At 42.9% G+C, this 249,068-nt stretch overlaps 1 protein-coding gene across 2 annotated transcripts; it reads right to left on the bottom strand.

The window, feature by feature from the left end:
* Positions 1-5,497: 5,497 nt before the first annotated feature.
* CERS6 (ceramide synthase 6) lies at positions 5,498-223,012 on the bottom strand. Of its 2 annotated transcripts, XM_065413633.1 has the most exons (11): positions 222,843-223,012; positions 149,439-149,544; positions 146,029-146,159; positions 107,242-107,299; positions 54,347-54,397; positions 49,362-49,454; positions 35,293-35,421; positions 27,737-27,843; positions 10,930-11,086; positions 9,884-9,907; positions 5,498-5,659 (listed from the first exon to the last, which is right to left on the bottom strand). In XM_065413633.1, the coding sequence occupies exons 1-11, from the start codon at positions 223,010-223,012 to the stop codon at positions 5,498-5,500; spliced, it is 1,188 nt and encodes a 395-aa protein (XP_065269705.1). The 2 variants fall into 2 exon arrangements, with proteins under 2 accessions (XP_065269705.1, XP_065269706.1); XM_065413634.1 differs by lacking the exon at positions 9,884-9,907.
* Between the last annotated feature and the right edge of the window lie 26,056 nt (positions 223,013-249,068).

Here is a 249,068-nt window from a genome sequence, read left to right as displayed (position 1 = left end):
CAAACATTGGTGCAGTTGTGTTGGTTATAGCAACATTGGGAGCCTAGAGGAGACATTGCTTCTGTGATCACACACCTTTTAAACTCCAAGTCAATTAAACCTGCTCTGTGAAGCCTAAATAATATGATGCTAACAGTAGCTGCTGCAACTACACCAGTGTTAGCAACAGTGGGACATTTAAATAAGATTTAGCCTAGTGTAGACAGATACCAGCGTACGGTATCTGAGAGACAAGGTTATTGGACCAACTTCGGTTGGTGAGAGAGACAAGTGAGGCAGTGAGGAGTTGTCCCTTTTTCTTGTGTACATTTTTTAAACGGGCCAAGCTTTCCAGAAGTGACTCTGATTGCTGAGCACCCACTCTCTGAACCAAGCAGACCCCTTCAAAGCGCCTCAAGTTGGATGCCATTCCACGGGTACTTTTTTCTCATCTACTGAATTCCATAAAATACCAGAGACAACTTCCCACAGATATACAGAACTAAAAGCATATATGGGACTGCTGAAAAAAGTGTTGGAGTGTGTACTGTGGGTAACAACCCATGAGCTAGGAAATGGTGTCACGGACACTGGAAATACTACATTTTCATTTCATAGAACAGAGAAGGAAATTGACATTACATTCCTAATGCTTATGTTTATTATGAAATTGTCTCCAAATTAAAATAATTCACAATATTGATTGGTTCCATATTAAAAATAAAACCAAAAAACAATAAAACACAAAGTAACTCCCAAAGTTTTGCACAATATCTATGCATAAAAGAATTCTAACTACTGAATATAGAGCTGTACTTCGGACAGTGGAATTCTAACATGTCATTGTATTTCTGAGAGAGTTGCTGAAGTACAGAACTGCCATGAAAACACAGGTGAAATTGTGTCATCTGTCCCACTCTGGCTCTGCAGATAAAAAGCACATATAACATCGCTAATGTGTATGAAAATAAAGCCTTAGAATTCACGGACCCAGCTAAAGGGACTCAAAGCTCTATGGGACCCAGAATTTATGTGTTTTTGTTCCATAGATCATTTTAGACCAGTAGAGGTCTACAGAACATTACAGATCACTTTGGTTTACAGTTTGACATGTCTGATCATTAAAGCTCTACGCTTGATGAGGTTCCAAAATGTCACACCATAATATATACACTGTTTCCTCCATTATTAGAACTGGAAGCTATTTCAAAAATGGAGAACTCAGTACAGACACACTCAAACACTGTGTTTTCATTGCAACTACAATCAGAAACCCTTACAATGTAAAGGCTATATATGTATGTCAACTTTTCCAAACTTCCACCATTGTTAAAAAAAAAAAAAAAAAAAGCTGTCTTTGTAAAATTCCCATTAGGTCCCATTTCTAAACCAAAAGCACTCAAAGCATATAAATAATACAAACTGATTTTGCTTTGTGGTTTCAAGGCAACTGTAATTTACAGTACACTGTGAGGTTGGGCCTATTCTGGTCTATGTTACTATGAAGGGTACAAAGTGTTCAACAGATCCTCTCTCACAAATCTCACAAGTAGTAGCTAACTGGAAATATACAAAGAATGAACTTTAGCAAACAGGATTTTTTAAAAAAATATCAAAGTATCAACAGTAGAAAACCAATGGCATCCTGTCTTTCATTAAGAATTACAGGAGGTTGGAATAATGATGTGCAGTTAAGTGAGATGAATAATATAGGCATTGGATTTCTAACTAGAAAATTCTGTGTAGCCTATGCGTAGTATCTAGCCAGAGACACTTATGTTGATTATCAATGGCATTTGGTTGCAGAGCAAATTTTTTTTTAAAAATAGTATTGTGTTCATAGCCAAATAGTGACTTTCTGTCACTCCTGATGGACTCAGATTTAACACAAGAACCACTTGAAAGTACGTGAAGCTTTTTGTGCACATGGCTGGTTCTCTGAAAAGGGGTTTTGGCATTAGTGACTATGCTGAATGTTCACAAAGATTTGATGCCAGGTTGAAGTACGCACATATGGATGCATATAGAGGGAAGCTGTGCCCCCATTCTACCTCTGTTGGAAACATTAAATGGAATAATCCATAGAAATATCTACAAAATGGCAACAAGGAAACAGCATGAGTCACTTTTTGGTATTTTAGAACTGACACAACATAACCTTGGTCAAGACTCAGATGAATCTAAATTCCACCCCTATTTCTTTGATTGACGAGATCTTTAGCATATTCAAGGACTCTCAGCTTTTGATTAAAACCATGTGCTTTCCTTTTTGTATATTGCATGTCAATGCTAAAAAAGAGTAAATGCAACAAGAACTGAATCTTAGTTTACTATGTGTCAGGGATAATTAGAAACAGAAGACAAATTCTTACTATTTGTTAACAAAGTCTATATGTTGCTTTTTCATTTTTCTACTTACCTATTCCAACCTCAGTGTCTCTTAACAAAAAGGGAGCATAGAAGTTGAAGTGAGGGAAAAATGACAAATGGCTCATTAGGAGGCGAAGAGCTTGAAAATACTAATATATAGTTGGAATACAAATGCTTGTTTCTATAGGAACTGGATAATTATGCTGTGACATGTACTGATGTACACAACCTTCCAATCCTTTGCAATTATACAGAGCTGTGTGAACCATTTACAGATCAAATCTCTTTACAAGTTTTGTGAAATACATCATTACCCAAAAAATATACAACAGCCATCAAAAGTGTTCCATCCCCATTACAATCTCTCTCAATGCAAGAACATAAGCACAGGTTCAAATTCAAAATATTTTGAATGTATGCCACTCTCTTCATGGAGTGAAACATTGTTCTTCTGCAAAGGCTGAGTCAGAACTGTTTTGACTCCTGTCAATTGACGTAATGACCCAGAACAATACTGTAAAGCATGTTCAACAAAACCTTTTGGTCCTGTCTGATAAGGATGGGAGAAATTCAATGAATTTCCCATTTCCCTCAAATACTGTGGATTGAATGTTTAGCAATGGTTCAGTGATGGTTAGCAAAGGTCTTGATACATTCTGATCCCCATCCCTATTTTTCCAACTACCCACTTTTAATATCACATCTTCCTCATGCAGATACATCTTAATTAGAGTCCCATTTCATGCTACTAATAGGACTCGGAATGTCTAGGACAGCCGGAGAGGGTTGATAATGAAATGAGTGGGATACACCTGACGTAAAGGTCAGATTGTGATGACTCTTGCATGACTATACAGGAGGGGAGGTAGAACCTCTAATTAATCTCGGTCTCAGATACTGACGTGGTGCTGGTGTCATATGTATATTGCTATTTTAAAACAAGACTGCATCCTTAGATAAAATGAAAAATTTACCAGCATTCTAGAACTTTGGAGTTTCAAGAATTCCCAAACTTTTCTGAGACATTCTACTTCTTACACCTTTCTTTGCATAAGGTACATAGTCCAACAGAGGCAGCCATCTACTCCACTGAACAGCAATGTTTAAGCCTTTATTCTTAATGATAGTCTTGGCAGTTAGTCTTTCAGAGATTATAATTTTTAATTCATTACATCCCATTAATATAGTCTCACCATAAAATCTCTCTCTCTATAATCCCAACATCAGCATACCATTTCAGATCTCAGGGTATTTTCTATTCAGACTAGTAGTGCATTTGCCTTTCCTTCCATCTCTTACTCTCTGCCATTATTCTTGCATTTATCCTCCCTGAAGTGGAAGGGCCATTTTTACTCTTGATGTCTTGCCTTTACTGTCTGCACATTTTTGGCTAGTACAAAGGGCCTTTGTGCTTAATGATGATTCCAGAGACTTTCAAAAACCAGCACAAAACACTAACTGGGTAAAGAGATGGGATAAATATCAATCTTTCAAAAGAAATAAATGGTCTTGTAGCTTTTTTCAGTACCATTCATATGGAATAAAGCCACTAATAATAATACTCTACGGCCTGAGAAATCATCTGTATTTTGATACTTGCATAGTGTGAGGAAACAAAACTATTTTCTGGCTCATAGTGCTCCTGCTGAAGATCGCGCTCTCACCCCTGGTAATGCAACAGATGATTTTCTGGTTTACTCCTTCCTACCTCTTTCTAAATTTCTTTGGTCTATATGCTCATTGCTTCTGTGCACACATACACAACACTATTGAAAAGCAGGATGCATAGAGACTGTTCCCCAGAAACACTCCTACTGCTGGCACTGCCATTGAGAGCACAGAAGACTAAAAAGAGGTCCTCTTTGCAATACTTCATCCAAGGATTTTCCACAAACTGATGATCACATCAAAAAAGGAATAGTCTATTTCTCCTCACATGGACTCCTTTGGGAGCACAGTTTGCGCCTACTCATACATCTCAGATTGAATAGTAGAGCAAAATTATTTTACAGCTATTCCCAGCTTTATTTCTGTGTCCAATAAAAAATACTGAAGCGCCCTAAAAGTTTGCTATGAATAAACTTCTCTGGGTCTGGTAGTGCAGAACATTTCACAGTCTCCCCACTTCTGTATGACAAAAAATCTGGAATGATCAGAACAAGATCTCCACTGAATCCTGTTGGTTTAAGCAATGAATGTTCAGCTGCTGTTCTGTCATTGTGCCACTGCTCTCATCCTTTCCAGCTCAAAGGAACAAATCCTCAAATTCAGGAATGAATTCTGGATTCACAACAGTGGACATCAGCAAACATCTCTCTTCTGACACTGGATCATCTCTCAGCATGAAATTTATGCAAGAAACTGAAGTCTGTAGAGTTAAAACTTGCAAAGCAGAACTAAACTTCAAGTACGAGTTTATCATTGCAGTTGACATAAAGGTATCTTGTGTATTTGAACAAATAATCAAGTCTATTCTAATGCAATTAGCCACCAATTGAGTTTAAAACAATGCTAAAGTAATACCCTACAATAACCACAGATTTGTCTGAATTGCTAATTGACCACATTAGACACTATTTAATATATTAATCCATCCTTTTAAAACTTTACATTGGGGAAATGGCCACTGTGATTTCAGAGGTGATTTCAAAACTAGCACTTTAAAACACAAAGATAGCAAAACTCTCTGGAGCTGAGCTAGAATCTGTAAAGCCATGTTATAGCTTACTGTAAGTGACAAATCAAGCAGACTACTACTTATAGAAGACTGGGCAATAGGAATGGACCGAAGAGATCTTAGCATGTCGGTCTCCACTACTGTGATTCTAAAGAGCAAAAGAGTAAGGACATTCCCTTTTGTCCATAAGTCCCCAAACATATTCAAAATAAATAATATTCTAAGACAGTACAAATAAAAATACTGCTCCCATTGTGTCAATTACATACATGTACAGCATGCCTACATATAAAGAATGGTGTGTCTCTTCGTTCACAACAGGAAATATGGCAGTGCACTATCAGTATGCTTTGATACTTCTAATTTTTTTTCTGATGCTGAGATATATGAAGAAACTGCATTCACAACTTATTATTTACTTCTAGTAGTAAAGAGTTCACTTTGTTCATGTTTCATGAGTTAGCTCAAGGATTAATGGTCCTCTGAACAAGTGCTACCAGTAAGATATCCATTTGTCCCGTTGGCACCACTGGTCCCATTTGTGGTGGTAGTGTTGTGTGGATTATTTGAACGAGGTACTGAATCATCCTCATCCGAACTGGATTCAACATCACTTCGGTCATCCTTTGCTACCTGAAGAACATGTGAGAAGGAGCATGTTATAGGCTATTGCACGACAGCATGATGAAGCATGCACTAGTTCACGCCAGAATCAGAGAAATTAGAGCCTGAAGAGACTCTTCAATCTGAACTTTAAAAGGGGCCTCACCCCTGACATGCTTTTGTGCAATTACCTTCCTAGGCACCCTTCAAGCACTGATCGCTGCACAAAAGTAATTGGTTCCTCTTCTCTTCCTTGATTGCATTTCTCAAATGTATGACCTTGGTCATATAGTGTAAGGTGTAATGCAGCAAAGCCAAAAAGAGGCAGAGAGTAAAGAATGCTAGAATTGCCCTCACTGCCCTGTTTCAGGGCACTCATGTGTTTACCATGGTGGTGAAGAATGCAGTGCATGGGCAGCAAGCAATGAGCGGGGAAATCAGTGAAGGTGCATTAGGCATAAGGCACTAATGGGAAGAGGCCTGCAGACCAACAGTGATGTGCAACTTTAAAGTTTTTCCTTCCATGTTTGGTTCTATTAATATACATATTATTATAATACTTGTATTAAGACATCCATGCTGTAACACCAGATTAGAAACACAGGCACTAGCTTTCTTCAGTGTGATACATTTGTGTGAATTGGTGGGGGGCAAAAAACAGCTGATGAAGTGATTTCTCTGAAATGTTTAAAGTGCTCTTGGGTAAGAAATTTAACTCTACTTGTTTCAGTTTTTACAGGGATCTTTCTACATTCCTGAAGAAGCCCAGAGTATCTCCCCCTCTGTTCCCTCTTAATAGCCCAACTGCCTTGAAGGCTCCAAAGGCTCCATCCTCACAATTAAGGATGACTGACATGACTCCTTTCAGACCACGTTTGTTAATTGGCCAACAGAGAATAGAGCACAAGGCACACTTGGGAGTTCCAAAGTACCTGCTAATAAGTACAGTCCCTAATGCCAGTATCTTATAATGCTGCAGATATGAAGCCCTTGAAATTAGACTTCTGCTCAAATCAGAATTTTGATTTTATACTCCTGAATTAAATATTACTATGGACTCTTCCATATAATGGGACTTTTATGTTAAAGCTCTTGAAATAAAATGATGCACTTTGAATTACACTTTAGTCAAACACAAGTTATGCGCTCAGTACTGAGGTTAGTGGGTGAAATTTAATAGCCTGTGTTATACAGAGACAAGGTGGGTGAGGTAATATATTTTATTGGACCAACTTCTATTGGTGAGACAGAGAAGCTTTCGACCCACAAAGAGCTCTTCCTCAGGTCTGGGAAAGGTACTCCAAGCATCACAGCAAGGTGGAACAGATTGTTTAGCATAAGTAAGTAGCACATATTATAAGGGACCATTCAAGGTGGAGTGGCCTGTTAACAGGTTACACAGGTCAGACTAGATAATCTGATGGTCCTTTCCGGCTTTTAATTCTATGAATGTATGAAAATTTAGGGCTAGATCCTCAGCTGGTGTAAAACCAGAGTAACTATAGTGAAGCCCAGTAATCCAAAACACTATTCTAAACTGTGCTCCCAATTGTTAAATTATGTGATCAGATATTATATATTCAAAAAATGCAATATGTATAATAAGCAGGGGTTTTGTTTTTATAACTTTAGATACAGGTGTAGCACCTTGTTGTACTGTGTACTACTCAGTGTATGTCAAATAAACAGAATCCGGGTGGTTATTTATATGACAACTACACGGCACACCATTTTTATAAAACAAACTGCAGGTGACTGGACTAGATGACCTCTCGAGGTCCCTTCCAGTTCTGATTCTATGATTCTACAGATTAGGTATAACACAGAGTAAAAAATGAAGATAAAATGGCATATGTTGACTACCTAAATTAGCTGGTAAACTACAGTCATACACCTCTACCTCGATATAACGCTGTCCTCGGGAGCCAAAAAATCTTACCGCATTATAGGTGAAACCACGTTATATTGAACTTGCTTTGATCCATCAGAGTGCGCAGCCCCGCCCCCTCCCCTAGAGCACTGCTTTACCGCGTTATATCCAAATTCGTGTTATATCGGGTCGCGTTATATCGAGGTAGCGGTGTAGTTGATTACCTCATTAGCTCAAATGCACCTGATGAAGATTATTGCTGGTTGAAAATAAATTGAATATTATATGGCTGCTGACTAAATTATTAACATATAGACCTCACTGAAAAAGAGAGCTTGTTGTATAAGTAGTTGTGACACAGACATACTCAGACAAGTATATTACCCCAAACCATCTTCTCAATATTTCACCAAAGGGGGAGTCATGGATAGTCTCTGCCGAAAGCTAAGAACTAGCTGATTGTCACAGTTATTGTGAGATGTTTGTACAATTTTAGAGCTATCTAACATGTAGAATACTGTGTTCCAACTCTGTTGGGAGTGAAACCTATCACCTGAGACCTGACCTACTCAACATGAGAACAAGGGACATCCATGGACTGACCCGGTTTGTGTTTACAGTCTAGGCCAGATGCAGCCTTCAGCATTTTCAAAGACAAAAGAACCTCAATAAAAAAATCTCTGAACATGGGAGCCGTGGGTTGAAGGACAATAGTCTGTAACTGTGTAAAAGAAGAAACAAGAGGACAGGGAGGATTACAGAGGAGTGACTCTGCCAACAGGGGTTGTCTCATGAATGGTAGATCCCAGCTTTCTAGACTGTACAAGAGTTTTATAGCACTCATTTGGGTGTGAAATACCTTATCAGACAGGAAAGTAACTTAATAACTATAACTACAGTAACTATAGTTTGTGTCTTATGTTTTTCTTTTACCTGTAGCCTGATGTTTCCAAATCCTTTTACGTGCCTGTATTTTGAATCTTTATCTCATGCTCACGCAAATAAACTTTAATTTGGTTTTACTATAGATACATCTGAGTGCCTCGTGCTAAGAAGAGTGTTGAACTGAGGTGAAACTGCTGAAGTGGGGGTGAACTGAATGGAGGCAGTGGATCGGTGTGATTGAGGGGGTCCAAAAGATAGTGAACTTGGTACTCCAGAGTAACAGAGTGGGATGTGTAAATTGCTAACTTGCAGAGGGAAAGAGAAGTGCTTGTATAGCCTGGAACAGCTTGTGTTGCCAGCAGCTAGCTGGTGGCTGGAGAGAGTTTCTCCTTGTGGGCAGGAACAAGACTCCCTCCCACTGTAAGCAGGTGGTAGTGATTCACCCCAGACACCTCGGGTAACCCCAAGAAGTGTCCCAGTAGTCCAACTCAGTAAAAAAAAATACTAGACCATTATAACAATGACCCAATTTGCAAGAATGAGAAAAAAATGCTATGTTACCACACTGTATATTTTATTGTATTGTATTATCTGAGAAACAGAACAGTATGTGATCATGTAAGTTAACATTGCAGTGTTGAGAGCAGAGTTAAGGTTGCAGGTGCATCCTTAACCTTAAAAACAATGAGGAGTCCGGTGGCACCTTAAAGTCTAACAGATTTATTTGGGCATAAGCTTTCGTGGGTAAAAAACCCACTTCTTCAAAATTACAGATGCAGGCATAATGCATCTGTAATTTTCACTCCATGCATCTGAAGAAGTGGGTTTTTTACCCACGAAATCTTATGCCCAAACAAATCTGTTAGTCTATAAGGTGCCACCCGACTCCTCGTTGTTTTTGTGGATACAGACCAATACGGCTACCCCTCTGATACTTGACATCCTTAACCTTGTCATTTCCTTATTTCTCAATGCTTAACTCTGCAGCCTTAACAATGTCTTAACAGTTTTCTTTGATGGAATTAATTTAAATTCAATTCTTTAGGTAGCTGACATGCACTGAAATACACAACTTGAATTGTGCCAGAGCAGAGGGCTAGGCTGTTCTACAGTCTGTTATGTTTATTTGTATTACAGTAGCTAGACACCTCCACCAGGACTGGAGTCCTTCGGGGTTAGGCACTGCCAGTGCTTAATTTGTAATGAAAGAGGTGCCGGGACTCAAGCAATTAAGTGCTGGGGCTCACACAATTTTTTTCCTTTCATAACGGATGTGACAAGCCTTGAGATGCCGGGGCTCAGCCCTGGCAAGCCTTGGCACACAGTAAGCACTGGACACTGCAAAAAAACAAAGTTAAAAACAGTCCCTGCCTCTAAACACAGCCTAAGCAAGAAGCAGGTGTAACAATCAGAAGAAACAGGGAGGAAGGACACAGGGAATAGCAAAACATAGATTTGTATGCATGCGTCTTTTGCACAGCAGAATCAGAGAAACTTACATGCAAAGGGTTCCACTTTCCAGCCTTCCAGGACAGCACAAGGAAAAGGATAAACAAGTAGAGTAAGAAAGTCACAGTAATGCTGGTGTGAAATCAGGATCACTGAGGCTTAGAATTGCTAAAGCAGAGGTGTCCCAACTGTGGCCCTCAAACAAAATCACAGACCATGGCAGTACACATCTATAATACAGAGGGGGCAGCTGATATCAGGTGGGCTCAATCCAAAAAGGAGCTGAGCACTTTGGCCGCAATCTTGTAAAGCAGTTAAGCACATGAACAGTCCCATTCACTTCAATGGGACTATTCACATGCTTAAAGTTAAGCACATGCTTAAGTGCTTTGCCCCTTGTTAGTCTGCGCCCACAGACTGGATGGTTCAACATCTTGATTTGAGTAGTCTGGACATACTGTATGCTTGGACTTGTAGACGCTGTGAACCACACCCCTGTTTTTAAATAGAAGTGGCAACAATGTGTTAATTTTGTACAAAGAGGTCTGGCCCTTTGGCTCCTGGAAATACGGCCCTCTATTCAGCCAAAAGGCCCCTGAAGCTTAAGACTGTAAAGAGTTCAGACCCACATCTCTGCCAATTACCAAAGAGGCAGCATGACAGGTTTCAGTTTATTTTATTGTTCTTCTCAGTTGGGAGGCAGATATTTTTCACCAAATATTCTAAGAAAGGAAGTAAAACAGAACTGGCAGAATGCAAACAAGTGCTATTTACACAACTCCTATATGTGTAGTGGGATTTGACACACCTATTTTTAAAAAAGGAAGCATTAACAACAACATAATCCTAGTCTTAAAAATGCATGTATTTGGAGTTCACACATCTAGTACATTTGTTATCAAGGAACAAAGCTAGTAAGCTTTCCATTAAAGGAAGGAAAAGCATATCACAATACAGCATCTGTCCTCAAGTCTGTGTTTTGGGTCAGATAAAGAACAAATCACTGGACAATTACTAAGTGCTATTTACTAATTTTAAAAACATTATAAACAAAATGTTTACTGCAAAACATCAGACAGTGTTTGTGTCATCTTACCTTGCCTCTGGAGATAGCTTTATAAGCTGCTTTTATGATTAGATAAGACCAAAAACAGTGCAGGACTTGAAGTACTATGAGCAATATGTTAAAGAACCACAGGGCAGGAAAATTGCCCAGAGCTTCATACAATTCAAACAGCATTGTGTTTAATATCCTAAAAGAGAGAGGGAGACAAAAATACTTACATTTTGTTCGAGTCAACAGTAATCTAAAAAGGAGCCCTTTTTCTAATTAAGATGACAAACATTTGATTAGATGGTATCCACACATATATTCAATTCTCAGATTTATAATGAGAGACTGAATAGCACTGGAAGAGGAGTGATAAAGCGTCATCTGTGGCTCTGTGTCTCCAGAGGTAAATGACTGCATAACATCACCTTCACTATTTAATTTCAATCAGCAAACACCACATATACAAAGCAAAGGTTCTACACTCTTGCCCCCCCTCCTTTTCAGAACTGGTGAGTAACCAGACATGGGTTCTCTCTAATACCTCTTTATCCTGGACAATCCCAGAGGAATGACAGATTCCCATTCTTCAGATTATTCTCCTCCTCATGCAGAGTATACACTTTCCATCACGTCCATCATAGGCTAACAATGAAACACTTAAGCAAGAGGGACACCTCTCACTTCCAGGTAACCTAATTCTTCTGAGAAGGAGGGACCTTAAAATCAGACTGTACTTGAGTACAACATAATGACACCAACACTCCACCCATTTTACCAGTATAATGAGTTTTTCCCCTCTCTGAAAGGGATTTGTCTGATTTGGAGGAAAAAGATACATTATAAATAGTAACCAATACTTGCTATCAGACACTTCTTATAACAAAGAACATTAAACCATATGGCAGTAAATACATTATTAGAGCATTTGTCAATACTATTTACAGCTCTGTTAATGTTTTTACTGTAAATTCCCAGTCTTGACATGAGCAAAGCCTCCAGTGATGGTTTGTTGATCTGAACCTGTACTATGGGACAATTCACGTAACATGAGACTTCAGCAATTGTGGTATATAAGGCAATAGCATGCCTATGATAGGACTCAGAGTGTAATAGGAATTAACTCATTCAACACTTGAAAACTAAAATAGTGCTTGATACAATCTGGGTCATAGTGAAGAGTGAGGCAACAACCAAAACTAACAGGAGATTGGGCAATAATAGGATGTAGGTAGAAGAAACAGCAGTACTTATGGCAACATACGGCTATCTAGGAATGCTTGATACTTTCAGGAGTCAATTAAAAAATGAAGAAGATCATGAGGGTTTCTTACATACCTTCTACTCTATACCCCTCTTGCTGATATCTAAAGTATTGGAAAGTTCATTGCATTTAATATTTTAAAATTTTAATTATCACTACATAGCCAGCAGATGGCACATTTAATCAAGTTAACAAATGCGCAGCTTTCAATCTGCTCTTGTTATGCTGTGTTTAGAACATAACAACGTCTCCTTTTTGACGTCTAAAAACCTACCCATTCCAGAAATGTAAGGAGTAAGTTATGCTGCACCAGGGATGAATATGGCCCATTCTAACAAAGTCTGAAATCTTAAGAAGATAGAGAGGCCATGTAGAGCATATCTGAGGCCTAAAGCAATATCACCGCACAAATGTTACCTGCTGGATATCAGAGATGGGAAATAAGCATCCATCAGAAGATCAGAACCCTCTCAGAACTGCTCATGTTTGACAGATTGAGGAACAAACTAGAACTTTCCAATAAGTGTCTGATACGGTTTGCACAAAGATTATTGCACTGACTACTCAAAATGCAATTCAGGGACAGTGACATGACACAATGTGGTTGGCATGGGAGGGACAGCTGGGCCTTTAAAGATAATTGTTATGCAATTCAAGTACATAATGAAAAACAGAAATAGAATCTGAACATAGAAGACCACAGAAATATCAGACAGGTATTTGGGCATAAACCAAAAAATTGGTTTATGCCCAAAAGAAAGAATATCCCATTTTGGAAGGCTGTGTAAATAGGGATCAGCTGGTTAGGTAGGAGTGAATATGAAGGGAGCTGGTTCTATATTTAGATTTTCAGGGCAGGGCAAGGCCACTAAACTCCCCAAACCTCCTTTCCAACTTCCATTCTTCTAAAGACTCATTTGAAACATATTAACCATATACACTAGACTAAAACAGAAAGCCTGCGGTGGCAATCGCACAACTAAGTTGGTTCTGGGTAAAATTTACAAAAGGGCCTAAGGGCCAGATTTTTTGAAGTATTTAGGTGCCTAAAACTGCAGCTAGGCACCTAGTGGGATTTTTAAATGCACCTAGGTGCTTAACTCTCAAATTTTCACAAGTGTCCATTGATTGTGGAAGCCACCATTTTTTGACTGCCTTACCTGACACCTTGAGCTTGATTTCCAGAGGTGATCTGGTTAGAACTGCTGGTGCTCTGCACTTGTGAAAATTAGGCCCAAGATGTCTCAAGCTGGTCACATAAAAACTTAGGCACAACAAAATCAGAGACCACTTCTGAAAATTTGGCCCTAGGGAACTTGCTCCTGCTTCTCAGCCAAAGGAGGCAGAACTGAAATGAAAATCACTGTGAGTAGCACTAGCTTCTATGGTGTTTCCCAGCATATAATATACCGTGTTTCTAGGGGAGACTGCTGCACTGAAGGGATGCTCCTCATGTCTACCCTCTTTCTGGCCAGTCACTTCTCCCCAAATTCACCTAGCGAAAGAAAGGCACATGGTGCCAAAATGGGGCAGCCAGCAGTTACGCTGAGATAGGGGAGAGCAAAGGAGCCAGCATGCCCCTGTGTGTGGCCCGTCTGCCATTTCAGTATAGTTGTCCTGCTTTTGCTTTAACACTTCACAGGAGTGAGACATCCTGCAATACCACACCCACCCCATAGCATATCAATAGCCAGGTATAAAAGCGAATGTAATTGTAACTTAAACCTTATTTATTACAAGCGTGTTCAATGATTACGTCAGTTATTTTTCAGCAACAATTGTTTTGTCCTTTCCTGGATTTTTCGCCTTAAAAACATTTCTATTTACTCCTCCACTTCCAAACAAAGAGAGCTGGAGAGTTTCCTTGCTCCAGTGTCTGAGGCTAGTCAATTTGAGCAGAGAACTGGAAGTTGGGACTCCTGGGTTCTATGTTTGGCTATTCAAGTAACTTGCTGTGTGATCTTAGGACACTCAGCTAAGTTCCCTGTAAGCTGCGTGGCTGCACAGCAGCCTATTTAGCGCTGCGCAGGCACTCAGCGAACCTGCCCAGCCGGGACCTGCTGCAGCCGGGCGAGGGGCACCCCTCCTCCAGCCCCAACTCAGCTCCGGACCTGCTGCGGCCGGGCAAGGGGCACCCCTCCTCCGGCCCCAACTCAGCTCCGGACCTGCTGCGGCCGGGGGAGGGGCACCCCTCCTCCGGCCCCAACTCAGCTCCGGACCTGCTGCGGCCGGGCGAGGGGCACCCCTCCTCCGGCCCCAACTCAGCTCCGGACCTGCTGCGGCCGGGCGAGGGGCACCCCTCCTCCGGCCCCAACTCAGCTCCGGACCTGCTGCGGCCGGGCGAGGGGCACCCCTCCTCCGGCCCCAACTCAGCTCCGGACCTGCTGCGGCCGGGCGAGGGGCACCCCTCCTCCGGCCCCAACTCAGCTCCGGACCTGCTGCGGCCTGGCGAGGGGCACCCCTCCTCCGGCCCCAACTCAGCTCCGGACCTGCTGCGGCCGGGCGAGGGGCACCCCTCCTCCGGCCCCAACTCAGCTCCGGACCTGCTGAGGCCGGGGGAGGGGCACCCCTCCTCCGGCCCCAACTCAGCTCCGGACCTGCTGCGGCCAGGGGAGGGGTGGCTCTCCCCGGTCCCCAACCCAGCCCTGGATGTGCCATGGCCGGGGGAGGGGCGCCTATCCCGCGGTCCCAGCCCTGGAGCTGGAAGGGCGGGGAAGGGCACCTCTCCCGACCAGCCCAGGTTCTGCATGGGGAGAGAGAGCTGGGGGGAGTTCTTTCTCCCTGCCGTAGCCCCAGAGCACCCTCCTGCACCCCAACCCTCTGTCCCAGCCCTGAGCCTCTCATCCCTGGCCCCACCCCGGAGCCTTCACCCCCCCCACCCCAACCCTCTGCCCCATATCCCCGGCCCCGCCCCAGAGCCCACACCCCAACCCTCTGCCCCATCCCTGAGCCCCTCATCCCCTGCCCCACCCCAGAGCCCGCACCCCCAACCATAGCCCTCACATCCCTGTACTCCAATCCTCTGCCCCACACCTGAGCCCCTCCCACACTCCGAACCCCTCAGCCCCACCCCCACCACATGAATTTTGTTATGTGCATCAATATGAAGGTGATGTGTCACACATCAGCTCCATATTGGTGCACATAACAAAATTCATTCCGCACATGAGTGGGAAAAATTAGAGGGAAAACTGACACTCAGTACTCCTTTGCCTCAGTTTGCTCATTAAAATGGGTAGAATATGACTTTTACCTGCCTCACAGGGCTGTTGTGAGGTTTCAGTCATTCATTAGTAAAGCACTTGGAAGAAAGGAAGAACAGTAAGGTGGAAAAAAATAATATTATGGGAGGGAAAAATACTCCTCAGCCTTGTCCAATCTAGACTCACAATTAAGGCAATGGTCTCTCTCTTTACCAGCTGGAAGGCTGTCGAGAGAGAGATTCTTAGTCTTTTCTAATCTCTATAGCTTCCATGGAGCATTCAAATTTAGTTAGTCAATAGTGTAATGATTCAACACACTTTAGCATTATTGACAACAATCCCTGCTCCCAACACACGCACAATATATGCAATACATGGCACTCCAGAACAGCATGTTTGCATCAGTTATTTGTGCCAGAGAGATATCTGCTTAACCCCAACTCCCCACTATTCCAATTAAGTTAGAACATTGGGCACAGCACTATTACTACCTCTATTCCCTGTTGTGCACACTAGAATGCACTGAACACCAGACAGAATTACTGCTATTAAACACTCTTCTCTTGGCCAGCAGACTCTGTTCTACACTTTCAAAAAATATATATTAAATCTGTTAAACTTAATTATCCAGCTGTGCTCTGAGCCTGAAATTGCCTTCCTGAGTCAGAAGCTTGAAGGGGTGTGAAATTTTCAGCTGGACCATCATAGGAAGGTGGGGAGAGAATGAGATGTGTATGTGTGTGAGGGGACAAGGGATGGTAAGTCCCCCTCAGCTGACAATGATTATGACCTATCTTCCAGGTAAGGGACCAGTTTCTGCAGGGGATCACCCTGTCTTTTTACCATGATTAGAGTTGAATGTGACCTATATCTCAGCTCTCACAATTTCAACTGGGTTCTCTAGCTATTTGTAATGATCCAGACCTCAGTTATACGATAACTTCGCACATGTGTTAGGGTGAATAGAACTTCTGACCAGGCTCAGTTAAGATGAGTTGCCAAACTTCTCCTGAAGGGAGTATGAAGTGAAGGGCTCCTCCCCAGGACAAAATTAACCATTAGACCCAAGAAGCCTGGGTCTATACCACTGACCTGCCAAGGGGCCTCAACCAGCAGCTCTGCTAAATATTTCAGCCTAACAGAGCTAGTACTTAAAGGCCTGTCTTGCCAATTCTTCTCTTTTCTGACTGGCTGCTCAGCCAGCTGCTGTTCCTTTCACATCACTGCTCTGGAGGGACACTCTTTGGGTCTTGCTGAGTGGAAGGACCAGCTGGTTTCCCTTTCCTTTTCTGTCTCCCAGATTTTCTATTCCTTTTCAGTGCATGGAAGTGGATCTTATGCCAGTAGTCAGAGCATGGGAAATGAGAACAGAGTGACAAAGATCTAGCATAAGCTGACAGGAGTAGTTGGATGGTCCAGTTACTCTCAGAGCATCAGTGAAACAGTGAAGGCCTGAGGGGAAGGAGAGAGATGGAGTACCCAATGGCATTGCAATGGGGTCCTGGATTTGCTTGTCAGCCCTGTTCATGGTCTCTACTTCTCTGGTCAATGAGCTCCAAGGCCTGGACCAATACAAGGAACATAATGCTGGAGTGGGTCTGACACATTCTATCTCCTGGACAGCTATTTGTGTACCAACTCCAGTGGTAAAGAGTCCTGTGGCACCTTATAGACTAACAGACGTATTGGAGCATGAGCTTTCGTGGGTGAATACCCACTTCATCGGATGCATGGGTATTCACCCACGAAAGCTCATGCTCCAATACGTCTGTTAGTCTATAAGGTGCCACAGGACTCTTTGCTGCTTTTACAGATCCAGACTAACACGGCTACCCCTCTGATACTTAACTCCAGTGGTGACATCTGTAATCATGAAGATAGCCCCAATGCAGTATAATGATGTTCTCTGAGATGGCTTCTGTCCTTTATTTTTCTTTTCATCTCACTCTCAGGTTTGCGCAGACTCCTGAAACACAGCGCAGGCACTGCCTATTCTACCAGCTCAGGGCCAGCTGCCTCCAACTGGCTATTTCCATTGACGTCTGCAACTTTCACCATACCAAATTATGTTGGTGATGCTACCAGAGAAGCCACTTAATCTGTCTAGCTGAGAGGGAGACCTGTGCAGATAATACATTAAAAAAAACATGCTTTACAATTATTCAAGGCCCTTTTCAAATCAATCCAGACTCTGCCAGGTTCCTCCCTGTTTGGGCTATGTGTGTATCTGTAGCCGAGATGTATCATCAGCCATTTAGATCAACAGTTACAGTTTTCCTTTCTCTTCCTTCATCACTGCTGTCCTTTTCCAACCCTCCCTTGTGTATTTGTTCAGAATTCTACCAGTGACAAAGAGCTCCCACAAAAGTGAAGGTAAAGCCAACTCTGTAAATGAACCAGAGCCATGAAGGCCAGGGGCCCTAGATCAGTTATAAGCCTAGAGCACAGAGATCTGCTCAGCCTCCTCTAGAGCAGAGAGGGCAGTATGAAGTGAATATATTGCTGCTTTATCAATAGCATTAGAAACATACACATACAGCCAAATTCTGCTCTCATTTACACAGGTGTAAATCCAACAGACACCTACTAAAGTCAATAGAGCGTGTAATGGTCCTCACTCAGGGTCTGGTTGGGGAGCGTGGCCTAGTGGTCATGACCGCAACCGCTGACTGCCAACGGGGTTGTGGGGAGGGGAGCCTGGGCCCTCCCACTCCAACCGGTTCTGACCCAGGGCCTTTTGGGCTACCAGTGGTCTGGCAACCAAGGCTGCTTAAGGCTGTCTTCCCTGGGACACTTCCTCCCTCTCCCCTCCCCAGGTCAGCTAAGTCCAAGGCATTCCCCTGCTGGGGAAGTCCAAACCAAATAAGTAAGAGTGGGTTACCAATGTCCAGTGTCCACAGATGAGGGAGAGGGGGATACTTCCCTCTCTGATTGTCTCTGGGGTGGGTCCTCCCTTCCCTCAGGGAGGGCCCTCTTGAGGGGCTGTGTCAGAGCCTTTAGGCTTCCCTCTACTCTGTGCTGCTGGAGCTGTGGGCTGCAGGTCTGCTCACCTCCAGCGCTGCCACCCAAATGAGCTAATTCCCTGTCTTAATTACTCCAACAGATGGAGCATTTGCTGCAGGTGTAGTGGGGCAGGGCTGGCTGAGCCCAAAATAATTCCTTAACCCCTTAGTGCCCAGTGTGGGGTTTGTACACTCCATCACAGAGCGTCTCCGGATTTACATCCTTATAGTTAAAAGTAGAACTTGACCCATAGCTTCTTTTGATTTTGAGTCACTTGTCAGATGGAGAGGGAAATCAAAATGAGCAATGGACTAACATGTACCTGTGTTTGAAAGCAAGTGGTCATTCATGAACGACAAAAGAATTTGGCTCGGGATCTTAAAGAAGCCACGTTCCCGAACAATCAAGTGAATTCTGAGTTGCTCAATGTGCTTCAGTGCCGTCACATAACAACCAGGGATTTTGACTCTGTAAAGTATAGACACCTGTGTTGTGCAAGAACAAATCAGACAGATCAAGGAAGTGACACTGGCCCCAAGGTGGGGTGTCCACTAGGCATCCTGAGGACAACTGTGACCTACAATGTCTTGCCATGGGACTTATGTGTAAGTGCAGATTGAGACCAAAGATGATCAAAAGCTAAATTTTTATTTTATTTTTTTTGTTAACCTATTGAGGAAGATAAAAGTACAAACAAATACGCTGCACATTTATTTTTGATAAATTAACCACTAATTAACTGTAGCCCCGGGCTCCTGGCGAGATGCCAATACAGTCTGACTGTCGCAGAGTTGGGCACGCGTGTTTTAATACTAATCAGCAACAAAACATCTTTGCAGAAATCACAGAATTGCCACTGAGACAATGTTATTTTAAGCCCCATATAGATCAGTAGGGCTTTCAGTTATTTAACTAATATAATGCAACAGACAGGAAATTATTCATGTTTGATGTAGTGTAAAAGGAGCCATTCTGATCAAGCTGTCTATTGTGCTGAGTTCAATTGTGCTTATCTGTTCACCCAATTTCTTCTCATCAATGGCTCCTGCCCACTAACAGATTTGCCGTCACTGGTATGAACACTAATATCTCCAGTCTTGTTGACAGAACAACTGAAAACACAGGATCATATACACCTTCACAATCAAAGCGCATATCTCAGGAGAGTCTTTCTATAGAGATTTGAATAAAGGAGGATTTCAGATTCCCTGGCAGAATGCAATTATACTCAGCAAAATGTTTTATCAGGAATATGTTCTGCCAAAATGCATGTGTATGTGTCTGGGATCAGAGCACATAGATAGAGGAAACAACGTCATTTATATTTCCAAATCTGAAAATCTTTAAGAACATATTAAAAGCTTGCACAGACAGCACATAATTCATGTCAAGAGGCATCTGTTTCAGGGTCTGTATTGTTCCCTGCATAAATGAAAGACTTGGCATATGATGTATGGGCCAGATTGTCCCTAGCCTTTGCAAGGGTGTGCAGGGAGAGAGTAAAAAAAGCCTTTGCCATGCTCACTTCCTCTTCCATGCTTCCTCTTGGCACTAAGGACAATCGCAGTTCCTGAGTGCAAGAAAACTTAGGAAATGTTCCCTCCATTCCCCCCAGGGAGTTGGGAGGAGGCAGGGTTAGGACCCATCTATAGAGCAAGTTAGACATCCCAGCAAGATGACTGTACCAACTTCTCCCAATAATCTTTTCCACTGTAACTCTGCGCTGCCTCAAACCAATGCAGTAATTCAAGAGCACGATTTAAACCATAGTAATTTGCTTCCAGAGTTTTTTACACTAGAATAACTGAATCACCTGCAAGACCCCCAAAGATCGATCATATTAAACAGAAGCGGTTCAACGCATAAATTAAGAGAAAAGCTGTCAAACATATGATCCAAAGGTTACATTCTTGTTGGAGAGTAATTTTATCTACTTGCTAAAGGATTTAGACAAGCAAACAAAAAAAGTATCCTCACAGCTGATGGACAGAACACCACACAGAATTCAACACCTGGTCGTTAGAGAATAAGCAAAGCTTAACTAAATAATACAAATGTTAGCTGAGAAATTCAAAGCATCAACACTCTAATGCAAGTCTATGGTGCTACTCCAAGAGGTATAGTAAAGTAGCCATCTTCTAGAAACAGTCAAGTAACAGTTTCATTTAAAAGTAAATTGAGTCAACTTTGGATTTTTTTCCCTCTCCTTTTCGCAAAACCAGAAAACGTAAATTCCTTTAGTCTTGGTCTCTCTCTGTAGGTGGCAAAGTTGTCTCTCACAGAGCTCCCCTCAGCTCCAGATTAGGAGCGTATAGTGGAATCCATCGCAGTGGATGTGTGGGAGCAATCCTGATAGCCGTTGTTCATCAGTATTCTGTTTATTCTCCAGCCTTCACACTTCATTAATCACAGTGATTTAAAAACAGCACCGCAAATAGTTGTGGCAGCAGCAAGAAGGTGAATGCCCCTTACTTTCTCTTGAGATATTTACACCCATCCCAATAATTCTCAGCCCAGAGTGCTGCGGTAATTGTTTCTGTTCTATTTGTATTTTAGAAAAGACACTATTCAAAATAATAACAACTCCAAAGCCCCAAGAACACTGATTGAACAATCTGTCCCTGCCAATAGAATGTGTTATTGGAGCCACAGGGAACAATCTGTCTGAACCAAAATTGAGGATAATAAGGATTGACTTTGATAAGTCTGATGATACTCTTTTTATTTAAATTTTGCTTGTTATGATCACATGAAAATCCAAAACCAGAAACACTGAGCAAATGTCACTGGTTGTTATTTACATTAAACCTTTCACTGGTGAATGACATTTTTAACTTTTGCATTGGTTAGTTTCCCTCTAGGAAAAGCTGGCTTAGGGCTAACCTAAAACTGCTGAGGCTCAAGTTCTGCTTCAGACAGTATTTGAAGCTTTGGGTTCTCAAGAATCATAAACAAGTCAAAGGGATAAAATAACCAGCCTCCGTTAAGGACAGCATAAGCTTACACTTCATCAGAAGCAGATAGGATGACAATGTTACATCTCCTCTGCTAAAGAATATAAACAAGGGTTTATTCAAGGGAGAAGATTCAAGGCGAGTTATTTATTTAATTCACCGAGCCTCTTTTTTTATCTTAGTTTATACATGAATAGTTTATTACTTCCTCAAATTTATTCATTGTTCAAAATTATTTGCCAAAAGTTTCCTTCAAATAATTATTGGCCAATAGCTGGTTCATTAACTGTTTGTTGTGACTACAAAATATCTGAAATTCAAGCAGCATTCCTTAGTTTTGATTATTAGTCCTAAGTCCAAGGTCTAGTGCTATTGTTTCTGCTCCTTGAGTGAATGAGTAACTCTGTAAATCAAGTTCCTGGTATGAAAATTGTTAGTCATTCAAAATCTGCTGCCTGAAAATACAGAATAGTTTGCAGAGTTGTTGTAGCTATGTTGGACCCAGGATATTAGAGAGACAAGGTGGGCGAAGTAATATCTTCTACTGGACTAAGCTTGAAAGCTTGTCTCTCTCAGCAATAGAAGTTGGTCTAATGAAAGATATTACCTCAGTTACCTTATCTCTCTAATAGGACCAACACGGCTACTAATTTCTCCAATTTGTCCACATCTTTCCTGAAACATGGCACCTAGAACTGGGCACAATATTCCAGTCCTGCTTATAACACTCGTGCTAATACATCCCAGAATGATGTTTACTTTTTTTGCAGTAATGTTACATTGTTGACTCAGATTTAGCTTGTGCTCCACTATGACCCCCAGATCCCGGTCTGCAGTACTCCTTTCTAGGCAGTGTGCAACTGACTGTTCTTTCCTAAGTGGGGTACTTTGCATTTGTCCCTATTGATTTTCATTCTAGATACTTCAGAAAATTTCTTCAGTTTGTCCAAATCATTTTGAATTTTAATTCTATCCTCCAAAGCACTTGCAACCCCTCCCAGCTTGGTATCGTCCACAAACTTTATAAGTGTACTCTCTATGCCATTATTAAAACATTGATGAAGATATTGAACAGAACTAGACCCAGAACTGATCCCTGCAGGATCTCACTTGATATGCGCTTCCAGCTTGACTGTGAACCATGGATAACTACTCTCTGGGAATGGTTTTCCAACCAGTTATGCACCCACCTTATAGTAGCTCCATTGGGTTGTATTTCCCTAATTTGTTTATGAGAAGGTCATGCGAGACAGTATCAAAAGCCTTATTAAAGTCAAATTATACCACATCTACTGCTTCCCTCCTATCCACAAAGCTTGTGACCCTGTCAAAGAAACCTATTAGGTTGGTTTGACATGATTTGTTCTTGACAAATTATATTACATACAATGTAACATTTCCAAAGTGCTGTGCTATTATTAATTAGTTATATCCTGCCACCAGTGAACTAGGAGCTTTACAGTCAGATATTAAGACAGAGGTCGCTGCCCTAAAAAGCTTGCAGTTTAGATTGGCAATGTAGATGAGAGGTAGAATGAGAAGATAGAAACACTCAAGGGGAGAGGACATTGAGAAGCTAGGAACACAGTGCGATTGAGTGGTGATGTTAGACAAGTCTTGGTGGTTACACAGCATTTGCATGGATTTTGTTTTGCCTTTTTTTGGTGGGGGCGGGGGAGAGGGAAGGGTAAAAAAGTAAAGATTTTCAGTCACCTAGTTCAGCTGTTTTCAGCCTGTGGCCCCTGGACCACTGGTGGTCTGCAGAGAAGTGGCTGGGCACATGGTGCTGGCTCTCCTCCTATCAGGAGGCCTGTAGAAGCAGCTGTAATCAAGAAGAAGGAGGCAGCTTTGATGCAGCTAGTAGGAACTACTCTACATGAGAGGAAACCGAAGCAGTCCCCATGGACCAGTGAAACTGAAGTTGCCTGCAGGAGTAGAACGCTTGGGGACACGGGCCATGCAGTATATCCAGGAGTGGAGGAAGACAAAGAGATCGATGCCTGGGCAGCATGTGCAGGGGAGAAGGGGATGAGGCAAAGGAAGACAGGAAGGGGGTGCATGCACAAAGAAGGAAAGGGGAAAAGAATAGATGGGAGGGGAAGATGAAATTAAGAGTAAAACTGACAATGGGATTAACTTTTTCAAACGAGATAAACACTTATCACATTAAATACACCCAAAATAAACAGATCAGATTTGTAACATTACAATGCCATGTAAAGAATTGCTAGTTACCTCTGGAATGTTATGTGATTACAAACAGATCCTGGAGACACCCTTTCTATTAAAATGTTGCCCATGCTGTGAAAAAGTTTGGGTACCATTGGCCTAACAGTAAAAGATTTTCTACGGCATACACTCCTGTCGGGTATGAATTAATTAATCCACAAAACACTCCTATAAGGTATGCAAATATCTCATTTTACCGATGGGGAAACTCACACCACAGAGAAATTAATCTTCAACAGAATGCCTCCATTCTGCTCATGCAGTGATTAGCTTTGGCACCAGTTAGTTGATTTTGGATTAAGAGGATGTGCCAAACTTTATCTGAATCATTTAACCTTGGCCGGCTATATTTCTCCTGGGAAAGCTAACATTACAATATAATTTGAGAGTAGAAAAAAGAAGAGCTTCAACCTACTTAATCTAATTTAAAAACATTCATAAGACCCTTTACTGATTAAATTTTGTATTTTGAGAACATTATTTTGTACACTGTCATTGGAATAGAAAGAAAAGAGCACTTTAAATTACTACTGGGCTAACGTGATAGCCCCTGTTTGTTAAATATATGGTAGCTTCAGTGCAAGTGAGCAATGTAATATTATGTTGAGAGCATTATGCAGAATGATCTAGAATTTAAAGCAGCACTATTATAGTCGAGAAGCTGAAAATGTGTACATTTGACTTCATCTAGCTGGTAGCAAAGTGGATCTAAATCCCCACCCCCCTTTAAGCAATGCTTTATGTAAATGCTAAAAACCTACATTTTGCACCAAATGCTGAATCACTTTCCATGGGCATGCAAAGCCTGTAATGCATCAGAACCGGTATCTAAATTTGGACCTATCCTACAATGGTTATAATTGGCAAGGAAATAGTTTCCAGATTTTAAATACATTTATTAATACTATCTCTCTGGTATTGGTAAATTAGAATGAACCCAAACAATAGTTACTGATTAGATAGGACCTACATTATATTGCTTTATCATCTGCTTCCACCCCACTGGCTAGTCAGCAGAGAGAATATGAATTAATTAATAGTTCCAGTTCTATCCACCATCAATAATACTGTGTCTTCCCAGACTAGAGCAACTCCCGGCATATTTTTAAAATGGCTTTTAAATAAAATGACAATAACAATATGATTACAGGGGGTAAAGCTGATTACACTACTGTTAAAGCAGCATGGCTGGCTCCTCCCTCCTTGCATCTGGCCATGCCTTGTGCTGTAGTCTGCTGCCCTCTTTAACCTGTTAAGTAGCACACAGGAGTTGCTTGTGGCTTTGCAGTGAAGGAGCATGCTACCATATAGTCACCTTCTCTCCCTCCCCCTCCCCCCGATTATCACACTTTTTCTCCCTACTGAGCTTGGGCTTAGGTCTTTGCTTCTACAGACCTGGATTCAAATAAGGCTTTGATCAAACATGAGATGACATTGTTCTCATTTTAGGCATAAAAGGATATTGGTGCACACTGCAAAACCACTGCACAAAATGGTAAGAATGTAAATCTGTGCTCAGACTGTATTTGCTAGATAATGTAACACTATATTGGTAATCTCTAAATCTAGAATTTGGTGTCTAATAGCAGGGCGGGTGTGGTCAGACAGAGGGAGTTGGGTAGGAAAACATACACAAAACTTCTGTTTGTATTATGCCTGGCTCTCACCAGTTATATCAGGTCTTTAATTTAATTGTGAACTATAAAAGGTTGCCTTATGATTAACGTGAGAAGCACATCAATAATTTCAGTTTTTTCCTTAGACTTTGCTGTATAGTATGACATTTGGCTGGAGTGCTCCAGAGAAATTTGTCAAAATTGTGTGAGGCTTCATTTCTTGATCTTCAACCCAGATTGTAAACACTTCAGGCTAACTCCTGCACTCCCAAACACTTGACTTGAGTGGGATTGCACGGAGGTAAAGGAGAAGCAGAATTGCACCCTTCTTATTTTCACATGCCTTGAGAAAAACATACTCGGAGTAGCTACTTTCAGTTGAGAGAAAACTAATGAACGCCCCTGAATTTGTGGACTTTAGTGAATACTTGGAAAAGAGCTTTGGGTGAGATCAATCTTGATCTCACTCAAAGCAAGTACATAGCAGTGCTCTGGTAAATGTTGGTGTTTGAAAAGCTTAACAGACAGACATCTAAAGCTGGCATTCTCCCCTTGGCTTTTCAAATACCATAGAGTGGGTTTAAAGTGTTATTAAAGAGCTAGAGTGATGGCTAAACAAACTAGACAGCTATCTACTCAAGGAGTGTAAATCTGTTATTCCTTTAAGAACATTACAGGCAAAGCAGGAAATCACACAGAGGAAAATGCACTTGATTTCCATTTGGAGCAGTACAGAGACCTAACCTGTGTTCAAACTGAACCTTACCATGGACAGATCCCCATAGCCACAGTCGTCTGTGGTGTATCTCTTTTGGCGGAATTTGGCTCTCACTGTTTCCCCAATTTAAACAGAGATATGGGAGGATGCCACCATATGGAAAATGCTGCCTCTGCTGTACATCTCGTAGCACACAGGTGGGAGAAATCTGTGTACTCCAGCTACTGATGTTTAATGTGTGACTAAGAACCCTTTGGTGGCAGAAGGTGAAAAAGGTCATTTTAAAAAAGAAGTCCATCCCATCTTCAAAAATGTACTGAAGGCTTTAACACAGAGTTTGGGTTTCTGTCGGGTTTGTTTTTTTAAATCTCTGGGGTTATTGAATTCATGGGGATTCTCTGGCTCGGAACGCAGTCGTCAGCACAGCACCTCTGGACTCTCTGAGCACTAGGGGAGTCTTTTGCATTTCACAGCTGATGAGATGACTCCCAAAAGGTAACTTGACTTTATCCAGGCTTCATATTAACAAGCCCCCAAAGAGATCTCATTTTACTGGATTGGGAAAGGATCTGGGGTGAGGTGAGGGGTTGGTATTTGTGTAAGTCAACCACATGTGTGATTAAGTAATGAGCTTTTTGTGGCTGTTTCTCTCTGCAGGATCACTAAGAATTTCTGCTTACCATAGCATCCTGGCATTAACTGTGCTCTCCAAACACAATGGACAAAACTGTTATTCCACTACATCCCCAAACTATCCTGCCTGACAGGATTAGTTTTGTTTCTGGAACACTGATTACGAGTGTGGGGTCATGAACACAGTGAGGTGGTGTTGGAACTGTCTCACCAACACTTCTCAAGGGCAGGATGCTCACTTTATAATGGGGCTGCTCCTTTCACGTGCACGAGTGAGAGACAGTATTTCATACTGCAGCTTTAAAGAAAGCTGGAAAGGACTCTCCCTTGGGACACAGCAGTGCTACTTCCTCATTAGACAGAGGGTTTGCTATTGAGAAGTGAAAAGATTCCACCCTCCCCAGAGCACATACATTGCTTCCACAGCATATACACTGCTTCCCAGCTGCTTTAGGAAAAAAGAGAGGCACGGGGCATTACAATCCTGCATGGCAGCAGCACTGCCATCAGGCCAGACTCCTACTTCACTTGTTTTCTGTGTTTTTCCTAAGGGCTGGTCCACACTAACCCCCCACTTCGAACTAAGATACGCAACTTCAGCTACGTGAATAACGTAGCTGAAGTCGAAGTATCTTAGTTCGAACTTACCGCGGGTCCACACGCGGCAGGCAGGCTCCCCCGTCGACTCCGCGTACTCCTCTCGCGGAGCAGGAGTACCGGCGTCGACGGCGAGCACTTCCGGGATCGATTTATCGCGTCTAGACAAGACGCGATAAATCGATCCCAGAAGATCGATTGCTTACCGCTGGACCCGGAGGTAAGTATAGACGTACCCAAAGACAATGAAAGTGGTAAAGCATGTGCTGAAAGCCAACTAGCTCCAACCTCACCTATTGGTCTCTGCTTTCAGCACCTAATTCTTGGCCCCCTACCCTACAAAGGCAGCTGCACACTTACCTGTGGCCGTCTTGTGTCCAGCCCATTTCTGTTTTAAAACCAGCTCAGACCCTGCCCCCTAACTTTTACTATTTAATGACTGTTGACCCCCATGGTACTCTATAGCAGTAACCAGCTAGGATCTTCTCTAGTAAGGGCATCTAGTTATCTCTCAAACTTTTCTTTAATGCTTGTGAGATACAGGCCAGTACACACAGCTGGCACTCTACTGTAATGTATTTATTTCCAAACTAGTCTAGGGCCAAGTACCTGAGGAAGGAGGCATGCTTACTCACCACAAAGGATATATGCCAAGCCTACTGATGATGAAGACAATGGCAAACATAAGGAACAGGAGGTCACTCAGTTTTTGACACTTGCAATAGTTTGCCATTTTGGCAGCCTGCAAAAGAGAGGGATGAAGAGTGTTTACTCCAGTTATGATAACAACTGCAAAAGTCTTACACTGTGCATGAGCTGCGATGAGCAATTAAAATGCAAAGGAGCCAAATTTCGACCAAATACATCAAGATTCACATTGTTCTGCTATACAGTGACCTTGCTTCCTCTCTACCCTGGAGTTGGTCAATTTCTTCAATAAGAAAATCCAGCAAGAGTTGCCTCTCACCTCTACCCATTCCCACCTAACGGTTTCTCCCGCATCATTCCAGTTTCAGACTCTCAGGTATCATTTGTAATCAAGGGATTAGAAATGTCCTCAGGCATCTCCCTCTGCTCCTTTCGCTCAGCTTTCAAGTACATTACTGTTTTCCCGGCCTAATGAAACACCCCACTGCCCCCCGACTGCACTTTCTTCTTCAGCTAATGCCCATCTCCCTCCTCCCCTGTGGTCTCCAACCTCCTGGGGCCTACTGTCTATAAACATTGCCTCAATGTCTTCATTTCTAACTCTCTCTTGAATCCCCAGCCCTCTCCACTACCCAGAGACTGCTCTGAAGGTACTCAGAACCTTCTCCTGGCCATGCATAAGGACCTCTTCTCTGTACTTCTCCACCTTGAACTCTCTGCTGTTTTTGACTTGGCCTATCACGCCTTCCTGTTCCATCTGTTCCTCACACTCAGCTTTGATGACTGTATTCTTTTAGATATCACTGCACTTCTGATTGCTCCTGCACCAACACTTGATTGCTGCTCTTCTTCCCATCTCCTGGGGTCTCCTGCATCAATCTGCGCTCCCCTGCAATCCATACAAAGCACTGCTTCTAAAAGCAATCATCCTTGTCCAATACTCAGACCATGTCCCTCCCCACCTCAAATCCCCTCACTGGCTTCCTTTTGCCCTCTGCATCAGAGACAAGCTTCTTGTTCTCCATATCAAGGCCCTGTACTCCACCACCACTGCCTTAATCCCAGCTCTCATTTCCTCCTACTTCTCTCCTGCTGCTTTTGCTTCTTGCAACTTGCTCTTCTACACATCCCTTTTGCATGCTTCTCCCATTCATCTTTGTTCATTCTTTTATGCTGGCTCTTAAGCTTGGAACTCCCTCCTTTTCCCTTTATACCAAGCAACCACTTCTTCATTCAAACCCCTCTTTAAAATACTTTTCTTCCTTGAAGCTCATCAACACAAAAAGAAAGAAGTGTGTGTATAAATATATATAAAGATACCCGCATTGTTTTGAGATTGTTCATGTAGCTGAACAAAACGGCCTATTTTAGAACGCATACTTCTTGAGAAAGGGACAATCTCTTTGTCTACACTTTGCACTGCCCATAGTAATGCCCCCTCAATAAATGATAAATAATAGTGCATCAAGAGCCTGATTCAATGCCCACTTTAATTAGCAGGAGACTTTTCATTGGCTTCTATGCACATTGCATCAGACTCCTACATGTCTAAAGATGCATAAGGCTTAGGCTTATTAACATAGCAATAATAGTGAGAAAAACTACCACATGTTCTGACTTAAAACCCTGCACAGAATGCAGAAATAAATTCGGATAATTTCTTGAAAGGGTGAGAAAGGCAGCACTGCTGCATTACATATGACCTTGTTAGCATCATGACACTGAACCTGAAAAGTGTGAAACAGTCACATTAAACAAACACCAGAGTTCAAATTCTGAGGCGATCCTGAATAATCTGGCGTTTGCATAACTTCAGTGGTTTTTCCATTTGTATTTATAATTTAAAGGTGATTTGCTGGCTTGCAGAAAAACTAGGAAACTGAAGGGATACTGATAGTCTACCAGCGTAGACTAAAATAAGGCTTTGATGCTACCTAAAGATACCTACAAATTCATTCACATCTGCTATTCAAAGTAATATTTTCTGGCTGATCTTCAGATAAAGGAATGTTACCATTTTAGATATCAGCATATAAAGTAGAGTTATATTTACAATTCAATGATTTTTAGACTGAAAGTCCAACTAGGAAGGAAGGCCATATCTCCCAGGCAGACTAGTATAGAATTTGGTTTCATGTGCTTTTGTATTTATATTGCTGTACTCCTTTGTGCTGAGATCATGCCAGATTTCAAACTAAGAAGGGATGAGCTGAGTCAGTGCTTGGATGAAAAGTCTGCAGAAAGTGGTGAGGGTGATTTGTTAGATGGAATTTGTCCATTTGAGTCAGTAATGAGCAAAACAAAGTGTGGAAATGATATATGCTGCTGGAGGCACTTGTTTTTGGAAGTCAGTCACTTAAAACTAAGGCCCTGGGCACTTGTGGTCATTAACAATCCCATGACACTTTCCGTAAGAGTAGGCACAATTCAGGTAATTATACTCTCCTAAATTCCTCCTGCAGCTTCAATAGAGTGTATAAAGATTCTTCTTCACTTGCTGTCCTAAAATTGTAAAACAGCTGCTGGTTTCTACCCTAGTGATGATTGAGTTTCATATATAACCTCTCTCCCAAGCCTGTGGTGAGATTTTTAAAAACCCTGGCTCTTTTTTAGAGGTACAATTTTATGAGTGTAAATGAGGGGTTACAGACATCTACTTAACTTAGAGTTCCTATCAATCAGGTAGCAAGCTCTCTACCTACCTTCACCTGTGCCAGTGAACATGCCGTACAGTAGGACAGATTTTTAAAATCAGTCTTTCATGTTTGTAAAGCACTTAATGATTCTCAGATGAAAGAAGTGTAAGGGTTGTTATTAAGAAGTTCTTACAGACAGGGCCCCATGAACTATGTGGCAAGCAGGACCTAAATCCTCTGTCCAATTCTGGTGCAGCAGCCCAGAAATTCTGTGGAAGCTTCTTTTCAATTAAAAAAACAAAACAAAAACAGTTTTAAAATGAATTAAATCTGAAAATAAATAATAGAAGCTGTACAGTGGCCCTTTCCTGATTTATTCTGATATTTAATTCAATTTATTTATACTACCCAACCTCTCTGGCCATTCATATGCCAAAGGATTTGCATTGACAACATATAACTGTTGAGGGTGTCAGGGGACAAGCTGGAGGTTCTGGTAGGTGAGTACATGTTAGTTGGGGATTTTGGCCCTGTGGTGAGGTGAGAGACAATTTGGGGTCCTGAGATAAAGACATTTGCTAGATGTTTCTGCTAAAATGATTGGCAGTTAATATTGTGATATTTAAACTGTCATCTTTAGTCTTCAGACCTAACAACCCACTGAGCTGAATGGGGCAGTTCACACTTCTCAGAGCTATTGTTTTAGACTTGGATTCTGCAGCACAATTCAGTGGCCAGGGTGACAATTCCATAGCACAGTTCTGTGGCCTCTCCGAGTCATAGAACTCCTGGGGCCCTTGCTTTAGAAGTTCAAAATATAATTACAAGTTATCACAGAGCTTTTTACGATCTAAAATTATATACCATCAGTGTAGTTGATATATAGGTATGAGACACATTAGACCCTTCACTCAGCAGTAATTCTCACCCAGCCCTTGGATATCATAATGGCAGAAGGAATTGTTTGGCCTGGACACAGAGTGTATCCCCTATTCTCTTTGAAAGGTGTCATGGGAACTGTACTTCCTCTTACAGGGCAACCAGAATTTGACAGAAAAGGGTACAGTTTAACATGTCACCTAAAAGGATGACACCATCTATGCTAGAGCAGTATAAAACTAACAAATTTGAAATGTGTACCAAAACTGAAAGTTTCATGGTATAGTATTCATGAATTTGAGCAAAGCAAGGGCATATATTCAAAGGTATTTAGGTACTTAAAAATGCAGATAGATGCCTAGTAGGATTTTCAAAAGCACTTAAGCAGGTTAGGCAACCTACCTTCCATTGGCAAGTTAGATGCCTAACTCCTAATGAAATCAAGTTAGGCACCTAATGTGTTCAGGCACTTCTGAAAATCCCACTAGATGACTAAGTACCTTTGAAAATCTGGCCTGAAATGTCCACATGTCCACCAATGTGAACAGCATTTTGCAGTGAAAGTGTCAAAAACTCTTCCACCCTCAGACAAATTTTTCTTTTGGGCATACACCATTATGAATTTGTCCCTAACAGGAAGCCAGCATTTTTTGCAGCCAAAATAAAATTTTGTGGCAAAACAGCCTGTGGAAACTGCTTTTCATTTCTACATAATATCAGAGGTGAAAATAGCAAATGCTTTGCTGACCCAACTTTTCCTCTGGTGAGATTTGTTTTCCCCTGAACAGCCCTTCCCTTAGTACTGCTTTGTAGTCAGCAGCCATTATCAGTTCAAGTTCACTGGTAAGGAATTGGAATAATGACCTTCAGGTCTAGAAGAAAGAATGCTACCAACTCAGTCATACTGACACGTGCGACAAATGCTTTTCTGGTGTTAAGCATGGTTCTCTTCCCTCATATTTTAGGTTGGCTTTTATTTATTATTTTAATTAAATAATAGTGGTTCAAATAAAAAAACAAACAAACCCCAACATTTTTGCTGAACTTCTTGTGTCTGTCATGTCAGGATATCAGCAATTTCTATTTAATTGTCTTAGAAAGATTAGTAGTGACTGGACTGTACAATCAAGCAAAAAAAAAAAATTTGTTTCCCTTTAGGTCAGTGTTTCCCAAACTTGGGACGCTGCTTGCTTAGGGAAAGCCCCTGGCAGGCCGAGCCGGTTTCTTTACCTGTCACGTCCGCAGATCCGGCCGATCGCGGCTCCCACTGGCCACGGTTCGCCGCTCCAGGTCAATGGGAGCTCCTGGAAGCAGCGGCCAGTACGTCCCTTGGCCCGCACCGCTTCCAGCAGCTCCCATTGGCCTGGAGCGGCGAACCGCGGCCAGTGGGAGCCGTGATTGGCCGGACCTGCGGATGTGGCAGGTAAACAAACCGGCTCGGCACGCCAGGGGCTTTCCCTACACAAGCGGCGTCCCAAGTTTGGAAAACACTGCTTTAGGTTATAGTTTTTATCAGTCGAACAGTATAGCATATAGATATTTTTTAAATCTACCTTTCAAGTATTTGGGTGATCTCCAAAAGATTGTATGGTGCCCAGGGCCTTGGTGGCTCTGAAACAAACAAGCCCTTTCAAAAGTGGCTTTTTGTGCTAAGGGTAAGAGAAGTGGAGTCAGTGCTGGTGAATTCATGGCTACATGGATGTAGACCCATAAACATTTCTAACTTACAAGGCTGGATTCTCCACTGCCTTTCACCTTGTGTAGTTCGTATACTGATACAAAATAAATTTACAACACTACCAAACCAAAACCAGCAGTTTAGACCCACTTTGTACTCACCTTACACAGGTGTACATAACTTCACAAGGTGTAAGGCAGTGGAGAATCTGGCTCACAGTGTGGAGGTCAAGACAGTCTTGTTTTATAAAAGCAGTTGCAATTATCCTGTTATAAAATATCATTTTAGATAAATAAATGCTAAGGCTTTGATCCTGACCTGCAACCAAGGCACTTCATGAGTGTGGGTTCAAAGGTGGCTTTAAACCTCTTTTGTGATCTTCTCATCCACAGTGCATACTGATGCAGGTCCAAATCCTGGCATAAATTAGAGCAGCCTGAGAGCCAACGTTTACAGTGGTTGCCCACAGCTCTAAGGGGTATGTCTACACAGCAATTTAAGTCTGGGTCTGAGCCGGGGCTCAAGTCAACCCCCCCTTTCATCCACACCACAAATGTGCTAACCTAGGGCTCAGACACAAAGCGCCAGGAGGGTGAGGGTTCGAGCCCATGCTAAGCTGGACCTAGGGTCCGAGCCCTATTACTTTCCTGTGTACATGAGGCCCTGGCTTGACTCCGGATGCATCCCAGAGTTCCTGGCGCCAGAGGAGCAGCACTGCAGGCAGCCAGAAGCTCCATTATTTCCTGGCTGAGCACACCCCCACTTCCTGCTCTGGTTCCTCCTCAGTGCTGTGCAGAGCTAGCCCAGAACAGGGAGCAAAGCTGACAGGTGGGAGGAAGTTCCCAGGATGTTGGGAGTCATCCCTTCCCTAGCCTTGCTGAGCCGAGGGCTTGGCCACTTCCCCTCCCTGCAGGGTGGCACTTGCTCCCGGGCCCCCCTGCCCTCCCTGGGGCTGCGTGTGCTGGGGTGCCCGGGCAGCGTGCACTGTGAGGGCAGTGAGTGGAAGCCAGCCCCAAAACTTTCCCACAGCCTCCCAGGGATCCCTTATCCCTGCCTCCTGGGGTGCAGTGGGGGCAGGGATAAGGGATCCCCAGGGGATGCTGGAGCACACTGCATCCCAAGCCCTGGGAATGCACTTCACTCTGCCACAGCGGGGAGGAACAGGCTGGGGGGTGTGTGTGTGTGTGTGTGTGTGTTTCCTCTGAAACCTATGTTTTATGTCAAACTTCAAAACAAAACAGACAAAAATAAATAAAAAACCAACCAACCAAAACCACTGGCATTGAACATCCCAGTTTAAAAATTAAGAATCGCAAAGTTCCATTTTAGTAGTTTGACAGCCCTGGAGACTGATGTCCTAATTACCTTCAGAGCAGGTGCACATGGCATTTTCCTGCCACTGTGATTCAGCCTAGAGCTGGGGAGCCCAATTCTCAGATTAGATGGCAGTTCAGTATAAAGCCTTCTCAAACTGCAGCCAGTCTACTGAGATAGACACGAAAGCAGCTAATTATGCTGTATTTACTCATGTGCTCCTTATGGGCTCCTGAGTCCCATCAATACCATCGCCACAGTTAGGAAACAGGGTGGGTAGTAGAGTTTTCCCACAGTGCAACATATTCCTAGGTCCCGAGTGTCAACGCCGGGGTGGGTGGGAGGGAGAAGTGCTAGGCACTCCGGGATAAGTTTACTTTGACTTGGGTTTGTGCACTGCAGTGTGGACGCCAGAATCCTAGGTTCGAGCACGGGTCAGAAAATCCTTGACCTAGGGTTAAAAAGCAATGTAGATGCTCAAGCCAAGAGTTTCCTGACACGGGCCAGCTGACTCGAGTCCCACCAACCCTAGGCTTACATTGCTGTGTAGACATAGCCTAAGGGACCATTACAGCAGCTGGAGATTATCTGGGCATGAGGGAACTCTCAACATGCGTTGTTTTCCCTGACCGCACCCTTAATACTGATGGCTGGATGGAAGGGGAGGCATAGGATCTGCTAAAACAGCTCTACACCACCTCAGGATTCCTCTACACTGGGGCAATCTCCCAGTGGATAGATAAGCCAGCTTTAAGGCACAAAAAACATAGAGTGTGTTATTTTTTTAAAAGGTACATTACACTTTTGGCAAGAAAAAAATATGATACTATTTTATGAAAGAGGTATGCTAATGATAATCATTATTTTTATTTAGAATAGCCCCTGTCTTAGGAAAATACTTTTTTTGTGCAGGCAACACAGGTAGGATTGTATCTTCTGTCTGGTAGCTAACAGAACACAGCATACCCAGTACAATTAGTAGGGTTGATTGACTTTTTGTACAGGATAGATCCTGATGGCACATGAACAATCTCACCTCCAGCAAAATGTCAGCTGAATCATGAAGACACAAGGTCAGGGCTCCCACTCGTGTCAAATTGGTTACATATGAAAAGGATATCAAAATGACTGTTACAATGTGATGCGTAAACATGATGCTGAAATCCTAGAATGGCAAGAAGAAGAAAAAAAACAGTGAGATATTGTGCAGCAGATTCAGCATCTTTACACAAATGGATGGGTGATTTTTAAAGTTTAAGCTCAGGATTAGAGGTTACAATACTCAAAAACCTTGCATAATTCTTTTAACTTGGTGCACATTAAATACACATAATTATGCATTTAATTTAAATTAAACAAAACAGTTATTGTAGGTAGAGCAAATATAAATAGATTATTAAGAGTATGTAGCATTTCCATTTCACAGTTCACAGTGAATAAATCTAATGAAGTAAAGCTTTTACAGCCAAAATTACTTATAAAAGGCATATGTGCATACCACTCAAATTACACCATTTCTCTTATGCCCTAGCCAGCTTACAACATGCAAAACAATGCAGCCCAAAATCACTCATGTACAAGAGCTCAGACACTGTTACAAGCTTTACTTTGAGTGCACCTTCAGTAGATACAGAAACACAAACACATGTTTATATTGTATTAAAGGCCGCTCATAGACTGCTCCATGATACAGACCCTCAGATCACTTAGCACCGAGGATCCCATTTCTAATATTTTTAAGAAACTGTTTCTTCTCTCCCATCCCACATGCTGTCACAGGGTGAGGTAGCCCTTTAAAGGAATCAGCTGATGCTGTGATGCTAAGGATCAGGTGACAGCTTGAAGATCCACTAGTCTTCTTAAGAGCCAGCAAGTATCTCAGCTGCTGGTGAGAACTGCAGGAAGAAGGAAGGCTCCTACAGGAGGCCTGAGATCAGGGGACAGAACTCAGTTCTGTGACTCCCAGGTAGATGGCTGGTGGAGTGTAATCTGGCAAGGAGCAGGCTAGAGGAAAGGCTCACCTTGACTCCTAAGCAGATGGCCTAAGGAGTGCAAAAGCTGCGGGGAGTAGATAGGCTCCTGCAGAAGACCCCAGATCAGGGCAAAAGGACTTGACTGAGATGTTGAACTTGTGTTAAATAAGTTTTATTTTGAGGAAATAAAAGCAACACCCTGAAGAAGAGAACTGGAATTGTGCGGTGGGAGAGATTTTTTGGTGCACGGGCCGGTGAGACAGCCCGCAGGCTTACACATGCTAACACCAGTGTCAGTGAGAATGCAGGCACTTTTCAGATCCTGTCATCCCTCAAGTCTCCATGGATCTCTCAGGGACCTGGACCCCGATTTGATAAATCCTCTGCTCCAGGAGGCCTGTATTTGGCCTCCTCAACAAATACAGCAGCTTCCAGTTCAGGCCAATAGTATATGCCAGATTGTGATATGGATAGGTTCTACCAGTGCCCCTCCCATTCTCAATTGCTCAACCTCTGGATTGAGAAAAAGGAAGAGAACGTGAGTTGCAAAGGAGTCCACAGATTAATATATTGGGATAAACCACCTCACCTCCTCTGCTTGGAAAGTTCTCCCTTTTTCTTTATAAAATTATAAATATTTTATTTCCTTTTCCAAACAACAAACCCTAATTCTCCATTGCCTGGCACCTTGTGCCATCATTTATAGGTGCGCAAAGTGATTTTACACTCACTTTGCACAGGTATAAATGACCAGAGAAGGAGCAGAGGGGAGAATCTGGCCCATATAACAGAGCAGAAAACAGAACCCAAGGAGCCTGATTCTCGTCACCTGCTCTGAAAAAACATCATGATGTTGGCTCATATGGAAGCAGTGACATCAGTGCTAGCATTTGCTTTGTGTAGATTCCAGGCATTACTGACTTCATTCCACTATTATTTGCAAGGAAAGTGAAGAGTAAAATATGACAAAACATTGTCCCTTTGGGCATATGAATTTTGTTTGTACCTTACAGTACAAGTAGCATGTACAAAATGATCTAAAAAATCTGCTGCACATTCTTGCTTGAGAAATCTCCCTAGTATTAACAATGAGAGGATACCACTCCCCACTCTCCACTTTACTGGAAAACATTAACAAGTGCTCTGGGTGTCACACCATCTAGAACTGGATATCACTAGTAAGTCCACCATGAAGCTAAAAAATAATGCTAAAACCAGACATTTCTGTTGTAGTTTGATAATTGTTTTGGGAGGAAGAGATACAAGCTTGAATTATTTATGGATTTTTTTCAAACATGGTCCCTGACATTAAGGCTGCTGACTGGAGCACAGTGAAATATATTTTGCAGTCATCTCAAAAAACTGCCTTAATTTCAATTTCTTAAAACAAATAGAACACAAAGTAAGAAAAGCAGGATTAAATGTTGCTTCACATTCCAAGGGTCTTAATGATCAAAATAGAGAAAAATGGTCTGTCTTTCTCACATTCAATACCAGTCCAGATATTTATGGGCATCCAGCTGAAAATTTAAGCCTTCTATAATCAAAATAGTGACGCTTTTACCTTTCCCCCAAATATTAGAAAAAGCATGGCTAGGAAAATAATGTGGTCTCTGAGGTTTCCACATTGACATATCGTGCCTTGTTTCCTTACATGTTGCCGTTACCTGTGGTACAGAACTGCCTTTTGATTTTACTGCCAATGGCAATCAGGTTAGTACAGACTCAATCCAAATGCAGGGGTAAGCCAAGCAGCAAATCTTCTCTGCTTTTGTTGCTGCCACATCCATGCTTGTACAAATACTAGATTTTTCAGTCTCTTTTTGGAAGTCTTTAAGGAGTTCTTGACCATTTGTATTGTGTGTCAGAGGCTTTAAGATTCGTGAGCAATAGGATTCTTTATTTATTATCTACTTATGGATCAGTTGTCCAGTGGACTACTTCCTTCATGTAATTCACTGTCTCTTTTAAAAGTTTTATCTGTTTTATTCTCTTTTCATAGTATATAAGAAGTACCACAAGACGGTTGGAATGGGACCTTGGGTTTGTGGCAGGGTCGGATCCCCATTCCCAATTAAGGTACCACATTGTTGGCCAAGCCAGTGTTTGATCTACCAACAGAATCTGGTAACAGGAAATCCACTCACCCTATGCAAAATACAGACACTATGGGGAACATTCAGAATACCATCAGTGGTCACTTTGCCCCTCTCTTAGATCTAGAGGACACAAGAGTAGAACAACTCTAGGCCATGAATGGGGAGATTTTAGGGATGAGCCCATATCCAAAAAGCAAAATCTGGATGGCATCAGAGATTGACAATCTAAGAAGAAGAAAACAGGAAGCATATCAAGAACATCTGAAATCTGAACATAGCACTGAGCAGAATAACAAATACAGACATCTCAACAAGGAACTAGAATGAATGGTCAAAAAGGTGAAGAAAAACTGACTTGAGAGGTGAAGAGCTTGAAAAACACTTTCAAAAAAGTAATTCAAGATGGCTTTTTCAGAGACTTAGATTACTATCAAAGTTAACACCTGTAACAAGTCAGCTAAGTGATGCTCAGGGGAACTATATAGTAGATAAAAGTCAAAAGCTTAAAACGTGGAAAGAATATTTTCATCAGCTATTGAATGTGAATAGTTGAGTTGACCAAGCTGTTCTTGAGGACATCAATTGTGAGGGCAACAATGAAAAACAACTACAAACATCAAATGGCACCAATTACAATGGTTTGGCCAGGTTGCTAGAATGCCCCAGACCAACTGCCTAAAATTCTTCTCTATGGAAGAGTGCATATTCAAAGAGGCCATGGACATTCAAGGACAAGTGGTATATGGTATAATACTGTATATAAAACCACCCAGACAATCCCCAGCAGACTCAAATGGCAACTCAAAACAGACGTGGATGGAAGCTGCTCATAACCTTAGCTCTACTCACCCTTGACATTGCAAAAAGGAGATGATAATGATTATATTATACATATTCTATGGGGCTTTTTGGATCCCTTACACTATAGGTCAAATTCTACCATCGTTTACACGCAAACAAAAGCCCGATCACTGAGGATGCAGAATCTTTAAGGGCAGGATTTGGCCTTGTATTTGCTTCTATGTTTGTGATTTTAAACTTCTTCAAAAATTTTAACTAACAAAATAGTTTGTGTCCTTTGTAGAACTGATCCAACACATCACAGAGAATATATTTTTGCAGGATGTTCTCAAGGGAGGGACCTTCCTCTCTGGAATTTGCTTCCCTGTTGGTCAGACAGAATGTAAGCCCAGGGATTTTTAGGATTCCCATGCAAAGCTCACTTGTGAATTCCAGCCCTTCCCTGATTGGTGAGTGGGGGCTGAGAGGAGGTTGTGACTGGGGGAGTTCATTTTATTTGGAATTTATTGTTGCATAGCTTGTACCATCCACACACACAGAACCAAAAGATAGTTTTTAAATTGTGTATGTACAGAAACCATTTATATTCAATGAGGCACTCTGGAAGTGAATTGTACTGTGTGAAATTGTGGCATTCAATAGTGAAACTGAGCAGACTTTTCACATGACCTGCCCAAAAGTTCATTCAAATACTTTGTATTTCATCATGTCAGACTGTTTCTTTCCTTTAAAAGGCCATGCGGTTTCCAAAGAGGCCTTCTTAAGTTATGTTTGAGGTGTCTCAGACATAGGACAGCAACAGTGTGGTGAATTAAAACAAGCAAACAAAATAGATTGACGGAGCCAGAGGATATTTCCCACCGGATTATGGATGGAATTTTCCGAAGTGCCTAAGTGACTGGGGAGATCACATACCACTGAAAGTCAATAGGACTTCTGCTCCTTTGTCATCAGGGTGTTCTGGAAAATTCCACCCTCTATTGAGCTTGTTCCATTAATATTATATATTAAGGATGGTTTTTTTGGGGGGGGGAGGGGAGGAATCTCACCTAGTTTCAAGGCTTCAACCATAACAGTTCCATGCTAGTCACCCAAGCTCCACAAGATCAGCACAACCTGCATTTTTTCTCTCTCAGACTAAACACATCACTGTGATTCTTCCTCCTTTCACCAGGGCATGCAGAAAGAGTTCCAAGGTCTAACTATAGACATTGTGGAGCAGATTGCTAATGAAATAGGGTTATAAACTTTCCATAAACATAACACACCATGCAGGGTAATTAGCAGCTAGGTTTTTTAAAAATGAATGGAGAGGATCTAGGCACTGCTAAGCCACCTGAAAACATATAAAATTTGTAATCACTAAAGTACAATTTGCACAATCTTTCGTTGATCCAGGAAAGCATGGACTGAAGTAGCAATTTTACAAAATCCCTTAAACTGACCTTAATAAATAATATTTATCTCAAAATACATGTCTGCCATGCTACCAACAAACACATACATAAACTTCACTAATTCAAAACTAACTGATGCCCTCTGACAGCCATAAGTTTCTTAACAGATCTGGTTTTCCTCTTACAGTTTGTGCCCTTCAGAAGTGGAATCTGGGAAGCAGCACAGATGTGTAAAAATCATAATTCAGCTGCAGTCTTTGTAAACTGAAAACACCTTAAGGTTAGAAAATTATTACAGCAACACAGTAGAAGCTTATGATCAAACATGCCATTATGAAATTATAAAAGTTAATCTACCCTGTTTCATTGCCTTAACTGAATGCTGATGCTATGTAGTGAGCAAAATAGTTACATTTTTGTCCATCTCTTTTTAGTCACACACAGATAATCTGATGGAATGTGTAACAAACAAATAAAGACAAAACAGGTATTTGAAAATCAGCAATCCCAAGGAAAGTCATTTTCAAGTCATGAATTTTCTATATGGGAGGAATAAAGTAGAGATGGAAATAATGAGTGCATTTCTCTCAAGATGCACAAAGTGAAAGACCAGTGTTGGAATGATGCCAGCACTGAGCACCTGCACTTTAAATAAGGAGCTCTAGCACCAGTCATTGCAAGAGGTCAGACAAAATGAAAGTGGGCAGCTGAATTCCAGCAGGGACTCAGACAGCAGAAATAACTGCCAAGTCATTTCTAATCACTCTGGACTATGACACCATTGATGTGGCATTCAAAACTTCTTAGAAAGAGATCCCAACTTACATAAGGAATTAATTTTCTCACTGTTAAAAAAATAGCAACAGATTTGTCAGGCTGAGAAATGGAAATCTGCCATCTGTCCATGAAGTACTCCAATAATGTCCTGTATTGGGTGGCAAACTTCACCTTCCGTCTAGCCAAACAGCAGCTTAGTTAAATGGGTACTAGGTTAAGACACAGATGAGCTGTTTGTAGATTCTATCTTCTAATATTCATTAGCTACCCCTTATAAAAGTAGCAGTCACAAAAAGTGACAGTATGAACAGCAGTTATAGGTTACAGAATCCCACAACAAAGCTTTAGAAAATGCAATACCAAATTCGCAATGCATAGGATGTTTCCCATTGGCTTGTTTCTTAGTGAGACTTTTTGATTTAGTGGTCGAACTATTTCACAAGATTTTAGACACTGTAGTCTTTGATAATTGAATATTCAAATTGTAGTGACCTCACAACTAACCAATACTCACTTGATGGTATTTCTTCTGTATATGAGGATCAACAGTGTATATATCACAACTCACACTATGGGCCTGACCCCTCCCTCACTTTTACTCCAGTGTGATTCCCTTGGCTTCAGCAGATTAACACCTGATTTACACCAAGTTACTGGAGTCCGAGGCTCAGCGTGTAATCATTTGGGAACAGAAAATCGACATGATGTTGGTGTATAGGCTGTAACTGATGCAAGATATTTCCCTTGTAGATCTCAGGGCTTAAATGCTATTAGCTCCATTTTTGGTTTTCAGCATCTGTTTAAGAACTGTTTGTTCATTTGCCTTTTTTCATAAAGTTATCTTGCTCTCAACTACGCTCATGCCAGTTCATTGACTCCAATGGAAGTGTAACTTAAGAGCAAAATTTGGACCTGAATCTATACAATTAGAAGCCACAAAGTTCATACCACAATACTTTAATATCACTCACGGGTCGCTAGTAATGAAAGCCACGTACACGGGACAAAAATAGCAGCTCAAAATCTGGGCGCAGGCCATGGTGACCAAAACTCAGTCAGACACATAGAAAATAGGCAAGGTTTAAATGTCCCACCCCCAAAGGACAAACAGAAAAGAGTGGGGGGGGAGGGAGTGAAAGCATTGAGCTGCAGTCCTTCACTGTGGCTGGCCTTTGCTGTATATTGCAAGTTCAGCAAGGCAGGAACCTGGCCTGCTTACGTGTCCATAAAGTCCATTCACACCTACACTGCCAGGTAGAAAGGTTAGATATCCACAAGCACACACAAACTTAAATAAATAGAATAGTCAATTTTACCCACGTAAATTGTGTGCCAAAGCCTGCATTCCAGACATCAATAGAAGTTTTGCCCAAGTAAGTATATAGGGCCTGATGCAAAGTCCACTGAAGTCAATGAAACTTTTTTCATTGATTTCAAATGAATGGGACCCATAGAGGTAAATTGTACAACCAACCGAAAGCAGAACCACTCACAGCATTCCACTCCATAAGGCAGTTCCAGGTGCAAGAAGGCTGCATGGGGGGAAATTCTGCCTCCCTCTGAGACTCTCTCCATGCAACAGTGTGGGGCCAGAGAATGGATGTGCCCAGAGGGGAGTAGCTCCGCTAGTTCTCTGTATCCTGGAGCATGAGAGGCTAGATCTCAACCTGACCCCTCAGGAGAGACCTGGCCTTTGTGCTATGGGCAGGTTTTGGCCTAGATTAAGCACTTCAGGAATGGGCCCTGTTTGCGGGCCCAGAATCCAAAACAGCAAGCAGTAATTGAGAGGTTAGATGCTCAGCTAGTCAATCTGTGTATGCAAATATCTATCTGTCTGATCAAATGTGACAACTCTCTGAGGGTATGTCTACACTACGAAATTAGGTCGAATTTATAGAAGTAGATTTTTAGGAAGCAATTTTATACAGTCAATTGTGTGTGTCTCCACTAAGCACATTAAGTCGGCGGAGTGCGTCCACAGTACCCTGGCTAGCGTCGACTTTCGGAGAGTTGCACTGTGGGTAGCTATCCCACAGTTCCCGCAGTCTCCGCTGCCCATTGGAATTCTGGGTTGAGCTCCCAATGTCTGATGAGGCAAAAACATTGTCGCAGGTGGTTTTGGATACATGTCGTCAGTCGCCCCTCCCTCAGTGAAAGCAAATGCAGACAATCGTTTCGTGCCTTTTTTCCGTGCAGACGCCATACTGCTTTCAGCAGACGGTGCAGTAGGACTGCTAACCGTCGACATCCAACCACCGCTTCCGCTGCAACTCTGCTCTCCTGGTGCCAAGAATCCACCTCGCAGGTCCTCTTGTCGTTCTTTATCAATATCTATTCTTGCGGCATCCCGTCGTCATCCACTGCTTCTGCTGCAACTCTGCTCTCCTGCTCATGTCTCGATAGCGAATTTCTCCAGGTTGTCTGTCATGGGCTCCCGGGAACGTGTGTTCTTCCTCGGGAAATGTGCGCGGTGCTAACCGTCGTCCTCCACCGCTTCCGCTGCAACTCTGCTCTCCTGGTACCATGAATCCATCTCGCAGGTCCTCTCGTCGTTCAGAATAAATATCTATTCTCGTGGCATCCGTCGTCATCCACCGTTTCCGCTGCAACTCTGCTCTCCTGCTCACGCCAGACCACGGCAAGCATGGAGCCCAGCTCACCGCTGCTGTTGTGAGCATTGTAAACACCTCGCACGTTATCCTGCAGTATGTGCAGAACCTGCAAAAGCAGGCAAGGAGGCGACGACAGTGCGATCACGATAGTGATGAGGACATAGACACAGACTTCTCTCAAAGCATGGGCCCTGGCAATTTGGACATCATGGTGGTAATGGGGCAGGTTCATGCCATGGAACGCCGATTCTGGGCCTGGGAAACAAGCACAGACTGGTGGGACCGCATAGTGTTGCAGGTCTGGGATGATTCCCTGTGGCTGCGAAACTTTCATGGAACTTTGTGACTTGCTTTCCCCTGCCCTGAAGCGCAAGAATACCAAGATGAGAGCAGTCCTCACAGTTGAGAAGTGAGTGGCGATAGCCCTCTGGAAGCTTGCAACGCCAGAAAGCTACCAGTCAGTCGGGAATCAATTTGGAGTGGGTAAATCTACTGTGGGGGCTGCTGTGATCCAAGCAGCCAATGCAATCACTGAGCTGATGCTATGAAGGGTAGTGACTCTGGGAAATGTGCAGGTCATAGTGGATGGCTTTGCTGCAATGGGATTCCCTAACTGTGGTGGGGCGACAGACGGAACGCATATCCCTATCTTGGGACCAGACCACCTTGGCAGCCAGTACATAAACCACAAGGGGTACTTTTCAATGGTGCTGCAAGCACTGGTGGATCACAAGGGACATTTCACCGACATCAATGTGGGATGGCCGGGAAAGGTACATGACGCTCGCATCTTCAGGAAGTCTGGTCTGTTTGAACAGCTGCAGGAAGGGCCTTACTTCCCAGATCAGAAAATAACTGTTGGGGACGTTGAAATGCCTATAGTTATCCTTGGGGACCCAGCCTACCTCTTAATGCCATGGCTCATGAAGCCATACACAGGCACCCTGGACAGTAGTAAGGAGCTGTTCAACTATAGGCTGAGCAAGAGCAGAATGGTGGTAGAATGTGCATTTGGACGTTTAAAAGCACGTTGGTGCAGTTTACTGACTCGGTTAGACCTCAGCGAAACCAATATTCCAATTGTTATTGTCGCTTTCTGTGTGCTCCACAATATCTGTGAGAGTAAGGGGGAGACGTTTATGGCGGGGTAGGAGGTTGAAGCAAATCGCCTAGCCGCTGATTACGCGCAGCCAGACACTGGGGCGATTAGAAGAGCACAGCAGGGCGCGCTGTGCATCAGAGAAGCTTTGAAAACCAGTTTCATGACTGGCCAGGCTATGGTGTGACAGTTCTGTTTGTTTCTCCTTGATGAAAACCCGCCCCCTTGGTTCACTCTACTTCCCAGTAAGCCAACCGCCCTCTCCCCTTCGATCACCGCTTGCAGAGGCAATAAAGTCATTATTGTTTCAAAATCATGCATTCTTTATTAATTCATCACACAAATAGGGAGATAACTGCCAAGGTAGCCCGGGAGGGGTAGGGGAGGAGGGAAGCACTGGGTAGGGTGGTCGATGAGGGGAGGAGGGAAGGACAAGGCCACACTGCACTACAAAACTTATTGAATGCCAGCCTTCTTTGCTTGGGCAGTCCTCTGGGGTGGAGTGGTTGGGTGCCCGGAGCCCCCAGCCCCGTGTTCTTGGGTGTCTGGGTGAGGAGGCTATGGAACTTGGGGAGGAGGGCGGGCAGTTACACAGGGGCAGCAGTGGCGATCTGTGCTCCTGTTACCTTTCCTGCAGCTCCACCAGATGCTGGAGCATATCAGTTTGATCCTCCAGTAGCCTCAGCATTGCATCCTGCCTCCTCTTATCACACTGCCGCCATCTCTCATCTTGCTCCCGCCACCTCTCATCTCGTTCATCCCTCCTGTCCTCGCGTTCATTTTCTGCTTTCTTGGACTCTGACATTGTTTGCCTCCAAGCATTCTGCTGAGCTCTTTCAGTGCGGGAGGACTGCATGAGCTCAGAGAACATTTCATCGTGAGTGCATTTTTTTCGCCTTTTATCTGCGCTAGCCTCTGGGACAGAGATGATAGGAGGAGCGTTGAAACATTTGCAGTTGCGGGAGGAAAAAAGGAAGAGTAGTATTTAAAAAGACACATTTTAGAGAACAATGGGTAGACTCTTTCACGGTGAACCAAGCTGTTAACATTACATAGCACATGTGCTTTTGGTACAAGGTTGCATTTTGCCTCTTATATTGAGGGCCTGCCGGTTTGGTGTGAGAGATCACACACGCAGGGCCAGGCAACAGAATTCAGCTTGCAGGCAGCCATGGTAAGCCACAGTCTTTCAGTGGGAATGGTTTCAAACAGCAGCGCCCTCCTTTCCCATACCAAGCACCTGTTGGGTTGGCCATTTAAAAGGAGGGGCTGTACTGGCCGCAAATGCATCCCAAGTCTTCCGGGCAAATTAATCATTAAACACGCTTGCTTTTAAACCATGCATTATATTTACAAAGGTACACTCACCAGAGGTGCCTTCTCCAGCTTCATGGTCCGTGAGCCCGCCTTGGGAGGGTTGGGAGGGTATTGGCTCCAAGGTGATAAACAGTTCCTGGCTGTCAGGGAGTATGGTTTCTCCGCTTGCTTGCTGTGCGTTATCCTCATCCTCCTCCACCTCCCCATCTTCCTTGTCCCCCAAATCCTCATCCCTGTTTCATGAGACTCCCCCCTTGCAGGTCTCCACGGACAGGGGTGGGGTAGTGGTAGGGGCCCCCCCTAGAATTGCATGCAGCTCGTCATAGAAGCTGCATGTCTGGGGCTCTGACCCGGAGCGGCCGTTTGCCTCTTTGGTTTTTTGCTAGGCTTGCCTGAGCTCCTTTCACGCGGCACTGCTGCGGGTCCTCTGTAGCCTCTGTTCATCATGCTCTTGGAGATTTTTTCAAATATTTTGGCATTTCGTCTTTTGGAACGGAGTTCTGATAGCACGGATTCGTCTTCCTAAACTTTGATCTGATCCAGTACCTCCCGTTCGGTCCATGCTGGAGCTCTTTTGCGATTCTGGGACTGCATGGTCACCTGTGCTGTTGAGTTCGCCACGCTGGCCAAACAGGAAATGAAATTCAAAAGTTCCCGGGGCTTTTGCTGTGTACCTGGCTAGTGCATCTGAGTTGAAAGTACTGAGCTCCTTTCGGTCACAATGGAGCACTCTGGGATAGCTCCCGGAGACCAATACTGTTGGATTGCGTCCACAGTACCCCAAATTCGACCCGGCGATGTCGATTTCAGCGCTAATCCCCTCGTTGGGGAGGAGTACAGAAATCGATTTTAAGAGCCCTTTAAGTCGACACAAATGGCTTCGTCGTGTGGGCAGGTGCAGGGTTAAATCAATCTAACGCTGCTAAATTCGACCTAAACGCGTAGTGTAGACCAGGGCTGAGTCATGGGAGTAATGGTCACTTTATTCGTCCCCAAGAGGTTTCAAATTAGGAAAGTTTTGGAACATCACAATGGACCTTTTGAGAGCTGCATTTTAACACTGTTAGATACTGTTCAGTACTTTCCCACTTTTTATATAATCAAAGACGTTAGCAGGCATTTAAAAAAATGCATCCATGTCAGCATTCCATAGTTTTGCAATTATGACACTCCTCCCCCCCCAGAGGTGCACAGAGAAGGTGGAATAACGATATAACTGAGCAGCACATAAGGCTAAATACATGCAGTGGGACTGCTTAGATATAATGACACATGTCTGCAGGAATAACCTGAATGATACTGTCACATTTCTGCAGAGATTTGGTATTGGTTTTCATATTTGCAAATGGTTGTGTCCTGCCTGCTACTGCTGCTTACACGTATCGTATTTGGATTGAATTCTTCTGCACTGTGAGACCCCTCTGCTGAGCCACGTTTCTCTACACCTCTGTTGCGGGATGAGTAAAGTTGTATTGATTTCAAGCCAGTGACTGATTGCAAATGTAGCGACTGTAAGTAGATTGGGCACTCGGAGCAAATAGACTGATATGTCTGTGTCAACTGTTCTGTTTACACTGTATCATCTAATAAAGATTTGAGATTCTCGGACATTTCCTTGGGCCTCCTGCTTCTGGAGAGAAACTTTGCAGATGCTGGAAAGGGAGTATTTTCCTAGCTGAAACAAACACAGACCAGGATTCCCAGCAGTACACTGTGGTTCCAGGGGGAGGATTCATTTTCTTGAGGACACTCTTTATTCTCCACTTTGTTTCCCAGAAATATGGTCTTGTTAGAATTAAATGCCCCATTAAACAGGGGGATTAACTGCCCCATTAAACAATTTTCTTTTAAAATTATGAGTTAGGCCGTGATCATTTAATTAAAGACTGTGTCAAAAGGGGAATGGGCAACCTTAATACAGACATTTCGTTACTTTTCAGTGACTGACTTTGCAACCTAAATAAAGTTCTTTGAACGGTAGTATTTCTAAATGTAATTTCCTTATTCTTTTAAAGAAAAGAAACAAAAATAAATTCTATCCTATGCAACTTTAACACGTTACAATAATCCGAAGCACAGCATTAACATTGTGTTTTAGACCATTACTGTAGAATACAGCACAGGGTTTTTATTGTTGTTGTTCTTTTTGGTTTTGTTATGGATTATCATTGTGCAATTCTTGCTGCCTGTTGAAGGAGGAAGAAGGGGAAACAAAATGGAGCAGGCTGCCATTGGTACTGTTCAATAGCGTTCTCATATGGACAGCCAGCACGGACAATGTGGTTCTGCAAGGTTATAGGTTTCTGGTTAAAAGCCCACCTGCTTTGTATAACAGGCAAGTTCCCAGATGATGACTTAAAGATGGACACATTGGGAATGGATTTATTTCACAGTCTATACAGTTTTCTAACTTCAAAATTTCATTTTTTCCCCATTACACAGAAAATAAAAGACACTGGGTTTTGTTTTGCAATATAGCTATACACAAAAGATCTGAAGCTTCTTGAGGTTTTCATCTGTAAAGGAAAGATTGATACTGTAGCATTAATTTAATATCAGATACATTTATATGCCTTTATCTTATCATTACAGGGAGATGAACTCAAAGTTCTCATGAATCTTACCACAGATGGTCTAGTAAATTCACAGCAGTATCTAGCTCTGAGATTGATGCTCTTATCACATCAGGTCAAGTGAGTACACTACAGTTTGCTGATCCTCAAGAGACAACACAATCCCTGATGTGAGAATAGCAGATTATCAATTGACATTGCGCCCTTTGCTACTGAATATTAGATTACTGTGGGCTGCTTCAACAAGGTGCAGAAAATGTCACATCCCCCTGCCCAGGAACAGAATGATGTGCCCACTTTAACATCAGTATCACAACAATGAACATCTACAATAGCTTGCAAATGGAAATAACACGTGTCTAGCACAGTACATAGCGACAGGGCTGCATGCTCCCCAAGAGTCAATGAAAGTGTGTGTTTACAGCCCTTGACAAGTTTTTACACTGATTGTTCTTACCTTTCTTTTGATGTCAGTGAACTGAGAAAACATTAAGGACCAATAGAATGACAACTCGACTATGTAGTAGTAATGAAGGTCAGGCATCAGCGGCTGAAAGAGGAAGGTTTAAAAAGGTTGAGAAAGTAATTCGCTTTATAAACACTAAACTCCACAAAGAGAGGGGAAATTGCAGACTGGCTAGGGGTTATCTTCCTTTCTCAGACAGTTCTGACGGGTGCCTGTTCCAAGCACTATAGCACTGTGAGAAGAAGCCCCTCCTCATCTCTTACTTACACTTCTCCTCTTTTATGTTTAGATCCTGACAACTGAGCTATACCCTTTCCCTGCAATGCCAATAAGCCAGGCCCTAGTTCTTTAGGTACCTAGAGCAGAAATGTTTCTGGCCAGTTTTGAACCCCGCACTTCTCTCATATGCAGCAAAGGAATGTTTGATTATACAATTGTCTCCTGTTGCTTTCCAAATCAGCTGCAACCAATTTAGAGCATACCAAAGGCTGCAGATGCACAGTGAATTGGGAAGAAATGGCTCCAGTAAACAGTCTTACCTCTGTGTGTTGGCACCATGGTGGGATTAAAGTAGTGCTGTCAACATCACCATGATGAAAGTTATATCAGTCTTTCTAATGTAATTTATTCTTAAGGGGTCTAAAAATGACCTATGAACATGCTATCTTTTGGAGGACAGGAAGCAATTTGTATAGATTAAATCCATTCAGACCCCTTTGGCCTACAACACAGAAAAAAGCAGGGCCCATACCCTTTCCTGCAGCCAAGGAGTGCTTGACGCAGCTGAGAAGGGCAGAAATGTAAAGGTGTAAAGGGGCTTTAAGTCTGGTCCCAGACATAAATTAGAGCAGACTGGGGGCTACTCTAATTTACACTCAGCCATGCCCATTTCCTGCTCGTCATGTCCCCTACATCAATGACAGGGAGGGGTTCTGGGATAGGAGATGTTACTGCATTTTTATGCCACTGGAGGACTCCCTTGGGCAGAGAGTATCCTTGAGGGGCCAGAGTCACCAGGTTTAGACCAGCTTTGCACTGGAGGACCACCCAAAGTTGTTGCAGAGCAGGGCAAAATCTGTCCTACATGTGTAGTTTTGATCATCATTTCTATTCTATAACACAAACAGATTTCTTCTTTTAAAATCTTTTCATGTCAATAAATCTTTATTTTCATGTATTTTTTAATATTTAGAAAACCCTCTTTAGGTGCCCAGCCAATGCTCTGGGATAACTGTTTTTCCTGCTTTGTAAAATACAATAAAATTTTTTTAAAAGTGCTCAAATTTACTGTTTTTTTTAAGTTTCAACTATGTCAATCATACAGACAATGCAAAAACTCAATTGTTGCCATCACCAGGTCTGCTTGCCCATTTTTAGACAATCTTTTCTAGCTTTTTATGTATTTGCTTAGTTTTTAATGTAGTGCTGGTAAAAGGCACCTTTGATAATCCTAGAATCCAAAGGCATGGCGAGTTGGATGGTAAGCTCTCCCCAGTTTCCCCACCAATGAAGGAACAATCCATAAGTGATAAAGTGTAGTTCATTCTCTCTGGGCCATTCAGTCCTTGTCTGCTCTGCTGACATTGCCAGTAAGGGGGTTGATTAGCGGCAGTTTTTTAAACTTAATTCTAGTATATGAACTAAAAAGGAAGCTGGAATTACAGTCAAAATCCCCAAAGAATTTACAAGGAAAATTTGTATTAGAAGAATTTTTAGGATTGTTGGTTGTTCTCTATTGATAAGTTTTTCTAAACCCAAGAATCAAGATAATTCGGGCGGCGGGAACCCCCACACTGTGAGGATGTGCCAGGTTTCATCTCATAAATGCACAACAAAAGCAGAGAACTTGATCAGTTCCAATGTTAGTTCCCGATCCTTAACTTCAATAGTGCATAAAGTGAGGATTTGGGCCTTAGCAAACCAAGTGAATGCAGAATCACCCACTTGTCTATAGTTATATAGAGTTGTGTTGGATTTCTGGAATGCCATGTTGAATAATTCATGTGAGTCACAGCATGATTAGAACTTTTATGCATTTAGAAAACAAAGAAAACAAACAAAACCCCCACAAACACAACCTTGATTTAAGCCCAACACATATTTTTTCTCTGGGACAATGACTGTTTTTATTTTGTGATTTGCTAGCTATCAAAACTCATTCTCTGGCACTGGACCTTCTCTTTGTCTGCAGCTTGTTTCTATAGATCTCATAGATCTCTACTAGCATTCAAAGGGTACAACTAATTTTCTCAGGAACAAAGGGCAACCTCTCTGTCCTGATCATAAGCTTAGCAAATATTCACGCTCATTAGCCAATCATACTGATTCTTTCTTCAGAAGCAGATTTTCTTATGTATGTAATATGCAGTTTACAAACATGTCTTGACATTTTAGACTTCTCAGATTGCATACTCTTCAACTGGTTTCTCTTAGTTTTTTGGGTACTAATTATCGCTTATGGGTAGGGTCCCTTATTACAAGGGACATTCCTTATTTTTTCATCTCTGTACGACAAGATTGGGAGTTGCTGAGTGCTGCAAAGAGCAGCAAGATATACCCTGGCAAAGTATGTGAATACTGCTTATGAGAATACTGCTACTACTATCGGGAGGAGGAGTGGGGCGGGAGGTGTGACTTTATGTTTAAAAGTATTAAGAAGACAGATGAGGCATAAGGAAATGGTTGCTCTGAAACTGGCAATTAGCTCCAAACATAATTTTGCTCTCACTCAAACAGCTGTGAAATCCTCAGGGCTCTCTAATTGTAGCCTGATGCTTACTTACATTCTTCTGTAATCTTGCAAGTATGATACTTTTGTGATGAGATAAATGCAAACTGGTATTGCATAAAAATACATATCCATTACGCTGAACTTTCCCAAATGGCTGCCAATGCCAACTCCTAACCACATATGCATGATGACATTTTTCTCTAATGAGCTCTCTAATTAATAATGACAGGTTTCAGAGTAGCAGCCGTGTTAGTCTGTATCCGCAAAAATAACAGGAGTACTTGTGGCACCTTAGAGACTAACAAATTTATTAGAGCATAAGCTTTCGTGGGCTACAACCCACTTCTTCGGATGCATATAGAGTGAACCATATATTGAGGAGATATATATACACACACATACAGAGAGCATGAACAGGTGGGAGTTGTCTTACCAACTCTGAGAGGCCAATTAAGTAAGAGAAAAAAAACTTTTGAAGTGATAATCAAGATGGCTCAGTACAGACAGTTTGATAAGAAGCAAGTGTGAAAATACTTACAAGGGGAGATAGATTCAATGTTTGTAATGGCTCAGCCATTCCCAATCCCTATTTAGCCCTGAGTTGATTGTGTCTAGTTTGCATATCAATTCCAGCTCAGCAGTCTCTCGTTGGAGTCTGTTTTTGAAGTTTTTCTGTTTTAAGATAGCCACCCGCAGGTCTGCCAAAGAATGGCCAGACAGGTTAAAGTGTTCTCCCACTGGTTTTTGAGTATTATGATTCCTGATGTCAGATTTGTGTCCATTAATTCTTTTGCGTAGAGACTGTCCGGTTTGGCCAATGTACATGGCAGAGGGGCATTGCTGGCACATGATGGCATATATCACATTGGTAGATGTGCAGGTGAACGAGCCACCGATGGTATGGCTGATGTGATTAGGCCCTATGATGGTGTCACTTGAATAGATATGTGGACAGAGTTGGCATCGGGCTTTGTTACAAGGATAGGTTCCTGGGTCAGTGTTTTTGTTCAGTGATGTGTGGTTGCTGGTGAGTATTTGCTTTAGGTTGGGGGGTTGTCTGTAAGCGAGGACAGGTCTGTCTCCCAAGATCTGTGAGAGTAAAGGATCATCTTTCAGGATAGGTTGTAGATCTCTGATGATGCGCTGGAGAGGTTTTAGTTGGGGGCTGAACCAGTGGGAGAACACTTTAACCTGTCTGGCCATTCTTTGGCAGACCTGCGGGTGGCTATCTTAAAACAGAAAAACTTCAAAAACAGACTCCAACGAGAGACTGCTGAGCTGGAATTGATATGCAAACTAGACACAATCAACTCAGGGCTAAATAGGGATTGGGAATGGCTGAGCCATTACAAACATTGAATCTATCTCCCCTTGTAAGTATTTTCACACTTGCTTCTTATCAAACTGTCTGTACTGAGCCATCTTGATTATCACTTCAAAAGTTTTTTTTCTCTTACTTAATTGGCCTCTCAGAGTTGGTAAGACAACTCCCACCTGTTCATGCTCTCTGTATGTGTGTGTATATATATCTCCTCAATATATGGTTCACTCTATATGCATCCGAAGAAGTGGGTTGTAGCCCACGAAAGCTTATGCTCTAATAAATTTGTTAGTCTCTAAGGTGCCACAAGTACTCCTGTTATTTTTGCTAATTAATAATATTATTTAAAATTTGATATTAATAGATATTGATTAACTGATGCTCCCAACACCTCTGAATGATAGGTAAGTATTATTAGTTCTCTGAGTACATCTACACAACAATTAAACACCTGAGCCTGGCCCGGGTCAGCTGACTTGGGCTCATGGGGCTTGAGCTGCAAGGTTGTAAAATTGCTGTGTAAATGTTCAGCCTCAGGCTGGAACCTGAGCTCTGGGACCTCACGAGTGGGGAGTGGTTTCAAGGCTGGGTTTCCCACACTTTGAGTACGAGGAGGTATCTCCTCCCACCATGCATACATTTCATTCAGGGTTCAGGGGAGATTTTTGTCCCCCAAACATACTGTCTTTCTGCCAGTTATCGCTGATATACTTTGTCCTCACGAGGAGGGACGGGTATATTTCCTTCTCTGAGGATGCGGCTCATGTTGCTCCTCCATGACTCGGACAATAGGGGGAGCGAAATGGTGTTTGTTTGGTAGTCTGATAAAGCTAATCAACATTTGCATAAAACGTGGGGTTTGCATAGTAAAAACAACTTCTCAATGAGGTTGTATATTTATTTCTATATAACAGGATGACTTACCTGATATGGGTATCCATTCCAGCACTGCCTTGTGTTCCAGAGCCAGGGAGTCTTAAAGACACAAAACAAAGGGGCATGTTAGTCATTGTGAAATGAAACAATGCAGTCCTCGGCAGTTAAGATGTAAATGGTTAATATTGTTCAGGGGCTAAATCCTGAGAGCTGCTGAGCATTTGTATGTCCTCCCACTGGAGTCAATGGGCACAGAGAGTGAGACCCCTCAAAGTTGTGTGTCCCATATTAGAACAACCCACTCTGACGTTCTGTGCCTCATGGGAACACCCTACACCCCCATGTTCATCCTTATAAAATGATTGTGTGGTATCCAATGCAAAGTTTGTCATGTTGAATGTCTTCGGAAGGCTCATGATGCACTGAGCATTGTTGTTATAGTGATGTTATAGTAACTGTTGTTACAGTAATGTCATACTAATGTTATAGGTTATAATTTCATATATATAGTTAAGAGGCTGAAAATGTAGCCTCATGGCTTAAAGCAAGCCCAGGCAAAAACTCTCCAAAAGCAGAGGGGCATTTTACACCTCATCAGGGCATGCATGGGACAAACCCAGCCCAGCCTCACAGGAACAAAGGACACTGGCCTAGGCAACAACAAAGGATCTGTTGGACTCTGGAGTGAGTCACCCCCCTTCCTTTGGTCAGTTTGGGACTATGATGGGGGGGGGGGGGAAGCCAAGAGGGAAGAAAGGACATGATAAAAGGGAGAGATGTTTGCCATTCTCTTCCTCTCTCTTCCACCTACATCTACAGACACCGCACCAAGCGACTGAAGCGCTGATCAAAAGGGAGAGCCTGGCTGAAGGGCAACCAGCCAGCCTGTGGTGAGACGCATCTAAGTTTGTAAGGGCACTGAAAGTGTTAAGATCAGCTTAGAATGTATTTTCCTTTTATTTCATTTGACCAAATCTGACTTGTTATGCTGTGACTTATAATCACTTAAAATTTATCTTTGCAGTTAATAAATCTGTTTGTTTATTCTACCTGAAGCAGTGCGTTTGGTTTGAAGCATGTCAGAGACTCCCCTTGGGATAACAAGCCTGGTACATATCAATTTCTTTGTTAAATTGACGAACTCATATAAGCTTGCAGCATCTAGTGGCATAACTGGGCACTGCAAGACGGAGGTTCCTAGGGTTGTGTCTGGGACTGGAGATATTGGCTAGTGTCATTCAGTTGCACAATCCAAGGAGCAGCTTACATGCCAGAGGCTGTGCGTGAACAGACCAGGAGTGGGGGGTTCTCACAGCAGAGCAGGGTAAGGCTGGCTCCCAGAGTCAAGGATTGGAGTGACCTAGCAGATCACCGGTCCAGATAACACCAGATGGGAGCGTCACACCCACTCATTCATAAAGAGTTTGACTTGTTCATGTAGGATTTTTGCTCACTACATTCTAAAAACAGCACACTGTACATTCAAGTATCAGAGGGGTAGCCGTGTTAGTCTGAATCTGTAAAAAGCAACAGAGGGTCCTGTGGCACCTTTAAGGCTAACAGAAGTATTGGAGCATAAGCTTTCGTGGGTGAATGCCCACTTCATCAGACGCAAGCCTTGCGTATTGCATCTGATGAAGTGGGCATTCACCCACGAAAGCTTATGCTCCAATACTTCTGTTAGTCTTAAAGGTGCCACAGGACCCTCTGTTGCTTTGCACTGTACATTCAGTCATTCTTACAGCTTGTGCACAAGTCGCAAGGTCTTGTGTCACACTCTCAGCATCACAGCTAATAAATAATACCTAGCTCTTGTACAGTATTTTTCATCAGTAGCTCTCAAAGTGCTTTACAAAGGAGATCAATATAATTACCCTCATTTTACAGATGGGGAAACTGAGGCACAGGGCGGTGCAATGACTTCCCCAGAGTTACCCAACAGGTCAGTGGCAGAGCCAGGAATAGAAGCCAGGTCTCCTGAATCTCACTCCAGTACTCTATTCACAAGGACACACTGTCTAATGGCCCTGTTGGCCTCAGACTGTCAAAATGTTTAGTCAGAATTGCTTCAGCATAGGTTGCTGTTCAGTCCAATCCCAGTTAATCCCAGGAAAGGGGATTATTTCCTCCGCCTCCACCCTGACTGTCCTGCCTCCCCCATGGAGATCAAATCAAGTCCCTACAAGCCTGGTTTTGGTTACCGCTGTCCTAAAGGATAGAGGTTGCCATCATACCATATATTCTGCTTGCAGTGATGTCCTAAGGCAAAATGAATGCTGAGGGAGAGAAACTCACCGTAGTGTGTAAAATACCAACTGAATTTTCCATTCAAAAAGGCCAATCCAAAGAAGTCAGAAAGACGTGACAAGAAGGTTCTTGTGGAGATGCATCACTGCTGTCCTTAATTTGCTTTCTGGCTATTTGCACAAGATTTATGTGACTATTTATCCCCCAATTTTTCATGAAAGAATAGAACAGGGAAGTTTCCTTAAATGTCAGTAAATCTATTCTTTCAGCAGGTTTATTCCTTTGTTCAGTTCAGAAGGGATTTCAGTGTGTTGCAGCATTGATAAAAATAGCAGCCAAGGCCTGAGCGTCTTATATTTATTACCAGCTAGTGAACGAGTTTTTCCTCTCTTGAAGAGGTTATTTAAACTGGTATCCCAAAGAGTTGCACCCTGCCTCTCTGTTTCTTTAATGTCTATTATGGTATACCTATGATTTGCAAAATAATGGCAAAACATCAACTTTCAATTTTTTCACACCACACAGCAGGAAGAAAAATGTGCTATCAGTTGTCCCGAAACCAGTGCCCTCCCAAAACAGCAACTTGGGGGGCTAGAGTAGGATTTTGCAGATACTGTGGGCGCAAGAATGCCTAGTGTTCCAACATGCTACTGTAACTCAAAATTAAGAGTCAATGGCACTGCTTCCCTAAAGAAGAAATTTCAAGATGGCAGCCAACAGCTCCTGTAAAAGAAAACTACGCGGGTGAAGCAATTCTGTACAACAAAATGGCAGGTGAGTCAGTCAGAGCCCCTTCTCCAGCAAGAACTTTATCTCTTGGTTGCAGAAAACCCAATAAGCACCAAATACTCAGCTCTACATTTCTTACCCATATATACAGCCCGGAGTTCAGAGACCAGACTTCTCCCCTGTGGTCCCTCCCTTTGTGGAATTCCTGCTTTTGGGGCCATAAATGGAGCACCTATGAGCACAAGTTGCCAGTAATTTATTGTTTGCCAGGGACAAGGTATCTGTACCCTTTGGCAGAGACATTAGGAACAGGTATTTATTTTTAAAATCCTACTTGAACATTGATGCTGACTTCAGATAGCTTCTTCCCAAGTACCATGGTCCTAATTGAGGAGCCTGAAGCTGCAATCTTAGAATCACTCAGATCAAAAGTCTTCCAAGCTCTAGTCAAAGTATATGAAAAACATTTTGAAATGGGCAGCAGGTGTTGACTTGCTTTTATAAGAGAAAAAGGACACTAACAAGGGTCACAGGACCAGAGAGAGGTTAGAATCAATACTAATTATAGAAGAGCTAGAAATGTAAAACTGTCAGCTTAGTTAGCAGAACAGTGTCATTTTTTTACTCTGTGCGACAGTCAGAGCAGAGTAGGAGTTTGAGGGCTGAGTCACTTATTACTACAGTCTCCTGATGCAGAAGTGAGTTTATTTACCAGACACCGTATTTGTTTCAACTATCCTTATTCCACCCAGCGAGCAATATACAACGTATTAGGCCGCTTTAAAACAAAGAGCTATGTTTTAATCCCTTAGTGTCAGTGGATTCCTTTTTCATGCTAGCTCATTGTGTGGACATTTCAACCAAGTGTTAACAGGAGCAATTTCTAAAACTTACTAGCCTATGTACAAAATCTACCTTCTTAGCCTTTACCATGAAAGGCAGCATGTCCTAGAGTAGCTAGTACACTGCTGTAGGAGTTGGGTGACCTACCTAGGTTCTATTTCTGGCTTTGTCTGCTGTCACACTGACCTGCTGTGTGACTTTAGACAAGTTACTTCACCTCTTTCCACTCCTACCTTTTGTTCTATTGTCTTTAGATCATGAGCTCTTCAGGACAGGGGCTGTTTCTAAGTGTGTGTATAGTGCCTAGCACAATGGGGTCCTGATCTCAGTTGGGACTCGAGGCACTACGGTAACATAAATAATAATGATGTCTGATAATAATTGAAAAACTATTTCTACTTTATTTGCCTACAACCTAGTGGAAGAGAAGATTTTTCAAGGTTAAAGAAACACTGTTGCCAGTGAAGAGATTCAGCTATTAGGTTTTGACAATGGTTTGATTTGGGAAATAATTTTTTTCTAATATAGAGTCAATGTGCATTTCTCTCCAACCCCACCCCCGTTCTCAGCCCCTCAGGTGTTCTCTCCAGCCTTAGGGAGCTCTCCATTTTTCTACACTTCTCATGCTGAAGGCCTTGCATTGGAGTCACCCACCCTTACACGCAAACAGATAAAGGGATTCCCTTAAAAAGTAATCAGCAGTTCCTTAGTCAACCACAGAGGTTTATGTTGAATAAAATGAGGTTTCCATTCCCTCCCAGGTAGCTGAGTGAATTGCATTCCATTGGACAGGTGGGACAAGAGATTATGGGTGAAATCCTGGTTGGTCCCATTGAAGTCAGTCTTGCCATTTGACTTCAATGGGCCAGGATTTCAACTCAGGAAAGGAAACAGAATTCAGGCCTCCTGCAAAAACCTACAATGCATTAGACTCAATTTACAATGGTGCTTCCAACACAAAAGTTGCAAAAGTTACTGTTCCAGCTAGTTGTATTGTTTTGTATTCCTCCAGGTATTAAAAAAAGAAAACAAAAACAAATAAATACAAAAATCTTCCCTTCTTTCCATCGTTGTGTTACTAAATTGAATTTTATTGTAAATCAAAAATACCAAAGAGGGCAAGCACACACCCCACTCAATCCCTCACACATCCTCTCCCGTTGAATCCTCAGTGTGTACACAAGGAAGGATTAAGGCATGATCTACGAAACTCGACTGTGCTGCCAATCTAAATTGATTTGCCAAGATTTCCTTTGCGCATAAACAGGAAGGGTTTTTTGGAGGCACTTGTACTTCATGAAGCACAACTTCAACCTGGGTTTCAGTAGCTCTTGTACGGTGTGAAGCACATTTCTAAAACTGAAGTGCCCATCCACGGGGCTTTGCACAAACATGTGGACGAGCCGTGGGTCAATGGTTTAAATGTATTCAGTTCCTTTACAGAAGCTGAGCTGCTTTACATCCAAGTGTAATGAGGGCACCAACATTTTAGTTAATAGGCCTCTTGGATTAGGACACATGCACCCTTAGAGCAATAGGTGTATCCACTAAAATGAGATTTGTTCAGATGAATCCTTTGGGCAACACTGAGTCACGACACACATTCTCTTAATTTCACTTTTAGTCAGAGCACTTCAGCTTCGACAAAAGCAGAGCGAAAATCCATGTGCAATGCAATGAGTGGGCATCAAGCCAAATAAAGTGGACACTAACTAGAACATTATTCTGGGGCTTAAAGCAGTTGAGAACCAGGCTCCTACTATCTTTAATGATTCTCATCACAGAAAGGATTTGCACTACATGGATGGACAGTATAAATGCTATTAATAATATATTCCCATTTCCAAGTTAGTGTAAATGCTATTAATAATATAGTCCCATTTCCAAGTTAGTGTAAATGCTATTAATAATATATTCCCATTTTCAAGTTATGTGAAGAGTTATAATTAGCTTCTAACTTGAATTTGTCATATAAGAGAGTGTCCCTGCAGTACCTATATGTTGATGGTGATATTACTTGGCTTTTGAAGACAATTTCTAAGTTTAAAATTGTTTTACTTTATGTTGAAATTAAAATAAAAGTTACAAATATATACAGAAGGAACAAGGATTCCAGAAGCTGATATGAGGAATCCTTAGCACAGCTAAAAAGTTATACCCGGAGGTCTCTAAGTGATAACTGCATGGAGTTCCTAATATACAGTACATCTTGAGGCTTTACGAGTAAACTTTAAACTTCCTCTTCTCTGTTAACAAGAATCATTTCACACAAGCATTTTACAAGGTTCAAATGACTCAATCTTGTTGTACCTCTGTCTCTTCCAGCTGACCTACATAGAAATCCTTAATGGTGAGGAACTAATGCATGTCCAATTTGCCTGCCTATTGGAATGGAACCCTGAGGGGTTTTTTGCCAATAGAAGATGTTCAGATGGGAGTTTGAGTTCTTGTGGATATAAGAGTTTTAATCTCCAATGTTTTGAAACCTCTAGTACTTGCCCTTTCTCACTCCTCCTACTCACCAGCCAGCAAAACTTACTGGGCATGAGGGGCTGAGGTGAGGGTGGAGCCAGGGCTTTACCTACCTGCTCCTCAGGGGAAGTGGGGGCATCAGGCACATAGCAGCCCCTGCTCTCCCCTACGTGCCTAGAGTCACAATCCAAGGACTAATGAGGCTGCCCAGAGGGCCCCCTTGTTTGGCCATGTTAGATGCAACCACAATGAAGCCTTTAATGAACTTAACTGTCTACTGGGCTGGGCAAGAGTTAAATGAGAGAAGAGCTTTGGAAATGCAGAACATTTGTTATTGATACACAGAATTAAAGCATGTCTGTCTTATAGCTGCCTAAATTAAAGCCATTCAAATATCGTCAACCCATTCATTTAGGATAATTCCTACTTTTAGCCAAATCTGAAAAGCAATGACTGCCTTTCACATCAGACTCAACTAGATGCAAGAGATACTTCACCCATTTTCCCACTACCTAAATTATAGGTGCTGGCAAAATATTCACATTTATTTTTTTTCAAATATTATGACACATCTTTAGCATTTCTCCAAAGAAACCTTGTTACAGTATTTGCCAATGCTGAGGTTTGGATTCGATTAAACTTTGAGTACTAAATAAAATAACAAGTTACATTAGAGAACACTCAAGGCCTGATCACAAAGCCTGAAAACTCATCCCAAGTTGACAATGTATACCCTCACTGAATTACACAGCACTGTGGCAAAGATGAACCCACTAAGTGGTCCTGTTCAGCAGACTCAAAGGAGTTCTCCCAGGACAATCCAACCACCATATAGGGTAATACATTTGGGAGGCGTCACGGGGAAAGGGATACTGTGGAATGCTGAATCAAGAATTCTACAGCTGCTGGAGAGAGGAGATTTGCCACTCAGTGATTATCCTTCATGCCTGCTTAGTTGTTGAAGCTTCTGGGGTTTCCATGGGCCACGCAGAGGTGAAATTCAGCTGAACTGAGCCCCATTAATGAACAATCCTCTTTTACCATGTAAATGAAAAGCCAATATAGTGTAGCAAAACACACACTGTACTGTGCAATTGACCCATCCTACTTTAACTATGGTGTAACTTCCTAGGCTGATGTCCTGATAAAAGATACTGACTTCAGAGGGCTCTTTCTACAGTCTATATCACTGGAAGATGGGTGCCTCACACTAATAAACTATGACAAACGCATGCATTAGGATGGGTAGTTCTGGACTATATTCTCTGTGCAATTGTTCGCAAATAGAAAATCAACCCCCTGCGTGCCACATATGAGCAGCTGCCCTGCCACAGAACAGTTGTACAATCTGTGCAGAGCTGGTTGAAACATTTTTGCTGATTTGGCAAAATATGCTGTTGTGTCAAAGTCAAAACATGTCTCAGAATCTATCTATCTGTTTCCACTAAACTTTCATTGGGGAAGTTTTTGGGTCAGGGACAAAGCAAGAGCCTCTATACTGGGTGGTTAGGACATGATGTGGGTGGCCCAGGTTCAAGTCCCTGATTTGAAATGATCTGGCCTGGGATGAAAAACTCTGCGCAGAACAAGAACTTCAACCTGGGTCTCCCACATCCCAGGCCTGTGCCATAACCACCAGGCTATTGAGTGAGTCTGATCCCCAATAAAAACACAATTGCTATCCTCCAGTCAGGTCTAATTTTGTGGGTTTAGAATGGGGTGAGAAGGATATGAGAAAGTGAGAAAAAATTTCAGAAACTTTACTCTGACCAGCCTCCATTTATCTCCTCTCCTTTTAAAGACATCTCACCTGTTTTCCCCTCCATACTCTAGCCCTAGCAGTAGGGGCCTTGTTCAGACTCCCACTGACTTACAGGTGCAGTTGTCCATTGAGTCCCTCTTTGCGATCCATCAAGGGCATCCACTCTAGGCTCCCAGCTCCTCAGTCGTCACCTCTCTTGGGCAGAGACCAGAGTCTCTCTCCCTCCTGGGTTTTTTCTAGACTCCGCAATTCCTTGCCTACACTGTGATATCCGTAGCAGGTCAGACTGCCTAAGCTGGTGAGTGTCTGCGTTTTGATTTCTCTTTGAAGGCTATGAACAACATAGTTGCCAGCAGTTATGAGTTACCACACAGCTCTTTATAAGCAAGCACATTTATTCTTAAGATGAAAGCATTACCAAGAAAACATTAAGAAACAATAAAAGGGCCTATATGCATGCTAAAAGCTTACCTGTAGTCACCCATTAGTCTTATAGGGCCTCAGTAGGTCAAGTCCTTTCAACCCTTCCCAGGAAGGATTGGGGCCCCCCTAGGACAGAATATCCTGTTTGTTTTCTGGATCAGAAAGCAGGCCGAGTCAGTCCTTTCTTTGTCTGTTGGTTTGTGAAGAATCTAGTTTGAACCAGTTTTTGTGAGTATCTCCAGGTATTGGTACCTCTCTGGAGGTGTTACAACCTAAATTAATTTGCCTAATCTCCCCCTACTGTTCTTCGTTCCTGGAGGGTTGTGGTCACTTTCCCCAGGGAATTACATATAATCCCTGGCCCACAAACGTAATACAGTAACACCTCCCAAAGATATTACAGGGAATTGCCATCTCTGTCACCCACGCTTCAAGGGGGTGAACCAGATTCCGATATCCATACGCATGCTCAATAATACATCCCTCCCTAAACAGTGCCACTGACTCCAGTGGGACAAGCTGTGGAGTAAGGTGTGACTCACCTGGAGTAGGGCTGGCAGAATCTGGCTCTAAGGCTAGGTCTACACTAGGGAGGGGGGTTGACCTAAGATACGCAACTTCAGCGTAGATCGATCACTACCCGCCGATCCTGTGGGTAGTGTAGATGTACCCTAAGTTATCAAACCAAAAACAGACCAATAGCACAACAAAACAAACTGGAAGGGGGATGCAGGGGCGGGGGGGAGAGAATGGCAAAGCTGAAACAAAAACAGCATAACGCTGTAAGTGTAACACTCAAGGTTTGGAATCAGTTTTTGCTGGGCATAAAGTATCAGTTCTGCTAGCAGTTTTCTGTGGATTTTTGCCTTAAATGGCATGAGAGCTCAAATGAAACTTAAGCTTTACCCCACCTTTAGTGCAGTGCCTAATCAGTGTGGCATGCATGACAATGAAGGATGATAAACAGCTGTTGCATTTACTGTCATTTATTAAGGAACAATTCTCTCTCTTTTTCTCTCCTTATATAAAAACCTGTCTAAAGCTTTCTGTCAAATATCTCTCTAAATCCATTAGCTAGAGGAATTTTATTTCTTAAAGAACTTCTGAGACAGGGCCATGGTGGAGAATTTTAATACTCTGCAGGAGAAACAATGTGAGAACTCTGCATGTTAGCCAGGAGCCCTCGGCTGTTTTGCATATATTGTCCTATCCATTATCTTTAGAAAGAGACACTAATTGGACCCAGGCTTCCAAAAGCCCCAAAGCAATGAAATCTGCATACTTCGCTCAAAGTATTGTTAACATATAGTATGTGAAAGAAAGGTCAAATTTTGATAGTAGAGGGAAAATTGTAGTGCTGTACAAAACTTCACCTTACATTTGTATTCTATTCCTTAAGCAGCAAGTGGTGTAAGAGGTAGGGCTGAGTGTCTATCTTACAGCTGAATACTACTTTTGGAGATCTCTCTTTTTTTTTTTAAATAAAGAGAGAGTTAGGTTGCAGTTAATCATACAGTGAACCAAGTACAAGAGAGGAGTATTCTCCTGCCCTTCTGTACCCACAAGACCCAGAGTATATTGAACAGATTCTCAAAGCTAGACATGCACATTTACTTGTGCACATACATTTTCATGCAAACGTTTGATGTGTGCATGCAGGTATATGCTTTCACACACAGCCACTTAGGCAACTAACTGGTCATGCACATGCACATCAGATCTTTTGAATGTGTAAACTGGTCCCGTGCAAATTTATGCAAACAAGTTTGGGTGCGTAACTTTGAAAATCCGTCCCTCAGTTATTTGCAGTATGGACCAAATTATCTGCCCCAGCTTCCATTTTTCTGTACACACTTTTACTTGTACAACTGTTTCCTCTCCCAAACTTCATTCATACATCTATTTATGTGCACCACCCAGGCACAGCTAGGAAACCAAATGCACAACAAGGACACACACATATTGGTCCTGTAAACACAAACTGGTTCATGCCCTCTTCCGTAAGCACAATCAGATACATACATCAGTGTGGACATGCAAACATTAATGCAGACCCGAGACTGGCTGAAGTTTGTTTGCTCCATATACTTGAAACAAACAGTATTTCAAAGACAGATTTACATTTTAAGTTATCAAAGACAGTAGCCTCCTGTCAATGTGTGAAAACAGATCACTACTGAATGGCTGAATCACAAAAGAGAGTCTCTTGAAGATCTGAATTGAAAGATATCTTTGCTAAACATTCAGTTAGATAACTGCAATCCGCAAGCTTGACCAGATGTTTTATCAGAGTACAGTGTGTATTCAAAACACAATAGCTCATTGATAAGAAAAATCACATCTCTTGAAAGCTGATTCAATTCCAAATCCACTTATTCCCCCAAATAAATGTTCAAAACAAAATGATACAGTGTTCTCTTCAAAAGCTTCATGTAAACCCCAGTACTGGGGAAGGTTAAAATTACCCTCTGAAATCAGAAAACACAATCAGTGGGACCAGGGGAGCCCCCTCAATGCCAACTCAATGCCCCACCATACTGTAACTCATATTAGGCCTGACACACTCAGTACCCACAACACACTGTTGTCATAATATGTACCTAAACAGTGTCATGTAAGATATATGTAACATGCTGGTCCCAAAATCATTGTGTGATGTATGTACAGTTTGTGTACAAAGAGTTATGTATTTGTGTTAGAAATATGTTCTTAAAATGTATATGGCATAAATCCAGGCTGCCCTAGACAAAGGAATGTGTATTTACCTGTCCAACTGGCAGAAGACAATGAAAGTGCATTTACATATACTGTAAACAGAGTGAATAAGTTACAGCTTACAGAGCACATGAGGGGGCAGAGTCTGAACCCCGAGGCAGAGACAATGGACTTTGGGTAATATAAGGGGAGCAAACAGACAGACATTCTAGTTATCCATCACTTAGGGAACAAAGGGAACAGCATCCTTGGATTCTGTGAATGCTGAGTCCTCTGACCTGGAAAGCTGGAGATGCTGGTAACTTGATGTGAATAAGAAAACTGCTTAGGCAATGATTGTAACTTGCTAAGATCAAGTTTTAGTCACTAAACCGTGTTTTTTATTTTGTTTTGTTTGTAATCAGACCTGTCTCTTTTTCTCTTGCTTAGTATTACTTAAATCTCTGTTCTTTATTAATAAGCTTGTTCTTGTTTTATTACAACACCATCTCAGTACTGTGTATTAAAGTGAAGTGAGAGTCTTCAGCTAACCTAACAGGCTGGCGTGCATTGTGTTTCTTTGAAGGCAGCAAATCTAAATTTCTGTGACTGTCCAGTGTTACTCCTTCTCTGGGGAACTCGGGAACTGGGGTTCACTGATTGTTACTGCCAGGCAAGGTTTAGATTGGCAGAGTCTTGAAGAGTTTGCTGGCAAAGCAGACAGGCTGGTGTGTTAAGGAGCTAACACACAGTTCTGTAGCAGCTGAGCTCTCTCTCTTGCTGAGGCAGAGGGATAACACAGTGGCTGGGTGTCCTGAGCAGGACATCACAATCAGCCATCATTTAAAAAAAACAACTTTATAAATAAGAAAAACAATTATACTTAGCATTTATAGAGCAATGTATGTACAACACATTTGTCTGGAGTCTTAACAGGGCATGGATTTTTGCTATCTGGGTTTACTACCAGGATTTGGATGGAGTTTACTGCATTGACCTTTTTCTCAAAGATTCTTGGTAGTTTCTAGACAAAGTACCACAGAAATTTACAGTATATTTTCACTAAAGTCAATATAATAAAAATTTTGGGCACAGTTCTATCCTCATTGCACTAATACATGTCCTGAGGCCAGAAGATGTTTCAGGGTTTAGGGCGTACCGGGCACTGAGACTGTCATGTGTGGTCTCTGCCTATGCCCTAGGGGCCAAAGTTTGACCTCAGATACATAAATGCAATTCTCACTCTTAGCTGCATCCCAGGTCAGAATATGGTCTTTATTATCATAAAATTTCTATCCAAAGGAACACATTTGTATTTTGTTTAAAGTGCATAAAGTGGGACTGAGAAAAAAAGCTGCAGTGTCATCGTTGACTTAAAAATACAAAACATGTAACTATTTCCACCTTCTATATATTCTACATGAATTGAAAATTACAGGCTTTTAGTGAACAGTGCCTTTCATATTTGCAGTGGAAGGACAATTATTTATAATTAACGGACATTCCAATCTTCTGGCATGCAATCTTACATGATTAATGTAAATAGTATCTCAGTTTTCAGACAAAAAAAATTGTAATTAAGACCATGAATGCTGGCAATTCTTTTTATTTAACAAATTTATAAGCATTCCTCCTGCATGCCATTGTTTTAATAAGTATTCAGTACTCTGATTGGAATTACTTGAATTGCTTTCTTTTTTTCTTGTGTAGCACCTGCATCCTCTCACCATGGTAATGCTGAATTGCTGCTGACATTAGAAAAAAGTCAGATTACCATGGCAGCACACAAAATATCCTTATGTAGTCCCGAGCCCCTACAACTCTACGTTCAGATGTAAAAATTATTCTGCCCTTTTATAGTGAAACCAAAAGATTTTCCAGATTCCACAGTAACCTGGGATTCTCCTTCTTTTGTGACTTAACGGATGTCTATTTCAGTGGTGACTCTTGTAAGCTTCCTTTATTTTAAGCAAACCAGGAAAATATTTTCTTTCTTCTGCATTGTGAAACCAAGATTGTCTTGTCTCCTGGGTACAGAAAAAACTATAGATTTTAATTTGTTAGAAAAGAAATCAAAGCTAAGCACCCATGAATTATTCAAAAAGGAAACACTAAAAATGATAAAGGATGCCAGAAGAAGATAACCTACTGTTTTTCCCAATAATATCTTGCAGGAAATTTTCATGTTGTTGTTTTCTTTGGTTTTTTAAAAAAATATCAGACTCCTGAGTTGTGATCCATATTGTTTAGTGAAAGCATCACTATGCTTAAGCATTATTAGCTCATTGTATGGACTTTGGTGTTTTGAGTCAAGAACAAAAGCCAAGAAATTCTGACATAAGACTGCATTGTTACCTTATCCCCATTGAGCTTAGGCATTACAGCACAGTGGAGTAAGAAATTAATACCCATGGTTAGATCAGACCCACAGCTGTAAGAACTTTGAATACAGGAGCCCACACCATGTGCTGTACTAGACAAACAAGGCTGGGGCTAGGAGGGCAGCTATGTAGCATTTCCTGGTGTTTACAGATTTCTGACAACATGCTTATGTTATTTTAAAGGCGTTTTGTTTAATTTGGGACCCTTGTTTAAAAGGGTCCCAGGCAGGCAGGCAGCCGGCCCTGTACGGTGGGGGTCCAGGGTCGGGGTCTGGACTGCCGCTGCCCTGCCACCTGGCCCCTGCGGCCCAGGAAACACATTGTGGGCCACATATGTAAACATCAACATTTCTTGTCCATTTTATCTCTTTGCTGAAAAGAAGTTAAAATGCTCCCTCCATTATCCATATAGCATGAAGAATAACAAATGTGCAACAGGAGTGCATTTGTCTGGAACAACCAGACCATTTTTTGTTTTGACATCACAATTGTATTTCCATAGACATGCACTGAGCTTGTTTGGGACCCAGTAAACACTCATTGTAGCAGCATATTTTTAGGGCAGTGGTTTTCAACCAGGGGTACGTGTATCCCTGAGGATACATCAGCTCATTTAGATAGTTGCCTAGTTTTACAACAGGCTACATAAAAAGCACTAGCAAAGTCAGTACAAACTAAAATTTCATACAGAGAATGACTTGTTTATTCTACTCTATATACTATACACTGAAATGTAAGTACAATATTTATATTTCAATTGATTTATTTTAGAATTATATGGTAAAAATGAGAAAGTCAGCAATTTTTCCAGTAACAGTGTGCTGTGACGCCACTGTCCTAGGGTAAGCCATGAGCTAATCATCTTGAAATGTTTTCCCTTCATCATCTCATCCAGTAATGGTTCTGGTTTATTTGGGAGTCTGAACATGTTAAAATCAGAGGTAACTGCTGCTTGTTTTTTGTTAGCTATTTCTCAAACATAAGACTCTCACCTGTTTAAATATTTCCTTTAGAAATTGCAGAAGCACCACTCTATAGTTAGGACTAAAAGCTTCCAGCCTCCAAAACAGCTTGTATCTTAGGCATTTATGTAACAAATAAGCTCTGTAGATAATGACACGGGCAGCACTGCTTGGGTATTATTTATGTAAGGATGAACTGTGCTTCATGGAGCCCTCAGAAAACATTACAGGAATAAATATGTTTCCACAAACGTCGGCATTTGACCACGTACACATCTCAAATAAATAGAGTTCCCACTACCCACGAAATCATTGACTACTCACAAATGCTGTTCTGGAACCAAAGATAATTTAGTGATCTCAAGAAACCCATAGTTCACACTTTGTGCCAACTTCTGTTCACTATTCCTTCTAGTGGTTTATTTGAAAAAGGATGTGACTGTTTCAGACACCAAGACTAGTATTTCCATAAATTCTTCACAGACCCAAGTAGTCTTTCATGCTTCTTGGCATAGTTCACAATCTAAGTGAAGACAACATGATACATTGCTAATGCGTTTCCTGAAGCCTTCTTTTTCAGATCTTATATTGTGACTAAGTAAGCCATCAGAAAGTTCTATAGGACTGCGATTTCTGTGGAGGTTAGTACTTTGCATTAGTAGCTCACAGAAAGTCTGCAGCAATACTGTGGCACAGAAACTACTGCAATGCAGAGTGCTCATCCTCTTATATCTCCCCTCTTTCCCAATTCCCAAATAAAACTAGCAGAATACTTGTGCTAATGGGAAGGGGAAACCACATATGGAAGGAACCATAAGAGGCCAAAAGTAGTTACAATCACTTAAAGAGGCACTTGACATTTCAAATGTAAATGTATGTCTCTGTACTGAAAAAAAATCATTTGTTGCAAAGAAAAATTGTGAATTGGCAACTGGAATTATTCACAGAGTGAAATTCAGTTCTCTGCAGAGGGACATCATAAGATATACACACCATGCAAATCCAACAGAAGCCCTGCAAATATGGCATAAGTGGGACTACAGTAGCGTGGAAGTCTTGTGTTGGCAATCTACATGAGTGAATTTCACCCTAGCTGAACTTCCCAAGTGAATTGCAAGTGTAAGTCCATGTGTAACCCACACACCTCCTGGGTGTGGTGTTCTGTCCCATCTAGTGGCACTGAGACCACTTAGAGAGCAATTAATGAGTCTGCTCTACAGCCTTTGCTAACAGCCAGTTGGCTTTTAGCTCATGCGGTAGAGGCTCATGCACTAAGCTTCAGAGGTCCCAGGTTCGATCCCGCCCACTGACGACCGGGGTCTGTCAGCTTTACACATGCAGGACGCATTGCTGTAACCCAACCTGGCAGTGACAAAGATATGGACAATTGTAATGATGTCCACATCTGGAAGGAAAGATCCCAATCTGTAGCAATCACAGACAGCAAAATGACTCTGGACCACTGCTCCTAGCTGGACACCCAGAAGCAGCCGAGACGACAGAATCCCTCAAAAGAAACGATATCTCTACCATCTCCTCCAGATGCTTTTCCCATTCAACTAGCATCATCTGTGTCTTACCTAGTCTGAGTTTCAATCAGCTTGTTCTCATCCAAGCACCCTATTGCTCTGCAACTTTACCTATTTGTTTTCAGTTACCAGTTTTTTATTAAACAGAACAGTTTTTACATTTTGTTAAGTGATCTTCATGCTAAATAGCAATAACATTTTTTCCATCATGAACACTCTGGGCCCGTCAATGGAGTTACACCTATTTACAGCAGCTGAAGATATAAAGTTGTGAATTAACAGAGTCCCCATATCTTTGCACATAGAGGAATTTGGGTCAGCTACTGATGACGAGTGGGTTTCCTGTTCATAAAATATTCAACATATTTCAGAGCCTCTTAATTTAAATAAATACACACACACAATGCTTGGCAACACTCTAGTGAAGCAAAGCAGCTATAATCCAATACAATTTAAGCAGTTTATGGCTGCCTTATATCTTTAGGGCAGTAAAAAGCAGCCAGAGCACACCAGTGAATCTGGACCTTAAATTTAATAGGACATCTGTGAGGGTTTTTTTTGAAAGAAAGACCACATCACTGTATAAACCATAGCTTTGGAATTACTTCTCTAAGGAATGGATCAAGTTTCAAAGTTTTCATATTTAGATTCCAAGAACCATACTTGAGCATGATTTTGGTTTGTTTAAAGTCACTGTACATTTAAGAGCTAAACAAAAATACCCCAAAACATATCAATTCCGCTACCACAGTGGTAATGCTGGCATTTGATGGTACTGTAATCCTGGACTATTTAAAGAACACCATTTGTTATTTTAACAAAAGCCAGAGGGGTTCCTAGGTTTTTGAAGATGTTTGAAATTCTAGTTTTTCAAAGGCCTATATGGAAGAAGTTAATAATTAAACAAACTCATCTTTATATATTTACTTTCTCCCTAACAAGAATATGTAGCTGCCTTGCCAGAGGGATATATCTGACTAATTTTGACAAGCAGATAAATTTCCATCCAATTTGGTAAAGGGAAATAGTTCTTGCATCGTAGGGCATGCTACTGAAGCAGGCTTTTGGAAATTCCTGCTGACTTTCTTTCCGTTAGTCATTCTGCGTCATAATGGCTTGCTCTATTGGCATCCAGTTCCATTCCACTGCTGCATGCCGTCCAGAAGGAGAGATGCAGTTGACTTTGTGGTGCATTCTTTAACATCGGAATGGAATGTTTTAAGATAATTACAAATGTGAAGTCACATTGTCTTACTGTATTAAATTTAAAAACAAATTATAGGTAAAACCTTAATAATTATATGGAGAGGAGGGAAACCCTGAAAAAGTTTACACAAAAATGAAAACAGTATCAAAATGATAAAATGCTTAATACCAAACAGAGCAGGACTTTACTAATTCGTCTTAGTACAGAGGGTGACCACATGGCACTTCCTGGCACAACAGGCCTTGAGTGACACTGGAGTGGTGAACAGGCCTTCTTCTGCCAGGACATCCACGCCAGCCCTTCCAGCTGGAATGCAAGCCTGCTCTTCCCAGCAGGAATCCCCCACAGCTTCTCTGCTGGGAAATCCTCTTCTCTCCCCCTAGTCCTCTCACTCTTCCCTTAGATCCAGCTCTCCGGCCCTGGAGATAGTGGGCAAGCTCCTCCACTGCCCCCTGGCCTTCAGTCCTCTCCAGCAGAAGTCAGCAGGCAACTTCTTCTGCTGCACTCTGGCCTTCAGTCTTTCCCCAGGAACCATCTACAGCTTCCTTCCTGGACCTTCCACAGTCCACTGGTCTCTGGCAGCTCGCGCCTGCCCCGACTAACCCAGGCCACTACCACCTGCCTCTTTCCTGACTGACTCATTGCGTCTCCCGCTCCTCAGATTCTTTATAGCCCCAGGTGATACCCTGTTCTACCCTCTTAATTGGCCAGATGGGAGGACCTGTTCTGGCACAGGAAAGCTTGACCTGCATCACTTACAGGGGTCAGCCACCCTGTGACATACTCCTTTTTAATTAATTTTAATTTGACAATAATACATTTAATGAGGGATGGCTTACTGCTTAGCTTTGATTCAATGGCCACTAAAAACTCTGCCATGTTAAAGCCAGCCCTTACAGGATAACGTGTACGTACTTAAAAATGCTGCATATTAGTTGGATTGAACCCCACTTAAACGGCCATGTATATTATTTTGTATTTCATTTTCCATTTACACTGGTGAAATGCTTAAGATGTTAACAAAGTTTTATGCTTCTGTTCAGCCTCCTCCTGATTGATTCATTCATGGACATTATGTTCTAGTGTTTTTTAAGATTCATGGTGGTTTTTTTTTAAATTGGTAATAAAAAAGATCTCACTAACACCAGCATAAACTGAGAGTAATTTGACTGAAGTCTATGGAGTTATACTAGAGTAAAACTGGTTTAAAAGCGATTCAGTAGGATTACAGTACAGTAAAGCACCAATTGGGTCACAACCAGATTTCCACACATCTAGAAATCTTGGGGGAAACCTGAAGTCTAAAGCGCCTCATTGAAGTTATGTCTAAAAATAATGGCTGATTTTAAAAAACTGAATACGTAATTTAGTTCGAGGCCCCAAGTTTTACTGAGAGAGTAATACTCCAGGATATTAACTTCCAATGTTTTATTATTAACATTAAATAACCCAAACCATCAGCAGTCAGGGAGAATGTGAAAGCAATAGAAAAAGAAAATATGCTAATAACTAAGAGGGAATATGTCTTGAACATAAAAAGATGGCCCAAATCTATAGAAAAGATGCCCATTTCATTTGGCATTTAAAAGACTGAATGTAACTTTTATTCTTCTTCACTTTTAGTGAATCCAAAAACCCATATTTACTAATTGTGACTTTTTCTGTTGTTCTAGAATAGCAGAGCCAGAACATGTCTTACAGGATACTTTAATTTAAAATGAGGATGGCAGCGTCTTTATACCTACAGCTGCTTCAATAGAATGGCAATTTCCAATCCCTCATAATCTGAAGGTCTACCCTGTCGATTATTAAACTACCATTATACACTAAACATGCTATACTAGCAACAGGAGGTGAGGAGAAGACCCCAATGACTGAGGAGGGGGGACCACCTGCCCCCAAAGATGGAAGGCGACAAGAGAGAAGGAGACATAGCGCGTTGGTGGTTAGGGACTCCCTTTCTGAAGGGGATGGAGGCTTCCATCTGCCAACATGACAATGTCCCGGGAGGCGTGCCGCCTGCCTGGAGTCCATGTCTGAGACATTACAGAAAGGCTGCCAAGGCTCATCTGTTCCTCTGACCACTACCCCATGCTGCTTATCTATGTGGACAATCATGAGACTGCCAGGTATGAGACTGAGCAGATCAGCAGTGACTACAGAGCTCTGGGAGTGAGGATGAAGGGGTTAGGAGCAATGTTCCCTCTAATTTTTTCCATCCATATGCAGAATAAATTTTATGATGTGCACCAATATGGAGATGGTATCTGGCGGGGTGGGGCCGAGGGGTTCGGAGTGTGGGAGGCGGCTCAGGGCTGGGGCAGAGGGTTGAGGTGAGGGGGATGAGGGCTCCGGCTTGGGGTATAGGCTCTGGGGTGGGGCCGGGGATGAGGGGTCCAGGGTGCAGGAGGGGGCTCAGTGCTGGAGCAGAGGGTTGGGGTGCAGGAGGGTGAGGGCTCCAGCTGGGTTGAGGCAGAGGGTTGAGGTGTGTGTGTGGGGTGAGGGGTTTGGGGTGCAGGCTACCCTGGAGCTGCAGTGGGGAGAGAGAACTCCCCCCAGCCCTCTCTCTGCTGCAGCAGCCCCAGGACGGGGCTGGGGGAGAGGTGCAGCACCCTACACCTCACTCCTCTCCAGGCCCCTCTGGCTGCATGCCTGCACGGCTCTCCTCATCAGTGCGTGGCCCTTGATGGGTTCCTGTGTGGCTGCACAGGCACGCACCTTAGAGGGAACACAGGTTGGGGGTGCAGGTGTGTTCTTGTCCACACTCAACCGGAGAAAAAGGGCTCAGGCAGGGACATGCGCATCCTGGAGATAAATATGTGGCTGTGCAAATGGTGTCAATGGCAGGGCTTCGGCTTCCTCAACCATGGGAAGCTGTTCCAGGAAGAAGGTCTGCTGGGAAGAGATGAGACCCACCTGACCAATACGGGGAGGAGCATCTTCGTGCACCAACTCGCCAACCTAGTGAGAAGGATTTTCAACTAGGTTGAAAGGGGACAGGTGACAAAAGGCCACAGGTAAATATAAAAAAAATGCAAACTTAACAGAAAGCTAGATGTCGTGGGGGACATGGAAAATCACAATAGAGTCATAGAAGCAATAAGAGGGAAATCCGTGGGGGAATCTGGAAAGGGTCTGATAAAGGAAAGCAGGCAGTTTCTCAAGGAGACAATATTAAATGCACAACTGCAAACTATCCTGATGCAAAGAAAAGATAGGAAGAATGGTAAGAGGCCAGTATGGCTTCATCAGGAACTCCTTAATGACCTGAAAGTAAAAAAAGAATCCTACAAAAAGTGGAAACTTGGACAAATTGCTAAGGAGGAGTACAAAAGAACAGCACAAGCCTCTAGGGACAAAACCAGAAAGGCTAAGGCACAAAATGAGTCTGTCTGTCTCTCTCAGCAACAGAAGTTGGTCCAATAAAAGATATTACCTCACTCACCTTGTCTCTCTAACTATCACACATGACATTCTCATAAGCAAACTAGGGAAATGTGGTCTAGATGAAGTTACTTTAAGGTGGGTACACAACTGGTTGAAAGACTACACTCACAATAGCTATCAATGGTTCACTGGGTGTATCTAGTGGGGTCCTTGTAGCGGGGTGGTTACCCCGTTCCTGCCCGGAGGGGTTAAAAACAGCCCTGGGGAGGGCTGTAGCTGGGGAAAGGCTGATTGGAGAAGCAGTCTCAGCTATGGCCACGCCCCAATCAGGGCCCAGCTGGCCCTTATAAGAGGGCAGTGGGCCAGGAGCAAGGAGTCTCTCTCTGTCTCTAGAGGGGGAAGGGCCTGGCTGCTGGGAAGCTGAACCAAGTACCTAAAGTGGAGCAGGGCTGGGGAAAGGCTCCTTTCCCAGGGAGCTCTGGCCTGGGAAATCCCCAGGCTGCAGGCCTTGTTAAGGGCTGAAAAGGTACTGGGGTTGCAACGGGGCAGCAGATCCAAACCCTCCTTGCCGATGATGAGTGGCAATTATACTGCACTCCGCCCCAGTGAACGGGGGCTAGATGGTGACTGGCAGTAGCCAAAGACTGAGGTGGAGATAGGGGTTTGGGGGTTCCCCAGGGAGGGGAGACCCAGTGAGACTGTGGGGTACTGCAGGGGGCAGCACCCTGGCCTGAAAGGGGCACCGGAGTCCAGGGGGGATTCGGGACCCAGCAGGAAGTGGGACACCGGCCTGCAGAGGGCGCTCCTGGGTCGAAGAGCTAATTCCCAGGATGACGGACAGGAGGCGCTGCAGGGGTGAGTCATTGCCCCGTGACAGTCCTGCAAGGGTCAGTCCTAGGTTTGGTACTAGTCAATATTTTTATTAATGACCTGAAGAGTGCTTATAAAATTTGTAAATGACACCAAGCGGGGGGGAGGGGGGAGGGTTGTAAAGCACTTTGGAAGACAGAGCTAGAATTCAAAACAATCTTGACAAAGTGGAGAATTGGTCTGAATTGAACAATATGAAATTAAATAAAAGTGCAAAGTACTTCACTTTAGGAAAGAAAAAATCAAATGAACAACCATAAAATGGGGAATAAATTGCTAGGTGATAGTACTGCTGAAAAGGATCTGGGGGTTATATTAGTGAATCACAAATTGAACATGTCAACAATGTGATGCAAAAAAAGCTATTATAATTCTGGACCATATTAACAGGAGTGTTGTATGTAAAAGCATTGGTGAGGCCTCAGAAGGAGTACTGTGTCCAGTTCTGGGCACCACATTTTAAGGAACATGTGAAGAAATTGGAGACAGTCCAGAGGAGAATCACTAAAATGATAAAAGGTTTAGACAACCTGACCTATGAGGAAATGTTAAAAAAAACTGTCTAGTCTTGAGAAAAGAAGACTGAGGGGGCACCTGATAATTCTTCAAATGTGTTAAAGGCTGGTATAAAGAGGACTGTGATCAACTGTTCTCCGTGTCCACTGAAAGTGGGACAAAAAGTAATGGGCTTAATCTGCAGCAAGGGAGATTTAGGTTAAATATTAGGAAAAGCTTTCTAACTACAAGGGTAGTTAAGCTCTGGAATAGGCTTCCAAAGGTGGTTGCGCAATCCTCATCACTGGAGATTTTCAAGACCAATTTGCAGATACCTGTCAGGGACAGTCTAGGTTTACTTGGTCCTGTCTCAGTGCAGGGGGCTGGACCTGATGACTTCTTGAGGTCCCTTTCAGCCCTACATTTCTATAAAATAGACACTTTACAACAGAGAGGCATCTTGCTGAATTCTTGACTTTGCTACACTCTTGAATGAAGCTGGCTTAGCTTTCAGCTATATTAAATCTAATTAAAAATATCTTTATCATAACATTTCCCAAATAAAACACGCTGGCAAATACTCCCTTTAGCCCCATTATTTTTATATATAGGACACTGAAAAATTCATATCTTTCAGAGAGTTGATTCTCTGCTGTCAGCAGTATAGCTATTTGTACTGCAGTAGAAAACCAGGTCATTCTGTCAACAAAAGTATATAAGGCCTGATGGCCTTTGTTTTATTGGTCTGAGCAATGAGTACAATTTATTTGGATAGTTAGCAATATTAACAGCACAATGCATAGCTCTGTACAAGCCTAGCTCTCCAAAAATCTGATTAATCAGAAAGAATTACTATGCTGTCAGTGATTATTAATTAAATATCCCAGTTGGATTCCAGGCAGATAAACAGAAAATTCAAGTCCAGATTTTCTTTTTCTTATTCAGGGTGTTTTGCTCTTCACCCACACAACCCAATTATATTCATATTTTCTGCATTTGTAAGTCTTGTGTCTCTACAATACTCTGCTAGTTGAATGAGTAATTACATCATTTTTCTGTCTCTCCACATCCTGCTATTTTCTTTTTCTCCATAAATAAATCCAGTATTCTCTCTTGCTACTGTCCTTTCCTAATTCGCCTGATCTAATTGATCATCCTAGCATCAAACAGCTTACATAGTAACTTATTCATTATATGGATTAGTCTTCTCAGGGAAAAACTCCCCTATATTCCAAACCGCACTGGCTCTTTCTTGTTGAGATACATTACAGGGCCATGCTTTTTTTTTTTAATTAAATCTCTCCAGTGACTTTGATCTCCTTTCTCACAGCACACTTTTCATGATTTCAATCCGGATGTCCAGAATCATGTCATTCCCCTTGCTGAATGGTCTTAACATTTACATCTTTTGAAAGATATCCGAGTTAGCAAAGTCCATATGTTGGATAAGATCTAATTAGGGTCTTATAACTGGAAACTTATTCCCATCCATTCAAATGCTATTCAACAATGCAGTATGCTGTTCCCCTTTTTCATAACCACATTCTTTGACAGTGATGTCATGGGGATCCTTGGCACACTAATTCTCCTTTCTTTCCTGCACAACTAGACATTGTTTCCATGTAGTGATTTCTTGTTGCTTCCATTTGCTCCCAAACTTAGAGCTTAAGTCTTGCTCCCAGGGGAACCAATGGGAGTTTTGCCATGGACTTCAATGGGAGCAAGACTGGCCCCTTAGGGTACAGCTACATTGAAATAAAAGAGCAGAGCGGACAGGGGGCTGCAGACAGGGGAGTTTGAGCGGGAGAGCAAGAGATCCCGCTGCCGAATAGGCTACCAGGTGAGAGGTGAGAGTACTAGCTATTGGTGTGAGTGAGTTTGCTCGACTGTTTGAATTTTAATTGTGATTCTGATTTCAGGTGACTTCAGTTTCAGTTACAGCTGCTGTGGCAGTTGGGACTGAGTGCCTGACCTTGTTCCCTTGATTGTTCCCTTGATTGCCTTTGATTGGCCTTCCCCAGTGTGACTCAAAAGGGGGTGGGACTGACCTAGGCAAGCAGGCTTTAAAAGCCAGAGGCAGAGCGACCAGGGGGCTTCAGACAGGGGAGTTTGAGAGGGAGGCTTATGATGGTTAGGAAGACCCACAACACCTGTGCCAGCACTGCTTCTGTCTCCTCCACCTGCGCCTGTAGCCAGACAGAGCACCTGAGCATGGATGCTTCTACCCAGATTCTGGTGTGGTTTTGCAGGGACTGTAACTTGCAATTTCCACTTACTGATATCCAGGCTGGGGGGGCATCCAATGTGAAAGGTGCCTGCTGGTGGAATCTCTCAGGCAGCAGGTGGGAGAGCTACAGGAGGAGGTGGCTAGGTTGAGGAGCATCTGAATCCACGAGCAATTCCTGGACCGTGTCCATGTGGAGACAGCTGAGGTAGCTGTCCCAGTACACAGGACTGCTGACACACCACTGGCTCAGGGTGGAGATGGCTCAGGGTGGACACTGGCAGCTGGTTACTTCTGGCAGTAGGCAGTGCTCCAACCCCTGCTCCGAACCCTCCCACCGTAGTAATAGGTAACCGTTATGCTCTTCTTGATACAGGAGAGAAGGAATCACCCCCTACAGTAAAGGAGGAGAAGTCTCATACCCCTAAGGCTGGGAGGTCTGCTGCCACCACTGTGAATAAGAAACGTAAAGTAGTGGTGGTTGGGGACTCTCTGCTGAGGGGGACGGAGGCGCCCATCTGTCGCCCTGACATTTCATCTTGGGAGGTATGCTGCCTGCCGGGGGCCTGTATCCGAAATGTTAGAGGCATTGTCAAGGATTATCCAGCCCTCTGACTACTACCCCATGCTACTCATCCATGTGGGCACAAATGATACTGCGAGGTGTGACACTGAGCGGATCAAGAGTGACTACAGGGCTCTGGGAGTACGGGTGAAGGAGTTTGGAGCGCAGGTGGTATTCTCTTCGATTCTTCCTATCAAAGGAAGCCCGAGCAGAGACAGATGCATCATGGAGGTGAATGCCTGGCTGCGAAGATGGTGTCGCCAGGAGGGCTTTGGCTTCCTCGACCACGGGATGCTATTCGAGGAAGGACTGCTAGGCAGAGATAGCATTCACCTTTCAAGGAGGGGAAAGACCCTATTTGGACACAGACTGGCTAACCTAGTGAGGAGGGCTTTAAACTAGGTTCGACAGGGACAGGTGAGCAAAGCCCACAGGTAAGTGGGGAACATGGAGACCTGGGAGATGGGTCGGAAACAAGAGGGAGCGTGGGCTGTAATGGCAGAGAGAAAGGAGGGTCAGGGCAAAACTGGGAGGCAAGATCAAACCAGTATCTTAGATGCCTATATACAAATGCGAGAAGTATGGGTAATAAGCAGGAAGAACCAGAAGTGCTAATAAATAAATACAACTATGACATTGTTGGCATCACTGAAACTTGGTGGGATAATACACGATTGGAATGTTGGTGTGGATGGGTACAGCTTGCTCAGGAAGGATAGACAGGGGAAAAAGGGAGGAGGTGTTGTCTTATATATTAAATGTACACACTTGGACTGAGGTGGAGATGGACATAGGAGACGGAAGTGTTGAGAGTCTCTGGGTTAAGCTAAAAGGGGTAAAAAACAAGGGTGATGTCATGCTAGGAGTCTACTACAGGCCACCTAACCAGGTGGAAGAGGTGGATGAGGCTTTTTTTTAAACAACTAATAAAATCATCCAAAGCCCAAGATTTGGTGGTGATGGGGGACTTCAACTATCCAGATATATGTTGGGGAAAATAACACAGCGGGGCACAGACTATCCAATAAGTTCTTGGACTGCATTGCAGACAACTTTTTATTTCAGAAGATTGAAAAAGCTACTGGGGGAAAGCTGTTCTAGACTTGATTTTAACAAATAGGGAGGAACTCGTTGAGAATTTGAAAGTAGAAGGCAGCTTGGGTGAAAGTGATCATGAAATCATAGTTTGCAATTCTAAGGAAGGGTAGAAGGGAGTACAGCAAAATAGAGACAATGGATTTCAGGAAGGCGGATTTTGGCAAGCTCAGACAGCTGATAGGTAAGGTCGCATGGGAATCAAGACTGAGGGGAAAATCAACTGAGGAGAGTTGGCAGTTTTTTTAAAGGGACACTATTAAGGGACCAAAAGCAAGCTATTCCGCTGGGTAGGAAAGATAGAAAATGTGGCAAAAGACCACCTTGGCTTAACCACGAGATCTTGCATGATCTAAAAAATGAATATAGGTAAACAACACAGGAATGCAGGGGCAAGATTAGAAAGGCAAAGGCACAAAATGAGCTCAAACTTCCTACAGGAATAAAGGGAAACAAGAAGACTTTTTATCAATACATTAGAAGCAAGAGGAAGACCAAGGACAGGGTAGGCCCACTGCTCAGTGAGGAGGGAGAAACAGTAACAGGAAACTTGGAAATGGCAGAGATGCTTAATGACTTCTTTGTTTCGGTCTTCACCGAGAAGTCTGAAGGAATGCCTAACATAGTGAATGCTAATGGGAAGGGGGTAGGTTTAGAAGATAAAATAAAAAAAGAACAAGTTAAAAATCACTTAGAAAAGTTAGATGCCTGCAAGTCACCAGGGCCTGATGAAATGCATCCTAGAATACTCAAGGAGCTAATAGAGGAGGTATCTGAGCCTCTAGCTATTATCTTTGGAAAATCACGGGAGAGATTCCAGAAGACTGGAAAAGGGCAAATATAGTGCCCATCTATAAAAAGGGAAATAAAAACAACCCAGGAAACTACAGACCAGTTAGTTTAACTTCTGTGCCAGGGAAGATAATGGAGCAAGTAATTAAGGAAATCATCTGCAAACACCTGGAAGGTGGTAAGGTGATAGGGAATAGCCAGCATGGATTTGTAAAGAACAAATCATGTCAAACCAATCTGATAGCTTTCTTCGATAGGATAACGAGACTTGTGGATAAGGGAGAAGCGGTGGGATGTGGTATACCTAGACTTTAGTAAGGCATTTGATACGGTCTCGCATGATATTCTTATCGATAAACTAGGCAAATACAATTTAGATGGGGCTACTATAAGGTGGGTGCATAACTGGCTGGATAACCGTACTCAGAGAGTAGTTATTAATGGTCCCAATCCTGCTGGAAAGGTATAACAAGTGGGGTTCCGCAGGGGTTTGTTTTGGGACCGGCTCTGTTCAATATCTTCATCAACGACTTAGATATTGGCATAGAAAGTACGCTTATTAAGTTTGCAGATGATACCAAACTGGGAGGAATTGCAACTGCTTTGGAGGACAGGGTCATAATTCAAAATGATCTGGACAAATTGGAGAAATGGTCTGAGGTAAACAGGATGAAGTTTAACAAAGACAAATGCAAAGTGCTCCACTTAGGAAGGAAAAATCAGCTTCACACATACAGAATGCAAAGAAACTGTCTAGGAAGGAGTATGGCAGAAAGGGATCTAAGGGTTATAGTGGACCACAAGCTAAATATAAGTCAACAGTGTGATGCTGTTGCAAAAAAAGCAAACATGATTCTGGGATGCATTAACAGGTGTGTTGTGAGCAAGACACGAGAAGTCATTCTTCCGCTCTACTCTGCGCTGGTTAGGCCTCAACTGGAGTATTGTCCAGTTCTGGGCACCGCATTTCAAGAAAGATGTGGAGAAATTGGAGAGGGTCCACAGAAGAGCAACAAGAATGATTAAAGGTCTTGAGAACATGACCTATGAAGGAAGGCTGAAAGAATTGGGTTTGTTTAGTTTGAAAAAGAGAAGACTGAGAGGGGACATGATAGCAGTTTTCAGGTATCTAAAAGGGTGTCATAAGGAGGAGGGAGAACTTGTTCACCTTAGCCTCTAAGGATCGAACAAGAAGCAATGGGCTTAAACTGCAGCAAGGGAGGTTTAGGTTGGACATTAGGAAAAAGTTCCTAACTGTCAGGGTGGTTAAACACTGGAATAAATTGCCTAGGGAGATTGTGGAATCTCCATCTCTGGAGATATTTAAGAGTAGGTTAGATAAATGTCTATCAGGGATGGTCTAGACAGTATTTGGTCCTGCCATGAGGGCAGGGGACCGGACTCGATGACCTCTCGAGGTCCCTTCCAGTCCTAGAATCTATGAATCTATGGAAAAAAAACCTGTGGCTAGGGTTGCCGACCCTTCTGGAGCCTCCAGGAATTAAAGCCCAATCTTTAATTAAAGATTGTCATGTGATGAAACCTCCAGGAATGTGTCCAACTGAAATTGGCAACCCTACGGCCGTGGCATGGCCGCAGTTGGCTCAGGTCAGGTGACTCGGGCTCACAGGGTTTGGGCTTCAGGGCTAAAAATATTGTAGTGTAGACGTTTGGGTTTCGGCTGGAGCCTGGGCTCTGGGACCCTTGTTCAGGCTCCAGCCCCAGCCCAAATGTCTACACAGCAATTTAACAGCCCCGCAGCACAAGCCCCATGAGCATAAGTCAGCTGATTCGGGCCAGCCACAGGTGTCTAATTGCTGTCTAGACGTACCCTTAGTGTCCTATATTTTACCTTAACAATTTTCAGCATCTGCCCGAGGTACTGAGCAATGCACTTTTCACCTAAAATCAAGAAAACACAGGAGTCCAAATCTATCAATTTTATATCAAGTACAATATGACAAAAGCATGCTTCTTTTATTGCAATATAGATATACCGAAAGGGTCTGAACATCAGCTACGCAGTCCATCTCCACTTAAAGCTAGAGAGGTGAGTATTTCTTAGGAGCAAGTTTGTGTATCTAGTTTGGGTCCCTAAATTATTCAAAATGCCCTTAATTAAAAAGTCATTGGAGAATAAAGTCCTAATGAATTTTAAGAAATTTAGGCTGTCTCTACTACCAGACCTAGCGGTGTGATCCCCCTGCCCATGTACGTGTACTCATGGGAGCTCCATGACAGCTATCACAAATAGTAGTGTAGTCATGGTAGCACGGGCAGCACCAGCAGAGGTGCAGCTGAGCTGTGACCAACATGTACCTCCATTTTCAGGCAGGTTTGTACTTGGCATAGCTCACACATCCCTCTGCTGCCACTGCCAGTGCAGCCATGGTAGCACTGGCAATTTATATTCGCACTAGCTCTCATTGAGCTACCCCGAGTATGTGTATAGAAGCAGGGGAATCACAGCCCTCCCTTGTAGTGTAGACATAGCCTTAGTCATGGGAAAAGTTTAAGGCAAAAAGGGGTGGGTTGGTAGGTATGGAAATAAAGACAATAAAAGAAGTGCTGTCTCTTACTGATGGAACTTTCTGTATCATGCTGTTCTTCAAAACAAACAATGCATATAATATGTGATATATTCTATGCATGAGTCAGTAGCAGCTCAGATAGTTGTACCACTGTGATAGCGACGGGTTTGAGTCTATTCCCTAGCCAGTAATACTTAGAAAGATCAACAGCTGTTCAGAGAGATTTAGAGATTTCCAATAAAATCCTCTGTCTCAATACGATCAATGTTAGAACCAGAGGAACTAGGCCAATTCAGCCTGGGTGTAAACTCCACTGAAGATAATAAAGTTGCACCAGAGCTGAATTGAGTCCACTATAGCCGTTGCCCACCCCCTCAACTGTTTGTCACTATCAAACTCTCTACTGTTCTCCAAAAATGGGATTTCAGAGAGGAAGACTGTTTGGGCTGCAACTTCTTCTTCTTTTTTTTTTTTTTAATTAGTGCTACAAGAGCTCTTGATATTTTTCTTTTAGCATATTTTCTGCAGAGAAAGCAGAAACAATTATTGTTGTTCAACACTAATATAAACTTGCTTTCTCAGCTTAGCAACTACTGGCATTTTGCAGAAGGCTCCTTCTAATGCCTCTACGTCTGCCAAAATGGTTTGGAAACTTGCCTTGGATCTTTATTGCTAATAACTGTATCAAGGTTAAAAAAGTTTAATTTACCAATTGTTGGTTTGGGGAGCTTTGCTACTATGATTGTCTTTGGGAAATTCTGGTGTTGGATAGCTCCCCAACGACACTGACTGCTGGAATCATTTAAAGTATTGTCTAGTTTTCCTTGTGATTTTCCCTGTTCTCATGACAGATGAGGCTATATTATTATTTAATACGCATACAAAAGTCACACCCAGATGGCCCAGCCAGGATCAGGACTCCATTGTGGACTATACAAAACATACGTGCAGGCACAGTATCTGCCTGAGGTGCTCAGAATCTAGCAATCTCTGAACTTTGCTTCCAAACTCTGTTTAATTACTCTTTCCAGAATGGCATCATTAATATTCCAGGAAAGACCCATTTAATGTGTAGCACTGCCCTTCTTTTAGGAGCACAGAAAGATTCTTGTTCTCCTGAACTGACATCATAATAATAATAAAAAAATAACTACAAATCCAGAGATCCCCCTTGTTCTTTGTTGGTTTTCAGGAATATCAAAGCATTAGGCATTTGTCACCATCATCTGTTTAGCCATGAGTTTACATCAGAGATGCCAAATAAAAAGAAAAATTACCTACACAGCAAACTCCAGACAAGGTGATCTCATAGTCAAAACATTCTTACCCTAGGGTCAGCTCTACTGGCTCCCACTCTTATGGAAGTCTGAATTTTCTAGACACACATGGCAGTGGATTGATCTGACATGAAGTGGTCATAAGCAGCAGCAGATTGTGCCACAAGGAGGAAAAAGGAGTTGAGTTTCTTCATAGAATTCTCTCCTTCCCTTAAACTGTGCTGTGGAACCATCACCATTATTGATACTTATGGAGTGCTGACTTGCTCAGTGCTGTATAGAACAGACCATATGGAAGGGAACAGAAAGGCCAAGATAGCCACGCCAGGATTATTACAGGAAAAGGCATCTTCTAACCATTCAGCTTTCAACAGTGATTTGAAAGATTCCAAGTAATTTCTGCAGCCAGGCTTTTACTGAATACATTGATCCCATTGTTTGTACTGCCCCATTGACAATGGGTGCTAATATCTCCCATTAGTGTGTGCAGTAATGTTTCCCATTCATGCTGTATTTTTCAAGGTCAGTTACTCTCCACCAGGCTGAACACAGCAGAACAGAAAACAAACAAAACTATTAAGAGTGTCTATAATGTACTCTGTATTATCCCATGGAGATACAATTTAGTTCTCATGACAGCAGGAGAAAAAATCCCCACAATACCATAAAGGCAGAAAAGCCTCATGTGCTCCCAGCAAACCAAGGGCTTATTCAGCTATGGAAGTGATCTGTGAGAGTGCATGTGCTTCCTGAGTGAGTCAGAATTAGGGAAGTGGTTGCAGTTGATACCCATCAGCCCACAAGCCTGCTGTGGCTGTGGGTGTGAGTGAGAACCAACCAGCAGTGTACTGCAGAGGACATCTGTTTCAACAGAGATTACCTAGGCCCTGCTTTTCAAAATTATAAGAACAAAGCTTCCATATAACCTTCATTTCCACGAAAGGAGATAGATCAAAAGAGTTACATTGAAAGAAAAGAAGATTAAACTACAGTACAAATTTGGGACATAGCAGGACTAGAGTGATTTCACATCATCACCAACTCCTACTTTACAGGCAGCATATAAATCATAATGTCACTCAGCCAAAAGTCTTAAAAATATCAGCAAATGCCTCCAATACAGAGATGAGCGTACCAGTGAGGATGTGGAGAAGATGCTGCCAGAAAATAGTGTGACAGGAGAAATGTTCCTAATGGAATATGAACAGATTGCCAGGGAGTATTACTTAATACTTTGGGGGGGGGGGGTTGGGGGTTTAAATCTTTTGCAAAAGTAAATCCAAACAGCACTAAGACATTCTTTAATTCAGCGGCAGGGGCTGAAATATTCATCTAGAAGAGTCCCCCAAAGAATAAGGAGATGTGTTAAGGGCAGAAAAGTAAATGTTGCTGTACTTTCCTCCTGTACCATCAGCCAACAAGCCACTACCCACTTTCTTTTCTTGTGGCGACAAACCAGAATACTCATTTTCAATCTACACAATTTTTTTTCAATCCTTCTTACAAAATGCTTAACACATTCCAAACCCCTCCATTCCTCCTTAGTGTCTGCATGGTACACATTAGTGTTGTCTGGCACTTCCATGCTTTTACACATTCAAAGGGCTATGCAAATAACTAAATTTAGCCGTTGGGGCCAGATTCCGATGTGCATTCCTGCAGGAGTGCACAAATAGAGGCATGTGGGGTGAGGGCACAGACAACCATCCCCATCCTTGTGCAGGGCCAGCCATATCTTGAGCTCTGTGGGGCAAATCAAGTGCCCACGTCTACAGGTGCAGAGGTCCCCGTGGCCGTGTGGTTCCTCTGTACAAGGAAGGGACTGGACACAGTGTGCGCGCAACTTCTGTGAAACACAGAGCTCCCCGCATGTCTGTGCTGCAGGGACTCTTCCCCAGGATGAGGGGGTGCTCAGCGTTTGCCGGAGTGCTGCCACAGGGCTATAGTAGCTCTGCAGCCACTCCATGGCCTGGCCAGGAAGATTCTTCCTCCTCCTTCCATGGTTGGCAGAAGTTTTTCCTCACAAGTGCCAGGGTGTGTGACAGCACCGCTGGCAGCACTATCCACTTCAACAGGAGCACGACTGCACAGGGCCCTGCCCCACTTACACATTGACTGAAGGAGCATCCAGTGCCCTCTTGAAAAAGGTTGTTACCGTTATGTGCACTGGCAGAATACCTCTAGCCGTTACCACTCCCGCATCTCCCCTCTAGCCCAGACTGTAGCAGTAGCTAGTGAGGCCATAACATAACAGCCCCATGCGTTCAGAATGTATTAATGTTCTTCACTCAGCCATTTAAAGGGAGATAACCAAATGGAAAGAAAATAATCAGAGCTGTGGTTTGTTTCATTGCTAATAATCAGGCACTGCGTGGCTCATCGCTATGTTTCAGTTGTAGCAGTCCTTATTATCAACATTAAAATTTATAGCAGTCACTTCAATTTTATTACATAAATTGTAGCGAATAAAAGGAAGAATTAACAACTGTCTCCGGTGTTAATCTAGTCATTTAAATTACATTACACTAAAAAACCTTTTTTCCCATATCTTGTACTAAATAATGCAGGCATGTATAATTACACAGCTGCCTTTCTATTTTTAGGCTTTGAGTGGTTTATAAATCACTCATCCTATGCATCATGGATTGCAGACCTGCAACAAGAATACAGCTATACGCTTAGGCATAATACACTCCCAATTTATTATCCACTATGAGTGCATGCACACAGGTCTGCATGCATGCACATACAGCTGTTTTCATACAAGAGGGCCTACTCTCATATTTGAATTATATTATTTTCACATTCCCAGCCAGCCTCTGCAAGTAAGAAATGCTGCTTGTCTGACGTAAGAAAATTACCAGTATAAATAAATGTTTGCTAATATTTCAATACTGAGACTACAATAAAAATTAATTGACGGCAGAAATTAATGGCTTATTTTTCAGAGGGTTCTGCAGGAACTCGTCACCCTGGAAAATCAGGCCTTCCTTAACCAATTTGCTCCAGATTTACATTATTTTATCTATTAAACATGAGTAGACATTGAGATATGGGGACCCACATATCCCTACTTCAGGCCCTTCACAAATGTCACATTTAATTGCTATTGGGAAATATCTATGGGTAAGAAGAGAACACTTGAAGGCCTGCATGAATAAAAGCTATGGACTGCTTCCTCATTGGATGGTATGTTAGGACTTCAGGTGGTTTAAATATATCATTAGTTTTGTGCCGTAGTTTCCATCTGTGTTCCATCAGCACCGCAGAATGATCTGCCAGGGTTGAGGACGTAACACAGGAGGTGACTTGTGAACATTTATAGGGTGTCTTTTGCAACTTCTTTAGGAAGCCAACTTTAAAGACCCCCCCATAATGCTGCCCAAATTGTGCATGAATATTATAATTTGTTGCCAAAACTTTGATTGTAAGTACTGTTAGATATTTAGGCAGAAAGAAACATTTAGAAGATAAGCGCCACTGAAGAAAATACAGCTTCATTTGTTTCCAGAGCTGGGTAGAAAATGGTGAGTTCTGTTCTGCAGAAGACTTTGCGATTTCAAAATTTAGTTTTGCTCTGATTTGGAATGAAAACCAAAAATTCAAAAGTTCTCCACAAAACGGCTGCCTGGAGCCTTAGCAGCCCACCATATGGGAAGCTGAGCAACTTGGGGAGCCTGGAAGCCCTGTGAGCCCAGACTCCAGGACAGTCCACCCAGCAGGCTGCCCCAGAGCTGGGGACCCTGGTGGCTCCAGGTCTGAGGCAACCCACCTGGAGAGTTTCCCTGAGCCATGGCTGCTGAGGAGCTGCAAATTTAGGAGCATAGGAGTTTTTGGGCTCTGGGTCAGCTCAGCAGGTGTGCTGCCAAGAAACCAGGAACCTGGAAGCCTAGGCACCCCACCATCCTGCCGGGGTGGGGAGCAGGGGGAATCAAAACCTGCTTTTCATCCAAGTTGACATGGTCCCATGAAATAGTTAGATTTAATGAATCACTAAATTCTGACCACAAAAAAAAAAGTTTCCTCAAATTTTTTCCAACCAGCTCTGTTTCGATGTGACACTTTCCAAGCTACTTATATATACCTCTAGCACACCTCACCTCCACTCACTGCAAGTTTCTTCAAACACGCAAACTGCACTTATGTCTCAATCCTGCACTTGCAGCCCACTGTCTTTCCATTTTTAATAATCTAGACTACAAAGTTAAAAGAAAATGCTGCTCCTTCCAATTCAAATACAATCATCAGGTCTTTAATTCTGATGTGGAACGGAATTAACTCTTTCTCAACAAGAAAATGCCGTTTCTAAGATGACAACTTCTCATATGTGTACAGAACAAGTTCCTAGCTTGGTGCTGCATTTTCATGTACAAAAGAGAGATAAGGAGATGCTCCATGCCCCCAAGTCCTGTTAGAAAAGATGACTTCTAACAGCCTAGCCTGTCCTCAGGAACTTTTTAAATTGAACCAAATAAGTATCATCAGTGCAGTTCTATGGAACAGACCTGAAGTATTTCAGATCTTTTGTTGAAGATGAATAACCATTTTTTGTAAGCAGAACAGCTGCATTGATTTTATTGTATACTAGTGAAATTTAGAGAGCAGGAAAATAACAAACAATATTTCATTCAAATTCCTGAAGGTTTTTTATGTTCTCCAGTGTATCCAGTATTTTTATTATTAATCTTTCCAATAATACTTAAGTTTTTGACTTCAATGTGAAATGGAGGTTGTAACTCCACCACTTAAAGAATAGATCAATTTTCCCTGGATTTGGTGCAACAACTGCAGTCAGCCATCTGTGAGCCTTAAAAGAGAAACATTCGGTTTGCAATGTTGCTGATCACATTGCTTTCCTGGGGTCTTTCAGAGCATCTTGTTGGTGTAATCAGATTCAATAAAACAACATTCAATGGTTGTGTTTTATTGGGCCTTGCAGCTGATTAAATTGATGAGCTATTACCAACCTCTCAGCTTTGCTTGGTATATTTCTGTTAGGGGGATATTTACGTTATCAGGTTTGGGTTGGGTTGGTTTTTTTAATATGGTCAGATATGTTTTATGGTGTCTGATGACGCATAGATCATGACTTGAAGCAGTGGCAATTCCTTCTGGTAAATGTAAGGTATATGAAAAACATAGTACAGTGTATACTAGAAAAAGCTGTTACACAGCCTTACATCTCGATGCCTGTAGTCCACTGCCGGAAGAGATTCTGCATAGCAGGGTGGGTAGAAGATTGCATACAACAAATGCAATCTAAGCCTGTAGACTAGCAAGTACAGATGTACTAATATCTGCATACAGCTTAGACTAGATCGCGAATAGCCCCAGGAGCGCCGCCAGCTTTTCTGCCGCCCTAGGCGGCGGAAGGTCCCACCACGAAATGCCGCCCCCCACAGAGGCGGCGGAAGGTCCCGCCGCCAAAATACCGCCACGGTTGCCGCCCCCCAAATTGTCGTGCCCTAGGCGACCGCCTAGGTCGCCTAATGGGTTGCGCCGGCCCTGAATAGCCCTGTGTGGGTATGCAAGGTGGAGTCTCCACCTCCAAAAAAGACACCTCCTGCACTCTCTCACACAAGCCCTTTGTTCAGGAGCTACCCTTAAAGAGAATAAGGACTGCTTGGGACCCTAAAGAGCACAGGGTTTGGCTTAGGATGACCAGATAGCCAATGTGAAAAATTGGGACGGGGGTGGGGGAGTAATAGGATCCTATATAAGACAATGCCCTGAATATCGGGACTGTCCCTATAAAATCGGGACATTTGGTCACTCTAGTTCGGCTGGAGCCATAACCACTATTTCCTCACATCATCCAGGAGAGCTGATCTGGTATTGAAGTTCACTTGCATTGGGTTCATTACAGATGGGTGAAGGAAGAATAATTTAAATTCTATGGGGGAATCTGGGAAAAATCTCTACTGGGATAAACACAGGCTGAGAGGGAACTCACAGGATGTCACAGGGAAACATCACGCTTTTTTGATCCAATACCCACACGTTGTGGACCTCCTTATAAATGAACTCAGGCACAAGCTGTGTCTGCACTACAAAGGTTGTTTGATGTAAGTTATGTTGGCTTACAGCCACTGAAGTTGGTATCTCCCTCGGTTGCATGCATACTTGGCTTCTTGCGTCATTGCTATGCATCCTCACTAAGACTGGTTGTATCAATAGAAAATGTGGTGCTCTTTAGGCAGGTATGCAAGTGTGCCCTGAATTGTCATTTGGTGAAATGCCTTGTGGGACATTTTCACACTATTTTGGGGGATAACAGCAATTTGCCCAAGGATTTCTGAGAACTAAGAGTCAAGTTCCCACAAGCCCACTTTCTCCATCCCATAATGCTTATTCCATTCCTAATTTTCACACAGTTTGAAAAATTCCCCCAGTTCTTTGTGCCATTTTCCAGTCTCTGCCATGTCTCAGGAAGCATGGACCCTGCACAACTCAGCAGAATTCTCATTACCATTGCTAATACAGGACACACGATGCTCCTGTATCTGCAGACCTTCAACTGCCAGTAAAACCAGGGGGGATGAAGATGAGATGCTTGAGGTTGATGAATGGATGATGAACACAGCGAATAAAAGTGTCAGGTTGTTGCTAGCATTCACGGAGCACCACACAATGGATAGGGGCTGCTTAGACTGAGAAGCGAGCACAGACTAGGGGGAGCTCATTGAAATGCAGGTTCAGGATGACGAGCAGTGGCTGCAGAACTTTCAGATGTGAAAGGCCCCATTCCTGGATCTGTGCGCTGAGCTCACCGCAGCCCTCCAGGACAGGGATACGAGCATGGGAGAAGCAAAAGCGAGTGGCAATTGCATTGTGGAAGCTTACAATGCCGGATTGCTATCAGTCAGTGGGAAATCAGTTTGCAGTTGGAAAATTCACAGTGGGGGCTGTTGTCACCCATATGTGCAAGGCCTTTAAGCATCTCCTGCTGCACAGGACTGTGAATCTCAGCAATGTGCAGGAAATTGTAGATTGATAGATTTGAAGCAATGGGCTTCCCGAACTGTGGTGAGGTGACAGAGTGGATGCATATCTCTGTTCTGACACTTGCCAGTGAGTACATCAACAGAAAGGGGTACTTTTCTATTGTTATGCAAGTACTAGTGGATCACCAGAAATGCTTCACTGACATCAACATGGGCTGGTCAGGCAAGGTGCATGGGGCTCGCATCTTTAAGAATAAAGAACTTTTCCAAAAATTGCAAGCAGGGACATTCTTCCCTGACTAGCCCATTCACACTGGTGATGTTGAAATGCCAGTAGTGACTTTGCAGGACTTACACTACCCTTTGTTCATGAAACCAAACACTAGGCACCTTGACTGAACGAAGGAAAGATTCAACTACCAACTGAGCAGGTGTAGGACGACTGCTGAATGTGTGCTTGGTAGACTCACCGCTTGCTGGTGATATATAGCGACTAGACTGGATCTCAGCAGGGCAAATATTCCTATCATTATTGCTTCATGTTGTGTATTGTATAATATTTATGAACCGAAGGGGGAAAGGCTACCAGCAGGATGGAGGGGTGAGGTGGATCAGCCATCTGCTCAATTTGAACAGTCCGAGACAATTAATATTAGAAAAGCAAACCGTGGAGCTATACAGTTGAGGGAGGCCTTAAAAGATCATTTTAACAGTAGCATAGTACTGTCATGGGATGCTTTTGGTAACTCACGTGCCTTCATGTAAACAGACCTGAAATATGGGTGGGATTATTGACGCCTATTATGTACTTGGTAATGCGGCAATTAGTGCAAACTAATAAATATACTCTGAGTTTCAAAAAATAAAATGTTGTGTGCAAATGAACAGGAAACAAAGTTAAGTTAAAATGCAAACAAACAAGCTAAAAACATTTTAGTAACACTGTATGAGGGTGAGCTATAAAAACCAGGTAAACCTTATAGCTTATTTATAGCTTACCTATAAAAACCAGGTAAAACAATAACTATACATGTTTATGTATTAAAAAACATATTGCAGTGTTTCATCCCTGGTAAAAATAAACAGTGCACTGTGTTTGCTGGCTGACCCCGTGGTTATCATATGTCATTGTAGGTGTAATCCTGTTTCTCCTTGTTTGCCCCTGGCATAAAGAAGTAGCTGTAAGGCTTCATGCCATGCTGCCACCAGTTATGCTAGCGGGTATTGTGAGCAGGCAGCATGGAATTTTCCCATGAATTGGAAAGTTTCTGCGTACAAGATCTTAGGGTATTTAGCTCAATAATTTTCGGAAACATGCATTTGTTGCATAAGCAAAGCTCTATAGCTTCCCAATACACCTCTCTGTCCCTTTGCCTCTCCCTCCAGCAATTGATCTCTCCATTCCTGGTCCTTCACCAGTTCCTGAGTTCCTGGTCAGTAGCTGCAGAGGACTGGAGGATCTCAGAGAACACATTCTCCCTGGTCTGCTCCTTTATTTGCCTGATGTGGGTTAGGTGTTTAGCAGACGTGGAAGGGACACCTCTCAAGGCCAGGCCACTATGGCTGATAAAAACAGACAGATACTGTCACACTCTGGGGTGTAATCCAGACAAGTGACGAGTTGTGTCACTGCCTGCTCTGTAGCCCTGGGTGTCTGAAATGCCCTGCTTCTGTGGGCCACAGCCTGGGATGCTCACAGCCAGCCTATCACCATGCAGGTCACACCTTGAGTCTCTGTGTGCTAGACAGTTCTGGTTCAGCAGCTCTGACCCCAGCAGCCTGTCTGCAGCCCTACTCTGGCTCCCAACAGCCTTGGTTACAACCAGCAAGGTGACCCCGACACACTCCTAGTTCCGAATTTCCCCCAAACCACGTGCCCTGAAGTGTCCAGCCCTCACCTGGACCACTCAGAGAAATCATAAGGTTCATTGCTCCTTTAAAGAGACTTAAGCACATCACAGCTTATTAACTTAACTGGGGTAAATACACCCTTCCCTTCAAACACAGCAGTGAGTTGGTTCATAGGAAAAATAAAACAAATGTATTAACAATAGGACACAGGTTAAGTGATTCCAAGTAAAATTAATAAAAGTAGAGATGGTTACAAGCGAAAACACCCATCTAAAATCTAAAAGTTAACCTAGCAAGGTACAGGCTTTGTTCCAGATGGTTTCTCTCTCTAATCTTCCATATTCCCAGACATTGCCGACTTTCCCCTAGTCAGGACCTTCCACAGAAGTACAAGATGCTGGTTTCCCTGGTCTTCCTAGGTGAAAGATCTTTGTCTAAGCAGGTTTCTCACCTATATTCAGTTCCCAGAGACTTCAACTTCCCCTTGGTTGAAGGGCCCATCTTTCTCAGCTTGCATCTCTGGCATCTTGTGTTTGTCTAGTGATGGATGCCAGAGATGGCTTCTATCTTTGTTTATGTCTTCCAAAGGTCAATTTTAAGGATGATCGCATGCTGTTTTTCCCTTCCTGTGGTTTTCCCATCCTCCCTCTGATTGCTATGTAAATGGAGCTTCCATCGTTTTCTGTCACACCTTGCGTAATTTCTTTGGAGACAGGTAAATAGCTGAAATTCCCTCGTCTCTGAGAGAAACATGTTTCATTGTATCATTTCACAATTATATTAATCATCAGTGTGTCATTAGCTTTCAGAAAAGACCTTACTCAATACACTTTTGTAATACAGTAATACTGTAGACAATCAGTTGATACAATTATTTATCATTTGAGGTTCATAGCCTCCTGACTTTATAATCTAGATAAAGTTTCTCTCTCCAATGCTGTCTCCTCCACCATTTGATAGCTTTGTTTACATAATATGTAAGTGGACCTTCATTGTCTCTGACTGAGGACCAGGCTGGTCAGAGAAGCAAATACACATTCCTTTGTCTAGGGCAGACCTGTTTACCAACTCCCTCTGACCTGCCTGGCTTAAAAACATTTTAGTCATCATTCCAGCATAAATCCATAGCTCTTAATACACATAGCGCACATACATCAGCCAAGAATATTAATGATCAGTGAGTTGTTAGTTTTCCAGTGACATGTTACATGATACCTCTTCAATACAGATTATAAATGCACTGAGTTGGGTTACACTGAATTGGTCAGGCCAACTGAAACTCATTACCTGATACCAGTGAGCGCCTTGCCCACTAGCACTGGGATGCTCTTAGGGTCACAGATACATTGATGGATTTACAGTTGTAATGGAAAGGGAAAGATAAGTCTCAAAACTCCCTTGGTGTTTTTTAATAAAAGGTCTTTATGGGAATAATGTAATTGTCACTTTATCTTTGGAATGCCTTGTTACATTGACACTCTGCAGCTCAAGCCATGGCAAGTACAGACTAGCATTGGTGGGGGGGCGGAGAGGTACTGTTGCATGGGAGGCTGGGTGTCCCGGGTGCGAGTATAGATAGGCTCAGCAGAATCTGATTTTTAACTTTGACGGATAATATCAATGTTTATTTTCAATCATTTTTTTAGATTATCGATTTTAATTTTCACAATTGGGTGAAATTATGAGGGAGGGGGTCAGCCAATAATTATTTAATACCAGTAGACATTTAGCTTCAAAAAGTTAGAGCTGTATAAACCATTAAAATGCAAACAGTCAATATCACATGTCAAAATATGTAAAGTAAATATCCTTAAATCAACACATAGTATCTGTTTTTTTTCTATTCAATTGCCAGTCCATTTGTAAGAAGGCAAATTCAAAAGATTTTGCCCATAAAGTTTTCAGTTCCCACAGCTAGGAGGTTTAAAAGAATTCAGGTCTTTTGTTACTGGAATGCATAATTATTTGCTAGAGCCAGCAAACCATTCCAGATTTCTAAAGTTCTCCAAATGTGACGTTGTGTCCTTACTGCAGTACAAATCCCTGAGCTGCCCAAACTGGTTAGGTGGAGAGGCTCATGCGATATTTGTCTTGAACAATCTTTCCACAAACACTGAAGTTACTGGCAATGACTGGGGTTCATTTCTCCAGTATTCAAGTGTTATGTGTCATTACAGGGTACTTCACGCAACATGTACAAGTCAAAATCATGCTTGAACTCTTCTGCCTTGCAGCATATTTTTATAGATGCTAATCTTGTGTGACATCTGACCCTTGAAAAATGGATCAAACACTTTACAGTTGGCAAAAAGATGCTGAGCCATATACAGCTCAAAGAATACATTGCAGGATATGGTTGCCTTCAGTTTGCTTTGAAATTCTGATGTGAAATCATGCATTGCAGATGAAAGGAATTGCCTTTTGGAGCCCACTGACTTGAGTTCCACTTCTTTTGCAGTATTATCTACATCTGCAGCAACTTGTAAATTGCAATTAAACAGCGTATCAGTGTGATGTATCAGGGTACATTATTTTTCTATTTGAAAATGAACCTTGTATATTTTCCCTCAAAATACACAAAGAAAAGATACAATACAGTTGACACTGGCTTCCATCATCCTTGACCATCAAGCATAGTTTAATTGACTTTTTTAAGGTGGTTCCATCCTCTTCTTTAATGAGAGTCTATCACACTGTCCCTGTAAGCATGAATGAATTTTGCAGCCCTGAGCCTGGAAAATTAGCGCAATGGGACATGAGGGGACACAAGCAAACCCAATAGAGTGATAGTGCTTCTTGAACTCTTCAAAAAAACGCTCACCTTTGCCTGTTGGTACACTTACACACCACTGGAGAACGTACCACAGATTTGTTGATGTCATGGAACTCATCAGTTTTGACTGCATGATCAATGATTACATGCAAAAGATGAGCAATACATAGAATGTGCAGCAGATGGGGATGCATTTCTTTCATGTCCTTTACCAGGCATTGCATGTACATCATGGAGTCACTGCTGATTGATATACAGTTTTCCCACATTTGACTGTACTCTTGCAACACGTCTTGATCCAAATCGAAATGATCCCTGCATTGCACTGAAGAACAACAGAGGATTTTTATAGAATAGTATTTATTGATTTATTTTTGTCACTGTACAACACTGCAAGGATGTTAATTGCTGGCTGCCTCACACGCTCTGGAGTTTTCATCAATTACTAAAGAGAATTTCTCACCACTCAAAGGATCTTTAATTGCAGCTTGGTGGTGAGCGAAAAATGTCAGGCAAATATTTTTCTTCCAGCCAGTAACATTCTGGGCAAGAGCATATTTGTGAAGCAGAGCTAATAAAAAGCTCAAGCCACAGACAACATTCATTGGAATTGCCTGAAAGCATAGCATGAGCACCAGATCATGTGAAAATCCCACAGCTTCTTTCTTTTGTCTTGTTTTTCCCAAACAGGCTTCCATTGAAGCTTGGGCTATCTTTGCTTGACGTCCTTTTAATTTCAAATGAGACTTACTGTTCAAATGTTCAGTAATACGATTTGCCTGACAAGAGATGTCTGTTTTACAAACTTTGCAGTGCAAATGTCCTCATCTCCCTTTCCAAACTTTTGCACCATTTTAAATTCGAGGTCAGGGTATTCACTGCTGGCACCTGTGACCCTGGGCAGTGAAGTTCAAAACTGGGACCACAGCACCCACTGTCACAGGAAAGGGGCACGGTGGGACAGCTGCTGGAGGACTGTTAAGAGTTGACACAAGTAATGCAATACCTACACTGACAGAAGTAGGTTGACTTTGGCTCTGCATTGTTTTGGGGAGGAGGGTGTTTCTGCATCAACGGAATGGGGCATCTATATCGGCAGGATTTATGTGTGGACACATGCAAAAATATGTGTGGACACATGCAAAAATAAATCAAAACAAGACGACTTAAGTCGACCTAACTCTGTAGTGTAACTCTGTAGTGAAACCCTGTAACTGGTGATGTAGAACGAAAGTTTCAATTTTTTCCAATACATTCATTATGCAAATGGCACTTATAGCAAACCTCCTCTTATAATCAAGTTGCTCTATGAAAAACTGACTCTCCTAGAAGAAAATTCCACTGCTCAGATATTTTTCACACATCTGTGGTCATAATCATCACCACATAAATGCTTACATTTTCCCAATCAATACACAAATTTTACTGTATTGTGTAAACTGATTTTATTATGCACCTGTGGATGTCACTAATCCTGCTAATCTCTTACTTCCTTAGTGGCCAGCATGCACAACAAATGGTCAAATGGTGCAGAGAGATAAAAAAAAAAAAAAAAAGGTTAAAAATGGAGTCAAACATATTCTGGCATGGTGTGGAATATTATAAAGTTTGTGTTGTCTGTCAGATACAGGGCATCTGATTCCACATTTATGGCTCCATCACTCATCGCTCAAAGTGATCGCAATAAAAACTTTACAGCTCTCCCGGAGCATCTCCCATGCGTACACATGCCTGCCATGAGAAAGGCAGAGAATACATTTTCTCCCAACATCACAGCCCAGGTAAAGGGCAGGGTGGAGCAACATCACCTCAGGAGCACCAAGAACACAGGCTGCCACTTGGAGCTCCTCAGCATATAGAGGCTGCAGACCCACTACTTAGACCACTCTAGTGTTCATGTAGTTGGCCAGCTCCATTGGCCAGTTCATAGGTGGTGATGGCGGGGAGAGGGAGCATTGACCTGTCTCCTTTAAGGCACCTTGAGCCCGAGGAAGTAGAGACTATCCTAAGCACAGGAACTGGGGTTCTATCTGGCCATTAGCAGTCCGCACATGGAGAGAGGTGCGGAAGAAAGATCCCCACAACTTGGCTTTAAGTTAGCATATGTGACATGAATATGTCCTTTTATGTGAAATTTACACTATATCATTGCTTTCTTATTGTTTCCAAATGCAGTTACATTATCTGTGAAAGCCTGTACTGATCAACAGATTCAGCCAAATAACTCCACTGGATCAGTATGGCTCCTGAAGAACCAAGATACAGAGCTGCCATAGGCATCTCTCAGCACATGCCACAAAAATCCAGTTGTCGCTGGCATTTTTCAACATGACCAGTTTATCTACCCCACCAGTTTACTTAGTGATCAGATTTTTAAAGCAAATGACCACCAGCCCCCAAAATGGCCCTACCGTGGTCCTTTTCTAACAAAATTTCCAACATGCAGTTTCAGGTTTCTCAGCTCCAAACAAAGTATTCTCATTGAAGCTGGTCCATGCTCTTTTGCAACTTTGTAATTTTCATAGGCAAAGATGGAAAGGAAAAAGGATGCAGTGGTTATGGGATGTCAAGTATCCAGGGGAAAAGCTTCAGTTCCACATCTTCTTAATGCTTCTGCTTTACCGAATACAGAGATACAGCATAATTCCAAGGCCAGGCTACATGCTGTGGGCCAATTCCTGAAGTCCTTATTCTGCTTTTATACGGGGCTTGATTCTGAACTATTGAAGTTAGTGGGAGTTTTAGTATTGACTTCAATGGGAGAAGAAACAGGCCATTCACCCTTAATCAAGCAAACTCCCACTGATTTCAGTGTGGTTTTTGCTTAAGAAGGACTTTGAATTTTGGCCCTATGTCAGTGATGAACAAAATATTCTAATATTGTCATTGGAGCTGCAGGTTTTATTGTAATCAATCTTAGGGGGTTGCTCTGTAAGTCAATGATCAGTAGCTAATGTAAATGGAACAAGCTGACTTTTTATCAGAGCTCTTATTACTTTGAAAGCTCAGCTGCAGCCAAAAGGGAAAAAACCCATATCAATGATCAGAGTGGGAATAAAATTAGTTATCTTCTGCTTTATGCTCCAGATCTCAGTGATTTATAAGACATAAGGAACATCACAGCACATTTATCATCTTAGATTAATTCTGAGGAGTCAAAGGCACACATCGTTTTTCTGTGAGTGCTGGACATGATGCCATCTCTTAGGAAAGCCCTGTGGCAGATCATTACTTCATAATTATTCTTCACACTGGTGTTGGGACTTGGAGCCAAATTTATCCCCGCATAACAACACTGAAATCAAAGGAATTACATCAGGGATTAATTTGGCCTTTGGTGTTCTAAATCCAGATCTCATATTATCCCTATATGGATCATCTAAGAAGATGAAAACTCCTTTGATGGAAGAGAAGTCTACTGTTCACAACTCTAGCCCTGGTACTATCAAGAAGGAAATATATAACCCTAGTATACAGTCACAAAATATTTTCCACAGTTGTCCTTACTATGGAATTATTTTGGAACAGTTACCAACTAAAAGTAAAAATACATATTGTAAGCAACTATGTTCTGCACACTGGCAGATAATTTTGCCTTTCGTCCTCAACATGGCATTTTCTTACCTTATTTCATTACTGAAAAGAAATTATTAAAAAGGTAAAAGATGGGAACAGATAAAAAAACAAAAAATGTCCCTCATTATATGCTCTTTCACTGAGGTTTCTCTTAGTAAATACTTAATAACACCACAGTACTTTATATATAGTGCCAAATTGAAAAGTCAGATCAAGTCAATGGATTTACTTCTGATTCAGGTCAGTGTAACAGAGCACAGCATTAGGCCCACAGATATGCTGGGAGCTGGGATGGGTTTTTTCAAACCAAAACAAGGATGGGTTTTCTCAAATCTTCTCCAATGGCTGACAGTGACACCAGAACCCCTAATGGAATTAACACCTTGCAGCTTTATAGTATACTTGTTACTCCTATGTGAGAGAGGACTTAAATGTATACCCCAATTAAAAAACATATTAAGAGAACCAGAAAAGTGCCACCGTGGCTAAACAAAGTAAAAGAAGCAGTGAGAGGCAAAAAGGCATCCTTTAAAAAGTGGAAGTTAAATCCTAGTGAGAAAAAAGTTTTCAGGGGGAATATAAGGGTGAAATTCATGGATGGGTACCATAGGCCAGAGAAGGCTAAACCTCCCCTAATCCAGGCCTTGGCCCCGCCCATGCTCCACTGGGAGGCCCCACCCTCGCTCCTCCTCTCCCCTGAAACCAGTGGTGGCTCAGCTCTAGACAGTGGCCAGGGTGGCTCAGGCCAGGCTAGGGGCCTGGCTGGGGCTGGTGCCGGCCGGCAGCCTGGGGGTCGGGCCGGCCAGCAGCTCGGTGTTTGGGCTGGCCAGTGGCTCGGGGGTCTTCCAGCCATTGGCAGGCTGGGGCTCTGGCGGGGGGGATGGGCTTGGATAGAAGGGGCTTCACCCACTGCCCATGGTGAAATTCACCGCTGTGCAGAGAGCCACACCAAAACAAAGGCCATCAAAATTGGTTTAAAGTGGTACTTAAGTGGTGTACAGGCCTATTACTGTGTACAGGGATGAATTTCACCCTAAACGTAAGGTATGAACAAAGTATAGACACAATTGTGGGAGACAATAAAAAAGTATAGAGACAATAATTTATTACACAGAAGCTGAGAAAGCACCTAGGTTTGGAAAGTCTAGCATTACAATCCATGCTGTCAAACTGAGTGGACTGCCTGTCTGAGAAAATGTGTCTAATGCAGTCCTCATTAAACAAGAAGTTGTTACCCACATTAAGAAGGCATGTGCTGCACAGTGCAGCTTGAAACATCAAATCTGGAACCAGGGTACAATTACAAAAGGCCCAAGTTAATGAGTATTATTCTCTACTGATAGCCACCTTATCCCACACCTATAAAACATAGGCAAGTTATCACCAGCACAAACAGAGATGGAAAAATTTCATCAATACACCTTCAAGCTACTATGCAAATCATGTGGCAAGATAATGAGGTTCTCTAAGAGAGCTGCACAAGCTGCACTTTAGAGACACTTATCAAACACAGCTCTTAAGGTTAGCATATTTCAGGTTCCCCAAAAGAGGACACTGCAGAGGGAGAGGGAGTTGGAAGGAGGGTACAGTTGGGAGCTCTGGAGAGGGTACCTGCGGCAGGGGTACTCACTGGAGGTGGGGGGCAATGTCGCTCCTTGTCATGGTGGCAGGTGCAAGCCCAGGATGCAACGATAGCCGTCAGTCAGTGCCTCCCTGCCAGACCCACTCACCAGGGCTGGGAACTGGGCCTGGGTGGGCAGGATCTGGCAGCTGTGGCTGTAGGGAAATGGACCAATCAGCTGCTGATGCAGGGGAGGGACCAATCGGGAAGCAGACCATTAGGGGCTCTTTCTGAGCCGCAGCATCTAGCTGTGAAAAAATCCCAGGCATTGCCTGTTATTTGAAAAATGTGCCCGGACAGAAGATGGAGGCTCAAAAACGAGGCAATTTCGGGGAAAACCCAGATGTATTGTAACCCTAACAGCTTTACTGGACTGTACCTGTCCCCCGCGCAAGAGACAATATACTCTCAAATGCTGAATGATACACTTACTGGGCAAAAGATCAACAAAGAGAAAAAATTACTTAGATCTTAAAACAATCAAATTTCCAATTCTGGCATACATAGCAACATGTGGGAAGCTACAGTGGCAAACCAGTTTGCCATGAAAAAATAATACCCGAAGCGGAGAATTTGGAAGAGAAATGGATTGTTCATCAAGAGAAGAAGATACTTTACAAGCAGAGTACAAGTCGCAGGCACACTTAGCAAACCATATTACTCTTCCCGGCCCAACCTTTGGGAAAGCCTCTGACATCATGGACTGGATCCTTTAACCCTCTAGGAGTTCACAAATGCTCTTTCCAAACTAATTATCTTCAGCAAGAAGATCAACCAACCACCTATGCATATGTTCAGTCAGAAGCACTTGAATGCAGTTTCAAAGGTTATACTCTGTTTTAATAATACTGTGGATATTTGAAAGAAAAGTACAGCATGTATTGAAAAGTCAGATCTGATGAATCCCAAATGGTTTATACACTAAGCATTTGTTTAGATTTTAAAGAGTCAAATGAACATGTAAAACTTGGTGATATACTGGTGGCATGTTGCATTCCATAAGATGTTGTAGTTATCAACTTGATGAGCTTGTATAGATTTCTGCTGGAATTATGTCTGTGACGCTGGCAGACAAGGTGCCAGATCTTGCCGAGGCTTTAGACCTCAGCAGAGCACTGACAAATTTTGGAAACCAGTCTGTTTCACCCATGTGTTAGTATGGTTAAGATGGATATTGAATTTATAACAAAGTATTTAGGGTTTAGACTTTATGAAATACCTGTCAATTGCTGCATTCATTAATCTCACTTATATCTGTATCACCTGCTATAAGGTAATATTTATCTTTTTGCTTTGTAACTGTAAAAATGTTTGCTCTGAAACTGTGAACCCACTCAACAGGGATTGTCTTCTGCCTATCAAGAAGGTCTATCAAAACTAAATGAGCCATTGTGGGGCATCACAAAACAAAGACTTTGTTAACTGCCCCCTCATGCCCACGAAGAGGCTATGTGCAAAAGGGTTTGTCCCATCAACTTGAATGCTGGAAGGAGAAATAAACATGGCTGACAAGAAATTTTTTCATCTTTTGCTGTTTGGACTCTCACAGGGACAGTGCTATGAAACAGAAGCAGAGATCCCCAAGGTCAATCCGGGTTAGTCCTAAAAGACATTCAGAGTTGACAGATTACTACAGCTCTCTCGTCTTCTGAAACCATAGATTGTAACTTATTTGTGTATATATGCTTACCTTGTAATAACTCTCTCATTTCTTTTCTTAGTTAATAAATACTTAGATAAGTTTACTATAGGATTGGTTACAAATGTTGTCTTTGGTGTGAGATCTAAGGTACAAGTTGACTTGGGGTAAGTCTTCTGGGATTGGGAACAACCTGAATATTTTGTGATCTTTTGTGTATCGCAACCATCTATCGCTAAGTCCAGCTTGCCTGGATGGCAAGATAGACTGGAATGCCCAAGGGGACTGTCTGTGACTCCATGGCAAGACTGTTATAGTGCTTTAGGAGTTCACTCTTTTTATTGGGTTGGTGAAATCTAATTATAGACCAGTTTGGGGGTCTCTGCCCTGCTTCTTGACAGTCTACCCTGAGGCTGGCTCTCACGGTCATGAGCCATGGTACATACACACTCCTGGCTTCGCCAGCCTGCTGGACCAAGTATATGGGGCTTGAGCCTAAGTAGATTTTATCACTTAACAGGCTGCACATCTCTACTCTGGCATTGGAAAACTGATGCTGAGTAAGCACTAAGAAATCACCCTCTCTGGAAGAGATGGCTTTTCCAGAAGGGAGGATCTGTCTGTCGGACACAGAAGAGATTTTATTAAGCTCAACTTTGTTCTTTAACTTTATAAATGAAGAATTAAGTGAATCTTGCAGTTCGTTCACTAAGAAAAAAGCAGAACAAAAACAACCAGATTATCTACCTCAGTATTATGATGAAGCTGAAAGGGCTGAAAGTGAAGTTCAAGGAAAAAAGTATTGTGGCTTTGGATTCCAATATCTGAATTTCATTCTTTGCAAACCCAAATCTCACTCCTACGTAGAGAGACAACACAGGCTTTGATCAGTGAAAGATCAATAATTCCATCATTTTGTTTTAGTTCCTGGGGTCGACAATATACATTTAAGGGGGTTGATATAAGTTACACCATTTAAATCCAATGACAATCATAATTCTGTTCACTTAGGGCCTACGCGAAAGCTCACCGAAGTCAACAGGACTCTTTTCATTGATTTCAGTAAGTTTAGATCGGCCCCTTATTGCTTAGGGTCCAATTGCTCCACTCAATGGAACTATTCTCATGAGTTACTGTTCACCGTTATGAGTACAGGGTCTACAATCAGACCATTAGAATATATATATATATAGTGGCTGTACCCCAAGCTGACACAGAGCTGTCTTCACAACAGGGTTGATTGATATAAATTATTTAAAATAAAAAATTAAAAATAAATCTGATTTTATTTAAATCAGATTTCTTATTTAAATATATTTTTTCCTTTTAAAAACAAATCTGTTTAAAATTAAATTTGAAATTATGATAACCTCTGTTAAGGTGTAACTTATAATAACCTATTAAAAACATCTAAGTAAATAAATAAAAATATGCTGCATTAATGAGCCTTCCCCAAATTTTAATAAGTTCATGGGTGCTGCTTTTTGCTTATTTAGAGAATTAGGGGAAAACATCTTTAACTGTTGAAGTCCACTCAAACTTTATAAATGTATCACAATGTCACATAATGCTTCAGTAAGTATATTAGTTTCAGTCTTTACCCTGGAGAGAATGCTAGTATTTACATTTTCCCAAATGTAAGTACTTTCATTTTCTGTGGTGCAGAAGAGCTTTTGCCTTAATTATTTTTGGTTCAGCTTAACTATGAGGTACAGAGAAAGATTATTTTCTTCATTTGGACTAGTTCACTCAAAGTCGCGAAACTGACTGGCAGCTAAAAAAAGCAGGAAAGCTTGTTTTCCTCTTGGAATCTCTGAATAAAAACCAGGTGGGAGGGGATGAACTCTAGTAATTCTAAAAACCTGAAGGATGCAGAGCCAGATTTTAAAAGATATTTAGGCACCTAAAGATGCAGATAGCTGGCTCGTGGGATTTTCAAAAGTACCTACATAGGGTAAGTGCCTAACTCCCATTGATTTCAACATGAGTTAGGCACTTAACCTGGTTTGGTGCTATCTACATCTTTAAGTACCTAAATATATTTGAAAATCTAGCTCATGCTAACCGGAAACAATCCATTAATTCATGAACTACAGTTAATTCTTCCTGTGTTTAATAAATCAGTTAGTTTTAAATGAGAAACATATTTTGATTAATTTACATTTTTTCTTCTTAAGTATCCAGCACATTTAAGGTAGTTTTGTTTAACTAATAAAAATAATTTTAAAAAGTTGCTTTTGTGCATTTTTAATTGAATTCTAATTTCCATCCGAATGCTACTTGACACGAATCTGGAGTAAAAAATTAAGAAATGCATCATCCACCATTTTCTAATAAAAATTGGAATAAATGTATATTAAGCTATATCATTACTTAAATAAATGTGTATAAATAGAATGAATCTTCATGGTTAGCAAACAGAAGTACCAAATTTATTGTAAAGGCTTCAGTTAGTTGCAAATCAACATATTTTAATGGTTACCAACCAATGAGAATAAACTTTCCTTTAGGCATATAACTAAAAAGGACAGATTCAAAACAAGATTAAAATCAATTATTTAAATCAAGATTTCCTGCTTGCTGATTTAAATAAATTATTTTAAAAAAATCAGTGTTTTAAATTACTTTGATTTAAAACTCAGTCCACCCTGCTTCACAATATTATAGTATAGGCTCAGAAATGTTGCCTGACATACTGTTATGTTCCTTGCAGGCAGTATCTTGTGAGCTGGAAAGATTTCGAAGTAATAGATCCAGGGATAAAAACAGGGTTCCCTTCTCATTCCTCAGCATCACATCACTCTTACTACAGTAACAGAATAACTCCACAGCAAAGTTCAGCCCTTTGAAGCAAGCACTATATTGACCATATCTACTAAGATTATAGAAATCAGTCATGGAATATTCCCTTGCATTATTCACCATGACAGCATTCATTATCACCTGTTTTGGCTTTTGATGCCACAGCCATGGAAGAGGGTGAGGAAGTGGAATTTTGGAACATTATCTGGAAGCTTTTTGCCTGCACAGTGCCCCAGTTCAGGAATACAAGGTAAGTTTACTTAGAAGCAGCTCTTTCTCCTCCTTGTTGGAGATGCAGCATATATTCCCATTAGTGTTGGCATCCGACCACTGGCTGAGGAGATGGCCATGTTCTCACCCTGCTTGGCCATGCCCCGTTTAGAGTATGCACATCTGCTGTACTGCCAGTCTCAAGCATTCCAACCTCATGAGGCAGACCTCAAAAAATCATGGAGATTGGCTTAAGCAGCATGAATTTAAAGAAAGAAAGAAAAATAAAGATAGAAAGATCTTTTCATTTGCCCTCTGGCTTCTAAGCCTTTATGACACACTTATGTCATGTTTTCAAGCTTTTCTCCAAACCATGAAGGTTAGAACTGTACTTTGTTTTAAATGAAAGCTGAGATGTTCATGAAGTCTCCCAATTCCAGCATCTGGGGCTTTAAGAAAACATAAAAAATGTCACAAGACTTGCAGTAAAACAGAGTTGGCAATACTGCAACAGACTCCATGACCATGCTCATTACCTCCTGAGCCGGAATTAAGGGAGCAGAATTCCCTGGGCTTCCCCTGTGAAGTGGGGTTGAGAGCAACCATTCATTTCTGATCAAAGAATCCACACGAAACTTCCTGGAGTGTGCTCTCTCCTACATGGGTTATTTTCACACAGGAGAACACAGGGCCCAGCATGAGGACAATCTAAATATAATCATGCTTTAAGTATAAATTCATCCCGTAGCAAGAACCATGAGCAGCCTAACACCTATTGGGAAACCAGGGATGTTGTTACGACAATCTTTTTGGCACTAAAACGGTTTTTCCAAAGCTCTTTTCTTTTTTGTTTAAAATTAGTAGCTTCAAGGGTTTTCTGCAAAGTACCAATTGCAACTTATTTTGTAATTCAAACAAAGCATATCTTTCTTAGTGGTGACCGATGATTTTCTAAACCATTGCTATATATTGTACATACATATAACTTTAAAGAGATTTGTAACCAGTTATAAAAGCACAATACAATAATGAGAGTTCCTACCTTTTTCAGGAACCGGACTCCATAGGTAAATATATAAAGGTAAAATGTAAATCTCCACCTGCAAAAGGTAAAATAGATTGACTCTATGATCTTAGGTTTACATATTTTGCAGCACAACATTTAATCTCCCATTACATCATAAGCTTAATGCACATCGACCAATCAACATAAATTCTTTTCATTCAGAAGATTGTTTCTAATCACTAGGGCCTTGATTCAGCAAAGTTCTTGAGGACATGCTTAAGTCTTGCTGAAATAAATGGGAGTCAAGCACTTGCTTGAAGTTAAGCACCTGCCTAAGTGCTTTCCTGAATCAGAGCCCTAGTATTCTGTCTTTTTATGCAATTACCTTCTTTAGGACATATTTGCTTCCTTTGGCCCAAGCTGCAGGGAGTTTTGCTTGAGTGAGGACTGCAAGATTGGGTCTTTGGCTACAAAGCAACTATTAAAGCACCAAATTCTGGCTGATTTCCTTATGTTCAAAGAGCTTTTATTTTCATTTTAAACTTAATACATAGGATAAAACGTTCCCTGTTGTCAGACCAGTGCAAGCAATTAAGGAAGACATAAACACCTCCCAACAGTGCTTTTAAACTACCTGCCCTTCTCATATCTCAGCACTAACAAGAGAGTATTTTATGCTTTCAGCAACTAAAACATGAGGTTTGTTAGATTATAAAAATGTGCCCTGCTGTAGGGAACAGCATCACCCAAGTGAGACTGGAGCTCTGTAGTGGGCTCTAACTACTAGCTCCTGGGGTGGGAATGGCTTTTTCCCAGAGGTCTCAAGTGAACAGTTGATAAGCACACCTGCAAATCCACATATGGTTCGCTCCCCAAAGGTTTTGTTATTATTACTAAGATGATGGAAACTCCTAATCAAAGAATGTTCCTAACTTTTCCACTCCCCCATACGTTTGACACAGCAAGTCTGTCTTTCGGGGGCTCCTTCGGGAGAGGCAGGGAAAGCACAGATTAGAATCTGCACCAGTGCAGCTGTAGCGCTTAGGGCTACACCAGTGCAGCTGTAGCGCTTAGTGAAGATGCTACCTACGCCGATGGGAGAGCTTCTCCCATCGGCGTAGGTACTCCGCCGCCCCAAGAGGTGGTAGCTATATCGACAGGAGAGGCCCACCCACTAACATAGTGCTGTCTACACTGGGTGTTAGGTTGGAATAACTGCGTTGCTCAGGGGTGGATTTTCCACCCCCCTGAGCGATGCAGTTACACCGACGTAAGTTGGTAGTGTAGACCAAGCCTGAGATGCAACAGAAAGCCCAACCAAAGTCCCAGCTGCACCAGCGGGAGCCTGACCCACCCAATGATGTCATGGTAAATCAGCCTGAACCAGACACCATCTGCCTAGGAGGTGGGTGCCAGACCCAACAGAGGACAGAGCCAAACAGATCCAATCCCGCCAGAGACAAATGAAGAAGGAAGCCAGCCAGAATGGACCCGTGATTACCGCTGGCCCCGGGGCCTGGCTCAGAAAATACAAGTCACTGGGAAGTGGATGGAGATCTGGGCAAGGCCTAACACAACATAACTTCTGGAGGAAATTGCTGGATTCCCAGGAGAGGCAGGTGTGGCTACACACATGGGAGGTAAACACCAGTAGCTTTTCAGTTAGTGAAGCTTACAGCAGGCATAGTGTCACAGGGTGACAGTGGTCCTTTAGGAGGAAAGAGGCCACTGCACCTGTGACTTGTCAGCTATCTCCTAACTGTGCTTTAAGAGAGAGCACCTAGGCCATATAAGTGGTACAGCCCAACAACAGAGAGAGTCAGTCAGGAAAAGGGCAGAGGAGAGCTGCGTGGTTCGATCAGAAAAAGGGCAGGTGAGAGCTACCGGACACAAAGAAACTGCAGGAGATCTTTGAAGGAAGCTGTAGACGGTTCCTGGAGGAAGGCTGAAGGCAGGAGAGCAGCAGAGAGTTTTGCTGGCTGACCTCCCCAAGCCAGAAAGCCAGAGCGGGAGAGGGCTGAAGGCCAAAGAGAGTTGCCTGCTGGCTTCTAAGCCGGACAGCCAAAGCCAAGGGCTAAAGAGAGTTGAAAGGAGGAGTGCAGTGGAGGGGCCTGCTCACTGACCCCTCCACGCCAGAGAGATGGAGCCAGTAGATGGCAGAGGCCTGAGAGCCAGGGTGGTCCCATGGGGAAGAGTGGGATTGCACTCCAGCAGGAAGGGCTAGGGTGGTGTTTCTGGTAAAGGTACAGGGGAGGACCAAAGAAGAGCCCAGATAATGTGAAAGACACCAGTGTGTGGTATGTGCTGTGTTGATGGACTACACAAGATGTGGAATTTTAAGGACTATATACACTGGGTACTAGAAATGGAGTATGTTTGGGGACTTTATAGACTATTTTGAATTATGTTTTCATAATAAACCAACACTTGGAAAGATATTATTAGATAGGAGAGCTGTCATGGAGTTATTGGGGACTCTAAAGGAGGAAAAATGAGGAAGGATATACTGGTTGTGCCTCGGCCTGCTGCAGAAGGGCCCTTAAGGCGGGATCACCTTGTGACAAATAACTTGGGCTCAGCGTGGACTGATTTAAATCATTGGATTTTAATAATAATTTAAATCAGCAAGCAGGAAACCTTGATTTAAATCCTGATTTGTATTTGTACTTTTTAGTTGTTTTCCTAAGGAAAGGTTGATTCTCATTGATTGGTAATCATTAAAACATGTTATTTATGACTAAATACAGCCTTTCCAGTAATTTTGGTGCTTCTTTTTGTTAACCAGGAAGATAAAATATTTCTATTCACATTTACTTAAGCAATTATATAGCTTAAGTTACATTTATTCAGATTCTTAATTTTTACATTTTTTTATCAAGTTAGCACATGGTGAATTTACTAAATGATTAAATTTTTACTTATGTTTTGTGTCAAGTGCTATTTGGATGGGAATTGAAATTCAATAAAAAATAAAAATTTAATTTTTGTTGTTAAATAAATACTTTTATAGTGCTGGATACATATAAAAAAAGCTTAACAAAAAGTTTATCAAAATGTGTTTGAATTTAATACTGATTTATTAAATGAAGTATTTTGTGTAGGTAATGAACTGAACTGATTGCTTCTGGTAAGCGTGTCTTTCAAGATTTTTAGAACCTTGTAGATCTCATCCTCTCACACCTAGTTTTTATTCATAGTTTAGAAAAAGAAAACAAGCTTTATCAGCTCCCAATTGGTTTCTTAACTTTGAGTGAACTAGACATTGAATTGAAGTAGCTGAAATGAAGAAAATATTCTCTCTATACCTGCAGAAGAAAAGGCTACTTTCATCAAAAGCTGGTTTTCAAGAAACAGGCTCCAGTTGCTTCCAAGTGTTCAGGGATTTGACTTTCTTTAAAACTTGGCAGCAAATATGTACTACTTAGTATTAATTTTGTATTTAATTTAAATTATTAATAGCTTATAACAAGTTTAGGCCTTGATATAGGATGTCACTTTAATATTAAATAGAATTTTAAAAAACCCACATCTTTAAATTTAAATTTAAAAAATCCTGAGCTTCATTAACAAGCGATACTAACATGGAGGGAAGAGCTAGCGGATACTGGAGCACTAAACATCTCTAGTAAAATGTACTATTTACTATCTTCTGTCTGCTCAGTAAAATTGTTTGGTTGCTGTTAATTGTCCCTGAAGCATTTTAGTGCATTTTTGGAGCAGATTCTAGGGAAGGCACATTGCTTTGTTTAAGGGGAGTTCAGGCCACCAGTATACAAACAACTAAAAGGAAAGGTCAGATCTAGTTTACAAAAATATAATGAAGGACAAATTGGGCAGAAAGTGTATGTAAAAATGCCAGTGAGATTCAAAATGTGACTGGTCTAGCTGAACAGAAGCAGCCTCTTGTTCATCTGTTAAATACAGATCTGTAGAGATGAAATTGCCTAATTGGTATTACACAAATATTGGTCCTCTCATGAGCTCGGTACTACCAGCAACGTAGTGTGTATCTTTCATGTTGCCACATTCCCCAGGAACTACTGCACAAACGTAGTATTCAGATAAAGAATGTTGCCTCTGGTATTGGAAAGTCTTCTAATCATGCGCAGGCAGGAAATAGCCAGGAAAGCGAGATGAAGGAATGTAAGAGTTTCCTTATGAGCCAGGTCCTGGGACAGTGAACCCTGCTCCAGAACTGCCAAGTCATGCAATTCATGTGGTGGAGTTTGCAGGACTGTGCCAATGCAAATCAATCAATCAGGGGAACAATTCAAAACTATCATGTTTAACTCCATGGAAAATATTACTAATGACACTCTTACCCTTCCTCCACTGCCCAGCCCCCTCTCACTCATACCAAGTGTGAGCAGTTACAATAACTACCTTTCAGTGATAGTTGTCTGCTTTAAAAACCCCTCCCAATATGATCTTTGTTGCATTTTTTCTCAAGGCAAAGTTCATAAAATTGCTGTGGTCCCTTGCACCTTGTGTCTGAAAGACACACTACTCCACACAGGCTGAGAAAGCCTCTCCTCCAAGCAGTTCATAGACTTCTGACATATGTTCAAGGTGAAGTTTTAAATGGTTGACCTCTGGGGCTCCACCATCCACACAGTTCTCTAAGGAGGCTTCTTTTGCTTAGCCCTGCAGAAGGCCATGGAAAGCTGTGACTGCCGTATTTTGCTGCAGCAGCCACTGCAAAGAAAGAAAACTTTTTACCCTGAGATGTGCAAATCCAGAAACACTGACTTCCAGTTGTGAATGTGCACCGCATTTTGCATGGGGCCCATTATTTTGAAGACAGAACATTGTATCATCCTGAAGTCTAATGAAAGACAGCACAAAACTCCCATTGACTTTAGTGGTGCAAGGACCTCAACTGTATTCTTATTACACAAAACCAGGTACCAGAATTCATGATGAATTCTATTCACAATGAGTTATTCAACAACCTATAGGGCTGGACAAGTTGTTATAAAGAAAAATTATTTCAAAGACTGGCAGAATTTGCATCAATCAACTTTTGCAGTAAGTTACTCCATTAGCTTTAGCAGTAGAATGTTTTAAGCTTGCTCTCCAACATGAAACAGAACTGCAAAAGGTTTTCTGTTACTCCATGTTAGGCAGCTTTCAAAGGAAATTTTGCCTGGTTTACCACCAAGGATGAAATCCTGATCCCCTACATAAAGCCCATAGGCTCTCTCACACCATTTATGTATAGTGCTACATTGGTTTATTGTTTCAACTAACAGTAAAACACTTGAGACCACTGTCTGGGTAGACACATTCATATTAGCTATATAATTAATAATATCAATGTTAATAACCTGAATTCATTTAGGTTTGGAAGAAAAATAATGTAACTGGTTTAGCTACTTAAATAATCAATTGACTAACAATTAACATGCAGTATTCAGTGAAGCTTAACTGCTACATGGTCTGTTATAGAGTCAGCAAACATCAATGACCTTACTAATCAGTTGGTATTTAATAGATATCTGTCTTTATTAAATCTAAATAAATACAACAATTAATACTAGATGTGTGTTAAATATAATTAATATATACTGAGCACTCTAAAATATCCATTCAATTAAATCTATAGTTGAGACGGTTTAAATTGAGGTTCATTGACCATTATAGCCTGAAGAAATAAATGGACAGCAAACTGATATTAGCACATTTCCTACAAACAGTCTTAAAACTGGAAAAGACATGATCAGTGTGTCAGCTGGCAGACCCATCAGTAACTACGTTGTGGATTTACCATTAGCCCTGAGCAAGAGACTGCATGTAGGCTGTGCTGCCACAGGAGCAGGCCAGGGATTGAATTATAATTCAGTTCTGTGCCAGGTTTCTTATTTTGCTCAAGAGAGAAAGTAATCTGATTCAGCTCTGTACTTCAAGTAGATTATAACCCCTTCCCTGCCGGGCCATAGTGTGGGAATGAGAGTAGCAGGCCCACGGAACATTCTCTCACACTGTGCCATGACCCAGGATGAGGGTAGGCCATGCCGGGGAGTGTTAGTATTGTCACCAATCCATAATGAAGTCAGCCTGAAGAAGGACTATGGATGCTCTCGAAGTTAATTTGAAAGTTAGTTTGCTCTAAATGAGTCACCAATTCCATTACGGATTAAACAATTTCTGGGAACATACTAAAAGTCTATAGTGCAGGGGAGGGGTGGGGGTGGAACAGGACTCCTAAAAGATTGCCAGCGGTGTTATACCTTAAATTATCGACCAATAGCAGAATAAGGGGACCTGAAGAGTTTCTCCAAGAAAGATATGCTTGGAGGCAGAAATGACTTTGTATAAATGAGCTACGTCATTAGGGCTGGTTCATAACAAAAACTTTGCTCAACTCTTGCAATTCATTACACATTTTGCCTGCCAAAGGCACTTTTCAGTTACATGTTTTATGGCTCTGCAAACTGAGGTGTTGTATGGGCTGTAGACTGTGAATGGATGCATCAAAAACATTTTGCAAGTCATTTGACACAGGAGAAATGGGTTTTCTTGGTTCTGTTAGAGCAGGGATCAGCAACCTTTCAGAAGTGGTGTGCCGAGTCTTCATTTATTCACTCTGATTTAAGGTTTCGTGTGCCAGTAATACATTAAGGTTTTGCATGCCAGTTTTTAGAAGGTCTCTTTCTATAAGTCTATAATATATAACTAAACTATTGTTGTATGTAAAGTAAATAAGGTTTTTAAAATGTTTAAGAAGCTTCATTTAAAATTAAATTAAAATGCAGAGCCCCCCCGGACTAGTGGCCAGGACCCCGGCAGTGTGAGTGCCACTGAAAATCAGCTTGTGTGCCGCCTTCGGCACATGTGCCATAGGTTGCCTACTCCTGTGTTAGAGGGCAAAAAAGCAACCCTGTGTTTAAGTTGTGTCTTTACGACTGTTTGTTGGTGTCAAACATAGATAGTACACAGATGGTACCGAGCCCTGCATCAGTCAGTGTCTCTGTAAACCAAAGCCCTAAGCTGGCTTTGCTCACAGTATTGATAAAGAGTTTGTAAAGGTTTAAATGATTAGGTGTTTTAATAAATAATTGTTATAGATTGTTAGAGTCCATCAGGTCAACAGGCTACTTATAACCATCTATAAAACTCTCTTTTGATGAGCTTATAACCATCCAAAAATACATAATACTCATGTCTGCAATATGTTTATAACACCTGACTGTTTATAAACCCTTTATAAATAATATAAACTTCCATTTATAAATAAAAGTGTGCCCCTGTTTTGAAAAACCATTTTGTCTATCATCTGGTTTGCTCTTTGCCTGGTGTGAAGATACTGGGTTAAATCCTGACCTCACTGAAGTCAATGGCAAAACTCCCATTGAGTTCAAAGGGGGCCAGATTTCACCACAAAGCCTAATTCTCTTCTCATATGCACCAGTTTCATTGTGGTATCAGTCCTGATTTATAGCAGTAAGAAGTGAAATGAGCCTACTTGACTGGCTACCATGTAGGTTGCATACTGAGAGTTTATCCTCTTGATTTAATATCACATACTTCTCATCTCACTGCCAAGCCTTTACATAATGTCAGTTGCCTTCTCCATCACATGCCTATGTAGTTGGGGACTGTAACAACTCATATCCTCTATGTATCAGGCACAGAGAGGGGCCTGTAACACACACTCACTGATAAGTTAAATACTCCCCCTCCTCAAATGAGGCTCATCCTCAGCCTTTGAGGCCCACAGCTGTTTGAATCCTGGAAGAGACCCCACTTATGTGATGACTGCCATCTTGGCTGACACACTGGGGAGTGAACCACGGACCTCCACAGCTAGCTGCTACAGGCTGTGTGAGAGCCAAGGCTCTTTAGCTGGGGCTGTAACAGACTCCTATCCTCTGTGGATTGTAACACATTCACCAGTAACTTGCACATTCTCACTTCTTACACTTGTGTTCTCATTTTCTCTATTTCCCTTCTTTCTCCTCCCAATTTTCTCTCCCTTCATCGTTCCCCTACATCTCTTTCCACTCCCAGATTCACACGCTATCATGCTGTTCCCAAAGCTCAGAACTGGTTCCCATTTCCAGTCCTGTTCTTCCTTCAAATCCTTCCTTATAACTGACTGCTTCTAACTTTCACAACAACTCCTGTCCCTCCACTAACTTCATAACAAATGGATAACTATGAAAAAAGATTGAGTATGATGCAATGCGAAGGCCAGAAAGCACATAACCTTGTGTTGTATACACTTCCCTCCGATTCCCACTCTGTTCCCCTGACATCATCTAATATCATGGTTTATTTAGTCTAAGGGCTTGTCTCCACTTACCGGGAGATTGACGTGCGGCGACCAACCCACCAGGGGTCGATTTAGTGCAGGGGTCAGCAACCTTTCAGAAGTGGTGTGCCGAGTCTTCATTTATTCACTCTAATGTAAGGTTTCGCGTGCCAGTAATACATTTAACGTTTTTAGAAGGTCTCTTTCTATAAGTCTATAATATATAACTAAACTATTGTTGTATGTAAAGTAAATAAGGTTTTGAAAATGTTTAAGAAGCTTCATTTAAAATTAAATTAAAATGCAGAGTCCCCCGGACCAGTGGCCAGGACCCAGCAGTGTGAGTGCCACTGAAAATCAGCTCGCATGCCGCCTTTGGCACATGTGCCATAGGTTGCCTATCCCTGATTTAGTGGGTCTAGTGAAGACACGCTAAATTGACCACTGATCGCTCTCCTGTCGACTCCAGTACTCCACCGGAACGAGACGCATAAGATAAGTCGACGGGAGAGTTTCTCCCATCAACCCAGTGTGGTGTAGACACTGCAGTAAGTCGACCTAAGGTACGTTGACTCCAGCTACGTTACTCATGTAGCTGAAGTTGCCTAACTTAAGTCGACTAAGCCCCGTAGTGTAGACCTGCCCTTAATAGCAACTTCCTCAGGTCTCAGACAGTATCCAATTGTCTGTAAAGCAGCATGGACACCCACAGAGCTATAACACAAAGAGCCTGCTGATAGTCTTACATTTTGTCTCCCTGTGTTACAATGCAAGCTCTTCAGGGCAGGGACCATATTTTATTCTATGGCTTATAAAGTACCAAAAACATTTACACAGCTATAAATATAATAATAGTTAAACTCAAGCCCTGCAGTCTATGGCAGTTCTCTATTTTCCAGTATCATTTAAAATGCAGTTGCTGCACATACAGTACAGTGGCCTCACTTAAGAAAATGATTGACACACTTTCCTTAATTTCATTATATAACACTCTTTCCTGTTGTACTTCAGCTGAACGGCACTGTGTTAAGATGTTTACGGTTTGTGTCAAAAGCGCTCTGCTGCTAATTTTAGGTGAAAAAGGAAAAAGATTTGGGAAAGATGCAGTTGGGGTTAGTCATTTTCAATATATAACTTAGCAGCAATAAGCTTGGGCTCTAACATGAAGATTTGCAAAGACAAAAAATCCCAACCCACTCAACCAATTAATTGTAATTGCTTCATCTTTCAGATTCAGCACAGCAGGCAGGCAACAATGGGACAAACTACTTGTCATTTTACTGTACTGTTGCTCCTATCACTGCGTTAATATGTTTGCCCCTGTAGTGGTATTTGCCTACACAACAACTGCTGCAAATGATGGAACCACAGCATTAGAGTGGTTTTTTTTACTTGTAAACATTTATCTCGCACTCCAGAAATACTGATCTGAATAAACTCTCTGCTATGTTGTAACAAGGTTACTCAAAAGATTTTATAGTGCGATATTTATAAAGCTGCCTAGGAGATTTGGATACCCAATTCCCATACATTTTAATGCCAATTTCCTTAGATAGCTTTGAAAAACTCATCTTAAAATGTTTGTAGAATTTCAAAGAAATGCCCCAAACTCTAGCAGAGTCTGATTAAATAAATATAGTGAAGAAAATCAGTCTTAATATTTCTGTAACTAGGTTAAATCATTTTAGAAAATGTATCAGCAATAAAGGATGTGTAAGGCCCATATGTGATCATGTACAGAGACAAAAGGTGGTTAAAGCTAGTGCGGAGGAAGGTGAGGACCCAATCCATGGGAAATGAAAAAAGAGCTCCTTACGCTGTTCCATTCTAACTACTATTATATATCATATACTCTTAACTGTCCATTGGTTGGGAATGAGAAATTACTGCAGCCCTAGGGCCAACACATGTAAGTGCAAGATGAGATGGGCAGCAAGAGGGTTGTGAATGGGGATCAAACCAAGGGATGTGCGAGATTTGGTAGACAACTCTTCTTTCCCCTCCACTCACATTGGGAGCTAGGGGAATCTTCCACCCACTTGAATCCATCTATGCTTCTTGGCTAGCAGATCCATTCTGTAGCTTCAGACCACATCTTCAGGCTGTCACCTATTTATTATTTCCCTGGTTATCAATGCCCCTACCCTTTGTTATCAGGAAAGAACTGTCTGCTTTGATATCAGCCCCGAGACCAGCTGTCACGGACAGCAATCAGGATGGTCAGTCACACAGTCCACAAGGAGAATTAATGCCTGGGTGACTACTCTGTAGCACTCCCACTCTGGTAATTGTAGCTTTCATGCATTAACATCCGATTAAAAGAGGAGGGCAGCTGCAATCTGCTCCATCCCATGCCAATTATGTACAGCCTTCAGACTTGGGACATTCTGCCAACTTGGCCTTCACCTGGGCAAAATTTGGGTGCTCCAAATGCATTCAATAAACATACCACTTTAAAGAGATCTCAGTATTACCTGACTCAGCACAATCACTGCTCTTACTTGATTAACGGCTGGCTCAGAACTTCATATGGGAAACTGATGTACTATGGTGAATGTCTATCCACTTACAACATCAAATGTTCTCCCAAGATGAGTAGACTGGCAGTATGTTCTAAGTACTTCTCAGGAATGCAGTGAGAGACTTGACTGCTCTTGTTCAACATGGCATGTCTTCTTGGTGAGAAGTACAGACTTGCCAAAATAGAATTCCCAATCTCTCAAGCCTTCTAACTTTATACTAGTAATGACATTTTACAGATGTTCCAGAAAGATGCAGACCAATAGGAAAAATGAATAAAGGGAAAGAGAGAACCTTTCCAAGTCAGCTTGCTATATCTTTGAATCAATGCAATTACTTATATACTTAAATGTAGGCATGTGCTGAAACACACTCTGAATCAGGGCTGTTAGTATTGCACCAAAAAATTACACTAAACTCTTAACTACTTCATCAGCTAATAAAATTGGTTCCTTGAACAATATAATCAAAGCAGCTCAGCCAGTCACTTCGCAGAGTCCAATGGCTTTGCCTGCTGCATTTTTTTAAAAAATACCTTGGTCTCCAAATGTTTTGCCTGCCTGCCTTGCAGAGTTAATTTAGTGTCGGGAACCTCTAGAAGAAGCATTATGCTGACTGACCTTTGCATCAAATGTGCGAGAAAGAGCTTACAGGAATTCTTGTTAATGTGACTGGATGATACTAGCAACAGAGGGTCCTGTGGCACCTTTAAGACTAACAGAAGTATTGGGAGCATAAGCTTTCGTGGGTAAGAACCTCACCTCAGGTCTTGCATCTGAAGAAGTGAGGTTCTTACCCACGAAAGCTTATGCTCCCAATACTTCTGTTAGTCTTAAAGGTGCCACAGGACCCTCTGTTGCTTTTTACAGATTCAGACTAACACGGCTACCCCTCTGATACTGGATGATACTGGGAGCTGGAGATTAACAATCTACTCTTTCCCTTTTTGTTGTTCTCTCTCTTTCATTTTTCTGTATTGAGATAAATTTTATTAGTACTGAATTTAGGCTCTTAATGTTAATGTAGCTTTAAACATAGTAGCCCACTTTGTACCCTGATTTATGACCTGTGCAAACCCAGTGGCCTTTGGTGTACTCAGTGCAGAATTTGGTCTAATATATGGACATGACATTATGTGTCCTATTACTGTTTTACTTTAGATTAAGTACCATTGTGCTAATACTGTGTACACACAATTCTATTTTTTGCTTGTATCTATTATAATGCAATTGTTCAGTGCATATAGCCATTTTCCCTCTAGTGTTTGGCTCCAGACTGTTACTTATGTATAGCTAAAGGAGCTCTGGTAGGGGGCAGCACTTGTCAGAGATCTGGATTTTATTGCAGTAGATCCCATTTTCAGTCTCCTCTGCTGACCAAGATATCTGCATATATATGGTGGTTGTTTGTAACACTTACTATATATTAGCATGAAACTGGAACATTAATTGTTATGAAACAGAATGAGCTTTGGTTAATAGCTATAACTCTCCAGTTTACACACAATTACTTCACATTTCACACCTTCAATTAGATATTATTGCACAAACATTGTAAGTGTGCACAATCATACAACTAAACTGTGAAGAAATCCATTCCTATATTTTGCATACTTTCAGCTTTGCCAACTCAAACAGGAATGCCCTAATATGTGTATAACTATAGCTGCTAAGTATTCTTTTCTTCATGTGAATAAACATCAAGGCAAACTAAATCCACAGCTTTGAGTTTGTTCCCAGAGCTCAGACGTCATCACTGCTGTGAAACAGCCATGATCTTGAGAAGCATCTTGGGTTTTGACATGCAAATAACATCCCACTTTGCTTCCAGACTTCCTACTAGTCTCTTTAGTAAAGCCTTTTGCATTGACCCACATCTTCCTTGTTATGTTTGAAAAAGTGCACTGCACAATGGTTTCCAGTAGTGCTACATACAATAATAACGTCACACCTCCAAACCAAGCAGTTTTTACTCACGCCTACCATGCAATCATGGACAAGTTTTGCCAAGTTAGGGTTTGTTAGTTTGAAACTAACCTAACAGGTAGAGGTGAAGCTGTAGTAACTGTAATGGAAACTCGAAATGTACTTCAAAGCACTGCTGTAGTGAGAGCTCTGGCAACAGATCACAAGGGTTGAGCTGTGATGATATGTACATATTGTTCTCTTGGCACTTAGATTCCATACTGTTTACTGAGCTGGTTTGTGACTAACATAACACTGTTACTGTAACAATTTTCTGAGGTTATAAAACATATCTCTTTATTAAAACCCTAGTGGAGGCACTCAAAGGAACATTTCAGAGGCTAAACCTGTACAGATTATACAGGCTGTAAAACAGACTATTTCAGTTATGGGGAGGTTGTGTCTTCTACTGGGCAAGGCTGATAAATTCTCCATACTCATACTGCAACTGTACATTTGCCTACACTTTCTCTCTCTTTTTCTCGCTCCCATACCCTGAGCTCCACATAATAGCCCTCCTCTTTCTGGTCAAGAGAAGCTGGACATGAGTCTCTTTGGAGTGAGTGATTGCTGCTTCTAAACTGGCTAAGGGGGTCTCACTCCTATTCAGCGCTGAGCAACTGCTTCCAAATCAAGAGATGAAAAAGACTTGAGATGTGGGGAAAAACCTACTGAGTCTTGCCATTGGTTTAAACGGGCTTTGGATCAGCTTGTTAGAATCACTAATCCATGGGCCAGCCCTCCCTATCTGTTATACTTCACATTTTTTCCATCAATAAATAAGGAAATATTTCACCTACCACACCATGAGTAATAAAAATAATTTGTCTAATTTTAACATGCACCAACAAGAGAATTAAGAAGCTTATGAGTATTCCCAAAGGGTAATGCTGACACAGATCCAAAAGTAACACCTTTTTAATTTTGGAATTTTTGATATTACAGAACTTAACCTTTGCACAAAATTCTACTTTCAGATCCACATGGCAGCACTCATCTGGCATTCTGTTTTCTCCCTGCTGTACATAGGCAGGTCTCCTATTAACTTTAATGGACTATTCACCCAGCTACAGAGAACAGAACATCAAAGCTGAGATCCCTTGTCAGTAAATCCTTTCCATTGGTTAGTTTCTGAGACAGGAGGGTTGTTGGCCTCTCTACTCAAAAAAAGAAAAGACATGCTGAAACATGCAGCTTCTTCCAAAAGTGCTTTAGAAGCTGGTGGTGCATAATGTTCCAATATAGTGTATTTTGCAATTTGTATCCCCAGCTGGAGAGTTAAGCAACTTTGGTTTGAGGCACTAGCTTTCTTGTCAATTGGCCAACTTGATTAAGAAATCAAATTCCTATCTAAACATGAAATCAAAATAACAAACCAATTTAAGGATATACCCTTAACCCTTGGAGAACATTTAGGGCAGGGGTTCTCAAATCTTTTCCATCGTGTGGACAACGTTTTAGTAGAGCGTTTTTCTTGTAGGCCACCTCTCCTCCTAATCACAGTCCCACATCCCTGTGCCAATTACAGCAATTGCTACTTAGAAAAGGAAAGTATTTATGTATACTTGTACCCCTGAGTATGCAACATCTTGGTGTCCTTCAGAACACAGCACAAATCTACATAGCACATCTTTTAAAACAGGTGTTTAGAAACCTAATTATTTTGTAGAAGAGAATGACATTTCTCTTTCACAGGTTCAGAACTCATCCAGAAAGTGCATCTGTCTCTCTGGACATCATGTGCTGTCTCCTAAGGCCTTGCCTACCTCTGTTCTTTCTAACCAAGTTAGCTTTGTATGGTCTGATATTACAAGTGTGACAATATCACCGATGCCAAGTGCTCCATCCACCCAATTCTTTTGGCATCCCAAAGCTTCTCTTAGGATATACTGCTGTATTTTGTTGAGCCTGGTTAGCTACCACTAGATGCACAGACAGTTGATAAAAATTCCCATCGCACTTCTCAGCCCAGTAAAGCTATAGTAGCTCTGATGATTTGGATTGGCATGTTCTTGCAAATGGTAAACAGGTTCATGCACTAGGGTGGCTTCTTAGATAGCTGAAGTGATTTGAAGAAGTTACCCTACTGCAGAAAGATTGCCTTCTTTTAAAGTGTGCAAAGCAGCAGGCAGTATAAATTGAGAAAACTTCTTTGCCTTCCTATTAAATTTCATGGTTTAAAGTTTGGCTGACTTCTGATTTTCCTCTGGGCTGATGTTGTAAACAGTTATTTAATATTTAATGTGACAGCACCACTTGGGACCACTACTGTCCTACATCTGCATTCTCAACATGCAGCTCTGAAAATATTAAGAGCAAAATTTAGTAGTGCAGAAAAATGAAAAAAAAACCCACCCCAGCACTAAATTTCTAAAGCAATGCAGTGTTATAAATAATACAGCATGTTTGTATAATTAGCCCAGAAAAGATGTACAGTTTAATAGGTGTTTCCATAGTTCTTTCTATGTTATGTGGCCCTGGATGGTTTAATGGTTATATAACTGGTCTGGCTGTAAACTTCAAGGTCAACATGAAGTAAACCTTTGATAAGGTCTCAGAGATCCATTAGTCTAACCAAATATCACCTTACAAAGATGCACTCGCATCTGGAAAACTCATGGGATGAGTGCCTAGAAAACGAAGCCTTAATTGCCATGCAGTCATCTTTACCTTCTGATTGATAGGACTGGCTTCACCTTTAGTGATGCTCATTGCACATGAATCTTTCAACCTTCCCTGGATCTCACTCTCTGGCCTTGGCTACACTGGCGCTGTACAGCGCTGCAACTTGCTGCGCTCAGGGGTGTGAAAACGCCCCCCCCTGAGCGCAGCGAGTACAACACTGTAAAGCGCCAGTGTAATCAGAGCCTGCAGCGCTGCACGCTCGCTCGCAGCGCTGCAAGCTATTCCTCTCGGAGAGGTGGTGTACTTATAGGGCTGAGAGAGAGCTCTCGCAGTGCTGGCGGCGTGACTACACTTGTGCTTCACAGCACTGCCGCGGCAGCGCTGGGAAGTCCTGAGTGTAGCCAAGGCCTCTGTGTGTGCAGCAAGAAGCTCTTTCTAGTACCCTGGACCAGGAGTTCTCTAACTTTTCCTCCTACTGTACACTATATGTCTTTATGGAGAGACTGATTAAAGAAACACCTCTCACCTGTAAGCACATAGACCATCTCTCCTCCCATTCATGACTGCATAACATTCCTGTAGCAATCATAACCATTGTTTCATGTTCATCTGGAACACAATAGGTTTTTTGTTCCTTAAAAAAAAATAATTTCATTGTCTGTGTTCGCGCTTCAATTTATTTTCTTCATCTATTCTAGAGGACTGCATTTACTCCTTCTATTCCCCTGCATTATGCCCATTATCCCACGATCTGCTGTACCTTTGGATTAATTTACCGAGGGAAAATCACATGTATACTTACTTGTACAGATGAAGACAAATAACTGTCACTCTGTCTCAGATTTTTTTTTTTAAAGAAAATCAGCATGTACGTTAGCCCTCAAGATTTCAATCAAATTACAAAAGAAACAGTAATAAGGGATTTCTATAGCAGGTTTCATGAAAAAGCAGTGCCCTCGGGATAGCGTGAGAATAAAACGTAACAGGCCAGAATACCAGCAAATCTACCAAGAAACACCAGACAGTCAAGCCTTACTCATTCATTTTAAAGTATCTAAGTACCGTAATTGAGCACAATTAACTGATTTGAGGAATGGGCATTAAATACTTCCAAATATCATTTCTGCAGTATCTTGTATTGAAAATATTTCATAGCCTGTAGCAACAAATTTTCATCATGTTTTAAATGGTTGATTCTAGAAGATCTTTCATGTGAGTAACGTTGTTTACATAAGTTGATCCATTACTTTCAATCCCCAAATCCCTTGGAGATTCTATACCAAATTCATTCTGGAATCTAACAAAATATTCTGTATTTGCATTTTTTTCAGAATTCACTGACCCTGACTTCATGGGTCTCAAGGATGAGAAGGGTCAACGTGCAAAACATTAGTCTGACTTGCCAAATATTGGAGAGACAAGGTGGGTGAGGCAATATCTTTCATTGGACCAGAGACAAGCTTTTGAACCACAGAGCTCTTCTTCAGGTCCTTGGTCACTTGGTCAAATTTTGTCTTCAGTCCACAACTCTAATGATGTCAGTGAAGTGGAATCAAAGAAGTCATATGGGTATAAATGAAGTCAGAATGTGGCCTTACAGAATAAATTATTAGAAGGCTCTCCATCAACAGACTTCAAGCTCAGTGAGTTTGTCAGTGATACTGGTTTAGTATAGGCAAGCAACAGACTTTCTAACAATCCTCCACTGTCAGTCACTTTGTTATTCTGGATATACGTGCAATGTTATCTCCATATGCCACAAACTGTTCTGTCAGTCAAAAATCTATTCTCTGTGAGGGTCTGAATGGAGATCCTTGTTATAGCGGTGTTTTGATAGACAGCTGTAGAAACGCAGCTTTCAGCAGGCATTATCTTCAGCTCAGTTTACAACTTTCAGCTCTTAATCATGAAACAAAAATGAAAATTCAGAAACAGAAATATCTATACCTCTATTGTAAACTCCCAATTTAGCTTATAAAATAGTTACATCAGAAAAAATACTCACATCTTAGCTTTCTCTAAAGAGCATGTAAGCACATTATTGTACGGTATATTCACATGGGATAGTCAAAAACTCAGAAGGAAACAAATATTAAACATTGTGGGGAACTACTCTGCTGTGTAATACACAGGTCCCATTTGCTTCAATAGAAGTTGTGCCCTGTATCTTTGCACAGATTTAGGCAAATCAAAAAAGTAGGAAAATTGTTTTTTGGGGTCAAATGAAACAATGAAATGTTTCAGTTTCAGGTACTTTTAATAACAGCAAAGAAAATAAAGGGCTAGATTCACAGGAGGAGGAAGTAGTGCCCCTCTTATGCCCAACAACTCAGTGATAAGGGCACTCCCCTAAGATATAGAAGACATCCTCATACTGGAGTAAGGATCTGATCTCAGGTCAAATCCTCACACTGGAGTAAGGATCTGATCTCAGGTCACTTCCCTCCCAGTGGGCTGTTGGCTACTCTGGGGTGTTTCTTTATCTCACTCTCACTCCTGTTAAAGCTGTTCCACTTTGTATAAAATAATTAGAGAGTCACTGGGCCAGCAAAAAAAGAGTGAGTGACTCCATATCCCTGTGGGTAGGCCACTCACCCAGGATGTGGGAAGCCCAGATTTCAGTGCCTGTTCTAATGAATATTTAATGATTTATACAAAGTGGAACAGCTCCAACAGAAGAGAACAAGATCCATCCCAGAATACCAAACGACTCCTTTTGATAATTCCAAGCCCATCTACAGGCCTTTACACTCACAGCACAAGTACTATGGGGGGCGGGTGATTTCAGTCAGAGCTGAGAGTGTACAGCATGCCACAGAAAATGCATAACCTCTTGAAAAATTGATCACAAGCCAATGCAAAGACACACAGATTGTGAGAAATACAGCTAGTACTGTCTGTTTAGCTCCCCCCTTGTAGCATGCAAAACTGTTACATTTCAGTCTGAGCAGACTTCCTCAACCTAATTTTAAACCAGTGTTCACATTAACTAGAATTTAAGAAAGGATTATTTAAATTTCCATACCATAAAGCAATGATGAGCGCACACAAACCACGAGGGAAAAATCAATCTAGTTAATTTATTATAACATTGCTTAATGTGCAGTGATAACATTAAGTGATAGTGTCTTCACAGGATCTGCATAGGAGTTAATTAAACTTATTAACAGTATTTAATACTGCATCACCTAAGCAGAAAGATTCAAGGAATTAGGAATTCTAAATAATCCAATTTGGAGAGAAGGAGGGAATTCATAAGAAATATGAACACTGTCACAGTACAACCTGAATACAGTTTGAGTATGTTAGAATGATCTAAAGGTACAGCATAGACATAATTCAAATCTTAAAGTAACAAAGCACATGTAGCATCCATCACTGCAGGAGAGAGTCAGGATACGCCTGTAGAGAATATAAAGGTGATTCTTTTATACTGGCTGCAGGACATCAACAGACCTCATGTACTTCTCTCTTCAGCTCTAGCTCTCCCACTAACTAAAGGCAGTATGTACTCCCTAGTGTATTACAATATATAGCGTAGACACAGGGTATCTTGAAGTCCAGGTCTGGACTATGCAGTAAGTGAGAGGGCTGCTGACTTCACTACAAATCATCCTTACAGTAAAATGGTCCATATTACATTTTATGGTGGGTGGGGTCAGACCCAGCCTCCTGAAAATCCTTGCTCCTGTCCTGCCTTTATTTGCTTAGTTCAGGTTGAAGAGTCTCAGTGTTTGTCCACCCTGTTGTCCAGGCCACCATTTCACAAGCTAGCTTTCACAATAGCAAAACTGAGGACAGAATAATGGGAGTTCTCATCCCACTCTAATAAATACCCACTGAATATACTAAAGTAAACCCTCTGTAACACATCTAGACGCCATCTACACTATCCTAACCACCCCTCCCCAGACACGCAGGGAAAATATTTGGAGTTCTGAATGTGCAGTGTGCATTGCCAGTGGCTGTTACTTAAGGTTTGAGCTTTATGAAATAAAACAACAGGCCAGATTCTCAGCTAGGCACATCTGAGAGGGATGGAAAGGGGCCACAAGGGAGACAGTTGAGGCTTGCTGATTTCAGGGCCAATTTTATGCTAGCTGCCATGCAATTAGAGCAGCCAAAGGGCCATACACTATACCCCCCCCCTTCACTGAAATGCTAGGGAGTAAAATAATGGGGTGAAGGAGCAGCTTTTCCAGCTCTCTGTGCACCAGGGTCTCCCCTGCTTCAGAGATCCGGTGGCTTTCTGCTCCCTTTACACTGCTACAGTGGCGCAATAAGGAGCAGAGCAAGTGACAGAATCTAGTCCAATATTCTTACTGTTCAAACCAGACACTAGTGGTAGCTGATCAAATGGTACAAACATTTCCCCATGAGTAACTAATCAGAAAATGCCAATATTTCGAGCCATTGCCAAGGACTATTTTTCAACCCTACATTGAGCGGACAGCAGGAACTGGGAAACACCCATTTGGAGCATCCTAGCATGCAATGTGCTGAGGTTCTGTGAGTTATTCTGTCTTGCCAGCCAGAATGTGCCATGGGCCTCTGGTTTATCCTCTGCACCATGCCCTCCTTCTCCTCCACCGCGGACTGCCTCATGGCTGGAAAGCCTTAGTCTACAAACTATCACATCATCAAACATGGCAACAAAGGTGAAATCCCTTATCACACCATCATCTGTCTCTCTTTGCACAGAAAACCTTCATCAAGTACATCAGCTCTTGGCAATGAGCATGACGCTAAGAGAACTACTTGCACAAGATGGGGGGGGAAATCCTGTATCAATGCCCTTCTGTCTGGCAATGAAATAGCCGAAGAGGAGAGAAAACAAATCTGACTCAATCTACCTTGATATCAGGCAATAGAAATGGATGCTTGCAGAGCTATTTTTGTTGATACCTCTGGGAAAAACACTCAAACCTGACACAGATTCTCTCACTCAGTGTGAGAATGACGACAAAATGTGGTATTTCAATGCTGGGCCTCTGAAAGTAATACACAGAATTCTCCCTTTCAAAGAATGCTACTCACCTCCCTCATACTTGCATTTTGTTTTTGCCAGTTAATTTATAAGACCCATTCCTTTCTATTTAATGTGTCCTGTGTGTTTCAGTTTTTTGTTCTTTTTATCTGGCATTGAAACTTTCTCATTTAAAGATCAATATAAAATCTAGCTTAGAGAAACAATAACATTTTACCACCGTACTAGAGACACACAGACGTTCTAGGACAATTACTGAAGTTTTACTATTTATTATTTGTACTGAAGTAGAACACAGGAGCCTTAGTCATGGACCAATACCCCATTTTCCTAGGCACTCCACAAAGACAAAGATAGTTCCTGCCCCAAAGCGCTTACTGTAAAAGATCATGTACTAGACTCCACCAGAATCCTGCGGTCAGAAGCACTGCCAAATATTCTCAAAAACTCTTACAACATTTGTTTGATCCAATACTTATCTCACAGCTTTACTCAGTGAGTGAAATTTACAGAAATTTACAGTACCCAGTGCTGCTGCTATTGGAGTCAGTGACAAAATGTCAGCTCCTAGTTCCTTCTGTTTTGTTGTGCTTGTGCTCCTACATAATTTGCTGTTTTCTTAACGCTGAGAATTAAGATAATTCTACAGGTACTTTGCCAAGTATAATATGTTGATTTTAACATAGTTTGGAAATAAATTGGGGACTTTTAAAAGACATTGGTGAACGTGGCAACTCTGCTTCAGAGTCCTTCAGTGCTTAGGCATCTTTGGAATGCAGCATTGGACAATGTGGTTTTGCATGTGTGCAGAGTTCTTAGATGCTGTACTGTTCTGTTTCTATGCCACGTTCCATAACAGAATCGGCATCATTTCCCTTTAGGAGGTTAAAAAAACAGGAACAATTCAATTACATTACATGTTTATCATGGTGTGAAAAACACATAGCTTTGCAGTAGAGAAGGCAAATCCTATATCAAGTCCCATACATGCAAGGCATGGTAGGAAGAGTGCCTGTATCCCCCTCTGAAATCAGTAAAATCCCATGAGCAGGATCATGCAGTAAATTGGAATAGACATAACTTCATGTATGAATTATAACAGGTCTGTACATTAGAAAGAATAGGTCCTCCCCCACCATCCCCAAGATCACATCTGAACTATAACCTGTCACTGACAGTATGTCTACACTGGCGCTGAAGGTGTAATTTCTAGCATGGGTTGACATGCCCATGCTAGCTTTGATCAAGCCAGCGAGCTAAAAATACCAGTGTAGCTGCAACTGCACGGGCAGTGCAATAGATTAGCCACCCCAAGTAAAATCCCATCTGAGATTCCAGGTTAATACTTGGAATACCTAACCTGTCCTACTACCCATACAGCTGCAGCCAAACTGCTATTTTTAGCATGCTAGCTAAATCAGAGCTAGTGCAGGAATGTCTACCCAAGCTGGAAGTTCCACCTCCAGCTCTAATGTAGACGTGCCTTTAGATACTGGAGTGATAAAAGTGCTTCCTGTACTCCACCCAGGGTTGCTAACTTTCTATTCGCACAAAACCAAACACCCTTGCCCCTGCCCCGCCCCTCCTACGAGGCCCAGCCCAGCCCCCACCCCTTCTGTGAGGCCCCACCCCCACTCACTCCATCCCTCTTCCCTCTGTCACTCACTCTCCCCACCCTCACTCACTCATTTTCACTGGGCTGGCTTAGGGGACTGGGGTGCGGGAGGGGGTGAGGGCTCTGGCTGGGGGTGCAGGCTCTGGGGTGGGGCCAGAAACGAGGAGTTCAGAGTGCAGGAGGGGGCTCCAGGCTGAGGCAGTGGGTTGGGATGTGAGAGAGGATGAGGGCTCCAGCTGGGTGTGTGGACTCTGGGGTGGGACCAGGGATGAGGAATTTGGAGTGTAGGAGGGTACTCTCCAGGCTGTGACCAAGGGGTTCGGAGTGTGGGAGGGAGCTCTGGGCTCAGGCAAGGGGGTTGGGTGCAGGAGGGGGTGAGGGCTCTGGATGGGGGTGTGGGCTCTGGGGCGGGGCTCGGGATGAGGGGTTTGGGATGAAGGAGGGTGCTCTGGGCTGGGATCGAGGCGTTCAGAGGGCGGGAGGGGGATCTGGGCTGTGGCAGGGGGAAGGGTTGCGGGGGGGGGAGTGAGGGTTCCGAATGGAGGTGTGGGCTCTGGGGTGAGGCTGGGGATGAGGGGTTTGGGGTGAAGGAGGGTGCTCCAAGCTGGGACCGAGGGTTCAGAGGATGGGAGGGGGATCAGGGCTGGGGCGGGGGCAAGGGGTTAGGGCCTGGGAGGGGGTCAGGGGTGCAGGCTCCTGGCGGTGCTTACCTCAAGCAGATCCCAGAAGTAGTGGCATGTTCTCCCTTCGGTTTCTACGTGGAGGCACGGCCAAGCGGCTCTACATGCTGCCCTGTCTGCAGGCGCCGCCCTTGCAGCTCCCATAGGCGCAGTTCCTGGCCAGTCGGAGCTATGGGGTTGGGCGCGTTCAGAGCACCCTGGCTGCCCTAATGCGTATGAGCCAGAGGGGAGATGTGCTGGCTGCTTCCCAGGAGCCTGCCAGCCCCACTGTGCAGAGCCGCCACCAAACAGTCAACAGCCCAGTCAGAGGTGCTGACCAGAGCCGCCAAGATCCCTTTTCGACTGGGTGTTCTGGTTGAAAACCGGACACCTGGTCATCCTAGCTCTACCCAGTCCCCTCTCTTAGTTTGCTTCAGCCATTCCAGCCTCCATGCCTTCTTACACACTACTCCCTATGCTTGGAAAGGCCTCCCAATCAATAGTTGCCAAGCACCCTCCCTGTCTCTCTTCAAATCAGTCTTAGCCCCTCCTCCCCAATCTGTGAGGTCTAAGCACACACACCATCAAATACAATGTCACTGTCTGTTATTTGTGTTCATTCCACCACACTTGTGCATGCTATTAGGGTGCAATAATCTCTTCTGGGCAGTAGTTCCATGTGTATTTTAGTGCTACAGAATACGATGTATATCTAACTCTGCTATGTGAATAATAAAGAACCACCACGGTATGTGACATGCTGACTACACTCAGTGCTGACACACATACCAAACGGGGTCCATTTTTCCTGTTCTGTATCTCAAGAACCTGTCTGTTCCTCTTCATCTGCCACACCCTAGTCATCGTGACACATAATTTAACTGCAGTCTCCCTCTCTTTGGCCTCCAGGACTTTCATTTCTGCTCCCCTACAATCTATTCAAAGTGTAGCTGCTAACATCCTCTTCAGCTATGTCTACACTACAAAGGTAAGTAATTACTATGGTGGTGCATGTCCATACTACCCTCCTTGGGTCGGTCGTGTGCGTCCTCACCAGGAGCGCTTCCACCGACCTAAGAGGGGCAGGGTGGGGAGCTGAGAACCCAGTCTCTCAGCTCTGCTAGCAGTTCCCTGCTGCGAGCCAGGCTGCCCCCCTCTCTGCCCAGGGCTTCTCGTCTCCCCGTTCCCTGCCAGGAGTTGGGCAGCCTTGTCAATTTCAAGGCTCAGGGGGAGCAGGCAAGGGGTGCCGCCCTGCCTTCTTGCCCTGGCTCCCAGCCAGGAGCGGGATCCAGCCATCCAGGCTTCTCGCCCCGGCTCCCAACCATCCAGCAATCCAGGGGCAGCTGGGCTCTAGCTGCCTGGCCAACAGCTGATCTATTTAATGCAGTGTCTGCACAGACATTGTGTCACCCTAACCACACTGACATAAGCCTTATGCCTCTCATGGAGGTGGAGTTATTATGTCGGTGTAGTACGGCTTTACATCAGCGGGAGGAAGGCTGTAGTGTAGACACTGATATAATTAGGTCGACGTCAGCTGCCTTATGTTGACCTAACCGTATAGTGTACGGTTCTGCTCCTGCCAACATCTCAGAACTTGTTTTCCTTGTGAACACTGCTCACCCTCAAATTCCCTTTGTTTCCTTCCTTCACTCCACACCTCTGACTCCACACTCTCAGGCCTAGATTCCTGGAAGAGGCTACTCTCCTTCAGTGCACAAGGGTAACTTGTTCCCCTCCTTCAAAGCCCAGTCGGTGATTTGAGCTATTAGTTTGCCACAACCTTTCACGGAGGAGCATGGTAGTGACACACACACACACACATCCAGTCACTGCTACACTTCTAAAGCAGAAGCAGCAGCAGCTAATGAACCATAAAATGACAACTCAAATGGTCACAACCCAAAACACTTCATGTGCAGAATGCTGACTTAAATTTGCACAGGAACATAGAAACTGCCCTACTGGATCAGGCCAGAGGTTGATTTAATCTAGCACCCTCTCTCTGACAGTGTCCAGTGTGCTGCAGAGGAAGATGCAAGAAACTCCACAGTAGACTGATGTGGTGTAATCTGCCCCATAATCGTAATCCCTAAAAATTAGAAATTGGTTTGTGCAATGAAACCCAAGGTTTATCTCCCTTCCAACATTATCGTTAGCTAGTTGTTGAGTATTTGCTCTCCACACAATATTAAGAATATAAGAAGTAACATGGACACTTCTGGGTTCCAAAAAAAACTGTGTTTATTAACTATGCATAAACCCAACACTGAATATTCTTGTTATCCACATCAACATCCAATCCCTCTTTGCATCTTGTTAAATTATCGGCCTCAATAGCCAGTAGCGATTATTTCCCCAGTCTAATTATGGCTTATGTGACAAAGCATTTCCTTTTTATCAGTTTTGAATTTTTCACCTTTCGGTTTCATTGAATGTCCCGCTGTTGTTGTGGGATGAAAGGGCTAGTCCTTTGTATTTTATTGTTTTTTCCCCTCGCACTAATGGTGTTTGTTATTAAATCTATATCAACTGATATCTCAAACAATTCATAGAGTTCAAGGCCACAAGAAACCATTAAATCACCATGTCCTCTGGTTTAATCCTTTCTCCTTAGATAAGGCAGGCTTGGATGAATGTAATATAACTGATTTCAGGATGTGATGAAAAGCTAAAAGAATGAGAGACAGGACAGGAGGAAAGAAGGGGGGACAGAAAGCAACACAACAAGGGAAAAAGAAACAGTACAGCATTTTACATGCCTTTGTGTGCAGGGAATTAAATATCCCCACTGACAGACTGAGGATTGGATGTCATGATAATGTGACAACTTTCAACACTCACAGGTGAAAACAAAGTTCCTTAAATAGTAGCAAGGCCAGCTGTCCTTCCTCTTGGGGAGAAAGTCCCTTACCCTAGTCTGCTCCTTCTGAATTGAGGTCGAGGAAGCTGAAATGAGTCAAGATGAGCAGCACTGCTGGCAGGTTGGAGGATGAGCTGGCGGGGGAGGGGGGGATGATTCTTCTTTTTTTCAGTCTCTTTTTAAGAACCCCAAAAGGGGTAAAAGTTAGCGCCATATTTTATCCTCATTATTTTGTCCACCAATTACATCCATTTTCATAAGGCCAACCTTGGCATAGGTAACTTTATGCCCATATTTTCTTGTTTACCAAGTATGTTCTCACCACAGTGCTTCACTTATATCCGTTGGCCATTTTTGTTTAAACTAATTCAATTTTTCTGTCTGGTTTTCTTGCACCTATTCATAATGTTTATTTATTTTGTCCTAATCCTGTAAAATTAGCACCATTTATTCCATCTAAATGAATACAGTACACCCCTTTTTAATAGGCAGATTCCCTACTTCACCCACAGCACACAGACCTCAATTTACCTGTCCAAATGCCCCTCCCCAAGTTCATGGGGTTTGGTTGTTTGTGAGTTATCAATACAACCCATCATAAACCTCAGCCCAAACTTACTCCCTGCATTTAGTTGCCAACTCCCCTTCACTCCAGAACCTCCTCTGCCCCATAAAAAAAGGTCTCTCACACCTTTTATAACCTAGTTACAGCTAACTGGACCCACGTGCCAGCTTGACTTGGCAGCAATAACTTTTTTATTCAACATTTTAGCACCTGAGCCTATGATGATCAAATAGAAGAGCCCGGCATCCCTATGTAGGGGCTTAGTCTGTCACCCTGTCACTTCCCCTCTTCAGAGGCAGACGTCCACTTTAGAGAGGCCCCAGGGTCAGCCATGGCTGCAGAAGTCTTTTGACAGGTGGTTTCAATGGATCCATGCTGCCAAGGAGTGGGGCCAGAACAGGGGTAGAGGCACACTGCTTTGTACCAACTGCAGAACTTGTGGGCTGGACCCTCATCTTCTTCCACAGGGGAAGGATTGGGGGGGGGGGGGGGAATATCCTCCTCCTCTCCAGAATGAAAGGAGGAGGAAACTCCTTGAGGATCTTTCAGAGTTGCCTCCCCAGTACCTAGCTACTACACACAGCGACTACAGTCTGCCCAGTGTTAGCAAATTCTGCATTTTAGCTAGGAGATGATTTCTCTGTGTCAGAAACTGAGATGTGGGCTCATCTGTCCTACTAGTTAGAGCCAGAGTAAGAACCAAAGGTCAGAGCTGGAATCAGAAGCTGGGTAAGGAAGCGGAGCTGGAGCAAGGCTGGGAACAAGGCAGGTATAGAAGCAATTACAGATCTGGGCACAAGCACTGAGCAGCCAGCTACCTCCTCCTGCTGCTGCTGGCCTTGAGAGCACACCTCCTGGTTCCCTTCAGCCAATTAGGAGGATCTGCCAATCAGGCAGCTCTGCTGTAGCTCATTCATTAGATAGCCTGGAGAGAGAGAGCTAGCTAGTCCCAGACTCAGCTGCTGGCCTTCGTTCCCAACACTATGCACTGCAATCCCCTTTGGGGGGGCTCTAGCATCTCCCAGGTACACCTTCAAAGAATTCAGATCTAGCCTCAGAGCTAAATCCAGAGGAGAGGTGTAAAGCCGGGGTACCTGCTCTCGGTTCTGAATTTGGTCCTCAGCCTCCCGGATGGTGAAATAAGGCCCATCTCTTGCAGATGGGGGAAGGAAGAGCTCATTGTGAGGTTGGTCATGAAATGAGATGTCTCAACAGGAGCAGGAGCCAAACAGGAAAGTGGAAAAGAAGCAGAGTCCAATAGAGATTCAGAAAGGGAAGGAGCAGTGGAGCATAAGCACTTCACCTGTAGCTTGTAGTCACTATGATGGTGTCCATGATCTCTCAGAGCCAAGAAGTCGGACACAAGTCTGCTTCATTCCGTGTCCCAGTTCTAACAGCTCAGCACTGCTTAACATGGGCCTTCTACATAATATAACTGGTTACAACTAGCTCTTACCAAAGCCTCTTAAAAGTACAGTTCCCCACAAATAAACTAAAACTAAAACTGCTCCACTTGCAATAATGGCCCAATTTCTCCCCATATTGCATGTATGCACTCATAATGCACAGTGACAGCCACCTGTCCCACATCTAGCAACATTTTCTTTACAAACCAGTTCCCCTGGTTCTTTCTGCTTATGAAACACTGGTTAGTCTTCCACTGTGTTAGATGAAGTGTTTCAAAATTTATATTGACGAATCAGAGGCTTATACAGATCTATAATGCCATGTTCTGTTGCTTGCAAATCGAAGCTCACTGAATCAAACAGAATTGTAATGGAGTTGCTTCCTATTACTTCACAGCTGACTAAGCAGCAAGGCATAACAGGGGATGGGAGTTGTTAAAGCAGCTCTGACGGGAGAGAACATATTGGTCAGTTGAAAAGCCAGCTTCCCAAGTCACAGTAACTTCCAACGGTACCTTCAGCAACTTCAGAAAAACTGGGGAGTAAAGCTTAGGCAGCTTAACTTTGTAGCTCTTGTACCTGCTACAATGCTTAGGCTCCTGCAGTGTTTAAAGCCTGCAGTATAAGCCTTTGGAGGGTTGGCAGGACTTCAGAGTGCCCCAACAAGATTAGTTCGAAGGACCCCAAATCCAACTCATTATGATCCATGCCATGAATATTTCTTGTTGTGTACTTTTAGGTCCTCATGCTGTGTTGCCCAAAACAAGTTTGGGCCTGAAAGAACTGCAGCTCTGCCACATGTTTCTAAATGGGTCTTTTAACCCACTTTTTATGAGGACGTCTATGAAGCTACTATGATATATGGAGAATTGGGCCATTTTAGAAAAGTTGGCTTTTCAGCTGAAAAAATTCCACACACCCCAACGTTCCCTCCACTCCCCAACACACAGAGTCACATATTTTGGGTGCCTTGAGTGGGCCGGGGCTATTCAAAATTCAGGTCTGGGAGCTTATTGCCTTCTGTTTTTCTGCTACTGCATTAATGTATCACACACACGAGTTCCGATGCATTTTGTCAGGACTCCCACCGCCACAGATCTGAATTCTCAACATCCAAAGCAGCTGTCTCCATTTTCCCCCAGTTTAGGTTCTTGTATGTGGAATTATCCTGCTATTCAAGGAAAGTGAAGAGAACATCAGGTCACAAACTACCATAAAAAATTCACATGAAGGGTATGACAAACAGTTCTCTTTACTGTAGGCCTTACTGTAATATTTCACTTGGAAAAAAGATATACAATTCAAAACAATAAAGAAGGAGTAGCAACCTTAGTTTGCTTTCTTCGGGAGGAGAGTGCTTGAGGATAGATAAATTCTGTCTATGCATGTTCCTTCTAGAAGAGAGAGCCCCTTTTCCTTCATGCACAATACATGTATGCAACCATTGGTAACCCATCTTGTTTCAGAGACAGGTGAAAAGGCCCACTGCTCTTCATTCTTTTACATTTTCATTTGTCCTCACAGAATCATAGAATATCAGGGTTGGAAGGGACCTCAGGAGACCATCTAGTCCAACTCCCTGCTCAAAGCAGGACCAATCCCCAACTCAATCCCCAAATGGCACCCTTAAGGATTGAACTCACAACCCTGGGTTCAGCAAGCCACTGAGCTATCCCTCCCACCATGTGTTTGTTTATTCTACCTGAGGCAGTGTGTTTGGTTTGAAGCGTGTCAGAGACTCCCCTTGGGATAACGAGCCTGGTGCATATCAATTTCTTTGTTAAATTGACAAACTCATATAAGCTTGCAGCGTCCAGCGGGCATAACTGGACACTGCAAGACGGAGGTTCCTAGGGTTGTGTCTTGGACCGGAGATATTGGCTAGTGTCGTTCGGTTGCACAATCCAAGGAGCAGCTTACATGCCCCAGGAGTGGGGGTTCTCACAGCAGAGCAGGGCAAGATAAGGCTGGCTGGCTCCCAGAATTAAGGAGTGGAGGGACCTAGCCAATCACCGGTCCAGGTAGCACCAGAGGAACGTCACACTCCCCTCCCCTGTTCCATCCCTCTAATCATTGTTGTTGCTCTTCTCTTTACCTTTTCCAGTTCTAATATCTCTTTTTTGAGCTGGGGCGACCAGAAGTACACGCAGTATTCAAGGTGTGGACATACCCCGGGTTTATATAGACAATGGGTTTTCCTCCTGTGATGTTACCTGATTAAAATATGACCATATAGATCATTGTTGCAACCACTGTTATATCCTGGATCAATCGGCCTTCAGCTGTCATTAAGACTGCGCTGATCACAACACGTCCTCCATTCTTCTCGCATTCTTGCCTTTCTTCTCCACGTTCGTCCGAAACGTTTAACAATGTCATCTTCCCATCTTCTAGATGGCCGATCAGGTGGTCTTTTCTGTTCTCGCGGGTACCACTCAGTAATGATTGCGGTCCACCTATTGTCCGTGAACCGTGCTATGTGGCCCGCTCATCATATTTTATTATATCTGCTTTCCACGACAATATCTTTCACACTGCTGCGTTCTCTAATCATTTCATTTGGGATATGATCCAGAAGGGAAATTCCCAACATAGCTTGTTCCATTACCCTTTCAGTTACCGACAGCCGCTGTTCTTCTCTCTTTGTCAGTGCCCACGTTTCATTGCCATGGCTGGCAGCACTGTTGAATTGAAGATATTTGTATGTGTAGTCTTGTCGATTTTTCCTTTGAGGATGTCCTTGATGGAATTAAACACACAACATCCTGCCCGAATCCTTCGGGAGAGTTCTCCGTTCATGTCTTGGCGCATATTAACTTCTTGGCCCAAATATACGTACTGTTCCACTTCTTCAATTTCTTCTCCTGTTACCGTTATTCGGGCTTTTTGTAAGATGCCTGATCGCATGTATTTCGTTTTGCAATGGTTCATTTTCAGACCGACCTGACTGCTTTTCTTGTCAAGTCTTCATAGCATGCTCTGCAGTTGGTTGGTGCTTTCGGCAATTAGTACAATGTCGCCCGCGAATCTGAGATGAGATAATCGTTCTCCATTTATATTATCACCACTTCTCCAATTGATCTTGTTCATAACCATTTCAAGGCAGGCGGTAAATAGTTTCGGTGAAATCGTATCTCCTTGCTTTACGCCTTTCTCGATTGGGATGCGGAGGGGAGTTTTGAGGAGAGTAATGTCTGTTGTACATCCAGTATTCGCTTCCTTCAACAAACCGATGTACTGTGTATTAATGCCCTGCTCTGCGAACGCCTTTAATATTGTGTTGAGCTCGACGCTATCGAAGGCCTTTTCATAGTCGACGAAAGCAATGCACAGCGGGAGTTTGTATTGGCTAAGGGTAAATACATGGTCGATCGTGCTGAAATTTCGTCGAAACCCTGCCTGCTCTCTCAGCTGTTGTTCATCCAGACTCTGAAAGAGTCAGTTCGTTATAACCTTTGTAAAGAGTTGATAGATATGAGAGAGCAGGCATATAGGAAGATAGTTCTTAAGATTTTCTCGATCCCTCTTCTTGTACAGCAAGATAGTATTCGACTCCTTCCAGCTTGATGGTATTTTTCCTTCTTCGAGATATCGACTGAATCTTAAAGCGAGGGCCTTCCAAAGTTTTCCGCCTCCTGCGGAAATCATTTCTGATGTTATTCCATCTTTGCCTGGAGCTTTTCCCTTCTTCATCTGGTGTAGTGCACTTCGGACTTCGCTGATGATTATTGGGGGGACGTGTTCTTCTGACTCTTGGAGCGTTGGGAGAGGGACGTTGATTCTTGATTTGAACAGTTTTGTATAGAACTCCTTGCAGACCTCCTCCACCCCTGCTCTGTCAATTACTGTCTCTCCATCCTTGTTCTTCAAAATTGTTACGCTCAATCTATACTGCGCCAATTCCTGCTTCCATGTCCTGAGGCTCTTGCGTGATTCAGCTGTTTTAAGGAGCTTTTCTTACTAGAAGTTCTCAAAGTCGTCCTTCAGTTTTTGCCGTATAAGCTTGCACAGAATGGAGTACTCGAGGTTGTTATCAGAGCTCCTTTTCATATTTCTCCACTTCTCTAACAAGCTTTTCGTTTCGTTCGAGATTCTTCCCTTTGCCTTCTTCATCTTTTCAATTTCAGCTGCTTTTATGCAACGTCTCAGGTTGTCAGCAAAGATACTATAGTCCTCATCACACTTTTCCGTCTGGCTCCAGTCAAATCCAGAAATCACTTTCTTCAGCTTTGCTTCATCGAATGTCTTCGGGCGCTGTTTCCTGATTGCCATCTGTAAAGCTTTCTTTTCCACTACTTCGTCAAAAATCAACTTCGCTCTAAGCAGGCGATGGTCACTGCCGGTGTTGAAGGGCTTCACCACAGAGATGTCTTGAACGATGCACCTTTTATTGACTAAAATATAGTCGATTTCATTCATACTCTTCGCGTCTGGCACGATCCACGTCCACCTTTTTGCAATCCTCTTTTTGTACCAGGCATTTGCCATGTACAGTTCTTTGTTTCTGCCATCGTTACCAGCCTTTCTCCTCTTTCATTTCTTTCGCCGCTGCCGTATCTCCCTATGAACTTTTCACCAGCTTTCCCTCGCCCGACCTTAGCATTGAAATCTCCCATCGTGACAGTGTAAGTGGACTTTTGCGCGAGGGCTCTTTCGAGCTCTTGGTAGAATTCTTCCACTTCTTCGTCCTCACTTGCACTTGTGATAGCGTAGGCCTGGATGACCTTGAGGATAGTTTTTGACTCCATCTGAAGATGCAGCACACCAGTACATGATGATATTAGCTGGCATGATATGACTTTCGAAACCCAATCCTTACTGACGATTAATCCGACTCCACCAACGTTTTTAGCGCCATCTCCCTTTCCGAGCCTCACAGCGCTTCCATCCTTCCAGTTGACTTCCAACTCCTTCTTTCATCGGGTTTCGCAGATACTTAGGATATCGTATCTTATCCTTTTCTTCTCCTCCTCCATCAGATGGCTTAATGTTTCCTCCCTCGCCAGCAACCTACAATTGTAAGTACACACAGCGAGGGTTGTCCTTTTCCATGTTGGCCTAGCACCTGACATTTTTAGCAACCTCTCGTCGCTCAATTTCCACTCCACCACCAAAGAACGGTTTGATGACATGCAGGGAACTAAGACCCATTTACTCGTGTTGTTTTAGCCTTTAACTTTAAGCCATCCCACTGGCTAGGCGGGCAGGCATACGTACCTCCTCAAGCTTAGCTAGCCTTCAACCTCTAAGGAGAAGGAAAAACGCTCTTTCCTCTGACAGAGCAATCCCCCTCCTTGGATTGGATAGTCCGACACCTTTGTAGCATGGTTAGACCTACCAAGGCCCCACTACCATAGTTGTCAGATGGCCACGGTCACCGCTGCACCACAATGAGGCACTGAGGTACAATTCTGCATTGTTATATATTTGCAGCAAATATTGTACAAAGGTTGTCGAGTGAGATGTATATGAAAAGGTTATGATTTGCTGGTTATGCTTATGCTGTCTGTATGCATGTATCATTTTTGTATGTGAAGCTATGAGAATTGGTTCTATATAGACACTCCCCGGGTTACGCAAGACCCGACTTACGCAAATCCGCACTTACGGAAAAAGTTCGTAAACTAGAAATAGGAGGGGTTGTGGTTTTTTGGCATAATGGTCAGAGATACGTTTCCAATTTATGCAAAATTCGAGTTATGCAAGGCATTCCGGAACGGAACTCTTGCGTAAGTTGGGGAGCGTCTGTACTTGGATTTCAAATGTTTGCTCCTGGGGGAATGCCCACAAAGTAATTAGCCACCACATCTTGGAGGAACTATTCAAATTGAGTAGCCCATCGAAAGAACATTTCAATGGACCATGGGAGATGCCTATCTACACTTAATGAAATTTCCTGCTGTGACTAGGCAAAATGCATGGACATGTGACTTGCCCAGGTGACTCCAAACTCCATCTTGTTGCTGTAATTTTCCACAGTAAGAACAATGGGATGCCCTCCACAGGGCAAAAGCTATAAAAGGCCCTGGCAACACCTCCATTTTGTCTTCATTCCTGCTACTTACCTCTGTAGGAACTTTGCTACAAACTGAAGCTCTGAACAATGGACTGAATGACCCATCCAAGCTGTGGATGTACTGCAGAGACTTGACTTAAGCCAGCAGTTAATTCCATCACTGCTACAAGCCTGAATCAAGAACTTTGCCATTACTGTATATAATTGATTCCTTTAACCGGTTTTAACTCTCACCTTTCTTTCTTTCATTTTATGAATAAACCTTTCAATTTTAGATACTAAAGGATTGGCATCAGTGTGATTTTTGGGTAAGGTCTAAGTTATATATTGACCTGTGTATGTGGCTGGTCCTTTGGGATCAGAAGAACCTATTATTTGATGAGACTGGTTGTAAAGAACCACTCATCTCTGAATCCAGTGTTTTTGGTGGTGATATAAGAACTGCAATGCCTGAGTAAACTGCCTTTATGTTTTCCTGGTAGCCAGTGTGGTGAAACAGGAGTTTAATTTTATGACTGACTTGGTATATATTATAAAAGAATAACCACCAGTTTTGGGTTGTGTTTGCCCTATTTCTCAGCAGTTGGTCCTGAATTTGGCATTCTCAGTTATGACCCACTAAGGCACAGTTACACCTCCCCAGGGCATAGTTTCAAAAGGGCTGATTGGAAGTGGGTCATTTGCATTCCCCTTACACCCAAATACTTCCTAGTAAATCCACTTCATACATATTGGTCCCAAAAGCCCTTTGAAGTTCATAATACCTTCCAGAGAGTGCATTAGCCAGTCTCCTAGAGAAGTTACATACACACAATTCCCCAATAACACATACACAATTGCATTTTTAATACAATGGACCCCAAAGGTATTAAACCTAATTCAACAAAGTTCAACCTAATTCAGTAAAGTTCATTCAGAATATTGCAGGAAATGATTAGTCTGTCACAGTCCCTTCTGGTTTCCTTGTATGCCATGTACACACAAAACCGAGCATGAGGGTCTAATCCAATTTGTGTTGAAATCAATGGAAGTAACTTGGAAGGCTCCTAGGGGAAGCTGGGTCAGACCTTCAAGTGAAGGAAAAGGAACAACAGAGAACAGCAGCAGTCCAGAAAGCCAGGATGGAAGAAGATCCCAAGCCTACTTAGCATGTACAACAATTCCCCATAAACTCTCTACCCTTAAATCACTGGACCCATTATGAGGAAAGGGCCAAGGTCTGTGGCTTTTTGCTCCAAAACAAATTCCTACAAAGCAACAAAAGAAGAGGCAGCATTAATTTTGCATATTCACTCGGCTTCAGCTAATACAATCAGGTTTATTAAACGCTTAAGCATGCTGGAGAATTGCAAAAGAGCTGAGGTTAACATTATTGGGTGCCCTTCACACTTACCACACAAAACCTCATTGCTAATTCTCACGCACAAGTTGTAAATGATCGGATTATAGATGACACAACCGATCTACCTGTCAATACCTAAAATAATCATCATTTGGCCACTTTTTAAAAAAGAAACAAAACTGTTCTTATTAAGTGATACCACAATACCTCAATTTTCCCCCTTCAGTTTGCCAGGTTTTATTTATTTGGTCTCAGGTACAGGAATTTCCATGGCACTCATCCCCATAGTATCTGAACTCCCAGACATGCAACAAAACAGAGATCTTTCCCTCCCCAAAGAAAAGTTTTGAGAAAGACAGAAACATACACGCACATGCTCTAGAACAGCTAATAGCCGAGCAGTCGGGGTACTCAAATGAGATGTGGGAGACCCAGGTTGATGCCTTGCTCTGCGTGATTTGAACAAAGGACTTGACTCTAGGTAGCCCACATCCCAGGTGAGTGCCACAACCACCAGGCTATAGAATCTGTCTTTCCGCACCACCCCTTGGAGCTGTTCCACTTTGTATAAATAATTAGTCACTGGGCCACAGAAAGAGACTGACCCTATAGCCCAATGGTGTGTGCCACGATCACTGGGCTATTGCCTATTATGGAGTGGGTCGCTTTCTCTCCAGAAATTTAGTCATGGACCTAGAAACATTTTGGTTTTGACAAAACAGCATTTTTCTATGGGGAAAAAGAGGTTTGTAAAAAAAAATTTGATCTGCTCTACATTTGACAAATGTGCTTTTACTTTATCTCCAAAGTGCAGTAGATTTATTTCAGTTGCTGGCAGGGATGAGATTATCCCTGGAAGGACAGTGCCAGAATTTGGCCAAAACTGTATGGAGGAGATTGCGGTTACCTTGCCGTAGCTCTATGCGTACTTGTTACTTAAGGGAACATCTCAAAGGACCCTGCTGTGCTTCGCTGTGGATACTGGAATATTCAGTGAATCCCTGCTACAGCAGATTTGTAGCCAACCCCTTCTCTGTGAACATGTGCTTTATGCAGCCTGGGGTTCCAAAGCAGCTGCCCACACATGGATTCTTCATCTACAAATGGCTATCCCATTAAATTAACAGTTAAGCATAGTCCACAGAATTGGGGAAGAGATACTTTTTTTCTTTTTACTCCAAATTGGCTAATATTTCTGATTGGGGCAATACTCCAGGTGCCGCAATGTAGATGGATATGCATTGAACCAGACAACAAATGATATTGGGAAGGGAGAGTCTACAGTGATTTGGCACATTATTCAAATGAAAGTCCAACAACTCTATCCCTATTAATTAGATGAGCCAAAAACTGGACATGCCACTTTGCAGCCTGGTTACCATTTGACGATATATATTGCATCATTTCTGATATCACTGACAATGCTAGCATGGTAACAGATTGCTGGGCATTCTGAATGCTGGAAGAGTATATCCTCACACTACCTGTACGTGTGTGGCCAATTTCTGCCCTTGGATAACACAGGCAACAGCCACTTGGAATCACATGCAGACAAAATTTGACCCATACTCAGTACTCTGCTGAGCCTCTACTCAACTGTTAATATTTACCACAGATGTCATTTTGCTTCTTTTGGAGCTGCATGTATTATTATTATTGCTATTAAATATTTATATCGTATGAGTGCCCAATGACTCTTGAATGAAACTGGCACTTAATTTTTTTAATAGATTAACTGTCTTGCTGTTACATTACATCTTGGTCTCATTTTTGCACTTTCTTTTACTGAGGAGTTTAAAAAAAAAATTAAGTCACCTCTCCCCCCCAAAAGATGTTATCTCATTACTGCACATTTTTTCCCAGCTGCATTGTCCATGCTTCAGACACCTTTTGCCCAACGTAGCTCAAATTCAGCACCAATTAATCCCTGTGAAATCAATGGAACTGCATAAGCTGTAAGTCAGTGATGAACCTGCCCCAAAATGAGTACTTTAGAAGTATCCTTCGGTGTTGAATTCAGCTGCAAACTCTTCAGTGCTTCCCTTCCACTTGCAGAATGAAGAGCCAAATTCCACTCCCAGTTACACTGGTTCAGGCCCAGCGGTGGAAAAGAGCAAAATTTGACCCAAGTTATGGAACCGTACATCAAAGAGCTAAAAATATAACGTACAAACAGTAGCAAAGGTCTAGAAAGCTGTTAAGATCCCTGTCCTTTCCCAGGTGCTATGGGGATAGTATACAAATTACAATCCCCAGGGAAAATTAACTGAAGTCATTAACAACAACAAAATGTGATTCTTCTGCAAATTAAAATGATTAAGATCACCAGCTTCTGCCATCAAAAAGATCCAGAATCTTACCCTGGTATTATTAAATATTAAAACAATGGATTTTCTCTGCAAATGCGAAGGAAATGAATTAAGAGCTCTGATGAATAAGGGCCTCTGTTTATCTAACAGGCAATTGCACTGGCACAATTTGTCATGTTTTATATGACAAATCATTCCAGCTCTCTGAGCTTAGATGGCAAATCTGTTTAACAGAAACACCTCCAGAGTTTCACCCCTCATTCAGTCCTTGTCTCAATATAAATAAAAGGCTGCTATTAGTGTACCACATTTGTGTTTGTTTTGAGAATAAATGTCCAGATGAATCAACTGTTATTTTTAAGAGTCAGATTCTGACCCATCCTGCAGAGGAGTGAATGCTAAAGCAAGGTTTAGGAAACCCTAAATAGAGAAATAATATAAAATACAGAAGAGAAACATGCAGTGCAGTAAGGTCTGCTGAACAAGCAAAACCCTGCTGACACTGATTCACAGTATTTTAAAGTCACCTAAGGATTCTCAAGAGCCTCTTTAACATTTTATTCTCAACTCCAGCCTCAGTTTTTCTACTTCTGCTGACATCTGCTACCTAACAGCTTTCCCCCGGCTAACAGGATGCACAAGTGGATTCTTGAGCCAGCAATAATGTAACCGGTATACCAGAAAGGGTGTGTTGGAAATTGTATGCCCAATATTTCTTTCCTGCCGCCACAGTGCTTGTTAAGTCTCCCGACCCCAGAGGGAGTAAATCTTGCCTCAAACGTGTGACCTTCCATGTCTATAGAGCAACATGTTACCTCGGTACCATTGGGCTGGTTCTTGGAATGAATCAGAAGAAAGCAACAGAAGAATGTTCTCCCTTCACATTCATTATAAGGTAACGATCTATCACTTAGTTCCTTTTAAGAAAAAATTGCTCTAATATTTTAAGTAGATTTAATTTTCGAGGCTCTTTCAGTACAGATTAAGCATTAAAACACTTAATACAGCATGGAAATGTAATTTAGATTCTAAAAACAATGGGGTTCTATCTAGCAAAGGCTCGATATGAGAAGATCTGGTTTTAAAGTTAACAGGCATCAGGAAAGATTTCCTAAAGTAAACTCAAGTACATTGCGGAATAACCTCCCAAAGGAAGTGGGGGGGGGGGCTTAAATTGCTCAGAGTTATTAAATCTGGATCAGAAAAAAGTGCTAGAAAATGACAGAACAGGAAACCATCCTGCTCTGATAACAGGGATGGGCTAGGTGACCCAATAGGTCTTCATGTCCACCTCCCCATCTCTAGCTTCTTTCAAATTATATTGCTTCAAAACTGTGATATAAAGATGAATATCTCATAGCTACAAATAAGTTTTTCAAGCAATTTTGCCCCAAAGAACCAGCTTGCCACGCCCATAACTTTGCATCACCAGTATCGTTTCCCTCTCTGTGTTCTAGTGTCTCTAAACTTCCCACAGTTTAATTTACATGCATTGTTTCCATAACATTCTAAAGGATCCTTTCAGTATATTCTTGCTCCTGTGCTCTTCCAGTGCCTATCTGATTTCCTTTGAGAAAAGAAGATTCTCTCAGTTCAAGGACAAATTAATTCCTTCATTTTGAGGAGAAACATTACAACCGGGGCACTTAACAAAGGAAGCCTATTGTAAAACATGCAAGAAAGAACACAGCTCCTTACATGCTCTCACAGAACTTTGTAAGAGTGCTGGGCTTTTCCTGGTTGCGTCTTTGTCGAAACCAACGCTGAATACTGCGTACATCCCAGTCCAGCTGCTTGGACAGGCCTTCCAGTCTCTTCTCATCTGGATGCTACAGAACAAAAAGTGATAAAATGACCGCAGGTGCATTTTATCTTCATAACAGATATCATAATATTGTTTTATATTTAGATCCCTAAGACTGGTCATAAAGAACTCAATCCTACTGTACGACTAGGACTTACAGACTCTACCCTAGCTCTCTGCCAGCCTCATGGACAACTGGAAGTACGGCAAAGTCTCTTCATACAAAACACCTATTGGTGGATGTATAATCAAAAACAGTACTCTAAAAAAAGGGGCTAAGGCAATGCAGCTACATAGAGAAGTTTTAAAAGTTATTGGAGAAAACAGGAGGTTACAAATTGGCTTGGCAGAATTCAATTTTATATATATATCAGTTGGATGGGTAATATCAATATTTATTTTTAAGCTTTTTTTCTATTTTTCATCTCTTTAAATTTTCACAGTTGCACAAAATTAAAGGTGAGTCAGACAAGGGAGTGATCAATTATTTAATGACGGTAGATGTTGAGATTCAAAAAGTTAAAGTTTTATAACCGTTAAAAACACAAATTTTCAACACCACATCAGAATATACAAAACAAATATCCTTAAATCAAACTCTATTAGGTTCTCAGGTAGCATTTTTCTTACGTTTGATTATTATCAATGGAAATATATTTCTTCAGCAGTGTGTGTGTTTGGTGAATTCAACATTTTCTGACATTTACCAGTAAAAAACTAATCTTTCCACACGTAGTTATAACTGAAACCTTTTCTGCAACCTCATCTCTAGCACTCCCTGCCTATCAAATGCTATACACTCCTTGAGCAATGGGGCCTGCAAAACTGCTCAGCATGAGCCTTGTCTCTTTCATCACTCTGTGTATGTGTAACTGATGTAACTGTTGACATGACCAAGGGGATTGTTCAACTAACACAGAGAAACACATTTTCCTATACATTAATATTCAAACACTACACTTTCTATTTTTAAAGTGACAGCTTCAAAGGAAGTCACCTTAGCAACTGAGACAGACATGCTCAGTAAAATTAGCTTTAAGTAGTCATTTTCAACAGCAGCAAACATGACTGTTACTACATTGGAGTAGAGGTTACGCTGCATACCGTAGCACGCATAAGGTGAAGGAAAACTGAAATTTACTGGACTTGAGCACTACATGGGAAACAGGGGAAGAGGATACATTTCAAATTGTCTGTTGATGCTCTGTGTACAATATTCCACACTAAGTACATTCCAATGTCCCCCATCACATTTTTAAAAAATTATCCTGAGAATTCACTCTGTGCATCTGTTTTCCTGGGGATAAGATTTGCTCCTATAAGCCAATTTGATATGGTGGATGAAATGCAAGTGCTGCTATAGTTAAGACTGTGTGAAAGTTTCCATTATATAAACTCCTAAAATTCCATGGATTAATAAACCTGAAATAAAATCCCCTCCAGGCTGAAATTTGGTATCTGAGTCCCCAGAAAAGGGAACAAGGGAGAAAAGGGTATTTTTTCTTTAAAGCTGAATTTTAATCAGTTCAGCCATTTGTTTTTCTTTTTAAAAAAGTCATTTGGAGTCGACACCCATAGGGCTTATACAGGCAGAGCATTCACTGTAGTCAGTGAGAGTTTTGCCTGGGTACAACTGTAGCATCTGGCATGTAACAAAAATGACCAACTTGCTGGCAGTGGTTTGTAAGTGTGGCTTGCCAAACAGCACGACCAGGATGCTGGGGTGGGGCCTGGAAATCAGCCTCCTGCTCTGTGCAGTCATGGAACTTAGCCAGACCATCACAACTTGTGGTTCACACCACAGCCACTGGACTAGTGAGCATGAAAATGATCCTCCAGCACCTGCCAGAGGTTCATCAGCCAGTTCCTTGCCACAGTGTAAGTATCTACATTCCTTTGCAGCTCTAAGAGGGCTCCCCATTCTCCATTATATTCTCGCTGGAGCTAGTTCTATGCACCAGCTAACATAACTCAGCAGGAATTAGAGTGAATCTTAACACAGAGAAGCCCTGTATTTTTCTACAGGATCTCTGAGTCTATTATTCTAAGACACCTTCCCTTTCCCCCTGAATCTGAGAGGGAGTAGATGTAGTGGGCCTTTCAGACAGGCAGGTGTATCTGATCCACCCTCTGCAAGTATGCTGCCAAAATGAACCAAAGCAATGTGAGCATGGCACCTACGCTTATTAGAAGGGTAGACTACCAAACCAAGAAGGAGATCAGCTCCCCTGACGCAAGATGCGTAGGCAGGCGGCCAGCACCTAGAGCTCTCCAGGCATATTTCATCCTCTTCAACACTGCCTCTGGTAACTTTAACCCTGAAAAAATGGCCAGTATGAAATCCTGATTTTGTTCTTCGTGAAAGAGATTCCTGCAAAGCCACAGGCCAGCTGAGACGTGGTGCTATGTTCAGCTGCAGGTTGGTGTTAACGTAAAATGGGAAGAATGACTAAAAGCAGAGGAAAGCTTCCTCTCGTTATATCTGTCCAAACGAAGTGGGCATATGCTAAGATCTTTAGACGAGGATAACCTGATCATCACTGCATTCTCGCTGCCTAGCCTAATCAGGAGGCTCAGACAGTGCCAGGAACTGCTGCTAGGACAATCTGTAAACATTTCACCAACAAAATCCACAAACATGGAAACCCACAGCCTTTATCTGAAGGGCAAGAGAAAATTAGCTGCACAAAGGGGCAAAAATGAGTTTAAGGCTTCCCTATCATTTTGCTGTATCCTACAGAATTCCACAAGTTGCAAAAATTCATTGCTAAAAATTATTTTCCTAGCTTTCTCTAATGCGAAGAATAGCCATCATAATACAAATAGATATCAGCCAACCAATAGTGCCCCATCCTTCCCAATTCACCTGAGAGTTGTAAAACCCAAATCCAAATCTGGAACATTGACATGCTAACATTATTGATAAAGAGTAACATTTCCCCCCAATTTGTCCAACCCCCTCTGCCCTCTCCCCACAAAAAACTAAAATACAAAAATGAATGTTAATATAAGCAGCCACATGATACCTATGGAGTATTTTCTATTCCAGTTTTCCTGGTTAAATGTGTAGCTTGGTATGATACTGTCATATTCTAACATGTATGCCATGAAGGGCTTGCCCACGTTGCAAAGCTAGCATGGGTAACAGAATCTTTACATTTGCATTTTCTGCTTTTAACTGTGAAATCTTAACATTGCATTAATAGTTCTTTGGCTTCACTTGAAATTATCTTACTTTACGCAGATCAATGTTAAAGCATCATATCACCTTTTATAAAATGAACATGTTAGGTAAATACTGTACCTTTGTAATTGCAGTGAAAACTTTTTCCAGAATAGCATTAGGTTGGGCTTTCTGTGGTCCATTGGCCTGGACTTTAAGACCTAAGGCACAGGGTTTAGCTATAAACCTACAAAAAAACAAAGAGGAAAGAAAATCAAATGAGATTCTTCAATTATTTATTGCAGGATCTGTTGTTATCATCAGTGACATGCCATAAATGTTAAAACATTAAAAAGAAGTCATGGTCCCTGTCCTGAAATTTCTACGTCAGACAACTGCAATACACAGAATAATAGTGCAAATGCAAGTATGTAGAGGTGTATGCATCAATGGAAGAAAACATCACAGAATAAGAGCGTTTTAAGGGGGGATTTGAAGAAGGAAAGGTAACGCCATCGAGTACGTGAAATGGGGAGTTGTTCAAAGCACTGGCGGGAGGCATGAAAAAAAGACCAGAACTAAGAGTGGGAGAAGGATCATCAGAAAAGAAGAGCATACAGAAAGAGCAAAACACCATGAGGAGACTGCTGTGTGCAACAGGCATGCGAAACATAATATTTTCTCCCCCACCTTACTGCCTCTTTAATTAACTAGACCCCAGGTTGGCTAAGAACACAGAATTGCTTTTGTGCCCTGTGTCAGACACAGCTTTTAACGTCTGACAACCTCAGACTTGCTTGACCAACACAACTCAGTAAATACCAACATAATCTACAAACATAAGTGATTTCATCTAACTCAAAATGGTTTGGGGCCATTTCTTTGACAGTTTCCAGTAAAAAAGTATATCCTAATAACTCTTCTGCCCGTGCATGGATCTTCGGCACAGATCCACAAAAGGTAAAACCCAGGCTGGCCTTAAGGAAAATGGCTCCCTGGGTGCCCTTTCTTTTAGTTTTTGAAGAGCAGCATGGGACACAAGGCATGAGGACCAGCTCCTGGCCCTGGAGCTTGGCTGGGCTGCACAGGGAGGAGTTTCTGAGCCTGGGGGCTCCCCGAGACATAGAGCCCCCTGACCACCTACCAGGAGGAGAGAGGGTGCATAGCCACCATCCCTGCTGTGGGAATGGGGGGGCCCTGGGGCTTTCCCACTGGCTCCGCAGGGACGAGCCCTGCTGCCTGGACCTCCCCGCCAGGCTGGCAGCTCTGGGCGGCATTGCCCTCCCCCCCGCCTGGCTGGCCAGGGTTCCAGTCCTGGGCTTGCCCACACTCACCCCTGCTCTGGCAGCCCAGGAGCACCCACCTGACCATGTCGCCCACCAGTAAGGCTGGCCCTGGTTAAAACCAATCAATAATTCTGCATAGCTTATAAATAGTTCCTTTTACATAAAACCCATTTTGCATAATATACATAAAGATTAGCTATGTAGCTCCATAGCTAAGGAATGGGAACATTCCATGTATTTAAGATAAATTGTTCATATTAATGAGTTCTACTAATGGAGTTTCTTACATGGCTCAAAGTTCATCTCCTCCTACAAGCTCAAGTCCAACTGTTAACATGCTCAGAAAGACGACAATTATATATACTTTATGATTAGCTCTGCATTTCACCTAATAACATCCTTGCAAATAAAGAGGAAAATATTCCTAGAGTTATTCCATTGCTCATACAAGGCTGCATTAAGTCATCTGGCTAAAATCCAGGCACTGAAAAATGTATCCCAGTGCAAAAACACTACTTAGATGGATTTCAGGACACTACTTAAATGGTTCAAATGTAAATCACAGATCTCAGATTGTAAGCTTTCTCTTAGATTGTAAACTCTTTGGAGCTGGGATCATTTTTTTGTTCTGTGTTTGTACTGCACCTAGCACAAATGGGGCCTGGTCCATGACTGGGGCTCCTACGCATTACAATGATACAAATAATAATAAATAATTGAGGTAAGAGCTGTATTCCACTGCCCCTCACCAAAACTATCCCATTCCCCAAGCTTCTAGCTGCTTTGTGTTTGAATATACTGAATTGTTCTCAGTTTCCCTTTAAAGACTTTTCATAATATCCTAAAAATTCAACAAAGTAACAAAAAACAGCACACTAAATAGATAAGAAATAGCTCTGTGTTTATACCCCTGAATATGATTGCAGACTCTCACGAGCAAATGTGGAATTCTTATCAATATTTAAACACCATGCAAAGACTGTTTTGAGCAGAAATTGTGTTTTCCTAAAGATAACATAGATGATGAAGAATAAATCTCATTGCACTGATCACAGCAATGATGTTGGTTAAAGAAAACAGATTGGTTTCATATTCTAGTTCAACCTTTAATAGGTTCACAAGTTTACAGCATGTGCCTCCTTTAAAAAAAATCTAAAGTAAATAGAAAGTGAGTCAGAAGAAATATGCATTCAAAATAGGTTGTTTACATTTACACTTTCATGGTGCTCTGAGGAACAGTTCTGTCACAAAAAATTCATATTTCATCCTGCAACATTTGCATCTGAAAGCAAATGCTAGAGTCTGAAGTCATTTTTGGTAGGTATTCATGGACTTAAAAGAAACCCCCAGTGTGGTCACTTAATTTCCATATTTTATAATTTGACATGCATTTTCTCTTATATTTATTAGTTTGGATAAAATCTGAATCAGTTGTAGGAATCATGTTCTAATCATATTGCCAGTGGCTGCAGCATCAACCCGGAGGAGACCAAGGCTACAGGCAGTGTAAATACATTGCCTTAGGATCTGATCCCTCAACAGAGGAAAAACAACTGAGGAGAGTTGGCAGTTTTTCAAAGGGACACTATTAAGGGCCCAAAAGCAAGCTATTCCGCTGGTTAGGAAAGATAGAAAATGTGGCAAAAGACCACCTTGGCTTAACCACGAGATCTTGCATGATCTAAAAAATAAAAAGGAGTCATATAAAAAATGGAAACTAGGACAGATTACAAAGGATGAATATAGGCAAACAACACAGGAATGCAGAGGCAAGATTAGAAAGGCAAAGGCACAAAATGAGCTCAAACTAGCTACGGGAATAAAGGGAAACAAGAAGACTTTTTATCAATACATTAGAAGCAAGAGGAAGACCAAAGACAGGGTAGGCCCACTGCTTAGTGAAGAGGGAGAAACAGTAACAGGAAACTTGGAAATGGCAGAGATGCTTAATGACTTCTTTGTTTCGGTCTTCACCGAGAAGTCTGAAGGAATGCCTAACATAGTGAATGCTAATGGGAAGGGGGTAGGTTTAGAAGATAAAATAAAAAAAGAACAAGTTAAAAATCACTTAGAAAAGTTAGATGCCTGCAAGTCACCAAGGCCTGATGAAATGCATCCTAGAATACTCAAGGAGCTAATAGAGGAGGCATCTGAGCCTCTAGCTATTATCTTTGGAAAATCATGGGAGACGGGAGAGATTCCAGAAGACTGGAAAAGGGCAAATATAGTGCCCATCTATAAAAAGGGAAATAAAAACAACCCAGGAAACTACAGACCAGTTAGTTTAACTTCTGTGCCAGGGAAGATAATGGAGCAAGTAATTAAGGAAATCATTTGCAAACACTTGGAAGGTGATAAGGTGATAGGGAACAGCCAGCATGGATTTGTAAAGAACAAATCATGTCAAACCAATCTGATAGCTTTCTTCGATAGGATAACGAGTCTTGTGGATAAGGGAGAAGCTGTGGATGTGGTATACCTAGACTTTAGTAAGGCATTTGATACGGTCTCGCATGATATTCTTATCGATAAACTAGGCAAATACAATTTAGATGGGGCTACTATAAGGTGGGTGCATAACTGGCTGGATAACCGTACTCAGAGAGTTGTTATTAATGGTTCCCAATCCTGCTGGAAAGGCATAACGAGTGGGGTTCCACAGGGGTCTGTTTTGGGACCGGCTCTGTTCAATATCTTCATTAACGACTTAGATATTGGCATAGAAAGTACGCTTATTAAGTTTGCGGATGATACCAAACTGGGAGGGATTGCAACTGCTTTGGAGGACAGGGTCATAATTCAAAATGATCTGGACAAATTGGAGAAATGGTCTGAGGTAAACAGGATGAAGTTTAACAAAGACAAATGCAAAGTGCTCCACTTAGGAAGAAAAAATCAGTTTCACACATACAGAATGGGAAGAGACTGTCTAGGAAGGAGTATGGCAGAATGGGATCTAGGGGTTATAGTGGACCACAAGCTAAATATGAGTCAACAGTGTGATGCTGTTGCAAAAAAAGCAAACATGATTCTGGGATGTATTAACAGGTGTGTTGTGAGCAAGACACAAGAAGTCATTCTTCCGCTCTACTCTGCTCTGGTTAGGCCTCAGCTGGAGTATTGTGTCCAGTTCTGGGCACCGCATTTCAAGAAAGATGTGGAGAAATTGGAAAGGGTCCAGAGAAGAGCAACAAGAATGATTAAAGGTCTTGAGAACATGACCTATGAAGGAAGGCTGAAAGAATTGGGTTTGTTTAGTTTGGAAAAGAGAAGACTGAGAGGGGACATGATAGCAGTTTTCAGGTATCTAAAAGGGTGTCATAAGGAGGAGGGAGAAAACTTGTTCACCTTAGCCTCTGAGGATAGAACAAGAAGCAATGGGCTTAAACTGCAGCAAGGGAGGTCTAGGTTGGACATTAGGAAAAAGTTCCTAACTGTCAGGGTGGTTAAACACTGGAATAAATTGCCTAGGGAGGTTGTGGAATCTCCATCTCTGGAGATATTTAAGAGTAGGTTAGATAAATGTCTATCAGGGATGGTCTAGACAGTATTTGGTCCTGCCATGTGGGCAGGGGACTGGACTCGATGACCTCTCGAGGTCCCTTCCAGTCCTAGAATCTATGAATCTATGAATCTATAAAACAGCAAAGTCAACGGGAGTTTCACCATTGAGTTCAATGGGAGAGGAGAGTGGAGCTGTAGCTCTTCTGCCTTGACTCATTTTCTACTTGTAAAATATAAGTTGTATATCTACAGTGAAGCATTTATCATTTACAAGAGATATATTAGAACTGCTCCAAAGCCTTTGCCAGAGAACTCATTCAAAACCTTAACAACAGACTTGTAGGATTGCGCTTGGAGGGTCAATAGCACTGGTGCCACTGAAACATCAGGCTTTCAGTCTGTACAGGCACTGCCCATGGTGTAGATTCCTGGGGCAGAATGCAACAATGGTGTAAACTGCTTGGAATAAATGCAACTGCAGCCATGCTGGTAATACTTGTGCATGGTTACAAACAAACACTAAAATCCTCTAGTCTAGACAAATATTTAGATGGTCAGATATCAGGTCATTTAGAACGTTATAGGTTAAAATTAGGGCTGTTGATTAATCGCAGTTAACTCTCGCGATTAACTCAAAAAAATTAATCGCGATTAAAAAAATCAATCACCATTCATCACAGTTTTAATCGCACTGTTAAACAATAGAATACCAATTGAAATTTATTAAACATTTTGGATGTTTTTCTACATTTTCATATGTATTGTATTCTGTGTTGTAACTGAAATCAAAGTGTATTTTTAATACAAATATTTGCACTGTAAAAATGATAAACAAAAAAACCGTATTTTTCAATTCACCTCAGACAAGTACTGTAGTGCATTCTCTTTATGGTGAAAGTGCAACTTACAAATGTAGATTTTTTTTGTTACATAACTTCACTCAAAAACAAAACAATGTAAAACTTCAGAGCCTACAAGTCCACTCAGTGCTACTTCTTGTTCAGCCAACCGCTAAGACAAACAAGTTTGTTTACATTTACAAGCGATAATGCTGCCCTCTTCTTATTTACAATGTCACCAGAAAGTGAGAACAGGCATTTGCATGGCACTTTTGTAGCAGACATTGCAAGATATTTACGTGCCAGATATGCTGAACATTCGTATGCCCCTTCATGCTTCGGCCACCATTCCAGAGGACACGTTTCCATGCCAATAACGCTCAAAAAATAATGTGTTAATTAAATTTGTGAATGAACTCTTTGGGGGAGAACTGTATGTCCCCTTTTCTGTTTTACCAGCATTTTACCATATATTTTCATGTTATAGCAGTCTCGGATGATGACCCAGCACATGTTGTTCATTTTAAGAACACTTTCACTGCAGATTTGACAAAATGCAAAGAAGGTACCAATGTGAGATTTCTAAAGATAGCTATAGCACTCATCCCAAGGTTTAAGAATCTGAAGTGCCTTCCAAAATCGGAGAGGGATGAGGTGTGACGCATGCTTTGAGAAGTCTTAAAAGAGCAAAACTCTGATGTGGAAACTACAGAACCCGAACCACCACCAAAAAAAAAAAAAAAAAAAATCAATCTTCTGTTGGTGGCATCTGACTCAGATAATGAAAATGAACATGTGTCAGTCCGCACTGCTTTGGATTGTTATCGAGCAAAACCTGTCATCAGCATGGACGCATGTCTCCTGGAATGGTGGTTGAAGCATGAAGGGACATATGAATCTTTAGTGCATCTGGCATACAAATATCTTGTGACACCGGCTACAACAGTGCCATGAGAACGCCTGTTCTCACTTTCAGGTGACATTGTAAACAAGAAGCCGGCAGCATTATCTCCTGCAAATGTAAGCAAACTTGTTTGTCTGAGCGATTGGCTGAACAAGAAGTAGGACTAAGTGGACTTGCGGGCTCTAAAATTTTACATTGTTTTCTTTTTGAATGCAGTTTTTTTACATAATTCCAAATTTGTAAGTCCAACTTTCATGATAAAGAGATTGCATTACAGTACTTGTATTAGGTGAACTGAAAAATACTATTTCTTTTGGGGTTTTTTTTACAGTGCAAATACTTGTAATCAAAAATAAATATAAAGTGAGCACTGTACACTTTATATTCTGTGTTGCAATTGAAATCAATATATTTGAAAATGCAGAAAACATCCAAAAATATTTAAATAAATGGTATTTATTATTGTTTAACTGTGCGATTAATCACTATTAATTTTTTTAATCGCTTGACAGCCCTAGTTAAAACCAACAGAGAGCTAATGCAGAATACAGAGAACTTGTCTCATATGAGAAACTCCATCGAGAAACTCCACGTAGCAGATGTGCAGCCACATTCTGGATGAGCCTCATTTCCCAAATGGTTTTAAGGTGCAGCCCAAGTAAAGAGTCTTGCAGTATTCAAGCTCAAGGTGACAAAGGCATAGTTGACAAAGGAAAGGGGAAAAAAGGTTGCATTCTCTAGCCAGACACAGATGGAATAAAAGCAATGCTGACTACCACTTATCTGATCAGCTAAATGCAGTTGAGGATATAACAAAACTCATGTGGATATTTATTTCAGAAACTTTATTTCCCACCTCTAATATATGTTTTTAAAGCTTCTGTAGACATCCTCTTATTTCTTGCTAAAGATGCTACTTTTCCGAGAGGCTGGGAATCTTAGCATCTGAATTCAGGAATTATACTAAAAACCATTTAAAATTAAAGAAATTAATTATTTTGATTGCCCTAAGAGAAGGCACAAAACCAGATGAGATTAACTTCACAAGAAAACCAAAGGGAAAGTCAATCAGCATCCAAGCTAATTTTATAAAACCCTTCAAAAGAGGCATCATTTATAAATAGAGACAAAATAGAGAAGGACTGTGGGTGGAATCAAAATAAAAAGAATGAGACAACTTTTTCACTTGTCAGGCTCACAAAGGAATACACTCTGAGCCTTAATTGCTGATGGCAGCATCCAGAGACACGAAACTAAGTACAAATAAAAATAAGTTCATTTCAAAGACAGATTTTCTAAACATTTGAAAAGTTATTTTTTCCCTTCAGTAAAGTCTCTTGGTTGATTATAAGTGCCAAAGCTGGCTTTTCACTACCTACCTCTCAGGTGCGTGAAGAAATGACATTGTTCTGAGATAATGTAAATCAGATGGCAAAGTATTGCACTGCAGAGAGTATATGACGCAAAAATGTGTTCAATTTGTAAGAGTCAAAAGCTGGTTAAAATAGCCAGAGGGACTAAAACTTTACAAGGTGTAACTCTAGCAAGCTTCATACCGATATGATCTTCACAGAACTCTCTGTGAGCCACTTGGAAATACAATCTTAAAATGACAGCCTTGCTAATTAATATGCTGGGGGGAAATATAGTAAAGGGCGACCAGATTATTAGCCTAAAATTAAAAAAAGAGGAGCCTAACGTTCAGTTACGTGCACTGTCCAAGACAGGATATATGCTCTAGATCAGGAAATTTTCTTTGATCTTTAAAAACAAGGGACTGAAATAAAGGGAAAAAATACATTTCTACTGTGCTTATTACAGCCACAAAAGAAACAGGAACTACTTTAGGAATGTGTTCAGCCCCCATTACTGCAGTGTCTGAGTGCCTGACAAACTTTCATAATTTCCTTAGCAAATACGTAATTTCTATAGCCTCTATTGGTTTCATGCCTAAATTCTATAGAACGTTTCCACAAAGGACAGCAAGACATTCTGGGAAGTTGTACAGTGTACACAGTCTGTTGCTGTCTAAATCACTCAAGGCATGGTTTGCTATTTGGCTGCTACGAAAGCATATATGGCAAAAAGTGAGTTTGTTAAAGCTTAAAATTACACGATGGTCTCTATCCTGGCATGGCCTCGTTTTTATTCCCCTGCTCTTGAGAAAGTTAAAGCATGTTTATGAAATTTAATAATGGATTGTTAATCTAAAATTGGGGACTAAATTCATGTATTAAAAATGGTAACATGAAGGGATTACTGCAAATCTAACAGTAGTGTTTTGCATTGCATACCTGCAATGTTAAATATTTGTGTACAACAATCCACATGTGTGCAGGAAGAGCTGGGTGAATAATTGATTTTTTTATAAAAATACTTGAATAGGCTTTGGGACAGAGAGAAAGTAAGAATCACTCTACGGCATGTGATTAGGGTTAGGGTCCTACTGCAATAAGTATTTAAATTATTACAAAGTAGAACAGCTTCAACGGAAGAGATTAAGAAACAGGAGCGCCAGAAGTCCCTAGAAATGTGTGGGGGGGGGCACCAGTGCCCAAACCATGGCCCTGCCCTCTCTCTGCCTCTTCGTGCTGAGGCCCCACCCACACTCACTCCTCTCCCCCCATCCATCGCTCACCCTTAAGGCAGGTAACAAGTGGGAGGGCATATCCCTCCCACGTTTTAAAATGATGGAGCCATGGCCCTCTGCCCCCCCGTTCCGGCACTGCTGTTAAGAAAGCCCTAACCCAGAATAATCTATAGCCCAGTGGTTGGGGCACTTTCCAAGTTCAAAACCCTGAACAACATGAAGAGGAGTGGAAAACTGAACACAGGTCTCGTACATCCAAGTGAGTGTCCTAACTATCGGGCTAAACGTCACAAGGTAGGCAGTGTTGTTTCTTCCTTCTCCTTCTCCAGGCATTTTGTGAATCTAACCAATAAAAACAAATTTGGTTGAAAACTATTTGGCAAATTCATGAAGAGTTTTGAATCAACCAAAACTGTATTTTTCAACAAATACACTATTCATCCAAAATTTTTCACCCAGCTATGTGTGTGCACTTTACTCATGTGCATTTGGAGCATCTAGTGACATTTAAGAGCTTTTTACTGCAGTGTTTTGCTACCAAAAAAAGTCAAGGAATTCAAACTGCACCTCTCTCACTTTTGCCTCCATTGCAGATTATGCCCTGTTTTCCAAGGTTAAAATGTTTATAAAGTTTAACCAGTGGTGTCCTAAATTTGTGCTGTCAACTGCCTTAAAAAAAAAAAAAAAAGCTTTATCAGTGATCTGCATGTCATCACTATGTTCTTTATGATAAAGCTTTAACCTGTATTCCTAAACCAAACATCAGAGTTCAAGCTTAAAAATTCTAATGCCAGTGTTTTCCCAAATGAATGTATTCTGTTATTCAGTGAAGGCAGATTCTGCCACTTTTACAACTGCTGTGTGGTACCTTACTCCATAAGTACAGTAGAACCTCAGAGTTATGAACACCAGAGTTACAAACTGACTGTTCAACCACACACCTCGTTGGGAACCAGAAGTATGCAATCAGGCAGCAGAGACCAAAAAAACGAGTACTGTACAGTACAATACTGTGTAAACCGTAAACTACTAAAAAGGGGAAAGTTCTAAAAAAGATTTGATAAGGTAAGGAAACTGTTTCTGTGCTTCTTTCATTTAAATTAAGATGGCTAAAAGCAGCATTTTTCTTCTGCATAGTAAAGTTTCAAAGCTGTATTAAGTCTATGTCCAGTTGTAAACTTTTGAAAGAACAACCATAACGTTTTGTTCAGAGTTACGAACAACCTCCATTCCCGAGGTGTTTGTATCTCTGAGGTTCTACTATAATTCCAATAAGTCAGTGGGATGACTCAGAGTCCGGTACAGTGCAATGCGAATAAGACATCAGAATCTAGCCCACTCTCTCCCTTCTTTTAATCCTGAGAGTCCAAGGTAATTGCAAGCCAAATTCTCAATTCAATTAATGTCAGTGAAGTTGCACTAGGGTAAATGAAAGGAGAATTTGGCCCATTATGTACCAAATTAAGCCTCAGACCAGAATGGAGGTGAAACCACATTTAAACCGAGTCCAGACCATGGATTCTAACTTTGTTTTAAAAGCAGTCTGGCTCATTCACAGTAGCCAGCCGAACTGTTTTTACTCCGTTCAGATAATGCAGACCTGAGCTCAGTGTACAGTGTCTGAGTGGGAAGCACTCGGCCTCTGCATTCCAAAATTATTTTGCACTCAGTTTAAATATGTCAAGTATTTTACAGGTACTGTATACCACCTGAAGGCAGCCCCAGCTTGCACTTTGACTCCTATGTAGGTGACATCTCATAGCTATTTACCATAGTACCAAAAAAGCTTTACAGAATGCAGGAAATAGAAGGGACATAAAGTGACTTTGAATAGGTCACATACTCCTAACAAAACAGCATCATTAATATCTACTGTTCTTATACACACCCAGAATACCTGCAGCAAAATTAGGATCTTCACTAGATTATGAACATGGGGAAATATTTCCCCAGAAGAAAATAAACAGAATTGCATTTGATTAACTTCACTTTTCAATAACTCCTTCTCATTTTTGATCTTCTTGCACTTTAAAATTGCTGAGCTAGAGGAATGAAGTTCTGGTTTTGAGAAGGGGGGAAAAGAAGCAGAAGGAAGGAGGGAAGTGATTGCTTTCTCTTCTTTATGTCCTTGTTCATTGCTGCTCTGGAAGGAGCTAAATAAATATCACTTTCCCTTCACAGACTATAACAGCCACAATGCTTGAATAAGGGGAGACAAGAATGTCTTCCTTGTCAACAGACAGCAACCCTGCAGTCTGTACTCTGTCAAAGCTCCCCCTGAATTCACTGAAAGCTTTGCCTGAATAAAAATTGGAGAATTGGACCCTTAAATAACAGATGCCATAGCCACATTTTGTATTCTGAAAGCTGCTTTTCCACAGTCTTATGATTACAGTGCATGTCACGGTGATAAACATCCCTCCTGGTGACCTGGAGAGATATCTCTAAAAAGTTCTTCTGCAGAAATATGAATGGACCAGTTCCTGTGCTGATGTAAACTGGTATAGTCTACACCACTGAGAATCTCACCCAATGTCACTGCACAAAGAACAAGGTTTTGTTTTTAAAAACAAACAGGTATGCCTCACCATAAGGATATGGTTGGTTTATGTGAATCTCTCTCATTTCCTTCTACTGGGTAACAGTGATCCTTATTAGTTGCTCTAACCCCTCTTATCTTAGTGCCACTTATCGCCACAAATTACATGATTTGAATCCCAGGGTTAACTAGAAATGTTCGTATTGACCCTCATAATCCTTTGATACTGATGTTCATTAGCAGTAGCAAAATCTGTATTTAACAAATAATTTTAGATAATCAAAGGGGAGAAGGGAAAGGCCTGGGGAAGAAATATCCTGATTCTTCCAATATGATTTTCTGTAACGTATTAAACTACAGACTCATCTGTTGATGGGGCTTAAAGGTTGTCAAATAAAATGAATCTGACTTTATGGAGCACTTGTTCTTCCAATGCCTATACATAATACTCATAAAACTTCCGTTACAAAATGTGACTTGTGGCAGAGAGATGTTTTATTGTGGGATCACAAAAATTAAGATCCTATCTTGAAGTACAACTTCCATTTCAGACCTTCCAAGAGCTATAAATGATTTCACCACCTGACAATCTACTCATCTTTAAACAATTTTGCAAATATGGGGTTATTGATGAGACTGTTTATGCAATGCATCTAGGTCAGAGCCCTGCATAAAACAAATACTATATATTGTTAATTGCTCTGCAGTACATACAATTCATCTGCTGCCATGAGGGGTCTAATTATGCCAGTAATTTCATTCAACAAAGATACATTTTAATGGTATTTTCAAGTACCCAGGTAACACTTTCCCCTAGCTTTCTGTAGGTGGGACACAGGGCCAGTTTTCACCTACAGATCTTCCATCTGACTCCATATGTAGTTTTTCCCTGTACTTGCAATTAGGGGATTCCCAGATGGTCCAAGGTACAACTCTCCCAGACCACATTTAGGGCAAATGTACTGCCTAACTACACAACTCTATGGTTAGACAGCACGTCAGGTTGGTTTTTTTCAATTCAAAACTCACACACCGAGGTGTCTCTTTAATTAAACTAAATATAAAGCTTCCTATTATTGTACTTATTGTTCCATATTGTTCTTGTTGAAAAACATATTATCCAAGTTCCATAATATTAGTATTTCTTTAAAAGAAGGGATGTGACAGAAGAGAAGGAAGAAAAAAGTTCTCCAAACCAGGATAAAAAGCTGGGCATATTTCTTAGGACTCTCTAGTTACAATAAGGAAATTAAGAATTCCTTCATTACCAATGTATGCACTTTAAATGTTAGTGGCATAACATAAAGCTCTCTTGTAGGATCTTGATACAGTGCTTCTAAAATTAAAAATAAAAATAAAAAAAAAACAGTAGCCACCTGTAGTCAATGTTCTGTACACATGGCCTTTTTGGAGTTTATCAGCAACATTAAAGATAGAGGTTAGATCCTGCTAGTCCAAAGGTGCTCAAAAATGATCTCTGACTTTTTTAGCAGTGTAGGTTCTATGACAATTATGCTGTTTGCATTCTGTCCAGTAGAAGGCAGTGATAAAATATACACTAGCAGAGCTGTGCAAATGTACATTATATAAACATTTTATTCAAAAAATTCACATACGGATAGTTTATATAAATGGGGGACTGAAGAAAGTATTCAAGTAATTTGAAAAATAAAACAACTTTAAAAAAAAAAGACAATTATTAGTTGACCAACTGTACATGTTACCCAGTTTATAGAAAGGGGTTTTCTTTAAACAATCCAAAATTATTGTTAATTATTGAACTAATTTGTTCAGGTTGTACCTTTTTCACTCTACGTGTCCTATTCATACCCTCATCCATTTAACCAGAAATCTAATGTTTTTATTCTATGGCACAAGATACCAACCCCAAGATTTTTACACAGGAAAGTTGTGACCATCCTTTCTCCATTTTAACTATGGAGTAAACCAAAGACATGCAGGACATTAAGAAAGAGTCCTAAAAATGGAGGAGCAACCAACTTCTTTTTCAGACTGAGATATGAGATGGAAAGTCTACTATAAATTAATTAGCACATTACTTTTCAGTGCCAGAAGACAACACAGTAGCTATTATCTAGCTCTATTGTATTTCCTGCCACAGACTGCAACAAAAACCATCCACTGAATTCGTGTTCAATTAATGTTACAATGGGTTTGGGACCAGATTATACATGTAAAAAATTCTAACCCCATATTAGACTCTTAACACATGAAAAATCATCTTAAATATATACAATTTTAATCCTGTGTTTATCATTATTAAACCTACCATAAGAGTCACAAGCATAATGCAGAAGTCTCAGCAGAGAGAGATAAATAGAACCAGGAAAACAGTAGCAATTGGCAGCATATATATTTGGATTTTTTTTTAAATGGACTACTCCTAACAAATGATAAAACCATAATTCCATTTACAGACAATATGTTTTGAGTGTTGCTCCGTATGGCAGGAAGGTTTCTGAACGTTGTTCAATTTTTAATTTAAACCTTTCAATTTAACTAGACTGAGACAAGTGACCTATCTGCTCTGTGACCTTGAGACATCTCCCAGGAGCTCAGAGATGTGAATTATTTTCAGTTTCTGATTTACTAGTGTGATTTCTTAGTCTCCCATGAACTTTTTTCATATCTCCTTCCTGTCTTGGTAAAGTAATGACACTTTTGGGGGGGGGGGGGGTCTAGCTATACTGCATTTCAATGACTAACATTTTATTCCTCTAAAAAAAGTATCTTTCCATAAAACACAGCCCCACTGTATCAATACTGGGTAACACTCTCTGTTACCCCATTTGTGTTAAGCACAGAAGGCATGATTCTCCCATCAATTATACCAGGTTTGCATCGGTTACATCAGCATCAGCAAGAAGAGAATCAGACCAGTACGTTTCTGATATTTTTATGCAATGCATTTGTTGAACACAGTTGGAACCACTCCATCTTGACTCTAACTCCTACGAATAAGGGACTCCTCGCTCCTCATTACCGGCCAAATCCTCTTAACAGAGCCCACAGCCTGAAAAACAGGCTTGTGCTGTCAGGGAAATGTCTGAGCCCAATCTGAAGTAGCCAGCATGGAATCACTCTAAGGCTGCTACTGCAGACTTCGGGCAGGAACAGGGACCAAGCCCACTGCTCCCCCTATGCAGAGTTTGGGGCCAGTGGATCCATGCTATGCATAAATACACGGGGCATGGCCCAGGTTTGCAGCATGCACTGCTTACCAAGTCCCCAAGCACACTGTGAACATGGTATTTCCATGATGGTTGGGGCCTTCTACACCGGCCTGGTCTACACTACCCGCCGGAATCGGCAGGTAGAAATCGACCTCTCGGGGATCGATTTATCGCGTCCCGTCAGGACGCGACAATCGATCCCCGAATCGACGCTCTTACTCCACCAGCGAAGGTGGGAGTAAGAGCCATCGACGGGAAGCCGCGGAGGTCGATTTTGCCGCCGTCCTCACAGCGGGGTAAGTCGGCTGCGATACGTCGAATTCAGCTACGCTATTCGCGTAGCTGAATTTGCGTATCTTAAATCGACCCCCCCTGTAGTGTAGATGTAGCCTCTCTTAGAAAAGGCCAGGGGATTTTGCCTTCTGCAGATGCATTAGGAGAATTTGTTTGAGTCTTCCCTGAAATGCATCGATCTCCTCCGCTGTGTAGTGAACTGTGACTACATACAAGGACCAAAGACCAGCAAGGACCAGAAACCACCAAAGTCACAATCCCTTAACACCTGCACTATGGCAGTAACTCTACTGATGATTAGCAAGTTAAAAGGCTGCAAAAGTTGCTAAGGCCAACCAATAAAGGAAGACATAACACAAATTAAGCCACTGTATTACAACTAAACAACCCTGTGTAAAATGGACCCTTTGTTAAACCTCAGATTATTTTCTATACAGGGTTTGTTTTCCTGAAGAGTAAGGAGAAAAAAAGTACATATGGGAAAGCAACACTCCTCTCTCTCTCTATTGCTATTTTGAAAAGACATATTGTCCTTTCCAGAGATGGATCAGAGCAGATTTTCTCTCCTCACTTGCATTCAGCTCTCTAAAGAGCAGATTGCTTTCAGGGATATGTAATTGATGATATTCTGACTTGTCAGGATGTTTTGTTTTATAAAACAATCTGTTCCATGCAACTAACGAGGGCACATCTATCTAAATTACTCTAGCTTCCCAGATGAGCCAAAAGCAGAGGCGGCTTGTTTCTGAACAGATATTCAAGATTGGAAGTTTTTCTAAAAAAATATGCTCTAGGAATTATTTTGAGGAAGTGCTATGGCCTGTGTTACACAGGGGGTCAGACTAGATGATCACAATGGTCCCTTCTGGCCTAGGAATCTATGAACGATATCTACGACCTAAACAGCGATTTTTTTTTGTAGCCGACCCATTTAATTCAATAGGTCCCAATTTGAAAATGTTTCAAAACGTGTTTGTTTTTTTTAATGTGAACAATAAAAGTCCATTCACCAGGACTCTTCATGAGACAAACTTAGCAGTAGCGTAAGTCCACTGACTTCACTGGAGTTGTGCCTGCTTATCCAGTGTTAAATCTGGTGCATGATGTTCTGATGCTCTCTACTTTGGTATAAACAACAGGTAGTACCTGTACCCCCCTGTAGCTCAGGTGTGAGCCCTAGCCTGGTTAACTCAGCCTTCACCACTCTCAGAGAGATACGCTGAGTTCCTTGCAGTTTACTATGTGTATTGGGGAGCAGGATGCAACTTTTGCATGCAACATTTAGAAACTATGGGTCTGTCTGTCTACTCGGGATAAACAATAAGGATCCCAGCACACAATTCACAGAGCACAATTCACGACTGCCCCGATGTTCTTGGGCAGAATGCAGTATATCCATCACCTGACTGGTGCTGACTTGTGAGACGTCCTGCCCACGCCAGGAATGGCACTAGTTCGGTGAGGCGTGAAGTGATTCCTGCGTGTACACATTTTGGGAAGAGCTTTGAGATCCTTCAGAATAAAGAAGCTAAGGGGCAAATCCTTTCTCTACCCCCATGGATTCCAAGGGCCCTACCTGCGGCAGAACCAGGGTTGTCCTGCTGCGCAGAGGGGGAAGAATCCAGAGATGCACATAACAAAGATGTACTCCCCACAGTGAGTGCCAACCACTCTCCCATTTGGGGGCAGGACATGGGGTTAGAGATGAGGACACTGGGGGTGGAGGTAATCAGCAGCTCCAATGGCTACTGCAATCCTGCGAATGTAGCTGTGGCAGTGGAGAAGCTCAGCTGCCACTCTGCCAGGGAAAAGGATTCCTCTATCCATCTACAGTTGTACCCAGCACACAGCCTGGTTACTTAGATTTTGCACTGGGCATTGGATTTGGCCCTAACAATTTAGAGATCATGTGTGTTATTTGGAAAACGTACATCCTTTTCTCTGAAATTAGTCACCGGTTCGGTGCACTGCTGCATGACTGCAGTCTGCCTCTTTCATACAGAATGAGAGAGGAGCACGGCACTGCGCTGGAGGGGGAGCCCATGAACCCCTGGGGAGATTTCTCCACCAGCACATTGAAGGCAAACTTGGGCTGATTCCTCTGCCTCTGACTGAGTTTTCCATTCTCTGGTCTCTAAACCATCCCTGTCAGAGAGGATGTCTCCCTAAGGTTCTTACTGAGACTTCTGGAGAGCAAAATTTGTTTTGACTTTGGAATGGACAAGATTGCATCAAATGGCAGGTATCTTACATAAGTTTCCCAGGCCAGTTACTCCACCGCACCCCAACAAGGTCTTCACCGCACATCCTCCCGTTCAAATTATGCAAGCTGAACACTGTGCTATTACTCCATATACACTGTATAAAGTACAGGGACAAAGTATAAGCATCTTGAGCAAAATGCAGCTTAATACCTTTGTTTGATGCGTGGCGTTTCCTCCCTCCTTGGTCAAGGTTATAATAAAGCATGTGTGCTTAAATGGGGGAAAGCGGGGTCCTTCTGGAAGAGCACTTATACTAGGGCTGATGAAAAACAACAATTCCATTTTACAAAGTATTTGCAGGTTTTGAAATCTGTTTTCATTCCACATAGGAACAAAAACGAGGCCTTTCAAAACATGAAATATGAGAGCACGACTCATTTCTCTCTCTGGTTCTCACCAGAAATGCTATCCTGAACCTCAAAACCATTTCCAACAACACTTCATTGAAATTGATGCATTTCCGCAGAACATTTCAATTTTTACTAAATGGGATTTTCCAGTGGAAAAGTGTTCCGTCCGAAAATTTCTGACCAGCTCTCACTTATGCCTCTGCTTATAAAGGCTGGTGGGGGGAGGATATATTTTGTGGGAGTCCTCTCAAAATACTGATAGCACAGCACATTCTTAAAAGGATACTTCACTTTTTATTTAGCAAACACAAATGTTTCACCTAAGGGTAAGACCTCATCAGGAAAAAAAATGGGAGCTTGTTAGTCAATGGGAGCTTCTCCTGAAAAGAGGAAAAGCAGACGTAGGCGCAATATATGCGACATGCACATAATTAGCACCTGCAAGCAAAAAGCTGAACTGTTAGAACTGCAGAGGCTCATTCCCTACATGAAGGGTTGCACTATCAAGGGAATATGGGGCAGTGTGCAGCACAATCATTAGTTTCTTTTCTGTTGTTAATTAAAGCTGTAGGAAAGGGAAAATATGCTCATCTAAAGTTCTGATGCAAAACTGGCATGATTAATTAAACACAAAAATTTACAAGGAACTAACTATCATTGGACACATTGCCCCAGAAGCTTGTCAGGGTACAGACCATTGTATTGATAGAACATGCAATCCACTGACACTTGCTAGCAAATAATGGTCTGATTCTACTTCCACTCTGATATAATAAGAAAGGCAGCCCCCTTCTAAAAGATTAGAGGAAATCCCTTCAGAACACCAGACCCACACACACAACAGCAGCTCATTGCAGTAGTTTCTTACCCTCCTCTGTGAGGTCATGGTTTTCTCACATGCACTTTTTTTGCATTTCACAATAAAGTTTTCAGGTGGTTTTTGTAATTCCACATGCAGATGCCATCAACAGACGTGTCCGCTGGATGGGCTTGATTTGGTGAGGAGCCAGTCAAGTGGGATGAGTTCTTTATTTGATTTTTATATAGTTTTGGTACCAGGGAGAAAATCTCATGCCAGACTGGCAATTCTTCCACAAGTTCTGCTCAAACAGACTCACAGAAAGAAAACTTCAGTTAAAATGCAAGCACCATTTCTGTTCAGTGTGTCCTGATTAACATTTCTCTCGGCAGAACTTGAAGCTTTTCAAAATAGCAATAGAACACTCTCTATGGAGCAGGAGATATTTAGCAGGACTTATCTGTTGTCACCACTCTCTGCAAATGTGTCACTCCTTCACGGTAAGAACACAGAATGCACTTTCCCTTCAAAACTTTTTGTTTTTCCTGCTTTTTCAGTAAAACTGAGCCAGTTACTTTTACCTTCAAAAGGGGAACTTAGAAGCCGCAGCCAGATGCAGAGCGGCGTGGGGCTAAAGGCAGCAGCCCCCAACCCACCCCAGCTAGGAGCGGCGCAGGGCTAATACCAGCACGCCCGAAGCCAATAGCAGTGTGGGGCTGAAGCCGGCAAACCTACCCCCCCACACACAAGCTAGGAGTAGCGGGGGAGCTGAAGCCGGGAACCCCAGCGCCCCCCCTCCCGAAGCTGAGAGCAACACTCCCACCCGTACACAGCCCCAAGCTACCCCCTGCCTGCACCCTGAATTACCCCCCTTCCTGCACCCTGAGCAGTTTTCAAACTTTTTGAACTGAGTCCCCACACTGAGTTATATTTTTTGGTTGCGTCCCCCCACAGCCCAGACTAGGGTAGCCAACTTTCTAATCGCACAAAACCGAACACCCTAGCCCCGCCCCCTGCCCTGCCCCTCCGCTCAGGCCCCACCCCCCGCTCACTACATTCCCCCTCCCTCGGTGGCTCGCTCTCCCCCACCCTCACTCACTGGGCTGGGACAGGGGCTTGGGGTGTGGAAGGGGGCTCCAGGCTGAGCGGTGGGGCTGCGAGTTGAGAAAGGGAGTTGGGGTGTGGGAAGGGGTGAGGGCTCTGGGCGCTGGCTCTGGGGTGGGGCCAGGGATGAGGGGTTTGGGGTGCAGGAGTGGGCTCCAGGCTGGGGGACTCTGAGGGCTGGGGGGGTCTGAGGGCTGAGCTCCTGCCCCTCCCCCCCCAAACAGAAGTAAAACTATGCCTATGCCCAAGGGTCGTCCCCCCCCGGCCCGGAGCCCTGAGTTACCTGCCCCCACTCCCACTGGGCCCTGGCATTTTTATAGCCTGTTGAGGGGGGCCTCAGCAAGAAAAAGGTTGAGAACCCCTGCTGTAGGGGATATCCTCAAAGCTGGGGAAAACAGAATGCTCCCTCTGTGCTGCCCTGGAGGGAGCCCCCAAGGAACAGTGTTTTGTAGCGTCAAAGGGTTGTGCAGTCTCTCTGTGCCCTGCTCTGTGCTGCAGTGGAGAACTGCATTGGAGAACACTGCAGCCTCTGTGACTCCCCTCACTCTGCAAGCATGGACTTAACAGTTCTCAAGGCATTGCAGCACAGTGCAGGGCACAGACAGACGCACAACAAAAGGGGGGATTCCAGGGTGGGCTGGGGAGCAGTCACATTATGGCCAATGAGTCCATTTCTGTGTAGATCAACTGGTCAAATATCTCACCACATATCTTGGGGAGTGGGGGGAGCAGGAATCCTATAGCAGAGGTGATCTGCCCCCAGAGAAGGGAGCATTCGGTTTTCCCCAAGTCTGGTGCGTGTCCCCTGCACAAAGCTGTTAATTGCACAAAAGCTCAGGATTTGGCTCTAAAACAGAGGGCCTCACCAGTTGTGGTCATTAACATTCCCATGACACCTTTTTTTTCCTCCAAGTGTATGGGACTCAGCCTCAGTGTTATGGCCAAATTCCAAACTGGACAATTACTTCAGCCTGCCTAATTTCTCCCTGCAGTTTATATTGGATACAGTCTTCACTCTGGTCCCTCCTAAACTGTTGTGGTGTTCATGTGCACTGTGAAACAGTTGTCCTGTTTCATGCCAGAGCTGCCTGCATTTCAGTTGTGAATGAACCATTCCCTTGAGTAGCTTGTGTAACAGCACAAGACCCTTTTCCTACAAACACTTTTGCTTTGAGTAACTTTATGGAGGGGGACTACTAACATGCATAAAGTTACTTATATAGATTCACTGTGTACATTTGCAAGATCAAAGCCTCAGCTTTTAAAAGGCTTTGGGATCTTTTAGGATAAAAAGCAAAGCACTTTATAAATATGGTGTTTTGTCCTGACAAAACTGTCACTGTTAAGTGCCTTTCACACTTTGGATGCTATATATGATAAGTGAAGAATGTTTTCATTAGAGATCAATTTTTAGGGAATAAAACTTGGTCACAGAAATTTGCTTAGGGGTAAAATGTGACCTAAAAGTTCCTTGGTCCAGGAGTATTTTCAGAGGGGAATAAAGTATTTGCCTTTATTAAAGTCTCTGAAAGATAGGTAGAATAAGAGGAGATTTAATAGATACAGCATTTGCAGGCTCACCGGTTTATGTGACAAAGACAAGCATGCAATTTTAAGTCAACCAACCACATTAGGTTTTTCTGTAAGCTGCTCACCAAGCAGTGGTGTTGAAAAACTGTCAATTTTGCAAAGCTCTTGCTTTGGGGAAGTCATCGATTTTTCAGGATCAGTGAACAGTTTAATACAACAACATGACTGACCTATGCTGCTTTACTATTGTAGGTCTGGTTGTTGGTACTGGGCTGCTGGCATTTTTTAAAAGAAAATTTAAGATGTGTGTGAATAGGTGCCTTTCATGTATTCCTCTAAAAGTAGGTTTGAAAAGATTAGATTTTTCTCAGTAAATGTCATTTTCAAGGTACACTCATAAACCATTGAAAAAATATTTCCATCGACAATAACTGAAATGTGCAGATAGGCAAAGTAAGAAAAATGGTGCTTGAGAATCTAGCACAGTTTGATTTAAGGATAGAGTTTGATTTTTATATTCTGATGTGATGTTGATCATTTGTGTTTTAATGGTTATAAAGCTTTAACTTTTTGAATCTCAACATCTGTTATTAAATAATTGTCTTCTTTATGCTCCTACTGTCTGACCTCTCCATAATTTCCCATAATTGAGAACATTTAAATGGATAAAAATAAAAAAGCTTAAAAATAAACATCAATATTATCCATCAAAATAAAAAAAGAAAAATCTAATTCTCCCACAACGATCTAAACCAAGTCCCCACGCTGTGTAAAGCAGGGGTCAGCAACCTTTCAGAAATGGTGTGCTGAGTCTTCATTTATTCATTCTAATTTAAGGTTTTGCGTGCCGGTAATACATTTTAATGTTTTTAGAAGGTCTCTCTCTATAAGTCGATAATATATAACTAAACTATTGTTGTATGTAAAGTAAATAAGGGTTTTTAAATGTTTAAGAAGCTTCATTTAAAATTAAATTAAAATGCAGAGCCCCCCGGACCGGTGGCCAGGACCCTGGCAGTGTGAGTGCCACTGAAAATCAGCTCGCGTGCCGCCTTTGGCACGCGTGCCATAGGTTGTCTACCCCTGGTGTCGAGTCAAAAATCTCACCCCCTTTCTGAGATTTCTCTCTGTAAGCAAAAACATCCATAGTACCAAAAGTTTAGCTCCAACTTTCTCCTCAGGCATGGGATGCTCCTAGGATTTTTTCTCAACCCCCAACCAAGATCCTCTCTATTCAAAGAGCCACTTACTGAGTCCTACCTCCCTTGTATCCATGTGGGGTAGGAAGCCAGCTGCCTCAGTGAGTCAACAGAGCCCACAGAATCAAACACCTGTTAACAAGGTGGGGTTGTTTCAGATTCCTGTCACCATCAGTTTTGAGAAATTTTAGTGTAAAGGAAATTGGGTGGTACCCCTTTAAATATTGTGTGTTCTCTAGTGGGCTTCTCTGTATTCAAGTTTCAGAAGCCACCAGTAGCGCAGTAGTATTTATATGTTGTATAGTTAGCAAACACAACTATTTGGACCCCACTGTGCCCATGTAGTTCCTTCATATTATGCTTCTTGTGTAAAGAGCATCAGATGCAATGGAAATCAATGCAAATCACGGCAGGAAATTTGCAAAGAGATATAAAAAAACCAAGTAGGCAGTGTAGGCCTATATCTACTTCAAGAGTGCCCGTTCAATGGTTACTTGACACTCTGCATGTTTTTATCATGTCTGCTGTTATTTTTTTCCATATCTTTCTCTTTCCTAGTACAGGAGGGAGGGTAGTGTTTGCAGGTGTTGGGGAAAGCAGGAGTCAGTCTGATTTACTAGTAAATATTAATGGTCAGCGTAGTAATGCAGGCTAAAAACTATGCTGCAATGTTCAAGCCTGATGGGGACTCCTAAGGAATTTACCTAAACTTTTCATACTATTTGGTAATGAACCAGAAAACTTGTAGACCCCTATACTCTCGCCCCACCCTATCCTCCAAGCACTGCAGGGAAGGCTATGGTATTCCTCTGTTTAGCTTACTTCCCCTCCAGAGTCGTGCAGACAATGGGTCTGTTTGGAAAAAAAAGGAGTTAGCCGCACAAAAAAGCATATTTGCCTCTGACAACTACACCCGTAATATAGAGAACTCTGGCAAGATTGCCCTGTATGCGCTGACTCCCCACCACCCCCCATCCCCATCTCTTAGAAGGGTAATTGAGCGAATCCATGGGACAGCCACTCACCCCATCTCTCAGAAGGGTAATTGAGCGAATCCATGAAAGATCAGGAAAGCTATATCTGTATTCTTTAGGGGGGCGGAAAAGTAGATACAGGGAGCTCTGTAAAGCGTTTGAGGCAAATGAAGAATTGAGACAGACCCAGAAATAGAGGGCACGAACTTAAACCAACAACTGGCTGGGCACAAATGGAGCTGAGAGAGAATTGTTTTCCCACAGAGATTACTAATGGAGGCACCATAAAGAGTGTGTTGTTTATTGCTTTATTAAATGTGTAAGAAAAGCATGCTCTGTAGTAAGAAGATAGAGGTGATATGGGGCAAAACACTCATCTTTGGCATTAACAGCCATATACTGGCCTAGTACATGCAATCATATCTTTCTCTAGGTGTAGACCTAACAGCTCCACTATATTGCCTGATACTCAGCTAAGGGAGTCCTCCTTTGTACTACTGCCATCCCTGTCCCTATTTGATACATAATCACAACAAATGCTTCCTTCTCTTTGACTGTTTAGCCTCCTCTTTTCTATCCAGTATCTTTTTGGCTAGTGTATTTACTGTTATGCATAGGAACTGATTTATATATAAAATTACACCCTTTAACAGAGCCAAGAGAGCGCAAATCACAAAGGTGAGAAACTAAGTGGAATCTATCTAATTAGAGCTGGTAAAGTCAAACACGGGTAAAAATATGTTTTAACAACAAACCTTTTAGCACATATGGGCTTTTTTCTGCCCCAGACAGGTGTCATTTCATCATTAGAATTTTGTAACATCCTGGTGATATTATTTACTCCAGATTTAGACCAGAAAAAACAACCTTCCAGCAAATCCATCCCAAGTTTCACCCGTGCCTAGTTCATCTTAGCACAGGAAGTTGGGGGCTCAGCTGTACGTTTATGAATACTCATGCATTGCAGATATTACCAGTGAAGCTCAGAGTTTGTGTGCCTTGCTTCTGTGTCTAATTCAAGGAGTTTCCTTAGTAAATGGGAACATAAACCTTCTCTATACTATTAAATAGAAAATAAACTACAGTTGCCTGGGCCCCAAGTTTTACCTACATTTTTAAAGCTATCTATAAGCTTTTAAAAATAGATCTATAAACACTTATTATTTTCTGTATCTTCGTGTAACTGAAGAACACATTTTTGGAGAGGAATCACACTCCATAATTATAACAGAATTGTCTCCAGTGTAGCACAAAAACTGTACAGATGTACAGAAAGGTCAAAAATAAATATTTTTGCAGCCAGCTGTCTGGCATATTTTGTAATATCTAAAAATAAATAGCTTATTCATTCTGTAAACTTTCCAAGTAAAGGCTAGAGAAAGAGGAAAGGAGGAAGGGAAGGGAATAGAGAAAACGAGGAAGCGGCAAATAATAAATAAAATAAAGTAATAATACTTACCTCTTTTATAGTGCTTTTTGTCAAGTAGATCTCAAAGTGTTTTACCAAAGAAGTCAGCATCATTAACCCCATTTTACAGATAGAGAAACTGAGGCACAGATAGCAGACGCAACTTGGGCAAGGTCACCCAGTAGATCAGTGGCAGAGCCAAGAATAGACTCCAGGTCTCCCAAGTCCTAGTCCAGTGGTCAATAAAAGTAGTGCCAGTGAACATCACATTTAGTATAGTTCTGAAGTTAAGGTAAGATAATTGGCTGGATTCTCTTTTGAGATCTTGCCCCTTGCGCTGTCTCAGTGGTGTAAAGAGACTGGAAACTGGCAAAAATTGGTCAGCAGAAAGTTCCCCTGTTAGAGGAGAATCCCCTGCTGGTACAAGTGTACTGGATCTGGGCCCTGCACCAGTCCCCTCTCCCCCATATCATAGGGAACATGTTGAAGGAAAGGATTGGAGAGGGTGTCGCAGGGCTCCGCTATGTCTGTTCTCCACACAGTCCTTGCTACATCAGTGCTGCAAGCTGGAGCTGCTGCCAAGGCTGGGACTGGTTCTCAGGATGAGGGAGCTGTAATCAGGAGATGTTGACTTAAGATGTTTTACCGTAAGACTTAAGGTAAAATGCAGAACTGATATGTACAGTAATAGAAGGTACATCTCAGGGAGCTGAAGGCAGTCTAGGTGAATAACTTACAGGCCAAGGAGCTAGACGAGAGAAGGCATGTAATGTGGATATGTGAAGGTGTAAACTGAAGTAGCCACCCAACTGATCTATTTGAGAAAAGATGGATCTCATGGGATAAAACAGGGGGAAAAGTAATTGATATAACTCTTCATCTCACTAGGCTATCCTATTGTAACTCAATCTGTACCACCACAAGTCTACTGAATTCCTTTATCTTTTGTAACTGTCACTCTCTCTTAATACTGAAGTCAGAAAATAACTTGTACTATCAACAGTTACCTTTATTAAAGTTAGTAACCAATTTGCACCATCTTCTGGGCCCTAAGCATGCATGTTGCATACTCTTCACATGCATCACTGCACAGTGGCCTAGCAGGACAAGCTCCAAGTACAAAAGAAGCTATTGCAACCTACTCTTTTAAAACACTGGGGGAAATGAAAAGCAGCTGAGCCACTCAAAGCAACTGTGCAGGGAAGTAAAAGTTTTAGGGTATGTCTACACTTAAAACGCTATAGCCACTGTAGCGCTTCAGTGTAGACACTATGCTAACAGAAGGGGTTCTCGCATCAGCGCAAGTAACCCACCTCCCTGAGAGGCAGCAGGTAGGTTGATGGAAGAACAGTGACTTAGGTCAGGTTAACAAATGCCGTTCAGGGGTGTGGATTTTTCACACTCATGACCAATGTAGTTAAACCAACCTAATTTTCTAATGTAGACTAGACCCTTGTAATCATTTTGATAAATAATGTGAAGCAAGAACAAAGACTGTTGACTAGAAAATCAATGGAACCCAGCCAGACTCCTTCATTGTAGTTCCCTGAACTGGCTACAATAAATCATGTTTCATCACATCAAAGTCCTCATGAGTTATTTATTTTTTATTTATAAAAATAAATCAGAGAACAACAGAGTGAAAATGAAGTTTGGAAAGATATAGCTAAAAGCCCTAAAGACTGATTGTAGGCCACTCTAATACCAATCAGATGGTACGATATAATTCTGAAAGATTGCAGCAAGTCACAGGTGAGAACAATTGCGTCGGCTCAGCAATATACTCACAGAGAATATTAAGAAGTGTGAAGCATTGAGAAATGAAATTATTCAACTGGAAAAGAAACTCATTAAGCAATGAAAGGGTGGTGCAAGTTCTTTGAAGGCTGAACAGAGAAGATTCTCTGTGTTCTAGGGAGGGATACTGGAAAACCTCTTAGTCACGGGGCTGGCTCCAGGCACCAGCGTAGGAAGCAGGTGCTTGGGGCGGCCAATACAAAGGGGCGGCACTTCATCCGGTATCGGGGCGGCACGTCCAGGTCTTTGGCGGGAATTCGGTGGCGGGTCCCTCATTCCCTCTCTTCCTCTTTGAGCTGCCGTTGAAGTGCCGCCAAAGAGGAAGAGAAGGAGTGAAGGACCCGCTGCCGAATTGCCAGAGCTGCCACCGAAGTGCCACCGCTTGTCTTTTTTTTTTTTTTGGCCACTTGGGGCAGCAGAAAAGCTGGAGCCGGCCCTGCTTAGTCATATGATACTTCATTAAAGGAAAAGCCAGTCAAATTGCCACCTAAAACAAAGGGAGTGTTTGGGCCAGATTACATAAATTATACATACACTCCTGTGCTGATGGCAGTACTGTCCCACATCATTTCAGCTGCTGTGTCTCAGCTCAGAGAGGAGTGTTCACATTAGACCATCTTTTGGGTGCAGACTGTTCCCCTTGAAGAGGAGAGAGCAGGTCATAGCTACCCCACATTGGTGGGGTCTGTATTCCCCCAGGAGCACTGGGAATGGGTGTGCTTTGGAGAGAGATTTCACTTTCATTCTAAAAGACGGAATGAAAAGCCAGCCAACTTTCAGAACTTTGTGGTTGTGACAGGGTGTACCAGGCCCTTTGAGGCCCCCCACTAGAGGCCTTTGAGGTCCTATGATACCACACCCCAGGAAAGGAGCAGTGAAGGCGGGTCCTCCAGGCCCGCCTAAAAAGGCTGCAGGAAAGCAGTCATTCAGAGTCCAGCAAGTTCAAATAAAAAGCTGCAGGGCGTGAGCAGATCAGTTCTTGGCAGGGACCAGAAGGGCGAGGAAGTCCTGGAAGATGGAGAAACTCTCTGGACAAGGAGGGCTGGGAGAGACCCTGTGCAAACAAGGGAACAAGACAAATAGAACCCAAGGACTAGGGTTACCATATTTCAGCAAGCAAAAAAGAGGATGGGAGGAGCCCCGCCCTAGCCCCGCCCGCGTCCTACCCTAGCCCCGCCCCTGCCCCTCCCACTTCCCGCCCCCCTCATAACCCCCAACCCTCCCCCCCGCTCCTTGTCCCCTGACTGCCCACTCCTGGGACCCCTGCCCCTAACTGCCCCCCAGGACTCCACCCCCTACCTAAGCCTCCCTGCCTCTTGTCCCCTGACTGCCCCCTCCTGAGACCCTCCCCCCATCCTAACTGGCCCCCTAGGACCCTACCCCCTACCTGTACCCTGACTGCTCCAACCCTTATCCACACCCCCACCCCCAGACAGACCCCTGGGACTCCCACGCCCCATCCAACCACTCCCCACCCCCTGACAGCCCCCCCCAGAACTCCCGACCCATCTAAACCCCTCTGCTCCCTGTCCCATTGACTGCTCCGATCCCTCTCCCCACTCCTGCCCCCTGACAGCCCCCCCCAGAACTCCCAACCCCCCCCCTCGCTCCTTGTCCCCTGACTGCCCCCTCCTGGGACCCCTGCTCCTAACTGCCCTCCAGAACCCCACCCCCTACCTAAGCCTCCCTGTTCCTTATCCCCTAACTGCCCCCTCCTAAGACCCCCCCCAACTGCCCCCCAGGAACCTACCCCCTACCTGTACCCTGACTGCCCAAAACCTTATCCACACCCTCCCCCAGAAAGCCCCCCCCCCGAACTCCCGCCCCCCGCCCCATCTCTTGACTGCCCCATCCAAAACCTCCCTGCCCCTTCTCCGACCCCTTGGCCCCCTTGTTGCTGGCCTTCGCCTAATGTCTCTGTGAACTTGCTCAGGAACGGCCTGAGCCGTTCGTCCCGGCACGCTCGTCCCGGCAGGCTGGCTGGCAGGGGAGGAGGAGCGGGGGAGGAGCTCCAGACTGCCGGAGGCGATCTGCAAATGCAGGGAGGGAGGGAGGAAGTGATCTCTGCCGCAGGGGAGAGGAGGAGGGGCTCTCTCTGGCTGTCGGAGCCTCATGTAAGTGGCACCATCCGTCCAGCTGCCCTGTTAGCCGCGCGCGCTCTGCATGGGGGGGGGAGAAGTCCGGACATTTACAAATTCCCCCCGGACGCTATTTTTAGCTCAAAAATCCGGACATGTCCGGGGGAATCCGGACGAATGGTAACCCTACCAAGGACTGAAACCTAAGGTAATGCGTGAAGGCCAGGGCCGGCTCCAGCATTTCTGCCGCCCCAAGCAAAAAAAAAAAAAAAAAGCCGCGATCGGTGGCGGCAGTTCAGCGGCAGGTCCTTCGCTCCTAGAGGGAGTGAGGGACCTGCCGCCCCCGAATTGCTGCAGGTGCCGCCCCTCTCCCTTGGCCGCCCCAAGCACCTGCTTGTTAAGCTGGTGCCTGGAGCCGGCCCTGGTGAAGGCAATGGGACTGAGTGGGAAGCAGCCCAGGGAAGAGCAGCAGCAACCAAGTAAAGGAAGCAGTATGTGACTGCTGTCTATAGGATCCCTGGGTGGGACCTGGAGTAGTGAGCAGGCCTAGGTCCACCTCCCACCAGCCACTGGCAAATTGGCCAAAGCCCTGAGAAGGGGACAAGTTTCGTTTAGACTTTGTTACTCTGGAAGGGGACTGAACATGAAGGTGTGACCTGGCTGGAGAGCTGGGGCAATAAGAACCTTACTGGCAAAGAATCTCCAGGGAGAAAGCCCTGGGGGCACCGCTCTATGCCAGGGCAAGAACAGACTTAAAGCTAACCCAGAAGAGGCTGAGAACTGAGCCCAGAAACAGGGCTAAAAGCATTAACAAGGGCACAGGGAAAGGCCTACTTGGGTCTTTTTCCCCGGAAGGAGTTCATCCATCCATTCACCTATTAACTGGGTGACTTAACCGGGGGGCTGAGCCACTGGAGACCCAGTTGATGAGGGTAACAGCCGACAGGGGGCACCGTGAGCAGAGAGAGTGCGCGCAGGTTTGCACCCAGCCGACAGGAGGCGCTCACGAGATGTGAGTGCACCTCGTCACAGTAGTGGATAGCACTCGGGCATGCAAGATGATCACAAAGCTATTTTTACACACAATTTAGAAAGAAGTTGCGATGTCTGTTATCAAAGGGAGAGCTATTATCTCAGATGCACTGAAAAGGACGCAAATGGTTTCCTAGCGGAAATGCTCAGCTGACCCAAGAGGAAATAAGGAATTAATCTCTCATCTGCTAGTAGCTGCTTGGCTATTGAGACCTCTCACTGAGAAAAGAAAAATAGTCCAACTATAGAAGAATGGTTAAAAAAAAAAATTGTGAGGTTGTTGTTATGGAAAAATTACCAATTATGTACCCAGCAAAAGAGACAGAGGATAGACACTTAGATATTTGGTTAGTCAACATGCAGACAAAGTACATTCACCTGCTTAAAAATACAGCACAATGGTCCAGTTCAGTTGAATATTAACATTTGATAGAATGCCTGATCTGTTAAATGTGTAATCAGAGATTTCACTCATTAGAAACAACATCACTGGTATTGGAATATGGTAACATGCTGCTGAATAGAGAAATCTGATGGTATATTCCTGTAAAATGTCTCTTTAACAAAACCTCGCTGTTGTAATGAATATTGTTTTGTTTCGGTTATTTACATGTCAAGGATCTGTGAACCTGTAAATATTTCCTAAATAAACATTTTTTTAAAAGGACTCAAACTTAAAGCAGAAGCAGCTAAGCCTGAGCTACTTTAGTCATTTCAGCCAAATCAGAGAAAAATACTTGAACTTCTGTCTGTATAGGACCAAACTTGATGGGGAATCCAGAGAATTGCCCTGACTAGTGAATAGCAGGCATTAGAACTTTATTCTTTTCAGTGCTTTTCACAAAACTGGGACACAATCCTACTCCCCATTTTATTTCAGCTACAGTAATCACTCTAACGTCAAAAACCATTCAGATACTCCAAGTGCCCATTCGAAGACACATACAACACATATACTCAAAATACAGGATAAACTCTTTTGCTTATTTTGTATTTTTCCTGGTAATTTTCAATATTGCTATTACAAAACATTTACACAGTACTATACATTTATACTTTACAAACAAAGTCACCTATCCTTAAACAGATGGCTCACAGGCTAAATAAGACAAGAGAAAGATACAGCACAACACTTCAGTAAAATCCCCTCAACCCTCCTTTTCCTAATTATAACAAAGGAAGAGTGATTGCTTTAAATGGTAGATTTTAAAGGAGATATGTTTCTATTGTATTCAGGGACAATACAGGCTACCCTCTGATGGATAATTTAACAACTACAGAGTCAGAGGGCTGCAAGTTAGCTCTATTTGCATCGTCTTTAAAACACTTTGAAGCAGCTAAACATTTATTAACTTGGCTTTTTTGTAGATGGAACATGTTTGGATGAACTGCTCTCTGCTGTGTAGCTTTATTTATTCATTTATTTTAAATGTGAATTATCTGGGTCAAGCATTATCATGAGTGGTTGCTTTCAATAAATCACAAAAATTGCTTTGCTGGAACTCAGTTCTCTATACTGGTATTTTATCCAAGAACCCATGTGATGGACCTGTAACTACTGCTTCAAATCGACACTGTGAAAACAGATTATTTCCATTTTTATTGCGCAAATTTAGTTTGAACACTGATTACACTGCTCTACAGCCAAAATGCTTCTGAAATAAATGTAGTCAAACTTTACTAATTCTGGGTCACTGAGAACGAAAATGATGCTTAAAATTGTTGATTGGCTCTAGTTTTCAAGATATGCTATTGGGTCAGTATATACGACCCTTGACTTGGGAATGGCGGAGGATAAGTGAGTTATAAAGGGAAGGGATCTCAATTTAAACCAGAAATGACTAAAATACATCTTTGACTGGATCTATGAATAAATCTATGACTGGGTTTGGACAGTACTTGCTTTTTAGGCAAAACAATGAATGATGCAATCTGAAGCTGGTATTGCGTCATACATGATATGAATTGCATCATGTTATTCCTAGAAGTCATGGATGATGCAATCATAACGAAGCTTACATCACTCTGCTGAACAAATTGCCCTATATCAGCTCTAGAAATCATACAGTGTCGTGCTCTTATTTGTCAGTGTTTGATTTTGCAAGGGGACACATTTCTGTTTAGCCAAAGTGAGCAGAGATGCCTCGTACTTGTGTGAACAGTGCAGATAACTTCTGCTATGTTTGTGGTGAAGTGACTTTTGCATCACAAAAGCGCAGTATAACCACTATGCTTAAGAAAGCCTATCACCTTTATTTTGGCTGCAAAATTGGAGATCAGGACAAGAGGTGGGCCCCACACATATGCTGCAACACTTGTGCAACAAATCTTCGCCAGTGGTTGAACAGGAAAAGGAAATCAATGCCTTTTGCAGTGCCAATGATTTGGAGAGAGCCAACAGATCATACCAGCAATTATTACTTCTGCATGGTGCCTCCAGTTGGGAAAGGTGTGTCAAAGAAGAAAAAGTGGACTGTGCATTATCCAAACATTCCATCAGCTATTCGCCCAGTACCCCACGGAGAAGGACTGCCGGTTCCTGATGCACCAGAATCATTCTCACTTGAGTCAGATGAGGAAGAGGAAGAGGATGAAACTTCTGGTCCTGAACCATCAATGTCACAGGACCCACATTTTCTCCCATCCTCCTCCTCTGAACCACACCTCATAACACAAGGTGAACTGAATGACCTTGTCAGGGATTTGGAACTACCCAAGAGTAAGGCAGAGCTGTTGGGCTTCAGACTACAGCAGTGGAATCTCCTGGCAGGTGATGTTAGGGTTTCCATGTTCCGTGACCGTCAAAAGGATCTTGTCCCATTCTTCTTCATGGAAGGTGATCTTGTAGCCTGCAACAACATCGATGGTGTGATGGCAGCCCTCAGCATCGTTCACGATCCAGATGAGTGGAGACTGTTCATTGATTCATCGAAGACGAGTCTTAAAGCTGTTTTACTGCATAATGGCAATGTTTTGCCATCAATTCCAGTTGGTCATGCAGTCCATATGAAGGAAACCTATGACAACATGAAACAACTTTTGAGGTGCATAAACTATGACCAACATCAGTGGCAGCTTTGTGGCGATTTGAAGGTTGTTGCTCTCTTGCTTGGTCTGCAGACTGGATACACAAAGTACTGCTGTTTTCTCTGCGAATGGGATAGTGGTGCAAGAGATTCCCACTACATCAAGAAAGATTGGCCACTCCGACAGTCATTGGAGCCTGGGAGGAAAAGTGTTCAGCATCCGCCACTTGTTGAATCAAGGAAGATTTTGTTACCACCCTTACACATCAAGCTGGGTCTGATGAAGAACTTTGTCAAGGCCATTGACAAAACACAAGCAGCTTTCAAGTACCTCCGTGGAAAATTTCCAAGGTTAAGTGAAGCTAAGATAAAGGCAGGTGTGTTTGTTGGTCCTCAGATTCGTGAACTTCTTCGAGATGACGCATTTGACCATGCACTGCATGGCAAGGAAAAGACGGCATGGAAAGCCTTCCAGTTAGTGGCAATAAATTTTCTCGGAAACAACAAGGCAGACAACTACAGGTTGTTGGTGGAAAACCTCCTCAAGGCATACAAAAGCCTTGGTTGCAACATGTCACTAAAGATACATTTTTTGCACTCTCATCTAGATTTTTTTCCACCGAACTGCGGAGCAGTGAGCGACGAGCACGGTGAGCGATTTCACCGGGACATTGCAACAATGGAGAAACGCTATCAGGGCAAATGGAGCCCATCAATGCTTGCAGACTATTGCTGGACAGTGACAAGAGATGCTCCATTTAATGAATACAAGAGACAAGCCAAGAAGCGCCGAGTAGACACTGAATAGGACTAAACTATGTACAGAATAGTTTTTTGCCTTTTGTTTCATAATAAATTTTATTTATATAACCCTTTTGCTGATTTTTAAAGTGTTACATAAACAGGACAGGTGAAATATTATCCTGTAAAGCAACCATAAACACCTGAAAAGACCTAGGTTTACAATTTATGATTAAAACTCTATCATCTACACAATATACATAGACATAAAATGTAAAAACTTAAATATCTTAGAAACAGTAGCCAATCAGTTGTTTTTATTGTCATATTTGAATTCAGCACATCAAAATACATAATAAATAGCACATTTTATCTCTGAAGCAGACGACTTCTCTTTATTGCTGCCATTTATGTGTGGCATATTGCTAAAATACCTTCTTTATGGGGCTCCAATGAGAAGGTTCTTATTTTCAAGAGTTTGCTGATGCCTGTATTGTTTGCGGAAGATGAGGTATATACTGTATCATTTCTCTGAAAGTGAATGCAAGCCCGGTGCGATATCATACAACTTGTTTCAAAACAAGTAATGTGGCTCTCACCTTTGACAAGACACACTGTCGTTCTCAGTAGGGAATGGGGCAGAAGAGAGGGTTCTTGCTTTTAGATTTTGGGTTTTTTTCCCTCTCCACATTTTCATTCAGGACTGGTCTCCTTTGCAAGACTCCCTGAAGCATTACTGACATTATAAAAATCACAAGATTGTGGTAGTAGAGCCATAGAAAAGGCTGGTGCTATGTGTATGCCAGAGGATAGTGTTTCAGTTAAATTGGGTAAAATCCTTTGTTTAAAGCCCTATTTAACTCCCGCCAGGTTTTAACCTTTGCTTCTACAAACCAGTTTCTGCTGCACACAGTGTACATTTGCAGTTAAATCATGTTCGGCACCTGTCCAGTTGCACCCATTGCCAAACACCTGTTATTAGCATCAGATGACTTTTGTGGTGTAGACTTGGGCCTATGTTGTTTATTGTGCTCAGCAGCAGAGCTGTTCGGAGGGTGGAAGTTCATTTTGTTAAGAATGCAAGATTTTGGTTTTCGCTGATTTGAAATGAAGCCAAATTTCAGAAGTCTGAAAATTCACCATCAAGAAAAATTCGGGGGGGGGGGAGGAATTGTTTGAGGTCTAAGTGTTGAAACACGTTTCATTACAATTTCACTGTGTGCTATATCTGCCAAAGTGAATTAAGCTAAACCGGAAAGAGGCACTATTGTTCCAGAATAAATACCCACACAGGGGCTTATACTGAAAGTTATTCCAGAATATGGTGAATTTCCAAATGTAGTCAACTTCTTATTATCCTGGAATAAGAGTGTCCACAAATGGCGTTATTTGGGAATAGATAAGCCCTAAGAAACCCACTTCACAGTCTCTTCCAGTTACACCATGTGATTATTAAATGCTAGCCACACTGAGAAAAATACTCTTTAAAATCAGTTCTCATCAGTTTCCAAATCTTGCTTTAGTTCTTCACCTTCCTTTCCTGTTTCATTTGTTTTCTGAGGAGAAACAAGTATGCCATTCCTGCCTGATAACTAACCCAACTAAACACAGGAGCTGCAGAAGCTCAGCATCGCTGAATAATCAAGCCAAAGTTAAGACTTCTCAAAAATCTGTGGCCACTTTTGAAAATCTGGCCTTAATTTTCTGTCCTCCACTAGTTGGAGTCTCTCCCAGGGCACAATCCACTGACATGGAATAATTCTTCCACACAAAATGCACATACACAGCTGTCAGGCACCGCATTGTACTCTTAATACGCAATAAACAACTGGTGATCAAACAAAGCTATGCAAGAACAAATCCCATTAACAAATAACAGGATTTGTGTGTGGATTTCCCAAACACTACTTTGGAAATTACTATGTTGACTGCTGTAGTCAGTAACATGGGTCAGGGAGCACTGCAATACATGCATTAGCTATAGTCAAGACCTAGGCAATGCAGGCAACTCCCAGTAAAAAACAACAATTGATCACAGATTTTGATGGGAAATGCTAGCCCCTAAATGTAGAACTTGGACTGAAGGAGAAAAGGAGGATGTTGTGGTTTCTGGATATTCACAGCCCAAACCATATCATAGTTAACCCATTACTTCCCACAGACAACCATCAAGTGGATGGAAGTGCTATCAAAGCTGTCTTATACTCACTGCCAAGTGAGTGCACTTTTTTCCCCCCTCCCTGAGGTTACCATAAGTATATGGAAGAGAAAAAACCTTGTAATGCCTCTAATGCTGTCAGACAGGTAACACTGCCTACAGACTGAACAGAGAAGGTATGGCTCAGTCACTGGCTTGCACTGTCAAGGCACTCTCCAACTTAAGTTACCTCCCAAAAGCAGCATAGCTGCATCACAATAAGTGGACAGGTCTTCTACAGAGCACAAGCAAACAACCACCCTCCTCCACCCCTAAGGAAGTGGTACTAGGTGCCAGTAGGTTTTCTGAATGGAACAGTGCTGGGTGCAGTACCAGGGATTGTTGGATGTAAGTGAATGGGTGATGCTGACAGGACTCAGACTGACAATTTTTCTCTTCTTATTGGTTCAGAAATAAAGGGTGTGACAATGGAGTGGCTGAGCACATGTGACCATTTATTGGTCCAGAAAGCTAGTCAGGGCAGTTAACTGCCCTATCAAGTAATGAAACACATATAAAGTGACTTTTAAATGCAAGTGTATGTACAAATTGTAAATATGTTTAGTGGCATCCCTCTCCCTTTTCTACATCACTTGTCTTCTTTGGGATAAGGACAGTCTTCACCTGTATTTGAACATCAGAATCCTAGAGCAATGGGGCCTAATCCCAAGAGGGGCATACAGGCCCTACTGCAATATAAATATGGAAAAAACCCACAAGAATCAAGATGCCCACCTAATTCAGGTATTTGTTTCAATAATTTAGTCATGTAAAACTCATGAGAACTTTTTTTATATATTTAACAAAACAACGGTACTGTAATGCCATCGATTAAAGAGAGAAACACAACACATAACAGGGGGGTGACCTGCCTGTGGGTTGGAGAGCCTGGGGGTATGGCAGTCCTGATTTTGAGATGGGCCTCATCCGAGGGGAATCAAGTGATCTAATATAAAAGACAGCTGGAAGCTACAGGGCTGTGTCTGGTTGAGAGAGCGAGAGCGAGCAGTCAGCAGAGTTCCTGCCAAAAAGGGCTGGGGAGTGGCAGCTTTGGGTGCAGCAGACTGCCAGAGAAAGAGCCGTGGCTGTGGCTGAAGAACTGGAGCCAAGTTTGAACTGGTGAATTATGATTTGAGACTCCATTTTGAGGGCTCATTGAGTATTATATTGTGTGTAACGGCTCTGAGGTCTGCATGAACTTAATTTGATATTAAACCAGCCCCCCAAAAAAGGGTTATGTAGTCACAACAGAGTGCTTAAGGGGATTGCTAAGAGGGAGCTGATATGGGCAGGATGCTTGTAAAGCAACCCCTGCCCACAAGAATGCACTCAATAAGCAGCCACACCTCTACAGTCCATCACCAATTCTTGTTACCATTAACATTAATCTGTCCTTAAAATAATCTATGGCCCTTCAATCCAGGCCAGTTTAGCGTCTTCACTGCAGCATTAGCCCTGCACCTAGGTTAGTCTAGCTCACATGCAAGGAGCAACACTGCCAGGCCAAGCTTCTGCATCCTCACTGGTACTGTGCTCCTCCATATATGTCACTAGGGCTTCTGGGGGCACATCCCAAGGTTCTTTGTGCTGCAGGAAGCAGACCCACTCTGACTTTTGCCCAATGAGTTGTGGGAGAACTTGTCTGTCCTTCTGGGCACACAGGGGGATTGTGGGAAGGCCTGCAGGACTATAAACACTCAAGTGACTCTTAGCCTATGTCCTCCCTGCAAAGCTGGGAGGTCACCCATCCCAAGGGAAAATGGCTCCTGGGCTGTAACCCAAAGCCCCAACCAGGCCAGCTAGCTGGGTTGAAAGCACCACTGAACTCAGGTGAAAGGGCTGTTTGTGTGGACAAGAGCTGGTTTAGTGCCAACATCTGTGTAAGAGCCCAGGCTATCTGCAGCGAACACACCCCCATACAGGCCACTACCCAGACTGGAAAGAATGACTGCAGCACCCCAAGCACACAACCTCACAAGTGTGTTGTGTGTATTCATCAATTAATAATTGTACAGTGCTTTGATCATATGAAGTCCTGTAAGTGTTGAGTGGTGGTGCTATAATTATTAGAGTCAACACAGATTTACACACAAGACTCTGTTTTTCCTTATTCATTGGTACTGAGATAGCAACAATTATATCTATTTCCAGAATATAAAAAAAGCATCATAAGCCCCAGACTGATATAAATTGGCTGTAGCTCTTTAGGATATCATGGAGCTGGGGAAGACGTGACAGATCAATAGACTATTCACAAGCACACACGGATTGATGTCAAGTACTGTCCAATCAATACACATGATCATGTATTTCCTTCAAATTCCATGACAGATGTCAATTACTGCCTTAACACACATTTCACTCAAAAACCTTTAGACTAGCAGTACTGACACATCCCTGATCTCTGAACAGTGCGGGCAAAGTCTCTATTAGAGAGCCAGAAACATGAAGGACACTGAAAGACTCTCAAGGAAAATACAAAGTAGACAGAGATGTTGCGAGTCCTACCTTAGCTAAGGAACAAGTGCACAACACTTACCTCATGAGAGGCCCCTTTATTAAGTGCACACTTACATGTAGAACTATCAGCTAACAAAAATACACAAACAAGAGCAAAAGTTAGGCTTACTTCAAACCTTTTATGGCAACAGAAGAGAGGCAAACAGTCCTGTCACCCTTCAATAAATTGACTTAATGTTGCTACAAGTGGAAACTATCCCTACTGAGCATCAGAGCAGATAAACTTTGCTGACCGAGACATTCCTAATAAACAGATGAAGTGAGGGACCAAAGTCTGAAAGGTTTACATCACTGCCTGCTTCCCTCAAGCCCATGGACCCCACGTGGTTCAGGCTAGCGAAGGCCATGGCCATTTTCTCAATGCCTCCCTCACCGCTCCCCTGCACACACACACACACACACACACACACACAAACACATACACACTCAAATCCACAGGTTTTGAATGGGTAAAGTTGACATCCACTGCAATAACCTCTCTGCTGACACCAAATTAATCAGTAAGAGCATGGGCGGTGGATATCATACGCTGGGGAAGGCTGTGCCTTCCCAAACAACCAAGCGTGGCCCCGCCCATGCTCCGCCCCCAGGCCCCTCCTGCTTCCCACTCTGGCCCACTCTTCCCAGTTCCCCTGTGCAGTGGCCTCACCTCGGGCTGGGGCTGGGGCCTCCCTGCCCACCTGCCTGCCCATTGCTCCAGGGCTGGGGCTGCATCGCCCACCCTCCCGGCACTCCAGGGCTGCGCCGCCCACCCTCCAGGCACTCTGGGGCTGGGGGCGCTAGCCTGTGGCAGGGGTGGGGACCAGCAGCTGGGGGGGGCCTCTGGGCTATGGTGGGGGAGGGGGGTTGGCTGGAAGGGGTGGGGCTGGGGGCTAGCCTCCCCCAGCCAGCAGTCCACGCGCCGTCCATGAGTAAGAGAGACAGATCCCAGAAGGAGCAGAACAGATGACATTCCACAGCTCAGTGGCTACTCCCCGGAGCAAACAGAGGGAAACTCCACAAACTTGGTGTAGTGCTAGACTCCAGCTCAGAACTGCATATGCCATTGTGGAGGAGATTTTGGGGCAGGCTGGGAGAAAGCCAGGGGTGTGTCCACTGAGCATTCAATTATGTGGATTGTTGGACACATGGCCCCTCTAGCGTCCCAGGGTCTGGAAGTCAATGCTAGAAAAATTCAGACTAGAAATAAAGGTGCACATTTTTCTCAGTAAGGATAATTAACCGTTCAAGGGCATTAAGCCTTATCAAGGGCTTTAGTGGATTCTCCATCAGTGGCAATTTTTTTTAACAACACTGGCTGTTTTTCTAAAAGCTGTGCTCTAGTTCAGTGGATCTCAACATTTCCAGACTACTGGACCCCTTTCAAGAGTCTGATTTGTCTTGCGTACTCCCAGATTTCACCTCACTTAAAAACTAATTGCTTGCAAAAATCAGACATAAAAATACAAAGTGTCACAGCACACTATTACTGAAAAATTGCTGACAAATCGTATGAAATTTTAGTTTGTACTGACTTTGCTAGTTCCAGGGCTGCCCAGAGGGGGGGGCAAGTGGGGCAATTTGCCCCAGGCCCCACAGGGGCCCCCACGAGAATATAGTATTCTATAGTATTGCAACTTTTTTTTATGGAAGGCCAAAATTGCTTTGCCCCAGGCCCCCTGAATCCTCTGAGCAGCCCTGGCTAGTGCTTTTTATGTAGCCTGTTGTAAAACTAAGCAAATATCTAGATGAGTTGATGTACCCCTACAAAGACCTCTGCATATCCCCCGGGGCACACGTACCCCTGGTTGAGAACCACTGGTCTAGTTCAAACAGGAATTATTCCAGGAAGTTCAATGGCTGTGTGTAGTGTAGGGTGACCAGATCTCCTGATTTTATAGGGTCAGTTCCGATTTTTGTGTCTTTTTCTTATATAGGCTTCTATTACACCCTGCCCCCGTCCCAATTTTTCACATTTGCTGTCTGGTCACCCTAGTGTAGTGAGGTGGACTGGCCCTCCCCAGACACAGAGGAAGAGGGTGGCTCCATCCCCTCATGGGCAGAGCCCTACCCCCTAGCTCCGCCCCGGAAGCCAAGGGACGGGGCCAGAAGTATAAAGGCGGGACCCGGACGCTCAGTAGGGGCCCAGCCACTCAAGGGCCTCATCGGGGAATAGAAATTGTATGGCGGGCCATGAATGCTCACAAAATTGAGGTTGGGGTGCAAGAGGGGGTGAGGGCTCTGGTTGGGGGTGCGGGCTCTGGGGTGGGGCTGGGGATGAGGAGTTTGGGGTGTAGGAGGGTGCTCTGGGCTGGGACCAAGGGGTTCGGATGGGGATCAGGGATGGGGCAGGGATGCGGGAAGGGGTGCAGGTTCCAGCTGGGGGTGCGGACTCTGGGATGGGGCTGGGGATGAGGAGTTTGGGGTGCAGGAGGGTGCTCCATGCTGGGATCGAGGGGTTTGGAGAGCAAGAGGGGGATCAGGGCTGGGGCAGGGGGTTGGGGCATGGGGAGAGGCTCAGGGGTACAGGCTCTAAGCGGTGCTTACCTCAAGTGGCTCCCAGAAACAGCGGCATGTCCCTTCTCCAGCTCCTACACATGGTGCGGCCCCGGACCCACCGCCCCGCCTGGAGCGGGGCCGAGCTGTGTGGTGCGACCCTCGACCTGGTGCCCCGGCTGAAGCGACGGAGCGGGACCGAGCCGTGTGGTGTGGCCCCCAACTCGGCGCCCTGGATGGAGCAACGGAGCGGGAGCTCACGGGCCATCTTAAAATGGCCCACAGGCCATAGTTTGCCCACCCCTGGTAGAGGGGGTTGGGGTTCCCCTGGGAAGGGAGACCCAGAGTGTGGGGACACTGCCACGGGGCAGCACGTCAAGGTAAGGGGCACCGTGGTCCAGGAGGGACGTGGGGCCTGAATTGGTGGAGATAAAGGGACTGCAGAGGGGCAGGTAATGGCAGGGGAGAAACCGACGAGAGGAGAGCTAATTAGAGGAGCTAATTCCCGTTCTGACCAGCAGGAGGCGCGGCAGCGGCGAGTGCCCCGCCCTGCAACGCTGTGTTATGGAGGAGGTCAGATTAGATATATTAATGGACCTTTCTGGCCTCAATCTATAAATAGCGGCCACATAACACCTTGACTTTGGGTTGGATTTCTCTGTAACAAATCTATGTGGTGCAAACAACAAACAGTTACTAGACACATCAGAGAGACAAGTCCCCTCAATCAGCTGCTAAAACACAGGCCTCTGGCACCTGAGTCAAAGGAGAGAGTAGGAAATAGTTGTACAAGGTTTCTTATCCTCACTGTGAGCAAGCACAAAAAGGCAAACATTACGCACACATACACACAGGATACTCCCCCGTGTTGTACGCAGAGCTTATCCTGAGCACCTGGAGTCAAATCCAACACAACTGGACAACAATCTGCATTGAATTCTCATGCTGCGGACAAGAGACAGTTACTAGATATGTTGCACATGCAGAGGAGCAGTGTCTTCTAGAGCAAAAAATCCCCCCCCCTCCCCCAAACACCTCACAGGCCTCTGCCACTTGAGATGGATAGAGGAGCTCTCCCTTAACTAGCAATAACCAATCATTCACTTTTTGCTCTCGCGTCGCTAGCTCAGGGAGAGCTTTTCACACACACACACACACATATATATATATATATACAAAAAGCAGCACATAAAATACACCCCTCCCCATCCTTGCTCTCTGCACAAAGCCCAGTCACTCTGACAGTTGTGCAAGGGAAAGAAAATTAGTGCTTAAGCCACCTCCTAATGACACAGATGGATGATGAAACAAGTGTGTCATGGTATCAAGTATTTCACACTGCTACCACGCACAGAGGAGGGAGAACAAGCCAGCAATGCTACAGTCAAAATGAGCTGATATTGTGTAACTTCCTCTGTAGTACATGTAAATTCTTATATACTCTGGCACAATAACAAAATTTTAATTTTGACCCATCAAGCATGCACACTCGAACCAAAACAGCGACTTATGCAGGAAATACAAGCACGGTTTTCAGTAAAACACAGATTTACAACTGAATCTATCTGCAGATTGACAGAATTAGGTCATATCTTTTGCTAGCCGATCTCACCACTATTCCTCATTCCCCCCTCAGTTTTTAATAATTATTCATGTATTTCTTCTATAGCAGTGCAAGAGGAGTAGTCATTCATACCTTGAATTATGCCTGGTACATATCATGTAGGTCACCTGCACATCTACAGTAGAGGCGAAAAACTAAATGGATAGGATGTTTCCAGTTCAGTAATCCTAGAGCATATGCACTCTCACTGCCATAAGGATCGATTAGCAGACAAGCAATAACATTCATGGGGATAGGGAGTGCGCAGAAATACAGTAATTGCTGTGCTTTTTGCTTTGCTGTTCTTGCAGTGACACAACATTGTAGCATCTGCTATCATTTTTTTTAAAAGATAGCTTTTATTGAAGCCTGGCATACACAAAACTCAGGCTATGTCTACTCTAGAGATCTTACAGCAGCACAGCTGTACAGATGCAGCTGTGCCGCTGTAAGATCTCTCGTCCGCTCTATGCTGAAAGACATAATTAAACCACCCCCAATGAGCGGCGGTAGCTATGTCACTGGGAGAAGCTCTCCCGCCGACATAACGCTGTCCACACCGACGCTTAGGTCAGTGTAACTTATGTCACTTAAGGGGGTGTTTCTTCACACCCTTGAGCGACATAAGTTATACCAACATAAGTGGTAGTGTAGACATAGCCTCAGTGAATACTTTTAGAAAGACATGCTCATTCACATAGGACTTTCAAAAAGCAAATAACTGAAACATTCGGCCACACACCTAGATCTCCAACACTGACTCTGTGCTTTTAAATACATATATATATATATATATATATATATATACGCAGATACATATTTTATATACGTATACAAATATATATATACACACAGATACATATTTTATATATATAAAAAAAATATGTATCTGCATATGAAGGCACGCCCCAGGCCTCCGCTCCTTCCCAAAGGCAGGGCTCTAGTCCTCCAAGTTTCAGTTGTTCATGTGTCCATTTCTCTCCTGCTCAGAACAGCTTGAGGATATTCAGTTTCGTAACTTAAAAAAGAGGACATATGACTTTAAAGCCCTGCATGTTCATGTATGTAAATAAATGTGTCTATCATTCCATTTCCACCATATGCAACACGCTGTTTAACCCATCAGTACAAGAAGGGAGAGAAACAGACTTCTAGGTCCTTACAAAATGTTTCCCAGCAGTGGTCACTGGGTAGAAGGACAGCCCTTGCCCATTTGTTTCCTTTAACTGAACGCTTAGTCTTTGTTAATCTCCAGATCTCTCTGCATAGATGCTTCAGTCACAGCTATTTTTGAACTCTCCAAAAGCTTTTCTTTTACATCTCATCCCAGGACCATTCCGTGCCATCTCCCAGCACCAATCTGAACAGGACACATCACTGAGCACAACCTAGAGATGACTTTGGCTAAATGTTAACATGCCCAAGAATCTCCTTGTAGTGCCTCCGCGGTTTGGGATTCTTTCATTTGTACAAGTACCTTCACCTTTCTTGGCTTTGGCTGAACTACTTTGTTACCAAAGCAGGTGCCACTGTCACGGCCACGGTGTGGGTGGTCAGCCCTAGTGGTCAGAGCCGGGGTTAGAGGCAGGAGTTAAGTCAAGGATCAGAACTGGAATCAGAGACCAAGGGCAGAGATCTGGAACAGGTCAGGAAAGCAGGAACCAGGGACAAGTCAGGAGAGCAGAGATACAGCCCAATGTGATATTATATTCCTAATGCATCCCAGTCCAGTAAACACTTCATCAAATTATTTAAGAATCTCTTCTGAATCCTATTTAGTAGATAAGGATAAATACCCAATTTGATCATCTGCATTTGCAGAGAATTGCTCCGCTGTTTCGAACACTGAGCAGCATCTGTCCTTATACAGACAATGGCAGTATAGCTTTGCCAAAAGGGAGTAGTTTTGTGCATCTGAGTGAAAGCAGCTTATATTTTTATTTAGAAATTGGTGGTCACAAATATTTTTGTGCATGCTGGCTGTGATTACAATTGCTCTTAATATGTGGTTTGAAATTCAATTTTTGTTCATTTACTTCCAAAAACCGACCATATATATTTTTATATAGGTGGCCAGCTAGCATCTTCCATTCACCCATAATAGGAATATTCTAACTGTAGCTTTGGAGCAAGAGCAATATTTCAGCTGTCTTAACTTCCTTCCTCTGTTGGAACATTATAGTTAGTATCACAGCTCCCTGGGCAGCTTACTACTGCCTGGCTCCAGCTTTTGGCCTGGCCGGGGAGAGGAGGAGCAAGGGGTAGGGCCTGATGGTGAATGGGTGCTAAGGCCCACCTCAGGCCCCTTCCCCGCCCCAAGAAGAGGCTGGCGCCACCCCTGAGCCTCAGGCCTGTGCGGAACAGTGCTGCAGGCAATCCAGGACAAATGCTGTCCAAGAGTCGTTCAGCCCAGGACCGGGACTTGAACTCTGCATTTTGAGACTGTCCTGCCCAATATGGGATGCGTGGTCACCCCACATTCACAGATTAATTGCTGAGTTATATCATGCTTTTCCAGAAGATCCAAAATGTCGCAGTTCCTTGGGGCTACTGGAGAATTTATATTATGCATGCGTGCGCACAGGATAGCATAAATAAAAGAACAATCCTTTGTCAGTCTTTTTACTGGAATAAACTGCTTCCTTCTTCTGTTGGTATCAGCAAAGATAAAAGGGAAGACCATTATTTCTTCCCTCTCAATCCCCACCACTTTACTCTTACTAGCTGTAGATTCCACTTTCCTGGCTAATTTTAAAATACTCTCCTTATCTTGGCATTTCAACCATTTTATTATCACCGCTCTTGGTGGTTTGTCAGCAGGGGGTTTTGGTAAAGGGCTGTGATGTGCTCTTTTTAGTTCAAACACAGGCACAGAGTCCTCTATTGCAATGGTTTCCTTTAGAAAGCTATTTATAAATGACAAGATATCTCCTCCTCCATCCCACTCAGGAAGGCCTACAAGCCACAAATTTTGTCTACTTAATCCATCTTCTAGGTCGTCCCGTTTTTCTTGGCTCTTTACAGTGGCAGATTAATTTCTTCAAAAGTGATCCTGGGCTGTAATTTCTCTGTCCTCTGTGCCCCCATTCCAGCTATCAGCCTCAGAAAATCTTTCCTGGAAGATCTCCATGCCAGTTTTCATATCATTTCTAGCATTATGCATAGAAGTAATCTACTCTATAAGAAGATTTATATATACCTTGCAACATTTCCTTTAGAACTTTCGGCTCAGCCAGGCCTCCCTGCCCTCTGCCTGGTGGTCGAGTGGGCACCGGGGGCTGATTTTGCATTGAGGCAACATACTGAATGCAGGCAAAAATTAGTTATTTTACCTTTATTTCTCCTCCAAGTCTGCCTTCCTAATTCTTTGGAGGTCACCAATTAATTGATTTGGAAGGAGTAGTGAGGATTAAAAAACTGTCCTGGTGGCAAATTTCTGGCTGTGGTCAGCAGAAATGCACAGATATCAGTTTGCTCACATCTTACATCATGTGATCCAGCCAGCATCTGTTGTCTTTCTTACCAGTAGTCTGTTCTGATGAGCACAATCACAAAAAGCGGATGCTCTGTGTACACACTGGGTATGTCTACACTGCAATGAAAGACCCGTGGCATGGCCGTAGCTGGTCTGGGTCAGCTGACTCAAGCTGCAAGGCTAAAGATAGCAGTGTAGATGTTTGGGCTCAGACTGGAGCCCAGGCTCCAGGACCCTGTGGGGGGAGGGTCTCAGAGCCTGGGCTCCAGCCCAAGCCTGTATGTCTACACTACCATTTTTAGTTTTGTAGCCCAAGCCCCCAGGAGCACCAGTCAGCTGGCCTGGGCTCGGAGACTCAGTAGTGTAAACATATCCTCTCTCCCTCCTTCTCCCTGTTGCGCTCTCTCTCTCTCTCTCTCTCACACACGTTCCTCCTGTTTTCATAACAGATTTATATGCATTGCCTCAGCTGTCCAGCAAGCATGCTAACAGCCATCGTACGTGCAAGAAAATCTTCTACCCACAGAAATCTCCTAAAACACATATAGTTAAACAAACCCACATATAGTGAAAGGTGCTGTTTTATCATTTACCCTTGAATTTAGGGTGTAGATTTAACAAGAACTGGTAATATGTTCTAGAGATACATGGTTCAAACAAGTCTGTATACCCAGTTGTTCTACATTCCACAAATCTGTATGAACTTGTACAAGTTGTTTTTACTTTACATTTTCTTTGTCTCTCATCCATTTGTCTGAAGAGGTGTTAATTAAGCATCCTCCCACGGCCTGACCTGCGATATGATTGGGACTAGTTAAAGTTTATTGTAACTCATCTTTCACTGCATGCTTGTGAATCTGTGGAATCAGGGCCTAGACCTGAATGAGTGAGCAGCAAGTTGTGTTACATTTTAACTAGGCCTGATCACACCACAGATAAAGCCTAAAGGAAGATAACTGAACCCATGGTTAATTATTTGCAAAATATTGCACAAGACTGTTCAAATTGTTGTTATGTATAATCCTATTCTAAAGAGCATCTGAGCATTTAAATCGCCATCGTTTTGATGGCACTACTGAAAATTGCCAAACTGCTTGTATTGATTGAGCTGATCCCATCCCCTTTGGTAAGCTGCATGTCTTTGGCAACTCTAATTGATGCCTCTCTTTGTATATCACGAACACAAGCATTTGAGTTGTGGCTGCCTTCTCCACAGAAGTGCTGAAAGTAGCAAAAGGTTCTCTCTGCCCTCTCTCCCACTTATGGGTGTAGCAACAATATAACCCTAAGTAGAGCACTTCATAGTAATTTATGTGACTCAGTGCGATCTACAAACATTAATTAACTAATCCTCACAACTTGATTTTGAGACAGGCATCCATTACCAACCCTACTTTACAGATGGGGAAAGCAGACAAAAAGCATGTGTGACTTCACCAAGGGACAAAGAAAGTTAGTGACAAAGGACGACTTCTAGAACTTGGGATATTCCAGGTCCCAGGCTGGTGCTTTAAGGGCAACCTTCCCTATACTGCTTCTAAGTAGTATCATGAAAACTCATAAGGTGAGCTAGAATTTAAGAAGGTGCTGAAAATTATTTCAGTAGTAAAGAGCCAAGCTTCCAACTAGATATCTCTGCTCAGGGTGCATACGGTGCTACTTCTCAAGTTCTGGATTCTCTGACATTGATCCCTACTGGGGAACCTTCACTTTTGGTACATTTTAGGTTATTTTATTCATGCAGATATTCTCTGGCCAGAGGAGAGATGGTGCAGACAGACAGAAGGAAAGGAGTTGTAGTTTCAGTAGTAGTATTTTTCTTTGTATAATACATAATCAGTATCAGTCCATTTTTGAAGTTGAAAAAGCAGCTCAAGTGTGAAGATGACTTTTTATTTGTGTGTCTCACAACGCACCTCGGGTGGAGGGACAGGTTCTACCAGAACACACACACACACAGCTTGTGGAATGCTAAAAGCAGATTTAGGAATCAGTTGGAGTGGCTCAACCTGTAGCAAGTCCAGCACATTGTACTCATAGGTTCAATCCAAGAACCTCAAAGCACTTTACAAAAGATGGGCACCTTATACCCATTTTATAGATGAGAAACTCAGGTACAGAGGTTAAGTGACTTGCTCAAGTTCGCCCAGCAAGTCATTAGCACAGAACCTAAGCCTCCTGATTCCCAGTCCACTGCTTTAACCACTGCATTGCAATAGCACTCAAATTAGATCTTCCTAGGCTAAGAGCCTCCACCTTTTTCTGTGCTGACATTTCTACTGACAATATCTAGCTTTGAATTCTGGGGGTTCTCTGGGGAATGTACTCAGCTCTGGAACTCAGTCCACCTAGCAGTCCATTAGAATCAATGGCTGCTCATCTGTTGACTGAGTTTGTTGACTTGTTTGCCCAAGCATTCTTTGAAGATGGTTTGGAGATGAAGGAAATGTTGAGAGGATTTGGGACAGACACTTCCTCTTGTAGGCAGTAGTTGTGTTTTGATATGCATGGGGTTTTCATTATATAATCATTCCCAGAGGATATTTTATGTCTTTCAATACATATAAATAGCTCAGAGCTCTATCAAGCAAGCCAAAACAGCACCTTGCTGTGACAAAGTGGGAGTTGTACTAAGCTGATCTTAGGTAGAGGTTATCATTCCAGCATAGTTTACACATACTCACACACAATTATATTTTCCAAACAAGATAATTGCCCCACGTGAACTAACACAGCATAGCATTAAGTGTTCTCTTCCTCTTGGCTTGTTTACAAGCCTATTATGAGTAATGTTCTCCTGAATATAAAGTAAAAGAAGCTTCACACACACACACACACTCCACCAGACCCTTGTACCCCTGCGCAGTGGCTAGTCACAAGCAGAGATCTAAGCCTAAGGACTGCCCTCTGCTAGCACCTAGTGAAACTAGGAGAGGGAAAGGTGAAGCCATAGTCCTCACCCCTTACAGCCACTTCATGACCTAGGACAATGCAAGAGTGATGGCACATCTCACCACTTCAAAAGGTGTAGAAGGGTGACTGGCTTATGCTGTCATGGTGCTCCCCTTCCTACCTCCTCCCACCCCCGCCCCCCGGGCAGATATCAGGTGCAGTGTTTCTGGGATCTCCTGACAGGGCTGTGCTTCTCTGTATGAATGTGTGTATGTACAATGAGGACCCACAATTTAGTAATTAAAAAAAAAAAATAAGGGGAGGAAAGGGTTGACTAAGGGAGGCAGAGGGTAGGAATCTCCTTGTTTCTGTTAAGCCACTGAGAATAATTCTTAAAAAGATATCCTCTCAGTATAATAAATATACAGGTTGATTATATGTACCCATACAGGGAACATATGATGGGTCTATTCTCTCTTACACAAGTATCATACTGGTGAACTCCATTAGTTTCTAGGGAGTAACTCTTGATTTATATTGATGTGAAATCAGATTCAGGTACTGTATGTATGACCAAGCCATGCTCAGAAGAAATCCAGCATGACCGATCCTCAGCTGCTGTAAATCAGCAGCGCTCAATGACTCCAACAGAGCTGTGATTTATACCAGGTGAGGATCATCTGGCCCAGTATGTAAATAGGAGAAGTAAGACCGTGTGATTAAAGTACTCCTTGTACATGTAACTATATAGTTTCTCAGAAGTAATATGTTCTTTAAATGGAAAGAAATACAGAAATGCTGCAGTCATGAGTATGCCAATTACCAAGGGAACCAGATAATCTGATTTATGAACTCTGGGGGTGCTTCACAAGTTTCCAGAACCTTCGTGCAGAAAGTCACTGGGTGAGAAGCAAGGGAGGGCATGGCTGCTGCTATAGTCTGTAATTTTTTACTATATGGCCCTTGGACCAGAAAAGGGAGATGGGGGATCTGACCTGAACAAGCTCATCAGGAGCCTCAGAGGAAGTCATTAGGAATCTAAAAGAAGGGGACAGACCCAAGCTACAACCTTTGGATCCAAATCCAAACTCCTCCTCCTATGTAAGGGTGATCAGGTCCAGGGCCATGGTTGGAGCTAGTCTTTAGAAATAACCAAAGCAGGCTGAAGAATGAAGATTGAGGAAGCTGTTGGAGACTATTGGTTTGATTCTCTTTCCCATCACAGCTGTGCTGAAGCAGAGAGGAGACAGGGGATACAGGGAGCCAACTGTATCTTCAGAGCTGTCAAGCTGTCCCACCAGCTGGGACTGCATTTGATATCCTGCTCCCTACACTCGCAGTGGGTTTTCGTGCTTGGTTTTGCACACTTGAGATTGGCAAAACGGTTAGTGGGTTATGTTGAGCTTGCAAGGTTAGAAGGGAGAGAGAGTTTGTGATGGAGGAAGTAGAGTCTCTCTAACAGTTAAATTCTGCCAGCAGCAAGACCAGTTCAATAGGAGAAGCTGGTATTCCTCTGAGGGAAGAAGTTTCTCTTTGAGATTCTATACAAAGTATTAAACATTGACAACTGAAACTGGGCTGAGTTTTTCCTTGCTATGTGAATCACTAGCAAGGTCACTTAGCCTTGGGTATCTTTGCTTTGACTACCACATCCAACCTTCTCCTCACCTTGCTGAGCTCCAGTCTATCTGCTCTAAAATTCACTCTCCTCTTTCAGCTCTCAGAGCCATTCTCCTAGTAAGTGTCCTTGTTTCTGTTGGACGCATGGGAAGTATTCACCCACGAAAGCTTATGCTCGAATACATCTGTTAGTCTTAAAGGTGCCACAGGACTCTCTGTTGCTTTTTACAGATCCAGACTAACACGGCTACCCCTCTGATACTTGTTTCTGTTGAAGTTTTCTTCAAGGGAAATTTATTGGCACTGGGTACAAAATGGCGGGGGAGGGGTAAGCAGGAAAATCTCCTCCAGCTTTTTTTTTTTTAATCAATACTTCAGGGCTTCTGCTGCACAGCTAGCTAAAAGCACCTGATCTTGTTTCCACTGAACTGAAGAAGATTTCAGTGAAAGCAGGATCAGCCTCAAAGCCTGTAGTATTATGCCCCCTGCCATAAATCCCTCTTCTCATGTCTGCTGCTCTCAGCAGGCCTCCTCAGATGCCTGGGCTACTTTTACATTTAAATGTCACTTAAGAAGCTAAGTTGGGATTTGTAAGGCTCCCAGCACCGCTTCTTAAGTAAAAGTGCAATATGAAAGCAATCCAAATGAGGAAGAAGGGCTGCTAGCCACTACGGCACAACACAAGCTAGGATGTAGCCTCTTTTTCCCTTTGGAGTTCAGCTGTCCGCATGGCTGGCTGCTGTTGCTCTAAGGGAAATGGAGAAGGGGAACAGAAGAATGGGGGTGGGGGGAAAAGGAGAGAAAAAGAGTAGACAGTCACAAAACTAAAAATGGGAGTAAAACAGAATTTTAAAATATCAAAGTTATAAACGTTTTTGCTCTTGTGAATGGAGAGATTAACAAATGAGAAGAGAATAAAAATAATTAGATAATTAAAACACCCTATTGCATGTTTTATTGGTCCATTAATACATGGCTTCCACAAAGACGTGACTTGGTTTCTGGACTACAACTGGGCAGGAAATGGTTTTCCCATTATTAAGATATTAATAATTAAGATTTCAACAAATTTTTCCATTCTGCATTGGGATGAAAGAGACCTTTAGACGTTTTGAAAGAAAAAAAATCCAAAAATACTGAGATACCCAGCTGAGAATAGCCTATAGCCTGGTGGAAGGGCACCTATCTGGGGTGTGGGAGACCCGGGTTCACATCCCTGATTTTGTGCCCTAACCACCAGGGTATAGGCTCCTATGCCATGTTTCTCTCTCTCCCCTCCCAAAATTCTATCCAGGACAAAACCGCTCCAGATTAAAGTTTCATAAAAATTTGTACGTGCCCCTGAAGTTTCAGTTTTGATGAATCAGCATTTTCTGACCCCCCCAAAAAAATTTTGGAAAAATTCTCAACCAGCTCTATTCGGGGCTTCTAATGCCCCTTAGTTGTATATTTATAAATCAATCAAATGAACCCTATTGTGTGCGTCTTAACGCTGCACTGGACATCATGTTTCATGGCATAACTGAAAGGAGTGAGAATACTGATTTCAGAGTAGCAGCCGTGTTAGTCTGTATCCGCAAAAAGAACAGGAGTACTTGTGGCACCTTAGAGACTAACAAATTTATTTGAGCATAAGTTTTTGTGGGCTACAGCCCACTTCTTCGGATGCATAGCTGATCAGGTGGTTTCGCGGTTTCTTTGAGAGTGTGTGACACAGTCTCTCAGCATAGTCTGTGTGATATGTAGATTGTAATGGATTTTTTACCTTTAGTCCTTTTGGTATGATGTCTATCTGTTTGCATTTGGAAAGGAAGATGATGTCTGTCTGTATCTGTTCGAGTTTTTTCATGAAGTTGATGGATTTCCACTCCATACGGCTAAATGCAGTGCCTTGCATAATGACAGGTTTCAGAGTAGCAGCCGTGTTAGTCTGTATCCGCAAAAAGAACAGGAGTACTTGTGGCACCTTAGAGACTAACAAATAGCTATGCATCAGAAGAAGTGGGCTGTAGCCCATGAAAGCTTATGCTCAAATAAATTTGTTAGTCTCTAAGGTGCCACAAGTACTCCTGTTGTTTTTGAGAATACTGAATCGTCCCTACAAGAAGGAGAGAGAGGGGGGGGGGGGGGACGACAAAAGATTTGACTATAGTAGGAGATGAAATAATAGATGAATACAAGTGGAGATGCCATCACTCTTAGCTTATTCTCAGCTTTTCATATTTTTAACATTTGTTATTAGAGTGAGGAATTTGTTGTTAGAAATTATGAGGCAAAAAGTTGATGTTATGCTTGTGTAGTACCAAGCAGACGAGGTACCCTGGCAGTGGTGGATTTGACGTGTTAGTTTCTCTTTAAATCAACTGGCTTCTGAAGCCAGCTGTAAATGAAAGACTAGGGCAGGGAAGTTGAAAAGTGTACTTGTAGAACATAAACGCCAGACTTGAGCTCTTGCCACAGATTCCAATAACACATCAGCTTGTGTTGTAAGAATTGACCTGTTAAATGAATATACTTTCTATGGTCTAAAGACTCTATACCGAAATAGAGTGAACCACTCTAAATCAAAGACCTGTTGCATAAGTAGATTTCTCAGAGGAATTGGTAATGCAATACAGAGCCTTCCATCTCTACAGCATTATCTTGTAACCAGGCCTGTTCAGTGATGGACAGAAGTCATTACCATCAGAAAGCTGACTGATGGCTTAGACAGAAGGAACTGGTGATCTCAGCTCTGTTCCTCATGGGCATATATCCAAACAACATATGCTATCACCATAACTGGCATCCTTGCTGAAAGTCTCAGAGAAACAAACGATAGAGTGGGCAAGGAGTCGGAATTATAGTCTCAGAGCTAATCCATTCAGTTGATCGTATTTGCAGCTATCTATGATAGAACTATTTTGTTGCTGAAAAGTGGCCTTTAGTCTCAAGGCATCTCTTGAAGGTGCTAAATGGGCAACCAAAAAAAAGTCATTTGGATAAAACTGACATTAAAACATCTACCAAACAGTAAGAATGCTAACATTGTACCTGTTAAAGACAAATGCATTATATACTTTATCATTATTCCAGTTATAGGAGCTGGTATCTTTCGCCCTGATACCATATTGAATCTGCTGTCACCTCTGGAATGTAATTTCCAAGACTGGTTACATTTCCATTTAGTCCATTCCACAAACCCGCCTTCCCCCCAAGAGTAAAGGGAAAAAACTAATGGGGCTTAGAGCTGAAGAGCCAAGTCAGCCTTCCAACAAAACAAAGCTAGACATTTGCATTTCCCGTAGCAGCCCTAGAGCATCAGTGGGATGAACACACTTGGGAGAAGGCAGTTTGCAGCTTTTGGGGCTAAAATTGGATTGCTGGAAGAACAAGGTGCAAGAACATAGAAACAAGAATCTAATGGCACCTGACATACTGGAGAAAACTCCACATCTTCATGATGAAAGATCATGGTAAAGTTTCTACATTCTGTGTATCTGATATTGGTTTGGATTTCTAACATATTGTTTCTGTCCTTACTATTTGTAAATAAATCTCATAGTATGTTAACCATTAACAGCTTTGAGAGTAAAAGGATAAGGTTCACCAATGAGACATTAAAAACAAAACAAAAAAGGGAGGAAAAAAAGGCGTGTGATGGAGTTCAGAGAGCCACACTCAGCCTCTGAGGAGATAATAGAAGTGAGTGTTGGTGGCATTGTATAATAAGAAAAAAAAACTGTGCAGAAATCACATGTTATGGTTACATCTTGTACTTGGGGAGACACATGACACTCAGCTCAAAATACTATTCATAAACAAGAGACCTTGCTTAGAATGCAGCAGTGAGTATTTAAACTACATGCCACTTGCATTCTGGAGATCACCAAGTCATAATGCTCATGTTATACAAAATATTGAAGAGGAGGAGGAAGAGGATGTACTATTAAGATTTATTCCTGGGCTCACATCCATACTACACTCATGCCAGACTATAAAAGGGGCAGTTAGAAAACCCTTTCTGTGGCACAAAGGGAGCCTATGAGTCCATTGTGCCAACAGACAACAAATGCAGCCCCATGGAGGGACTTAAGTAAGGGATTTGCACAGAATTTCGGCACCCCGGGGTGGATTTCAGCCATATAGCATTCCACTCAGATTTCCCACCTTCACATCAATGCAAAAATGCCCAGGAGTTTGTATTCCCTGTCTCATAGAAACAAGCTGTATGGAATTCCCAGTGTTTGCAATGCAGTTTGTTACCAGAGTAGGCTGATCCAATTTCTGCCCTCTGTTACATCAACACAGCCCTTTGTGAAGTCAATGGGGTGATAAAGGTGTTATAGACAAGGACAGAATTTAGCTCGGAGTCGGGAACTGTCAATATTCTAACCTATTCTCTTATCACATCATTTCCTCACCCCTTCCCTCTGCAAGTGATGCCAGCTTAGATACCCGATTTGTCTGCTTCTCCCACAACCATCTCCATGCCTTTTTCCATGGTGCTTCCCTATGCATGGACTGCCTCCCCATAATGGTCCAATAGCCTACTACTCATTCATTTAAAACTCTCAGCAAGATTCCTATGTGGCGCCCACAAGAAGCGAGTTAAATAAACAAAAACACTTATAGCTCTGTAAAAATGTGCATAAGTCCAGACGCAGCAACCATATGATCCCATTGCTCTATTCTTGCTGTTCCTCACCCCATCCGCTCTCTACTCTTTGTTACCACATTCATCCTGAGTCATCAACTGCACCCTCATCAGCATCAGAGTGACGACTCTCTATGTATTGTGTAGACTACTGAACACACTTTTGCGCACTGCAGAAACAACCACCAACATCGAGTGGGTAGAAATAGGTTTACCTACCCACAGGAGGATTCCCCAAGCCATCGGAGAACATACTGGACTTCTATTGATTTCATTCCTGACAGTTAACTCCTCATTGTGAAAACCAGTGAATGACAAGAAAGCCCAGCACATAAACACAATCCAAAGATCCAAGAGAGCTCCTTTGGGAGCATCTTCAGTGTGGGAAATGCAGAGGAGCAACACATGCTGTGGATGGTGTTTTGTTCCTATTCGCTGGGCAAAGACAAGGGAGCCCATGCTGCAGACAGTGAAGTTCCACACATAAGACTCCTAAGAGACTGTGATTATACCAACAAAGCAGCTGTTTTTTCTGTTGAAAAAATGTAAGAGTGGACAGATTGTTTAGATCAAAACAGCCAGAAATCACTTCCACTATCAAATGGCTTAAAGAGACTTAAAAGGCCTGCAGGTTTTTTTTAGTTTTCCCTAAGCCCCTATTTTTTAAACATATTATATTATATGTATATCCAATGTACTGTAATTGGAGTCTTTTACTGTCCCCTCAACACAGAACATGGTCTGAATAGGGTAAAAATTATAAAATCAAATACCTAGGAGATCAGGGCATGTGGAAGAGCGGAAGCAGTGGCTCCAAGGGATATGCCCCTTAACCTTCCTTCAGGAATGCCCTCTACAAGCATACCTAATGGGTATGCCCCTGCATATCAGGAGGGGATGTCAGGGGCTGGGAGAAGCCACTCATGTGACATTGTCCCCTCCTAAACAGAGATGTCTTACAGGAATTCTGCACAGTAGTAAATGCTGTATGTAATGGGGCAGCCATCTCCAGAGTGACCCCTCATAACCTGGTATTGCACTGCAGCATCTCTGCTTCAGTCTCTCTCCCCTCAGACCTCCTCAATAATTTTGCAAAGGCTTTCTCATAGCCAACACCGCTATGGCTCATTATCATAAACACTTCCAAAATACTCTCCTCAAAGTCCAAGTCAACAGTTTGATATATTCATCCTTCCCCACTCTTAATCAAGCCACTCCCAGGCCTTCCTACCTGGAGTCTTCCCTGCCTTGGCAGGCCATTCCCAGCCCTATCTAGCTGGAGTCTTTTCTGACCTGGTGTCTCACAGCTCCCTGCAGGAGCTTTCTTGTGCCCTGCAGTCCTCTCATCCCTACTCCCAAGCCTGCCTGCCTTAAGTCTCTGGCCAGCCCTCTTCCTTATATAGCCCAGAGGCCTGATAGGGTGCCATGACCTTCATTTTTCCCATCTGGAGAAGTTGGCTGTGTCACAGGTGCGGCTGAGATCCATCTCCCTTTAAAGAGCCAACTATCCTATGACACTGTAGCATTAACATACTCAGTCTCTCTCTCTCTCTCTTTCTCCCATCTCCACAGAAGATGGGGATTGAAGCGGCGTGGGGAAGAAAACTACAGCTTTCAGCTATGCAGCTCCCAAGAGAACAGTCCTGCAAATCCTGGTAGGAAGGGCCAGCTCCCTGTGCTACTGCCTCAGGATCCATGAAGACAGAGCCTGGTTTCCACACAAAGCCTGGGGTTTCCAGATTAATGTCCTCCTTCTGCACCAGTCCAGTTCAGGAACCCTTCCCCCTGGACAGGAGGATGCATAAGAAACTCATGATGAATCTTGAGAGGTTTCCATTATTTTTCTTCCTTCCATTGTGGTTCCTCCTCCCCCTGAACCAAGGGAGGGGACAATCAATAACTTCAAAACAATAAATTCTGAAAGTGTCACTCTAGGGGCATATGTGTGTTTTTTTATTCAAAATGTGAAGCAGTAAAGACAATTACATAATCCAAACTGGGGGAAAAGGTTGAAGAACAATTTACAGGGGAATAAAATGAGCATGAGAAGACACAAGTGCTCTTTAATCAGAAGGACAATATGATACCCTCTGATGATAGAAAGCAAACAGACAATAAAAGTGAACTGTTTCAATAGCGGTATTGAGATAACCCTTCACTGCAACTGTCATCACACCACTGCATTTGCAGACAGCTTTGTCTTATTTTCTGGAGTGCTGGCTAAAATTCCTTTTCAAACAAAACTCTGTTGTTAAGAAATCACTTGCTGCTGCATCCTGCAGTCCTTATTCAGATACAAATCCCACCTAGGAAGACTTTAATATAGGATCCGTGTCAGAAAACACTTGCACACATAAAGTACCTTTATAAACAGTTCACTGACTAAGACTAATCACATTTTTAAAATGGAAGTCCTTTTGATAGTGTAGGAATCTCTAGGACATTCCTTGTATACTTGCTAAAGTGTTAATAAATCTGTCTGGACATCAAAATTTCGCAAGCAATTTCCACAGAACTTCAGCTGACTCTGTCAAATGCCTTGGCTAGATCGAGAAAGAGGATGTACAAATGTTGACGCTGTTCACAACATTTTTTCCTGTAATTATTGAATGATGAAAATCATGCCAACAGTGTTTCTCTGAGCACAAAAGCTGTACTGTGATTCAGATAGCACCCTGTCAATGAGTAAGAAGTCAGTTCAGGAGGATCCGTGCAAGAATCTTTCAGGCCAGAAAGAGCAATTACTACGGTAATTACCACAGTCACTCTTTGGGCCTTTATGCTTATAGATAGTGATGATATTGACATCTTTCAGTTGTTGTGGTAGGATTTCTTGAAGCCAAACATGTAAGAAAAATTCAAGAAGCCTGTCAATAAGATTTCCTCCATGTTTGAAAATTTCAGCTGGAATGGCATCTGGCCCAGGAGATTTGTCATTTTTCATTACTTGAACAGCTTTCTATACCTCAGCCCGTGTAGGTGGATCGGCAAGTGCATTAGATGTGGGCAATTTGCAGACTTTACCCAGTGACTCATCAGAAACAATAGATAAATGATTACATAGTTGTAGGATAAAAAAATAAAGAATTAGAGTTAGCTTAAGTTTGGTTAAGAAAATAACATATTTGCTTTATAGTTTGTGGGTAGTAGAGAGAAGGCCCTAATCAGCAAATAAAAGAAGGCCATGAGAATAGTAAGTAGTCTGGGAAGGATGTCTGGTTCCAAAAGTAACAAATAAAATAAAGAGCTGTGGTAACAAGACAAAGAAAAAATGTCTTAAGAGAAACAAGCCCAAACCTTCCCACTGTTCTGCTGGTAAGCAAGAAGCATGGAAAGAGACAGAGAGGAAAGGCCTTGGAAAGAAAGGAAGTTATAAATGTTATCTGGATTAAGCCTGGAAATAAGTGTGAATTGTCTCAAATTGGTTTTTAGCTGAAGTCAGTAATTGGCAATGACATCACTTGTTTGCTCAAGGGTATAAAAAGTAAACTCTTAAAGGGGTCATTGCTAATACCTATCTGACCACATTGGAGCCAACCAATATGAGTCTAAGCACCCCTGGGTACAGCCCATTTGTAAGTTTATGGATCAAATGCTTATAAATGTTTTGTTACTGTATTGGGGGTAGTAAACTGATTATTTAAGCTTTTTAGACACGTTTAGAGCAATTATATAAATATCATTTGGCCTTTGGATTTAAAAAAAGAATTTATGGTTAAATTAGTGTTTGGTGGTTTCCTGTATCAATAATTTCAAATATTATTAATAATTCCAACAATAGTTCACTAAAATGTTCATGCCATCAATGGCGGATGATAGTGTGATCTGTGATGAGAGATTCACCATCAGCACTTGTTATCAATATCAAAGCAGATCAGGTAGGGCCATAAACAGCTTTGACGGCATCACAGAAGCCTTTGGAATCCTGTTGATCAGCAACGGCCTGGAGTTCATCTGCTTTATGATCAACCCACATATTTTGCATTTGGAGGAATTTGCACTGGAGTGTGCTGCCAGCTGCCCTATATCTTTGAGAAGAATCAAGTTGAGCAGCTGGAAGTGTGCACCATTGCAATTCAATCAGCACAAGTAGGCAAATGGCTCTGTAGGCCAGCACGGTAAACGTTGTTCTTCCTGAATTGGTCTACAGAGTCAGGAGAAGACCCATTAGTACAAACTATGATTGTCAGTGTTGTCCTCCAAACTGAGGTGACTAGCATCATCATCATCACTTGCAACAGTACAGAAGTGATTCCTTTAAAATTACTATTTCCAATATTTGGTAAATTCATATGTGACTTCTTACATTCCAAGAATATTGAATTTTCACACACACACCCCTTAATACCTCAAAGTTTGCAATAATGCAAATACTGATATTGTTGCAGGGTTGACCACACACACAAAAGTGTGGGGGTAACATCCTTTGGAGAGCAAAACAGCCATAAAAACTGCCTTAACAAGGCAGATGGGGAGTCCTGTGGTGTAGGCGTAATGCCAGCTCTATGCCACCTGCTCCCAGTCCCCTGAACATAGAGCAAATGCTGGAAATGAAAGGGGACATAGCCAGACCTTCAACTTTATCAATCCACAGCTCCTGGAACGAACCTATAGGCCAGGGGTGGGCAAACTATGGCCCGCCGGCTGGATCTGGCCCCTCAGGGCTTTAGATCCAGCCCGCGGGATTGCCCCCCATGGCGCCGTTGGCCCCGCGCCGCTCTCAGAAGCGGCCAGCACCATGTCCCTGCGGCCCCCGGGCCGGGGGGGGGGCAGAGGGCTCCATGCGTTGCCCTTGCCTCCAGGCACTGCCCTCCGCAGCTCCCATTGGCTGGGAACGGGGCACCGCAGCCAATGGGAGCTTCGGGGGAGGTACCTGGAGGCGCGGCAAGGGCAGCGCCCGTGGAGCCCTCCGTCCCCCCTTCCGCAGGGACCGCAGCGCTTCCTGGAGCGGCGCGGGGCTGGGGCCAGGGCAGGCATGCAGGGAGCCTGCCCTGGCCCCGGTGCGCGCCGCTGCCACCCCAGAGCCACTTTAGGTAAGCGGCGCCGGGCCAGAGCCCGAACCCCTCCTGCCCCCTGCCCCCCAACTCCCTGCCCTAAGCCCCCTGCCTGCACCTCGCACCCCTCCTGCACCCCAACTCCCTGCCCTGAGCCCCCTCGTACATTCCGCACCCCTCCTGCACCCCAACCCCCGAGCTCCCTGCTGCACTCTGCACCCATGCACCCCAACCCCCTGCCCTGAGCCCCCTCCCGCAGTCCGCACCCCTCCTGCACCCCTGCCCTGAGCCCCCTCCTGCACTCCACACCCCTCCTGCACCCCAACCCCCTTCCCTGAGTCCCCTCATGCACCCCGCACCCCTCTCTACCCCAATCCCTTGCCCTGAGCCCCTTCCTGCACACTGCACCCCCTCCCACACCCCACACTCCCTCACGCACCCCAACCCCCTGCCCCGGCCCTGCATATAATTTCCCCACCCAGATGTGGCCCTCGGCCCAAAAAGTTTGCCTACCCCTGCTATAGGCTATAGTACTGCTGCTGTTACTTTGAGTAAGGCTACTGTAAGAGATGCCAGTTCCACAACTGGGGAAATGGAAGGGGGATGGCCTGCATGAAATTCCCAGACAAACGAAAACAAGACCAGGGTTTTGTCTACACTATGCAGCTTCTAGCAACACGGCTGTGCTGCTACAGCCATGCCACTAAAAGGCGCACAGTATAGCCGCTGTTTGTTAGCAGGAGAGAGCTCGCCCGCCCACAAAAAACTTCTACCCCCAGTGAGCTTTGTCGACAGGAGAGTACTCCTGCTGACAAAGCACTGCTCACACCAGCGCTTTTCCTCGACAAAACGTTTGTCTTCCGGGGGTAGGGGCGTGTTTTTAACACCTCTGAATGACAAAAGTTTTGTCCTTCACTGGCCAGTGTAGACAAAGCCTAGAAAGAAAAGTCCATGTAAAATAAAAGTGGTCTGAATAAGGAATCTATTCTAACACACCACACAGATGGTTCCTGTCTAGAGGAGCTCCTGCAGTTACAGGGCCACAGGCAAAATCTTACACTTCTTGGGGGCACATCTTGTTGTTCAGCTTGTCCTTTTCTCCCTCACCCTTTCAAGGCTACATGTCAGAGTTTCACAGGAGCTATGTCAGAGCCTTTTGTATCCAGGTTGTGTCCTTCCCCTATCCTCTCAGCACTCTTCAGATCATTTTAATGTGCCTGGTACATTATCATACCAGATACACAAAAAGGTGGGTATCCAGATGTCTCCCATTTGGGATATTGCAGTCCGTCACTCATGCCTTATCCATTGTACACTTTCCATACTTATTCCCTACCATAAACTCTGCCCTTGAGTAAGGGTTTTTTTCCCCCTGTACACCTTTTGCAGCTATTTCCAAACAAGCATTCCTTCTCTCTCAATCTCTCTCTCACTCACTCTTCCCCCCTCCCCTCCGCACACCCCTAAGGCTGTCTACTCTTTGTCCTATCCTAACAACCAAGGCTTTACCATGTTAATTGTCCTGGCTGAAGGTGTCAACCTGAATACAGCTTCCTGTCTAGCTTGAATGTTGCATCCAAGTTTAAAGCCCCTTTTTGTCCATTTAGAGCACTGCTGTAGGTTCAGCAGAACCAGGCAGAAGCTGATTCTGCTATCACTTTCCCCAACCTTCTTACACTACAGCTACAGGTCAACCTCCTGGGATACAAGGAATGACAGTTCTAGGTGAAGTGTGCACAGTTTCACAGCTATTTACAAATGAAAATGAATCATCAACAGAATGAAAGGGGGGGGGGAAAGATCCTGAGTCCAAGGGTGAGATTTTCACCCCCATTTCAATCGGGCCTCCATTGTTTCTGCCTGCAGAACAGATCCTAAAGTATGTTGGAGCCACACAGGGGAGAGCAAACCATATGCAACACATTGAAGCAACCACTTCTTCACTAGCAGCCTGCTTGCTACTGGAAGGGATGCACAAGTAGTTTGCTACTGAGGATAGACAAGGAGGAGTGCTGCATATCCAAGCACAAGGTCATCTTCTTGGCGATACTAGTACAAAAGTTGAGTGTAGAACTATTTTAGTAAGGAGTGTGATTTTTCACCAAAATAGTTATACCAGTCCAACGCCGAGCGTGGATACAGTGATACCAGTATAGAGATGCTTTATATCAGTATAGATTAGATTATTCTCATTCTTGAGAATAAAGCTACATCAGCAAAAAGCACCTTTTTACTGGTACAACTGCATCCCCATGAAGAGATGTTGAACTGCTTTAACTATACTAGTATGAATAAAATGTTACAACTTTTATGCCTAGACAAGACTTTAGAGTCACCTAAAAATGAATATTAAAAGGTATCATTTGTCACATTAGAAATGGGGGTTAGGCTAGCGAACTGAAAGAAATTAAACTGATTTGACGTTGTCTGGAAGATCTCTTAACATTCTGTTCCTTCCTATCTGAAAGCAAATTTAGAGGATGCTCTGTTTCTATACAGATCTTCAACATTATTAGTTGCTGTGTAGATAATAGCAATTATCTGAAGAGTTATAATTTAATGACGTAATATAATTGACATTTCTATGGCGGTGCAAAGGGAAAACGTCCTAGGTGTGGAAATGTGCTAATTTTATCCAATATGAGTCATATTTACACATTTTCTTTCTGAAGCAGAAAAAGTCACAACAGAGTTGAGAATTTGGTCAGCCCTGTTGCTGGGAACATGTGGAAAGAATTTTCTCTTGATCCAAGTCTAGTTTGTTAAGTTTTAAAATTACAAGAAAGCATTATATCTTTTTTCTCTTGTAACCATTTCTGACTTTAATGCCTTATACTTGTATTCACTTAAAACCTCTCTCTCTGTAGTTAAATAAACTTGTTTTATACTTTAATCAAAACTAATCTAGTGTTGTGTATTTAAAGTGAATTGTTTGGTAATGCCAATTAAAGCAAACCGTTGTACATTGACCCCTTAAAAGGGCAACAGACCTTTAATATCTGAACTATCCAGGAGAGGGCTGGGCAATGCACAACACACATTTCCGGGGAAAATCCGGGACTGGGAGTGTGTTGGAGTCACCTTGCAAGTGGTAACCAAGTCTGCTGGAAGCCAGACAGAGGCGTAGCGAGCGCCCTCCGTACCCTCCGACCGGAGGGGGCCCCGCAAGGAAGGGGGCCCCTAAAAGTGGCAAAATAAATACCGCATTCCAGTTTCTGCATTGTAAGGGGCCCCGCCCAGACATATGTTCGGAGGGGGCCACCGTTCGGAGGGGGCCACGTTCTTTGTTGCTACGGCCCTGAAGCCAGAGCATGGCTAGTGTTGACAAGCTGCTGGGCTAGGGCTGTAGCTATACGCAGACACTCAGGGTGTGACCTGCATGCAGTTTGGATGTTTGTGAGAAGCCCAGATTGCAAGCTACAATAGCAAAGCATTGTGAGGCACCCAAAGTTGCAGGGCAGGTGGTAACACAACCCCTCACCAGTCTGGACTGCACCTTGGAATGTGACAAAGGGATACTGCTGGCTTAAATTTGGCCAAACATTTAAATTTAATAAAAATAAGATTGCATAAAATGTAAGACAAATAGAGATGCTTCCACACTTCATAGCAAACAAACACACAAACCTTTCCTATTAAAACAGTTGTTTTTAAACAACAAGACATCAGACTGTAGTGGCTGATGCTCAGATACTGCAGTATGATAGCCAAAGTGATTATAAACAAAAGGGAAACTAACAATTTATCTCACTGTCCAAAAGAAATGGAAAAGATAAACAGTATAATCAATGAAAAATGAATTCGATTTTTCTGTACATCTATTCACTATTAATACTCATGGACGGGGGGAGGTTGTTGTTTTGTTGGTTTTTTTGTTAGTTCAGTTTGTGAAGAGTTGCCAGTTTTGGTTGGACGTATTCCTGGAGGTTTCATCACATGACACAGTCTTTAATTAAAGATTAATCTTTAATTCCTGGAGACTCCAGGACAATCCTGGAGGGATGTCAACCCTATAAAATTGTAAACAAGTTTCTTTACAACATAGGAGTTTTACATTGATAGTGTCCCTTTGAAAGAATGCTATATAAAAGAAAACAAATGTCAGATTAAATTTCAGTAGGACTAGGTATGTGTGCCTGAAATCCTATTCAAGTGGTTAAGAGATCAAATAGGTTTTATAAAAGTGAAAATTTATTTACAGTTGGAAAGTTATGTTTAAATCCATATTCATGTCTATTTAGGGGCAATTCAGCTATCCCCACACAAAGCCCAAGTGATCAGGCATTTTGCATGGAACTAAGCAGGGAAAGAGGGAATGAAATTTGCACACACTGCAACCTATGAGCTGTCCATAGGACTACAACAAAGCCCCTCTATAGTTGCTATTTCACCACGGACTGGAATAATGGCTGCTGCCTCATCTCACCTCCTTCCTCTATAGAAGTTTTGGGTCACTGGATCCACACTGATAGAACTATGGACCATCCCCCCGCCCCCAAGGATTCCTTCTTCAGTTGCGTACCTAGTGTCAGCACAGAACTGCACTGGATGGTGCATGGTGACAGGGAAGAGCATGTGTGCATGCAGAGACTACAGAGACAGATACACATTGCAAGGCTTAAGCGAGTTTCACCCTGAATGTACATGCACATTTAGTAAAAATCAGATATATATTGTAATATAAACCCCACAGATGTTCCACTAGGAATGATAGTGTATTACATTAAACACAAAGTCAACCTTATGATTGCACTGTTAGAAAAAAGTCAGGCTCACAAAATTCATGAAATTCTGTAAGTTAAACAGGTTACACTCTGGTCAGTCTCATCTTAAACTAGGCTGGCCCTTGGTCTTAAGTCAGAGCATCTTGAAGGCTGCCTCACTTATACCCAAACTGTCCATGAACACAAGAAGCCAATGTAACAGCTCCCTTTTCCTTCAGGGAATTCTCTGTATGCCAGGGATGGGCAAACTACGACCTGCGGGCCAGACCGTCCTGCCCAGCCCCTGAGCTCCTAGGGCCTCATAAGGCAAAGTGTGCCAGTGTTGGAGTCCCCTGCCCTCTATCCAATCCCCCCTGCTCCGTGCCCCCTTACCGCGCTGCCTGGAGCACCGGTGGCTGGCGGCGCTACAGCCGCGCCACCACCACGCAGCACAGAGCACCAGGTCAGGCCGGGCTCTGCAGCTGCGCTGCCCCAGGAGCTCAGCCTCGCTGCCCAGAGCATTGCGCCAGCGGCGGAGCAAGCGAGCTGAGGCTGTGGGGGAGAGGGGACAGCAGGGGAGGGGCCAGGGGCGAGCCTCCCGGGCCAGGAGCTCAGGGGCCGGGCAGGACGGTCCCGTGGGCCGGATGTGGCCCACGGGCCATAGTTTGCCCACCCCAATGTAGGCCAACAATTTCAAGTTCCGTGGGGGGGGTGGGGAAAGAAAAAATAAAAGTATCCCTAATTACTACAACCCGTTTACCCACATCGCTTAAAATGGCTGGGCCATTTTGCTACCCAAAAAAAAAAAAAAAAGTATAAACAAAATCACCTCTTGGCCTTACACCCAATCATGGCAGGTTTCACCCCAAATGAGCTTTGAGGAAGTTATAAGCAAATGAAAAAATAAGTTAGGATGGAAATCACAGCTCAACCTTAACTATATTTCTTGCTACTGTGAATGCTCATAGTTGGTTACACTTTCTATTAAAGGTAAGACCATACAGTTTTAGCAGCTTAGCAATCAACCTGGTGGACTGTCAATAAAACAGAAAATCTAATTAAATGGTTTGTACCAATTAATTTAAAGCTCAGCACTCCTTGTTTGCTGATTTACCAATATTAAGAATCATAGAATATCAGGGTTGGAAGGGACCTCAGGAGATCATCTAGTCCAACCCCCTGCTCAAAGCAGGACCAATCCCCAGACAGATTTTTTTGCCCCAGTTCCCTAAATGGCCCTCTCAAGGATTGAACTCACAACCCTAGGTTTAGCAGGCCAATGCTCAAACCACTGAGCTATCCCTTCTTCCCCCACCTTTCAATACAAGAAGTACAATAGCATCATCACAAGTATTTTAAAAGACAGTACTACTCATATGTTCATAGCCCCAAGGTAACTGTATAGCAATACATTTAAAAGACAATAATTTAAAAATGTATTACAGCAGCAACTTTTTCCCCAAGTGTTCCCATTATAAACTCCTCCCTTCCAGAAGGCTATAACACATCTGTAAAGATTTGCTGAGATGCAACTTGGCTACTGTCAGCCATCCATAAACTAATTTTTAATATATTTTTAAGAAGCAGATGTAGCCATTTTAAGTTAAAGAAGAAAATCATCATCCGTGTGGCAGCCCTTTTGCCTTGTCCCTTCCAGCTCTCAGATCACTTTGCTAACTGAAATTAAATTATGCAAGCACTTAATCTGTAACGTGGATTAAGCAGTTGTGTTGCTCAAAACAAACGAGGCACAAGACCACCCAGGTTTAAATGCAAACAAAGACAAACTTTTATACCAGGGGTCTTACAGGCACCCTCTCTTTAGGCTTCTTCACAACCCACCATGGCTCCTCCTCTTCCCGTTCTGGGTTCCACTTCCTGGTTTCTTAAAGGAGCCACACCTCATAAGCAGCCATTCCCAAATACTACATTTTCCCCCTCCAAACACTTTTTTTGGTACAACCATGCAATAACAAGTTATACAATTTAAACCTTCAGAATTCCAGTAATTCCTTTGGATGTTACACTGTAAAGTCCTTGAGCCAGTGTGGGGGCCCACACAACCATAAAGGTCTATGTATCACCCTTTGGACGCCAGCAGCCGGTGGAGGTGGGGTTGGAAACAAAATCGGAGCCTCTACCGGAACAGGCAAAACCTCCACTGAGGCAGGCAGTACAACTTCAGCTGCTGATGGTGCGGTGGGGATTTCCAGACCCGCTTCACCTGTGATGGTTTCCCATACTTGGACTTAAGTACTGATATGCCAATGGGACCTATCATGCAATTTGCATGTCACCACTCCTGGAGGCCGTGTAACCTGCCTTGGAATTGAAAGCGGTGACCTAACCCTGCATGGTCTGCGTACATGTACCGATTGCCCCACTGCCAGGGTCATCACCCCAGCCCTCCATTTGTCATTGGTGTAACTTTTGGCGTATGCCTGATACTTCCATACACGGTTGTGAACCTCCCACAGACGTATATTCCTGGGATCCTTAAGAAAGGGGCATGATAAGTCTAATGATAAAGACAACTCTCGCTCCAGTACCAGCGAAGCCTAGCTCCCTAGGGAACAGCCCGGTAATGCTGTAATACTGAATGAAAAGCTTGTGGAAAGGGCAAACCATGAAACAGATGAGCCCGAAGCCCGTTCTTCAATGTGAGATTAAATCTCTCTACACCTGTGTTACGCCTGAGGGTGGTATCTGGGAGTACAGACATGCCAGAGCCCTTAATCTGCCAGGAACTGGGTGAAACAAGCAGAAACAAACTGCGGTCCATTATCAGTAATTATTGTGCGGAGATAACCCCACCTAGAGAATCACTCCTCCAGCCAATCACAGACGACTTGTGCTGCTGCTGCTAGGCTGCTAACTGCTACCTCTGGCCATTTGGAAAAAGATTGTAGGCTACTGTCAGAAACCACAGATGCTGTTTGGCAGGGGTTATTTCTCCACATATGTCTAGTTGTATGGACTGTCACGGTCCAGGCAGCAGCAGGGTCGAGATCAAAGGTACACTGGTTAGCTTATGGGATTCACCACTAAGTAAATATGGTTCACAATTTCGGACCAACTCTTTAATGTGACTATCCTGGCCACCATACGCTGTGCAACACCTCAGTTTCATACATACCACTCCAGCATGGCCTCTGGAACTTTGGGAGCCCCAGAGTAGACCATGATCACCTATGGTGACAATTCATATCTCACAAGAAAGTAAGACACCAGATAATCTGGAACAATTTTTGCCCAACCCTGACAAACATATCTGAGAACTTCTTATAACACTACATCCTGGGGCAGTGCTTACAACAGTGATTTGGGACTGACAAGAGAGGGGTCAGTCAGGGCGTTATTATCCTCCTCCTGGCTCATAACTCCCCTAATTGTGGATTTGTCAGGTAAGGCCCGGGACAGGCAATCAGCCACCTGATTGAGTTTATCCAGATGGTACTGTACTGAGAAGTTGTACTGACGTAGGCAATCAGCCCATCTATGAATATGAAGGGATCTTTGCTCTGACCTTGACTGTGTTAACAGTGTGGTTAACGCCTGGTGGTCGGTGTGTAGTGTGAAAGTTCAGCCAAGCAAATAACAATACCACCTTTCACATGCCCATATGCAAGCTAGGGCCTCCCGCTCCCCTGCTGAGTATTTCTGCCCAGCTAAGGAAAGTGCTCAAAAGGTGAATGCAACTGCGTATTCCACCCCTTTGTGGATCTGATAGAGCACAGCACCAAGAGCTACAGCAGAGGCATCACACATGACAAAAGTAGGGCCTCATAAGGCAAAGTGTGCCGGTGTTGGAACTGAAGTAATCATTGTTTGAGCTGGCCCACTGCCTGTGAACACTCTGGAGTCCAGTTCCAGACTGCATTACAGTGTAACAGGGCCCATAAGGGTGCAGAGCATCTAAGCATAATCTTGCACAAAACAAAGGTAACAGTTAGCTAACCCAAGAAACACTAGGCGTTCTGACTTGTCTGTGGGGTCTGGTAGTCAAACAATAGCATCCACATTGGACCACAATGGGGTAATTCCACTCACCAACAGATCATGGCTCACAAAATCCAGTGAATTTCTATGAAAAAACACACTTCTCCCCAATCAGGGTTAATACTGTATGAAGGGAAGCATCATGGACAGAACAAGGTGATCCATGAACCAGAATGTTACAACCACCCCAAGAAGGCCGGCCTCTTTGGAAACAGCTGGGGCCTAGAGATAGACCAAAAGGAATCCTTTTAAACCAAAAGAGGGCTGTATGGGTGAGAAAAGCTGTGAGGTTCCATGACTAAGGAGAAAATGGTATCTGGAGATATCTCTGACATAGATCCAATTTAGTGAACATAGCTGAACCCTGACATTGCACTGCCAATTCCTCCATGGTTGGTAGAGGATAGCAGTCAGGTATGACTGCCTTGTTCACTTGGCGTAAATCCACACATAAGCATAGTCCCACTTCTTCTTGTTCAAGAGAAAGAAAGGTTTGACACCCACGGAGAAGTGTCCTCCTGAAGCAAGCAAGAAATCCCTGTGGCTCCAGGTGAGGTCTGCAAAATGGTTGTATAATTGGGCTGGCCAGTGGATCCACCCATAGATGATCCACAGCCAAGACCAGAGGAGACCTCCAGTCGTCTCTCCAATTATTCCCCCAAAATTGATTTCTTTGTTCTGTGAGTCTAACACTTTAGAGCCCAGTGCCTGGAAAAAATCCAGCCTGAGAAGGTTGGCTCCAGAATGGGCCATGTAAAATGGAAACACTCCCACTTCTCGTTGATATTACATCACAGGGAGATTCACCATCCCTAGCAAAGCGATTTTTGCATTGCCATATTCAGATAGCATGGACTACACTGGCCGCAAGGTAAAATAGGCAAAATATCTATGGTGTGTGGTATTGTTTATTAGTGAGACTCGTGTTCCAGTGTTCACCAGCAGCAATATCTCCACACTTACTAAATGGCAGGGGCAGATTTCAAGAATCTCCCAGTCCTGTGTCACCAAGTTGATCCCCTCAGGCATGGAATCTTCCTCCATCTCCTGGTCATCCATATAGGTGATGGCTGGGGGAGAGCAACACCTCTGGCAAAATGGTTAAGTTTTCCACATCGGCGGCACGTTTGTCCCTGGGCTGGACACTCCCGGATTTCTGACAGTGACAGGAGTTGCTGCAGCGAGGACCCATGCTGGCACTCTGCTCCTGAGTCCACCAACAATCAGGGTGCTGCCCTATAATTCCCACATGGTTACCTGAACCTCTATCAATACACTGTACCAGGGTGGCTGCAGCAATGGATGGTGTGAATGATGCCCCAGAAGAAGAAGAAGAACTTGGAGGGGTTGGGGTCTGGACTGCAAGTTCAAATTGATACCCAATCTCCACCGCCCTGTGGAGAGTCAGGGAATCTGGTCCCATCAGGAGGCACTTCCACAACATGGGGACAAAATCTAGTCCTTAAACTGATCCTGAATCATCTCATCAGTTAGGGATGCAAATCTGCATATAACTGCCAGTTCCAGACCAATGTCCTGGGGAGCTGTGCTCTCTGATGAAACTTAATGCATTCGAACATAGCTCTGGGTGCGGGGTGACAGTGTACTGCTAGCGCCCTTACCGCTTCCTGATACGATGTGCTGGTCTCTCGAGTGGAAAAGATCTGAAAGTCTCTCGGGTACCTAGTGCGTGGAGTAGGAGTGTGCGCCGGCAAGCTATAAGTGCCGTTTCCAGACCAGCCGCCATCAAGCACACATTGAATGCTGCGATCCATTTGGTACATGGCAAGGGTGAATCCCCTGGTAGCATCAGGTACAGGGCTGGTGCAGTCACAAAAACAGGGAACTGCATAGTAGCTGGAGGCATACTTGGGTCGAACATCCTCATTACTACTGTGATATTCCAAAATCTTGAAGACCACTCAAGTTTAAATGCAAACAAGAACAAACTTTTATTCCAGGAGTCTTATGGGCACCCCCTCTCTAGGTTTCTCCATGACCCTCTGGGGGTCCTCTTCTTCACCCTCAGGGCTCCACTTCCTGGTTTCTTAAAGAAGCCACGCCTCAGAAGTAGCCATTCTCAAATACTACCTTTCACAAAAATAAATTACTACATAATAATTAATAAAATAATAATAATTATTATTAGGTCGTGATCCTGTTCCCACTGAAGTCAATGACAGACCTCCCACTTAGTTCAATGACAGTAGGACCAAGACGAGTGTTGGCTTGTTTTAATGAGTATCTCCATTTTAATATTACAATTGTTCCATACTACATTGATTAATGCCACACTAAGGGCCTAAACCTGCACTCATGAATATCACTGGGAACTTTGCAATTGGATTAAAAAAATGAGTAGCACTGAAACACAAATATATTTTCCAATGCTAGCTAACGACAGCACTGCAGGAAGCTGTTATGTTCCATCTGGCTAACAACATACATTTCAGGAGGTGGATTATTGGCCCTACCTACAATGAAGGATTATGAAAATTAGTTGCTTTTCTGATCTGAGTAACTATGTATTCATAAAATATTAAATTTTTTTAAATTATTTTTGAACTACTTGAGAAAGGAAAATAACTATGAAAAGCTAATTAAAGGTTGCATTATAACCAAGAAAAAACAAGGCAATTCAAAACTCGGGCTTAAATTCTCTACTTAGTTAACTTTTCTTCCAGCCTGAACTAGCCCTGCTGTGCTTACATATTGCAGCTCATATGGCACCATACACAACATTATGCTCTTACCTCAAGTCCCTTCAGTACAACAGGGTAACTGTAAGGATGGAGAGGCAAGACCGGAGGCCAGTTCTTGGATGTTACTGAGAGAGTACAGAGTACTTTGTTTTACTTAATTTATTATATTCTTGTTCAACATCTAAATCAAAACTGGGAAGTCTTTGATTTCCAGATACACCTTCACTTGTCACCCAAGTCCATAAAGCAGCACAAAAGAACTATTCTAAAGACAACAATCCAACAAAGGCTGTAGCCATTTTTCAAAATGAACATTTCTTCCTAGCTGGGTAATGAAAACAGCTGAATATTTCACAAACCACAAATCCAGGCAGCAAATGCTAACACCTTTGCTCAGACTGGGAAAATGAAATGCTTGTGAGAGGTGATATGAGTTTTGTAGGTCTCAGCTTTCCAGGGTGACCAAATGTTTTATTAACCTTTAAAGCATACAGATATTCCCTGTGTGGAATGTAATAATTGTTACTCTGCATGTGTCCTTTTGAACATCTTGTAATCATTACAGAGGAAGATTCTGCCAAGAATATGTAGGTGTTTGCAAATGGAACCATTCTTTTGTTCTTCACAGATAAAGTGAATATCATCTTTCTTGACATGGCATACTAATCTACCCAGAAATGAGCACACATGAGCAACCTGCTTTACTCAATGATCTCTTTATCCACTCAAGGACAGCTATGTTAAACAGAAGTAACTGAATGTCCATAGCAAGTAAATATTTACTTTGGAAGAACATGACCCTTTGATATATATGTTTTCATATTAGCTTTTTTTTTTTTTTTAAATCTGTTTGGACTGATGCAACCCAGGACACAGCCTTAAATGAAAACAGTGAGTTTCAATTTTATTCTTAATAGGATCTATGGTGTATTACTTTCTTCACCTGAATCCTAATTTCAGATTACACTTTGAATATTATTGCTTAGATTTATGATTTCCTACACTGCTACATCAATAGGAGTGTATGAAATTAGAATAGACATTAGTAAAATAAAATATGTGGCAATTATAGCCCCTTATTTTTAAGCCACTTTACAAACATGTACTACTAATTGATCTTGACTAGTGTTCAGCTGTAATATACACATTTAAAACCATAACATGCAGCTATCATAAGGTGCATTGTACAATGAAATACAGTACAAAGCTTCAGCACGGTCAAGGGCCCCAGCAACAGATTACAAGAACCAATCCTGCCACCCAGTGTAATCTATATACAATTATATAGATAGCATAGATAAGATAATCAAATTGTTCCACTAAGAAAACCCTGTGAGGTTTACACAGAATTTTAGTTCAAGATAAACAAACTCCTCATTAGGTCAGTTTGTTTCCTGGCACGTGGGGGGAAAACACTATGTAACCTCAGTTTTTTCCCATTAATACTAAGAACTTTTAAAGATTTACTATCAAAGGCTTAAAATGCCAGAATGGGAGCGGTTCAGAGTACGTCATGAATTAACAGACAAACAATTACAAAGAGCTCATTGAGAATATAAAAAACTTGCCATTTGGGCTCAGAAGTTAAAAGCTAAAACTGAATATTTACTAAACTTGCTAAAGATCTTCTATTACATCAATCCCTGCCTAATTTATTCTTTTTTACAAGCAAATTCCAGGACTGGACACACAACATTTCACAACATGCACCTAAGAGCTGAGGGTCTCCCATCAGACTTGCGATCGGTGCCCATGACAGTTTAGAAGCAGGATACGGCCAGGACTAGGCAGCAAAGGGGGGTAAGGGGTGGTTTACATTTTCAACACACTTCAGTCTCAAACGATGCCCACCGCCAGCCCTGCACAACCGAGTGGAGCGCTGCTGAACATGCCCGATGAAATTTCGCCTCCTAGTGCCAACGCGGAGGCATGTCGCTGGGCTGCCCACCAGCTGCTAGACAGTCTGCATTGATGGCATGAGCTGGAGGGCCAGTGAGACGAGCGGGCAGGGCGAGGAAATCAACTCCAAAGCGCCTCCACCTTTGGTGTCTGCCTCTGGCCGGGCGAGCCAGGAGAGAGCAGCAGGAGGCGGAGCTCAAGCATCTCCCCGTGGCAAGCTGGACGGGACCCCCTCTCTTCCCTCCCCATGCCTGCCAGGCTGCGTGGCTGGCCATCAGCAGCCCCTCCTGCCCCACACGCGCTCCAGCAGCAGCCCCCTGCACGGGGCGAGAGCGCAGGATGCGGTGCGGTGGCCCCACTTGCCCAGCCCAGCGTTACCTTTCAAAGACCAGCCGGATCATGAAGATGCAGAAGGCCAGGGGGAAGGCGAGGTACAGATCCTCAGCCTGGGGGAAGGAGGCTTCCTCCGTGTTCTTCAGATCGGCCCAGGTGACATTGTGCGGCAGCCAGAACCGCTCGTTCCAGAACCAGGCTAGGATCCCTGCCATCTTTGCTTTGTCTCGCTCCAAGCCCCCCTCGCTCTGGTGCTGCCGGGGAGGGGGGGCTGCTCAGGAAGAGGATGCGCGTCTGTGTGTGAGTCCCGCTGCGGAGCAGCCGCTGTGAGCCCTCCCTCGCTTTGCTCGCAGCAGCTGCGCTCTGCGCCCAGACTTCCAGCTCCCCAGCCTGGGCTGCGCGGCGCTGGCAGGGCCGCCTCGTCTGTCACAAGGCAGTTCGGGCCTCGCGCCCTGATTGGCTCCCGCCCGCGTCAGCCAGCGGCGGGATGCAGCCAAGGTGCTGGTGAGGCAGGCTACTGCTGCTCCCTCGGGGATAGAGAGAGAGAGCAGCCCCCTCCCTGCTGGGGTTCCTGCGTGGCGGGGGCTCGGCAGCATCTCCCCGCCTCAGCTCGTACCCAGTGCGCACAGGCTGGCCCGTGTCCAGCAACCGCAGCCATGCAGCTGCTCCTCCCGCTCACTCATTTCCAGGCTGCAAATTGCAGAGGCAACGTGGCTCTTTCCTTGCACGGCGCGGCTGGAGCCGGCCGAAACTTTCCTCGCGGCATCCAAACCGGGGGCGCTCAGGTGGTAGGTTTGGGTGCTGGCTGGATACACGAGTTGAGTCCACTGAAAGGCCACGAACCTATCAGCAAATCCCCGACCAGGTTCGGAGTGAGCCCGGGCTGCCTTTCAGCCCCACACGATGCTGACTCAGCATATCCCGACCTCGGCTGCTTCCATCAGGGGGCGCTTAGCTAGTACTTGCCCAATACCAACAGTGTCAAAGCTAGCAGGGTCAACACTGATTTGAGGTACCCAACTTGAGCCCCTGGGCCTAAATACTTAGGCACCTGAGCCCAGGGCTGCCCAAAGGATTCAGGGGGCCTGGGGCAAAGCAATTTTGGGGGCCCCTTCCATAAAAAAAAGTTGCAATACTATAGAATACTATATTCTCGTGGGGGCCCCTGTGGGACCTGGGGCAAATTGCCCCACTTGCCCCGCCCCCCTCTGGGTGGCCCTGCCTGAGCCTTGCATGTAGGCAGCTAAGTAAATCCCAGTTTTGGCTCTGCTGAAATCCACAAAACTCCGCCCAAACCTTGTAGGCTCTAAACTGCTTGGTGCCTAAGTTTTCAGAATAAAAGTTCCTTCAGCAACTAAGTTTCAGCCTCTGGGCATACACACTGCTGCCTCCCTCTAGGTGTCTGTGAGTCTATCTCCTGCTTAAGCCACGGAGCGATTCACAAACGGGGGCAGGACAGGAGTTCAGGGGCATCACCCGATCCAATGGGCATGCTCAGAGCCACCTGCAGGATTGGGTCCCATTCAAAGTCTGTCCCATTCAAAATCTCTCTCTCTCCCTGGCCCACTGGCTGTTACACTGTGGAGAAATACTTCAGTAGTCATTGGGTCAGGAAGAGAGAAAGTGAGAATGGCAGCCAGCTGGAACATGGAAGATCACAGGTCCACTCCCCCTATTCAAGTCATTTTTTTATTATTTATCCACAGTGGAACAGCTTCAACAGGAGAGACTGAGGAAACCCCACATTAGAATAGGTCATAGCTCGGAGGCTAGAGCACTCACCTGGGAGATAGGAGACCTTGTTCTGGGAGAGGGGGAATTGAACCTGTCTCTTCCACTTCCCAGGTGAGTACTATAGTGGGCTAAAAGATACAATGTGGGCAGCAGTGGCAACACCTCCTCCGGCCATTTTGGGTGTAGTAAGGCAGTTGCCTAACTCATTCCCACAAGAAATATCTTAGGTGCCTAAGCTGCCTGGCTCCAGGAGACAGGTTTTTGTTTGTGGATCATAGAGTTGTAGATTCTAAGGCCCTAAGGGACCATTGTGATCATCTAGTTTGAACTCCCATATAACACAGGCTATAAAACTTCCCCAAAATAATTCCGAAGGAATATTTTTTAGAAAAACATCCAACCTTGATTTAAAAATTGTCAGTGATGGAGAATTCGCCACAAGCACTGGAACAATTTGCCAAGGGTTAATTACTGTACTCTCACCCTTAAGAATTTATGCCTTATTTCCAGTCTGAATTTGTCTAGCTTCATCTTCCAGCCATTGGATCGTGTTATACCTTTCTCTGCTAGATTGATGAGCCGATTATTAAATGTTTGTTCCCCATATAGACTGCAATCAAGTCACCCCTTAACCTTCTCTTTGTTAAACTAAATAGATTGAGCTCCTTGACTCTTTCACAAGAAGGCATGTTTTCTAGTCCTTTCATAATTCTTGTGACTCTTCTCTGAACCTCTCCAATTTATCAACATCCTTCTTGAATTGTGGACACCGGAACTGGACACAGTATTCCAGCAGCAGCTTCACCAGTGCCAAATACAGAGGTAAAATAACCTCTGTACTCCAACTCAAGATGCCCCTGTTTATGCATCCCAGGACCACATTAACTCTTTTGGCCACAGCGCCACACTGGCAGCTCATGTTCAGCTGATTATCCACCATGCTCCCCAAATCTTTTTCAAAGTCACTGCTTGCCAACGTAGAGTTCCCCATCCTGTAAATACGGTCACTGTTCTTTGTTCTCAGATGTATACATTTACCCATTTTAAAATACATATTGTTTGCTTGCACTCAGTTTACCAAGCAATCCAGATCACTCTGAATCAGTTACCGGTCCTCTTCATTATTTATCACTCCCCCAATTTTTGTGTCATCTGCAAACTTTATCACTAAGCAGAGATAGGCAGTGCTGATCTTTGTGAAAGGAGAGGGGCTAGGACACACCCCTGTCCTCAGCATTTCCCATTGACTATCTTAGGTGGCTCCCCACCTAGTGTGCTGGCTTTTGTGGATCTCATTCTAAGGCGCCCATCTCTCCCCATTCATTGTATAGGGAACCTAGGCACCTAACTCAGGCTTTATGGATTGCAATGTTGTTCCTGTGATTTTCTAGGTGTTTAAAGTTAGGTGCCGCGATGTTCCACGTTGCAATGTCTAAGTCACTTTGTGGATCCAGACCCTGGGCCTGTTTTTCAGCATTGCTGAGCACTTGTTGGTCTCAGTAATAGACACACCCAACATCAGAAGTACCCTCCCTGCTGATGTGTAAACATACCCATACAGATACACACCCCAAAACCTTACCCTCTGGAACCCTCCACCCACATGGTCCTATTTTGGGCAGATTCCATTATACCTTGCTTTAGGTGAGGCCCCTTAGCTGCCTCTAACATCAATCTTAAGTGAAGGACAAGTTCACACTGTATTAATTTAGATGGAATAAAGTGGCCCAAAGAGTTAAAGGTGTTACCATGATCCAGTTACTGGTCAACATTATACAGTGCTAAACAGGGTATACAGAGACCTTAGCTTGCTTAGTACCATGGCAAACATACCATTAAACACCATTTTAACCTTTTATTAAAGATACAGAAGAGAAAGAAAAACAGTTAAAGCATTTAAAATATAAACTATTAAGTAAGGCTTTGATTGTAACAACATCCTTTGTTCCCTTTCCCTTTAGCTGTAGAGAGCTTTTCAAAGGAAGTCCCCCATCAGACAGATTTTTAAATGGTATTAAAGATAGTAATACCTGTTCTTTTGAGGGGGAACGACAGGGAGGAAGTTGAAATGGACTGGAGCTGTTGCTGCTAAAGTCAGATTTTGTTTCCTAGAAGACAAAACAAGCCTAACAGATAACGATACTTGCAACCCTATTACTGGAGAAACATAAGCACAGCATGCAGGGATAGTCACCACTTTAATGATCTGGCAAACTTGTATCAGGTTTAGGCTGTTTAGGGCATTGCATTTAGCTGCCTCGTGTTTGTGACAGGCTTACAGCAGTATTGCAAAATATACAGTTGTGGCTAGCTAAGACAGACTTTTATTAGACAAAAAGAAAAAGGAGAAGGATAGGAAAGAGAAGAAATAAGATGAGGAAGGAAAAGAACACACAACAGGTGTGTGTGTGTGACAAAGTCTTGCTTTCCAGCTGGTATCTGGAAGGAAGCTGGAGCCGGAGGAGGTAACAATGTAATTTGCCTCCCTCTCTTTGGCTTGGTCTGGTCAGGACATCTTTCTGGATTAGGATGAAGGAGACAGTGAAGACGGTGGCTGTGACACAAAGGTGCATCTACACTACACCTGATACACCGCTTTCATGGTATTTATCCACAAAGGTAGCATGTCAGGTCTCTACTGAAAGCTTGTAACTTTCCACTCCCTGGCTAGCTGATTATGTAAGGTATTGCTCAATTGTCTACTCTTGCGCCAACCCAGAAAAGTCAATGGAAATTGATCAACAAACATCAACATAAACATCAAAACCACTTGGAAGTGAAAAGGAACAATGAGACAGTGAGGGGATCACCCCATCTGTGAATAATGATGAAAGACTCACTCGGGTAACTATTAATATGTGTAGGCCCTAGTTCACATTTTATGATTTTGTTTTGTATGGGAGGTAAGGTCTACACTACAGACCTATATCCGTATAACTACATTTCTCAGGGGTGTGAAAAATCCACACCCCTGAGCGACATTATTATACCGACTTAATCCCCTATGTAGGCAGCACTATGTTGACCAGAGAACTTCTCCTGTCAACGTAGCTACTGTCTCTCAGGGAGGTGGATTAAATACGCAGTTGGGAGAAGTTCTCCTGTTGAGCACAGTAGCGTCTTCACTAAAGTGCTGCAGCAGCACCGGTGCAGCTGCGCTGCTGCAGCCAGGGCCAGCTCTAGGCATCAGCAAACCAAGCATGTGCTTGGGGCGGCACATTTTCAAGTAAGGTAGATAGAGATACTACAGAATGCAAATCCATATACTCACACCAGCTCCTGTAGAACAACCTGAAATGTTAATCATCTTCCTCATCACCTTCCCCATCATCACCAGTGGTCAACATTTTGGCATCTCCCATGGATTACATCCCTCTCTCCTACTGCTCCTAGGCTGGGATGCCACTTTTATAATATGTTACACTGACACCGCTATGCTTGATGCATATTCAGTAGGGGATTTTCCCCCTTTTCCTTATTTGTATTTCCTCACCTTACTAATGTTGGAGTGTCTTTTTCCTATAGGTTAGTATATCAATTATCTCAACTTATCTTATACATCAATTCATTACCATGGCCCTTTTATGATTAGGTATCAAATTTGTAATTTCTGTTCTTATTGGTTATTTCAGTTCTTTCCAAGTTCCTGGTTGTAGCAAACCTGTTACCCTTTTAAACTTATGAACTTAGGAAAGCCCCCTATGCCAACCCACTTCAACCCATCCTCTATGTTAAAGGTCGCAGCCATACATGGACCGTATGCTTTAGCTCATCACCATCTATCTAGGTGAAAGGTCCCAGACATATGTATGCTAATTTTACCTTCTCTCAACATACAGGACGTGGCCTGCAGGTCCCTTGTGTTACAGCCCAAATATACTCTAATATAAACATATTCTAATAAAATAATCAAACCCATAAGAAAATAAGAAACTTATAAGAAAAGATATGTAGGCAAGCAAGTAGGCTAGCCTTAGATGTATCTCATGTACGTCAGTTCATTGCCAGGACACTTCTGTGGTTGACTCATGTACCCGTGATCAGAACTTCCCCATAAACTCTATTTTCAGCTTCCCAAATACTTGGGGTTTTCCATTGGGCCATTTATCTGTGCAAAGCTTATCTGTTCACAATTCATATGCTAACTTGCTGAAGCTAATGTCTTACAGGATACAGGTCTGTAGGTTTCTTGCATTACTGCTGAACATAATGCAAAGCAGTAAATATAATAAAGGCAAGCTAGCCCACGGAGCTACAACACGCAAAAGTAAGGAATATGTTTGTTGACACTAGTTTCACTGTTCGGGTGTTTGTTTTGTGCACGTCACTGGTTTTGGTGTTGGTTAATTACTGGTGTTTGGTATTGTAGTGGCAGCTGGCCTGGATGCCAATGCTTTAATGTTTGTTTGTTTGTTTTTTTGTAATACAACCATGTTCACAAATAAAGGCTTCTGTTTTACTGAGAAAGTTTATTTTTATCACTACGTCACATTGTATAATGTATATTTCAAATAATAAAGATAAACACATGAGACACAGCTGGGAAGTTGTATCCAAACAATTTTTCGATACATCCATTTACATCAATCCATAATGAAAATCCACAGTTCCTCCCACACGGTGCACCTCTCCACCCCATTTCATAAAGTCATCTCATTCATAATTAAAATTCATGACAAGCAATTTCCCCCATTTATTGGGTACAGTGACAGTACTCTATTGTTAACTTTGCTGTAAAAACACATTCATAAACTTACTCTTCTCCCTCTTCCATTGTCCATGCAAGTCCATAATGTGGGAGCACAGAGCATCCCGGATTTCTGTTGCATGTGTGTATTCTGCTCCAGCTGTCACAGGTACGCTGTCTGGCTAAGTGTACCAGTTCAGCAAACATAGGGCCATTCAGGGGCCAGTGGCTCATCTTTGGCTTCAAAAGATCATGTTCTGTGGCTTGCTGTACTCTCCACAGACAGCATTGAGGACACAGGAATCCAAACAGGTCTGTGAACAGTGCCAGAGGGATTTCAATCTGCCAAATGAACATTCAACCACCATTCTACACCTACTGAGTGTGCAATTGAACCTTTTTTTTCCCCCTCTAAGATCAGGATACAGTTTCATAAGGCAAGGCAGAAGAGGGTGTGTGGGATCCCCTAGAACAGTGGGGACAATTACTCCATTGATAATGTCATGTAGTGGGAATAGTGTCCAAGCTTGTCCATGAATGTAGACTCCTGATCTATGGAAAACTTTGGCATCATGAACTTTTCCAATAGAGCCCAATTCAGTGGGACAGAAAATGCCATTGAAATGTTAACCAGCATCCTCTGCCTGTTTCCTGAAACAGGAGTGAAAGCTCAAGCAAGACAAGTTCTTCAAATGATGACTCCACCAAGTTGCTGGCTCAGCAGGATGTATTGATGGGTTGTGACAACTTCCTGTAACATGTGGGGTGGACAATCACGTTCCCCCCACCCCAAAGTGTACCACAAAGGGCTAGAGTGGCTACAGCTGGGGAGGGTGTTAAGAAGCCTGGGATAGGCGGATTTGACTTGGGTCTGCATAATACACTCTAGACGCCTGAGCACAAGTGTGAGACCTAGGTTCAGAAAACCTAGGATTAACATTCAGTGTGGATGCTGAAGCCCAGGCTTACTAACAAGAGCCTATGGGCTCAAGTCCTACTGACCCTGGTCTTAGATTGCAGCACAGACATACCTAGAATTAGTCCTTGTTAGCCTAGCCTGGGTGGAGCATCCCACTGAAAAGCCCTACCCAAGTCAGGCCAAGGTAACTGCCCACAAATGTGCTCTACTACTAGACTATATGCTGGGATATCCTTTGGTTCTCAGCAGGGTAATGAACTGGGCTGCTCTAGGAATTCATTCACAGGGTGCTCTCTCTCTCCATCCTAGCATGGAGCTGCTGTCTGTAGCCCTGCCAGGAGAATACTTTGTGTAAAGAACGTACAAATGGAATTACTCATTATGGATGCAGACAGCTCTCAAGGTGACAAACAGCCTTTGGCACTTAGAACTTTAATGAGAATGTCATTAAGAAATTCAAAGTGATTTGTAGCACACCCACCCAACTGACTGCTCTTGCATTTAGAGGACCAGAAAGAAATGAAAAGGTAGAGATTTCAGGTACATTTGCCCAAATTATGGGCCTTACTGATATCACACTACAGCTTTGCAAGAAAGCTGGTGTCAGCTGCTGGCCAACTGGCAGCACAGGAGGAGGATTTCTTGGACAGCATCTCTGTACAAATGCTGTGGAAGAGCAGGCAAATGTGCAGTTAAAATGCTGAACCAATGTAGGTGACTTGCAGTGCAGAAGAGACGATGCAGATAGGAAAATACAGCTCTGGTGAAATTATGGGCTAGCAAATAGCACCTGTGCTTGATTAGCCTCTGTCCTCACTGCAAAGTATCATAGAATATCAGGGTTGGAAGGGACCTCAGGAGGTCATCTAGTCCAACCCACTGCTCAAAGCAGGACCTATCCCCAACTAAATCATCCCAGCCAGGGCTTTGTCAAGCCTGACCTTAAAAACCTCTAAGGAAAGAGTTTCCACCACCTCCCTAGGTAACCCATTCCAGTGCTTCACCACCCTCCTAATATCCAACCTAAACCTCCCCCACTGCAACTTGAGACCATTACTCCTTGTTCTGTCATCTGGTACCACTGAGAACAGTCTAGATCCATCCTCTTTGGAACCCCTTTCAGGTAGTTGAAGGCAGCTATCAAATCCCACCTCATTCTTCTCTTCTGTAGACTAAACAATCCCAGTTCCCTCAGCCTCTCCTCATAAGTCATGTGCTCCAGCCCCCTAATCATTTTTATTGCCCTCCGCTGGACTCTTTCCAATTTTTCCACATCCTTCTTGTACTGTGGGATCCAAAACTGGACACAGTACTCCAGATGAGGCCTCACCAATGTCGAATAGAGGGGAATGATCACATCCCTCGATCTGCTGGCAATGCCCCTACTTATACAGCCCCAAATGCCATTAGCCTTCTTGGCAACAAGGGCACACTGTCGACTCATATCCAGCTTCTTGTCCACTGGACTCCCTAGGTCCTTTTCTGCAGAACTGCTGCCTAGCCATTCGGTCCTTTAAATAGCTTAGAGCAAGCTTGGAGAGGTGTATGTTGGAGACATTTTGGAAGTACAGTGCTGCCAGCTACCTGAAAGTCACAGACAGCAACCAACTCACGTCAGCTTCCCTGCTGCAAATGACTACAAAGGATGACGAAGAAATTGAAAACAAAAGGGCCAAAACCTAAACTCACTGGTGATGGTATTAATCCAGACTAGTGCTACTCACTCCCGTTTACACAGAGGGAACAGTGATCAGAATCTAGGTGAGTGCATTTAAGGGCCTAGATAATATAGGAATTGGTAATAGGATACTGAGAGATTTACTTTTTGATTATTTGAATCTGTACCAGGCAGCTAGTGACTGAAAGTTGATGCCATCTCATGACTGTTGGTGACCTGTGTAAAATTGGTGGTGTCAATCCAGTTCCTAAAAGACAGCTATCCATTCAAACGAAACACCATCACAACTCGTAGTAATCAACAGCAGAGAGTTCCAGAGCTGAATGGATGCTGTTTGACTCCCTCAATCCTCTCCAAAGGGGGTCACTAGTCAATTTACACTTGGTAGCGAGTTGTAAGGAAGCTCGCCTGGCTGCTGCCTACACTGTACTCATGCTATAGACAAAGAGGATTGCAAGCTTCAGGTACTGGCAGTTTTGGCACCTTTCACAAACAACAAATGAACTTTAAAAATCCCCCCACAAGCCAAAGAGACTCCTTTCCAGCACTGAGAGCTTCAGTGGTGCTGCAGCAGAGTAGTCCTGACATCTCCACTCCATAGGACTATAACAAATCTGAACAGACTGGCCACCTCCCATAACTCCCAAGTGACTTGTACTGTATCTGAATGAGTAGTAGAGCTTTACTTAATAGTGCTTTTAGTATATTGTTATAGCAGGTGTGACGAGGTGGCTATGTTCTTTTTCTTAGCAAGAAAGCCAAGTTGAGACTGTTGGGAAGACATGCTTATGCAAGATTCTGTGCAGGAGAAGGGATTGTTGCACAAGCAGCAAGAGAGTTTGTGCCCTGCCTTGAACTCTGATTGAAGCAGAATTGCTCCCTGGGAAACTGGGCACTAGTGTGGTGGTGAGATTCCCAGAAGAAACCAATATAGTTAAAGCAATACAAAAATCTGTGTTTAGACCAGGCCTTACAACTAACTTAGGCCAGGTCTACATTAGAAACTTTTGCTGGTATAATAATATCAGTTAGGGGCATGATTCTTTATGACATTTTTATCATGACAAAAACCCTAGTGTAGACAGTAATACTGGAAAAGTCTTTTTGCAGTTTAGCTTATTTAATCTCGGGCACTGCTACAAGCTATACCAGCAAAAGCACAAAACTCCATCTCCTGATGATGTTTGCTAGTATAGCTCTACCAGCAAGCCCTTTCTAGTGTAGGATAAGCTTTAGGCAGAAAGTTTTCACATGGATACATAACTGAACCACTCTCACTTCAGCTTAGCATGGAGCCAGTCAGTTTGGCCCAGCAGCCCCTCCATTATGACAGAGGGGCCACTGGGCCAAGTTTCACTGAGTGGCATTGTGACCCAGCGCACCAGGTCACACTGCCTCAGTTTGGAGGCCCTCTCAAAGAGGGGGCCAAGGGAAAACTGCCACTTTTGCCCCCTCTCCCACCACCCCAAGGAGGCTCTGTCCTTGCCAATACAGGCACCACTGGCCTTAGGGGATGTCTATACTTGTCAGGATCCCAATAAGAGCAGCCAGGGCTAAGGGTCAGAACAAGGGGAAACCTGAGGCTGGGAGTAGCAGAGGAGCTCACAGTTGGGTTCCAGGCCAGGGTCAACACCAAGGGTCAGAACCTGAGTCAGGTTTCAGGGTCTGAGTCAGGAGGCAAAGTCCAAGTCAAGCCAGGCCAAGCATTCATGTGCAGAAACAGTCATAGCAACTACCAGAAAGCCACACTGTTGCCTAAAAGCATCCTAAACCACCCTTTGGGTTTATATAGGGCAGGGAACCAATAACGAGCCATGAGACTGCTGTCTGTCAAACCCTTGAGGCGGAACTTCCCTGGTCTGTGTCCATAGCGGGTCATGGGAAGTGTAGCACAAATTAATTCCAGCTACTGGTGGGTGGCAGCCTGGCGATGCTAGCTACCTAATAGCACTACAGACTGGGTTCTAAACCTGTGGTGACTTACAACGTGGCAAATAAAAAGTGTGTTCTTAATTCAGGTTAGCTAACCCATGATCCCTAACAAGGATTTAAAAAAAAAAAAGGCATGGAATGATGTTGTGATTTACTTGAGAGGGGAAGACTTTCAGACTGTTACCAAGCATTGACTTGTGATGGGCCTGTTCCCATGTGACAGAAGACAATGAAAGACTGTCATTAGTGGCAGCTATTACAGTCTCTCCTTCAGATCAGTCAGGCTGGCTCAGGCACTAGAGCTACTGCTTCTAAACCCAAGAGTTCATGGTTCACATCCCAATACTAATGTTCCCTCCAACTTTTTACATCCATGTGCGGAATGAATTTTGTTATGTGCACCAATATGGAGGTGATGAGTGGCAGGGGTGGGGTCTAGAGGTTCAGAGTGTGGGAGGGGGCTCGGGGCAGAGGGTTGGGTGTGTGGGGGGGTGAGGGCTCCAGCTGGGGGTTCAGACTCTGGGGTGGGGTCAAGGATGAGGGGTGTGGGAGGGGGCTCTGGGCTAGGGCAGAGGGTCAGGGTGTGTGTGGGGGTGAGGTTCTGGCTAGGGGTGCAGGCTCTAGGGTTGGGCCAGAGATGAGGGGCTTGGGGTGCAGGCTGCCCCAGGGCTGCAGCGGGGAGAGAGGACTCCCCCCAGCTCTCTCCCCGCCGTGGCAGCCCCGGGGCTGGGGCCAGGGGAGAGGCCAGTTTATATTGGCCAGTTTATGTTGCTGTGGACTACTAATGTGCAGGAAGGGAACTCTGAGTATTTCCATGTGGATTATGAGGCATCGCTCAGAGGTGTGGAAAATACACATCCCTGAGCGATGCAGTTATACCAACCTAACTCTTGGGGTAGACAGTGCTGTGTAGAGGGAAGGCTTCTCCCATTGACATAGCTACTGCCTCTTGAGGAAGTGGATTAACTACGCTGACGAGAGAAACTCTCCTGTTGGCATAGTAGCATATTCACTGAAGCACTACAACTGTGCCAATGCAGCCTTTTAAGTGTAGATCTGCCCTTACAGATGTATTGCCGTAACTTGGCCCAGGATTTATTTAATGGTAGACCAGTTTCCTGGCCAAATTCTAACTTGGGTCACTATATTAATAGATTAGGAGTACCACGACTGCTATTCTGAAACCTATATTAATAGATTCTGAGTCCAGAAGGGACCATTATGATCATCTAGCCTGACCTCCAGTATCACACAGACCATAGAACTTCTGCCCATTTAAATAATTCCCCCAACCAGATACAGTAGCTATCTTTACTTCCTCTTCTACACTGTGGTAGTGTTGCAGTTGCACTGTTAATCTGTTAACACTTTGCATTTAGGAGTTGATGAACCAATTTCTACATAGAATTTATAAAGTTCTTTGGGATCTTTCTGGATTAAAGACCCTATGTAAATATAAATCATTATCATTGTTTTAATAGGATTGACAAGAAGTTACCTAGCACTAGCTTTCTATTTCATACTCAAATCTCCAGTTCAGGTTTGTCTGTACTAGAGCTCTGAGAGCCTCTAATTGCGTCCACCATAATACTTGCCTTCCTCCACTCTTAGCTATAAATTGGATACTTCTGACCCTGACTAAACTGCACCTGGCCTTATAACTCCATTGGTCTCTACTAACTCCACTTGTTGTGAAACGCAGAATTTATGCTCCTTTAATTCTCATCAAAGGTAACTTTATTTTGTTTTGGTTTTTAACTCTTCATTAGTTACTTACCCCGTTCATCCCTAAAGTCATATGACTCACTTGCTCTGCCCTCAACTCCCACTCAGATCAAACTCATTTGCTGTTATCCCACTCTACCTGCATCTCTCTGTTTCTGGCCTGTAAGCACATATAGCCACATAGGATTTTCAGGAGAGTTAGTGAAATTGTTTCCGGGGGAGCCCTCCGCCCCCAGATGTAACTGACTTGGTTTAGATTACAAAGAAAGCCTCCCAGAAAGGACAGAATTTTCACTGCCATCACCAGCTGCCTCCTCTGCTGCAGGAGGCATGGAGCCCAGCTGTTTGTGATGTGGTCCATGAATCATTGCCAGCATTTGCAAGTTGTTGTCAATGGAGATTCTGCAAAAGCTGGCAGCTGGGGACCTCTAGAGGGTTGCTTTGCATGTAGCCAATTTAGGTTCCCTCCATCTCAGCCCCCCTAGTTATTTAACTAGTTGTCAACAATATTAATGTAAGTGCTCAGAGTGGCCAGTCCATCCTTTCCCCAGCCATGCCGGAAGCTGACAACTGGTAGCAAAATGAGAAGCAAAGGTGCACAGATTCACTTAAAACAATGACAGTCCTAAAAGATGCCTCTATTTGCTTTTTTGCCCTCTATTTCTTTATTCCCCCTTTTTAACTTCCAAGTGATTCTGTCCAATCCTGGAGCACATTCTCTTTCCCCCTCATTTCTGCTGTGGTCACATTTGGGGTAGTTGTAGGGAAAGTGGTGTAACTTCTCCAAGCTCCACTCCCAAAATTAGGTCCGCCCATCTGTAGCACCAACATGAGATGACTCACTGTACTGTGCAGATGTTCAAAATGCAATCATATGTCCTGTGTGAGCTCCACTGGGCTCCCAGAGCTTTTTCTTGATGGGGGATGGGTGGGGTGGAAATAAGTGATGATATTTCCCAAACACCCCACCCGCTTGCAGCACCAAAATGAGAAATCACTCTCAGTAAATTGTGCAAGTCTGTGACCTTTCAACTCCTTTCTGACCTATGTGGTCAACAACATTCCCATTTAAATCATTATCACTGGGCAACTGAGCCTTAATTAAATATTGTCAGGTCCATTCAAGACAAGTTGAATCTCTGAAATTCAGGCAAATGAAATTCAGTGAAAGAGGAGAAACAAGGCCATTTAGTGAAATGTTACCTGAAATGAAATTCTGCCTCCTTCCTCAATTTCACAGGTCACTAGAAATTTAATCTCTTCTTTTACTTGAAGAGAAGTATCACTCACACCGAAGGGAAGCCAAGGGAAGAGATGGATAGGTCTGAGAGCTTTGCATTTCTCAAGTGTCAAAACAACTTTGTTTACTGTAAGACACCAACACACAAGATACTTAATTTCTGATACCCTCTGTACAGTATAGACTGGGTCAAAGTCTATGCCAGCATAACTCCATTGACAGTTCATGCTTCACTGACAAAATAGTATATTAAAGGAAACTGGATCAGTTTAATGGAATATAAATCAAAAGAGCTGATAAAAATTGGCCAATTCATAAATAACTGCATAATCCAGTATAATTTAAAGATACAGATACTGACTAAGTATTTATGTAGCTCAGGTTATAGAAAGCTTTATTTCTGTATTTTTCTAAATTAAGTTAAAAGGTACCAAGAGCTGAAGTGAAGTGGGCCAAGTTCTCTTCTGGCATAACTCCAACACAGTTTGCATTTACACTGAATGTGGCAACTTGTTCAATAATGTAAAAAACTAATCTGAAATAACTTTGAAAATATAAAACTTTTGAAATATAAAATTAACATAGCACCCTTTAAATTGATTAAAAACGGGTTAACTGATAGCTTTCAAAATGTAATTGTAAACAGGGAATCATCATTGACTGGGTGTGTTTCTAGTTGGGTGCCACAGGAATGGACTCTTGGCCTTATTTAACATTTTTGTCAATGACCTGGAAAAAAACAAAATCATCACTTAAATGTTTGCAGACAACAAAAAAATTGGGGAAATGGTAAATAATGAAGAGGACTAGTCACTGATACATAGTGATCTGGGGATCGTTTGGTAAACTGAGTGCAAGCAAACAATATGTATTTTAATATGACTAAGTGTAAATGGATACATCTGGGAACAAAGAATGCAGCCATTCTTATGGGATAGGATACTATCCTGGAAAGCAGTGACTCTGAAAAAGATTTGTGGGTCATGGCAGATAATCCGCTGAACACGAGCTCCCAGTGCAACTCTGTGGTCAAAAGGGCTAATGCGGTCATAGAATCATAGAATATCAGGGTTGGAAGGGACCTCAGGAGGTCATCTAGTCCAACTCCCTGCTCAAAGCAGGACCTAATCCCCAACTAAATCATCCCAGCCAGGTCTTTGTCAAGCCTGACCTTAAAAACCTCTAAGGAAGGAGATTCCACCACCTCCCTAGGTAACCCATTCCAGTGCTTCACCACCCTCCTAGTGAAAAAGTTTTTCCTAATATCCAACCTAAACCTCCCACACTGCAACTTGAGACCATTACTCCCTGTTCTGTCATCTGGTACCACTGAGAACAGCCTAGCTCCATCCTCTTTGGAACCCCCCTTTCAGGTAGTTGAAAGCAGCTATCGGATGCATAAACAGGGGATTCCTCGGATGCATAAACAGAGGAATGCCTCTGTTTTTGGCACTGGTATGACCACTGCTGGAATGCTGTGCCCAGTTCTGGTGCCCACAAGTCAAGAAGGACGTTGATAAATTGGAGAGGGTTCAGAAAAGAGCCACAAGAATGATTATAGGATTAAAAACCTGCCTTCTAGTGATTGAGCTCCTGGAGTTTATCTATTCATCTTAACAAAGAGAAGGTTAAGGGGTGACTTGATTACAGTCTCTAAGTACCTACGTGGAGAATAAATATTTAATAATAAGCTCTTCAATCTAACAGAGAAAGGTGTAACCTGATCCAGTGTCTGGAAGCTGAAGCTAGACTAATTCAGACTAGAAATAAGGCATACATTTTTAAACAGTGAGAGTAATTAACTGTTGGAACAATTTACCAAGGGTTGTGGTATGGATTCTCCATCACTAGCAATTTTTAAATCAAGACTGGGTGTTTTTTCTAAAAGATAAGCTCTAGGAATTATTTTGAGGAAGTACTATGATCTGTGTTACACAGGAGGTTAGACTAGTTGTTCACAACGGTCCCTTCTGGCCTTGGAATCTATGAATTGATGTGTAGTCTCAGCCCACCTCTCTGTAACCGGAGCACAGCTACTACAGGCCCTAAATTACTTTAGCAGATGCCTGAAGTTAGGCACATACTTACATACCTTTCTGAATGTGGGTCATAATGTTGTGTTTCTGTCAGAGCTTCAAGAAGAGACTTCTTCTTTCCTAGGGAGACAGGAAAACTCAAATCATTTCTGCACATAGACACCGGGGCCTCCAAGCGACAGAAAATAACTGGATTTTCTTCCTACTGCGCACTGAGAAACACAGATAAGGGTACATAAAAGGGAGGAGATTGTTCTACAAGCCCCACCCCCTCAAACTGTTCAGATCTTGAACAACATCTACATCTTTTGTCTGTCAGGGAACATATGGGTAAAAAACCAAAGACGTCAGCAATGTAAATTGAAGCACTTAACTACTATCTTTAACTACTATCCAATGATCCAATATCTCTCCCCTTGCACTGCTCCTCCTCCCCCGCAAAACAATTCTGAATACAGTTGATTTGTACACAAATCTAATCCAAATCAGGGACCAAATTAATCTGTATCTCCATCACCTTTGCCCCATTCCAATAATGCAAAGCAGCCTGTGTATCAGGAGAGCAGCATGAGCATACCCATGAATCTTGTCACAGTGATTTATAAATGCCTCTAATACATTCTCATGCACTCCCCCATCAGAAGCTGCATCCATCCACATCCTGCAGTTTATGTAACAATTGTCTTGGATTAAAAATAAGTGATTTATAAATTTGAGTTTGACAGAGGGGCTAACACAAACGGAAAGATTTGTCACCCCAAATTTGCCCTTTGCTCATATACACACACACACTGGATATTTGAGTTAAATCTATTTTTAGCTGACTGTACAATGAGAGTAATATTAATATGGGAATGACTATCCTAATGCTTATGATAAACCAATGAGTGTGGTCATTATGAAATAGACATTTCCTGGTATCCAAGTGGACTTGTACTGAATAAAATAGTAGAAGTTCTGTGATTTATCTACTCTTAACCTGAATCCTGTGAGCTCAACCAAACAATGCAGATGGGACTTTCAGAGTGCTCACCATTGACCTAATGTTGCTTCCATGGAAGTAATGGGTAGAACTCTCATTGACTTCAGTGAAAACAGTTTGGTCAAATCTACATTCTTGAGAATCCCATCTACAGCTACTACTTCACTATTAAATTAACAACCCGGAAACATGGTAACTAATGTCCTATATCAATGATCACCAAACTTGAAGAGCTAGAAAGCCAATTTGTCACTGACTTGCAAAGAATCACAAACAAGTTATAATGTTTGTGCATCATTACAACTCAACACTAATCATGTATCAAAAGCACAATGAAAATAACATAATGCAATTTGGGGACATTGCTCAGTAGAGCCAGTTACAGTACTGGCCAATAATGTTGTGAAAAACACTGAAGCTGTTTCCATTACACAGTGTTCAAAATGGATCAATTTCTAGTTTTTAAATTAGTTATTGAAAATTTTCAATTTCAAACAAAAAATTGGGTTTTCCTATAGGCTAAGCAATTCAATAATCATTTTTAAAGTTGCAGAAAAGTCAACAACAATCTTTAATTAAAACCTACATGTTTTGAAAAAGACCATTTCCCCCCTCAAAGTAAAACTAACTGTGTGGAAAACCTTTAGAACAACTCTACTGTTTTAGTGATTGTTTTATAGATTTCTCGCTGCGTTTCATGCCAGGATGAAGACTGATGCTGACAACTTCATTTTGCTTATTTACTTCTGCCTTGCATGTGGGAGAACGCTCAGGTTATAGCACTCTTCATAGTCTGGGTATGTCTACACTACAGGCTTGCTGCATATGTTGTTGCCCAGATTCCCCTTCCATCCATACTCAAAACCCTTAAATATGTGTTTGTGTGTGTTGAACCTGTGTTCATATACTCCACTGGAAGTAGGGGGTAAAGCATACTTTGTCCTTCAACTCATTCTTCTATCCATCTACTCTGCAGTGAGAAGCAGTAAAAGTCTTGAGTACCTACGCACATGCTATTCCCCCAATTTCCTATGCCTGTATCTTCCAGCCCTTCCTTCTACTTACTTGTTCCCACTTGCCCCGTATGCTCTGGAAGCTGCCCACCTATTATATACACGTGGTCAGCAGTTAATCCTTCAGTTCCACACAGCACACTCTATTTTCTGCACAGCTCAGCCCAGCTCTGTTTAACAGCAAAATGCTCATCACGCACCAGGCTACTGGCTGACCAGAGGAGCACTCCAGGGTTCTGGTTAACCTCTAGTGTGAGCACAGTAAGGAGCATGGTTTTGGGAGAAGCACCTGGGATCTGCATTTATGAGACCATCTCAAAGAGGCTGCTGGTGGTGGACAACCACCAGCCTGGTGTGCTGTGGAAGGAGTGCATCAAGATCCTCTACTGCAGGGCTTAAGGATGGCAATGGAAGGTCCTGCAAATCCCCATCTACATGCCCCTATTAAGAGGTCAACCAGGTGCTTACCACTGCCCCAAATGCAGAGATGACTGTCCTGCATGACAGGCTTCTGAGCGGGAAAGGTTTAATGCTGATGCTGTAGAGAGATGGGAGACCATGGCAGAAGATGGGGTGGAGTCTCAGGACCAGAGCATGGTGCTGTAAGCCCAGGATCAGCACATGTGGCTGGATGGGCTAGAGGGTATCCTGGATTCATTCTCTGAGGAATTGCTGTTGACTGGGCCCTGGGAACAGTCTGGAAACTGAGCGGTGCAGGACCAGGAACTGTATCCACAGCCAGGTAAGCACCACCCACTGTCTTTATTAGTGTCATCATGGGGGAAATTGTAGCACAAGTGGGAGGAATTTCCAGCTTCATAGAAGCATATAAGTACAGAGATAACAGAGCACTGGATACAGGTAGTTTTGAAGTTTTATATTATTTAGGGCATGATCTGTCTATAGTTGAAGTAAATGGGAGTTTTGCCACTGACTTCAAAGGGAAGCGGATCAGACTTTTATATAGTAGAGGCAATTGGTTGAGCTATTATTTTCTGTCTGACAATCATCTGGATGTTATCTTGTATTAAACAGAATACCTTCGAACAAAAAGCCATTTGGAAAAAGTTACTTCTAATTATTCAAACCAGTCTATGTCAGAACATTTTTGACCAGACCACCACATCTGAGCACATCAAGTGTGCCAATGAATCAACTTTATTAAAGTTCTTTGGAAAGGAATATTATTTCAAGAAAATCAAAACGTATTTGGTATTGCAGTTGCCTCGGAGCTAATGACAAGTGTTGTTGAGGTTGGTGGTCTCCATCTCTCTGAAGCCACTGAATTCAAATATTGAACTACATGCTGATAATTGCTGCTGCACAGGAACTTTCTGTTCTAGCTGCTGAACGGCTTTTATCACCTCCTTTGCACTGATTTTTGTTGTAATTCTGAGAAAAGCTTGATTTCTACACAGTGAAGTGGCAAGGCTATAATTTGGAAACTTTGCAAGGATGAATTATATAAATCCAAAACAACTTCTTGCTAGCTAAAACAAAATACAGCTGCAAGAGCTTGGAAATTTCCCTGGTGGGCAAGCTATAAGCCTAAAGAGCAAAAATAAATAGGAAATGAACTTTAAACCAAGAAAATGAGGGTAGGTGAATAATACAAATGAGCACTACTTGACATTTTATTGCACAAGTAGTTTTCTTCATCAAAAATATCCTTTTCCTGAAAATGAAGCTCTTCATGAAAAATTGTGGACATGCTGTAAGTTTTAATCACCATTTTATATCTAACATTTTAAAGATTTCTCATTTCCCAAAAGATGCATTTTTCCTACTGAAAACACTATTTTTGGGACATGGAACATTTCAGAAAAAGCTTTCATGAAAAAAGAGACTATCTGAAACCATGCAAAATGGAAACAGCTTGGCCATCTTGTGAATTTATTTTCCCGCTCTTCCACCAATTCCAGCACAAACATGCGATCTTAAACTAGTGATGTGCAGGAGATGATTTGTCTGTGACTCATGGAATCCTCTATTAAAGTTTTGCCACCAGGATTAGAAATCCAGCATCTGTCCTGCATTGGGGCTATCAGCAGGAGACACTCAGGGCATGTCTACACTGCAGCTGGGAGTGAACGTCCCAGCCTACGTAGACAGACTCATGCCAGGGGGACTCAAACTAGTATATTACAAATAGCAATGCCGACATTCCAACTAGGGCAGAAGCTCAGGGTCTCAAGCCCACCCAACCCCCTGGGCCTGAGGGCCTGAGTTCCAGCCTGAGCTAGAACATCCACATTGCTATTTTTAGCACTCTAGTTTGAGCCCTGCTAGCACTTGTCTGTCTACCTGGGCTGGAAGGCTCACCTGTTCTTTAAAGGAGTCATGTCATAGAACATGGTTGACTGGCTCTAGGACCCCACATTCCTTAAAAGGGGCCAGAAAACCCTTCTATATAAAGTGACCGCTTTGGTAACAATGTTTGAGTGACTAACTTCAGATACCTTAGGCCTGACTTCAGAGGTGATAGTTCAATGGGAGCTATGGGTGCTCAACACCCTTGAAAAATCAGGTCTCAAGTTTGCCATGCAAAAATTGAGGGATCAAAATTTAGTGAGCACTTAAAGATTTAGTCTCATGCTTCCTGAGGAAGAGAAGGGAAGAATGGGCAAAATTCTGCAGCCCTAGCCGTCAACAGGAGTGATGCTTTAAGCAAGGACTGAGTGGGGACTTCACTGGGACTATTGCATGAGTATAAACTAATTAAAAGCTGCAATATTTGGCCCTATGTTTGCCATTTGATGCTGCAAGGAGAAACAGACTGGTAGTACCTGCTCAGCAACATGGTAGAATGATTAAATGTATGTGTGACTGTGAGACTTAGCTCAAAGGTGCTTCCGCTTCCTAGGAGGCGGGAAGGTCCCTCTTCCTGACAAGAATTGTAACCTTGGGGTGTGAGAGAAAGAACACAGATGTGAATAGGGAAGGACAAGGGACAGTGTGTCCTGGCAGGGGTATATAGGTGTGGTGTGAATATGGAGATGGTGCAGAAAGCCTGTGGGGACTGGTGGGGCAGTCTGTAGGGAGACAGTAGGGGCAATCTGCAAGGACTGTATATGCAGGGAAGACAAGGGGTAGTGTGTGTGTCTCCAGAGACAGTGGTTGGAGATGGCAGGTGTACACGAGAGAGATGTGCTTAAAGCACAGTATAACCAAAGGAACAATTATGCAACCAACATGACGGAAAGGTTGAGACAGAGGCACTTTCTACTCTAGAGTCTGAAATATGAAGGAGAGGGTAACAGTTTCAGGGTTATCTGCACCTTTGACTTCCCCTCTTGGTCTCTTCTCTAGGGCACCCACTTAAAGGTTTCAGGCTCCCAGCTGTCACCTCTCTTAGGCTGAAACCTGCATCTCTCTCTCCCTCCAGACAGGGAGTTTAGGCATCTGCACTTCATTGTGATTTCCCCGGCAGGTCTGACCAAGGTCCAGGGCCACAAGAGTATACACCAGTTACCAACCAGCCTTCACAAAATAAAGTACATTTATTCTTAAGGTAAAAGCATTACCGAGAAATATAAAAAATAATAAATGTTCCTATACCCACACTAAAAGCTTACCAGAGGTCACCCATCAGTCGTACTAAACTCAAGTCTTTCCAACCCTTCCGCAAGTGTTGGGCCTCCCCTCTCCTTAAACAGCCTTTTTATATCAAAAGCCCTTTCTTTGTCTGTTGGTCTCTGAAAACCCAGTCTGAACAGCATACGCAAGACTCCCCTAGAGGTAGTACCTCACTGGAGGTGTTTACAGTTTCAGCCACTAGCCTTAATTACTCCCCACTATTTTTTGATTCTGGGGGAGCTGTGGTAACCATCCTCCCAGAGTTGCATACAATCCCTCGCCCACAATGATACATAAATCATTAAATTAATACAATATGGTCTCCTAAAGATAGTGCAAGTGTTTGCAATATCTATCACATCTCCCCCATAAAGAAGCCTATATTAGCAAGGGTGGCTGTTTGGCACCTTAAGGGAATCCACTGACTTATTTCCTGCACAGAGCATCAGCAACCAAATTTGCATTCAATTGGACATGAATCTTCTGTACCATAATCTTGGCGCACGAGGGTCCATCTCAGAAACTTGGCATTAGTCCCTTTTATTTCATGCAGCCAGGTAAGTGGTGAATATATACAGTGAAAAAGATAAGGCTGAGGGTCCACGCTGTGGCTAAACTTTCTATTCCAATAGTTTTTCTCTCAGGGAAGCAATTTCTTGCTCAGGTACGCTATGGGGAGCATCTCCCCCTTTTCATCATTTTGTATCAGCATCAGCAGGATTCCACTCGGCCCAAGGACATGCATTCACACTGCCAGGCAACAGCTCAGAGCTGCCTCTCTGCTGTCAGCTTGCAGCCAAGGGTCAGAATCATGGGCTGCTGCTTTCTGCTCCTGGCTCCAAGTAACCACACAAGTGGCCTGGAGCCAGGATTCTAAGTAATTCCCCAGCAGGTAGCTGGAAGTGCACTCAAACCTCCTTAGGCCCCTGATAGCAGTGGCATCAACTCGGTGGGCTGTAAACCGACTGCCCCTCTATACAGATGGAGTGGTAGCCGGGCCAAATCTCAGGGAGTGGCATTGTGACCTGGTGCACAAGGTTGCGGCTCCACTCAAATTTGGCTGAGCTGTTCCTCCGGCCAGACGGTGAGGTGGCCAGGCCAAATGATGTTGCAACCTGGCACATGGGGAGTCTGTTCCTGTATGGCAAAGTGGAGGGGAATCTGCCAAGAACTCAATTCCTGGGGGTATTGGCTTATGCACTGAACTGGTAAGAGGGGGTGACTCCCCACCTGAAAGAGACCCAAGGAAGGGGGATCAATCGGGACCAGAAACCCTCACCTGCCGGACTCTCTGGGCTGGGTTTTGCCTGAAATCCTGGACCATCATTTCTTTTCTGGTCCTCACACTATAGCAGGTTGACTAGCTATGCCTTTGTCCACTCCTCAGTGATAAGCGCCTTTCTCTGCATTTCTCAACCAGTTAACTTTTTTTCAGCTGTTTATAACTCATTTTTCCCAGTCTCCCTTTTTGTTGTTCCTTTCTTGAAAAGACTGAGACTTTTCTCTGGGTTTTTCTCTTCTACAGCACTTGCTTTCTACAGCACTTCCTCTTGATACCTTACTGGCAATTCTCCACTGTCATAGATCACACACGCTGCTACCAGAAAGAGAGGGAGAGGAAGATTTCCTTATGCTACTGGGAATCATAAGAAACTTTAAATAAAAAAAGTGATGAAAAAAACTTTGCCTGACCCTAAGAGGAAGGAGACAGATGGTACCTTGCTTCATAGCAACTTTCTAATGGATCAGAAATGGACACCAGGAATAGAACCCCAGAGAGAGTGTGAAAAGTTGTCCTGGGCAGAAGCTGAAAGAAATACCCAGTTAATGATCCTCAACTGCTGATTTCCAAATTAAAATCCAAAACAACTTGCATTTTTTGAAATCATAAATGCAAAATGTTTAGCCACATTAAATAATCTGCTTAATAGTTCTCAAATCCTCTGTAGCAATCCTAGTTTTCTATACCATTTTCATATCACAATAGTAATTTATTTTATAATGTATATTATAATAGTTTCCACCATTGTAAGTAACTCATAATGTGTATATCACAAAGCCAGACTATAACTATTACATCCTGGTTTTAGTTGCACTGGCATATAAAAAGGAAGAACCTTTGGTTTTTTATTAAATACAGTAATTAAATATTTTCCAACTTGTTCCAGAAATAATCTGATAAAAGTGGTGTACTAATAATAGTGTGACCAGACAGCAAATGTGAAAAATCGGGACAGGGGATGGGGGGTAATAGGAGCCTATATAAGAAAAAGACCCAAAAATTGGGACTGTCCCTATAAAATCGGGACATCTGGTCACCCTAACTGATAATTACCAATTTTTTGAACAGATTCTTCAGCTTTCACACACACAAATTCCCATTTGACTTGTGCTCCAAAGCACTGTTGGATTAGACCAGGGGTTGGCAACGTTCGGCACGCGGCTCGCCAGGGTAAGCACCCTAGCGGGCCGGGCCAGTTTATTTACCTGCTGACGCGGCAGGTTTGGCCGATCGTAGCCCCCACTCGCCGCGGTTTGCCATCCCGGGCCAATGGGGGCGGCGGGAAGTGGCGCGGGCCAAGGGATGTGCTGGCCGCGGTTTCCCACCGCCCCCATTGGCCCGGGACGGCAAACCGCGGCCAGTGGGGGCCACGATCAGCCGAACCTGCCGCGTCAGCAGGTAAATAAACTGGCCCGGCCCGCTAGGGTGCTTACCCTGGCGAGCCACGTGCCGAACGTTGCTGACCCCTGGATTAGACCCTTCAAACACAAAAAAAATCTTGACTCCTGGAGTATTGCTATAGAAAAAGAGCAAACACTTCATAAATATTAAAATTGCATCATGACTAGAATTAGTCAGTATTTATATACATATGAATTTTAATGCCTTTAACTAAAATTAGAAAAGTACCTTCTCGCTTTCACTTTGGTGAATGTAACCTATTGTATCAAGATCTCACCCAGGAATTAAAAGCTAGTAACACAGGGCAATGTTGATGAAGATGGGTGTTGTTAACAAGAAGTATGGATAATCCGCATATAAGGGGGAGCTTAGTGTCAATTTGTCACCTCTTCTTAAATGCAGTTGGCAGTAACAATTTTCTCCATCACTAATCCATATGTATAGAAGAGTCCAACATTCAACATCTGGCAGGTGCTCTTTTATAAGATGAAAATATTAATTAGGTATCTGAATCACTAATTACTGTTTGTGTCCTTGAGTTTCTGCATCAGTGTTTTTTTTTTAAGCTTTTCTTCTCCAGATTTTTCACTGCCTTGTAAGTCATTTTTCTTTTTTGCTTGACTGTGTTTTCGTCCTTTCCTTTGTATGTGGTCAATTTTTTTACTGTAAACTGTTACCTACTTTCAGCATTCACAAAATACAAGAGTTTTAAATCTGAATATTTTGACTATCACTATCTGAGATGGGTAATAACAGTCTGGGTCTACTTACTGGTATGTTCCTGGAATTAATATATTCTCTTTGCCTTCATGCTGATCTGAAGGCATCATAATATAAATAAGACAAAAGAGTGACGAAAATATAAGCAGAATCTATCTAAGACAGGAATTAGAAGGGTACTCAAAACATGTTACAAGAAGATATTGACTCACAACCACTGATGATAGTCAATATATTTATCAAGACTTACTTGACATACTTAGTCATCTAGTAGGGCAGCTTAAAAGGAAAAGTGAATGTTTTGACACAATGTCCTTGAGAGCTTCACATGTGTGGGAAAAGCAGAGGTACTAGATATAAATAGCATATCCCATTGGCAAGAGGGGTGGCTTCACATATTAAATAAAACTTGTTCCAGCACTCCTGATCTAGACCTTCCAGCTGTGATAGCTCAATGCTCACTGTTTATTATGGGGCGATCTAGGAAAGATCACAAGCAACAGAGAAAAAACTGAAATAAATGGTGTTAAAGGGGGATCAGAAATGGTCTTCAGACATTGTACAATTAATTAACAATATTATTATTGGTGGTGTCCAAGGAGGGCAAGAAACATCTGTGATTCGTGTGAACTTAAGCTCCCTTTGACTGTCTCAGGGACTACACTGACTAGCTCTGGAGGGAGCTGCATCTGGCCCTTGGCTCCTGAGGGATTGTTACTATTAGCCATCACTTATGAGCTACCTGAAAGTAGCTGAGATCAGCATCTGGCCCACAGCATTAAACATTGTCATGGCTGGAGTATTTCTATGTTCCTAGAAACTTACATCCAGGTGCTGCAGGGTGGATAAAACCACCTCTACTCCCATCCCCACCTCCTATGTTGTGTCAAATGCTGCCCAGACACAGCTCAATATTAGGTCCATTATGTCCATAGGAAAGTATGGTCATGAGAAAGAAGGTCTGCTTTAAGTTCACTCCTGAGTGGTATAGTGCAATAGTGCACAAGCTAACATTTTACAGTTGACGATCCAGGCATTAAGAAGTGTTCTCTTTTCATTTACTTCTATGTTAATGTTTAATCAAAAGAGATTCCTGTTTGTTATCACTTTGACTAGGTTACCTTCCAATCAACACTCAGAACTCTTTAGAAAGAGGCGCTTAGCAATCTCTAGCTTTCCAGATTAGTTGCTTTTCATGACAATATTTTTCTAACTCTAAAAGGTTACTCAGATAAAACATTCATCTCCGTACAGCCCTCAAACCCCATATTTACACCAATTATCTATCATTCTTTTCCCGCCTCCAGTAATAAACAATATGCCAGAACAGATCACATTGCTGCCCT

Source organism: Emys orbicularis, chromosome 11 (genome assembly GCF_028017835.1).
Source record: "Emys orbicularis isolate rEmyOrb1 chromosome 11, rEmyOrb1.hap1, whole genome shotgun sequence".
NCBI lineage: Eukaryota > Metazoa > Chordata > Testudines > Emydidae > Emys > Emys orbicularis.
The sequence above is the reverse complement of the archived record's forward strand: the minus strand, read 5'-3'. Positions and strand labels throughout refer to the sequence as shown.

What these genes read in the sequence shown, in the direction of transcription:
- CERS6 (XM_065413633.1), bottom strand. Translation starts at nt 223,012, where the DNA reads ATGGCAGGGATCCTAGCCTGGTTCTGGAACGAGCGGTTCTGGCTGCCG. An exon ending in ACAAAGTTCTGTGAGAGCAT is followed by an intron (nt 107,300 to 146,028) that starts GTAAGGAGCTGT and finishes TACCTTTTGCAG; the next exon opens with GTGGAGATTTACATTTTACC. An exon ending in CTTGGCATATATCCTTTGTG is followed by an intron (nt 11,087 to 27,736) that starts GTGAGTAAGCAT and finishes TCTCTCTTTTAG; the next exon opens with GATATTAAACACAATGCTGT.